This window comes from Hemiscyllium ocellatum, chromosome 14 (assembly GCF_020745735.1).
Source record: "Hemiscyllium ocellatum isolate sHemOce1 chromosome 14, sHemOce1.pat.X.cur, whole genome shotgun sequence".
NCBI classification, from domain to species: Eukaryota; Metazoa; Chordata; class Chondrichthyes; order Orectolobiformes; family Hemiscylliidae; genus Hemiscyllium; species Hemiscyllium ocellatum.
This window is the reverse complement of record NC_083414.1, coordinates 74767589-75055946: the sequence shown is the minus strand read 5'-3', so window position 1 is coordinate 75055946 and position 288358 is coordinate 74767589. Positions and strand designations below refer to the sequence as shown.

The window sequence follows — 288358 nt, the reverse complement described above, 5'->3', positions numbered from 1 at the left end:
GAAGTGATTAGGAACAAACAATGTAAAACAGATTTCTGATAGCTCCACCTACCAAAGAAGAATAGTCAACAAAACAAGAAAGGGCATCAGGTCAAACAAGCGTGAACGTCCAGGGATCACTATTGAAGAAGTTGTTTCACATATAATGTAGTCATTGCAAGAGAACCAGAAAGCCCTAAATATTCATTATGTTTAAGTAATAAGTCTACCAACCTCACCACATATATACAGGGAGGATGAGAGTCAAGTTCCACTAACACAAATTACAGACATAGTTGAAGCAACTCAGCAGCAGGCATTACTAAGATGACACAAACAATGTGCTAAGATGCAAGGTAATGGGGAGACAAACAATCCGCTATTATCAGGAAGCCCAGTGAAAGCCCTCTGGTACAACAGAGAACCAGAACCTCAAACAAACAGTGAGACAAGTCAAGCAAAATACCTTGCCCCAATAAGCTACCACTCTTCCATGTCTAAAGGGAAAACATTTAAGGAGATCAGTGAATTCGTGAAGTCAAAGAGGTTCAGCAGAGAAGAGATCGGGTCACGGTAAATGCTATAATATAAATAAATTTATGACAATAATAGAATGGCAAATACAAACACTCGGGTGATATGGGTTGTTTTTTTATTCGTTCATGGGATGTGGGTGCTGCTGGCTAGTCCAGCATTTATTGCCCATCCCAGAGGGCAGTAAAGAGTCAACCATATTGCTCTGGATCTGGAGTCAGATGTAAGAGTGTACTTTCCTTCTCGAAAGGACCTTATCGAATCAGATTTTTTTTCCCCCAACAATTGACAATGATTTCATGGTCATCATTTGACTCTTAATTCCAAATTTTGTTTACTGTATTCAAATTCTATCATCTGCCATTCTGGTCCCCAGATTATTTCCTGGGTTTCTGGAAATATATAAGCCTGAAAGGATTGATACTTGACTGAGTGAATGAAATAAGCACTAACCACATTGATGGTGTCCCTGGGACTCAGTCTGAATAAAAATGAAGATGGTGGGAGACAAACTTGGAAATAATTATGTCCTAATGGTTTTTTGGGATAATGTAAGTCATAATCATGTAACTTGTAAATAATGGCAGGAAATAAACTTCAAATTGTTTCCTCATTAAAACTTTTCTATTCAGACCAGAAGGTGAAAATCTTCAATTCTAAACCATTCTGAGATTTAGGTCACTTGCATACCACAATAACCAGCTTATGTAGTCTGTACAAAGAGCGATGTGTACAGTCTGTGATAAGCACAGATACGAGTAAGTGTGCAAGTAATTCTGAGGGACAGAATTAACCTGCATTTAGAAAGGCAGGGATTAATCATGTAATATCAGTATGGTGTTGTGAAGGGGAGCTTGTGTCTGACCAATTCAACTGAACTTTTCAGACAAGTGACCAGTTATGTAGGTGAAGGCAATGCTTTTGATGAAGTCTACTTGGACTTCAGCAAAAATTTTTAAAAAGTCAAACTCAAGAAACTGATAGCAAAGATAACAGCCCATGGGATCCAAGGAAATTTGGCACATCGGACCAACAATTAGCTGTGTGCAGGAAGTAGGCGCTGATGGCTGTGGGTGTTTTGCTGATTGGAAGTCAATGTTCAGTAGAGTTGCACAGAGGTCAGTGTTGGGGCCCTAGCTATTTGTAGTTTATATCGATGTCTTAAAATAGAAAGTAGGAGGGTTGACCAGTAAGTTTCCAAACAACACAAAAACAGGTGGAGTATAAAATAGTGAGGATAAAAGCTTTACACTACACAAAATTAAGAACAGGCTGGACAGGCAGCCTGATCAGTGGCAACTGGAATTCTTTCTGATAAATGTGAGAGAAGGACAAACAAGGCAAGGGAATACATGATGGACCCTGGGGATCACTGAAGATCAAAGGGACATTTGTATAGGTTTATGTTTGGTGCATGTTGTCAGAGGATTGTGCGCAGTGAGTGGTCTGCAAACCTTGAGCGGTGTATGTGTAGTGAGTGGCGTGTACGGTGAGTGTGTGCAGTGAACAATGTGTGTGTAGGTGCAGTGAGCAGTGTATGTGCACGGTGAGCAATGTGTCAGTACAGTGAGCAGTGTGTGGGAACAGTGAGCAGTGTGTGTGTGCACTGGGTGGTGTGTGCGCGCAGTGAGCGGTGTGTGTGGGTCCAGTGAGCATTGTGTGGGTGCAATGAGCAGTGTGTGTGTGTGTGTGTGCAGTGAGCAGTGTGTGTGTGTATGCAGTGAGCAGTGTGTGGATGTGTGCAATGAGCACTATGGGTGTATGTGCAGTGAGCAGTGTGTGAGTGTGTGCAATGAGCAGTATGGGTGTGTGTGCAGTGAGCAGTGTGTGGGTGCAGTGAGCTGTGTGTTTAGTGAGCAGTGCGTGTGTGCAGTGTGTGGACGTGTGCAGTGAGCACTACGGGTGTGTGTGCAGTGAGCAGTGTGTGCGTGCAGTGAGCGGGTGCAGTGAGCAGTGTGTGTGTGCATGTGCATTCAGTGAGTAGTGTGTGCATGTGTACAGCAGTGTGTATGCGTGCGGTGTGCAGTGTGTGTGCAGTGAGCAGCGTGTGTGTGCAGTGAGCAGTGTGTGGGCTTGCAGTGAGCAGTGTGTGTGTCTGCGATGAGCAGTGTGTGTGGATGCATTGAGCAATGTGTGCGTGCAGCGGCCAGTGTATGTGTGCAGTGGCGTTGTGTGGGTGCATTGAGCGTTGTGTGTGCAGTGAGTGTGTGCGCAGTGGGTGTTGTGTGGATGCATTGAGCGGTGCTGTGTGCAGTGAGTGGGTGCACTGGGCAGTGTGTGTGTGTGTGTAGTCAGCAGTGGGTGTAGGTGCAGTGAGGAGTGGGTGTGGGTGCAGTGAGCAGTGTGTGGGTGCAGTGAGCAGTGTGTGTGAGTGCAGTGAGCAGTGGGTGTGTATGCAGTGAACAGTGGGTGTGGGTGCAGTGAACAGTGGTGTGGGTGCAGTGAGGAGTGGGTGTGGGTGCAGTGAGGAGTGGGTGTGGGTGCAGTGAGGAGTGGGTGTGGGTGCAGTGAGCAGTGTGTGTGAGTGCAGTGAGCAGTGGGTGAGTATGCAGTGAACAGTGGGTGTGTATGCAGTGAACAGTGGGTGTGTGCAGTGAGCAGTGGGTGTGTGCAGCGAATAGTGGGTGTGTATGCTGTGAGCAGTGGGTGTGTGCAGTGAGCAGTGGGTGTGGGTGCAGTGAACAGTGGGTGTGTGCAGTGAACAGTGGGTGTGTGCAGCGAACAGTGGGTGTGTATGCTGTGAACAGTGGGTGTGTATGCTGTGAACAGTGGGTGTGTGCAGTGAGCAGTGGGTGTGGGTGCAGTGAGCAGTGGGTGTGTATGCAGTGAACAGTGGGTGTGTATGCAGTGAACAGTGGGTGTGTGCAGTGAGCAGTGGGTGTGGGTGCAGTGAGCAGTGAGTATGTGCAGTGAGCAGTGGGTGTGGGTGCAGTGGGCGGCGCATGTGCGTGCGGTGAGCAGTGTGTGGGTGTGTTGTGTAATGTGTGTGTGCAGTGAGCAGGGAGGGTGGCGTTGCTAATTAGAGATGGTATAACGGCTGCAGAAAGGCAGTTCGAGGGGGATCTGCCTTTGGAGGTAGTATGGGCTGAAGTCAGAAATAGGAAAGGAGCAGTCACCTTGTTGGGTGTTTACTATAGGCCCCCCAATAGCAGCAGAGATGTGGAGAAACAGATTGGGAAACAGATTTTGGAAAGGTGCAGAAGCCACAGGGTCGTAGTCATGGGCGACTTCAACTTCCCAAATATTGATTGGAAGCTCTTTAGATCAAGTAGATTGGACGGTGTGTCGAGGAAGCTTTTCTAACTCAGTATGTAGATTGTCCGACCAGAGGGGAGGCCATATTGGATTTGGTACTCGGTAACAAACCAGGACAAGTGATGGGCTTGTTAGTGGGTGAGCATTTTGGTGATGGTGACCACAATTCTGTGACTTTCACCTTGGTTATGGAGAGAGATAGGTGTGTGCAACAGGGTAGGTTTTACAATTGGGGGAAGGGTAAATACGATGCTGCAAGACAGGATCTGAGGAGCATAAGTTGGGAGCATAAGCTGTCGGGGAAGGATGTTGTTGAAATGTGGAACTTTTTCAAGGAACAGATACAATGCGTCCTGTCTTGCAGTGGGTGTGGGTGCAGTGAGCAGTGGGTGTGGGTGCAGTGAGTGGTGCGTGTGCGTGCAGAGCACAGTGGGTGTGGGTGCCGTGAGCAGCGGGTGTGTGCGCAGTGAGCAGTTGGTGTATGTGTGGTGAGCACTAGGTGTGTGTGCAGTGAACAGTGGGTGTGGGTGCAATGAGCAGTGGTGTGGTGCAGTGAACAGTGGGTGTGGGGGCAGTGATCAGTGGAGGTCGCTGCAGTGAGCAGTGGGTACGTGCGCAATGAGCAGTGCGTGTGTGTGTGTAGTGAATAGTGGGTGTCGCTGCAGTGAGCAGTGGGTGTCGCTGCAGTCAGCAGTGTGTGTGTGTGCTTGCAATGATCAGTGGGTGTGTGTGCAGTGAGCAGTGCAGGTGTGTGCACTGAGCAGCGCAGGTGAGTGCAGTGAGCAGTTGGTCTGGGTGCAGTGAGCCGTGGGTATGATGCAGTGAACAGTGGATGTGGCTGCAGTGAGCAGTGGGTGTGTGGGCATGAGCAGTGGGCAATGTGTGGGTAGAGTGAACAGTGGGTGTGAGCATTGAACAGTGGGTGTGTGCAGTGAACAGTGGGTGTGGGTGCAGTGCGTGTGTGTGCAGTGAGCAGTGTGTGGGTGCAGTGAGCAGTGGGTGTGTGTGCAGAGAGCAGTGGGTGTGGGTGCAATGAGCAGGGTGTATGCAGTGAACGGGGGATGTGTACAGTGAGCAGTGGATGTGGGTGTAGTGAGCAGTTGGTGTTGGTGCAGTGAACAGTGGGTGTGTGCGCAGTGAACAGTGGGTGGGTGCAGTGAGCAGTTGGTGTCACTGCAGTGAGAAGTGGGTGTGTGTGCAGTCAGCAATGGGTGTCGCTGCAGTGAGCAGTAGGTTTGTGCAGTGAGCAGTGGGTGTGGGTGCAGTGAACGGGGGGGGTGTGTGTGCAGTGAGCAGTGGATGTGGGTGCAGTGAGCAGGGGATTTGTGTGCAGTGAGCAGTTGGTGTGTGCAGTGAGCAGTGGGTGTGTGTGCAGTGAGCAGTGGGTGTGTGTGCAGTGAGCAGTTGGTGTGTGCAGTGAACAGTGGATGTGTGTGCAGTGAGCGGTGGGTAATGTGTGCAGTGAGTGTGTGTGCAGTGGGTGTGGATGCAATGAGCAGGATGTGAGTGCAGTGAACGGGGGTGTGTGCAGTGGATGCGGGTGCAGTGAGCAGGGGATTTGTGCGCAGTGAGCAGTGGGTGTGTGTGCAGTGAGCACTGTGTGTGTGCAGTGAGTGAGCGGGGGTTTGCGTGCAGTGAGTGTGGGTGCAGTGAACAGGCTGTTTGTGTGCAGAGAACAGTGGATGTGGGTGCAATGAGCAGTGTGTGTGTGTGTGTGTGCAGTGAGCAGTGGGCGTGTGCGCAGTGAGCAGTTGGTGTATGTGTGGTGAGCACTGGGTGTGTGTACAGTGAACGGGGGGGTGAGTGCAGTGAACAGGGGGTTTGTGTGCAGTGAGCAGTGGGTGGGTGTGTGCAGTGAACAGTGGCAGTGGATGTAGGTGCAGTGAGCAGTGGGTGTGTGCAGTGAGTGTAGGTGCAGTGAGTAGTAGGTGTAGGTGCAGTGAGTAGTAGGTGTGGATGCAGTGGGCGCTGTGTGTGCAGTGAGCAGTGTGTGTACGTGCAGCGGCCAGTGTGTGTGCAGTGGGCAATGGATGTGGATGCAGTGGGCTTTGGGTGCACTGGGCAGTGTGTGTGGCTGCAGTGTGCGGCGTATGTGGGTGCAGTGAGCAGTGTGGGTGCAGTGAGCAGTGTGTGTGGATGCAGTGAGCAGTGTGTGTGGGTGCAGTGAGCAGTGTGTGTGGGTGCAGTGGCGAGTGTGTGGGTGCAGTGGCGAGTGTGTGTGCAGTGGGTGTGCGCGCATTGGGCAGTGTGTGGCTGCTGTGGGCAGTGTGTGTATGTGCGCAGTTGGCAGTGGGTGTGAGTGCAGTGGGTAGTGGGTGTGGGTGCATTGAGCAGTGTGTGTGCAGTGAGCAGTGTATGTGGGTGTGTGTACAGAGAGCAGTGAGTGTGTGTGTGGTGAGCAGTGGATGTGTGCAGTGAGCAGTGTTTGTGCAGTGAGCAGTTTGTGGGTGCAGTGAGCACTGGGTGTGTGTGTACAGTCAGAGGGTGTGTGTGCGTGGTGAGCAGTGTGTGTGCAGTGGCCAGTGGGTGTGTGCACTGGGCAGAGTGTGTGGCTTCAGTGGGCAGTATATGTGGGTGCGGTGAGCAATGTGTGAGTGCAGTGAGCAGTGTGTGTGGGTGCAGTGTGCGGCGTATGTGGGTGCAGTGAGCAGTGTGTGTGGGTGGAGTGAGCAGTGTGTGTGGGTGGAGTGACAAGTGTGTGTGGGTGTGTGCAGTGGATGTGGGTGCATTGGGCAGTGTGTGGCTGCTGTGGGCAGTGTGTGTGTGTGCAGTGGGTGTGGGTGCACTGGGCAGTGTATGTGGGTGCATTGAGCAGTGTGTGGGTCCAGTGAGCACTGTGTGTGTGTAGTGAGCAGTGTGTGAGGTGCAGTGAGCAGTGGGTGTGGGTGTACAGAGAGCAGTGTGGGGGCAGTGAGCAGTGTGTGTGGGTGGAGTGACAAGTGTGTGTGAGTGTGTGCAGTGGATGTGGGTGCATTGGGCAGTGTGTGGCTGCTGTGGGCAGTGTGTGTGTGTGTGCAATTGGCAGTGGGTGTGGGTGCTCTGGGCAGTGTATGTGGGTGCTGTGAGCAGTGTGTGTGTGTAGTGAGCAGTGGGTGTGTGTGCGTGGTATCAGTGGATGTGTGCAGTGAGCAGTGTCTGTGTGTGCAGTGAGTAGTGTGTGTCGGTGCACTGGGCAGTGTGTTTGGTTGCAGTGAGCAGTGTGTGGGTGCAGTGAGCAGTGGGTGTGTGTGCAGTGAGCAGTGTGTCCGAGCAGTGTGTGGAGTGGCCAGTGTGTGTGTGTGTGCGCGCACGCACGCGTGCACGCAGTGGGTGTGGGTGCACTAGGCAGTGTGTGTGTGTGGGTGCAGTGGGTGTGGGTGCACTGGGCATTGTGTGTGGCTGCAGTGGACAGTGTATGTGGGGGCGGTGAGCAGTGGGTGTGGGGTAGTGAGCAGTGTGTGTGGGCGCAGTGGCGTGTGTGTGTGCAGTGGGTGTGGGTGCATTGGGCAGTGTGTAGCTGATGTGGGCACTGTGTGTGTGCAGTTGGCAGTGTGTGTGTGCAGTGAACAGTGGGTGTGTGTGCAGTGAACAGGGGGTGTGGGTGCAGTGAGCAGTGGGTGTGTGTGTGCAGTGAACTGTGGGTGTGGGTGCAGTGAGTAGTGCGTGTCCACTTGGCAGTGGAAGTAGGTGCAGTGGGCAGTGGGTGTGGGTGCACTAGGCAGTGTGTGTGTGTGGGTGCAGTGGGTGTGGGTGCACTGGGCATTGTGTGTGGCTGCAGTGGACAGTGTATGTGGGGGCGGTGAGCAGTGGGTGTGGGGTAGTGAGCAGTGTGTGTGGGCGCAGTGGCGTGTGTGTGTGCAGTGGGTGTGGGTGCATTGGGCAGTGTGTAGCTGATGTGGGCACTGTGTGTGTGCAGTTGGCAGTGTGTGTGCAGTGAACAGTGGGTGTGTGTGCAGTGAACAGGGGGTGTGGGTGCAGTGAGCAGTGGGTGTGTGTGTGCAGTGAACTGTGGGTGTGGGTGCAGTGAGTAGTGCGTGTCCACTTGGCAGTGGAAGTAGGTGCAGTGGGCAGTGGGTGTGGGTACACTAGGCAGTGTGTAGGTGCAGTGAGCAGTGTGTGTGCAGTGAGTGTAGGTGCAGTGGCGAGTATGTGTGTGTGCAGTGGGTGTGGGTGCATTGGGCAGTGTGTGGCTGCTGTGGGCAGTGTGTGTGTGTGTGTGTGTGTGTATGTGTGCAGTTGGCAGTGGGTGTGGGTGCACTGGGCAGTGTATGTGGGTGCATTGAGCAGTGTGTGGGTCCAGTGAGTAGTGTGGGTGCAGTGAGCAGTGGGTGTGTGTGTACAGAGAGCAGTGAGTGTGTGCGTGGTGAGCAGTGGATGTGTGCAGTGAGCAGTGTGTGTGTGCGTGTGCAGTGAGTAGTGTGTGTTGGAGCACTGGGCAGTGTACATGGGTGCAGTGTGTGTGGCTAAAGTGAACAGTGTGTGTGGCTGCAGTGAGCAGTGGCTGTGTGTGTACAGTCAGCAGTGTTTGTGCGCAGTGAACAGTGTGTGTGCAGTGGCGTGTGTCTAATGGGTGTGGGTGCACTGGGCAGTATATTTGGGTACGGTGAGCAGCATGTGTGAGTGCAGTGAGCAGTGTGTGTGAGTGCAGTGAGTAGTGGGGGTGGGTGCAGTGGGTGCTGCGTGTGTGTGCAGTGAGCAGTGTGTGTACGTGCAGCAGACAGTGTGTGTGTAGTGGGCAACGGGTGCACTGGGCAGTGTGTGTGGCTGCAGTGTGCGGCGTATGTGGGTGCAGTGAGCTGTGTGTGTGTGTGCAATGAGCAGTGTGTGTGGGTGCAGTGAGCAGTGTTTGGGGGCAGTGAGCAGTGTGTGTGGGAGCAGAGACAAGTGTGTGTGTGCAGTGGATGTGGGTGCATTGGGCAGTGTGTGGCTGCGGGGGCTGTGTGTGTGTGAGTGCAATTGGCAGTGGGTATGGGTAAGTGGGTGTGGATGCACTGGGCAGTGTATGTGTGTGCAGTCAGCAGTGTGTGTGTGTAGTGAGCAGTGTGTTTGGATGCAGTGAGCAGTGTGTGTGTGCGTGGTGATCAGTGGATGTGTGCAGTGAGTAGTGTGTGTCGGTGCACTGGGCAGTGTGTTTGGTTGCAGTGAGCAGTGTGTGTGGCTGCAGTGAACAGTGTGTGTGGCTGCAGTGAGCAGTGTGTGGGTGCAGTAAGCAGTGGGTGTGTGTGCAGTGAGCAGTGTGTGCGAGCGCGGTGAGCAGTGGCCAGTGTGTGTGTGTGTGTGTGCGTGCACGCGCAGTGGGTGTGGGTGCACTAGGCAGTGTGTGTGTGTGTGTGTGTTTGCAGTGGGTGTGGGTGCACTGGGCATTGTGTGTGGCTGCAGTGGACAGTGTATGTAGGTGCGGTGAGCAGTGTGTGTGGGGGCAGTGAGCAGTGTGTGTGGGTGCAGTGGCGTGTGTGTGTGCAGTGGGTGTGGGTGCATTGGGCAGTGTGTGGCTGCTGTGGACAGTGTGTGTGTGTGTGTGCAATTGGCAGTGGGTGCAGTGGACAGTGGGTGTGGGTGCACTGGGCTGTGTATGTGGGTGCATTGAGCAATATGTGTGCAGTGAACAGTGGGTGTGTGTGTGCAGTGAGCAGTGGATGTGGGTGCAATGAGCAGTGTGTGTGTGCGCGCGCTGTGAGCAGTGGGTGTCTGTGCACTGAGCAGTTGGTGTGGGTGCAATGAGCAGTGTGTATGTGCGGTGAGCATTGGGTGTGTGTGCAGTGAACGGGGTATATGTGCAGTGAACAGGGGGTTTGTGTGCAGTGAACAGGGGGTGTAGGTGCAGTGGCCAGTGGGTGTGGGTACACTGGGCTGCGAATAGGTGCAGTGAGCAGTGTGTGTGTGTGCAGTGAGTGGAGGTGCAGTGAGTAGTAGGTGTGGGTGCAGTGGGCGCTGTGTGTGTGAGCAGTGTGTGTATGTGCAGCGGCCAGTGTGTGTGCAGTAGGCAATGGATGTGGATGCAGTGGGCATTGGGTGCACTGGGCAGTGTGTGGCTTCAGTGGGCGGTGTATGTGGGTGCAGTGAGCAGTGTGTGTGTGCAGTGAGCAGTGTGTGTGCAGTGAGCAGTGTGTGTGGGTGCAGTGAGCAGTGTGTGGGGACAGTGAGCAGTGTGTGTGGGTGCAGTGAGCAGTGTGTGTGTGGGGGCAGTGAGCAGTGTGTGTGTGTGCGCAGTGGGTGTGGGTGCATTGGGCAGTGTGTGGCTGCTGTAGGCAGTGTGTGTGTGCAGTTGGCAGTGTGTGTGGGTGCAGTGGGCAGTGGGTGTGGGTGCACAGGGAGGTGTATGTGGGTGCATTGAGCAGTGTGTGGGTCAACTGAGTAGAGTGTGTGCAGTGCGCAGCGTGTGTGTAGTGAGCAGTGTGTGTGGGTGCAGTGAGCAGTGGGTGTGTGTACAGAGAGCAGTGAGTGTGTGTGCGTGGATGTGTGCAGTGAGCAGTGTCTGTGTGTGCAGTGAGTAGTGTGTGTCAGCAGTGAGCAGTGTGTGGGTGCAGTAAGCAGTGTGTGTGTGTGCAGTGAGCAGTGTGTGCGAGTGTGGTGAGCAGTGTGTGTGCAGTGGCCAGTGTGTGTGTGTGTGTGTGTGTGTATGTGCGCGCGCAAGCACAGTGGGTGTGGCTGCAGTGGGCTGTGTACGTGGGTGCGGTGAGCAGTGGGTATGGGTGCAGTGAGCAGTGTGTGTGCGCGTGGTGAGCAGTGGGTGTGTGTGTGCACAGTGGGTGTGGGTGCATTGGGCATTGTGTGTGGCTGCAGTGGGCAGTGTATGTGGGTGCAGTGGTGTGTGTGTGTAGTGGTGTGGGTGCATTGGGCAGTGTGTGGCTGCTGTGGGCAATGACTGTGTGTGCAGTTGGCAGTGGGTGTGGGTGCAGTGGGTGCACTGGGCAGTGTATGTGGGTGCATCAAGCAGTGTGTGGGTCCAGTGAGCAATGTGTGTGCAGTGAACAGTGTGTGTGTGCCATGAACAGGGTGTGTGGGTGCAGTGAGCAGTGGGTGTGTGTGTACAGTGAGCAGTGGGTGTGTGTGTGCAATGAGCAGTGTCTGTGTGTGCAGTGAGTAGTGTGTGTGGGTGCACTGGGCAGTGTGTGTGGGTGCAGTGAAAAGTGTGTGCGCGCACGGTGAGCAGTGTGTGCAGTGGCCAGTGTGTGTGTGTGCAATGGGTGTGGGTGCACTGGGCAGTGTGTGTGGCTGCAGTGGGCAGTGTATGTGGGTGCGGTGAGCATTGTGTGGGTGGGTGGCGTGAGCAGTGTGTTTGCATGCGGTCAGCAGTGTGTGTGGGTGCAGTCAACAGTGTGTCAGTGCAGTGAGCAGTGTATGTGGATGCAGTGAGCAGTGTTTGTGTGTGCCGTGAGTAGTGTATGTGGGTGCAGTGAGCAGTGTGTGAGTGCAGTGAGCAGTGTGCGTGGGTGCAGTCAACAATGTGTCGGTGCAGTGAGCAGTGTCAGTGTGGTCAGCAGTGTGAGTGGGTGCAGTGAGCAGCATGTGAGTGCAGTGAGCAGTGTGTGCGCGTACAGTCAGCAGTGTGTGTGAGTGCAGTGAGCAGTGTGTGTGTGGTTGCAGTGAGCAGTGTGTGTGCAGTCAGCAGTGCGTGTGCGCGCAGTGAGCAGTGGTTGTGTGTGCAGTGAGCAGTGAGTGGGTGCAGTGAGCAGTGTGTGAGTGCGCGGTCAGCAGTGTGTGTGGGTGCAGTGAGCAGTGTGTGTGCAGTCAGCAGTGTGTGTGTGTGCAGTGAGCAGTGTGTGTGTGTGCAGTGAGCAGTGTGTGTGCAGTGTGTGGGAGCAGTGAGCAGTGTGTGGGTGCGCAATGAGCTGTGTGTGTGGGTGCAATGAGCAGTGTGTGGGTGCAGTGAGCAGTGGGTGAGTGTGCAGTGAGCAGTGTGTGTGTGCAGTCAGCAGTGTGTATGGGTGCAGTGAGCAGTGTGTGGGTGCAGTGAGCAGTGTGTGTGAGTGCAGTGAGCAGTGGGTGTATATGCAGTGAACATTGGGTGTGTGCCGTGAACAGTGGATGTGTGTTCAGTGAGCAGTGGGTAAAGTGTGCAGTGAGTGTGGATGCAGGGGCGAGTGTGTGTGTCTGTGTACAGTGGGTGTGGGTGCATTGGGCAGTATGTGGCTGCTGGGGGCAGTGAATGTGTGTATGGAGTTGGCAGTGGGTGCAGTGGGCTGTGGGTGTGGGTGCACTGGGCAGTTTATGTGGGTGCATTGAGCAGTGTGTGTGCAGTGAGCTGTGTGTGTGTGTAGTGAACAGGGTGTGTGGGTGCAGTGAGCAGTGTGTGTGTGTGTACAGTGAGCAGTGGGTGTGTGTGCGGTGAGCAGCGTCTGTGTGTGCAGTGACTAGTGTGAGTGGGTGCACTGGGCAGTGTGTGGGTGCGCAGTGAGCTGTGTGTGTGGGTGCAATGAGCTGTGTGTGTGCAGTGAGCAGTGGGTGAGTGTGCAGTGAGCAGTGTGTGTGTGCGCAGTCAGCTGTGTGTGTGGGTGCATTGAGCAGTGTGTGGGTCCAGTGAGCAGTGTGTGTGTGTGTAGTGAACAGGGTGTGTGGGTGCAGTGAGCAGTGGGTGTGTGTACAGTAAGCAGCGGGTGTGTGTGTACAGTGAGCAGTGGGTGTGTGTGCGATGAGCAGCGTCTGTGTGTGCAGTGAGTAGTGTGAGTGGGTGCACTGGGCAGTGTGTGCGGCTGCAGTAAGCAGGGTGTGTGGTGGCAATGAGCAGTGTGTGTGGCTGCAATGAACAGTGGGTATGTGTGCGCAGTAAGCAGTGTGTGTGCAGTGGCCAGTGCGTGTGTGTGTGTACTGGGCAGTGTGTGTGGCTGCAGTGGGCAGTGTACGTGGGTGCGGTGAGCATTGTGTGTGTGGGTGCACTGGGCAGTGTGTGTGGCTGCAGTGAGCAGTGGGTGTGTGTGTGCAGTGAGCAGTGTGTGTGTTTGTGCAGTGGGTGTGGGTGCACTGGGCAGTGTGTGTGGCTGCAGTGGACAGTGTATGTGGGTGCGGTGAGCATTGTGTGGGTGGTTGCCTTGAGCAGTGTGTTTGCATGCGGTCAGCAGTGTGTGTAAGTGCAGTGAGCAGTGTGTGTGGATGCAGTGAGCAGTGTGTGAGAGTGAAGTGAGCATGCGTGCAGTGAGCAGTCTGTGTGCGGTCAGCAGTGTGAGTGGGTGCAGTGAGCAGTGTGTCGGTGCAGTGAGCACTGTGTTTGGGTACAGTGAGCAGCAGCATGTGAGTGCAGTGAGCAGTGTGTGTGTGTGCAGTGAGCAGTGTGTGTGTGTGCAGTGAGCAGCGTGAGTGCAGTGAGCAGTGTGTCGGTGCAGTGAGCAGTGAGTGCCGTTAGCAATGTGTGTGCGTGCGGTCAGCAGTGTGTGTGAATGCAGTGAGCAGTGTGTGTGGGTGCAGTGAGCAGTGTGTGTGGGTGCAGTGAGCAGTGTGTGTGTGAGTGCAGTGAGCAGTGGGTGTGTGTGCAGTGAACAGTGGGTGTGTGTGCAGTGAACAGTAGGTGTGTGCAATGAATAGTGGATGTGTGCAGTGAACAGTGGATGTGTGTGCAGTGAGCAGTGTGTGTGGATGCAGGGGCGAGTGTGTGTGTGTACAGTGGGTGTGGGTGCATTGGCAAGTGTGTGGCTGCTGTGGGCAGTGAGTGTGTGTGCAGTTGGCAGTGGGTGTGGGTGCAGTGGGCACACTGGGCAGTGTATGTGGGTGCATTGAGCAGTGTGTGTGTGTGTGTGTGTGGGTGCAGTGAGCAGTGGGTGTGTGCGCGGTGAGCAATGGATGTGTGCAGCGTCCATGTGTGCAGTGAGTAGTGTGTGTGGGCACTGGGCAGTGTGTGTGGCTGCAATGAGAAGTGGGTGTGTGTGCAGTGAGCAGTGTGTGCAGTGGCCAGTGTGCGTGTGTGTGTGCAGTGGGTGTGGGTGCACTGGACAGTGGGTGTGGGTGCAGTGGGCAGTATATGTGGGTGCACTGGGCAGTGTGTGGGTCCAGTGAACAGTGTGTGTGCAGTGAGCAATGTGTGTGTGTGGTGAGCAGCGTGTGTGGGTGCAGTGAGCAGTGGGTGTGTGTGCGAGTGCACTGGGCAGTGAGTGTGGGTGCATTGGGCAGTGTGTCTGGCTGCAGTGAGCAGTGGGTGTGTGTGCAGTGAGCAGTGTGTGTGTGTGTGTTTGTGCAGTGGGTGTGGATGCACTGGGCAGTGTGTGTGGCTGAAGTGGACAGTGTATGTGGGTGCGGTGAGCATTGTGTGGGTGGTTGCCTTGAGCAGTGTGTTTGCAAGCGGTCAGCAGTGTGTGTGAGTGCAGTGAGCAGTGTATGTGGGTGCAGTGAGCAGTGTGTCGGTGCAGTGAGCAGTCTGTGTGCGGTCAGCAGTGTGAGTGTGTAGTGAGCAGGGTGTGTGGGTGCAGTGAGCGTGTGTGTACAGTGAGCAGTGGGTGTGTGTGCGCTGAGCAGCGTCTGTGTGTGCAGTGAGAAGTGTGAGTGGGTGCACTGGGCAGTGTGTGTGGCGGCAGTGAGCAGTGTGTGTGGCTGCAATGTAAGTGCAGTGAGCAGTGTGTCAGATCAGTGAGCAGTGAGTGGGTGCAGTGAGCAGTGTGTGTGTGCGTGGTCAGCAGTGTGTATGGATGCAGTGAGCAGTGTGTGTGGGTGCAGTGAGCAGTGTGTATGCAGTCAGCAGTGTGTGTGTTCAGTGAGCAGTGTGTATGTGTGTGCAGTGAGCAGTGGGTGTGTGTGCTGTGTGCAGTGGGTGTGTGTGCAGTGAGCAGTGGGTGTGGGTGCAGTGAGCAGTGAGTGTGGGTACAGTGAGTAGTGGGTGTGTGTGCAGTGTGTGGGTGCAATGAGCAGTGTGTGGGTGTGCAGTGAGCAGTGGGTGTGTGTGCATTGAGCAGTGTGTGTGGGTGCAGTGAGCAGTGTGTCGGTTCAGTGAGCAGGGAGTGGGTGCAGTGAGCAGTGTGTGTGTGCGCGGTCAGCAGTGTGTATGGATGCAGTGAGCAGTGTGTATGTGTGTGCAGTGAGCAGTGGGTGTGTGTGCCATGTGCAGTGGGTGTGTGAGCAGTGAGCAGTGGGTGTATGTGCAGTGTGTGGGAGCAGTGAGCAGTGTATGGGTGCAATGAGCAGTGTGTGTGTGCAGTGAGCAGTGGGTGAGTGTGCAGTGAGCAGTGTGTGTGTGTGCAGTCAGCAGTGTGTGGGTGTGCAGTGAGCAGTGTGTGGGTTGTGCAGTGAGCAGTGGGTGTGGGTACAGTGAGCAGTGGGTGTGTGCAGTGTGTGGGAGCAGTGAGCAGTTTGTGGGTGCAATGAGCAGTGTGTGGGTGTGCAGTGAGCAGTGTGTGTGGGTACAGGGAGCAGTGGGTGTGTGTGGAGTGTGTGGGAGCAGTGAGCAGTGTGTGGGTGCAATGAGCAGTGGGTGTGTGTGCAGTGAGCAGTGTGTGTGGGTGCAGTGAGCAGTGTGTGTGTGCGCAGTGAGCAGTGTGTGTGTGCGCAATGACCAGTGTGTGTGGGTGCAGTGAGCAGTGGTTGTGGATGCAGTCAGCAGTGGGTGTGTGTGCAGTGAGCAGTGTGTGTGCGCAGTCAGCAGTGTGTATGGATGCAGTGAGCAGTGTGTGTGGGTGCAGTGAGCAGTGTGTATGTGTGTGCAGTGAGCAGTGTGTATGTGTGTGCAGTGAGCAGTGGGTGTGTGTGCCGTGTGCAGTGAGTGTGCGCGCAGTGAGCAGTGTTTGTGGGTGCAGTGAGCAGTAGGTTTGTGTGCAGTGAGCAGTGGGTTTGTGTGCTGTGAGCAGTGTCTGTGTGCAGTGAGCAGTGTCTGTGTGCAGTGAGCAGTGTATGTGGTGCACTGGGCAGTGTGTGTGTGGGTGTAGTGAGCAGTGTGTGTGTGCAGTGAGCAGTGGGTGTGAGAGCAGTGTGTGTGGGTGCAGTGAGCAGTGTGTGGGTTCAGTGAGCAGTGAGTGGGGGCATTGAGCAATATGTGTGTGCGTGCAGCCAGCAGTGGGTGTGTAGTGAGCTGCGGGTGAGTGCCGTGAGCAGTGGGTGTGTGTGGGTGCAATGAGCAGTGTGTGGGTGCAGTGAGCATTGTGTGCACGCGCAATGGACTGTGTGTGTGTGCAGTGGGTGTGGGTGCACTGGGCAGTGTGTGTGGCTGCAATGGGCAGTGTATATGGGTGTGGGTGCAGTGAGCAGTGTGTGTGTGTGCGCAGTCAGCAGTGTGAGTGGGTGCAGTGAGCAGTATGTGTGTGTGCGGTCAGCAGTGTGAGTGGGTGTGAGCAGTGTGTGAGTGCAGTGGGCAGTGTGTGTGAGTGCAGTGAGCAGTGTGTGTGGGTGCAGTGAGCAGTGTGTGTGAGTGCAGTGAGCACTGTGTGTGTGTGCAACGAGCAGTGTATGAGTGCAGTGAACAGTGTGTGTGTGCGCGGTCAGCAGTGGGTGTGGGTGCAGTCAGCAGTTTGCGTGTGTGCAGTGAGCACTGGGTGTGGGTGCAGTGAGCAGTGTGTGGGTGTGTAGTGAGCAGTGTGTGGGTGTGCAGTGAGCAATGTGTGGGTGCAATGAGCAGTGTGTGAGGGTGCAGTGAGCAGTGTGTGTGGGTGCAGTGAGCAGTGGGTGTGGGAGCAGTGAGCAGTGTGTGGGTGCACGGCAGGCAGTGTGTGGTGCAGTGAGCAGTTTATGGGTCCAGTGAGCAGTGTGTGGGTGCAGTGAGCAGTGTTGGTGTGCGCAGTGAGCAGTGTGTGCGCGCGTGTGTGCACAGTGGCCTGTGTGTATGCAGTGAGCTGTGTGTGTATGCAGTGAGCAGTGTGTGTGGGTGCAGTGAGCAGTGTGGGGGTGCAGTGAGCAGTGTGTGTATGACTGCGGTGAGCAATGTACGTGAGTGCGGTGAGCCTTGGGTGTGTGTGCGACGAGCAATGGGTGTGTGTGCAGTGAGCAGTGTGTGTGTGCACGGTCAGCAGTGTGGGTGGGTGCAGTGAGCAGTGTGTGTGGGTGCTGTGAGCAGTGTGTGAGAGTGCAGTGAGCAGTGTGTGAGAGTGCAGTGAGCAGTGGTGTGGGTGCAGTGAGCAGTGTGTGTGGGCGCGGTGAGCAGTGTGTCTGGGCGCGGTGAGCAGTGTGTGTGGGTGCAGTGAGCAGTGTGTCTGGGCGCGGTGAGCAGTGTGTGTGGGTGCAGTGAGCAGTGTATGTGTTTGTGTGTGTGCTATGATTAGTGTCTGTGGGTGCAGTGAGCAATGTGTGTGTGCATGGCCAGCAGTGTGTCAATGCAGTGAGTGTGTGTTCAGTGAGCAATGGTTATGTGTGCAGTGAGCAGTGGGTGTGTTTGTGCGGTGAGCAGTGGGTGTGGGTGCAGTGTGCAGTGTGTGTGCATGCGGTGAGCCGTGTGTGGGTGCAGTGAGCAGTGTGAGTGTGCAGTGAGCAGTGTGTGGGCAGTGAGCAGCGTGTGAGTGCAGTGAGCAGTGTGTGTGTGCAGTGAGCAGTGTGTGTGTGCAGTGAGCAGCATATGAGTGCAGTGAGCAGTGTGTGTGGGTGCTGTGAGCAGTGTGTGAGTGCAGTGAGCAGTGCGTGTGGGTGCTGTGAACAGTGTGTGTGTGCAGTGAGCAGTGGGTGTGTGCAGTGACCAGTGTGTGGGTGCAGTGTGCGGTGGGTTTGTCTGCGCGGTGAGCAGTGTGTTCAGTTAGCAGTGGTGAGTGCAGTGAGCATTGTGTGTGCAGTGTGCATTGTGCAGTCAGCTGTGTGTGTGCTGTTAGCGGTGTGTGTGCTGTTAGCAGTGTGTGGGTGCAGTATGCAGGTGTGCAGTGAACAGTGAGTGTGGGATACAGTGAGCATGTGTACAGTGAGCAGTGGGTGTGTGTGCACTGAGCAAAGGGTGTGGGTACAGTGAGCAGTGGGTGTGGGGGCAGTGAGCAGCGTTTGGGTGCAGTGAGCAGTGTGTGTGCAGTGAACAGTGTGTGTGCTATGAGCAGTATGTGTGCAATGAGCAGTAGGTGTGTGCGCAGAGCAGTGTGTGGGTGCATTGAGCAGTGTGTGTCGGTTCAGTGAGCAGTGTGTGTCACTTCAGTGAGCAGTGGGTGTGGGTGCAGTGAGCAGTGGGTGTGTGCAGTGAGCAGTATGTGTGTGTGTACACAGTGAGCAGTGTGTGGGTGAAGTGAGCAGTGTGTGAGTGCAATGAGCAGTGTGTGTACAGTGGGCAGTGTGTGTGCTGTGAGCGGTGTGTGTGTGCAGTGAGCAGTGTGTGTGAGTGCAATGAGCAGTGTGTGTGTAGTGAGCAGTGTGTAGGTTCAGTGAGCAGTGAGTGTGTGCACATTGGGCAGTGTGTGTGCATGCAGTGAGCAGTGTGTGTGTGTGCAGTGTGTGCGTTTGCAGTGAACAGTAGCTGTGTGCACTGAGCAGGGTGTGTGTGTGCAGTGTGTGCGCAGTGGGCAGTGGGTGTGGGTGCAGTGGACACTGTGGGTGCATTAAGTGGTGTGTGAGGGTGCAGTGAGCAGTATGTGTGGGTGCAGTGAGCAGTGTGTGTGGGCGCGGTGAGCAGTGTGTGTGGGTGCAGTGAGCAGTGTGTGTGGGCATGGTGAGCAGTGTGTGTGGGTGCGGTGAGCAGTGTCTGTGGGTGCAGTGAGCAGTGTATGTGTTTGTGTGTGTGCTATGATTAGTGTCTGTGGGTGCAGTGAGCAATGTGTGTGTGCATGGCCAGCAGTATGTCAATGCAGTGAGCAGTGAGTGTGTGCAGTGGGCTGTGTGTTCAGTGAGCAGTGGTGAGTGCAGTGTGCATTGTGCAATCAGCTGTGTGTGTGCTGTTAGCGGTGTGTGTGCTGTTAGCAGTGTGTGGGTGCAGTATGCAGGTGTGCAGTGAACAGCGAGTGTGGGATACAGTGAGCATGTGTACAGTGAGCAGTGGGTGTGTGTGCACTGAGCAATGGGTGTGGGTACAGTGAGCAGTGGGTGTGGGGGCAGTGAGCAGTGTGTATGGGTGCAGTGAGCAGAGTGTGTGGGTGCAGTGAGCAGTGTGTGTGTGCAGTGAGCAGTGAGTGTGTGCACTGGGCAGTGTGTGTTCAGTGAGCAGTGTGTGTGTGTGGATGTAGTGAGCAGTGTGTGTGTGTAGATGCAATGAGCAGTGAGTGTGTGCAGTGGGCAGTGTGTGTTCAATGAGCAGTGTGCGTGGGTGCAGTGAGCAGCGGGTTTGTGTGCGCAGTGAGCAGTGTGTGTGCTGTGAGCAGTATGTGGGTGCAGTAAGCAGTGAACAGTGGGTGCAGTATGCAGGTGTGCAGTGAGCAGTGGGTGTGTGTGCACTGAGCATTGGGTGAGGATGCAGTGAGCAGTGTGTGTGTGCAGTGAGCAGTGTGTGGGTGCAGTGTGCAGTGGGTTTGTGCGCGCGGTGAGCAGTGTGTGCAGTGAGCAGTGTGTGTGTGTGTGTGTGTGTGTGTGCGCGCGCGCGTGCGCAGTGAGCAGTGTGTGTGGGTGCAGTGAGCAGCGTTTGGGTGCAGTGAGCAGTGTGTGTGCTATGAGCAGTATGTGTGCAATGAGCAGTAGGTGTGTGTGCAGAGCAGTGTGTGGGTGCATTGAGCAGTGTGTGTCACTTCAGTGAGCGGTGGGTGTGGGTGCAGTGAGCAGTGGGTGTGGGTGCAGTGAGCAGTGGGTGTGTGCAGTGAGCAGTATGTGTGTGTGTACACAGTGAGCAGTGTGTGGGTGAAGTGAGCAGTGTGTGTGAGTGCAGTGGGCAGTGTGTGTGAGTGCAATGAGCAGTGTGCGTGTAGTGAGCAGTGTGTAGGTTCAGTGAGCAGTGAGTGTACACATTGGGCAGTGTGTGTGCATGCAGTGAGCAGTGGATGTGGGTGTAGTGAGCAGTGGATTTGTGTGCAGTGGGTGGTGTGTGTGCGCAGTGAGCAGTGTGTGTGTGTGCAGTGTGTAGTGTGTGCGTTTGCAGTGAACAGTAGCTGTGTGCACTGAGCAGGGTGTGTGGGTGCAGTGTGCAGTGTGTGCGCGCAGTGGGTGTGGGTGCAGTGGACACTGTGGGTGCATTGAGTGGTGTGTGAGGGTGCAGTGAGCAGTGTTGGGGTGCAGTGGGTGTGGGTGCAGTGAGTAGTGGGAAGATGCAGTGAGCAGTGGGTGTGTGTGCAATGAGCACTGGGTATGGGTGCAGTGAGTAGTAGATGTGTGTGCAGTGGGCACTATTTGGGAGCAGTGTGTGTGTTTGTTTGCATGGTGAGCAGTGTGTGGGTGCAGTGAGCTGTGTGTGTGTGCACGGGGAGCAGTGTGTGTGTGTTCAGTCAACAGTGTGTGTGGGTGCAGTGAGCAGTGTGTGTGGGTGCAGCCAACAGTGTGTGTGGGTCCAGTGAGCAGTAGTGGGTGTAGTGAGCAGTGTGTAGGTGCAGTGAGCAGTAGTGGGTGTAGTGAGCAGTGTGTAGGTACAGTGAGCAGTGTGTGGGTCCAGTGAGCAGTAGTGGGTGCAGTGAGCACTGTATGGACCCAGTGAGCAATAGCGGGTGCAGTGAGCAGGGTGTGGGTCCAGTGAACAGTAGTGGTTGCAGTGAGCAGTGTGTGGGTCCAGTGAGCAGTAGTGGGTGTAGTGAGCAGTGTGTGGGTCCAGTGAGCAGTAGTGGGTGCAGTGAGCAGGGTGTGGGTCCACTGAGCAGTGTGTGGGTGCAGTGAGCAGTGTATGGACCCAGTGAGCAATAGCGGGTGCAGTGAGCAGTGTGTGAGTCCAGTGAACAGTAGTGGTTGCAGTGAGCAGTGTGTGGGTCCAGTGAGCAGTAGTGGGTGTAGTGAGCAGTGTGTGGGTCCAGTGAGCAGTAGTGGGTGCAGTGAGCAGGGTGTGGGTCCAGTGAGCAGTGTGTGGGTCCAGTAAGCAGTGTGTGGGTCCAGTGAGCAGTAGTGAGTGTAGTGAGCAGTGTGTGGGTCCAGTGAGCAGTAGTGGGTGTAGTGAGCAGTGTGTGGGTCCAGTGAGCATTGTGTGGGTCCAGTAAGCAGTGTGTGGATCCAGTGAGCAGTAGTGGGTGTAGTGAGCAGTGTGTGTTTGCACTGTGAGCGGTATGTGCCTAGGGAGCAGCATGTGTCCAGTGAGCATTCTGTGCACGCACAGTGAGCAATGTAGCATTGTGTGTGTAATAGTGAGCAGTGTGGATATGCAGTGAGTGGTGCATGTCTGTCTGTGCAGTGAGTGTTGTGTGCAGTGAGTGTTGTGTGTGCGCATCTGTGTGCAATGAGTGGCGTGTATGTGTGTCTCTCTATGTAGAATGAGTGGTCTGTACAAAGTGAGCAGTGAACACAGTGACCACGTGTGTGCAAGGAATGGTGTATGTAGGCATCAGTGTGTAATGAATGATGTGTGTGTGTGCGTGTGCAGAAAGCAGTATGCGTGTGTACAATGAGTAGTGTCTAAGTGTGTACGTATCAGTGTGCAATGAGCGGTTTGTGCTCAGTAAGCAGTGTGTACGTGTCCAGTGAGTAGTGTGCATGCATGCATTGAGTGGCCTAGTGTATGTAGTGAACAGTGTGTGTGTGTGTGTGTGTAGAATTGTGTGTGCGTGTCCAGTGAATAGTTGAATGAGTTGGTATGTGTGTACAGTGAGCAGTGTGTGCACATCCAAAGAGTAGTGTGTGTGTATGCAATGAGTTGTGCATACCCGGAGAATATCATTTGTGTTCAGTGAGCGGTTTGTGTGCACTGTGAATAGTGTGTGCGCGTGCAGTGAGTTGTGTAGAGTTGTGTGTGTGTGTGTGCAGTGAATGGTGTGTGTGCATCTGCGTGCAATGAGCTATCTGTACAGTGAGCATTGCATACAGTGAGCAGTGTGTGCAGTGTGATGAGTATATGTGTCTCTCTCCATGTACAATGAGTGGTCAGTACACAGTGAGCAGACCAGGGGGGTTGCAATGAACACCGTATGTAGTGTGTAGTGAACGGTATGTGTAGGCATCAGTATGTAGTGAGCAGTGTGTGTATTTGTGTAGTCAACATTATGTGTATGTTTGCATTTCGTAAGTGTTCTGTGTTTGTGCTTCTGCAGTGAGTGCTGCATGTGTGCAGTGTGTCTGTGTGCAGTGACTAATGTTTGCATGTTCAATGTGCGGTGGGTGTGTGTGCAGTAAGTGATGTGTGTGTACATTGAGTGGTGTGTGTGTGCACATTGAGTATTATGCATGTGTGAAATGAATGGTGTGTGCAGTGAACAGTGTATGTGACATGCATATGTGCACGCGTAGTGTGTGTGTGTGCACGTGTGCGCAGTGAGTGTCAAGTGAGTGGTGTCCACGGGCAGTGAGCAGTATAGGGTTTGTGTGTGTATAGTCGCCAATATGTGTGCAATGAATGCTGTGTGTGTGCAATGACAGGTCTGTGCACAGTGAGCATTGTTTGCACTGAGTGATGTGAGTGCAGAGAGCAGTGTGCACACACAGTGAGCTGTGTCTCTGTTATGAGTAGTCTGTGCACAGTAAGCAATGTGTGTAGGTGTGTGTGTTTGCAGTGAGCACTGTGTGCAGAGTGAGCGGTGTGTGCAGGCAGTGAATGGTGTAGGTGTGTGTGTGCATTTATGTGCGTGTGCAATGAGCGATGTCAGTGCAGTGAGCGGTGAGAATATGAGCCTTGCGCGCACATTGAGCTGGGTGTTCAGTGAGTGGTGTATGTATGTGTGTATCTGAGTGCAATGAGCGGCGTGTGCTCAGTGAGCGATGTTTTCAGTGAACAGAGTTAGGAGGGATTGGAGTGTACAGTGAATGGAGTGTGTAGTAATCAGACTGTGTAGTGAATGGAGACTGCAGCGAGCGGAATGTACAGTGAGCAGAGTGCACAGTGAAAGGGGCTTGTAGGAAGCATAGTCTGCAGTGAACGAGGTGTGTAGGAGATTGGTGTCTGCAGGGATCAGGGTTTATCGGGATCAGTATGTGCAGGGATCACAATGTTTTGAAAGTGGACTCATCAGTGAACCAGGTTTGCATACAGTGGTATCTAGGAGTCAAGAGTGGGTGGAGTGTATCAGATTCAGTGAGTGGGTGAGTGCAGTGCGTTGTGATCAGTGTCAGCAGCGAGCACAGTACATCGGGATCAGCGTATGCAGAGAGTGCAGTGTGTCGGGATCAGTGTATGTAGAGAGTGCAGTGTGTCGGGATCAGTGTCTCCGGTGAGTGCAGTGCATCGGGATCAATGTGTGCAGTGGGTGCAGTGTGTCGGAATCAGTGTGTGCAGTGAGTGCAGAGATTCGGGATCAGTGTCTGCGGTGAGTGCAGTGTGTCGGGATCAGTGTCTGCGGTGAGTGCGGTGTGCCAGGATCAGTGTCTGCGGTGAGTGCAGTGTGTCACGATCAGTGTCTGCGGTGAGTGGTGTGCCGGGATCAGTGTCTGCAGTGAGTGCGGTGTGTCGGGATCAATGTCTGCGGTGGGTGCAGTGTGTCGGGATCAATGTCTGCGGTGAGTGCAGTGTGTCGGGATCAGTGTGTGCAGTAATTCGGGATCAGTGTCTGCGGTGAGTGCAGTAATTCGGGATCAGTGTGTGCGGTGAGTGCAGTGATTCGGGATCAGTGTCTGCGGTGACTGCAGTGATTCGGGATTAGTGAGTGCAGTGAGTGCAGTGATTCGGGATCAGTGTGTGCAGTGATTCTGGATCAGTGTTTGCAGTGAGTGCGGTGTGTCAGGATCAGTGTCTGCGGTGAGTTGGGATCAGTGTGTGTAGTGAGTGCAGTGTGTCGGGATCAGTGTCTGCGGTGAGTGCAGTGTGTCAGGATCAGTGTCTGCTGTGGGTGCAGTGATTCGGGATCTGTGTCTGCAGTGAGTGCAGTGTGTCAGGATCAGTGTGTGCAGTGAGTGCAGTGTGCCAGGATCAGTGTCTGCGGTGAGTGCAGTGTGTCACGATCAGTGTCTGCGGTGAGTGCAGTGTGCCAGGATCAGTGTCAGCGGTGAGTGCAGTGTGTCACGATCAGTGTCTGCCGTGAGTGCAGTGATTCGGGATCAGTGTCTGCGGTGGGTGCAGTGTGTCGGGAACAGTCTCTGCGGTGGGTGCAGTGTGTCGCGATCAGTGTCTGCGGTGGGTGCAGTGTGTCTGGATCAGTGTCTGCGGGGAGTGCAGTGTGTCGGGATCAGTGTCTGCGGTGAGTGCAGTGTGTCTGGATCAGTGTCTGCGGTGAGTGTAGTGATTCGGGATCAGTGTGTGCAGTGTGTCGGGATCAGTGTCTATGGTGAGTGCGGTGTGTCGCGATCTGTGTCTGTGGTGAGTGCGGTGTGTCGGGATCAGTGTCTGCGGTGAGTGCAGTGATTCGGGATCAGTGTCTGCGGTGAGTGCAGTGTGTCGGGATCAGTGTGTGCGGTGAGTGCAGTGATTCGGGATCAGTGTCTGCGGTGAGTGCTGTGTGTCGCGATCAGTGTCTGCGGTGGGTGCGGTGTGTCGGGAACAGTGTCTGCGGTGAGTGCAGTGTGTCTGGATCAGTGTCTGCGGTGAGTGTAGTGATTCGGGATCAGTGTGTGCAGTGTGTCGGGCTCAGTGTCTGTGGTGAGTGCGGTGTGTCGTGATCTGTGTCTGCGGTGAGCGCAGTGTGCCGGGATCAGTGTGTGCGGTGAATGCAGTGATTTGGGATCAGTGTGTGCGGTGAGTGCAGTGTGTCAGGATCAGTGTCTGCGGTGAGTGCAGTGTGCCGGGATCAATGTCTGCGGTGAGTGCGGTGTGTCGGGATCAATGTCTGCGGTGGGTGCAGTGAGTCGTGATCAGTGTCTGCGGTGAGTTGGGATCAGTGTGTGCAGTGAGAGCAGTGTGTCAGGATCAGTGTGTGCGGTGAGTGCAGTGTGTCGCGATCAGTGTCTGCGGTGAGTGCAGTGTGTCGGGATCAGTGTGTGCGGTGAGTGCAGTGTGTCGGTATCAGTGTGTGCGGTGAGTGCAGTGTGTCGGGAACAGTGTCTGCGGTGAGTGCAGTGTGCCATGATCAGTGTCTGCGGTGAGTGCAGTGTGTCGCGATCAGTGTCTGCTGTGGGTGCAATGATTCGGGATCTGTGTCTGCGGTGAGTGCAGTGTGTCACGATCAGTGTGTGCGTTGAGTGCAGTGTGCCATGATCAGTGTCTGCGGTGAGTGCAGTGTGTCGCGATCAGTGTCTGCTGTGGGTGCAATGATTCGGGATCTGTGTCTGCGGTGAGTGCAGTGTGTCACGATCAGTGTGTGCGTTGAGTGCAGTGTGCCAGGATCAGAGTCTGCGGTGAGTGCAGTGTGTCATGATCAGTGTCTGCGGTGAGTGCAGTGTGCCAGGATCAGTGTCTGCGGTGAGTGCAGTGTGTCACGATCAGTGTCTGCAGTGAGTGCAGTGATTCGGGATCAGTGTCTGCGGTGAGTGCAGTGATTCTGGATCAGTGTCTGCGGTGAGTGCAGTGATTCGCGATCAGTGTCTGCGGTGAGTGCAGTGATTCGGGATCAGTGTCTGCGGTGAGTGCAGTGTGTCGCGATCAGTGTCTGCGGTGGGTGCAGTGTGTCGGGATCTGTGTCTGCGGTGGGTGCGGTGTGTCGCGATCAGTGTCTGTGGTGAGTGGTGTGTTGGGATCTGTGTCTGCGGTGAACGCAGTGTGTCGGGATCAGTGTCTGCGGTGGGTGCAGTGTGTCGGGATCAGTGTCTGCGGTGGGTGCAGTGTGTCTGGATCAGTGTCTGCGGTGAGTGCAGTGTGTCGGGATCTGTGTTTGCGGTGGGTGTAGTGTGTCGGGATTAGTGTCTGCGGTAAATGCAGTGTGTCGGGATCAGTGTCTGCGGTGGGTGTAGTGTTTCGGGATCAGTGTCTGCGGTGAGTGCAGTGTGTCTGGATCAGTGTCTGCGGTGGGTGTAGTGATTCAGGATCAGTGTCTGCAGTGGGTGCAGTGTGTCGGGATCAGTGTGTGCAGTGAGTGCAGTGATTCGGAATCAGTGTGTGCAGTGAGTGCAGTGATTTGGGATCAGTGTCTGCGGTGAGTGCAGTGTGTCGGGATCAGTGTCTGCGGTGAGTGCGGTGTGCCGGGATCAGTGTCTGCGGTGAGTGTGGTGTGTCTGGATCAGTGTCTGCAGTGAGTGCAGTGTGCCTGGATCAGTGTCTGCGGTGAGTGCAGTGTGTCACGATCAGTGTCTGCGGTGAGTGGTGTGCCGGGATCAGTGTTTGCGGTGAGTCGGGATCAATGTCTGCGGTGGGTGCAGTGTGTCAGGATCAGTGTCTGCAGCGAGTTGGGATCAGTGTGTGCAGTGAGTGCAGTTTGTCGGGATCAATGTCTGCGGTGAGTGCAGTGTGCCGCGATCAGTGTCTGCGGTGGGTGCAGTGTGTCGGGATCAGTGTGTGCAGTAATTCGGGATCAGTGTCTGCGGTGAGTGCAGTGATTCGGGATCAGTGTGTGCAGTGAGTGCAGTGATTCGGGATCAGTGTCTGCAGTGAGTGCAGTGATTCGGGATCAGTGTCTGCGGTGGGTGCAGTGTGTCGGGATCAGTGTCTGCGGTGGGTGCAGTGTGTCTGGATCTGTGTCTGCAGTGAGTGCAGTAATTCTGGATCAGTGTTTGCAGTGAGTGCGGTGTGTCAGGATCAGTGTCTGCGGTGAGTGCAGTGATTCGGGATCAGTGTGTGCAGTGAGTGCAGTGTGCCGGGATCAGTGTCTGCGGTGAGTGCGTTGTGTCGGGATCAATGTCTGCGGTGGGTGCAGTGTGTCGTGATCAGTGTCTGCGGTGAGTTGGGATCAGTGTGTGCAGTGAGTGCAGCGTGTCGGGATCAGTGTGCGGTGAGTGCAGTGTGCCATGATCAGTGTCTGCGGTGAGTGCAGTGTATCGGGATCAGTGTCTGCGGTGAGTGCAGTGTGTCTGGATCAGTGTCTGCGGTGAGTGCAGTGTGTCACGATCAGTGTCTGCTGTGGGTGCAGTGATTCGGGATCTGTGTCTGCAGTGAGTGCAGTGTGTCAGGATCAGTGTGTGCAGTGTGTGCAGTGTGCCAGGATCAGTGTCTGCGGTGAGTGCAGTGTGTCACGATCAGTGTCTGCGGTGAGTGCAGTGTGTCAGGATCAGTGTCTGCGGTGAGTGCAGTGTGCCAGGATCAGTGTCTGCGGTGAGTGCAGTGTGTCACGATCAGTGTCTGCGGTGAGTGCAGTGTGCCGGGATCAGTGTGTGCGGTGAGTGCAGTGTGTCACGATCAGTGTCTGCCGTGAGTGCAGTGATTCGGGATCAGTGTCTGCGGTGAGTGCAGTGTGTCAGGATCAGTGTCTGCGGTGAGTGTAGTGTGTCGGGATCAGTGTCTGCAGTGAGTGCGGTGTGTCAGGATCAGTGTCTGCGGTGAGTGTAGTGATTCGGGATCAGTGTGTGCAGTGAGTGCAGTGATTCTGGATCTGTTTTTGCAGTGAGTGCAGTGTGTCGGGATCAGTGTCTGCGGTGTGTGCAGTGTGCCGGGATCAGTGTCTGCGGTGAGTGCAGTGATTCGGGATCAGTGTGTGCAGTGAGTGCAGTGATTCTGGATCAGTGTTTGCAGTGAGTGCAGTGATTTGGGATCAGTGTTTGCAGTGAGTGCAGTGATTCGGGATCAGTGGGTGCGGTGAATGCAGTGTGTCAGGATCAGTGTCTGCGGTGAGTGCAGTGATTCGGGATCATTGTCTGCGGTGGGTGCAGTGTGTCGGGAACAGTCTCTGTGGTGGGTGCAGTGTGTCGGGATCTGTGTCTGCGGTGAGTGTAGTGATTCGGGATCAGTGCGTGCAGTGTGTCGGGATCAGTGTCTGTGGTGAGTGCGGTGTGTCGCGATCTGTGTCTGTGGTGAGTGCAGTGTGTCGCGATCAGTGTGTGCAGTGTGTCGGGATCTGTGTCTGTGGTGAGTGCAGTGTGTCGCGATCAGTGTCTGCGGTGGGTGCAGTGTGTCGCGATCTGTGTCTGTGGTGAGTGCAGTGTGTCGCGATCAGTGTGTGCAGTGTGTCGGGATCTGTGTCTGTGGTGAGTGCGGTGTGTCGGGATCAGTGTGTGCGGTGAGTGCAGTGTGTCGGGATCAGTGTGTGCGGTGAGTGCAGTGTGTCGGGATCAGTGTCTGCGGTGAGTGTAGTGATTCGGGATCAGTGTGTGCAGTGTGTCGGGCTCAGTGTCTGTGGTGAGTGCGGTGTGTCGTGATCTGTGTCTGCGGTGAGTGCAGTGTGTCGCGATCAGTGTCTGTGGTGAGTGGTGTGTTGGGATCTGTGTCTGCGGTGAGTGCAGTGTGTCGGGATCAGTGTGTGCGGTGAGTGCAGTGTGTCACGATCAGTGTGTGCAGTGAGTGCAGTGTGCCAGGATCAGAGTCTGCGGTGAGTGCAGTGTGTCACGATCAGTGTCTGCGGTGAGTGCAGTGTGCCAGGATCAGTGTCTGCGGTGAGTGCAGTTTGCCACGATCAGTGTCTGCAGTGAGTGCAGTGTGTCACGATCAGTGTCTGCCGTGAGTGCAGTGATTCGGGATCAGTGTCTGCGGTGAGTGCAGTGTGTCGGGAACAGTGTCTGCGGTGAGTGCAGTGTGCATGATCAGTGTCTGCGGTGAGTGCAGTGTGTCGGGATCAGTTTCTGCGGTGAGTGCAGTGTGTCGGGATCAGTGTGTGCGGTGAGTGCAGTGTGTCACGATCAGTGTGTGCAGTGAGTGCAGTGTGCCAGGATCAGAGTCTGCGGTGAGTGCAGTGTGTCACGATCAGTGTCTGCGGTGAGTGCAGTGTGCCAGGATCAGTGTCTGCGGTGAGTGCAGTTTGTCACGATCAGTGTCTGCAGTGAGTGCAGTGTGTCACGATCAGTGTCTGCCGTGAGTGCAGTGATTCGGGATCAGTGTCTGCGGTGAGTGCAGTGTGTCGGGAACAGTGTCTGCGGTGAGTGCAGTGTGCATGATCAGTGTCTGCGGTGAGTGCAGTGTGTCGGGATCAGTTTCTGCGGTGAGTGCAGTGTGTCGCGATCAGTGTCTGCTGTGGGTGCAGTGATTCGGGATCTGTGTCTGCGGTGAGTGCAGTGTGTCAGGATCAGTGTGTGCAGTGAGTGCAGTGTGTCGGGAACAGTGTCTGCGGTGAGTGCAGTGTGCATGATCAGTGTCTGCGGTGAGTGCAGTGTGTCGGGATCAGTTTCTGCGGTGAGTGCAGTGTGTCGGGATCAGTGTGTGCGGTGAGTGCAGTGTGTCACGATCAGTGTGTGCAGTGAGTGCAGTGTGCCAGGATCAGAGTCTGCGGTGAGTGCAGTGTGTCACGATCAGTGTCTGCGGTGAGTGCAGTGTGCCAGGATCAGTGTCTGCGGTGAGTGCAGTTTGTCACGATCAGTGTCTGCAGTGAGTGCAGTGTGTCACGATCAGTGTCTGCCGTGAGTGCAGTGATTCGGGATCAGTGTCTGCGGTGAGTGCAGTGTGTCGGGAACAGTGTCTGCGGTGAGTGCAGTGTGCATGATCAGTGTCTGCGGTGAGTGCAGTGTGTCGGGATCAGTTTCTGCGGTGAGTGCAGTGTGTCGCGATCAGTGTCTGCTGTGGGTGCAGTGATTCGGGATCTGTGTCTGCGGTGAGTGCAGTGTGTCAGGATCAGTGTGTGCAGTGAGTGCAGTGTGCCAGGATCAGTGTCTGCGGTGAGTGCAGTGTGTCACGATCAGTGTCTGCGGTGAGTGCAGTGATTCTGGATCAGTGTCTGCGGTGAATGCAGTGATTCTGGATCAGTGTCTGCGGTGAGTGCAGTCTGTCAGGATCAGTGTGTGCAGTGAGTGCAGTGTGTCGGGATCAGTGTGTGCGGTGAGTGCAGTGTGTCGGGATCAGTGTCTGCGGTGAGTGCAGTGATTCGGGATCAGTGTCTGCCGTGGGTGCAGTGTGTCGGGATCTGTGTCTGCGGTGGGTGCGGTGTGTCGGGATCAGTGTCGCGATCAGTGTGTGCAGTGTGTCAGGATCTGTGTCTGCGGTGGGTGTAGTGTGTCGGGATTAGTGTCTGCGGTGAACGCAGTGTGTCGGGATCAGTGTCTGCGGTGGGTGCAGTGTGTCGGGATCTGTGTCTGCGGTGAGTGCAGTGTGTTTGGATCAGTGTCTGCGGTGGGTGCAGTGTGTCTGGAAGTGTCTGCGGTGAGTGCAGTGTGTCGGGATCTGTGTTTGCGGTGGGTGTAGTGTGTCGGGATCAGTGTCTGCGGTGAATGCAGTGTGTCGGGATCAGTGTGTGCAGTGAGTGCAGTGTGTCGGGATCAGTGTCTGCGGTGGGTGTAGTGTGTCGGGATCTGTGTCTGCGGTGAGTGCAGTGTGTCTGGATCAGTGTCTGCGGTGGGTGCAGTGTGTCTGGATCAGTGTCTGCGGTGAGTGCAGTGTGTCGGGATCAGTGTGTGCAGTGAGTGCAGTGTGTCGCGATCAGTGTCTGCGGTGAGTGCAGTGTGTCGGGATCAGTGTCTGCGGTGGGTGTAGTGTTCGGGATCAGTGTCTGCGGTGAGTGCAGTGTGTCTGGATCAGTGTCTGCGGTGGGTGCAGTGATTCAGGATCAGTGTCTGCGGTGGGTGCAGTGTGTCAGGATCAGTGTCTGCAGTGAGTGCAGTGTGTCAGGATCAGTGTCTGCGGTGAGTGCGGTGTGTCAGGATCAGTGTCTGCGGTGAGTGCAGTGGTTCGGGATCAGTGTGTGCGGTGCGTGCAGTGATTTGGGATCAGTGTGTGCGGTGAGTGCAGTGTGTCAGGATCAGTGTGTGCAGTGTGTCAGGATCAGTGTCTGCGGTGAGTGCAGTGTGTCGCGATCAGTGTCTGCGGTGAGTGCAGTGTGTTGGGATCTGTGTCTGCGGTGAGTGCAGTGTGTCGGGATCAGTGTGTGCGGTGAGTGCAGTTTGTCGGGATCAGTGTGTGCGGTGAGTGCAGTGTGTCGGGATCAGTGTCTGCGGTGAGTGCAGTGATTCGGGATCAGTGTCTGCCGTGGGTGCAGTGTGTCGGGATCTGTGTCTGCGGTGGGTGCGGTGTGTCGGGATCAGTGTCGCGATCAGTGTGTGCAGTGTGTCAGGATCTGTGTCTGCGGTGGGTGTAGTGTGTCGGGATTAGTGTCTGCGGTGAACGCAGTGTGTCGGGATCAGTGTCTGCGGTGGGTGCAGTGTGTCGGGATCTGTGTCTGCGGTGAGTGCAGTGTGTTTGGATCAGTGTCTGCGGTGGGTGCAGTGTGTCTGGAAGTGTCTGCGGTGAGTGCAGTGTGTCGGGATCTGTGTTTGCGGTGGGTGTAGTGTGTCGGGATCAGTGTCTGCGGTGAATGCAGTGTGTCGGGATCAGTGTGTGCAGTGAGTGCAGTGTGTCGGGATCAGTGTCTGCGGTGGGTGTAGTGTGTCGGGATCTGTGTCTGCGGTGAGTGCAGTGTGTCTGGATCAGTGTCTGCGGTGGGTGCAGTGTGTCTGGATCAGTGTCTGCGGTGAGTGCAGTGTGTCGGGATCAGTGTGTGCAGTGAGTGCAGTGTGTCGCGATCAGTGTCTGCGGTGAGTGCAGTGTGTCGGGATCAGTGTCTGCGGTGGGTGTAGTGTTCGGGATCAGTGTCTGCGGTGAGTGCAGTGTGTCTGGATCAGTGTCTGCGGTGGGTGCAGTGATTCAGGATCAGTGTCTGCGGTGGGTGCAGTGTGTCAGGATCAGTGTCTGCAGTGAGTGCAGTGTGTCAGGATCAGTGTCTGCGGTGAGTGCGGTGTGTCAGGATCAGTGTCTGCGGTGAGTGCAGTGGTTCGGGATCAGTGTGTGCGGTGCGTGCAGTGATTTGGGATCAGTGTGTGCGGTGAGTGCAGTGTGTCAGGATCAGTGTGTGCAGTGTGTCAGGATCAGTGTCTGCGGTGAGTGCAGTGTGTCGCGATCAGTGTCTGCGGTGAGTGCAGTGTGTTGGGATCTGTGTCTGCGGTGAGTGCAGTGTGTCGGGATCAGTGTGTGCGGTGAGTGCAGTTTGTCGGGATCAGTGTGTGCGGTGAGTGCAGTGATTTGGGATCAGTGTGTGCGGTGAGTGCAGTGTGTCAGGATCAGTGTGTGCAGTGAGTGCAGTGTGTCAGGATCAGTGTGTGCAGTGAGTGCAGTGTGTCAGGATCAGTGTCTGCAGTGAGTGCAGTGTGTCAGGATCAGTGTGTGCGGTGAGTGCAGTGTGTCGCGATCAGTGTCTGCGGTGAGTGCAGTGTGTCAGGATCAGTGTGTGCGGTGAGTGCAGTGTGTCGCGATCAGTGTCTGCAGTGAGTGCAGTGTGTCAGGATCAATGTCTGCAGTGAGTGCAGTGTGTCAGGATCAGTGTGTGCAGTGAGTGCAGTGTGTCTGGATCAGTGTCTGCGGTGAGTGCAGTGTGTCGCGATCAGTGTCTGCGGTGGGTGTAGTATGTCGGGATTAGTGTCTGCGGTGAATGCAGTGTGTCGGGATCAGTGTGTGCAGTGAGTGCAGTGTGTCGGGATCAGTGTCTGCGGTGGGTGTAGTGTTTCGGGATCAGTGTCTGCGGTGAGTGCAGTGTGTCTGGATCAGTGTCTGCGGTGGGTGCAGTGTGTCAGGATCAGTGTGTGCGGTGAGTGCAGTGATTTGGGATCAGTGTGTGCGGTGAGTGCAGTGATTTGGGATCAGTGTGTGCGGTGAGTGCAGTGTGTCGGGATCAGTGTCTGCGGTGAGTGCGGTGTGTCGGGATCAGTGTCTGCGGTGAGTGCAGTGATTCGGGATCAGTGTCTGCGGTGACTGCAGTGTGTCAGGATCAGTGTGTGCAGTGTGTCGCGATCAGTGTCTGCGGTGAGACAGTGTGTCGCGATTAGTGTGTGCAGTGAGTCGGGATCTGTGTCTGCGGTGGGTGTAGTGTGTCGGGATTAGTGTCTGCGGTGAACGCGGTGTGTCGTGATCAGTGTCTGCGGTGGGTGCAGTGTGTCGGGATTAGTGTCTGCGGTGAACGCGGTGTGTCGTGATCAGTGTCTGCGGTGGGTGCAGTGTGTCGGGATTAGTGTCTGCGGTGAACGCGGTGTGTCGTGATCAGTGTCTGCGGTGGGTGCAGTGTGTCGGGATCTGTGTCTGCGGTGAGTGCAGTGTGTCTGGATCAGTATCTGCGGTGGGTGCAGTGTGTCTGGATCAGTGTCTGCAGTGAGTGCAGTGTGTCGCGATCTGTGTTTGCGGTGGGTGTAGTGTGTCGGGATTAGTGTCTGCGGTGAATGCAGTGCGTCGGGATCAGTGTCTGCGGTGGGTGTAGTGTTTCGGGATCAGTGTCTGCGGTGAGTGCAGTGTGTCGGGATCAGTGTGTGCGGTGAGTGCAGTGATTTGGGATCAGTGTGTGCGGTGAATGCAGTGTGCCATGATCAGTGTCTGCGGTGAGTGCAGTGTGTCGGGATCAGTTTCTGCGGTGAGTGCAGTGTGTCGGGATCAGTGAGTGCAGTGTGTCACGATCAGTGTCTGCTGTGAGTGCAGTGATTCGGGATCTGTGTCTGCGGTGAGTGCAGTGTGTCAGGATCAGTGTGTGCAGTGAGTGCAGTGTGTCACGATCAGTGTCTGCGGTGAGTGCAGTGTGCCAGGATCAGTGTCTGCGGTGAGTGCAGTGTGCCAGGATCAGTGTCTGCGGTGAGTGCAGTGTGTCACGATCAGTGTGTGCAGTGTGTCGGGATCAGTGTGTGCAGTGTGTCGGGATCAATGTGTGCGGTGAGTGCAGTGTGTCACGATCAGTGTCTGCTGTGAGTGCAGTGATTCGGGATCAGTGTCTGCGGTGAGGGCAGTGATTCTGGATCAGTGTCTGCGGTGAGTGCAGTGTGTCAGGATCAGTGTGTGCGTTGAGTGCAGTGTGTCGGGATCAGTGTGTGCGGTGAGTGCAGTGTGTCGGGATCAGTGTCTGCGGTGAGTGCAGTGATTCGGGATCAGTGTCTGCGGTGAGTGCAGTGTGTCGCGATCAGTGTCTGCGGTGGGTGCAGTGTGTCTGGATCAGTATCTGCGGTGAGTGTAGTGATTCGGGATCAGTGTGTGTAGTGTGTCGGGATCAGTGTCTGTGGTGAGTGCAGTTTGTCACGATCAGTGTCTGCAGTGAGTGCAGTGTGTCGGGATCAGTGTGTGCAGTGAGTGCAGTGATTCTGGATCAGTGTCTGCGGTGAGTGCAGTGTGTCAGGATCAGTGTGTGCATTGAGTACAGTGTGTCGGGATCTGTGTTTGTGGTGGGTGTAGTGTGTCGGGATTAGTGTCTGCGGTGAATGCAGTGTGTCGGGATCAGTGTCTGCGGTGGGTGTAGTGTTTCGGGATCAGTGTCTGCGGTGAGTGCAGTGTGTCTGGATCAGTGTCTGCGGTGAGTGCAGTGTGTCGGGATCAGTGTTTGCAGTGAGTGCAGTGTGTCGGGATCAGTGTCTGCGGTGAGTGCAGTGTGTCTGGATCAGTGTCTGCGGTGGGTGCAGTGATTCAGGATCAGTGTCTGCAGTGGGTGCAGTGTGTCAGGATCAGTGTCTGCGGTGGGTGTAGTGTTCGGGATCAGTGTCTGCGGTGAGTGCAGTGTGTCTGGATCAGTGTCTGCGGTGGGTGCAGTGATTCAGGATCAGTGTCTGCGTTGAGTGCAGTGTGTCGGGATCAGTGTGTGCGGTGAGTGCAGTGTGCCAGGATCAGTGTCTGCGGTGAGTGCAGTTTGTCACGATCAGTGTCTGCAGTGAGTGCAGTGTGTCGGGATCAGTGTGTGCAGTGAGTGCAGTGATTCTGGATCAGTGTCTGCGGTGAGTGCAGTGTGTCAGGATCAGTGTGTGCATTGAGTACAGTGTGTCGGGATCTGTGTTTGTGGTGGGTGTAGTGTGTCGGGATTAGTGTCTGCGGTGAATGCAGTGTGTCGGGATCAGTGTCTGCGGTGGGTGTAGTGTTTCGGGATCAGTGTCTGCGGTGAGTGCAGTGTGTCTGGATCAGTGTCTGCGGTGAGTGCAGTGTGTCGGGATCAGTGTTTGCAGTGAGTGCAGTGTGTCGGGATCAGTGTCTGCGGTGAGTGCAGTGTGTCTGGATCAGTGTCTGCGGTGGGTGCAGTGATTCAGGATCAGTGTCTGCAGTGGGTGCAGTGGTTCGGGATCAGTGTCTGCAGTGAGTGCAGTGTGTCAGGATCAGTGTCTGCGGTGAGTGCGGTGTGTCAGGATCAGTGTCTGCGGTGAGTGCAGTGGTTCGGGATCAGTGTGTGCGGTGCGTGCAGTGATTTGGGATCAGTGTGTGCGGTGAGTGCAGTGTGTCAGGATCAGTGTGTGCAGTGAGTGCAGTGTGCCGGGATGAATGTCTGCGGTGAGTGCGGTGTGTCGGGATCAATGTCTGCAGTGAGTGCAGTGTGTCAGGATCAGTGTGTGCGGTGAGTGCAGTGTGTCGCGATCAGTGTCTGCGGTGAGTGCAGTGTGTTGGGATCTGTGTCTGCGGTGAGTGCAGTGTGTCGGGATCAGTGTGTGCGGTGAGTGCAGTTTGTCGGGATCAGTGTGTGCGGTGAGTGCAGTGTGTCGGGAACAGTGTCTGCGGTGAGTGCAGTGTGCCATGATCAGTGTCTGCGGTGAGTGCAGTGTGTCGGGATCAGTGTGTGCAGTGTGTCGGGATCAGTGTGTGCGGTGAGTGCAGTGTGTCACGATCAGTGTCTGCTGTGAGTGCAGTGATTCGGGATCAGTGTCTGCGGTGAGGGCAGTGATTCTGGATCAGTGTCTGCGGTGAGTGCAGTGTGTCAGGATCAGTGTGTGCGTTGAGTGCAGTGTGTCGGGATCAGTGTGTGCGGTGAGTGCAGTGTGTCGGGAATCAGTGTCTGCGGTGAGTGCAGTGATTCGGGATCAGTGTCTGCGGTGAGTGCGGTGTGTCGGGATCAGTGTGTGCAGTGTGTCGGGATCAGTGTGTGCGGTGAGTGCAGTGTGTCACGATCAGTGTCTGCTGTGAGTGCAGTGATTCGGGATCAGTGTCTGCGGTGAGTGCAGTGTGTCAGGATCAGTGTGTGCGTTGAGTGCAGTGTGTCGGGATCAGTGTGTGCGGTGAGTGCAGTGTGTCGGGATCAGTGTCTGCGGTGAGTGCAGTGATTCGGGATCTGTGTCTGCGGTGAGTGCAGTGTGTCGCGATCAGTGTCTGCGGTGGGTGCAGTGATTCTGGATCAGTGTCTGCGGTGAGTGCAGTGTGTCGGGATCTGTGTCTCGGTGGATGCGGTGTGTCGCGATCAGTGTCTGCGGTGAGTGCAGTGTGTCTGGATCAGTATCTGCGGTGAGTGCAGTGATTCGGGATCAGTGTGTGCAGTGTGTCGCGATCTCTGTCTGTGGTGAGTGCAGTGTGCCAGGATCAGTGTCTGCGGTGAGTGCAGTTTGTCACGATCAGTGTCTGCAGTGAGTGCAGTGTGTCGGGATCAGTGTGTGCAGTGAGTGCAGTGTGTCACGATCAGTGTCTGTCGTGAGTGCAGTGATTCGGGATCAGTGTCTGCGGTGAGTGCAGTGATTCTGGATCAGTGTCTGCGGTGAGTGCAGTGATTCGGGATCAGTGTCTGCGGTGAGTGCAGTGTGTCGCGATCAGTGTCTGCCGTGGGTGCAGTGTGTCGGGATCTGTGTCTGCGGTGGGTGCGGTGTGTCGGGATCAGTGTCGCGATCAGTGTGTGCAGTGTGTCAGGATCTGTGTCTGCGGTGGGTGTAGTGTGTCGGGATTAGTGTCTGCGGTGAACGCAGTGTGTCGGGATCAGTGTCTGCGGTGGGTGCAGTGTGTCGGGATCTGTGTCTGCGGTGAGTGCAGTGTGTCTGGATCAGTGTCTGCGGTGGGTGCAGTGTGTCTGGATCAGTGTCTGCGGTGAGTGCAGTGTGTCGGGATCTGTGTTTGTGGTGGGTGTAGTGTGTCGGGATTAGTGTCTGCGGTGAATGCAGTGTGTCGGGATCAGTGTCTGCGGTGGGTGTAGTGTTTCGGGATCAGTGTCTGCGGTGAGTGCAGTGTGTCTGGATCAGTGTCTGCGGTGGGTGCAGTGTGTCGGGATCAGTGTCTGCGGTGAGTGCAGTGTGCCGGGATCAATGTCTGCGGTGAGTGCGGTGTGTCGGGATCAATGTCTGCAGTGAGTGCAGTGTGTCAGGATCAGTGTGTGTGGTGAGTGCAGTGTGTCGCGATCAGTGTCTGCGGTGAGTGCAGTGTGTTGGGATCGGTGTCTGCGGTGAGTGCAGTGTGTCGGGAACAGTGTGTGCGGTGAGTGCAGTTTGTCGGGATCAGTGTGTGCGGTGAGTGCAGTGTGTCGGGAACAGTGTCTGCGGTGAGTGCAGTGTGTCGGGATCAGTTTCTGCGGTGAGTGCAGTGTGTCGCGATCAGTGTCTGCTGTGGGTGCAGTGATACGGGATCTGTGTCTGCGGTGAGTGTAGTGTGTCAGGATCAGTGTGTGCATTGAGTGCAGTGTGCCAGGATCAGTGTCTGCGGTGAGTGCAGTGTGTCACGATCAGTGTCTGCGGTGAGTGCAGTGTGCCAGGATCAGTGTCTGCGGTGAGTGCAGTGTGTCACGATCAGTGTCTGCGGTGAGTGCAGTGTGTCGGGATCAGTGTGTGCGGTGAGTGCAGTGTGTCACGACCAGTGTCTGCCGTGAGTGCAGTGATTCGGGATCAGTGTCTGCGGTGAGTGCAGTGATTCTGGATCAGTGTCTGCGGTGAGTGCAGTGTGTCGGGATCTGTGTCTGCGGTGGGTGCGGTGTGTCGGGATCAGTGTCTGCGGTGAGTGCAGTGTGTCTGGATCAGTATCTGCGGTGAGTGTAGTGATTCGGGATCAGTGTGTGCAGTGTGTCGGGATCAGTGTCTGTGGTGAGTGCGGTGTGTCGCGATCTGTGTCTGTGGTGAGTGCGGTGTGTCGGGTCAGTGTCTGCGGTGGGTGCAGTGTGTCGCGATCAGTGTGTGCAGTGTGTCAGGATCTGTGTCTGCGGTGGGTGTAGTGTGTCGGGATTAGTGTCTGCGCTGAACGCAGTGTGTCGGGATCAGTGTCTGCGGTGGGTGTAGTGTGTCGGGATCTGTGTCTGCGGTGAGTGCAGTGTGTCTGGATCAGTGTCTGCGGTGGGTGCAGTGTGTCTGGATCAGTGTCTGCGGTGAGTGCAGTGTGTCGGGATCAGTGTCTGCGGTGGGTGCAGTGTGTCGCGATCAGTGTCTGCGGTGAGTGCAGTGTGTCGGGATCTGTGTCTGCGGTGGGTGTAGTATGTCGGGATTAGTGTCTGCGGTGAATGCAGTGTGTCGGGATCAGTGTCTGCGGTGGGTGTAGTGTTTCGGGATCAGTGTCTGCGGTGAGTGCAGTGTGTCTGGATCAGTGTCTGCGGTGGGTGCAGTGTGTCAGGATCAGTGTGTGCGGTGAGTGCAGTGATTTGGGATCAGTGTGTGCGGTGACTGCAGTGTGTCGGGATCAGTGTCTGCAGTGAGTGCAGTGTGTCAGGATCAGTGTCTGCGGTGGGTGCAGAGTGTCTGGATCAGTGTCTGCGGTGAGTGCAGTGTGTCGGGATCAGTGTCTGCGGTGGGTGCAGTGTGTCGCGATCAGTGTCTGCGGTGGGTGTAGTATGTCGGGATTAGTGTCTGCGGTGAATGCAGTGTGTCGGGATCAGTGTCTGTGGTGGGTGTAGTATGTCGGGATTAGTGTCTGCGGTGAGTGCAGTGTGTCGGGATCAGTGTCTGCGGTGAGTGCAGTGATTCAGGATCTGTGTCTGCTGTGGGTGCAGTGATACGGGATCTGTGTCTGCGGTGAGTGTAGTGTGTCAGGATCAGTGTGTGCATTGAGTGCAGTGTGCCAGGATCAGTGTCTGCGGTGAGTGCAGTGTGTCACGATCAGTGTCTGCGGTGAGTGCAGTGTGCCAGGATCAGTGTCTGCGGTGAGTGCAGTGTGTCACGATCAGTGTCTGCGGTGAGTGCAGTGTGTCGGGATCAGTGTGTGCGGTGAGTGCAGTGTGTCACGACCAGTGTCTGCCGTGAGTGCAGTGATTCGGGATCAGTGTCTGCGGTGAGTGCAGTGATTCTGGATCAGTGTCTGCGGTGAGTGCAGTGTGTCGGGATCTGTGTCTGCGGTGAGTGCAGTGTGTCTGGATCAGTATCTGCGGTGAGTGTAGTGATTCGGGATCAGTGTGTGCAGTGTGTCGGGATCAGTGTCTGTGGTGAGTGCGGTGTGTCGCGATCTGTGTCTGTGGTGAGTGCGGTGTGTCGGGTCAGTGTCTGCGGTGGGTGCAGTGTGTCGCGATCAGTGTGTGCAGTGTGTCAGGATCTGTGTCTGCGGTGGGTGTAGTGTGTCGGGATTAGTGTCTGCGCTGAACGCAGTGTGTCGGGATCAGTGTCTGCGGTGGGTGTAGTGTGTCGGGATCTGTGTCTGCGGTGAGTGCAGTGTGTCTGGATCAGTGTCTGCGGTGGGTGCAGTGTGTCTGGATCAGTGTCTGCGGTGAGTGCAGTGTGTCGGGATCAGTGTCTGCGGTGGGTGCAGTGTGTCGCGATCAGTGTCTGCGGTGAGTGCAGTGTGTCGGGATCTGTGTCTGCGGTGGGTGTAGTATGTCGGGATTAGTGTCTGCGGTGAATGCAGTGTGTCGGGATCAGTGTCTGCGGTGGGTGTAGTGTTTCGGGATCAGTGTCTGCGGTGAGTGCAGTGTGTCTGGATCAGTGTCTGCGGTGGGTGCAGTGTGTCAGGATCAGTGTGTGCGGTGAGTGCAGTGATTTGGGATCAGTGTGTGCGGTGACTGCAGTGTGTCGGGATCAGTGTCTGCAGTGAGTGCAGTGTGTCAGGATCAGTGTCTGCGGTGGGTGCAGAGTGTCTGGATCAGTGTCTGCGGTGAGTGCAGTGTGTCGGGATCAGTGTCTGCGGTGGGTGCAGTGTGTCGCGATCAGTGTCTGCGGTGGGTGTAGTATGTCGGGATTAGTGTCTGCGGTGAATGCAGTGTGTCGGGATCAGTGTCTGTGGTGGGTGTAGTATGTCGGGATTAGTGTCTGCGGTGAGTGCAGTGTGTCGGGATCAGTGTCTGCGGTGAGTGCAGTGATTCAGGATCTGTGTCTGCAGTGGGTGCAGTGTGTCGGGATCAGTGTCTGTGGTGGGTGTAGTATGTCGGGATTAGTGTCTGCGGTGAGTGCGGTGTGTCGGGATCAGTGTCTGCGGTGAGTGCAGTGATTCGGGATCAGTGTGTGCGGTGACTGCAGTGTGTCAGGATCAGTGTGTGCAGTGAGTGCAGTGTGTCAGGATCAGTGTCTGCGGTGAGTGGTGTGCCGGGATCAATGTCTGCGGTGGGTGCAGTGAGTCATGATCAGTGTCTGCGGTGAGTGCAGTGTGTTGGGATCTGTGTCTGCGGTGAGTGCAGTGTGTCGGGATCAGTGTGTGCGGTGAGTGCAGTGTGTCGGGAACAGTGTCTGCAGTGAGTGCAGTGTGCCATGATCAGTGTCTGCGGTGAGTGCAGTGTGTCGGGATCAGTGTCTGCGGTGAGTGCAGTGTGTCACGATCAGTGTCTGAGGTGAGTGCAGTGTGCCAGGATCAGTGTCTGCGGTGAGTGCAGTTTGTCACGATCAGTGTCTGCGGTGAGTGCGGTGTGTCGGGATCAGTGTGTGCAGTGATTCGGGATCAGTGTCTGCGGTGAGTGCAGTGATTCTGGATCAGTGTTTGCAGTGAGTGCAGTGTGTCGGGATCAGTGTCTGCGGGAGTGCAGTGTGTCGCAATCAGTGAGGGCGGTGTGTCGGGATCAGTGTGTGCAGTGAGTGCGGTGTGTCAGGATCAGTGTCTGCGGTGAGTGCAGTGATTCGGGATCAGTGTGTGCAGTGAGTGCAGTGATTCTGGATCAGTGTCTGCAGTGAGTGCAGTGTGTCAGGATCAGTGTCTGCGGTGAGTGCAGTGATTCGGGATCAGTGTGTGCAGTGAGTGCAGTGTGTCAGGATCAGTGTGTGCAGTGAGTGCAGTGTGTCGGAATCTGTGTCTGCTGTGGGTGCAGTGTGTCGGGATCAGTGTCTGCGGTGAGTGCAGTGTGTCGGGAACAGTGTCTGCGGTGAGTGCAGTGTGCCATGATCAGTGTCTGCGGTGAGTGCAGTGTGTCGGGATCAGTGTCTGCGGTGAGTGCAGTGTGTCGGGATCAGTGTCTGCGGTGAGTGCGGTGTGCCGGGATCAGTGTGTGCAGTGAGTGCAGTGTGTCAGGATCAGTGTGTGCAGTGAGTGCTGTGTGTCACGATCAGTGTCTGCGGTGAGTGCAGTGTGTCGGGAGCAGTGTGTCGGGATCAGTGTGTGCGGTGAGTGCAGTGTGTCACGATCAGTGTCTGCCGTGAGTGCAGTGATTCGGGATCAGTGTCTGCGGTGAGTGCAGTGTGTCAGGATCAGTGTCTGCGGTGAGTGCAGTGATTCGGGATCAGTGTCTGCGGTGAGTGCAGTGTGTCAGGATCAGTGTGTGCGTTGAGTGCAGTGTGTCGGGATCAGTGTGTGCGGTGAGTGCAGTGTTTAGGGATCAGTGTCTGCGGTGAGTGCAGTGATTCGGGATCAGTGTCTGCGGTGAGTGCAGTGTGTCGCGATCAGTGTCTGTGGTGGGTGCAGTGTGTCGCGATCAGTGTCTGCAGTGGGTGCAGTGTGTCGGGATCTGTGTCTGCAGTGGGTGCGGTGTGTCGGGATCAGTGTCTGCGGTGAGTGCAGTGTGTCTGGATCAGTGTCTGCGGTGAGTGTAGTGATTCGGGATCAGAGTGTGCAGTGAGTGCAGTGTGTCGGGATCAGTGTCTGCAGTGAGTGCAGTGTGTCAGGATCAGTGTCTGCGGTGAGAGCGCTGTGTCAGGATCAGTGTCTGCGGTGAGTGCAGTGATTCGAGATCAGTGTGTGCGGTGAGTACAGTGATTTGGGATCAGTGTGTGCGGTGAGTGCAGTGTGTCAGGATCATGTGTGCAGTGAGTGCAGTGTGTCAGGATCAGTGTCTGCGGTGAGTGCAGTGTGCCGGGATCAGTGTCTGCGGTGAGTGCAGTGATTCGGGATCAGTGTCTGCAGTGAGTGCAGTGTGTCAGGATCAGTGTGTGCGTTGAGTGCAGTGTGTCGGGATCAGTGTCTGCGGTGAGTGCAGTGATTCGGGATCAGTGTCTGCGGTGAGTGCAGTGTGTCGCGATCAGTGTCTGCAGTGGGTGCAGTGTGTCGGGATCTGTGTCTGCAGTGGGTGCGGTGTGTCTGGATCAGTGTCTGCGGTGAGTGTAGTGATTCGGGATCAGAGTGTGCAGTGAGTGCAGTGTGTCGGGATCAGTGTCTGCAGTGAGTGCAGTGATTCGGGATCAGTGTCTGCGGTGAGTGCAGTGTGTCACGATCAGTGTCTGCGGTGAGTGCAGTGATTCGGGATCAGTGTCTGCGGTGAGTGCAGTGATTCGGGATCAGTGTCTGCGGTGAGTGCAGTGTGTCAGGATCAGTGTGTGCGTTGAGTGCAGTGTGTCGGGATCAGTGTGTGCGGTGAGTGCAGTGTGTCGGGATCAGTGTCTGCGGTGAGTGCAGTGTGTCAGGATCAGTGTGTGCGTTGATTGCAGTGTGTCGGGATCAGTGTGTGTGGTGAGTGCAGTGTGTCGGGATCAGTGTCTGCGGTGAGTGCAGTGATTCGGGATCAGTGTCTGCGGTGAGTGCAGTGTGTCAGGATCAGTGTGTGCGGTGAGTGCAGTGTGTCGGGATCAGTGTCTGTGGTGAGTGCGGTGATTCGGGATCAGTGTCTGCGGTGGGTGCAGTGTGTCTGGATCAGTGTCTGCGGTGAGTGCAGTGTGTCACGATCAGTGTCTGAGGTGAGTGCAGTGTGCCAGGATCAGTGTCTGCGGTGAGTGCAGTTTGTCACGATCAGTGTCTGCTGTGAGTGCGGTGTGTCGGGATCAGTGTGTGCAGTGATTCGGGATCAGTGTCTGCGGTGAGTGCAGTGATTCTGGATCAGTGTTTGCAGTGAGTGCAGTGTGTCGGGATCAGTGTCTGCGGGAGTGCAGTGTGTCGCGATCAGTGAGGGCGGTGTGTCGGGATCAGTGTCTGCAGTGAGTGCGGTGTGTCAGGATCAGTGTCTGCGGTGAGTGCAGTGATTCGGGATCAGTGTGTGCAGTGAGTGCAGTGATTCTGGATCAGTGTCTGCAGTGAGTGCAGTGTGTCAGGATCAGTGTCTGCGGTGAGTGCAGTGATTCGGGATCAGTGTGTGCAGTGAGTGCAGTGTGTCAGGATCAGTGTGTGCAGTGAGTGCAGTGTGTCGGGATCAGTGTCTGCGGTGAGTGCAGTGTGTCGGGAACAGTGTCTGCGGTGAGTGCAGTGTGCCATGATCAGTGTCTGCGGTGAGTGCAGTGTGTCGGGATCAGTGTCTGCGGTGAGTGCAGTGTGTCGGGATCAGTGTCTGCGGTGAGTGCGGTGTGCCGGGATCAGTGTGTGCAGTGAGTGCAGTGTGTCAGGATCAGTGTGTGCAATGAGTGCTGTGTGTCACGATCAGTGTCTGCGGTGAGTGCAGTGTGTCGGGAGCAGTGTGTCGGGATCAGTGTGTGCGGTGAGTGCAGTGTGTCACGATCAGTGTCTGCCGTGAGTGCAGTGATTCGGGATCAGTGTCTGCGGTGAGTGCAGTGTGTCAGGATCAGTGTCTGCCGTGAGTGCAGTGATTCGGGATCAGTGTCTGCGGTGAGTGCAGTGTGTCAGGATCAGTGTCTGCGGTGAGTGCAGTGATTCGGGATCAGTGTCTGCGGTGAGTGCAGTGTGTCAGGATCAGTGTGTGCGTTGAGTGCAGTGTGTCGGGATCAGTGTGTGCGGTGAGTGCAGTGTTTAGGGATCAGTGTCTGCGGTGAGTGCAGTGATTCGGGATCAGTGTCTGCGGTGAGTGCAGTGTGTCGCGATCAGTGTCTGTGGTGGGTGCAGTGTGTCGCGATCAGTGTCTGCAGTGGGTGCAGTGTGTCGGGATCTGTGTCTGCAGTGGGTGCGGTGTGTCTGGATCAGTGTCTGCGGTGAGTGTAGTGATTCGGGATCAGAGTGTGCAGTGAGTGCAGTGTGTCGGGATCAGTGTCTGCAGTGAGTGCAGTGTGTCAGGATCAGTGTCTGCGGTGAGAGCGGTGTGTCAGGATCAGTGTCTGCGGTGAGTTTAGTGATTCGAGATCAGTGTGTGCGGTGAGTACAGTGATTTGGGATCAGTGTGTGCGGTGAGTGCAGTGTGTCAGGATCATGTGTGCAGTGAGTGCAGTGTGTCAGGATCAGTGTCTGCGGTGAGTGCAGTGTGCCGGGATCAGTGTCTGCGGTGAGTGCAGTGATTCGGGATCAGTGTGTGCGTTGAGTGCAGTGTGTCGGGATCAGTGTGTGCGGTGAGTGCAGTGTTTAGGGATCAGTGTCTGCGGTGAGTGCAGTGATTCGGGATCAGTGTCTGCGGTGAGTGCAGTGTGTCGCGATCAGTGTCTGTGGTGGGTGCAGTGTGTCGCGATCAGTGTCTGCAGTGGGTGCAGTGTGTCGGGATCTGTGTCTGCAGTGGGTGCGGTGTGTCGGGATCAGTGTCTGCGGTGAGTGCAGTGTGTCTGGATCAGTGTCTGCGGTGAGTGTAGTGATTCGGGATCAGAGTGTGCAGTGAGTGCAGTGTGTCGGGATCAGTGTCTGCAGTGAGTGCAGTGTGTCAGGATCAGTGTCTGCGGTGAGAGCGGTGTGTCAGGATCAGTGTCTGCGGTGAGAGCGCTGTGTCAGGATCAGTGTCTGCGGTGAGTGCAGTGATTCGAGATCAGTGTGTGCGGTGAGTACAGTGATTTGGGATCAGTGTGTGCGGTGAGTGCAGTGTGTCAGGATCATGTGTGCAGTGAGTGCAGTGTGTCAGGATCAGTGTCTGCGGTGAGTGCAGTGTGCCGGGATCAATGTCTGCGGTGAGTGCGGTGTGTCGGAATCAATGTCTGCGGTGGGTGCAGTGAGTCGTGATCAGTGTCTGCGGTGAGTTGGGATCAGTGTGTTCAGTGAGTGCAGTGTGTCAGGATCAGTGTGTGTGGTGAGTGCAGTGTGTCGCGATCAGTGCCTGCGGTGAGTGCAGTGTGTTGGGATCAGTGCCTGCGGTGAGTGCAGTGTGTTGGGATCAGTGTCTGCGGTGAGTGCAGTGTGTCGGGATCAGTGTGTGCGGTGAGTGCAGTGTGTCAGGATCAGTGTCTGCGGTGAGTGCAGTGATTCGGGATCAGTGTGTGCAGTGAGTGCAGTGATTCTGGATCAGTGTCTGCAGTGAGTGCAGTGTGTCAGGATCAGTGTCTGCGGTGAGTGCAGTGATTCGGGATCAGTGTGTGCAGTGAGTGCAGTGTGTCAGGATCAGTGTGTGCAGTGAGTGCAGTGTGTCGGAATCTGTGTCTGCTGTGGGTGCAGTGTGTCGGGATCAGTGTCTGCGGTGAGTGCAGTGTGTCGGGAACAGTGTCTGCGGTGAGTGCAGTGTGCCATGATCAGTGTCTGCGGTGAGTGCAGTGTGTCGGGATCAGTGTCTGCGGTGAGTGCAGTGTGTCGGGATCAGTGTCTGCGGTGAGTGCGGTGTGCCGGGATCAGTGTGTGCAGTGAGTGCAGTGTGTCAGGATCAGTGTGTGCAGTGAGTGCTGTGTGTCACGATCAGTGTCTGCGGTGAGTGCAGTGTGTCGGGAGCAGTGTGTCGGGATCAGTGTGTGCGGTGAGTGCAGTGTGTCACGATCAGTGTCTGCCGTGAGTGCAGTGATTCGGGATCAGTGTCTGCGGTGAGTGCAGTGTGTCAGGATCAGTGTCTGCGGTGAGTGCAGTGATTCGGGATCAGTGTCTGCGGTGAGTGCAGTGTGTCGGGATCAGTGTGTGCGTTGAGTGCAGTGTGTCGGGATCAGTGTGTGCGGTGAGTGCAGTGTTTAGGGATCAGTGTCTGCGGTGAGTGCAGTGATTCGGGATCAGTGTCTGCGGTGAGTGCAGTGTGTCGCGATCAGTGTCTGTGGTGGGTGCAGTGTGTCGCGATCAGTGTCTGCAGTGGGTGCAGTGTGTCGGGATCTGTGTCTGCAGTGGGTGCGGTGTGTCGGGATCAGTGTCTGCGGTGAGTGCAGTGTGTCTGGATCAGTGTCTGCGGTGAGTGTAGTGATTCGGGATCAGAGTGTGCAGTGAGTGCAGTGTGTCGGGATCAGTGAGTGCAGTGTGTCAGGATCAGTGTCTGCGGTGAGAGCGGTGTGTCAGGATCAGTGTCTGCGGTGAGAGCGCTGTGTCAGGATCAGTGTCTGCGGTGAGTGCAGTGATTCGAGATCAGTGTGTGCGGTGAGTACAGTGATTTGGGATCAGTGTGTGCGGTGAGTGCAGTGTGTCAGGATCATGTGTGCAGTGAGTGCAGTGTGTCAGGATCAGTGTCTGCGGTGAGTGCAGTGTGCCGGGATCAGTGTCTGCGGTGAGTGCAGTGATTCGGGATCAGTGTCTGCAGTGAGTGCAGTGTGTCAGGATCAGTGTGTGCGTTGAGTGCAGTGTGTCGGGATCAGTGTGTGCGGTGAGTGCAGTGTTTAGGGATCAGTGTCTGCGGTGAGTGCAGTGATTCGGGATCAGTGTCTGCAGTGAGTGCAGTGTGTCAGGATCAGTGTCTGCGGTGAGTGCAGTGTGTCGGGATCAGTGTGTGCGGTGAGTGCAGTGTTTAGGGATCAGTGTCTGCGGTGAGTGCAGTGATTCGGGATCAGTGTCTGCGGTGAGTGCAGTGTGTCGCGATCAGTGTCTGCAGTGGGTGCAGTGTGTCGGGATCTGTGTCTGCAGTGGGTGCGGTGTGTCTGGATCAGTGTCTGCGGTGAGTGTAGTGATTCGGGATCAGAGTGTGCAGTGAGTGCAGTGTGTCGGGATCAGTGTCTGCAGTGAGTGCAGTGATTCGGGATCAGTGTCTGCGGTGAGTGCAGTGTGTCAGGATCAGTGTGTGCGTTGAGTGCAGTGTGTCGGGATCAGTGTGTGCGGTGAGTGCAGTGTGTCGGGATCAGTGTCTGCGGTGAGTGCAGTGTGTCAGGATCAGTGTGTGCGGTGAGTGCAGTGTGTCGGGATCAGTGTCTGCGGTGAGTGCAGTGATTCGGGATCAGTGTTTGCGGTGAGTGCAGTGTGTCGCGATCAGTGTCTGCGGTGGGTGCAGTGTGTCGCGATCAGTGTCTGCGGTGAGTGCAGTGTGTCTGGATCAGTGTCTGCGGTGAGTGTAGTGATTCGGGATCAGTGTGTGCAGTGTGTCGGGATCAGTGTCTGTGGTGAGTGCGGTGTGTCGCGATCTGTGTCTGTGGTGAGTGCAGTGTGTCGGGATCAGTGTCTGCGGTGGGTGCAGTGTGTCTGGATCAGTGTCTGCGGTGAGTGCAGTGTGTCACGATCAGTGTCTGAGGTGAGTGCAGTGTGCCAGGATCAGTGTCTGCGGTGAGTGCAGTTTGTCACGATCAGTGTCTGCGGTGAGTGCGGTGTGTCGGGATCAGTGTGTGCAGTGATTCGGGATCAGTGTCTGCGGTGAGTGCAGTGATTCTGGATCAGTGTTTGCAGTGAGTGCAGTGTGTCGGGATCAGTGTCTGCGGGAGTGCAGTGTGTCGCGATCAGTGAGGGCGGTGTGTCGGGATCAGTGTCTGCAGTGAGTGCGGTGTGTCAGGATCAGTGTCTGCGGTGAGTGCAGTGATTCGGGATCAGTGTGTGCAGTGAGTGCAGTGATTCTGGATCAGTGTCTGCAGTGAGTGCAGTGTGTCAGGATCAGTGTCTGCGGTGAGTGCAGTGATTCGGGATCAGTGTGTGCAGTGAGTGCAGTGTGTCAGGATCAGTGTGTGCAGTGAGTGCAGTGTGTCGGGATCAGTGTCTGCGGTGAGTGCAGTGTGTCGGGAACAGTGTCTGCGGTGAGTGCAGTGTGCCATGATCAGTGTCTGCGGTGAGTGCAGTGTGTCGGGATCAGTGTCTGCGGTGAGTGCAGTGTGTCGGGATCAGTGTCTGCGGTGAGTGCGGTGTGCCCGGATCAGTGTGTGCAGTGAGTGCAGTGTGTCAGGATCAGTGTGTGCAGTGAGTGCTGTGTGTCACGATCAGTGTCTGCGGTGAGTGCAGTGTGTCGGGAGCAGTGTGTCGGGATCAGTGTGTGCGGTGAGTGCAGTGTGTCACGATCAGTGTCTGCCGTGAGTGCAGTGATTCGGGATCAGTGTCTGCGGTGAGTGCAGTGTGTCAGGATCAGTGTCTGCGGTGAGTGCAGTGATTCGGGATCAGTGTCTGCGGTGAGTGCAGTGTGTCAGGATCAGTGTGTGCGTTGAGTGCAGTGTGTCGGGATCAGTGTGTGCGGTGAGTGCAGTGTTTAGGGATCAGTGTCTGCGGTGAGTGCAGTGATTCGGGATCAGTGTCTGCGGTGAGTGCAGTGTGTCGCGATCAGTGTCTGTGGTGGGTGCAGTGTGTCGCGATCAGTGTCTGCAGTGGGTGCAGTGTGTCGGGATCTGTGTCTGCAGTGGGTGCGGTGTGTCGGGATCAGTGTCTGCGGTGAGTGCAGTGTGTCTGGATCAGTGTCTGCGGTGAGTGTAGTGATTCGGGATCAGAGTGTGCAGTGAGTGCAGTTTGTCGGGATCAGTGTCTGCAGTGAGTGCAGTGTGTCAGGATCAGTGTCTGCGGTGAGAGCGGTGTGTCAGGATCAGTGTCTGCGGTGAAAGCGCTGTGTCAGGATCAGTGTCTGCGGTGAGTTTAGTGATTCGAGATCAGTGTGTGCGGTGAGTACAGTGATTTGGGATCAGTGTGTGCGGTGAGTGCAGTGTGTCAGGATCATGTGTGCAGTGAGTGCAGTGTGTCAGGATCAGTGTCTGCGGTGAGTGCAGTGTGCCGGGATCAGTGTCTGCGGTGAGTGCAGTGATTCGGGATCAGTGTCTGCGGTGAGTGCAGTGTGTCAGGATCAGTGTGTGCGTTGAGTGCAGTGTGTCGGGATCAGTGTGTGCGGTGAGTGCAGTGTTTAGGGATCAGTGTCTGCGGTGAGTGCAGTGATTCGGGATCAGTGTCTGCGGTGAGTGCAGTGTGTCGCGATCAGTGTCTGTGGTGGGTGCAGTGTGTCGCGATCAGTGTCTGCAGTGGGTGCAGTGTGTCGGGATCTGTGTCTGCAGTGGGTGCGGTGTGTCGGGATCAGTGTCTGCGGTGAGTGCAGTGTGTCTGGATCAGTGTCTGCGGTGAGTGTAGTGATTCGGGATCAGAGTGTGCAGTGAGTGCAGTGTGTCGGGATCAGTGTCTGCAGTGAGTGCAGTGTGTCAGGATCAGTGTCTGCGGTGAGAGCGGTGTGTCAGGATCAGTGTCTGCGGTGAGAGCGCTGTGTCAGGATCAGTGTCTGCGGTGAGTGCAGTGATTCGAGATCAGTGTGTGCGGTGAGTACAGTGATTTGGGATCAGTGTGTGCGGTGAGTGCAGTGTGTCAGGATCATGTGTGCAGTGAGTGCAGTGTGTCAGGATCAGTGTCTGCGGTGAGTGCAGTGTGCCGGGATCAATGTCTGCGGTGAGTGCGGTGTGTCGGAATCAATGTCTGCGGTGGGTGCAGTGAGTCGTGATCAGTGTCTGCGGTGAGTTGGGATCAGTGTGTGCAGTGAGTGCAGTGTGTCAGGATCAGTGTGTGTGGTGAGTGCAGTGTGTCGCGATCAGTGCCTGCGGTGAGTGCAGTGTGTTGGGATCAGTGCCTGCGGTGAGTGCAGTGTGTTGGGATCAGTGTCTGCGGTGAGTGCAGTGTGTCGGGATCAGTGTGTGCGGTGAGTGCAGTGTGTCAGGATCATGTGTGCAGTGAGTGCAGTGTGTCAGGATCAGTGTCTGCGGTGAGTGCAGTGTGCCGGGATCAATGTCTGCGGTGAGTGCGGTGTGTCGGAATCAATGTCTGCGGTGGGTGCAGTGAGTCGTGATCAGTGTCTGCGGTGAGTTGGGATCAGTGTGTGCAGTGAGTGCAGTGTGTCAGGATCAGTGTGTGTGGTGAGTGCAGTGTGTCGCGATCAGTGCCTGCGGTGAGTGCAGTGTGTTGGGATCAGTGTCTGCGGTGAGTGCAGTGTGTCGGGATCAGTGTCTGCGGTGAGTGCAGTGTGTCGGGATCAGTGTGTGCGGTGAGTGCAGTGTGTCACGATCAGTGTCTGCGGTGAGTGCAGTGTGCCAGGATCAGTGTCTGCGGTGAGTGCAGTGTGTTGGGATCAGTGTCTGCGGTGAGTGCAGTGTGTCACGATCAGTGTCTGCGGTGAGTGCAGTGTGTCACGATCAGTGTCTGCGGTGAGTGCAGTGTGCCAGGATCAGTGTCTGCGGTGAGTGCAGTGTGTCACGATCAGTGTCTGCGGTGAGTGCAGTGTGTCGGGATCAGTGTGTGCAGTGTGTCACGATCAGTGTCTGCGGTGAGTGCAGTGTGCCAGGATCAGTGTCTGCGGTGAGTGCAGTGTGTCACGATCAGTGTCTGCGGTGAGTGCAGTGTGTCGGGATCAGTGTGTGCAGTGTGTCGGGATCAGTGTGTGCGGTGAGTGCAGTGTGTCACGATCAGTGTCTGCCGTGAGTGCAGTGATTCGGGATCAGTGTCTGCAGTGAGTGCGGTGATTCTGGATCAGTGTCTGCGGTGAGTGCAGTGTGTCACGATCAGTGTCTGCCGCGAGTGCAGTGATTCGGGATCAGTGTCTGCGGTGAGTGCAGTGATTCGGGATCAGTGTCTGCGGTGAGTGCAGTGTGTCAGGATCAGTGTGTGCGTTGAGTGCAGTGTGTCGGGATCAGTGTGTGCGGTGAGTGCAGTGTGTCGGGATCAGTGTCTGCGGTGAGTGCAGTGTGTCAGGATCAGAGTGTGCGTTGAGTGCAGTGTGTCGGGATCAGTGTCTGCGGTGAGTGCAGTGTGCCAGGATCAGTGTCTGCGGTGAGTGCAGTGTGTTGGGATCAGTGTCTGCGGTGAGTGCAGTGTGTCACGATCAGTGTCTGCGGTGAGTGCAGTGTGCCAGGATCAGTGTCTGCGGTGAGTGCAGTGTGTCACGATCAGTGTCTGCGGTGGGTGCAGTGTTTCGGGATCAGTGTGTGCAGTGTGTCGGGATCAGTGTGTGCGGTGAGTGCAGTGTGTCACGATCAGTGTCTGCCGCGAGTGCAGTGATTCGGGATCAGTGTGTGCGGTGAGTGCGGTGATTCTGGATCAGTGTCTGCGGTGAGTGCAGTGTGTCAGGATCAGTGTGTGCGTTGAGTGCAGTGTGTCGGGATCAGTGTGTGTGGTGAGTGCAGTGTGTCGGGATCAGTGTGTGTGGTGAGTGCAGTGTGTCGGGATCAGTGTCTGCGGTGAGTGCAGTGATTCGGGATCAGTGTCTGCGGTGAGTGCAGTGTGTCGGGATCAGTGTCTGCGGTGAGTGCAGTGTGTCGCGATCAGTGTCTGCGGTGGGTGCAGTGTGTCGCGATCAGTGTCTGCGGTGGGTGCAGTGTGTCTGGATCAGTGTCTGCGGTGAGTGTAGTGATTCGGGATCAGTGTGTGTAGTGTGTCGGGATCAGTGTGTGCAGTGTGTCGGGATCAGTGTCTGTGGTGAGTGCGGTGTGTCGCGATCTGTGTCTGTGGTGAGTGCAGTGTGTCGCGATCAGTGTCTGCGGTGAGTGCAGTGTGTCGGGATCAGTGTCTGCGGTGAGTGGAGTGTGTCGGGATCAGTGTCTGCAGTGAGTGCAGTGATTCGGGATCAGTGTGCGCAGTGATCCGGGATCAGTGGGTGCAGTGAGTGCAGTGTGTCAGGATCAGTGTCTGCGGTGAATGCAGTGTGTCGGGATCTGTGTGTGCAGTGAGTGCAGTGTGTCTGGATCAGTGTCTGCGGTGGGTGCAGTGTGTCGGGAACAGTGTCTGCGGTGGGTGCAGTGTGTCACGATCAGTGTCTGCGGTGAGTGCAGTGTGTCGGGATCAGTGTGTGCAGTGTGCCGGGATCAGTGTGTGTGGTGAGTGCAGTGTGTCACGATCAGTGTCTGCCGTGAGTGCAGTGATTCGGGATCAGTGTCTGCGGTGAGTGCGGTGATTCTGGATCAGTGTTTGCAGTGAGTGCAGTGTGTCGGGATCAGTGAGGGCGGTGTGTCAGGATCAGTGTCTGCGGTGAGTGCAGTGATTCGGGATCAGTGTGTGCAGTGAGTGCAGTGATTCTGGATCAGTGTTTGCAGTGAGTGCAGTGTGTCGGGATCAGTGTCTGCGGTGAGTGCGTTGTGTCGGGATCAGTGTCTGCAGTGAGTGCAGTGATTCGGGATCAGTGTGTGCGGTGAGTGCAGTGATTTGGGATCAGTGTGTGCAGTGAGTGCAGTGTGTCAGGATCAGTGCGTGCAGTGAGTGCAGTGTGTCGGGATCTGTGTCTGCTGTGGGTGCAGTGTGTCGGGATCAGTGTCTGCGGTGAGTGCAGTGTGTCGTGATCAGTGTCTGCGGTGAGTGCAGTGTGCCATGATCAGTGTCTGCGGTGTGTGCAGTGTGTCGGGATCAGTGTCTGCGCTGAGTGCAGTGTGTCGGGATCAGTGTCTGCGGTGAGTGCAGTGTGTCGGGATCAGTGTGTGCAGTGAGTGCAGTGTGCCAGGATCAGTGTCTACGGTGAGTGCAGTGTGTCACGATCAGTGTCTGCGGTGAGTGCAGTGATTCGGGATCAGTGTGTGCGGTGAGTGCAGTGTGTCACGATCAGTGTCTGCGGTGAGTGCAGTGTGTCGGGATCAGTGTGTGCAGTGAGTGCAGTGATTCTGGATCAGTGTGTGCAGTGAGTGCAGTGATTCGGGATCAGTGTGTGCAGTGAGTGCAGTGATTCTGGATCAGTGTTTGCTGTGAGTGCAGTGTGTCGGGATCAGTGTCTGCAATGAGTGCGGTGTGTCAGGATCAGTGTCTGCGGTGAGTGCAGTGATTCGGGATCAGTGTGTGCCGTGAGTGCAGTGATTTGGGATCAGTGTGTGCAGTGAGTGCAGTGATTCGGGATCAGTGTCTGCGGTGGGTGCAGTGTGTCTGGATCAGTGTCTGCGGTGGGTGCAGTGTGTTGGGAACAGTGTCTGCGGTGGGTGCAGTGTGGCGGGATCAGTGTCTGCGGTGAGTGCAGTGAGTCTGGATCAGTGTCTGCGGTGAGTGCAGTGTGTCAGGATCAGTGTCTGCGGTGAGAGCGGTGTGTCAGGATCAGTGTCTGCGGTGAGAGCGCTGTGTCAGGATCAGTGTCTGCGGTGAGTGCAGTGATTCGAGATCAGTGTGTGCGGTGAGTACAGTGATTTGGGATCAGTGTGTGCGGTGAGTGCAGTGTGTCAGGATCATGTGTGCAGTGAGTGCAGTGTGTCAGGATCAGTGTCTGCGGTGAGTGCAGTGTGCCGGGATCAATGTCTGCGGTGAGTGCGGTGTGTCGGAATCAATGTCTGCGGTGGGTGCAGTGAGTCGTGATCAGTGTCTGCGGTGAGTTGGGATCAGTGTGTGCAGTGAGTGCAGTGTGTCAGGATCAGTGTGTGTGGTGAGTGCAGTGTGTCGCGATCAGTGCCTGCGGTGAGTGCAGTGTGTTGGGATCAGTGTCTGCGGTGAGTGCAGTGTGTCGGGATCAGTGTGTGCGGTGAGTGCAGTGTGTCGGGATCAGTGTGTGCGGTGAGTGCAGTGTGTCGGGATCAGTATGTGCGGTGAGTGCAGTGTGTCGGGAACAGTGTCTGCGGTGAGTGCAGTGTGTCGCGATCAGTGTCTGCTGTGGGTGCAGTGATTCGGGATCTGTGTCTGCGGTGAGTGCAGTGTGTCACGATCAGTGTCTGAGGTGAGTGCAGTGTGCCAGGATCAGTGTCTGCGGTGAGTGCAGTGTGTTGGGATCAGTGTCTGCGGTGAGTGCAGTGTGTCACGATCAGTGTCTGCGGTGAGTGCAGTGTGCCAGGATCAGTGTCTGCGGTGAGTGCAGTGTGTTGGGATCAGTGTCTGCGGTGAGTGCAGTGTGTTGGGATCAGTGTCTGCGGTGAGTGCAGTGTGTCACGATCAGTGTCTGCGGTGAGTGCAGTGTGCCAGGATCAGTGTCTGCGGTGAGTGCAGTGATTCGGGATCAGTGTCTGCGGTGAGTGCAGTGTGTCAGGATCAGTGTGTGCGTTGAGTGCAGTGTGTCGGGATCAGTGTGTGCGGTGAGTGCAGTGTGTCGGGATCAGTGTGTGCGTTGAGTGCAGTGTGTCGGGATCAGTGTGTGTGGTGAGTGCAGTGTGTCGGGATCAGTGTCTGCGGTGAGTGCAGTGATTCGGGATCAGTGTCTGCGGTGAGTGCAGTGTGTCACGATCAGTGTCTGCGGTGAGTGCAGTGTGCCAGGATCAGTGTCTGCGGTGAGTGCAGTGTGTTGGGATCAGTGTCTGCGGTGAGTGCAGTGTGTCACGATCAGTGTCTGCGGTGAGTGCAGTGTGCCAGGATCAGTGTCTGCGGTGAGTGCAGTGTGTTGGGATCAGTGTCTGCGGTGAGTGCAGTGTGTTGGGATCAGTGTCTGCGGTGAGTGCAGTGTGTCACGATCAGTGTCTGCGGTGAGTGCAGTGTTTCGGGATCAGTGTGTGCAGTGTGTCGGGATCAGTGTGTGCGGTGAGTGCAGTGTGTCACGATCAGTGTCTGCCGTGAGTGCAGTGATTCGGGATCAGTGTCTGCGGTGAGTGCGGTGATTCTGGATCAGTGTCTGCGGTGAGTGCAGTGTGTCACGATCAGTGTCTGCCGCGAGTGCAGTGATTCGGGATCAGTGTCTGCGGTGAGTGCAGTGTGTCAGGATCAGTGTGTGTGGTGAGTGCAGTGTGTCGGGATCAGTGTCTGCGGTGAGTGCAGTGTGTCGCGATCAGTGTCTGCGGTGGGTGCAGTGTGTCGCGATCAGTGTCTGCGGTGGGTGCAGTGTGTCGGGATCTGTGTTGCGGCGGGTGCGGTGTGTCTGGATCAGTGTCTGCGGTGAGTGCAGTGTGTCTGGATCAGTGTCTGCGGTGAGTGTAGTGATTCGGGATCAGTGTGTGCAGTGTGTCGGGATCAGTGTCTGTGGTGAGTGCGGTGTGTCGCGATCTGTGTCTGTGGTGAGTGCAGTGTGTCGGGATCAGTGTCTGCGGTGAGTGCAGTGTGTCGGGATCAGTGTCTGCAGTGAGTGCAGTGATTCGGGATCAGTGTGTGCAGTGATTCTGGATCAGTGTTTGCAGTGAGTGCAGTGATTTGGGACAAGTGTGCGCAGTGATCCGGGATCAGTGGGTGCAGTGAGTGCTGTGTGTCTGGATCAGTGTCTGCGGTGAATGCAGTGTGTCGGGATCTGTGTGTGCAGTGAGTGCAGTGTGTCTGGATCAGTGTCTGCGGTGCGTGCAGTGTGTCAGGATCAGTGTCTGCGGTGGGTGCAGTGTGTCGGGAACAGTGTCTGCGGTGGGTGCAGTGTGTCACGATCAGTGTCTGCGGTGAGTGCAGTGTGTCGGGATCAGTGTGTGCAGTGTGCCGGGATCAGTGTGTGTGGTGAGTGCAGTGTGTCACGATCAGTGTCTGCGGTGAGTGCAGTGATTCGGGATCAGTGTCTGCGGTGAGTGCAGTGATTCTGGATCAGTGTTTGCAGTGAGTGCAGTGTGTCGGGATCAGTGAGGGCGGTGTGTCAGGATCAGTGTCTGCGGTGAGTGCAGTGATTCGGGATCAGTGTGTGCAGTGAGTGCAGTGATTCTGGATCAGTGTTTGCAGTGAGTGCAGTGTGTCGGGATCAGTGTCTGCGGTGAGTGCGGTGTGTCGGGATCAGTGTCTGCAGTGAGTGCAGTGATTCGGGATCAGTGTGTGCGGTGAGTGCAGTGATTTGGGATCAGTGTGTGCAGTGAGTGCAGTGTGTCAGGATCAGTGCGTGCAGTGAGTGCAGTGTGTCGGGATCTGTGTCTGCTGTGGGTGCAGTGTGTCGGGATCAGTGTCTGCGGTGAGTGCAGTGTGTCGTGATCAGTGTCTGCGGTGAGTGCAGTGTGTCGGGAACAGTGTCTGCGGTGAGTGCAGTGTGCCATGATCAGTGTCTGCGGTGTGTGCAGTGTGTCGGGATCAGTGTCTGCGCTGAGTGCAGTGTGTCGGGATCAGTGTCTGCGGTGAGTGCAGTGTGTCGGGATCAGTGTGTGCAGTGAGTGCAGTGTGCCGGGATCAGTGTCTACGGTGAGTGCAGTGTGTCACGATCAGTGTCTGCGGTGAGTGCAGTGTGTCGGGATCTGTGTCTGCTGTGGGTGCAGTGTGTCGGGATCAGTGTCTGCGGTGAGTGCAGTGTGTCGTGATCAGTGTCTGCGGTGAGTGCAGTGTGTCGGGAACAGTGTCTGCGGTGAGTGCAGTGTGCCATGATCAGTGTCTGCGGTGTGTGCAGTGTGTCGGGATCAGTGTCTGCGCTGAGTGCAGTGTGTCGGGATCAGTGTCTGCGGTGAGTGCAGTGTGTCGGGATCAGTGTGTGCAGTGAGTGCAGTGTGCCAGGATCAGTGTCTACGGTGAGTGCAGTGTGTCACGATCAGTGTCTGCGGTGAGTGCAGTGATTCGGGATCAGTGTGTGCGGTGAGTGCAGTGTGTCACGATCAGTGTCTGCGGTGAGTGCAGTGTGTCGGGATCAGTGTGTGCAGTGTGCCAGGATCAGTGTCTTCGGTGAGTCAGTGATTCGGGATCAGTGTGTGCAGTGAGTGCAGTGATTCTGGATCAGTGTTTGCAGTGAGTGCAGTGATTCGGGATCAGTGTGTGCAGTGAGTGCAGTGATTCGGGATCAGTGTGTGCAGTGAGTGCAGTGATTCTGGATCAGTGTTTGCTGTGAGTGCAGTGTGTCGGGATCAGTGTCTGCAATGAGTGCGGTGTGTCAGGATCAGTGTCTGCGGTGAGTGCAGTGATTCGGGATCAGTGTGTGCCGTGAGTGCAGTGATTTGGGATCAGTGTGTGCAGTGAGTGCAGTGATTCGGGATCAGTGTCTGCGGTGGGTGCAGTGTGTCTGGATCAGTGTCTGCGGTGGGTGCAGTGTGTTGGGAACAGTGTCTGCGGTGGGTGCAGTGTGGCGGGATCAGTGTCTGCGGTGAGTGCAGTGAGTCTGGATCAGTGTCTGCGGTGAGTGCAGTGTGTCGGGATCAGTGTCTGCGGTGGGTGCAGTGTGTCGGGATCAGTGTCTGCGGTGAGTGCGGTGTGTCGCGATCAGTGTCTGCGGTGGGTGCAGTGTGTCGCCATCAGTGTCTGCGGTGAGTGCAGTGATTCGGGATCTGTGTCTGCGGTGAGTGCGGTGGGTCAGGATCAGTGTCTGCGGTGAGTGCAGTGTGTCGTGATCAGTGTGTGCAGTGAGTGCAGTGTGTCGGGATCAGTGTCTGCGGTGAGTGCAGTGTGTCGGGATCAGTGTCTGCAGTGAGTGCAGTGTGTCGGGATCTGTGTCTGCGGTGAGTGCAGTGTGTCAGGATCTGTGTCTGCGGTGAGTGCAGTGTGTCAGGATCAGTGTGTGCGGTGAGTGCAGTGTGTCAGGATCAGTGTGTGCGGTGAGTGCAGTGTGTCGGGATCAGTGTCTGTGGTGGGTGCAGTGTGTCAGGATCAGTGTGTGCGGTGAGTGCAGTGTGTCGGGATCAGTGTCTGCGGTGAGTGCAGTGTGTTGGGATCAGTGTCTGCAGTGAATATGCTTTGTAGAGTTTAGACTGTTGTGAATGGGTTGTGTAGGGAGCAGTGTCTGCAATAAACCAAACGTGTAGAAACTGGAATCTGTAGTGAACGGGATATTTAGGTGTCTATGGAGTGGAGATACAGTGAATGAAGTGTGTATGGAGCTGTGTGTTGGAAACGGAGTTTGCAGTGAGCAGAGTGTGCAGAATAAGGAATGTGTAAAGAGCACAGTGTGCAGTGAGCTGAGACTGCAATTAGTGGAGTATACAGGGAGTGGAGCATACAAGGAGTGGAGTATGCAGTGAAGATGTTATTTGCTTTCTGATAGTGCAGTCCAAGCTGTGCTCTGCTCTCCCGCCAGTCATTGATGGAGCTGTCACGTTTAATGATGAGCTGAAGAAACTGTTCGACAGGGTTAAGTGCCAATGATTTGACTGTTGTATTCCGCAGTTTCCATTCTCAGAATATAAGGGATGATACTGTCAATCTGAACATTCCCAATCAGTCCTGTGAAGAAGAGCTCCTCCGTGATGCTGGAATTCATCAATCGAAGAGCCGGCAGGCGGAGAAGAATTCGGGCCAATCTGTCAAGTGAAACCAACGTTAAGTGATTCAAAACCTTTTGTTTTCACTTATCTATCCTGCTCATTTTAACAACATATTGATGCTTTAGGCTGCATGATTTTAAAATGAATGAACTGATTCCCCAATCCTCACATTTTATATTTACAGACAGCTGTGCTGACTCTACCACTCACTGTATCCCAACAACTCTGAATCAATGCTCTCCTTATTTACAATGTTACCTTACGTTTTCAGCCTCACCACAGGTGTCTCTTGTTATTGTTTAATATTTGACTTAATAATGGCATAGAAAATAAAAGCAATTTTAGGCCATTCAGCCCTTTGAGCCTCCTCCATCATTCAGTATAATAATTGCTGATCATTCAGCTCTGTAACTTGTTCCCACTTTCACCCCATTGAACCCTTTAGCCCTAAGAAATATATCTAACTTCCAAACATTCAATGGCCTCCCCCGGATAAGGATATAAGACTGTGAGCGCTGGTTCTGAATTCCCCTTCTTGCATCTATTCTCTTTAGCCTTGTTAATGTTTTACAGATTTCCATTAGATCCCTTCTTATTCTTCTAAACGCCAGTGAATATAATCCCAAGTGATCCAGTGTCTCTTCACACATCATCCCAGGTATCAGTCTGGTAAACCTGCACTGCAATCCCTCCATCATCACAACAACCTTCCTGAGATGAAAAGACCAAAATTAAACACTATACTGCAGGTCTTGTCTCACCAAAGCTTGTCTCACTATATATTCGCAGCGAGACATACCTGGTCTTGTCCTCAATTTGTCTCAGTATGAAGTGCAACAACACATTTGCCTTCTTTACCACACTCATTGGGAAATACCATTTCAGCTGCTTCCCCATCTCTTTGTTTAAATACAGAGCTCTCTGCCAGCTAACTGCTCTTTCCTTTAAATCACTCTCATTGATCCTTGAAGTAATTGATTTGAGGCGATTTCTACACGATCTACTTCATAAACTGTGTCAAGAGCTGAGCTAATGAAATCTACAATTCCTGGTATTCTCAGTTCAAAGCACCATTTCAGACCAAACCTGATGCTGACTGTTGTGAGAATAGGGAAGCTGCTAGATCCTACCTGTAGCTATCTTCAGGATATGTTTTTTGGACATAATCCTGCAGCTCCATTTGTGCTTTGCCTTGAAACTTTCCAATTTGGCTGGTGCTATTGAGACCTGGGTGATCTGCAGCAGAACAGTAAAGGGTCAGTTAATAAGTATGGAAGAAAATCCTCTCATCTCCACAAAGAATCTTGATTTCTGGAGTAAAATGTGAAATGAACACCAATAGCAAGAGATAAATGGCTGCATATTGGGAAAATGTAAAATGATGTATTGATGCAAAATTACACTAATTCTCAACTGTACCAAGGCAAGTTGATATGTTGGTTTGGGGTTTGTAAGTGCAAGAACAGAATAGAAAAGAGTTTCTCTCAAACTGAAATTAGGCCTCAGCTCGGAGCCATGGAAATAATTCTGGGCTCCAGACATCAGGGTTGATGGAAGAACGTTTGAGAGGAGTGGCTTGTGACCAGAGATGAGGAACTTCAGCTATGAAGAGAAATTGTTTTGTTTGTTTGGAAGAGAGGTGACCTGCTGACATTTTTTTTAAACATGATGAGAGCTTTTAACGGAGCTAATAAAGCTTTCTTTCTATGATCGAATTATAAACCAATATCATTGACAAAGAACCTAGATAGGAGATGGAGAGAAATCTTTTATTTAAGACATGTCAGGTGTATTAAGAATGTGTCACAGAGTCACAAAATGATACAACATGGAAAGAAACCCTTCAGCCCTTTGTGTCTGTACCAATCATCAAACACCTATCTACTCCAGATACGCACTAATCTCTGGGTGAGAAACTTTTTCCTCAAGTTCTCTTTAAACTTTCCTGAAATCTTTGCTGAAATCTATGCCCCCTAGTTATTGATCTCTCTACTAAGGGGAGACATTTCTTCCTATCTACCCTTCATAATTCTGCACACTTCAATCAAGTCTCCATTCAGCCTTCTTTGTTAGATGACCAGAGACCATATAAGGTAGCAGCACAGGTACGCCATCTAGCTCATTGCATTCGTTTTACCATTCAACGAGATCATAGCTGATCTAAATCTTCAAGTGCACTTTCTTGCCTTTTCCCAATATTCATGATTCCTCACTGATTGAAATTTGTCTACCTCAGCTTTGAATATACTTAACAACTCTGACTCTACAATCCCCTGCAGCAAAGGATTTCAGAGATTCATTGTCTTCTGAGTGGAGAAAATGCCCCTAATCTCTGTCACAATCGGGTGACCCCCTTACAATAAGCTAATGCCCTCTGGTCTTAAGCTCTCCCACAAGGGGAAGTAACTTTTCCACATCTACCCTATCAAATCCTCTAAGAATCTTTATTGTTTCAAAAAGATTGCTTCTCATTCCCCAATGAGCAGTATGATGATATGAATAAAGGTGCTAAAAACTTTGGTGAAGAAATTGCCAAGTCTAGATGGGACACGTGCTAAATTGTGGACGGAGATAAAGGACCAATTCGCAGAGCTACTGACAGAAATTTCTGAACACAGGATTAGTTCCAGGGTCGTGGAGCATTGCAAATGTGACACCGTTGTTTAAGAAAGGGGCAAAAGATAACCCAGGATGTTGTCAGTTTGACATCAATAGTGGGAAAATTGATAGATGACATAATACAGGATACAGTCAATGTACTGTATTAGAGAAAAATAAGTTAATACTAGACAGTTAATATGGATTTGTCAAGGGTAGGCCACATCTGACAAATTTAATCATGTTCTTTGAAGAAGTGATACAGGTAGTAGATGGGTTTATTGTTATAGATTTGTATATTTGGACTTTCAGAAAGCCACGTAGCAGGCTGGTTAACACATTAGAAATTATTGGAAGCAATTCTGAGGGACAGAATTAATCTGCATTTGGATAGGAAGGGATTAATCAAGAACAGTCAGCACGGTCTTTTGGAGAGATGTCATGCCTGGCCAATTTGATTGAACCTTTCAAAGGGATGATCAGGTATGTAGATAAGGGAAATACGTTTGATGACACTTACTTGGACTTTGGCAAGACTTTGTTAAGGTCCTGCAGTGGAAACTAATAGCAAAGTTAAGAACTCATGGAACCCAAGGAAATTTGGCTAATTGGATCCACAATTGGCTTAGTGGCAGGAAGCAAACGGTGATGCTTGAGGGATGTTTTGCTGAATGGAAGTATGCGTTCGCACGGTCAGTACTGGGGCCCTTGCTGTTTGTGGTAGATACAAATGATGACTTGAATCTAGGAAGGTTGATCAGTATGTTTGCAGATGTAAAAATATTGCAGACAGATGATAAATGGTGAGAAGATATCTTAAGATTACAGGACGATATAGATGGCAAATGGAATTCATTCCTGATAAGTGTGGGGTGGTGCACTTAGAATCAGAGACTACAGAAAAGCCCTTTCCGCCCAGCAAGTCTCTCCTGCCAAAGCGACACAAAATCTACACCGGCCCTATCTTCCAGCACTCAGCCCATTGTCTTGAATGTTATGACATTCCACGTGACCACCCAAGCACTTTTTAAAAGTTGTGAGATTTCCAGCCTCAACTACTCTCCCTGCATTACATACCCCCACCACCCTCTGTGAGAAAAAGTTTTCTTTAAGTCTCCACTAAACTTCCTGCCCTTCACCTTAAAATTATGCCCCATTACTATTGAACTTTTGACTAATTGGAACTTTCTATCTACCCTGTCCATGTCCTTCATAATCGAATACAACCTCTATCAGAGTCCCCTCCTCAACTTTCTCTGTTCCAAAGGTATATTTGCATAGGCTTGTGAGTTTCCATTATCAAGAGAGATTGTACAAACTGGGGCTGTTTTCCTTAGAGCAGTGGAGATTGAGAGGGGACATGACTGAGATGTATAAAATTACGAGGGGCATAGATATGGCAAATAGGAAGAAACGTTGGAGGGATCAATGCCCAGGGGCCAAAGATTTAAGGTAAAGGTGGAAGGTTCAGAAGGGATATGAGGAAAAACATTTTCATCTTGAGGGTGTGGGAATCTGGAACTCATTGAACATGAGGGTGGTAGAGACAGAAACCCTCATAACATTGAAGAAGTATTTAGATATGCACTTATAAAGCAAAGGCATATAAGGCCATGGGCCAAGTGATGGAAGATGAGATTAGAATAGTTAGCTGGTTGTTTTTGCCTGCTGCAGACTCAATAGGCCAAAGGGCCTTTATCTGTGCTGTAGACCTCTGACTCTTATAAATTGTAATATACTACCTAAGGAAAACATCTAATTCCTCTTTATAACTGAATCATTCCAGCCAAGGCAACATCTGGTGAATCTCCTCTGCATCCCTCCAGCGCAATCACATCCTTCTTGTCGTCCGGAGACCAGTCTGCAAACAGTACTCTAGCTGTGGCCTCAATATTATCTTATGCTGTTCCATCACAACCTCGCTGTTCTTGTCTTCAATGCAAGTAACCCTTATGCCTTCTTAACCACTTTATCTATCTACCTATCCTGTTGTCTTCAAGGATCTATGGTCATACACGCCAAGGTCCCAATGATCTACTGTACTTTCTAGGATTCTACCATTCAATGTGTATTTCCATATCATAGTTACGAGTATGTTCACCAAACTGGGAAGTAGATTTATAGACATTTTGTCCCAAGTAGGTGACACCTTCACTGCTTTGGAGCTTCCTGTAAGGTGCTGCTGTACTGTGTCTTCTGGAATTTATTTTGTTCCGTTCCTGCTACTTCTGGTCGCCAATTCCGGTTGGTCGTTGAGGGGGTGTTTGCTGATGGATTCCATGATGAGCACCATGCTTCTAGACATTTCTAGAAGCAAGGCGCTCATCCACAGACTCTATTAACAAACACATAGTCTAAATCCAATATACCAGCCACCACAACGACTAACCGGAATTGGAAGCAGCAGGTATGAAGCTAAGGATTCTGGGTAATCCAAGATGGAGGATGGAAAAAATTTCTGGCTGTAAGACCTGCTCCTTCTTTTGAGGTATTTTAGGTGTTGGAGGTGATTTTCCCGAATTCCAGGAGCAGCAATTGCTGTTTTATATGCTGTTGCATTGTTTTGGAACTTTGGGAAAAAAAAGTCAAAGCAACAGCTGTTTTAAAAGGGAGAAGAGCAGACAAAGGAAGCACAGGACAGTGCAGGAGAGAGAGAACCTGCACAGTTTCCGTCTTTGCTGTTTGAATTTGTGTATCGCTGGACATCGGAGTGCATCTGGGAAAATTAACAAACAGTGAAATTCACAACTAATCTTGGAGGAACTGTTGGGCGAAGTTCACAGCACAGAATCAAATAAGTTAATTGTTGTTTAAAGTCTATCCAAGAGAAATGCTGTATTAGTGAGTACAGTGGGTTCTTTCTTGATTATATGTTTTTGGAGATAAGTCTCTTGATTAGACTTAAAATATAAGCCATAGCTATTAATTTAACCTGGAGCAGTGTTTGTGGAGGAATAAGACGGTGTTATTTTCTGGGTCTGTAGATTGTGAAGGAGCAAAAATGGCCTTTGCAGTGATATGTACTTCTTGTCAGGTATGGGAGTTTAAAGAGAGTTTAAGGGTTACTGTGGATTATATCTACCATAAATGCTGTTGGATGCGAATCATATCAGATCGAGTGGATCGGTTGGAGAGACAGATAGAAGCGATGAGGAATTTGCAACAGCAACAGTATATGATGGATGGCAGTTATAGGAAGGGGGGAAAGTCTCAGATACAGTCACATAGATGGGTTAACTCCAGGAAGGATAAGAGAGGTAGGCAGCTAGTGCAGGAGTCTTTTGTGGATATACCCATTTCAAACAGGTATGCTGTTTTGGAAAATGTAGGGGGTGATGGATTCTCAGGGGAACGTAGCACGAACAGCCAAGTTTCTGGTATTGAGATTGGCTCTAATGCAACGAGGGAATACGTCGACTTCCAAGAGATCAATTGTGTTAGGGGATTCTATAGTCTGAGGTACAGACAGACGTTTCTGTGGCAGCTGAGAAAAAGCAGAATGGTGTCTTGTTTTCCTGGTGCCAGGATCAATGATGTCTCAGAGAGGGTGCAGAATGTTCTCACGGGAGAGAGGGGCCAGCAGGAAGTCATTGTCCACATTGGAACCAACGATATAGGAAGGGAAAAGGATGAGATTCTGTAGGGAGATTACAGAAATTTAAAAAGGAGGTCCTCAAGGGTAGTAATATCTGGATTACTCCCAATGCTACGAGCTAGTGAGGGTAGGAATAGGAGGATAGAGCAGATGAATGCATGGCTGAGGAGCTAATGTATGGGAGAAGGATTCACATTTTTGGATCATTGGAATCTCTTTTGGGGTAGAAGTGACCTGAACAAGAAGGACGGATTGCACCTAAATTGGAAGGGGACTAATATATTGGCAGGGAAATTTGCTACAACTGCACGGGAGGATTTAAACCAGTAAGGTGGGGGTGGTGGGCCCAGGGAGATAGTGAGGAAAGAGATCGATCTGAGAACAGAAGTGAGTCAAACAGTCAGGGCAGGTAGGGACAAGGTAGGATTAATAAATTAAACTTCATTTATTTAAATACAAGGGGCCTAACAGGGAAAGCAGATGAGTTCAGGGCATGGTTAGGAACATTGGACTGGGATATCATAGCAATTACAGAAACAATGCTCAGGGATGGGCAGGACTGGCAGCTTAATGTTCCAGGATACAAATGCTACAGGAAGGATAGAAAGGGAGGCAAGAGAGGAGAGGGAGTGGCATTTTTTTGATAAGGGATAGCATTACAGCTGTGCTGAGGGAGGATATTCCCGGAAATACATCCAGGGAAGTTATTTGAGTGGAACTGAGAAACAAGAAAGGGATGATCACCTTATTGGGATTGTATTATAGACCCACCAATAGTCAGGGGGAAATTGAGAAACAAACTTGTAAGGAGATCTCAGCTATCTGTAAGAATAATAGGGTAGTTATGGTAGGGGATTTTAACTTTCCAAACATCGACTGGGACTGCCATGGTGTTAAAAGTTTAGATGGAGAGGAATTTCTTAAGTGTGTACAAGACAATTTTCTGATTCAGTATGTGGATGTACCTACTAGAAAAGGTGCAAAACTTGACCTACTCTTGGGAAATAACGCAGGGCAGGTGACTGAGGTGTCAGTGGGGGAGCATTTTGGGGCTAGCGACCATAATTCTATTCGTTTTAAAATAGTGATGGAAAAGGATAGACTAGATCTAAAAGTTCTAAATTGGAGAAAGGCCAATTTTGACGGTATTAGGCAAGAACTTTTGAAAGCTGATTGGAGGCAGATGTTCGCAGGTAAAGGGATGGCTGGAAAATGGGAAGCCTTCAGGAATGAGATAACAAGAATCCAGAGAAAATATGTTCCTGTCAGGGTGAAAGGGAAGGCTGGTAGGTATAGGGAATGCTAGATGACTAAATAAATTGACGGTTTGGTTCAGAAAAAGAAGGAAGCATATGTCAGGTATAGACAGGATAGATCGAGTGTATCCTTAGAGGAGTATAAAGAAAGTAGGAGTATACTTAAGAGGGAAATCATTAGGGCAAAACAGGGACATGAGATAGCTTTGGCAAATAGAATTAAGGAAAATCCAAACGGTTTTTACAAATATATTAAGGACAAAGGAGTAATTAAGGAGAGAATAGGACCCTCAAAGATCAGCAAGGAGGCCTTTGTGTAGAGCCACAGAAAATAGGGGAGATACTAAATGAATATTTTGCATCAGTATTTACTGTGGAAAAGGATATGGAAGATATAGATTGTAGGGAAATAGATGGTGACATCTTGCAAAATGTCCAGATTACAGAGGAGGAAGTGCTGGATGTCTTGAAATGGTTAAAGGTGGATAAATCCCCTGATCCGCTGTACCCTAGAACTCTGTGGGAAGCGAGAAAAGTGATTGCTCGGCCTCTTGCTGAGATATTTGTATCATCGATAATCACAGGTGAGGTGCCGGAAGACTGGAGGTTGGCAAACATGGTGCCACTGTTTAAGAAGGGCGGTAAAGACAAGCCAGGGAACTATAGACCGGTCAGCCTGACCTCGTTGGTGGGCAAGTTGTTGGAGGGAATCCTGAGGGACAGGATGTACATGTATTTGGAAAGACAAGGGCTGATTAGGGATAGTCAACATGGCTTTGTGCATGGGAAATCATGTCTCACAAACTTGATTGAGTTTTTTAAAGAAGTAACAAAGAAAATTGATGAGGGCAGAGCAGTAGATGTGATCTGTATGGACTTCAGTAAGGTGTTCGACAAGGTTCCCCATGGGAGACTGATTAGCAAGGTTAGATCTCATGGAATACAGGGAGAACTAGCCAGTTGGATACAGAACTGGCTCAAAGGTAGAAGACAGAGGGTGGTGGTGGAGGGTTGTTTTTCAGACTGGAGGCCTGTGACCAGTGGAATGCCACAAGGATCGGTGCTGTGTATTCTACTTTTTGTCAGTTACGTAAATGATTTGGATGTGAGCATAAGAGTTACAGCTAGTAAGTTTGTGAACGACACCAAAATTGGAAGTGTAGTGGACAGCGAAGAGGGTTACCTCAGATTACAACAGGATCTGGACCAGATGGGCCAATGGGCTGAGAAGTGGCAGATGGAGTTTAATTCAGATAAATGCGAGGTGCTGCATTTTGGGAAAGCAAATCTTAGCAGGACTTATACACTTAATGGTACAGTCTTAGGGAGTGTTGCTGAACAAACAGACCTTGGAGTGCAGGTTCATAGCTCCTTGAAAGTGGAGTCGCAGGTAGATAGGATAGTGAAGAAGGCTTTTGGTATGCTTTCCTTTATTGGTCAGAGTATTGAGTACAGGAGTTGGGAGGTCATGTTGCGGCTGTACAGGTCATTGGTTAGGCCACTGTTGGAATATTGCGTGCAATTCTGGTCTCCTTCCTATCGGAAAGATATTGTGAAACTTGAAAGGGTTCAGAAAGGTTTACAAGGATGAAGCCAGGGTTGGAGGATTGAGAGGCTGATCAGGCTGGGGCTGTTTTCCCTGGAGCGTCGGAGGCTGAGGGTGACCTTAGAGGATTACAAAATTATGAGGGGCGTGGATAGGCTAAGTAGGCAAAGTCTTTCCCCAGGGTGGGGGAGTCCAGAACTAGAGGGCATAGGTTTAGGGTGAGAGGGGAACAATATAAAAGGGACCTAAGGGGCAAGGTTTTCACACAGTGGGTGGTACGTGTATGGAATGATCTGCCAGAGGAAGTGGTGGAGGCTGGAACAATTGCAACATTTAAGAGGCATATGAATAGGAAGGGTTTGGAGGGATATGGGCAGGGTGCTGGCAGGTGGGACTAGAGTGAGTTGGGATACCTGGTCAGCGTGGACAGGTTGGACCGAAGGGTCTGTTTCCATGCCGTACATCTCTATGACTCTATGGCTCTAAATGACTTCCACAAGACACAGTACAGCAGTGCTTTACAGGAGGTTCCAAAGCACTGAAGGTGCCACTCTGACAGAGGGTAACTCATCTGCAAATCACCTTCCCAGCTTAGCGAACATACTCATAATTACAGCAACTGGCATCCGAGCTACAAATCTTTCCACAAACCTTGTATCCCCATGTCTTGTTAATCCCCCCCGACCAAAATTCATCGCCTCACACATTTCACTATTACATTCCAGTTTCCACTGTTCAGCCCATCTACCCAACTCATCTGTATTGCCCATAAACTAAGGCTTCTGTCCTCACTATTTACCACAACACCATAATGTGTCATATGCAAAAATTCCTGATCAAACCTCCTACAGTAAGGTCTTGATCATTCATGTACACAGAAAATGGCAGGGAACTTAATACTGACCCCTCTGGTGGGCCACTGGATACAGCTTGCAGTCACAAAAACATCCTTTTATCATCATCCTCTGTCTCCTGCTATTCAGGGAATTTTAGATCCAAATTGCCAGATTTCCCTGGACCTCTCATGCTTTTACCTTGCAAGGTCTTGTCAAAAACCTTACAAAATACATGTAGGTCTATCCATTGCCTGGCTCTCATTAACATATCGAGTCCGCTCCTTGAAAATCTCAATGAAATTATCACACCTGATCTTCCTCTGACAAAGCCTTGTTGATTAATTAATCCTTATCTTTCCCTCATCAAGTGAAGATTTTTCTGGTTCCTTATAAGATATTAGTTCAACCTACAGTTCCCTAGTACCACCATCTTGAACAACCACATTAGCTGCCAGATGCCATCCAGTTCTCTGGCATGTCTTGTGTCTCTGCTATGTCTTGTGTCTGGTCAAGATTTGAAAATTAATGTTAGAGGCCCTGCAATCCTGTTAGGGCGGCACGGTGGCACAGTGGTTAGCACTGCTGCCTCACAGCGCCTGAGACCCGGGTTCAATTCCCGACTCAGGCGACTGACTGTGTGGAGTTTGCACATTCTCCCCGTGTCTGCGTGGGTTTCCTCCGGGTGCTCCGGTTTCCTCCCACAGTCCAAAGATGTGCGGGTCAGGTGAATTGGCCATGCTAAATTGCCCGTAGTGTTAGGTAAGGGGTAAATGTAGGGGTATGGGTGGGTTGCGCTTCGGCGGGTCGGTGTGGACTTGTTGGGCCTGTTTCCACACTGTAAGTAATCTAATCTAATCTAATCTTCTCTCTTGCCTCCCACATCAGCCCTGGATACATCTCATCTCAGCCTGAGGACTTCTCCAATTTTAAACCCTCTTAAGTTGTTAACAATTGAGAGGGAGAAGCTATTATTTGTTTAAGCATATCACAAACCACTTCTGTGATTTCTAGAAATATATCATTCTTTACTAAAGTACTCATTTAAAACCTCAGCTACATCTCTCAGCTCCACGCAATTTGCCACTTAGGTCCTTAATGGGCCCTACTCTCCCATATTAGCCTCTTGTCCCTAACATACTTGTTATTATTTACATAAATGATTTGTAGATGCGTATAGGAGGAATGGTTAGTAAGTTTACAGATGACGCCAAAATTGGTGGTGTAGTGAACGGTGAAGAAGTTTATCTTAGAGTACAACAGATTTTGATCAGATGGGCTGGGTGGCAGATAGAGTTTAATTTAGATAAATGTAAGGTGCTGTATTTTGGTAAGACAAACCAGAGAGAACTTATACACCTAATGTTCGGGTCCTGAGGAGCACTGCTGAGCAAAGAGACCTGAGGGTGCAGGTTCATAATTCCTTGGAGGTGGAGTCACGGGTCACAGGTATTTGGTTCACTACCTTTATTGGTCAGTGCACTAAATATAGGAGTTAGGATGTCAATGGCTGCTAAAGCTACTTTTGGAATACTGTGTTCAATTCTAGTCTCCCTGCTATAGGATGATGTTGTTAAATTTGAAAGGATGCAGAAAAGGTTTACAAAGATGGTGCTATGGTTGGAGAGTTAGAGTGGTGCTGGAAAAGCACAGTAGGTCAGGCAACATCCGAGCAGGAAAATCAAAAGCCCGAAATGTCGATTTCCCTTCTCCTCTGATGCTGCCTGACCTGCTGTGCTTTTCCAGCACCACTCTAATCTAGACTGATCTCCAGCATCCGCAGTTCCCACTTTCGCCTTGGAGGGTTTGAGCTGTAGGGAGAGGCTGAATAGGCTGGTACGTATTTTCCCTGAAGCGTATGATGTTGAAGGCTGACCTTACAGAGGCTTATAAAATCATGAGTGCTTGGATAGGGGGAAGAGCCAAGGTCTTTTTCCTAATGGCAAAGGAGTCCAAAACTAGACGGCAAAGGTTTAAGGTGAGACAGGAAAGATATAAAAGGGACCAAAGGCGAAACCTTTCTGACGGAGTGTGGTGTGTGTATGGAATGAGCTGCCAGAGGAAGTGGTGGAGGCTGGTACAATTACAACATTTAAAAAAGCATCTGGACGTGTACATAAATAGGAAGGGTTTGGAGAAATATGGGTGAAATGCTGGTAGATTAATTTAGGATATTTGGATGGCATGGAGTTGGACGAAAGGGTCTCTTTCTATGCTATATAGCTGTACAAATTCATGATTCTAAAATTTCTTGGAATTTTCCTTTAATTTATCCAGGAGTGTTTTTTCTTGCCTACCCTCCTATCCCCACTCCCTGCCCCACCCCCCACCTAACTTCCTTAATTTATTTTCAAGTAATCTTCTCTCCATGTACCTCCAGGGCTTCTGGTGCTCTGAAGCCTTGGTATCTACAATAAGCCTCCCGTTTTCTCCTTCTCCAAACCTATACACTCCTGGATGGGGGACCCAGTGTAGGTTCTTGTCTCAGAAAAAAATGAGCAACATCCTCTGGATGTTTGTTATAAAGCTAGGTGAAGGTCAAAGGTATCAGATAGCACCACAGCATAACAGCTCCATCTGGTTAATAAGGTAGCACTTAGAGCAATCCTATCCAGAGCCATTGACCAGTGGAGATGCTAGCCTCCATTACTTGTCAGTTCACCTGACAGATAGTCTCAGCTGAGCTGCCATAGTGAAGAGGAGACAGTTCGGCCCACAAAATCAGAAACTAAAGTGACCAAGTCACTCTTGCATTACTCTTGGTTATATTTTAATAATATAGAAGCCTTACCAGGACTGAAAAGAACGATAGCCTTGAGGTACGCATACTCGAACCTATCGATACCCAGCCTGGCCATGTGGTTACAGAACTCCTGCAGCTTCCAAATGTGTTCCATCACCACTTTCACTCTGTCTGCAGAAAGCTTGTCTGTCAAAAGAGAAACAGCTTTCAGGACTAAATCCAGTTATCTAACAGCTTACCACGATCATGAGTTTAAAAACGGAAAATGCTGAAAATACTCAGCAGGTCTGGCAAAAAGAGGGGGATTTTTATGAGGGGGACAGGTTATTAGGAGATGGGAGAATTCTCAACTCTGCGGATATTTCTCTGTCGGGGAGGATCTGAGTCACGGGTTGGAAAGTAGTTGGCCAACCAGCTTGGCAGCTGGTGAGGTTGCCACAAGAGCGAGAGAGAGAACATTGGCCTGGGTATAGTGATGTATTTCCTATGTTTATATGAAAGTCAGGTCCTCAAACTCATAGCCCACATGCCCCTCCATTTATCTTGTAGTCAAAATGTCCACCATTTCTTTGCTTTTAAAATCATTCTCATCAGTTATCAATGAGCTCTTATTGTCTGTGACCACACTTCTCTCAAATATAAATGTTGGAAATATTGTGTTGATTTTACTATCCCTCACAAGTTTCTTATCATACTCCCTTCTCACTGTTCTGATACGTTCGTCATCCCTTTCCTCGTTTATCATCCATTGCTGGTTTTTTTTTCAGTAGGCACCTATATCCTTGTACAAAGGAACTTTAATTATCCGAAAACCAACTATCCAAAAATCGGATAATCCAAAGAAGATCTCAAGATCTCGACAAAAACATTACGTCAAAGACGTGTTTCCAATAGTGACCGCGTCTTTTATTTACAGTGATTAAACAGGCATTGTCTCCAAATGACTAACCTTCCGCCCTCTCTCTCTCTCTTCCCACACTTTCCCTGGGGTTCTACAGAGGAGTGTACCCTAACCTCACCCCGCCCCCCCCCCACCCCCCAACTTCCCCAGATAATCTCTCCAACATTGTCCTGTACAGGGCAAACGTGGAACCTGTCAAAAAGTTGTGTGTGGGGTTGTGGCTGTGTGTGTGTGTGTGTTATTTGGAGACTTACCTCACAAAAGCAGCAGCCTTATTGTTGGTGTCCAGTCTGGCCATCCCAGAGTGAGGGCGGGACAGTGCTGGACAGTGTTGGGTGGCGGGGCGAGCTGTTGGACAGTGTTGGGAGGCAGAGGATGGTGTTGGGAGGTGGGGAACAGTGTTGGATGGGGCTGGGGGGAGTGGGCAGGCGGTGGGTGGGGTTGGGGGGTTTGGACAGGGTTCTGGGAGCGGGCGGGGGCGGTGTTGGGGACGAGGGTTCGTGCGCTGTGTGCTGCTGCAGTCTCCTGAAGAGGGAGCAGACTTTATAAACTCCCAGCCCCAAAGGAAAGGCATTTAATTGATTAACCGAACAAAATAGTGCCCACCCATCTCATTCGGATAAACGAGGTTCCCCTGTGTTTTTTTTTAAACAAATTTATGCCTGAACACACTTGCTCAATTTACTACGAACAGACTGTGTCTGTTTGCATCCAAGTTAACCTTGTATTGATCTAGAATCTTTGTTGCTGTTTTACATTTCTTCCTATCAACCATTATGTTGAATTTGATTATATTGTGATCATTTTGATTTACACATGCAGTATTAGGTGGTCAACTAAACCTGATTTAGTACTCAATCTGGTATTGTAAAGACTATTACTTTTGTGCTTTTTGAAATGTAGACAAATAGGGAAGAACTGTTTTAAAACCGGTGTTTTGCAAGAGTCGCTGTATGTCTTGAAAAACAAAATAATCTGAATTGATGTTAAGCATCGTGTAAACAATTGTGTGACAAGCAGGAAGTGAAGTGGTTACAGACAAACTGGAGAAGAGAGATTCTGTATTCAGATGCAGCTGGGTGGCAACAAGAGGTTGATTGGTATATGGATTAGTGGAGAAAATGAGGACTGCAGATGCTGGAGATCAGAGCTGAAAATGTGTTGCTGGAAAAGCGCAGGTCAGGCAGCATCCAAGCAGCAGGAGAATCGATGTTTCGGGCATGAGCCCTTCTTCCTCTGAACGTCGATGCTCCTGCTGCTTGGATGCTGCCTGACCTGCTGTGCTTTTCCAGCAACACATTTTCAGCTATGGATTAGTGACCAGCTATTGAAGAAAAAGGCTTTTTGCCTTCCAACAACCATGTATTAGTCATTGGGAACTCCATAGATAGGCTCTGTGGGAATGAGACAAACTCGTGGTTGGTGTGTTGCCTCCCAGGTGCCGGGATTCGTGATGTCTCTCATTGTGTTTTCCGGATCCTTGAGGGGGAGAGGGTGCAGCCCTAAGTCATGGTCCACATAGGCTCCAACTACATAGGCAGGAAGAGAGATGGGGATTTAAGGCAGAAATTCAGGGAATTAAGATGGAATACTAGAACCTGGTTGCTAACTCTGGTTTGTTGCCCGTGCCACATGCTAGCAAGGCGAGGAATAGGAATTATCAATACAGGGATGATGTAGGAGGGAGGGTTTTGGATTCCTAGATAATTGGGGCTCTTTCTGGGGAAGGCGGGACCGCTACAAACAGAATGGTCTTCACCTGAACCAGAGGGGTACCAATATCCTGGGGGAATAATTGCTAATTCTCTTTGGGTTGGTTTAAACTAATTCAGCAAGGGATTTGAGTACACAGGAGGTTGAGAGTAGTTATGTCCGAAACAAGGTTTCCAGGTCACAAGAGGGCACTGGCTAGCAAGAAGTTGGTTTGAAGTGTATCTACTTCAACGCCAGGAGCATCCGGAACAAGGTGGGTGAACTTGCAGCATGGGTTTGTACCTGGGAATTCGATGTTGTGGTCATTTCGGAGACATGGGTAGAGGAGGGACAGGAATGGTTGTCGCAGGTTCCGGGGTTAAGATGTTTCAGTATGAGCAGAGAAGATGGTAAAACAGGGGTTGGTATGGTACTGTTAGTCAAGGACAGTATTATGGCAGCAGAAAGGACGTTTGAGGACTCATTAACTGATGTAATTGGGATTGAGGTTAGAAACAGGAGAGGAGAGGTCACCCTGTTGAGAGTTTTCTATTGGCCTCCGAATAGTTCCAGAGATGTTGAGGAAAGGATAGCAAAGATGATTCTTGATAGGAGCGAGAATGACAAGGCAGTTATTATGGGGACTTTAACTTTCCAAATATTGACTGGGAATACTACAGTACTTTAGATGGTTCAGTTCCGGTGCAACGAGTACAGGAGGGTTTCCTGACACAGTATGTAGACAGACCAACAAGAGTCAAGGCCACATTAGATTTGGTACTGGGTAATGAACCTGGCGAGGTTTTAGATTTAGAGATAGGCAAGACTTTGGTGATAGTGACCACAATTCAATTAGGTTGACTTTTGTGATAGAAGGGATAGGTATATATCGTAGGGCAAAAGTTACAGCTGGGGGAAAAGGCAAATACGATGCAATTAGGCAAGAATTAGGATGCATAGGATTGGGAAGGAAGCTGCAGGGGATGGGCACAATTGAAATGTGGAGATTATTCAAGGAACAGCTACTTCGTGTCCTTGAAAAGCATGTACTGTCGGGCAGGGAGGACGTTGTCGAGCACAGAAGCCGTGGTTTACTAAGGAAGTTGAATTTCTTGTCAAGAGGAAAATGAAGGCTTATGTAAAGATGAGATGTGAAGGCTCAGTTAGGACGCTTGAGAGTTACAAGTTAGCAAGTTACAGTTCAAGAAAGGGAGTAGAGACAACCTTGGTAATTATAGACCAGGGAGCCTTATTCGGTTGTGGGTAAATTGTTGGAAAAGGTCATAAGAGATACATCAACTAGCCACAAAACGACATGACCTTCTCTCCCTAGTATCCTTAGCTACAGATAAGGAAGGACACCACTTCGACTGGGACAACATATCCATTCTAAGACAAGCCAAACAGAGACACGTACGAGAATTCCTGGAAGCACGGCATTCCGGAATTCTTAGCAACAAATACATTGACTTGGACCCCATTTACCACCCCTGACAAAAAGAACAGGAAATGATGTCACCAGCCCAAGGAAACACAAACATATAAATAGAAAGCAGGAAACATCAGCAGTGCTTCGTCTGGAGGCTCACTGAAGATGTTACATGGTAGGGTGACAAAACATCTAAAAATGAACCTTTCAGCTCAGCAAGCAAACCTAGTGGTGTACAGCAAGGTCCACTGCTGTTTGTCATTTTTATAAACGACCTGGATAAGGGTATAGAAGGAAGGGTTAGTAAATTTGCAGAAAACAGAAAGGTTGGTAGTGTTGTGGATAGTGTAGAAGGATGTTATACAGATGGACATAGATAAGCTGCAGAGCTGGGCAGAGAGGTGGCAAATGGAGTTTAATGAGGAAAAAAGTGAGGTGATTCATTTTGGAAGGAATAACAGGAAAGAAGAATACTGGGCTAATGATAAGATTCTTAGTAGTGTAGATGAGCAGAGAGATCTTGGTGTCCAGGTACATAGATCCCTGAAAGTTGCCAGCCAGATTGATAGGGTTGTTAAGAAGGCATTCAGTGTGTTAGCTTTCATTAGTACAGGGATTGAGTTTCAGAGCCACGAGGTCAGCTGTACAGAACTCTGGTGCAGCCGCACTTGGAATATTGCAAACAGTTCTGGTCACCGCATTATAGGAAGGATGTCGAAGCTTTGGAAGGGTTTCCGGAGGATTTACTAGGATGTTGCCTGGTATGAAGGGAAGGCCTTATGAGGAAAGGCTGAGGGACATGACGCCGTTTTCATTGGAGAAAAGAAGGTTGAGAGGTGACTTGAGACATGTAAGATGATCGGGAAATTAGATAGGGTGGACAGTAAGAGCCTTTTTCCTCAGATGGTAATGGCTGGCATGACGGGGCATAGCTTTTAACTGAGGGGTGATAGATACAGGACAGATGTCAGAGGTAGTTTCTTAACTCAGCAGTAGGAGCATGGAATGCACTGCCTGCAACAGTAATAGACTCGCCAACTTTAGGGACATTTAAATGGTCATTGGATAGACATATGGACAAAATTGGAATAGTGCAGGTTAGATGGGCTTTAGTTTCACAGGTCGGCGCAACATTGAGTGCTGAAGAGCCTGTACTGCACTGTAATGTTCTATGTTATTGATTCTTGGATACACCTTGGGGGTTACGAACAAGACACAGAAAAGTGATCAGATCTCCAGCAGAACAGGAGTTATCTCCTGGTTCTCTGCAATCAAAGCCTACTTTAAACCTGAAGAAGATCAGTTTATCATCTTCCTTCATCAATTAGCTTGTAAGTCAAAGATCATTTATAAGTCAACCAGCCACCTTGTGCCTCTTGCAAACCAGTGGAAGTATCCAGAGAAAGATGACTGAAAAGCAATATTCTGACCAGCATATATACCATCTTCCATGAATAGTAACCGCTGAGCTGCCTCCCACATTTCTTCTGCCAATAATTTATTTTCCTCTATTTGTTTGTCCTTCTTTGTTTACAGAAAGATTAGTCTTAATTTGTACAGTAACATGCCGATGGTTTATAACTGTTTACCTGTAATCTATTTACTTAATAATAAATGGTAGTTCCTGTTAAGTACAGAAATCTGGTCCACGTTTCCAATCAACCTAAGTCTGAAAATCAGTTCAACGGTGGAATTTTGTACACATAATTTAAAATCTTTAACTTTTGTGACAATGCAGAGAATCACTGGGTTTGATTTCTAGCACACTACAGTGGTGCCACATGGCAATACACTCCTATGTTGGTGCTAAGTCATTGTTGTATAAAAATACCCTAAACTCACTTAGATGATTCATTACCTTTCTGAGATTTGCAAATCTGACTATTCTAAGTTAAATAAAAGTTAAAATCCCTTATTAAAAGGGGGTATTCTTGGGTCACTGCAGTAGAATCTCTACTTCTGTTGTGTCAGTATATATCCAAACAGATTAACACAAAAAACAAAATGCGTCAAGAACTCATTGCTCTTTTGCTACATGCATTCTATTTTCTCAACTTCTTGCAGATGCTATAAATGGGTATGCTTTATTCGCAGTGTTGCCCAAGTCTGTGAGGGTTATTACTGTCCACTTTCAATTCATTCTGTCTGCTGATAACCGAAGCATTTATATGAAAACCACATACCCATCTCACACCTGTCCTGTTTGAATATTTTCATTATCTTGTTCCTCTGTCCTGATCTGAGTGTTTCGTATAATTTTCTCTGGATGCTTCCACTGCTTTGCATAAGGCACAGTGTGGCTGCTTGACTTATAAATGGTCTCTGACTTATAAGCTAATTGATAAGGGAGACGATAAACTGATCTGCTTCAGGTTTAAAGTAGGCTTTGACTAGGCTAAAGGTGGCTGGACAGCTGGTTTGCATTGCAGAATGACACTAATAGCGTGGATTCAATTCTTGCAATGAGGATATCACGATGGACTCACTCTCTCAACCTCTTCCATACCTGAGGCTTGGTGACCCCCAGATTAAACCACCACCAGTCATCTTTCTCTAAAGAGAGCAGCCCCATGATCTGACAGGACCATTAAATACTAAAGCACAATTTCTGTTTTTCTACTTTCATTGTCTGCACTAGTTTTTGAACTTTTTTCTCATTATCTACTGTACCTGGGCTGTGACCCTCCCATTTACTTAGACTATATTACTACACTCCTTCTGACTGCTGCGCAAATCCTTTTCACAGTGGACCCCTATCCTTGCCATTGGTTCAGCTTTTTCCAATGTTACAGTTTCTTATTCTGACTGTGCTTCCAGTGTTGCCTGCACTGGATCCTTTTCCCACATCAATTCTTCACTTCAGTAATCTGTTTTGCACATGGTTTAGGTAATAATCCAGAGATTATAACCTTCAAGATATTGTTCTGCAATTCAACAAATAGTTTCTGTTTTTTATCCTCTCACAAAGTCTTCACTTTGATGTTGCTCTCATGAATCACAATGAATGAATCCTCTAACAACCTTCCAAGTCAATTCAAGATATTCTTCAACCTGATATCTGGTAGGAAACATACCATCTGAAACTCTTAATCCTGTTAACCGGAGAATGTTATCTAGTTGCTTTTTATTGAAATCCCTGCAAAATTTGATTAACTGCTCTTATTTTTACCCTTTCATAGGTATGACCAGAGAAGCCAGAATGTGTTGCTCAGTACACTTTTTTTGAGACACTGTAGTTTGTTCTGTAGGGATTTGGTACAACTGAGTAGCTTGTTAGACCACTTAGAGGCAGAAGCAATTTGCTAGAATGGCTCCAGGATTGAGAAATTCAGTGATGAGGATACATTGAAGAAGTTGGTATGTTCTCCCTGGAGAGAAAAAACATTGAGAGGAAATCTCAGAATTTCAAAATCATGAGCAGGCTGGATAAAGCAGACAGGGAGATGCTGTGCCTAATCATAAAGCAAAAAAAGACAGAAAGAATCAAAGACCTTAAGTGAAATGCAGAAGAAGCAAGGGAATGTTTTTTCTTACTCAGCGGGTTTTTAGGTCATGGAATGCACCACCTAGTAATATGGAGGCAGGTTCAACTGAGATGGTGGATGATTATTTGCATAGAAATGATGTGCAGTGATCTAGGGAAAAGGAAGGAGATTGACACTGGATAACAGAACTGGTACAAGTATGATGAGTTGAATGGCCTCCTTCTCCATCGTAATGATTCTGTGAGGACAACCAGCTTGTAGAGAATCTGTAAGCCTAAAGGGTTCTTTTTAGATGGTATGTTCCCAGCTGATGATAATGCAGGGCATATTAGATTCTCTCCAGAGTGAAACCCTTTCTGATAAATCACATGTTTAACGTTTTGTTTAAAATGGGTGGTTAGCTTGGTGATTAGTCTCTAAAACACATTCACACAAGGTTGATGTTCTTTAACAGCAGAACAGAAGTTTATTACACAAAATAGGTAAACACATAAAGCTACTTATAGATAGACCAGTTCACAGAAACATCAAAACAAAATTTTAACCTGTTTCCCAACACTATCTGTACAGAGACTCAATTCTAGAGGAACACCGATCAAATCTCAGCCGTCTAAATCTTTACCAAATGCTTTCGAGTCTTTCCCTTCGACTGTTGAGATAAATACCTTTGAACCTGATGGCACAAACCCCTCACAATTCTGATGGCCTCAACTCTCTCTGTTCTAACAAATTGAACATTTCTATCAAAACTCTCCTGGTTTGGACCCCCGGGTTTTGACTTGGTTCTCCTGCTTGGAGAAACTGCTCTACCTTATGAACCCAATCTGGGCTCTTCTGAACTAAAACCTTGAATCTTCTGTTCTGAAGTCAAAACTAAATGAATTGCCTTAAGGTATTCTGCTTTTCATAAATGCAACAGTATAAAGCAGCTGATCCCCTTAGTTGAAGGGTCAATAACAACGGGGCATACTTTTAAAATGAAAGGTGAGAGGTTAACATGTGATTTAAAGAAAACACCAGAATCAGGAATGCACTGCCTGGCAGGGTAGCTAAAGCAGGTAAATTCGCAAACTTAATGTCTTAACACTTAAGGCGATCAGCTAAGTACGGGAAATTGTGACTTGTACAGATTTAGAGTTGGCTTTTGTCAGTGTAGATTCTATGAGCTGATAGGTCTCTTCTGAACTGTATGATTCATACAGTTAATGAATAAAACTGTAATATTTTATTCATTAACACTGTAGGGGTGCTTTGAGCTATTCAACTGCAGTCACGTAAGTTTTGGAACTGATGTACTTACATCACTGTTTTAAATTGACTCTCTAACCTTTTGAAAATAAATCCTTCACAGGATATGGGACTTCACAGACCCATATCCATCTGCCTCTATGTTGAAATCAAAATCTAAAAAAAAAACATACATAACATACACCTTTCATCACAATGATATTTAAAACAATCATTGACAGTTTCTTGATCACCATTACACAGGCTAGATTTATAATCCAGATATGTTAATTGAAATAAAGTTCCAACCAGTCACTGTGATGGGATTTGAATCTGCATCCCCAAAGAATGGACCTCTGAATCAAATCACGTCACCACTATGCCACAATCTCCACCAAAGGTTTGGGAAAGGGTGAATTCCTAAGCAGTAAGGGAAATAGCAAGGCTCTAGGGATGCACAGTGCTTTGGTAAAAGGAAAGCTTGTGTCAGGAAGTGACAGTCAGCGTAACAAAGAAAATACACCATTAGTGATTGAGGTAACATCAGGAAAGAACAAAAAAAACTAAAGTCTCTCTATCTCAAACAAATTAGGTGATTTAAGCATGAATATCTAAAATCCACTACAGACATATGATTGTAAAATGACAAAGTTGAGAACATTTCTTCTGGAAGTGATAAGCAAAAGGAAGCGGTAGAAGGGTAGCCCTGATAATTGTAGATGGTTGCAGACAGTAGAGAGTAAGGATCTTAACTCAGAACTGGAAACACCATCACTTGCATGATCCCCTTTGAGCTACTCACCATCCTGACTTGGAAATAGACTGCTGTTTCTTCATGTTGCTGGGTCAAAATTCTGGAACTCTATCTACACCAAATGGACTAGGGTGGTTCAAGTCAACAGCTCACCAACACCTTCTCAAGTGCACGTATGAATGGGCAATAAATGCTGGTCCAGCGAATGACACTCACATCCCATGAATGATTAATTAAATAATCAAATAGCATCAATTTGGATTGAACTAAGGAAAAAGACATGGGCAGATAATATTAGTGGGAGAAAGCAAAGAACTGTAATGTTGAAGAGTTGAAACTAGAACAGAAATTGCTATAGAAACTCAGCAGGTCTGACAGCATCTGTGGAGAGGAAGCAGTTAATATTTTAAGTCCAGTGACCTTCTTCAGAAGGGGAGTTGTTTTGGTATCAATGTGGTTGTCCCTTGATGTAAGGATGACGTCTACCCAGAGCCGTGAGTTTCCGCTGCGAGTCTTTGTGTGGCTGAACAGGCTAATCACCGATTCATAGATCTTTGGGGACACGTGGCAGGATATATCATGAGGTGGGTATCAATCGTGCAGAATTTGCTTCCTTTTCTGATTTCCTTTGCCAACAGTCTGCCTCATTATAAGGCATTTGAATTCAAAGCATCTTGCAGCTCAATGGAAAAGTTGGCAACATTCTGAATAATTGGTGTCAAGTTCTTCCGAGAGATTCATAAGAGCTTCAGAGTAGCTTTAAATTAAAGGGAATTGATTATTGGGCCTGAACAGCAGTGGTAATATTTAGCAGATATAAATCTGGAAATTAGAGGTGTTTCTAACAAGGGTGATTTATTAATCCTCAAGGACATTAATCTTTTAAAAACTGGCAAATAAAACTTACAGTAGTAGTGTTAAGCTAAGTTCACGAATGGAGACATGATACTATAAGTTTTCCAGATAAATACATCCTGTTCTTGTGCTGTACTATAATAAAGGGGCCTTTTGCAAAGAGTGGCCACAATCTGGTAGAATTTTATGAGTTTAAAAGTAATTAAGTACAATAGTAGGGTTTTAAAATCGAAATTAAATAAACTATATAGATATGAAGGGTGACGATGACTAGTGGTACTATCTCTGGACCATTAATCCAGAGATCCAGATAACGTCTGGAAGCCGGATTTGAATGCCGCCATTGCAGATGGAGGAGTTTGAATTCAGTAAATATCTGGAATTAAGAATCTAACGATGATCATGAATCCATTATCGATTGTTGGAAAAATCTATCTGGTTCACTAATGCCCTTTCGGGAAGAAAACTGCAATCCTTACCTGGTCTGACCTACATGTGACTCCAAATCCATAGCAATGTAGCTGACTCTTAACAGCAATTAGGGATGGGCAATAAATGCTGCCTAGCCAGCAATGCCCTCATCCCATGAATGAATAAAGGAAAAAAAGATTGGGAGATAAAGTAGAAAGCAACATTAAAAGACATTAAGATTGACAACTTCACTGTCCCACTCATCTACACTAATCTACCTTGATCAGAATCCGCTGCATTTCGCTCGGGTTCTCACTGACATTGTTATTAAACGGGCTGACAAGAATGGTGCAGTTGTTACTGGATAAACTAATCACTACATTGCTCAGACTAAACACCAACTCTCCAAAGATTCCTGCTCCCTACGCTGGTGTATGTCTCACCCTCAGTTTTGTTATCTTACAGCATGGAATATAGTTTTAAGAGACATGCTCTTGATATCATTGCTAAATCTTAGTATGTGACCTGAGGGAATGAAGATCTCTTAACTCCACCTTACCCTGGATCATTTGGACCTACACCCATACTCTGATTAGATCAGATTAGATTACTTACAGTGTGGAAACAGGCCCTTCGGACCAACAAGGCCACACCGACCCGCCGAAGCGCAACCCACCCATACCCCTACATTTACCCCTTACCTAACACTACGGGCAATTTAGCATGGCCAATTCATCTGACCCGCACATCTTTGTGACTGTGGGAGGAAACCGGAGCACCTGGAGGAAACCCACGCAGACACGGGGAGAACAAGCAAACTCCACACAGTCAGTCGCCTGAGTCGGGAATTGAACCTGGGTCTCAGGCGCTGTGAGGCAACAGTGCTAACCACTGTGCCACCGTGCCACCTGATGTTACGGGCGATATTTTAAGTGCTGTTGCGTCTGGAAAAACACCCTGACAGAGGTAAACTTAGACACTAAACATCAAGCCATTGTTTCCAGCCTAGTCACTGAATTCATCCTCTCAGCAATCTTCCCGCTAAGTTTCCCACCTCATAGTCCCCCAACCATGTATCGCCTGTTTCAATCATGTTCTCCAGATCTTTAAAAGGACTCTAGGTAGACAAATTGTTTCAGCCTCTTCCTGTCCCAATAAACTGATTTCTTCCAAACTCGACAGTTTTTTTTCCTCCCTTGTCCAGTCTTTGGGCAGCATGATTACTTAATGGTTAGCACTGCTGCCTCACAACACCAGGGACCCAGGTCTGATTCCAGCCTTAGGTGACTCTGTGAGGTTTACACATTCTCCCTGTATCTGCATTGATCTCCGCCGGTGCTCCTGGTTTCTCCCACAGTCCAAACATATAAAGTCTAGGTGGATTAGATGCAATTAATGCAGGGTTATGGGGAATAGAGTGGAGCGTGGGTCTGGGTAGGATTCTCTTTGGAGGGTCACTGCAGATTCAATAGGCTGAATGGCCTCTGTCTGAACTGTAGGGATTCTGATTCCTACTGGCGTCCAGGCCTCCATTTGTTGAGAGGTGCAAAGGAGGAGCGGAAGACTACTGGGAAGGTGAGTAAAACACAACATTTTTTTAACAGAGCGGCAAGGCAGGAGTGTGGAGAGAAACAGGGGCGGCTGGGAACTTTTAAAGTGGGTGAGAGACCCAAGACCCTACACCATAGGGCCTCCCTCCTACCCACCTTCTCTAACCTTACTAAAAGTCTGTAAACTCGTAAGTTTTCAGGTTTTCTCTTTTTTTTCCCTTTTCTTCTCTTCCTTTGTTTAGACCTGTGCGGGATTTCAGGCTAGCAGGTAAGGCTGAAAGGGCAGTCGCATGTCCCTCCTGCAGAATGTGCCAGGTGACAGACACTACACATGTCTCTGCTGACCACATATGCAAGAAGTGCACCCAACTCCAGCTCGTCGAAAACCAAGTTAGGGAACAGGAGCTGGATGGACCACGGATCATCTGGGAGGCTGAGGGGGGAAATTGCGAGGACGTACAGGGAGGTGGTCACTCCCCAGGCACAGGATAAGGACAGCTGGGTTACTGTCAGGGGAAGGAAAGGGAACTGACAGACAGAACAGGGATCCCCTGTTGCCGTTCCACTCAGCAATAAGTATACCGTTTTGGATACTGCTGGTGGGGACAGCCTACCAGGGGAAAGCCATAGATGTCAGGTCTCTGTCACTGTGGCTCAGAAGGGAAGGGGGGAAAATAGAAAAACGCTAGTGGTAGAGGACTCAATAGTTAAAACGGATTGACAGGAGATTTTGTGGTCAGGACCAGAAGGTATGTTGCCTCTCCGGTGCCAGAGTCCTGGATGTCACCGATCGGGTTTACAGATTCTGAAGGGGGAGGGTGAGCAGCCAGAAATTGTGGCACATATTGGCACCAATGATATAGCCAGGAAAGGGATTGTGGATCTGAAAAGTGACTACAGAGAGCTAGTCGGAAGCTGAAGAGCATGACGAGTAGAGTAGTGATCTCAGGTTTGCTACAGGTGCCACGGGATAGTGAGGTGAGGAACAGTCAGTGAATGCAGCTTAACATGTGGCTGCGAGGCCGGTGCAGGAGGGAGGGCTTCAGATACCTAGACCATTGGGATATCTTCTGCAGAAGGGGGACCTGTACATGAAGGACGGGTTGCACCTGAACAGGAGGGGCACAAATCTCCTGAGTGGGAGATTTGCTTGTGTGGGTCGGGAGGATTTAAACAAATTTGGCAAAGGGGTGGGAATCAGAGCTACATATCTGAGAGCCGGGCATTTGTAGATGGGGCAGTGACAGGATGTAGTGAATCTATTTGGAAGGTTTCTCACATGATGAAACAAAGGTTTTCTACTCATCCCCAATAGCAGTAGGGAGATAGAAGAACTCATAGACCAGCGGATTTTGGAAAAGTCAGATGTAGCAGGGTTGCTGTTATGGGTGATTTCAACATTCCCAATATCGACTGGAATCTCCTAAATGCAGATGGTTTGGATGGAGTAGTTTTTGTCAGGTGTGTTCAGGAGGGTTTCCTTACTCAACATGTAGACAGACCGACGAGGGCCATTTTGGATCTGGTGCTCGGCAATGAGCCAGCACAGATGTCAAATCCCACAGTGGGAGAAAAATATGGTGACAGCGACCACAACTGCCTCACATTTACCATAGCCTTGGAGAGGGAAAGGAGCAGTTACCAAGGGAAAATATTTAATTGGGGAAAAGGAAATTATGACACTCTCAGACAGGAGTTAGGAAGTACAGACTGGGAGCAATTGTTCCACAGAAAGGGCACAGCAGACACGTGGAGACTACTTAAGGAGCAGCAGTTGTGAGTGATGCACAAATTTGTTCCTCTGAGACAGGTAAGAAGGGGTAAGATTAAGGAACCTTGGATGACAAGAACAGAGGAGCTTCTCGTCAGAAGGAAGTTTACATAAGGTGGAAGAAGCAGCTTTAGAGGATTACATGCTTGCTAGAAAGAAGCTCAAAAATGGACTGAGGAGAGCCAGAAGGGGGCATGGAAAAAGCTTGACAAGAAGGATTAGGGAGAACCCAAAGGCATTTCACTCATACATGAGAAATAAGAGAATGATCAGGGAGAAGGTAGGGCCAATTAGGGATAGCGTAAGGAATATGTGTATGGAGTCTGAGCAGAGTTTTTTGCTTCGGTTTTCATCAAGGAAAGGGACCTTGTTGTGAATGAGAACTTTGAGGAGCTGAGATACAGGCTTGAACAGATCAAGACTGATGAAATTGATGTGCTGGAAATTCTGGCAAACATTATGATTGATAAGTCCCCAGGGCCAGACCAGATTTACTTTTGGTTGCTCCGGGAAGTGAAAAAGGAGGTTGCTAAGCCACTGGCGAAGATCTTTGCTTCCTCACTCTCCACCAGAGTCATACAGGAGGACTGAAGGAGGCAAATGGTGTTCCTCTTTTCAAGAAGGGTAATAGGGCAATCCCAGGCAATTACAGACCAGTCAGTCTTAGTCTATGGTCAGCAGGTTTTGGAAAGAATTCTGAGGGATAGGACTTACGATTATTTGGAAAAGCACAGCATGTTTAAAGGCAGTCAGCATGGCTTTGTGAGGGGCGGGTCATGCCTCACAAATCTTATTGAGTCCTCTGAGGAGGTGTCAATACTGGTCGACAAAGATCGAGCAGTGGATGTGGTGTATATTGACTTCAGCAAGGCATTTGATAAGGTTCCCCGTGGTAGACTCATTCATACAGTCAGCAGGGTATGGGATACAATGAGATTTGGCTATGTGGATTCAGAATTGGTTGGCTGACAGAAGGCAGAGAGTGGTTGTAGATGGACAGTATTCTGCCTGGAGGTCAGTGTTAAGTGGTGTCCCACAGGGCTCTGTTCTTGGGCCTCTGTTTCTTGTAGCTTTTATAAATGACTTGGATGAGGAGGTTGAGAGGTGGGTTAGTAAATTTGCAGATGACAGTTGGAGGTGCTGTCGATAGTATCGAGGGCTATTGCAGGCTGCAATGCGACATAGGATGAAGCGTTGGACTGAGAAATGACCTGGATAAATGTGAAGTGATACATTTTGGAAGGTCGAACTCGAATGCTGAATATAGGATTAAAGACAAGATTCTTGGCAGTGTGGAGGAACAGAGAGATCTTGGTGTTCAAGTACATAGATCCCTCAAAGTTGCCACCCAAGTGGATAGGATTGTTAAAAAAAGCATATTTTGGCTTTCATTAACAGGGGGATCGAATTTAAGAGCTGCGAGGTTTTGCTACAGCTCTACAAGTCCCTGGTGAGACCACACTTGGAATATTGTGTCTAGTTCTGGTCGCCCTACTATAGGAAAGATACAGAGGCTTTGGAGAGGGTGCAAAGAAGGTTTACCAGGATGCTGCCTGGACTGGAGGGCTTGCCTAATGAAGACAGGTTGAATAAGCTCGGACTTTTCTCTCTAGAGAGAAGAGAAAGGGAAGTGACCTGATCAATGTGTACAGGTAATGAGAGGCATGGATAGAGTCAATAGCCAGAGACTTTTCCCCAGGGCAGGCAGGGGAGGTCATAGTTTTAAGATATTAGGAGAAAGGTATAGAAGGGACGTCAGAGGTAGGTTCTTTACGCAGAGAGTTGTGAATGCATGGAATGCATTGCCAGCAGTGGTGGTGGAAGCAGAGTCATTAGGGTCATCTTAGCGACTGCTGGAAATGCACATGGACAGTGGTGAATTGAGGAGTGCGTAGGTTAGGTTCTTTTAATTTACATTAGGAATAATCCTCGGCACAACATTGTGGGCCGAAGGGCCTATTGTGTTCTATACTTTTCTATGTTCTATGATTCTCTTTTCACCTGCATTCTTCTGACTCTTTTTGTCTTTCAAACAATTATCTTACATCAAATCTCTCTCTCTCTCGCTCATTCTCCATCTCCAGCTCCACCGGGATGGTCTGACAGCTCTCCAGTTGCCATCCATCAGCATGCCACTACACTTGGGTGGGCTTATTCACACAGTAAACAAGTTTTCCTTTAATTCATTCTCACTTCCCCTAAACAAAGTTAATGCCGTGCAAAACCACGCAGTCCTTGTCACGTCAGTTTTCTTTTTAGAACTATTGTGGCATTGTTCATTCCAGTCCTACTCTGGACCCCTTCCCTCAACTTTCTTTCTAATATGTTGTTGACTGCAATATATGCTGTGTCCTGCTCTCGCCCTGATCAATTCTTCTTCTAATTTCCACTCTGCTTTGAAAACATGAGGACAGGTAAGTTCCCTGGGTCAGATGGAATATACCCAAGGTTACTATGGGAAGCTCATGGACAAAGACGAGAGTAGTCCTATAGGAAGAGTGCTAAATTGGGGGAAGGCCAACTATAGCAAAATTCGTCAGGAGCTGGGGAATGTGAATTGGGAGCAGCTGTTTGAAGGGAAATCCACATCTGATATGTGGGAGACCTTTAAAGAGAGACTGATCAGAGTACAGGACAGACACATCCTTATGAAAATAAGAGATAGAAATTAAAAGATTAGGGTATCATGGATGACATGTGAAATTGAGAGACGAGCTAAGAGGAAAAGGATGCATATATAAGGTCTAGGTGACTGAAAACAGACAAAGCTTTGGAAGGATATCAGGAATGTAGAACCCATCTGAAATGAGGAATTAAGAGGGCTAAAAGGGGTCATAAAATATCTTTAGCAATTAGGGTTAAGGAAAATCCCAAAGCCTTTTGGTCATTTCTAAGGAGCAAGACGATAACTGGAGAAAGGGTTGGCCCACTCAAGGAGAAAGGAGGAAAGTTAGCAATGGAGTCAGAGAAAATAGTGAGATTCTTAACGAATATTTTACATTGGTATTCACTGAGGAAAGGGACATGACTAATTTTGAGGCTAGGGATAGATGTTTGACTATTCTATGTAAAGTCGGGATAAGGAGGGAGGAAGTGTTGAGTTTTCTAAAAGGCATTAAAGTGGACAAGTCCCCAGGTCAGCATGGAATCTATCCCCAGGTTACAGAGTAAAGCAAGAGAGGAAATAGCTGGGGCTTTAACAGATATCTTTGGAGCATCCTTGAATATGGGGAGGTTCCGAAGGACTGGAGAATTGATAATGTCGCCTTGTTTAAGAAGGGTAACAAGAATAATCCAGATAATAAAGACTGGTGAGCCTGACGTTAATGGATTGGAAGCTGCTGGAGAAAATACTGAGGGATAGGATCTATTTACATTTGGAAGAAAATGGGCTTATCAGTGATAGGAAGCATGGTTTTGTGAAGGGAACTTCATGTCTTATCAACTTAATAGAATTATTTGAGGAAATGACAAAGTTAATTGATGAGGGAAGGGCTGCAGATGTTATATACATGGACTTCAGTAAGGCGTTTGATAAGGTTCCCAATGGTAGGCTGATGCAGAAACTGAAGTCACATAGGGTCCAGGGTGTAGTAGCTAGATGGATTGAGAGCCGAATGGGCAGCAAGAGGCAGAGAGTAGTAGCGGGAGGGAGTTTTTCAAAATGGAGAACTGTGGCCAGCAGTGTTTCGCAGGAGAACCTTATCAAACGCCGTGCTAAAATCTATATACACCACATCCGTTGCTCTGCCTTCATCAATGTGTTTTGTCATATCCTCAAATAATCATAACTTCTGCCTCTCAGAATCCTATCCAATAACTTGCTCACCACCAACGAAAGACTGAATGCAGGGATCTGTGCTGAGACCATTGTTTTTTGTGATAAACATAAATGATCTGAAGGAAGACATAGATAGTCTGATTAACAATTTTGCAGATGATATTAAGATTGACAGAGTGAATCTAGTGTCTAGTGATGACTGAGTACGTAATCAATTGATGGAAAAATCTGTCTGGTTCACTAATGTCCTTTCGGGAAGGAATCTACCATCCTTACCTGGTCTGGCCTATATGTGACTCCAGACCCACAGCAATGTGGTTGACTCTTAACTGCCCTCTGGGTAATTAGGGATGGGCAATAAATGCTGGTCTAGTTAGCGACGCCCTTATCCTGTGAATGAATAAAAAAAACAGATGATTGGAGGGTGGCAAACATTATTCCTTTGTTTAAGGAAGGGACTATGGATAGCCTTGGGAATTACAGACCATTCAGTCTTTCGTTGGTGGTGAGCAAGTTATTGGATAGGATTCTGAGAGACAGAAGTTATGATTATTTGAGGATATGACAAAACACATTGATGAAGGCAGAGCAACGGATGTGGTGTATATAGATTTTGGCATGGCGTTTGATAAGGTTCTCCATGGTAGGCTCATTCAGAAAGTAAGGAGGCATGAGGTACTGGAAATTTGGCGGTCTGGATACAGAATTGGCTGGTCCATAGAAGGTGGTAGTAGATGGAAAGCATTCAGCCTGGAGGTCTGTGGTCAGTGGAGTTTCACATGCACCTCTGCTCTTTGTGATTTTTATATATAACTTGGATGAGGAAGTGGAAGTATGGGGTTAGTAAGTTTGCTGGTGACATGAAGGTTGATAGAGTTGTGAATAGTGTGGAGGGCTGCTGTAGGTTGCAACGAGATATTGACAGAATGCAGGGCTGGGCTGAGAAATAGAGTATGGAGTTCAACCTGGAAAAGTGTAAAGCGATTCATTTTGGAAAGTCCGATTTGAATGCAGATTATAGGGTTAAAAAGGCAGGATTCTTGGCAGTGTAGAGGAAGAAAGTTGTTACCTAAGTAGAATCATCATAGAATAGAATCTCAGAATCCCTACCGTGTGTAAACAGGCCATTTAGCCCAAAAAGTCCACACCGACTCCTCAAAAAATAACCTACCCAGACCCATTCCCTTACCCTATTACTCTACATTTCCCCTAATGCACCAAACCTACACTTCCCTGAACACTATGGGCAATTTAGTGTGGCCAATTCACCTAACTTGCACATCTTTGGACTCTGGGAGGAAACCCACACAGACAGGAGACTGTGCAAACACCACACAGTCGCCTGAGGCTGGAGTCGCACCCAGGTCCTTCGTGCTGTGAGCAGCAGTGCTAACCACTGAACCACCATGCCACAAGTTGATAGGATTGTTAGGAAGATGCATGGTGTGTTGGCTTTCTTTAGCAGTGATATTGAGTTTCAGAGCCACGAGGTTATGCTGCAGCTCTTTCAAGCCCTGACTGGACCACATTTGGGAATATTGTGTTCAGTTCTGGTCATCTCATTGTAGGAAGGATGTGGAAGCTTTAGAGAGGGTGCAGAGGAAATTTACCAGGATGCTGCATGGACTGGAAGGCATGTCTTAGGAAGAAAGGTTGAGGAAGCTAGGGCTTTTTTCATTTGAGCGAAGAAGGATGAGAGGTGACTTGATAGAGGCGTACAAGATGATGAGAGGCATAGAAAGAGTGGATAGCCAGAGACTTTTGCCCAGGGCAGAACTGACTATCCCAAGGGGGCATAATGCTCAGGTGATTGGAGGAAGATTTAGGGGAGATGTCAGAGGTAAGTTCTTTACACAGAGAGTGGTGGGTGGGTGGAATGCACTGCCAGCAGTTTTAGTCAAGTCAGATACATTAGGGACATTTTAGCGACTCTTGGATAGGTACATGGATGATTGTAAACTAAAAGGTAGATAAGCTAGTTTGATCTTAGAGTAGGGTAAAACGTTGGCACAACATCAAGGGCCGAAGGGCCTGTATTATGCTGTGCTATGTTCTACATTTGTTCAGGTTCTCTTGCTGAAAGATGACCTCAGAGGGTATAGGTTTCTGGATGCTTCAGGCATTTGTGAGCTGAATCCCTGACTAGCTGTGACTCTCTGCTTCCCTTCCTTGACTCCTTTGCCACCATTTTTAGCAATAGGCTATTAATATCCACTATAAACCCAGAGACTCTCTAGTGAGACCAGGTTGACCTCATCAACTGCGAGGTTCTTGATTGGGTCGTTAATCTGGACAAATCAGGAAAGGAGGAGAAAGTGAGGACTGCAGATGCTGGAGATCAGAGTCGAGAGTGTGGTGCTGGAAAAGCACAGCCGGTCAGGCAGCATCCAACGAGCAGGAAAATTGACATTTTGGGCAAATGCCTTTCATCAGGAAAGCCTTAGCTGACCAATGCAACCAGGAGAGGCATTGTCGTTTGACAAGAAGGGCACAGCTTGTCATTGGCCATCAGGTGTTTCTTTTCGTCCTGGTGATGGAATATGAATAAAGGTTTCTGCACTTGCTGTTTCTTCACTGTGGCCTACACCTGCAGGCACATGACATGGTTGCTGGAAAGAAAAAGCACTGCCACTGTTAGAAAGAAATAAATATATAATCAGGAGATCAGAATTTCCTTAGTTCAGATGACTGACTCTGAGCTGACTAGCCACAGCCAGTGTGCTGCGCACTTGTAAATAAATTGTGTCTTATGATCTTAAAATCCACAACCACCTGATGAAGGAGCAACACTCGTGCTTCCAAATAAACCTGGTGGACTGTAACCTGGTGTTGTGCGATTTTTAAGCTAGTAAATAAAGGGTGACTTGGTGCACCCAGCCTCCATGCGAATATTTCAGACTCTCAAAGTGATTTTGACAGCATGTCCTCACACCCTGTTTCTTGTTGAGATTCCATTCCATTCTTTCAGTTTCGCTATCTGCTTTTCACCTGGTCCAACGAGCCACCTTCCATATTTGTGTTTCTAAGATATCATCGATGCTTCTCAATCAAGGATTTCATCCATCATAGTTGATGAAGCCCTTGATTGTATCTGCTACATGTCCAACACGCTTGCCCTCACCCCTTCTCCTCCCAGTCAGAGCCACAACATGTTTTCCCTTTTCTCACCTTCCACACTACTAGCTTCAACATGCATCATTTTCTGCAATTTCTTCTACCACTAAATATATCTTCTCCCTTCTATTTCAGCATTCTTTACATGGTTCTCAATGATTCTCAACACCCTGACCCTTCCCATAGCACGTTTCCATTTAAACTTCAGAGATGTCCCTCTGCCTCTTCTTATTGTCCTCGGTACCAAGCACATCTTCTCGATGAAGCAGTGATTTACTTGGAACTTAAGGTTTAGTCTTCTATATTTTTAGCTGACAATGTTGCATTGAAAATTCCATCAGTAGATTGAGTATCTCTTTGTGACACAACTTCACTCAGTCCTCAAGAATGACTCACAGCCTCTGGTGAACTGTCATTTTAACTCTCTACTTTGCTCTCGTGTTGATATCTCTGCCCTTGACTTGCTACATTGATCCAGTCAAGCCCAATGTTGAACCTCACAGCCTTCAGAACTCAACAATTCAAACCCATAAACTCTTCCCCACCTTTTCTTTGCATAATACTTTTTACCTTTTCCAAGTTTCATTTTTACAGACCTGTTCTGGGGCCTTCTTTTGTTTCTTTTCTTGCTTAATCATCACACCTTTTAGCCTTTGAAAACCATAAAACATAGCAACAGAAATAGGCTATTCAGCTCATTGGGTCTTATTCTGAGATTATGCCCTCTAGTGGTGGACTCTCCCACCACTTTCTTTCTGCAATCCAAGATGACAGATTAGGACACTCCAACTGGAGCTCTTCTGCTCCGTCTGTTTATTTCTCATTTATTTGGCTTTTTATCCCCCTTCTTTATTTCTTGGTGTTTCTTCACTTCCCCTGTGGCGACGTCCCAGCCCAGTCTCTTGGCGTGAGTAAGTCCTGCCCAAGCATGTTCCTGAGGCACCGTAAGAGATTGGAGAGATGACAGCTTTAGCAGTAGCGATGGCATCACTGCCCAATATGGAAAGAGTAAACAGTGAATGATGTTCCCCCATATCTGCAGGGACAAGAACAAGCAGCTGAAGTCTCCTGGAGAGGGAGTAAGCGGAGGACTGTTGAACTTTTAACTAATTCCTTTATTTTCATAGTTTAATTGAAGAAAGAGCATTTGTTGCAAGTTTTGGGTAGATTTGTCCTACTAAGACAGGTTAGGAATAGTAAGGTGAAGGGGCCTTGGATGACAGGGGAAGGGGAGCTTCTTGTCAAGAAGAAGAAGGAAGCTTACTTAAGATTGAGGCAGCAAGGATCTGGCACAGCTTTACAGGATTATTGGGTAGCTAGGAAAGAACTCAAAAATGGATTGAGGAGAGTGAAGAGGGGGCATGAAAAAGCCTTACCGGGAAGGTTTAGGGAAAACTGAAAGATGTTTTACATGTATGTGAGGCAGAAGAGAATGATCAGAGTGAGGGGAGGGCTCATCAGGGATAGTGCGAGGGAACTTCTGTCTGGAGTCTGAATAGGTAGGGGAGGTCCTAAATGGGTTTTTTGCTTCAGTAGTCACTTAATAGTGAGAACACGGTGAATCAGGTTAATCGGCTTGAACAGATCGATATTAAGAAAGTGGATGTGCTGGAAATTCTGGGAAGCATCAAGATAGATAAGTCCCCATGGATATATCCAAGGTTACTACAGGAAAAGAGGAATGAAATTGCTGTGCCTCTGGTGATAATCTTTAGATCCTCACTCTCCACAACAGTAGAACTGGATGATTGTAGGGAGATTAATGTTGAGAATAGAGATATTCCTGGGAATTACAGACCAGTCAGTCTAACGCCTGTGGTAAGCAAGGTACTGGAGAGGATTCTGAGAGATAGGATTTAAGACTGTTTGGAAAAATATAGTTTGATTAAAGATAGTCAGCATGGTTTTGAGAGGGGCAGATCATGCCTCACTAGCCTATTGAGATCTTTGAAAACGTGACGAGACAAGTTGACATAGGTCGAGCAGTGCTGGGGTGTATATGTATTTCAGGAAGGCATTTTGATAAGGTTCCCCACAGTAGGCTCACTCAAAAAGTTAGGAGGTATGTCTGGATACAGACTTGGCTGGCCAAAAGAAGACAGTGAGCGGTATCCCGCAGGGATCTGTTCTTGGGCCTCTGCTCTTTGTAGTTTTTATAAATAACTTGGATGAGGAAGTGGAAGGGTGAGTTAGTACATTTGCCAATAACATGAAGGTTGGTGGTGTTGTTGATAGTGTTGAGGGCTGTTGCAGGTTACAACAAGACATTGACAGGATGTCGAGCTGAGCTGAGAAGTAGCAGATGGAGCTCAATCTGGACAAATGCGAAGTGATTCATTTTGGAAGGTCAAACTTGAATGTTGAATACAGGGTAAAAGACAGGATTCTTGGCAGTGTGGAGAAACAGTGTGATCTTGTGGACATAGATCCCTCAAAGTTGCCACCCAAGTTGATGAAGGGCTTATGCTCGAAACATCGATTCTCCTGCTCCTCAAATCCTGCCAGACCGGCTGTGCTTTTCCAGCCCCACACTCTGACTCAAGTTGATAGGGTTGTTAAGAAGGCTTATGGGGTTTTGACTTTCATTAACAGAGGGATTGAGTTTAAGAGCCGTGAGGTTTTGCTGCAGGTCTATAAAACCCTGGTTAGACCACACATGGAATATTGTGTTCAGTTGTGGTCACCTCATTATAGGAAGGACGTAAATGCTTTAGAGAGGGAGCAGAGGAGTTTTACCAGGATGCTGCCTGGATTGGAGGGCATACCTTATGAAGAGAGATTGAGTGAGTTAGGGCATTTCACCCTGGAGAGAAGAAGAAAAGAGAGGTGACTTGATAGAGGTGTACAAGGTAATGAGAGGCATAGATAGAGTAGGTGGTCAGAGACGTTTCCCAAGGGCATAAATGGCTGTCATGAGGGGCAATTATTTTAAGGTCACTGGAGGAAAGTATGGGGAGATGTCAGAGGTAGATCCTTTGCACAGAGAGTGCTGAGTGTATGGAATGCACTGCCAGCAGAGGTATTAGAGTCAGATACATAAGGGACATTTAACTGACTGCTGGACAAGCACATGGACCACAGTAAATTGAGGGGTGTGAGAGTTAGGTTGATCTTAGATTATGACAAATGCTCGGCACAACATCGTGGGCTGAAGGGCATGTACTGTGCTGGACTGTTCTATGTCCTCTGTTCTATTCCATGGCTGCAATCAGGAATCCAGGGACGGTGTGTTGCCTCCAAGGCGCCAGAGTCTAGGATATCTCAGAGTAGCTGCAGAACGTTCTCAGGGGGTAAGGTGAGCAGCCAGAAGTCATTGAACACATTAGCATAAATAACATTGGTAGAAATAAGGATGAGGTCCTGCAGAGTGATTATAGAGAACTCGGAAAAATGTTACAAACTAAGACCTCGGTAATAATCTCCAGATTACTTGCAGTACCATGTGCTTGTGAGAGTAAGAACAGGAGGATATAGCAGATGAATGTGTGGCTAAAGAATTGATGCAGATGTAATTGGATCATTGGGATCTTTTCTGGGGCAGGGGTGATCTATCCAAGAGGAATAGGTTGCACCTGAACTTGAGGGGGGTCCAATATCTTGGCGAGAGAGATAGCTGTGCTGCTAGGGAGGGTTTAAACTGGCAGATGGTTGCGATCCACAACAGAGAGGCAAGTGTGATGCTCCAAAGAGATACAGTAATCAGGAATAGTAAATTGAAGAGACTGTTCAGTGAGTTTTGAGAAGATTTGCAGCTCAGGTTGAGGTTTTGGAGGTAGGTTTGCTCGCTGAGCTGGAAGGTTCATTTTCAGAAGTTTCTTCACCCTACTAGTAACATCTTCAGTGAACTTCCCGACAAAGCATTGCTGATGATTCCTACTTTCTATTTATATGTTTGAGTTGGTGATATCATTTCCTGTGCTGATGTCATTTCCTGTGGTGATGTCACCTGCTGTTCTTTTCCTCGGGGTGGTAAATCCAGGGTGGACCCAATTTACCACCCGCTGAGAGAAAGAACAGGAAATGACGTCACCAACCCAAAGAAACCCAAACATATAAATAGAATGCAGGAAACATCAGCAATGTTTTGTGTGGAGGCTCACTGAAGTACTTACCTAGTATGGTGATGAAATGTCTAAAAATGAACCTTTCAGCTCAGTGAGCACCCTACATCCAGACAAGTCAGGTTGGAACAAGACAGGGAGAAAGTGAGGACTGCAGATGCTGGAGATCAGAGCTCAAAGTGTGTTGCTGGAAAAGCGCAGCAGGTCAGGCAGCATCCAAGGAGGAGAATTGATGTTTCGGGCATGAGCCCTTCTTCCAGCACTTTTGCAGCAACACATTTTCAGCTCTGGAACAAGACAGGGAGCAAGGAATGCCTGTTGGATTAAATTGCATTTATTTCAATGCAAGAAGGCTGACAGGTAAGGCCAATGAACTCAGGGTCTGGATACGTTTTTGGGACTGGGATATTATAGCCATTACAGAAACTAATGCTAAGGGAGAGACAGGACTGGCAGCTGAATGTACCAGAGTACAAGTCCTTTAGGTGGGACAGAGGTGGTGGTAAGAGGAGAGGGGATGTTACATTTTTGATTAAGGTGAGTATCATAGCAGTAATCAGAGATGAAATAACAGAAGGATCATCCAGGGAGGCTCTATGAGTGGAGCTAAGAAATACAAAAGGGATGATCACATTATTGGGATTGTTCTAAAGGCTGCAGATAGTCAATGGAAATTAGAGGACCAAATAAGCAGGGAGACTGGGGAGACTTGCAGGATAAATAGGGTTGTCATAGTAGGGGATTTTAATTTTCCTAACATTGACTGGGACTGCCAGAGAATTAAAAGCTTAGATGGGGTTGAATTTGTTAACTGTATTTAGGAAGGTTTCCTCAATTAATATATAGAGGGTCATACTCTGGAAGGGGCAAAATTCGACATACTCTTGGGAAAAAGGGCAGGACAGATGATGGACGTGAATGTTGGTGGGGCATTTTGGGACAAGTTACCATAGTTCCATTAATTTTAAACTAGTTATGGGGATGGAGAAGATTTGTCCACAGATTCAAATTGGTGCAAAGCAAACTTGAATGAAATTAGACAGGAGGTTGCTGGGGTTGATTGGAGTAGTTTGCTTGCAGGCAAAGGAACATCTCGCAGGTGGGAAGCTTTCATAAATGAGAGAGCTAGAGTTCAATGTGTATATATGTTTCTATGAGGGTGAAGGGCATGATTGGCAGGAATAGGGAACCCTGGATGACAAGATGTATTGAGGCCTTGACCAGAAAAAAAGGTGTGGCTCAGGTACAGGCAGCTGGGATCAAAGGAATCTCTGGAGGTACACATGCAATGCGGGAGTTCACTGAAGAAGGAAATCTGATGGGTGAAAAGAGGCCACGGGATAGCCTTGGCTGAGAAGAGTACGGTGACTCCAAAAAAGGTACTTTAAGTATATTTAAGGAAAAAGAATAACTGGAAAGAGAATAGTTTCTCTCAAGGACCAAAGTGGACATGTATGTGTAGAACTAGGAGAAAGTGAGGACAGCAGATGCTGGAGATTAAAGTCGAGAGTGTGGTGCCGGAAACGCACAGCAAGTCAGGCAGCATCCGAGGAGCAGAAGGGTCGATGTCTCGGGCAAAAACCCTTCATCATATTCCTGATGGAAGGGCTTTTGCCCAAAACATCAACTCTCCTACTTCTCGGATGCTGCCTGACCTGCTGTGCTTTTCCAGTACCACACGCTCGACAAATATGTGTAGAACCACAGATTCAATGAATACTTCTCCTCTGATTATGATGGAGAAAGACATGAAGACTTTGCAACTTGGGGAGGTTAATGGTGACAGTCCATATCACAGTCAAGGAGGTGTTGGATGTAACAGAATGTATAAAGATAGATAAATCTCCTGGACCTGACCAGGTATATCCAAGAACACTGAAAAAGGCTAGAGACAAAATTGAGATATAAAATATACATGCATTCGGAAAGACAGGATTTGATTAGGAGTAGTCAGCATGGTTTTGAGTGGGAAATCATGTCTCACAAATATTTTTTAGAGTTCTTTGATGAAGTGACCAGGAAGGTTGACAAGGCTAAGGCAGTAGATGTAGTCTATGTGGATTTGAGTAAGGACTTTGATAAGATTCCACATGCTCTGGAAGGTTGGATCGCTTGGAATCCAGGGCTAGCTGGCAAATTGGATACAAAATTGGCTTGATGGTCAGAAGCAGAGGGTAATAGTGGAGGGATGTTTGTTAGAATGTAGGCGTGTGACTAGTGGAGTGCCTTAGGGTCTATGCTGGGCCCATTACAGTTTGTTATCTATTTCAGTGCTTGGATGAGAATGTACAAGGCATGATTAGTCAGGTTGCAGATGACATTAAAATAAAGCTGTATCATGGACAGTGAGGAAGGTTATCAGAAATTACGGCAGGATTTTAAACAGCTGGGGTGGTGGGCTGTGAAATGGCAAAAGGAGTTTAATATAGATAAGTCTTGCGTTTTGGAAAGTCAAAACAAGGTAGGTTTCATTGTGAATGGGAGGGTCTTTAGGAGTGTAGTGGAACAGGTGCACAGTTCTCTATAAGTAGAGTCACGGACAGACAGAGTTAAAAGTCACACAACATCAGGTTATAGTGCAACAGATTTATTTGGAAGTACTAGCTTTCAGAGCGCAGGTACCAGTGCTCCATCATCAGGTAACTTCATCAGGTACCAGTGCTCCAAAAGCTAGTGCTTCCAAATAAACGTGTTGCACTATAACTTAGTGTTGTGTGATTTATAACTTTGTGCACCCTAGTCCAACACCAGTACCTCCACATCACAGGCAGACAGGGCAGTGAAGAAAGCTTCTGGCACACTGGCCTTCCTCAGTCAGGGCACTGAGTATAGAATTTGGTAAGTTATGTTGCAGTTATGCAGGACATTCGTGAGACTGCACTTGGAGTATTGTGTTCAGTTTTGGTCACCTTGCTATAGGAGTGTCATTAAATTGGAAAGAGTGCAGCAGGAATTTACAATGATATTGCCTAGACACAAGGACCCGAGTTATAGGGGGAGGCTGGACAAGCTGGGATAGGGTGAGTGCACTCAATCTTTTTCCCAGGATTGGAGAATCAAGGATGAGAGGGCACCAGTTTGAAGTTGGAGGGGAAAGAATAAAAGGGTGATATGCATATGAAATGATCTGCCAGCAGAAGTGTTTTAAGGTGGGTACGTTAACAACATTTGAAAGGCATTAGGACAAATACATGGATAGGAAAGGTTTAGAAGGATATGAACCAAGTGCAGAGAAATGGGGTAGTTGGACATTTTGGTCAGCATGGACCAGTTGGAGTCAAAGGGCCTGTCTCTACAGGACTCTATGACTCGAATGCTTAAATTTTTAACACGGTTTCTTTTACTACTTTGTACCTACATTTTTCGTACCTTGGCACCTAAGATAGCACTTTCTATGGCAACACTGTACACTTTTCACTGTGCTCCTGTACTTGGGTACACGCAACAATAAAATCTATTGAAAAGAGGAAACAACCTATTATAGAATCCTTACAGTGTAGAAACTGGCCATTCGACCCAACCAAACCTTACTGACTCTCTGTAAAACATCCCACCCAGACACACCCCACTATCCTGTCCCTATAATCCACACATCCATGGATGTTATAGGCAATTTAGCACAGCTAAGCCATCTAAGCAGTATAGCTTTAGACTGTGGAAGGAAACCTGAGCACCCAGAGAAAACTCATACAGATGCAGGGAAAACATGCAAACTCCACACAGACAGTAGCCTGAGGCTGGAATTGAACCCAGGTCCTGGGCGCTGAGGTGCCAATCAAGTGAACTACTTTGTCCCAGATGGTGTGAATTTTCTTGAATGTTGTTGACGCTGCACCCATCCAGATAAGTGGGGAATATTTCATCATCCTCCTGTCTCATACTTTTGTAGATGATAGCCAGGCTTGGGGCAATTAGGAGGTGAGTTACTCACCACAATATTTCTAGCCTCTGGCTTGCTTTTGCAACGACTGTGTTTAGGTGACAAGTTCAGTTGCATTTATGGTCAATAGTACCCGTAGGATGTTGATAGTGGGGAATTCGTTAATAAGTAGCAAATGTTAAAAAAAATTGATTGAGTTGTTTATAGACTGTTGAACAGTAGGCATATTGTAGAATAGTGAATAAGGACATTAGAGGCACACATAATAAGGGTTATACATAATATTAAGATTTGTTATTCCTCATATAAACTACACAGATTGGTAGCACTGTTGCCTCACAGCGCAGGGAACCACGTTCGATTCAAGCCTTGGATGGGTGCCTGTTTGGAGTTTACACGTTCTCCCAGGGTCTACGTGGATTTGCTCCGGAGGCTCTCGTTTCTTCCCATGGTCCAAAGATGTGCAGGTTAGATGGACTGGGCATACAATTTGTCCGTTGCATCCAGGGTTATGCAGGATGGACTAGTCATACTCATTGACGTTCTTTGAAGGGTCAGTACATACCACCTGATGCCTTACAGGATTCCATGATTGCAGTAATAGTGTGAAACATAATTTAAGGTAATACATTAATATAGATTTAGACTTGCCTAAAAGACAAAAATAAAGAGTTCGAAGAATGGGACATAGTCAATTGTCAGGCTATAACTAGTGTGGTACTGCAATAATCAGTATTCAGAAGTCAGCTATATATAATCTATATTAATGACCTAGATGAGGGACGGAGTTTATCTAGGTTTGCTGACATAAAAGGTTAAGTGGAAAAGTAAGCAGTCAACTGTACATTGACAGACAGCAGAGGGATACAGACGGCGCACAGGATATGAGGTTCCTGGAAACCAGGGTTTTGGAGTTTGAGCGCTTGGGAATACTGTGAAGTTCAGAGTATCATGTATAATACGTATGAGAGGGGTATTCGCATCAAAAGCAAACATTCCACAGCCAAAAAGGAAATGGGTGACCACCAGGCAGAGTAACAGCACTGCAAAACAGATATACCATTTTGGATCCTGTACGTGGTGTATAGTCTCTGAGGAAAGTAGAGACAGCTGAATTCATTGCATCATCATTGGCTTTGTTGCCAATGTTGAGGAGAAAGCATGGGAATGCAATAGTTAGAGGGGATTAAATTGTAAGGGGAATAGATGGGAATAGTTTCTGTGACCATAAATAATATTCCAGGATGGTATGTTGCCTCCCTGCAGAAAGACTGCAGAAAGCTACACCACACACGTATTTGGGAGTCTCATTCATGAATCACTAGCATACAAGTTGATTAAATGCAGTCAACACGGCTTTGAGAGGGGCAGGTCATGCCTCACAAATCTTATCGAGTTCTTTGAGGATGTGACTAGAAAAGCTGATGAGGTTCGAGCTGTGGATGTGGTGTATATGGACTTCAGCAAGGCATTTGATAAAGTTCCCCATGGTAGGCTCATTCAGAAGGTCAGGAGGAATGGGATTCTGGGGAACACAGCTGTCTGGATACGGAATTGGCTGGCCAACAGAAGACAGCGAGTGGTAGTAGAAGGAAGATATTCTGCCTGGAAATCTGTGGTGAGTGGTGTTCCACAGGGCTCTGTCCTTGGGCCTCTATTGTTTATAATTTTTATTAATGACTTGGATGAGGGGTTGAAGGATGGGTCAGCAAGTTTGCAGATGACACAAAGGTTGGAGGTGTTGTTGACAGTATAGAGGGCTGTTATAGGCTGCAGCTGGACATTGACAGGATGCAGAGATGGGCTGAGAGGTGGCAGATGGAGTTCAACCCGGATAAATGCGAGGTGATGCATTTTGGAAGGTCGAATTTGAAAGCCAAGTACAGGATTAAGGATAGGATTCTTGGCAGTGTGGAGGAACAGAGGGATCTTGGTGTGCAGGTACACAGATCCCTTAAAATAGCCACCCAAGTGGACAGGGTTGTTAAGAAAGCATATGGTGTTTTGGCTTTCATTAACAGGGGGATTGAGTTTAAGAGTCGTGAGATCTTGTTGCAGCTCTATAAAACTTTGGTTAGACCGCACTTCGAATACTGCGTCCAGTTCTGGTCGCCCTATTATAGGAAAGATGTGGATCCTTTAGAGAGGGTTCAGAGGAGGTTTACCAGAATGCTGCCTGGACTGGAGCTCAGACTTTTTTCATTGGAGAAAAGGAGGAGAAGACGGGACCTAATTGAGGTATACAAGATAATGAGAGGCATAGATACAGTCGATAGGCAGAGAGTATTTCTCAGGGCATAAATGACTAACACGAGGGGTCATAGTTTTAAGCTGGTTGGAGGAAAGTATAGTGGGGATGTCAGAGGCAGATTCTTTACACAGAGTTGAGAGAGCATGGAATGCGTTGCCAGCAGCAGTTCATTGCCAGGCAGGGTCATTGGGGACATTTAAGAGACTTCTGGACATGCATATGGTCACAGAAATTTGAGGGTGCATACATAAGGATCAGTGGTCGGCACAACATCGTGGGCTGAAGGACTTGTTCTATACTGTACTGTTCTATGTTCTATAAGTTATTGAGTCATAGAGATATACAGCATGGAAACAGACCCTTCGGTCCAACCCGTCCATGCCGACCAGATATCCTAACCCAATCTAGTCCCACTTGCCAGCACCCGACCCACATCCCTCCAAACCCTTCCTATTCACATACCCATCCAAATGCCTTTTAAATGTTGCAATTGTACTAGCCTCCGCCACTTCCTCTGGCAGCGCATTCCATACACATACCACCGTCTGAGTGAAAAAGTTGCCCCTTAGGTCTCTTTTATATCTTTCCCCTCTCACCCTAAACCTATGCCCTCTAGTTCTGGACTCCCCCACCCCAGGGAAAAGACTTTGCCTATTTAGCCTATCCACGCCCCTCATAATTTTGTAATCCTCTAAGGTCACCCTCATCCTCCAACGCTCCAGGGAAAACAGCCCCAGCCTGTTCAGCCTCTCAATCCTCCAACCCTGTCTACATCCTTGTAAATCTTTTCGGAACCCTTTCAAGTTTCACAACATCTTTCCGATAGGAAGGAGACCAGAATTGCACGCAATATTCCAATAGTGGCCTAACCAATGTCCTGTACAGCCGCAACATGACCTCCCAACTCCTGTACTCAATACTCTGACCAATAAAGGAAAACATACCAAACGCCTTCTTCACTATCCTATCTACCTGCGACTCCACTTTCAAGGAGCTATGAAGCTGCACTCCAAGGTCTCTTTGTTCAGCAACACTCCCTAGGACCTTAACATTAAGTGTATAAGTCCTGCTAAGACTTGCTTTCCCAAAATGCAGCACCTCGCATTTATCTGAATTAAACTCCATCTGCCACATCTCAGTCCATTGGCACATATGGTCCAGATCCCTCTTTGCTGTCCACCACACCTCCAATTTTGCTGTCATCTGCAAACTTACTAACCATACCTCTTATGTTCACATCCAAATCATTTAGAAAAATGACAAAAAAGTAGAGGGCCCAACACTGATCCTTGTGGCACTCCAGGTTATTATGAAAGCAAATAGAATGTTGATCTTTACTACAAAGGGAATGAAAAATAAAAACTGTCTTACTAAAAACTGTACAAGGCACTCAAGATACTACAGCTGGAATGCAGTGACCATTTCTGTCCTTTTTCCAAAGGAAAGGTATTGGAGGCAGTCCAGAAAAGGTTTATTAGATTGCTACCAGTAAAGTTTGGGTCTGCTACGTGGATGACACCTTTGTCAACACTAAATGAAACAAATTAGAGGAAACCTTCAAGACTATCAATAATAGCCTTACTGGCATAAAATTCACCTAACAGGAGGAAACCAACAACAAACTGCCATTCCTAGATGTCACAGCAGAGCGAACAGCCAGTGGGGAACTTCAAACCAGCATCTACAGGAAAACAATATATGGTCCAAATATTGAACTACAGAAGCAATCATCCCACATCCACAAAAGAAGCTGCATCAGAACATTATTTCAATGAGCCAACACACACTGCAGCACAGAGGAACTATGCAGAGCACAGGAAAATCACCTATACTGTGCACTCAGAAAGAATGGGTACCCAATGAACACAGTCCGCTGATTTTTCAGCAACAAACCCAAACAAGCAGACAAAACACATCCAGAAACCCTAGCCATTCTCCCGTCCATCAAAGACATCTCAGAAATTACTCCCAGACTACTCAGACCCCTTGGCATCATGGTAGCCCACCAACCCACCAAAACAGCAGCTAATGAACTTGAAAGACCCTATACAGACAACAAGCAAAACTAATGTCATTTACAAAATACCGTGCAAGAACTGTAACAAACACTACATTGGACAAACAGGCAGAAAACTAGCCACCAGGATACATGAACATCAGCTAGCCACAAAACGACATGACCCTCTCTCACTAGTGTCCTTACATACAGATAAGGAAGGACACCATTCGACTGGGACAACACATCCATCCTAGGACAAGTGAAACAGAGATACGCACGAGAATTCCTAGAAGTATGGCATCCCAACTGGAACTCTATCAACAAACACATCCAGTTAGATCCTATCTACCATCCACTGAGAAAAAGAACAGAAAATGATATCACGAACCCAATGAAACTCAAACATAAGTAGAAAGCAGGAATCATCAGCAATGCTTTGCCCGGAGGCCCACTGAAGATGTTACCCAGTAGGGTGACGAAACGTCTGGAAATGAACCTTATAGCTCAGTGAGCAAACCTACATCCAGAACCTCAACCTGAGCTACAAATCTTCTCAAAACTCACTCTGTTCCTATGTCTTATGGTCTCATTGATTCAAGTTTTTCCATATTTTACACGATATTAGTAAGGCCAGCTGAGTTTCAGTTTCTTGATCTTAGATCACTTTCACCAGAGACAGTATAATTAGACCATTTTCTGGAATGAGGGGTTGTCCCATGAGTAGCCAGGGATAATTGGATTAGCATGGTAAATGTTTAGTTATGGGGATAGGGTCAGAAGCCATGTCTGGATGGGATGCTCTTTGAAGGATTAGTGCAGATTTGATGGGCTGAATGCCTCTTTCCACATTATAGCATTTCTATGATTCTGTGATTCTTCTCATAAAACAGTACATCCATTCCCCTATGTTAACCTAGTGGAACCTTTTCTGGACTGCGACCAGTGTCAGTTTATCTTCCCTTATATGAAGGGACTAAAACCCTGTGGTGTTTTATAATGAAATTTGAGATTTAATCTCCACATTCAGGATATATTCTGTTCTAAACGTGCTGCAGTCTGAAGTTAATGGTCAGTCCCTCACGACAGGCAGAGATATTAGTTATCATTATAAATGAGCACAGTAAGAACATGACCAGGTGAAGATTGAATTGAAATCAAAATGCAGGGATCTGGGGGTGGAATGTGAGGCTCCATCAGATGTCAGGTACCTGTAATAGCCCCTGAACGTCCCTCTGTCTGCTTCCTCTCATTGGGATCCTCCAATGTGGTCACCACTTCGTCTGGGGAACCTGACTCCACACTGGAGTAACCTGCAGTTTAAACAAAATTGTCAACAGTCATTAAAGCAGAAAACCAGCTTCAAATAATGCCTCAGGTTTGGCCTCTGTTAATGTACATATCGATTAAGGAGACAGATTGGGAAATCAGGAATGAAAATGTGTTCTGGAAAAGTGCAGCAGGTCAGGCAGCATCCAAGGTGCAGGAGAATTGACCTTTCGGGCATGAGTCTTTCTTCAGGATTCCTGAAGAAGGGCTCATGCCCGAAACATCGATTCTCCTGCTCCTTGGATGCTGCCTGACCTGCTGCGCTTTTCCAGCAACACATTTTCAGCTCTGATCTCCAGCATCTGCAGTCCTCACTTTCTCCTGGAAAATCAGGAATGCCAAGATGCATTTTGTGCTCGCTTTCCTGATAGATGGTGATAGTACATGCAAGCTCTGCTCACAGAAGTGACGGTTCACTTTTCCACTACTTTCCTCAGAAAGGAGTGGGAATACTCTCGCTGCCTCACAAAATTCCACGAGGAGGAAATAGTCAGTTCCATTTCTTGCTCACCACCAGTGGCTTGTCTCTGGATAACAAAAGCCATTTTCAAAGACGCCACGGCTGCTTCATGCCACCATTAAAAGCATACAGCAGCTTGGCATCTTTAACAATAACACTGCATTTTCATAGCACCTAAATTCAAGGGCTACAAGAGGAAATTTTAGGACTGCTGACCAAAGGCTTGGTCAAATAGGTTTTAAAGAGCTTTCAAGTGAGGAGAGATAGATGCAAAGATTTACAGAGGGAATTCACAGTTTAGGACCTCAGCAGACATAAGCATGGCTATCAATGGTGGAAATATTGAAATCAGAAATGCTCAAAACTGGAATGGAGGAACGCAGACATCTCAGAAGTAGAAAGGGATTTGAAAACAAAGATGAGAATTTTCAAATATGGGCAGTGGTTAACTGGAAGCTGCTATACACCAGTGAGCACTGCACTGATGGGTGAATGGGACTTGGAGCAAGTTGGTATTTCTGGATGAGGTGAAGTTTACAGAAGATGACAGGAAACTAGGAAGCTTCGAGGAACAGAGGGTTCTTAGGATGGTGTCCACAGATGCCTTAAAGTGGCAGACAAATTAACAGGACAGTTCAGAAGCAGAAGGGACTCTTACCTTTATCAGTCATGGCCCAGATTTTAAGGTCAGGGAGGTGACAAAGAACAAGAACAAAGAAAATTACAACACAGAAACAGGTCCTTCAATCCTCCAAGCTTGTGCTTCTATCCAGATCCTCTATCTAAACCTGTTGCCTATTTTCTAAGGATCTGTATCTCTCTGCTCCTTGCCCATATATGTATGTCTAGATACATCTTAAATGATACTATCGTGCCTGTCTCTACCCACCACCCTCATCATAAAGTACTTTGCATGTGTATCTCTTTTAAACTTTGCCCTTCTCACCTTGAACTCGTGATTCCTAGTAATTGAGTCCCCCAGTCTGAGAAAAGGTTTCTTGCTATCCACCCTGTCTATACCTCTCATGATTTTGTAGACCTCAATCAGGTCCTCACTCAACCTCTATCTTTCTAATGAAAATAATCCTAATCCAGTCAATCTCTCTTCATAGCTAGCACCCTCCATACCAGGCAACATTCTGGTGAAACTCCTCTGCACCCTCTCCAAAGCATTCACATCCTTTTGGTAATGTGGCGACCAGAACTGTACACAGTATTTCAAATGAGGCCGAACCAAAGTCCTATACAACTGTAACAAGACCTGCCAACTCTTGTACTTAATACCCCGTCCTATGAAGAAAAGCATGCCATATGCCTTCTTGACCACTCTATCGACCTGCATTGCCAGCTTCGGGGGTAACTGACTTGAACACCCAGATCTCTCTGTACATCAATTTTCCCCAGGGCTTTTCCATTTACTGGATACTTTACTCTTTAATTGAATCTTTCAAAATGCATCATCTTGCATTTGCCCAGATTGAACTCCATCTGCCATTTCTCTGCCCGCCTCTCCAATCTATCTATATTCTGCTGCATTCTTGACAGTCCCCTTCATTACCTGCCACTCCACCAATCTTAATGTCGTCTGCAAACTTACTAATCAGACCACCTATACTTTCCTCCAGATCATTTACGTGCATCACATACAACAATAGTCCCAGCGCGGATCCCTGTGGGACACCACTGGTCACAGTTCTCCATTTTGAGAAACTCCCTTCCACTACTACTGTCTCCTGCTGCCCAGCTAGCTCTCTATCCATCTAGCTAGTACACCCTGGACCCCACAGGACTTCACCTCTCCATCAGCCTACCATGGGGAATCTTATCAAACACTTTACTGAAGTCCTTCCCTCATCAATCAAGTTTGTCATTTCCTCAAAGAATTCTATTAAGTTGGTAAGACATGACCTTCCCTGCACAAAACCACGTTGCTTGTCACTGATAAGCCCATTTCCTTTCAAATGTAAATAGTCCATTTCCCTCAGTATCTTCTCCACAGCTTCCATATCACTGGTCTTTAATTACTTGGATCATCCCTGTTACCCTTCTTAAACAAGGGCTCAACATTAGCAATTCTCCAGTCCTCCGGGATCTCACCCGTGTTCAAGCATGTTGCAAAAATATCTGTTAAGGTCCCAGCTGTTTCCTCTCTCGCTACGCTCAGTGACCTGGGATAGATCCTGTCCGGACATGGGGACTTGTCCACCTTCATGACTTTTAGAATACCCAACACTACATCCCTCTTTATGCCGACCTGACCTAGAGTAATCAAACATCTATCCCTAACCTCAACATCTGTCACGTCCCCTTCCTCTGCGAATACCGATGCAATGTATTCATTAAGAATCTCACCCATTTTCTCCCACTCAATGCTAACGTTCCCCCTTTGTCCTTGAGTGGGCCAACCCTTTTTCAGGTTACCGTCTTGCTCCTTAGAAACAAATAAAAGGCTTTGGGAATTTCCTTGCCTTTGCCTAAGAAATTTCATGATCCCTTTTAGCTCTCTTAATTCCTTGTTTCAGATTGGTCCTACTTTCCCAATATTCTTCCAAAGTTGCATGTTTTCAGTTGCCCAGACCTTATGTATGCTTCCTTCTTCTTCTTAGCTAGTGTCACAATTTCACCTGTCATCCATGGTTCCCTAATCTTGCCATTCCTATCCCTCATTTTCACAGGACATGTCTGTCCTGCACTTTAACCAACCTCTCTTCAAAAGTCTCACACATACCAAGTGTGGATTTACCCTCAAACACCTATTCCCAATTGATATTCCCCAGCTCTGCCGGATTTTACTGTACTTGGCCTTCCCCCAGTTTAGCACTCTTCCTTTTGGACCACTCTCGTCTTTCTCCATGCATCTTCTAAAACTTACGGAATTGTGGTCACTACTCCCAAAGTAATCCCCTACTGAAACTTCAACCGTTTGGCCAGGCTCATTCCGCAACTGCAGGTCCAGAATGGCCTCTTCCCAAGGATGACTGTTTACATACTGCTCAATAAAACCCTCCTAGATGCTCCTTACAAATTCTCCTCCATCTAGATCTCTAACACTAAGTGAATCCCAGTTACATTGGAGCTGTATAGAACTGAGGGCGGCACGGTGGCTCAATGGTTAGCACTGCTGCCTCACAGCACCAGGAACCTGAGTTTGATTCCAGCCTCAGGCAACTGTCTGTGTGGAGTTTGCACATTCTCCTCATTGTCTGCATGGGTTTCCTCCGGGTACTCCAGTTTTCTCCCTCAGTCCAAATATATGCAGATTAAGATTTGGCCATGCTAAATTGACTACAGTGTTCATGGATGTGTAGGTTAAGTACTTTAGTCAAGAGAAATATTCAGCAATTGGGTAGGGAAATGAGTCTGGGTGGGTTACTCTTCAGAGGGTCAGTGTGGACTTGTTGGGCCAAGTGGTCTATTGTCACCCTGGAAGGATTCTAGGCCACAGCTGGAGTATTGTGTGTAACTGTGACCACCACATTATAGTAAGAATGAGATTGTGCTGGAGATTCACCAGGATGTTACCTGGAATGAAGAGTTATGCTGAGACACTACCTAAGCTGGGTTTGCTTTCCTTGGAGCACAGAAGGCTAAGGTATGGGTTTGAGTGAGGTATCCAAAATTATGAGAGGCATAGATGTAACAGACGCCCATGAGAATCTCCTGCCTACGGGCAACAGGTCTAAGACCAGAGGGCATAGGTAAGGAGTAAGTGGCTTATTGTAGATGTGAAAAATACTTTTTTCACCCAGAGGGTTTTGGAGATATGGAATGGGTTGCCTGAGAGGGAGGTGGAGGCAGGTGCTCTCGCCACATTTAAAAAGCATCTGGATGAGTACTTATGCCGGGGCATAGTAGGCTGTGGACCAAGTGTAGGTAAATGGGATTAGTGTAATTGGGTATTTGGTGGTTGGCTGAAGGGCCTGTTTCTGTGCTGTACAACTATGACGCTATGTACACTGGAAGACACCAAGTTCCAGCTCCCGCAAGTCCCCCATTGTCTGTAAGTTATCAGACTACTTCTCCGACATCCAACATTAAAAGAGCAGAAATATTCTCCAATTAAACATTCAGAAGATCGAAGCCAATGTCCCTGGGTTGTTCTGAAAAAATCCACTCCAGAGCCTCCAACTCCATACCTCATCACAAGGCTGACACAGTCTCTTAATGTGTCATATCTGACCCCAGTGGAGTTTCTGATCATATGTCTATAATTGTATTAGTTCTAAAATAGTGATGGAAAAGGATAGACCAGATCTAAAAGTTGAAGTTCGAAGTTGGAGGAAGGTTAATTTTGACGGTATTAGGCAAGAACTTTCAAAAGCTGATTGGGGGCAGATGTTCGCAGGTAAAGGAATGGCTGGACAATGGGAAGCCTTCAGAAATGAGATAACGAGAGTTCAGAGACAGGACCTGTTAGGATGAAAGGAAAGGCTGGTAGGTGTGGGGAATGCTGGATGACTAGAGAAATTGAGAGATTGTTTAAGGAAAAGAAGGAAGCATATGTCAGATATAGACAGGATAGATCGAGTGAATCCTTAGAAGAGTATAAAGGCAGTAGGGGTATACTTAAGAGGGAAATCAAGAGGGCAAAAGGGGACATGAGATAGCTTTGGCAAAAAGAGTTAAGGAGAATCCAAATACATTTTTTACAAATACATTTAAGGTCAAATGGTAACTAGGGAGAGAATAGGGCCCATCAAAGATCAGCAAGGCGGCCTTTGTGTGCAGCCACAGGAGATGGGAGAGACACAAAACGAGCATTTTGTATCAGTGTTTACTGTGGAGAATGACATGGAAGATATAGAATGGAGGGAAATAGATGGTGACATCTTGAAAATGCCCATATTACAGAGGAGGAAGTGCTGGATGTCTTGAAATGCATAAAGGTAGATAAATCCCCAGGACCTGATCAGGAATACCCTAAAACTCTGTGGGAAGCGAGAGAAGTGATTGCTGGGCCTCTTGGTGAGATATTTGTATCATCGATAGTCACAGGTGACGTGCCGGAAGACTGGAGGTTGGCTAATGTGGTGTCACTGTTTAAAAAGTGTGGAAAGGACAAGCTAGGGAACTATAGACCGTGAGCCTGACGTCGGTGGTGGGCAAGTTGTTGGAGGGAATCCTGAGGGACAGGATGTACATGTATTTGGAAAGGCAAGGACTGATTCGGGATAGTCAACATGACTTTGTGCGTGGGAAATCATGTCTCACAAACTTGATTGAGTTTTTGGAAGAAGTAACAAAGAGGATTGATGAGGACAGAGCAATGAGCGTGATCTATATGGACGTCAGCGAGGCGTTCAACAAGGTTCATCATGGGACATTGGTTAGCAAGGTTTGATCTCATGGAATACAGGGAGAACTAGCCATTTGGAGACAGAACTGGCTCAAAAGTAGAAGACAGAGGGTAGTGGTGGGAGGGTTGTTTTTCAGACTGGAGGCCTGTGACCAGTGGAGTGCCACAAGGATCAGTGCTGGGTCCTCTACTTTTCATCATTAACAAAATGATTTGGTTGTGAGCATAAGAGGTATAGTTAGTAGGTTTGCTGATGACACCAAAATTGGAGGTGTAGTGGACAGCGAAGAAGGTCACCTCAGATTACAACAGGATCTGGACCAGATGGGCCAATGGACTGAGAAGTGGCAGATGGAGTTTAATTTAGATAATTGCGAGATGCTGCATTTTCAGAAAGCAAATCTTAGCAGAATCTATACACTTAATGGTAAGGTCGTAGAGTGTGTTGCTGAACAAAGAGGCCTTGGAGTGCAGGTTCATAGCTCCTTGAAAGTAGAGTCACAGTTTGATAGGATAGTGAAGAAGGCATTTGGTATGCTTTCAGAGCATGGAGTACAGGTGTTGGGAGGTCATGTACAGGACGTTGTTGAGGCCACTTTTGAAATATTGCATGCAATTCTAGTCCCCTTCCTTTCAGAAGGATGTTGTGAAACTTGAAAGGGTTCAGAAAAGATTACAAGGATCTGAGCTATATGGAGAGGTTGAATAGGCTGGGGCTGTTTTCTTTGGAGAATCAGAGGCTGAAGGGTGACCTTACAGAGGTTTATAAAATCATGAGGGGCATGGATAGGATAAATAGGGTCTTTTCCCTGGGGTGAGGGAGTCCAGAACTAGAGGGCATAGGTTTAGAGTGAGAGGGGAAAGATATAAAAGAGACCTAACGGGAAACTTTTTCATACAGAGAGTAGTGCGTGCATGGAATGCGCTGGCAGAGCAAGTGATGGAGGCTGGTACAATAACAACATTCAAAAGGCATCTGGATGGATAAATGAATTGGAAGGGTTTAGAGGGAAAAAAGCCAAGTGCTTGGAAATGGGAGTAGATTAGGTTGTGATATCTGGTTGGCATGGATGCACCGGACCCAAAGAGTCTATTTCCGTGCGGTACATCTCTATGATTCTATGCCCCCTCCATCACTAAGATCATCTACTTCCAGCTCAGGTACAACACAATATCATTCCAACTCAGCTCATCAGTTGCCAAAACCCTCAATACCTTTGTTACCTCTAGCCTCAGCTATACAAAAACTCTCCTGGTCTGTTCAGCATTCAGTACTGTTTAGCTGAAGCTCTCTGCTGCCCTTTTAGTCTAACTTTCACCAACTCCTTTTATCTCTGTGTTTGCTGTACTGACAAATGGTTGATCCTGCACTGTTCCCAATTAAGTAAAATTAGCATTTTTATTCCCAATTTGCTTGATCACCTCATCTTCCCTAAGTTCCTCCAAAACAAGATGCATGGGATATACAGGCTCCCCCACCAATCTAACATCGGATCTGACAAAAATGGAATTACTCCAAAATTCTGTATGCTTAAGATGCTAAAAGTCTAACATTTTAAAAAAACTCTCAAACTACTCAGTCAGGTAGACTTTGGAGAGAGGGAGTGAAAAAGTAAGCTTACCTTTTAGATCAGCATCCTTTTACCAAAGACAATTAATAAAAAGGGCATTAATGTTCAAGGTCAGTGTCAGACCAGTAGCTAACATATATAAAATATATTCAAAAAGAAAACCATTGACTTAGAGTTGACAGATGGGTGCTAATGCTTGCAACACCTCTTGACGAAATGTAGCATCAGATGAAGTTTATGCTTTATTAGTTAGAGCAGACAATGTCTACAAATGTTTTTTCCCATTTTAAACATTTCCTTTAGGGAAGTACGTGCACATATATAACGCAAAATACTGTGCTTCAGTTTAGGTACAGGAAGGCATAAATAAAGACTGAAAAATTTGTAATAACTTGGACAATAAAAGTTAATGAATTACTTGTTTACCTGCACAGGGAAACATCCCCTCTTTCTGTCTCTCTCCCATGAACTCAGTGTCTTTTTCTCCCAAAACCTCCTTCAATTCTCTTTCTTTCTTCAACCTGGCACTTACTCTTCTTTTCTTAACCCAATTCTCTCTCTCTCTTGCTGAGTGTCTCCCTTCCCAATACCTTTGCCCTCCTCTCCAGCTATCTCTCCCTGACAAACCCAGTTTCACTCTCCAACCATCTCTCTTCACTCCACAACAAACATTTTCCGTCTCCTTTTATTTTCTTCATAATCTTAATGTCTCTGTATTCATTCCCCTGCATCATTCACTCCTCCTCAATTACAGCCTCTTCCTCTACCCATCATCTCAAACTCCAGATACTTGGCAGCTCTGGGTCTAGCATCTGGTCCCCAATATTACACACTCCCACTGGAGTCCAGCATCCAGGATTTGCAGGATGGAAAAATGTAGGTGTGACTGGGGACCTTTGTGAATGATTCATGAAGCTATATGTGTTAGAACTGGATTTTGTTCAGGACATACCCTTGCTTAAGGCAGGCAGGCATAAATACTTCGAGTTCACATACCTGGGCTTCCTCTGACCCTGGACGCCACATAAATCGTGGCTAAAAAAGCAACTCTTGGCTACAATACTCCAGGTCAGAATATCACATAATAAATATAGCATGATCCATTCAGGCCGTCATCTGACAGACTGAGCTCAGGAAGTGCTCTCGTAAATTGCAACTCATGCTATTGGTTCTGACAGCACTTGTACTCACCTTGCTGCAGGCCACTCTGCAGGTGGTTTACAATCGCAGTGAGGATAGTAGAGAGATTCATGACCTGAGAACACTGTGCCAAGGCCAAAGTGAACAGCTCATTCCAGCAGGCTCGCACCAGGCTGGTGTTACAATCCTGACTGAAATACACAACATATTCAAATTAAAATTCTGCACATTCACATTCTCACAGCAAACTCCCATGAGCTGCCTTCAGCTTTGTTTAAAGAAAAGATGGTTTATTGTTTTATTCTATTAGTGACCAGTGATGTGCCGCAAGGAACTGTGCTAGGTCCACTGCTTTTTGTCATCTATATACATTATTTGCTTGTGAATGTAGAAGGTATGGTTAGCAAGTTTGCAGATGAATCAAAATTGGTGGTGTAATGGACAACAGAAGTTACCTCAGAGTACCTTGATCTGAAGGCCGCAGGAGTGGCAGATGGAGTTTAATTTAGATTAATATGAGGTGCAGCATTTTGGCAAGGCAAACTAGGACATACACTTCATGGTAAGGTCCTGGAGAGTGTTGCCGAGCAAACAGACCATGGAGTGCAGGTTCACAGTTCCTTAAAAGTGAAGCCGCAGGTAGACAAGGTAGTGAGGGCATTTGGTACACTTGCCTTTATTGGTCAGTGCATTCAATATAGGACCTGGGAGGACATATTGCAGCTGTACAGGACAGTGGTTCAGCTACTTTTGGAATACTGCATTCAATTTCAGTCTCCCAGCTATAGACAAGATATTGTGAAACTTAAAAGGTTTCAGAAAAGATTTACAAGGATGTTCTGCATATTTTTGACTTTCACGTTGGGCCATAGAAAGAATTTGGATGATGGTAGAATTATTGTGCTTTCTTTGTCAAAATTTCCTCTTTCAAACAAATGATTTCCATAACACTGACAGTCTTTCTTCAATCTTCACATGATATGTAGATGCATCTGGTATTTTTACAAAAATCTGCAATCATTCGATCAAATCTTTCTTATCACCAGGATCTTCTGATCAGCATGAATCTACGTTTTACGCTTGATGTGTCATGATTCATCTTCACTTCATTTATACTTGCGCTTATCTTACTTTGCTATTATTGTCAGACTTAAGCAAACTAAACCTTGCCCTAGAAGTTTGTTTGAATATTACTTGTAAGGGAAACCTTTTGTGAACTGTGGCAAGATTTTACAACAGAACAGAAAATTTTCCCGCCTGTGACAAGGAGAAACATGAAAATAATAATCTAGAGTAATACTCAAGGAGTACTTTTTCAAAAATTCATTCGTGGGTCTTGGATGTTGCTGTCTGGGTCAGCATTTATAGCCCACTCCTAGTTGCCCTTGAGAAGGTAGTGGTGGTTCAGCTATCTCTTGAACTACTGCTGTCCATGTGCTCTAGGTTAACTCACAATGGTGTTAGGGAGGGAATTCCAGGATTTTACCCAGCTTCACTGAAGGAATTACAACATCTTTCCAAGTCAGAATGATAAGTGACTTGGAAGACTTGGTGGTGTTCCCATGTATCTGCTGTCCTTATCCTTGTAGATGGAATTGGTCATAGGTTTGGAAAGTGCTTTGCAGGGACCTTTGGTGAATTTCTGCTGTGCATCTTGTAGATAGTACACATTGCTGCTGCTGAGCATTGGTGGTAGAGTGAGTGGATGCTTGTGGAAGTGGTGTCAAATCTCCTTCTGCAAGAAACTCTTCACTATGTGTCCACTTCTTTCTGTAGCACTATATGATAGTGTGGTAATATTACAATATGATTGACTGTCCTTACTAAAAATATTTCAATCTGCTCTGCAATGTTGCTGTCTACATCTGCATAGCAAAAATACCTTTTATTATAAATATCTCCATGTGCTCTTAGAGAAATTCCTCTAACAGTTTCTCTCTAAACCTTATAATGACTCTTAAACCTTACAATAGGACACAGCCTTGATTTACATTCAGTTCATTTCTATGTGTGAGAAACTCCTCAATTTTTAGGTCAGTTGTTCATTGAGCAATTTACTGAGCAAAATATCCCTTCTCCAATAATATCTCCACCAGACATAGGCAAATCATTTCTGTAAATTGATTCGGAGGTATGTCAGTAGCTAAAAATGTATCAGCCTTCACTGGAAATCTTAAGAGAGCACCTGCATTATCTACTGACTTATAAATTTTGATCTTGTACTGAAGCCAAATTGTACAATTTGGTCATCTTTGCTCAATCACTTTGTGCTTTCTCAGCATTTCCTTGCTGTCAGGTGTACTCTTATTGATCTGTACTGCAAGTAACTCAGCCTAGTTTAAGTGTAATTTTTTCAGCTTTGTACAGCAAAATGTAATTCTCTCCAATTAGATTAGATTAGATTAGATTAGATTAGATTAGATTAGATTACTTACAGTGTGGAAACAGGCCCTTCGGCCCAACAAGTCCACACCGACCCGCCGAAGCGTGACCCACCCATATCCCTACATTTACCCCTTACCTAACACTACGGGCAATTTAGCATGGCCAATTCACCTGACCCGCACATCTTTGGACTGTGGGAGGAAACCGGAGCACCCGGAGGAAACCCACGCAGACACGGGGAGAACGTGCAAACTCCACACAGTCAGTCGCCTAAGTCGGGAATTGAACCCGGGTCTCAGGCGCTGTGAGACAGCAGTGCTAACCACTGTGCCACCGTGCTGCCCACCGTGCTGCCCAGTCATTACTATTAATGACATGGACATTAAAACATTCAATTCCTCTAGCTTGTTCTGCTATTTAATAAAATCATGGTTGATGTATTATAGTGTGTTCCTGTAGTACTAACTTTACCTCACACTAGAATACTGTTATTCGAATAACCAGTAACAAATAACTAGTTTGTTTCACAGCGGTTTTGCACAAGGGAATGCGACTTCTGGACTTTTCTTCTGAGCATTCAACAACTCAGCAATGCTAAAAGTAAGTTGTGAAGATTTGGCTTTGTACTGTAGGCACTGAAATTACATCTTCAGCCTTTTTATTCTCAAATTCTATTTACTGTTTTCCTTGATTTTTTACTGAGTACAATTCTTAATTTTCCTGCTTAACACCTTCATCAATTTCCTTTCCCAAATCTATCACATCCCAGTACCTGAAATAGCCTTATCTTTACTACAATCCTAACTATGACATAGAGTCATAGAGATGTACAGCATGGAAACAGACCCTTTGGTCCAACTCGTCCATGCCGACCAGATATCCCAACCCAAGCTAGTCCCACCTACCAGCACCCAGCCCATATCCCTCCAAACACCTCCTATACATATACCCATCCAAATGCCTTTTAAATGTTGCAACTGTACCAGCCTCTGGCAGCTCATTCCATACATGTACCATCCTCTGCGTGAAAAAGGTGCCCCTTAGGTCTCTTTTACGTCTTTCTCCTCTCACCCTAAACCTATGCCCTCTAGTTCTGGACTCCCCAACATGAGAGAAAATACTTTGTCTATTGAGTTTAAATCAGATAAATGTGAGGTGCTGCATTTTGGGAAAGCAAATCTTAGCAGGACTTATACACTTAATGGTAAGGTCCTAGGGAGTGTTGCTGAACAAAGAGACCTTAAGTGCAGGTTCATAGCTCCTTGAAAGTGGAATCACAGGTAGATAGGATAGTGAAGAAGGCGTTTGTTATGCTTTCCTTTATTGGTCAGAATATTGAGTACAGGAGTTGGGAGGTCATGTTACGGCTGTACAGGACATTGATCAGGCCACTGTTGGAATATTGCATGTAATTCTGGTCTCCTTCCTATCGGAAAGATGTTGTGAAATTTGAAAGGGTTCAGAAAATATTTACAAGGATGTTGCCAATGGAACATTTTTTTTTTCTCTTCTTTTAAGCTCTCTTGTCGTAACCGATTTTCTCTCAGACATGGTACTTTGAGTAGAAATGGCACCATGTAAAGTGTTTGCAGCTGCTATTGTACTGGTGGCATCTAAATTTCCAACTCCAAGACTGAGGTCTTGATGGCCACAGCCTGGATTTGGCTGAAATCTTGAACACCAACCCAAGAAAATATAATCATCTCATTCACTCATTTTCAGGGCAGTGATTTCATCACAGAATTCTTTCCACATCAGTTTATTGCCTTTCCTCAAGCCCATGGTTTGGCCTTTGCTGAACTTCAGGCCTCTACTGAACGTTTGGCCTCTTACCAATGTCTCACTGAAGTTGATTTCTAAATTTGCACCCACAGTGAGCGTGTAATCTGCATGTTAATATTGAGATAGAGAAAGAAAGAAAGATAGTAAAGGGCCTCATTGTGTTTTACTTGACCCTATTGTTTTCAAATTTCTAATAGTACCCCAGTGCCCTCTTTTAATTCCTTCTGTGTTCTTTGTTGTTTTGTGATTCTTGTTCTGAGCTGCTTTGCTGTTGTCTCTTTTAGTTCTTTGTTTTTTCCTCTCTTTCCATGTCATAGTCATACAGTATGGAAACAGACCCTTCGGTCCAACCAGTCCATGCCGACTATGTTCCCTAGCTAAACCAGTTAACTCGGGAACAAACCCAAGTTAAGTTACGCCTTTTAAACTTTGTAAGTTTATCTGCATCCGTCAGCTGATAAGGAGAGGCAGAATAGGCTGGGGTGTTTTCCCTGAGGAATCAGAGGCTGAGGGGTGATTACAAAATCATGAGGGGCATGGATAGGGTAAATAGATAAAATTATTTCCCTGGGATGGGAGAGTCCACAACTAGAGGGCATGGAGTTAGGGTGAGAGAGGAAAAATTTAAAAGGAACCTAAGGGACAACTTATTCATGCAAAGAGTGGTCCATGTATGGAATGTGCTGCCAGAGAAAGTGGTAGAGGCTGGGAATAGGAATAGTTTAGAGGGATAAGGGCCAAGTGCTGGCAATTGGGATGAGATTAATTTAGGATATCTGGTCAGCATGGATGAGTTGGACCCAACAGTCTGTTTCATCTGTAAATCTCTATGACTTTTTCTGGCAGTTCATTCCACAGACAAACTGTGTAAAATGATTGCCCCTCATGTCTGTTTAAATCTTTCTCCTCAGACCTTAACAAATATGCTCCCTAGTTTTAGGGAAAAGACCTTTGTCATTCATTTTATCTATGCCCCTCAGAATTTTATTAACCTCAATGAGGTCACCCCTCAACCTCTAGTCTCCAGTGAAAAAGTCCCAGCTTTTCCAGTTTATTTGTATAAGTCAAATGCTCCATTCCCAGCATGGTCTTGGTAACTCTTTCTGAACCCTCTCCAGTTTAAAAATATCCTTCCTTTAACAGGTCGACCAGAGCCACACACTAGAAGAGGCCTCACCAACGTTCTATACAACCTCAATATGATGTCCCAACTCTACACTCAAAGGCAATGAAAGCAACATGCTAAACGCCTTCCTAACCATCCTGTCTACCGATGATGCAAATTTCAAAGAATTATATACCTGAACCCCTAGGTCTCTGTTCTATGACACTACCCAGAGTCCAACCATTTGTTGTATAAATCCTGCCCTTGTTTGTTTTACCAAAGTACAATACCTCACACTTATTCAGATTAAATTCCAATTGCCACTCTTTGGTCCACTGACCCAATTGATCAAGATTTTTTTTTGTGTGTCAGAGTCCTACAGCATGGAGACAGGCCCTTTGACCCAAATTGGTCCATGGAGAAAGTGAGGACTGCAGATGCTGGAGATCAGAGCTGAAAAATGTGTTGCTGGAAAAGCGCAGCAGGTCAGGCAGCATCCTAGGAGCAGGAGAATCGACGTTTCGGGTATAAGCCCTTCTTCAGGGCTTATGCCCGAAACGTCGATTCTCCTGCTCCTTGGATCCAAACTGGTCTATGCCGACTAAAATGAATGCCCATGCTAACCCCATTTCCCTGCATTTAGTCCATATCATTCTAATCCTTTCCTATCCATGTATTTGTGCAAATGCTTTTTAAATGTTGTTAATGTATCTGCCGCAACCACTTCCACTGGTAGCTCTTTCCATATCCGTACCACCCTATGTGTAAAAAAAAGTTGTCCCTCTGGTTCCCTTTTATTCTTTCCCCTCTAACCTTAAACAGATGCCTTCTGGTCCTCGATTTCTCAACCATGGGGAAAAAAAATCAGTGCAGTCACTCTATCCATACCTCTCATGATCTGGTACACTTCTACAAGTTTCCCCTGTCAGACTCCTAAGCTTTAAAGAAAACAGTCCTAGATTGTGCAATCTCTCCCTATAGCTCTGAGTCCTGGGAATATCCTTGTAAATTTCTTGTGCACTCTTCCCAGTTTAATAACATCCTTCCTATAACAAGGTGACCAAAACTAAACACAATACTCCAAGCCTCACCAACATCCTATACAGCTGTAACATAACTTCCCAATCTCTATACTCAGTGGACTGACTGATGAAGGCTAGTGTGTCAAAAGCCTTCTTCACTGTCCTTTCTATCTGTGACTCCACTTCCAGAGAACTGTGAACCTGAACTCCAAGATCCCTCTGCTCCACTACACTCTTTAAGGCCCTACCATTCACCAATAAACTCTTACCTTGATTTGACTTTCCAAAATGCAAGACCTCACATTTATCTATATTAAACTCCATTTGCCATTTCTCGGTCCACTTCCCCAGCTGATCAAGGTCCTGCTGCAGTTTCTGATCGGCAGTATTGTGGACAGTGAGGCAGGCTATTTTAAGTGTCAGCAGCAAACGTAATGATCATGCCTTGTACATTCTCACCCAAATGGGCCCAGCACTGATCCATGAGGCATTTCACCCATCACAGGTCTCCAGTCCGACAAGCATCTTTCCATTATTTCCCGGTGCTTTTTACCATCAAGCCAATTTTTTATACAATTTCTCAGCTCACCTTGGATTCCATGTGGTCTAACCTTACAGAGCAGCCTACTGTATGGAACCTGACCAAAGCCTCACTGAAATCCATACAGACTACGTCTTCCCACCACACCCCCACCCCCACCCCCACCTCCAACCCTGTGCTCATCAACCTTCCTGGTCACTTCATCAAAGAAATCCAAAGAAGTCTTAGTGAAGAAGGTTTTCTAACCACTATACCCCCAATTTTGGTATAATCCACAAACTTACTAACCATGCCTTCTTTACTCTCATCCAAATCAATTAAAAATGACATACCCATGGAACACTGCTGGTCACTGGCCTCCAGTCCGAAAAACAACCCCCTGTATCCTCCTGTTGTACCAATTTTATATCCAAAAAGCAAGCTCATCCGGGATCCCATGTGACCTAACTTTACTAGTTTGTTCTACCATGCAGAACCTTATGAAAGGCTTTACTAAAGTCCAAGTAAACAACATTCTGCCCTCATCAATCTTTTTGGTTACTTCCTCCAAAACCTCAATCAAGTTTGTGAAACATGATCTCCTTTGCACAAAACCGTGCTGACGATCTCTAAACATTTCTTGCCTCTCCAAATGCATGTAAATCCTATCTTTTAGAATCACCTTACCCATCACCAATGTCAGATTCACAAGTTCCCAGGCTTCTCATTACATCTCTTATTTAAGAAAACACACATCAGCCACCTTGCAGTCCTCCAGCATTTCCCCATTTTGTTGTAGATGATAAAGGCATTTATGCTCGGGGCTCTTCAATTTTCTCCCTAACCTCATCTATCTTGATACCAGGGATAAGATCTTTGTTCTGCTGTGTGGGTGTACGTAATGTGTAATATGTATTGAGTAGCTCGTTGTGATAATTAAAAGACTAATGATCTTGGCTACTTGCTCAGAGCAGGAGCTACTGGCCTCTCTGTGAAGGGACTGACCTTCCTAAATGATGGTTATGCAGCTGTGGCCATTTTTCACACCAAATGTTTTAAACAAACACTAAGAACACAGTGTTTGTTTAAAATTTCTTCTGCACTCTTCCCAGTTTAATAACATCCTTCCTTTAACAAAGTGACCAAAACTAAACACAACACTCCAACGCAGCCTTACCAACATCCTATACAGCTGTAACATAACTTCCCAACCTTTATACTCAGTGCCCTGATTGAAGATCCTCCCTCTGCTTCTCTTCCAAATGGAAGCTGCACTGCTTTCGGTGTTTCACAGCCTCCTGTTGGTCGTCTAACTTCGAGAGTGCACCCACCATCCTTATTTTAAAAAGCCATGGTATTCTCTGGTCACTGGTCAGTTAAAAATTCATGTCAGGTTTGACTTCCCAATATAGTGTGGGCCAGGATTTGTGATTACTCCAATGTTGAAGTCCCGATCCCCAAAAGACAGACCTTCAGGCGATCTCACAGTTTGTTAGAAGCAGACTTCCAGATTTCCAATGGTGGGATTTGAACCCAAGTCCCCAGTACATTAGCCTGGGGATCTGGATTTCCAGTCCAGTGATATTAATGTACCACCTCCTACACGTTTAGAAAACAATGAATGAAATTGGCAGTAAATGTCAGTGGGCGACAGAGGAGTAAGGATTCATAGAATCCCTAAAGCATGGAAACAGGTAATTTGCCACCGACCTTCCAAAGCGTAACCCACCAAGACCGGTCCCCCTATCCTATTACTCTGCATTTACTCCTGACTAATGCACCTAACCTACACACCCCTGAATGTTATGGGCAATTTAACATGGCCAATTCACCCAAACAGTTGCCCGAGGCTGGAATCAAACCCAGGTCCCTGGCACTGTGAAGCAGCAGTGCTAACCACTGAGCCACTATGCCACCCATTCAGAGTGTAGATTGAATTGTGAAATGGCAATAGGAATGAACAGCAGAGGGATAGGGAAGAACGAGTTAAAAGATTACGTTATAGGACAGTAGGAGACAATTTATTGGAAATCAGAACGGATAGACTGAGCAATTGATAAAGCTTTGCGTGAAGACCTTATTCCGGACTTCACCCATGTACAACATGGCGCTCGTTTTCCCCATGGAGGTTATTCTCCATTTCCTGGACTCATCTTGCTTTATCCAATCCATTAGATCTTTGCTTTATCTTCTTACCCTCATGTTTTCTTTCTTTCTTCAATCTGCTTCCTTTCTCTTTCTATCTACCTTCACGTTTCATGCGAACATTCCCACTTCCAACCTTATAATGGAGGGAAGGTCATTGATGAAGCAATTGAAGATAGTTGGGTCTAGGACACTACCCTGAGGAATTCCTGCAAAGAAATCATGGAGCTGAGATGTCTGAGTTCTAACAACCACAAACCACCTTCCTATGTGTTAGGTATGACTCCAACGACTAGAGAAGTTCCCTGACACCTATTGTTCCTGTTTAAACAAAAGCTTGACTATTAGTCTGCTTTAATTTGAATTATTAAGATTTAAAGTTATCTATGTGAGCTATATCACTAGCCACATGGTGGACATAGCTGGTAGTTGTGACAAACGTTTGAACCAAAAGGTCAACGATGACATTTTCCACCACACATCTGAACTGTCCTAACCCTCTTTAGATTCAGGATCATAGTCAGAGTCATACAGCACAGAAACAGACCCTTCAGTCCAACCAGTCTATGCTGTACATAATCCAAAACTAAACTAGTCCGACCTGCCTGCTCTTGGCCCATATCCCTCCAAACCTTTCCTATTCACTTACTTATCCAAATATCTTTAAAAGTTGAAATTGTACTCACCGCTTCCTCAGAAGTTCATTCTACACACAAACCACCCTCTGTGTAAAAGATTGCCCCTCATATCTTTTTTAAATCTTTCTGCTCTCACCTTAAAAATATGCCCCCTAGTCTTGAAATTTCCCATCTTTGGGAAAAAGACCATTTTAATTTCTAAGTTCTCATCATGTGATGCTTTAATTTCCTTTTTCAGGAAGCATGCTTAATTCTGCAGTTCATTGCTTTGCCAAATGAAATTCCCATAAGATGCTTCAAGAACTTTGTTAAGGTTACAAGAACATAAGAACCATGGGCAGGAGAAGACCATTCAGCCTTTCAAACCTGCACTGCTATTCAATTAGATTCCCTGTAAGAGTGTAACAGCGTACGAAATAGTAACAAATGGTCTATTCGGTCCCTTGAGCCTGCTCTGCCATTCAATAGGATCATGACAGATCTGACATTACACACATCCACTTTCCTGTCTTTCCCCATAATTTTTTATATTCCTTCTGATCAATAATCTATCTGTTGAGGCCTTAAGTATACACAAGGACTCTGCCCACACAGCTCTCATGGCAAGAAGTTTCTACAACTCTCAACCTTCGGTGAAGAAATTCCTCCTCATCTCAGTCTTAAATTGACACCCTTTATTCTGACCCTTTCATCCTAGATTGTCTGATGAGGGGAATATCCCCCTAGCACTTACCCTGTCAAACCCCTTAATAATTCTATATGTTTCATTGAGATCACCTCTCATTTCTATAACTTCCAGTGAATAGAGTCCCAACCTTTTTAACCACTGCTCCTAAGACATCCTTCTCTATATCAGAGGTCATTCTAGTGAATCATCTCTGAACTGCCTCCAATGAAATGATATGTTTCCTCTTGCAACATCATTTTCTTAAACTATCCACACATCCCCTGATGTAGTCAATGTGTGCATAAATAGACGGAAGGATCGTTATGCTTTGTTAAACAACATTATTATTTGGCCTTCTATCTTCAAGAAATATCTTCTGTGGAGATATGGTTAGGTCCCTCTGTTCCCATTATTTATCGGTCTTAGAACAAAGAACAAAGAAAATTACAGTACTTCGGCCCTCTAAGCCTGTGCCGATCCAGATCCTCTATTTTCTAAGGGTCTGTATTCCTTTGCTCCCTGCCCATTCATGTAACTGTCTAGACACCTCTTAAGTGACATTATCATTCCCGCCTCTACCACTTCCGCTGGTAACCGTTCCAGGCACCCACCACCCTCTGTGTAAAGAGCTTTCCATGCATAGCTCCTTTAAACTTTTCCCCTCTCACTTTGAACTCATGTCCCCTTGCAATACAATCCCCCCACTCTGGGGAAAAGTTTCTTGCTATCCAAACTCTCTGCACCTCTCATGATTTTGTAGACCTCAATCAGGTCACCCCTTTAACCTCTGTCTTTCTCATGAAAACAATCCTAATCTACTCAAACTCCATCTTTCTCATGAAAATAATCCTAAACTACTCAACCTCTCTTCATAGCTAAGCACCCTCTCTACATCCTCTCCAAAGTATCCACATCCTTTTGGTAATGTGGTGACAGAACTATCCGTATTATTCCAAATGAGGCCAGATCTATGTCTTATACTGTAACATGACCTGCCAACTCATGTACTTAATACCCCATCCAATGAAGCAAAGCATGCCATATATGCCTTCTTGACCACTCAACTGCTCTGCATTGCCACCTTCAGGGAACAATGGACCTGAATACACAGATCACTCTGTACATCAATTATGCCCAGGAATTTTCCATTTACTGTACAGTTTGTTCTTGAATTGAATCTTACAAAATGCATCACCTTGCATTTGTCAGGATTGAACTCCATCTCTGCCTAACTCTCCAACCTATCTATATTCTGTATTCTCTGACAATCCCCTTCACTATCTGCTACTCTGCCAAACCTTGTGTCATCGGCAAACTTGCTTACCAGGCAACCTACACCTTCGTCCAAATTATTTATGTACTTTTGTCTACTTCTTTGCCTAAATGCACTCTCAAATGTATTACCTCATATCTATCAGAACTAAGTTTCATTTCTCCGCCCAATGACAAAATCACTTATACTTTCCTGATGAAGGGAAATGACAATTTCCTGAAATGACAATTTTCCCGCCCCTCGGATGCTGCCTTTTCCAGCACCACTCTAATCTAGACTCTGGTTTCCGGCATCTGCAGTCCTTGTTTTTACCCACTTATACATTCCTGCCAACTATACCTTTCTTCCTCATTCTAAGCATGACTAATTTTTCTATTACCATGAAACTTCTTAATCACTGATATATACCACGAATAATGAGGGTCCCAGTATCAATCCCTCGGTTTGGGGCGACTCAATGGTTAGCACTGCAGTCTCACAGCGCCAGGGACCCAGGTTCGATTCCAGCCTCTATGTGGAGTTTGCACGTTCTCCCCGCACCAAGTGGGTTTCCTCAAGATGGTCTGGTTTCCGCCCACAGTCCGAAGATGTGCAGGCCAGGTGAATTGGCCATGCTAAATTGCCGGTAGTGTTCAGGACTGTGTAGGTTAGGTGCATTAGTCAGAGGGAAATGTAGAGTAATAGGGGAATAGGTCTGGGATGGTTAGTGTGGACCTGCTAGGCCGAAAGGCCTGTTTCCACACTGGAGGGATTCTAATTCTAAAAAAAACCTGCAACCTCACAAGAAACAATTGTCCAGTACTAAAAACACTCATCCTTTACATCCTATCACTCAGGCAATTTTAGATCCAACTTGACATTTTCCTTTGATTCCCGTGGATTGTAATTTGCAAACAGACTGCCACGTGAGACAAAGTCAAAAATATTGATTAAAATCCTTGTGATCACATCAAAAGCAATACCTCTCTCCCCACCTTAAAAAATTCAATCAAATTAGTCATTACAAATCCATGGCTGATTAATCTGTACTTTTCCAAATGCAGATGTCCCTTCGGGTTTCTCCCAATAGTTTTCCCCCCAAAGTTATTTTTGCTGGTGGTACTTAGTCAAACAATCATTTCATTCTTTTTCTTTAAAACAACAGTACAGTTCTCAGGCATCAGGATGTGTGAACTACAAGGCTTACCCTAGAGCCTGGAATGCTGGAATCGATCTGGCCCAGTGCATGGACAGGAAGAGAAGTCTGGAGGCAGATTCACAGATGTAATGGACATTCAAGTACTCAGGCATCGGGGTGGGCATGGTCAGCTGTTAAAAACAAACCATGCTATCATTCTTCATGCCACAACTGCAAACCATAATGTATAATAATACTGAGATAGTTTGAGAGGTATACATTATTACAAAACATGTATTACTATTTACATTATCGAAACACACTATTATGCTGAATAGATTTAGATATTTTAAACTACCTGTTCAGAAATATTGTGACACATCTCTGGAGCAGACGGAACTTTTACCCGGGTCTCCTGGCTCTGGGGCAAATACACTACCAACCACCACAACAGCCAGAACTGAATAGGTGTAAAGTGATGTTGAGTCAGTCCATATAACTCATTTTTAAAAATCGCTCCAGTCCAAAAGAAATCAGGCAGGATTCATGTGGTTTTGATTGTCTGATTTCATGGATACAGCTAAGTTTATATAGCTTTTCTTTTAGTACCTTTCTCATACCTGAATTATGAAAATAAATTTCACAATAGGAGTGGAAACAGAAATTGTTGGTCAAAGTCAGCAGAGTTAAAGATTTTCATCCGGTGACTCTTCAGCAGCTGGGAAAGCCTGGTATTTATGCTGAAGACAAGGTTGTGGGAGAAGGGTGAAGGGGTAGAAGGGAGAGGTGAGTGGATAGATGGAGATGAAGCGCAGAGGGAGAGATGTGAAATAGGTTGGTAAGTAAGGGCAAAATGGATGGCAGGACAGAAGAGAAGCTGAATAAGTGATCGTTGGTAGTCTGTGCTGAGACCAACCCATGTAATGTGATAATAGGCTTGAGAGCAGGAGACTCAATGTTTATTCTCCTCTTGTCTACACCCTCCCCACTTACATCCGGACTTCTTGTGACACTATATCAGTTTCAGAATTTCACATTTGCAGACTCCAGCTGCCTCCTCTTCACCACAGAGATTCAATCCCACATCCATCCCCTGTCAGGATGGTCTCAGGGGTTTCTGCCTCTAGAAAAAAGGGCCTGAACCGTCCCCACTCACCACCACTCACTTCTGCCTGGCTGAACTTGACCTCACTTTGAACAAAAACTCCTTTAACACCTTTCAATTTCTTCAGGTCAAAGGCATGGTCACCAGTACATACATGGGCCCCAGTTATGCCTGTCTTTGTGAGCTACATGGAACATTCCTTGTTCCAGTCTTCCTCGGCACCATCTACCCCACAACAACTTTCTCTGGTACATCGATGAAACCATCAATTCTGTTTCTCTCACTCATTCTGAACCAGAAAACATTATCAATTTTTCTTCCAATTTCCTGTCAGCTCTTATCTTCACCAGGTCCATTTCTGACTCCTCCCTTCCTTTCTTCAACATCTCTGTTTTCATTTCTAGCTCAGGCCAGGGAGCTGTCTGCGTGGGTTTCCTCCAGGTGCTCCGGTTTCCTCCCACAGTCCAAAGATGTGTAGGTCAGGTGAATTGGCCATGCTAAATTGCCTATAGTGTTAGGTGAAGGGGTAAACATAGGGAAATGGGTCTGGATGTGTTGCTCTTCAGAGGGTCGGTGTGGATTTGTTGGGCCGAAGGGCCTGTTTCCACTCTGTAAGTAATCTAATCTAATCTACAAACCCACTATCTCACTCAGTTACCTGGACTACACATCCTCACACCGTTTCTTATAAAATCTCCATTCAAATCTCCAACTTTCTCCATCGTGTCTGTTCTGATGATGCTGCCTGCTGCAGTAGGGCCTCAGAAATGTCAACTTTCTTTCTCAGGATTCCCTGCTACCGTGATCATCAGAGTCCTTAGTTATGTCTGCCTATCACCCACACTTCTGCCCTCTCCCCTTCCTTTTCTTCCCACAACAGCAACAGGGTTGCCCAGTCCTCATTTACTATCTCATCAGCAACCACATCCAAAGGAATGTAAGCCACCATTTCTGCCATCTCCAGCAGGATGCCACAATCAGGGATATATTCCCCATCCCTCCCTTGTTAACCTACTACAGGGACTGTTCCTTCTGGGACAGCCTGGTCCGTTCTTCTTCCACTTCCAACCACCATGCTACACCCCCCACAGCACCTCGACATGCAATTGCACATCCACCCATTTACTTTCTTTCTGCTCACCATCCAAGCCCACAGGGAAACCTTTCAGGTGAAGCAGTGATCTATCCGTACTTCATTCAATCTAATCTACTGTATTCACTGCTCACAATGTGGTATCCTCTACACTGGCGATGTAGACATTGGCGACTGCTTTGCAGAACATCTATGTCTGTCCATAAAAATGACTCTTTGAACTTCTAGTTGCCTGCTATTACAAGACACCACTGTGTTCCCATATCAGCATTTCTATCTTAGGACTGCTCCAATGTTCTAGTAAGCCTTAGTGCAAGCTTAAGAACAACATCTAATTTTCTGCTTTGGAACTTTGCAGGATTCAACATCAAGTTCAATAACTTTACAGTCTGATTTCATCCTTCCAATTTTTTTTTTAAACACACACACACACACACACCACACCCTATCCTGTTTTGTCACTGGTTGCTTTTAGCACAGCCAAACCATCATCACTTATACGCCGTCTCTTCTGCCCTGCTAAAAATCACACAACACCAGGTTATAGTCCAACAGGTTTAATTGTAAGCACACTAGCTTTCGAAGCGTCGCTCCTTCAACAGGTGGTAGTGACTATAACCTGGTGTTGTGTGATTTTTAACTTTGTACACCCTATCCAACATTGGCATCTTCAAATCACATCTTCTGCCCTTGTCCTTGTTTACCCACCGTTTTCATATCACTTTCCCTCTGGGTTCCATCTCCATCTATCTGCTCACTTCTCTCTCCCATCACACCACTCACCCCTGGTCTTCAGCATAAATACCAGGATTTCCTAGCTGTTATCAGTTCATATGAAGAGTCATCAAAATGTTATCGCTACTTTCTCTCCACAGATGTTGCTAGATCTGCTGAGTTTTACCAACAATTTCAGGTTCAGATTTTCAGCATCTGCAATTCTTTGTTTTATTTCACAAGAGGAGGTTTGTTGAACCTGTGTTGACCCTTAAAAAGAGCAATCATGCTTATTACCATATCCCTGCTTAATCTCATAAGCCTGTAAGTCCCTCATTCTATTTCAACTCCTTTTTTAAAATCAGTTTCCACCAGCTTTCCATATATACCATTCAATCACAACAACACTTAGACTGAAAAATGTCTCATCTTGGCCAATGGTTTGAACCTATGACCTGTGGTTACCTACTCAACTGGCAGACAGAACAGCCATTATTTAAAGGCTTTTATTTTGCATTGGCAGTGCCATTACCTCTGGACTAGGAGGTCTGGATTCAAGTCCTATCTGCTCCAGAGGATGTAATAACATTTCTAAAGAGGTTGATGAGAAAGCATTTTTTAGAAAGCCCTTATTTACTGTATCCACATCTTTAACACCTCTATCAGGTCACATTTTAATTGTTTCTATTCCAAGGAGATTAGTCCTAATTCTTCCAATCTCTCCTTAAACTTAACATCAACTTAAAATCTCATCTCTGCTAGCATCATGGCAAACTATCTGATCAACTCATCCTGCCAATTTTAAACACTGTTCAAAAATACCTGGTCAAATGGAATTGTAAACCCATCTTAGTGGCTTTAAAACGTTCTGTCCAGAACAGAAGTTATTAAATGCCTATGGATCAATGTGTCATTGGTGTGGATTTATGAATTGAAAACAGGTCTCAAACAACTATATTCTGTGTATATATATATTTCAAAAATTATTTGTATTTGTTTAATTTGAACTATGGTTATCTGGGGTTTTCTTTTAATCAATATCTTGCTACGGCAGAACTGATTGCAGCTGAGGATACCCCAGAAAAAAGCCTTTCACTAGTTGCCCTTTTCTATGCTTTACAATGAAATTCTCTCTTATTCTTCTACACTCAGTTAGCTGGATAATTGCCTTGCAATACAGTGATGGGTTCATTCCTGCACCATTTGAGGTAGCATGAAGGATTCTCCTTCTTCAACCTCTCCCTTCACCTGAGGCATGGTGATCCTTTGATTAAATTACCACCAGTCATCTCGCACCAATTTGAGACAATAAAATGGCTGCCAATCATTAATTAGTTGTGCTGTGAGTGAGGTGGACAAAGGCAACTTGCCCTCAGGAGGCTGGGTCCCTGCCTCCAACTTCAACTTCAGCACATATGCGCTGCCAGTGGGAGTGGCAGAGTCAGAATCATTGGCGACCTTTAAGCGGCAATTGGATAGGTACATGGATAGGTGCTTAAGCTAGGACAAATGTTCGGCACAACACCATGGGCCAAAGGGCCTGTTCTGTGCTATATCGTTCTATGTTCTATAAAGCTGCCAACCATGTGTCTGCCAGAATGTCATTCAAACAAGGGAAAGAAAGAAATCTGAAAGCTTGACTTCAAAATGTGAGCCTAGTCTACTGTTAGCCCTTAGCAAACCATTTAAGTCACAAGATGGCAGTTCAGTACCATTTTCGGAAGGGCAATTCAGGATGAGCACAAAATACCGGCCATGCCAAATGATATCTATCTCCTGGGATGAATAAGCAGAACTTTGAAAGAAGGGTCACTGGACACAAACCGTTAACTCCGTTTCTGTCAACAAATGCTGCCACTCCTGCTGAGTTTCTCAAGCAATTTCTGTTTTGCTGTTTGTTAATCTCTTCCCTTTATATGCTTGTAGCCAACAGTCTGTTTTTATTTCTTGCTAGTTTACCCTCATATTTAAAGTATTGCTTCTTTACAATTTGTTTGTCATCCATTACTGATTTAAAACCTACTCAAATTCTAAAGCTTACTATTGCTTTTGCTAAAATTTGAAATTATTTTTAATTCAATATTTTGCCTAACCGTTACTGTTAGCCCTGTTAATACCACTTTTCTAGTGGAGTGTTTATTTGTAAAGGGAATGTACATTTGGTGGGAAGTATGAACTGATGTGACTTATCCAAGGTCATATACTTTAATTTTCCAATTTATTTTAAATGAATTGCCCTCAACATCCATAAATAATTCTTTGAAGTTCAAAATCTGATTTCAGACTCAACCACATCACTGTCAAACTTCATATGAAATTCCATCATGTTAAGATTACTCTTCCCCCAAAGACCTTTACTCTAAGATGAACTCTGTCGCATTATGGAATACATCAGATTAAAAAAAAGCCTGTTTCCCAGCTCAAAAACATGCTGCAAAATTAAATACTTAATTGGATACAATGCCATTATCCATTGGACCATCAAACTTATGAATTAAATTAACTAAGAGACAGTGGTTGTGTGACTAAAAAAATGTCAGGGTGAGAAAGGAGGGAGTTGTGATCAGTGGTTGTTTTTCAGACTGGTGTGTGGATTGATGTTTCAGGAGTCAGCACCATGATCATGAATGCTTTTTGATATTATTGGACATGCTGCATTTGGTACACAGGTCAACGTTTGCAAGATTACCGATGACATGAAACACACAAATATTATAACCATCGGTGAAGATAGTAACAGAGTTCAAGGCGACTTAGATTGATAGTAGACAAACACAAGGCTGGAAGAACGCAGCAAGCCAGGCAGCATCAGGAGGTGGAGAAGTCAATGTTTCAGGTGTTAGCCCTTTTTCAGTCCTGAAGAAGGGTTAACACTTGAAGCATTGACTTCTCCACCTCCTGATGCTGTCTGGCTTGCTGCGTTCTTCCAACCTCCTGTTTGTCAACTTTGGATTCCAGCAAGGGCAGATTTTTTGTCTCTGACATAGATTGAGAAAACAGGCATTTAAAATTTTACATAATTAGTGCCTACTGATTCATTTTATAAAGGAGAATAAGAAGAGACAACATAAACTAAAAAAACACAATTTAGAGGAAGTAGAGAAAGAGAGGAATCCAGAGGTGCACTTATAAACATTGTTGAAAATGGCAGGATAAGCTTTAAAATAGCACACTGGATTCTTGGCTTTATTGACAGAAACACAGAATACAAATGTGAGCAAGTTATACCAGATTTTTAATAAACACTGCTTAGATCTTGGTCAGAGCATTATGTTCTATTCTACACAAGGCAGCTGTACCAACTTATATTTATATACTGCGTTTACTAATAACTCCTAAAACATTTCAAATATTTTACAGTATTGCAAAAAACTTTGGACAGTGAATCATATCAAACAATTTAGCACAAATGGCCAAACGTTTAGCCAAGAATTTGATTTAAAAAAGATCTTAGAGGAAAAACAAAGTATAGGAGGGTAGCACAGTGGCACTGCAGCCTTACAGCACCAAGGTCCTAGGTTCAACACCACCCTTGGGCGACTGTCTGTGTGGAGTTTGCACATTCTCCCCATGTCTATGTGGGATTCCTCCGGGTACTCCGGTTTCCTCCCAAAATCCAAAGACCTGTAGGTCAGGTATATTGGCCATTCTAAATTGCCCATAGTGTTAGGTGCATTAGTCAGAGGGAGATGGGTCTGGGTGGGTTACTCTTCGGAGGTTCGATGTGGACTGGTTGGGCCGAAGGGCCCGTTTCCACACTGCAGGGAATCTAATCTAATCTAATACCAAAGCCAAAAAAAAATCTGAGCAGCTAAACACAGGTTACCAACGACGGAATAACTTAAATTGGAAATGTTGAAGAGACCAGAATTAGATGAGTGCAAATATTTTGAATGGTTGTGCAGCTGGAGAAGATTACAGAGATAAACTGCGGAGAGGACATGGGGTTTTTGGGAGGGTTGGGGTGGGTTGGAACTTAAAAACTTGAGAATTTTAGATGTGGCATTGCTTGACTGACAGCTTACATATTTCAGCTCACACAGAGATGATGGGTGAATCGGACTTGGTGCAATTAGGATACAGGCAGTGTAGCTTTGATCACCACAACAGGCATCAAACAAGGAAAAACGGTTTCCTGTAGACGGCTGGTTGGCAGAACAACAGTAGGTGACCTGAGGAAAACATTTTTGGAGGGAGTCAGAAAGCAGGAAAACAAAGCCCAAGTCAATCTAAAATCACTTTTTGGGAAAGTGTTGCAATCTACTATTGGAATAACAGCACATTTAGAAAATCAGAATACAACTGAGAAAAAAAAATTATGTTTCACAAGTTAACTATTTTCAATATTCTGGCTTGTTTTAGCAAGCCTTCCCTATTTTTATTTTGGACTTTTTTTAAAAAAATAAAGGCACATATTACCTGCTGAACTTGCATGCCAGCCATCTGTGATTTATGCCTAAGGACCCCTAAATCCCTCTTTGTTGGAACTTTCTGCAGACATTCTCTGTTTAATTATTACTCAGTTCATTTATTCTTCTTGACAAAGTGCATAGCTTCACATTTTCCCACATATTGTTCTATGTGCTAAGTTTTTGCCCATTCACTTAACCTGTCAATATCCCCCTGCGGATTCTCTGTGTTGTCATCCTCACCAATTGTCCTCACATGTGTACATGTTTGACATCTACAAATCTGGGGGAAGTGCATTTACTTTCCTCATTTAAATCATAATAAATATTGTAAATAATTATGGCCGCTTGTACTTATCCTCAGTTACAGGCTGCCATCTTGAAATTCCATCCATATCTCAAAGTGGTCCTCTCTATCAATGTTAATATGCTATCTCCAACACTTTGGCCCCTATTAAGTAGTCTTATCCAACCAATTTCCCTTCATGAAGCCATGCTGATTGCTTAATTACATCAAGAATTGCCAATGCTCTGCTATATAACTCTCTACAGTAGACTGCAATATAAATTAAAGATGTTTCATTGGCATTTTCCAATCCTCTTGGACTTTTCTACAACTTAAGAATTCTTGGAAATTACTACCAGTGCATCAACCACAGCTACTTCTTTTAAAATCATGAAGACAGTGCAAGAAATGATTGGCAAGTTCAAGCTTCCTGCTTATGCTTTGCCGTGTCTAGCAAAAAATATCTATACAAACGGGACTTGTGGGACAAGGTCTGTCATTTACATTTTAAGAGAAGCAGAAAAAAAATTATAGTTGAGATGTAATTTTGTTTACTCGCATAATAAATGCAAAATTAATCAGCCTGTTGGCTTTTAAATGGCTGTCCAGAGAGTGGGAGAAACACACACAGGAGCATTGATCTTTGCTGAAGTACAGTGTCCAAACTGTACGCCAGCCAGCATTTGACTTCACACAAGAAACATACATTTAACTCACTTGAAATCACGTCCCTTTCAGATCAAAGCCAATGTTCCATGATATTTTGTTTGATTTCTATTCTAAACTATGCACTACTATTTCAATAGCTACGTTCATGGGCACATCTGATGAGCTTCAAATCTCCCTCTAGCCCTTCAGTCTAATGCCTATTCCAATATCTCAAACAGCAAGCATTGTTCTTGATCATATGTAGGATGGGTTTGGGGCAACAGGTTCCTACATTGGTATTTACTGGAACTGGAATTGGAAACTGCATCACAAACCTTGTCATGATAACAAACCTTGAAGATCACATGGGTGTCTGTCAGTAAAGGTCCTTCCACTTCTATTATGGGCATCGATTGGTCTCTGCTCATCAACTGGATATTAGTTTCTCCTATAGCTTCCAAACCTTCCATCAGGCCAGGCACAGTGCTCCCATCCGTAGGGCTCAGTGCTTTCGCCAAAGTGTCAAATGCCCTGCAGTAAAGAACATGTCACTAGCACTTTAATCCTACACGCACTGTATAATTACAGCAACACAGAACGAACAAGGAACATACTGCAATTGCAACATTTAAAGCATTGTGTAATTGCTAGGGTACGCCCAGGTATCTGTGTTCTTTTAGGAAGTGGGCAGGTGCATGCTTACAGACCAAGTTTCTGAATCCCTGCCTCATATGGAACTTATACTAATAGCTGGACTCCTCCAAGAGACTCGGTTGCCAAGTTGGAAAGCAGTTGATATTAGATAGCTGTACAGACCATGACAGAAACAATAAAGCTCAGAGATTCACCAAATTACGCCCAGTTTCGAAACAATCAAACAGCATGAGCAAGGAAAGATTCAGGGAGGGAATTTCAGGGTCTTTTCAGCTGAAGGCAATGTTGCCAATAATGCAGCAGTTAAGATTATGGATATCAACAGGTCGTTATGTGAGCAGTACAGATACCTTTGAGATTTGTGGGGCTGGTAGAGATTATAGATAAAGTGGAGGAACTCACAAATGGACTTGAAAACAAAGATGAGAATTTTAAAATCAAGACATTGTCTGAAACAAGCTAATGTAGGTCAGAGAGCACAGGAATTTAATGCAAGTTGCAATATGAAAGCAGAGTTTTGTTTAGTTGGGTTTATGCAGGTTCAAAGGTGAGCGACAGATAAGGTAGCATTGGAATAATCATATTCAAAGGGAACAAAAAGGAATGGATCAAGATTTTTAGCACGGTTACACCTCTCTACTGTAATGCACTATAAATAAAGCCTCATGATTCCTGAAGTTTTCAAAAAAGGTAAAGATTCTCATAAGATACACAAAATTCCCCAATTTAGCTGATTTTCAGACACAGGTTGACAGGAAATATGGGATAGGTTTCTGTATTTGATAAGAACCACTATTTATTTAAAATAAACCAACTTTAGTGACATGTTAACAATAATAAACTGTAAGTCTACAAGCAGGCAGATAGACAGGAAGAAAACAATGATGTTACAGGCAGAGGAAAAGAATCAGTGGGCTCTTGTCACAGGATCTATTGAGATAATTCAAGAAATGATCATAAAGCTACTCCTTGATCTTTCTTTCCAGATACTTTCATTTGTTTGCAGGAGGCACAGGGCAACTGGTTCACACTTATAAAGGCATCTGAATGATTACTTAAAAGTCACAGTTTACAACAATTACTGAACTAGTTTGCTTTAGAATGAAAAAGTGTTTTTTTTAATGACAGAGAACAGAGTCAGCTCCTGTATTTGCAAAGGTCTAATGGTTTCTCACTATCTTATTCACAGCCCAAAGTTGTTCAGTTACCAGGGAATCAATCACATAGTTTTTGCCAGCAGAGAGCCTTTTTCATTGACAATTGGTCACTAGTCCACAGACCAATCAGCTACTTGTTGCTGGCTGACTCTCAGCGTTTGCCTCCAGCTCATCTGCAAAGTACCAATAGTTGTGTAAACACTGCAATACCAGTGTCAGGTTACTTGCAGTCAAAAAAAGTGTAGCAATTCTTCAACAATCCTTAGTGTTTAAAACAGTTTTCTTTTCCCATCTCAGTCCACAAAAATAAATATAGGACAAATGAAAAGACACAACTAAACAGAAAAATAGGAGCAGGAGTATATTATTGGGACCTTCAAGCCTGTTCTACCATTCAATATGATCAGGGCTGCCCATCCGACTCAGTATCCTGTTCCTGCTTTCTCCCCATGCACTTTGATCACTTTAGTCCAAAGAATGATATTTAATGAAAATATTCAATGATTTGGCCTCAACCGCTTTCTATGCCAGAAACTTTCACAGGCTCACCATACTCTGGCTGGAAAAAAAATCCTCATCTTAGTCCTAAATGTCTTGCCTTCAGCTGCAACCCCTGGTTCTGGACTCTCCAGTCATCAGGAATACCCTTCCTCTGTATACTCTGTTTAGCGATGTTTGAATTTTATAGGTTTCTGTGAGATCTGCTATTATTCTTCTAAACTCCAATAAATATTGTCCTCTTCATACATCAGTTCTCTCATCCCAGGAATCATTTGGATCAGACACAGTCCTTAATGTCTCTGTCCTTAAAAACAGTGATTGACCGTATCAAAAATATATCCTATTACTAAAATATTCAATACTAAAATAACAAAACACAGGACTTATCTCCATCCATTCTTCCTTCCCTCGCGTTCCTTTATAACCCTAGCTTTTCTTAACCCTGACACTCAGAACAATGTCTCTGAAGTTACATTATCTTTACAGCAATGTGATGTATGTTTATGTGAATGGTTGAAACACCATTTGTATCGGAATAGTTTCATATCCTGAACTTCAGCTTACATTGATCGTAATCAAATGGACTTCACTGAAAAGTTTAGTCTTTCCTTGTTTCCATGTCATATATAAACATAGAACATAGAAAAATACAGCGCAGTACAGGCCCTTCAGCCCTCGATGTTGTGCCAACCAAAGCCTACCTAACCTACACTAGCCCAATAACCTCCGTATGCTTATCCAATGCCCGCTTAAATGACCATAAAGAGGGGGAGTCCACCACTGCTACTGGCAGGGCATTCCATGAACTCACAACCCGTTGAGTAAAGAATCTACCCTAACATCTGTCCTATACCTACCACCCCTTAATTTAAAGCTGTGTCCCCTAGTAACAGCTGACTCCATTAGCAGAAAAAGGTTCTCACTGTCAACCCTATCTAAACCCCTAATCATCTTGTTCACCTCTATCAAATCTCCCCAAACCTTCTTTTCTCCAATGAGAACAACCCCAAGTGCCTCAGCCTTTCCTCATACGATCTTCCTACCATGCCAGGCAACATCCTGGTAAACCTCCTCTGCACTCGTTCCAATGCCTCCACGTCCTTCCTATAGTATGGCGACCAAAACTGCACACAATACTCCAGATGAGGCCGCACCAGAGTCTTATACAACTGCAACATGACCTCAGGACTCCGGAACTCAATTCCTCTACCAATAAAGCCCAGTTCGACATATGCCTTCTTCACAGCACTATTTATCTGGGTGGCAACTTTCAGAGATCTGTGTCCATGGACACCAAGATCCCTCTGCTCATCCACACTACCAAGTAGCCTACCATTAGCCCAGTAATCCATCTTCTTGTTACTCCTACCAAAGTGAATGACTTCACACTTAGCTACATTGAACTCCATTTCCCACCTTTCTGCCCAGCTCTGCAACTTATCTATATCCCGCTGTAACCTGCCACATCCTTCTTCGCTGTCCACAACTCCACCGACTTTCGTGTCATCCGCAAACTTGCTCACCCAACGTTCAAGCCCCTCCTCTAGGTCATTTATAAAAATGACAAACAGCAATGGTCCCAAAACAGATCCTTGTGGAACACCGCTAGTAACTGCACTCCAAGATGAATCTATACCATCAACTACTACCCTCTGTCTCCTTCCAGCCAGCCAATTCCTAATCCAAACCTCTAATGCACCCTCAATGCCATACCTCCGTAGTTTTAGCATTAGCCTACCATGGGGTACCTTACCGAACGCCTTGCTAAACTCCATATACGCCACATCTACTGCTCTACCCTCGTCCACCTCCTTGGTCACCTTCTCAAAGAACTCAATAAACTTCAAAGTGCTAAGAGCCAACAACAATCCCAAACTCTCATAACACTGTTGAGTACTTCTTCTAACACTGGTTTAGATTAGATTACCTATTGTGTGGAAACAGGCCCTTCAGCCCAACAAGTCCACACCGAACCTCCGAAGAGTAACCCACCCAGGCCCATTTCCCTTTGACTAATGCACTTCACTTATAGGCAATTTAGCACGGCCAATTCACCTAATCTGCACATCTTTGGACTGTGGAAGGAAACCGGAGCACCAAGAGGAAACCCACACAGACACGGGGAGAATGTGCAAACTCCATACAGACAGTTGCCCAAGGCTGGAATCGAACCTGGGACCCTAGTGCTGTGAGACAGTAGTGCTAACCACTGAGTCACCGTGCTGCCAAACCAACTAAACCACCGTTTAGTTTCTTAGAATCACAGAATTCCTTCAGTGTGGAAGCAGACCATTCGCCCATCAATATTCTTAAAGTTTATCCCACTGGATTCTCTATTCCTGACTCACTATCCTATAACAAAACCAACCTCAAATCAGTGCCACTAATCGCATTTTGAAAGGTCTGGAAAAATCACAGACTGGTCCATAGAGTCATAGAGATCTGCAGCGCAGAAGAAGGTTTATCAGCCTATCATATACACACTCAAAACCAACCAGCTAACTATTCTAACCCCATTTTCCAGCAATTGGTCCATCGGAAGTGCATATTTAAATACTTCAACTTTGAGGGTTTCAGCCTCGAACACCCGGAGAAGCAGTGAGTTTCAGATTCCTTTCACTCTCTGAATGAAGAGGTTTTTTTAAAAAAAACATCTCTTCTAAACCTCCCACTGCTTACCCTAAATCTATGCCCCTCCATCAAGGGAAAATGCTTCTTCCTGTCTATTTATCTCATAATTTTAGCCAACTCAATTATCCCCTCTCAATCTCCTGTGCTCGAAGAAAACAGCCCCATTCTGTCTCTCTTCATAACTAAAATTCTCCAGGTCAGGCAGCATCCCTGTACTATCTCCAGTGCTATAACATTCCTCCATAATGCAGATTTCAGAACTGCACACAATACTCTAGCTGTAGCTGAACCAATTTTCTTTTACAATTGCAATATAACTCCCAGCTCTTAAACTCTATGACCAGCTAACAAAGACTAATACAGAATGCTGTATGCCTTCTTAACCACTTTATCCACTGTTCTCACCTTAAGGAACTGGTGTACATGTTCAGCAAGGTTCCTCTATGTTTCCCAGGTCCTACTGTTCAAAATATATTTCCTTGCCTTGTTTGTCCCTGGCAGGACAATACCAGCAGAGGTGGCAACACCTGGGTACACAGTTGAGAGAGAGTTGTCTGAGAGTCCTCAACATTGACTTGGACCCCATGAAATTTCACCATTACCCAGACTGAATCCTATTTATCACTGATCAGCTCATCTCACCAGCCCATGCATAATCTTCCTGTAATCTAAGGCTACCCTCCTCACTATTTGCCACCCCAATTTTTATATCATCTACAAAAACACATCCTCCTCATTCCTGAAGAAGGGCTTATGCCTGAAACGTCGATTCTCCTGCTCATTTGATGCTGCCTGACCTGTTGCACTTTTCCAGCAACACATTTTTCAGTACAAATCTACTGATCAACCCTCCTGTAGTTAAGTCTAAATCATCTATGTAAACCACAAAGCAAGGGCCCCAACATCAACCCTTGTAGGATCCCAGTGAGCACAGTCTTCCAGTTGGATATCCACCTCTCAATCATCACTGCTTCCTGCCACTCAGCCATTTGTGCATCCAATTTATCCAATTTCCTTGGATCCCATGGGCTCTTATTTTTTCATCTGGGATGAATGTCAAAATTGGGAGAGCTGACTCACAGACTAGTCATAACACAATGCAGGAGAAAATTACTGCAGATGCTGGAATGTGCAAAAAAAATGCTAGAAATCAGAGCAAGTCAGGCAGCATTAATGGAGAGACAGCAAGCTAATGTTTCCGAGTCAAAAAGCCAACTTGATATGAGCAGGGGACAACAAGTGTGTAATGTGGGTGGGGTGTGTTGCAGGAGAGAGACAGTGTGGAGCTGGAGAAGAAAGATATTGATAATGCAGATTAAGTGATTGGAATGTGAGAACAGGCAGTGTCTAACTGCCAAACTAGAGAGAACAGGTAGTAGTCCCACTGGAGTGTGGGGAGGGGAAAGAGAACATGGTGACAGAGAATGCAACAAGTAACACCTCTGTTTCTGTTCTGTAACTTGACTACTCGTTTTCCTTTCACTTTCCCATTTCCAATCCCTTTCAAATTTATGAGGGTGATATAAAAGTATTTTATGGTTTAACTAATAATCATCAGCCATTATTGCTGACTGTCTGGCAGTTACAGCTCTCTAGACACTAACTTTGTACCCAAAAGTTTCCCTTAAGGTGACATAATCTTGAGAAATCTCTGACAATGAAGCATATATTTCCTGTGTCTAACATGTAAATCTCTACTAGCATGCAGAGTAAGTAAAGAGGTGGCCTTATTGAGTTGTTCAAAATTATGAACAAATTTGACAGGTTAAAGAAGGATATTATTTTTCCATTGGTTGGTATATGTCAATAACTAGGGGGTCATAATTTTAATATTATCAACAAAAGAACTAGGAGTGAGATGAGGAAAAACGTCTTTACTCAGAATTGTTAGGATTTAGAACGTGCTGCCTGGGAGAGTGAGAAGGCAGATTCCATACGAGGTTTCAAAAAATATCTTGATTTATATTTGAAGCTGATGAAATTTGAGGACTATGGAGATAGGGCTGGAGAATGGGACTAACTAGTTAGCACTTTTGGGAGACAATACAGACATAATGGGTGAAATGGCCTCCTTTTGTGCTGTAAAATTCTATGATTCTGTGTCCAGTCCTATATTGGCCAATACATTTGAAGTAGTTTTTTTTAATGACATGAAGAATGCCTCCATAATGTTTTCCCCAACTTTTGTAGGCCCTGTACAAACTTAAACATTTCCTTAGTAGATTTCAAATTGCAACTCAGATTCTCATCAGGGTCTGCATTAGCATCTGATGTTTCCTGTTTCAAATACATGGTATGAAACATACATACCATGGGTGGCATGATGGCTCAGTGGTTAGCACTGCTGCCTTACAGCACCAGAGTCCCACGTTCAATCCCAGCCTCAATTCCACCCATGCTAAATTGCCCATAGTGTTAAGTGCATTAGTCAGATGCAAATGGGTCTGGGTGGGTTACTCTTTGGAGGGTCAGTGTGGACTGGTTGGGCCGAAGGGCCGGATTCCACGCTGGAGGGACTCTAATCTAATTTTGATCTGATATTCATACTCTCCCACTTGCTCACATTCTTGCAGGTCAAATTCTAGCTTTGTCATTTCCATGCATTTGAATCCTGTTTATTTCATCTTTCCTGACCTTTCCTTCTGTTGTTCTGCTCTCTACTAGTCTTTTAGCACCATATCTAGTTTCTTAATTCTCTCTTCATACTCAAGCTGCTTTCAGTGAAATTGAATGTCACCCGATTCTGATGCTTCACTACCAGGAGTGCTCCGTCTCTCTTGTAATTTCCCCATACCATGCACCGTTCAAGTATCTCAATTACCTACCCTTTCCTAGTTCTGTCAGGCAAAACTACCACCAGGTTACCTGCTAAATCAATCAAATGTTCTTTGAGAGCTACCTTAGACTGCCAGGAATAACCTGCAGGAAATCTTTTGCTATTTGCAGTGCCATGACTTAACTGCAGTACCCAACCTGGTGTTTTGGTTCACCTGTATTTTTTTTATTAATATCACAACCAAATCCTAATTGTTTAAAACAGAAGCAATTTTGGAGAAGCCCCCAAAACTTTGTCACAAAAGTTAAAGATGCTTAAAAATAAGAATTCTCCAACTGACTTGACTTTCAACCCAAGTTGGTAGAAAGCATGAACCAGGTTTCTGCATCTGACAAGAATGACTCCATGTTATCAAATAAATAGATTCTATGCACAGGTCAACAATTATGAACCATCAGCATATAACTTTCCAAGTCAAAACTCTAACTACCTGATAATCTCGGCCCTTATACACACATGCACAAACAAACAGGTAAAAGAAGTGAGTATTGTCGGCAGAGGAAAAAACTGGGAAAGCAATACTGCTGTCCTTGGTCACAAGGTCTGTTAAGGTGATTCCTTAACTGATCAGAGTGCTGCTTCTTGATCTTGGTGTCTCCAAATTCTTTCAGCTGTTTGTAGGGGGCATGGGGTGACTGGTTAACACTTACAAAGGCCTCTGATTACTGAAATGTCACAGCTGACAGAAACTATTAGTTTTTTCAGAATGAATGTGGTTTTTACTGCAGACAATAGAAGTAGCTCCTGAGCTTGCAGAGTGACGGCTTCTCACTATCTTATTCACTGCCCTAAGCTATTCAGCTACGTAGGAACCAATCACAGTTTTCTGCAGGCAGAGGGCTTCTGTCATTGATAACTGGTCACTAATCCACAGATCACTCAACCACATATTGCCAGATGATTCTCCATGTATTCACAGGCCTTGACTCCAGCTCATCTGCAAACTATCTAATACCGCTGGAAACAGCAGTTGTATAAACAGTGCATACAATAACATATGTGAACCAAAACACCATGTTAAATATGCTAGGTTACTTGCTTTCAAAAAAATCAATTCCTGAATAAGCTTTGGTTATTTTCCTATTTCATATCAGAATTATAATGCACAGAAAATTAAAAAGACACAGTCCTTACAAGCAGTTGCTGAGCTGACAGGGTAGGGCAGGGCAACAACATGGAGATTGAATGACTGAATGATTAAATGCTTGGAAAGAGACTTCAAAGTTAAAACAATAATGTAAATAACTTGTGGAACGTTTTAGAGAACATCTCTGGGACATGTGCACTAAATAACCCCACTGCTCTGTGTCCAAACACTAACTCCCCTTCCCACTCCGCCAAGGATGCTCAAGTCCTGGGCCTCCTCCATCACCAAGCTCTAGCCACCCAATGCCTGGAGGAAGAACATCTCATCTTCGGCCTTGGGACCATGAGACTTCATGGGATCAATGTAGATTTTATCAGTTTCTTCATTTCCCACCCCTCCCCCCACCTTATCCCAGATCCAACCTTCCAACTCAGCACCCCCTCTTGAACCTGTCCAACTTCCTTCCCACTTATCCTCTCCACCCTATCACCGTCACCCCCCACCTCCATCTACCCATCACATGGGGCCTATCTCCTTGCCTTATTCAGAATGAAGAAGAAAACATTACTACATTAAAAAAAGCTTCAATCTCTTGTTTAATTGTTTTATTTTGAATGGACGCTTGCTGCAATTTTAAGAACAAGTAAACTGCCTGATTCTAGAAATGTCTTGTATATGCCAGGACACAAATGTAACCCTCCATGTACCTTATGAATATTGCAGCCAAGTCAGCATAAAGAACTAGAGTCATCGAGGTATGCAGTACGGAAACAGACCCTTCAGCCCAAGTCATCCATACCGACCAATTTTCCTAAACTGAATTTGCCTGCAATTGGTGTATATCGCTCTAAACCTTTCTTATCCATGTACCTGTCCAAATGTTTTTTAAATTTGTAATTGTACTCACCTCTACCACTTACTTTAGTAGATGAGATATTTACCTCAGCCAGTTCTGAACAAAGGAGACCGTCAAAATCATTACAGCCTAACCAGGATCTGCATCCAAAAGATCATTTTGCAGGGACTATTCTTTGCAGTACACCTTGTACTGGAAGTTACACTACTCCTCCACTCCCAAGCATCTTGCCAAGCAATCACAGGAGATGTAATACCTGCCTATTTATTTCCTTCCTTCTCACTATGCAAGGCTCCAGACACACCTTTACAGGTGAAGCAGTGATTCTCCTGTACTTCATTCAATCTAGTATATTATATTTGCCATTCACAATGTGGTTTCCTCTACACTGGGAGATGAAGACAGACTCAGTGACCACTTCGTAGAACATTCTGCCCATAAAACAGCCTCGAGCTTCCAGCTGCCTGCACAATACACCACTGTCCCTTGGAACCTTTGGACCATCCTTCCCATACCAACTAGTTTTCTCCATTTAAACCAGTTCCATTTGGCTGCATTTGATCCATATCCCTCCATATCTATCCCATCCATGTCCCTGTCTAAATGCTTCTTATATCACAGAATTGTACTTTCTTCCACCCACTACCTCTGGCAGTCTGTTCCAGACACTCAACACCCTGTATGAGAAGATTGCCCTCTGGGCCCTTTCACCTTTCATCTCTTACCTCTCATCTTAAACCCATGCCCTCAGTTTCAGACTCCTCTGTAATGGGAAAAAGCTGCCAGCTATCTACCTTACTTTTGACTCTCATGATTTCATAGATATCTATAAGATCACCCCGCAGTCTCCCATGTTCCATGGAAAACGTCACTGCCTGTACAACATCTCCTTATAATTCAAACCTTCCAGTACCGGTTGTATCCTTTTTGCACTCTTTCGAGTTTAATAATATTCTTTCAATAGTAGGGTGAAAGAACTGCACACAGTACTCCAAATGTGGCCTCACCCACACCTTGTACAGCTGCAAAAAGACATCCCAACTCCTAATTCAATCCTCTGACTGATGAAAGTAAGCATGCTGAAAGCCTCCTGCACCATTCTGTCTACCTGTGATTCCATTGTCAAGGAGCTATGAACCTGTATCCTTAAATCTTTTTGTTCTATAACACACCCCGGGCCCTATCATTAACTGTGTAACTCCTATCCTTGTTTGCCTTAACAAATTGCAACACCTCACATTTAGCTAAATTAAACTCCATCTGCCATTCCTCAGTCGAATGGCCCAGTTGATCAATATCTCCCTGCGTTCACAAATAACCTTCTTCACAGTCCACTATGCCTCCAATCTTGGTGCCATCTGTAAACTGACTAACTATACCTCTGAAATTTTCATCCAAATGATTTATATAAATGACAAATAACAGTGTCTCCAGCACTGATCCCTGTGGTACACCACTGGTCAAAACAACCCCCACCAAATTTGTATTGGATCATTAAATTGGACTTCACAAACAGGGTTTGGAGGAAACTTTTTTTAAGTTACATTCTTGAAGTGCTGAGATTTACATATTAATGAACCGAAATCTGCAACCCATTCTAAAAGATGAAAGATATAACAGCAAACTAGGTTTGTTCAATATATCATTTCAGCTGCATGACACTGTAACCTTTCGCTTTAAAAGCCGTGTCTTATGATCCTGCTCCACAGCTACCTGACAAAGGAACAGCGCTCCGAAAGCTAGTACTTCCAAATAAACTTGCTGGAGTTTAACTAGTGCTGTATGATTTTTAACTTTGTCCACCCCAGTCAACACTGGCACCTCCACATCAGAACATGAAGACTGTGAGCCAAGAAGGAAAAGTAAACAGAAATAATAAATTACATTTGGTTGTAGCTTAGTTTGCCGAGCTGGTGGGTTGTCATGCAAACGTTACATCATCATGCTAGGTAACATCATCACTGCGACTTCCTGAAGCATTGTTGTTCTACTCCACTTGATATCTATACGCTCTGGCCTATTAAGGTGGGTGGTATCACTTCCGATTTTCTTTTGTACTGGTTTGTAAATGGGATCGATGTCAACATGCTTGTTGATGGCATTGCGGGTTGAAAACCACCCACCTAAGAATTCCCATGCAGGTCTCTGTTTAGTTTATCCTCGGATGGTTACGTTGTCCCAATCAAATTGGTGGTCCTCTTTGTCCGTGTGTCCGGAGATAACGGAGAACTGGTTGTGCCATTTGGCTGTGACTTGGTGTTTGTGTATCTGGATTGTTAGTTTTCTTCCAGTCTAGTCAATGTAATGGTTATAGCATTTGTTACATGGAATTATGTACATCACCTTGGTCCTGTTATGGAAATCGGGTCTTTCATCCTTGTGAGCAGTTGGTGGAGTTTGGCTGTGGATTGGTATGCTGTCATAATTCCTAGTGGTCATAGTAGTCTGATTGTCATTTCTGATATGTTTTTGATATAGAGTAGAGTGACCAGTGTCCTTATGATCATAGTGTCCTTATGATGTTGTCTGTCCAATAGGATGAAGCTATTGAGGCATCTGTTGTTTGTGAAGACCTTGTATAGGTGTTTTTCCTCACACCTGCATATTCTTGTGTGTTGCAATGCATAGTAGCTTGTTTAAATAATGTCCTGACTCAACTCCGTTTGTGGACACTGCGGTGGTTGTTGTTGTTGAGGATTTGGTCCATGTGGTTGGCCTTCCTGTATACATAGAACATGGAACATCAAAACACAGTATAGATCCTTTGGCCCTCAAAACCAATCTGAAGCCCAACTAACCTACACTATTCCATTATCATTCATATGTTTATCTAATAACCATTTAAATGCCCTTAAAGTTTCATACCTTTACTACTCTCTGACATCTGTCTGATATCAATCACCCTTCAATGTAAAGCTTTGTTCCCTCATGCTAGCCTAAGCCATCCAAGGAAGAAGGCTCTCACTGTCCATCCTATCCTCTGATCATCTTGTATGTCTCAATTAAGTCACCTCTCAACCTTCTTCTCTCTCACTAAAACAGCCTTAAGTCCCTCAGCCTTTCCTCATAAGATCTTCCTTCCATACCAGATAAAATCTTCTTAAATCTCCTCTGCACCCTTTTTCAATGCTTCTACATCCTTCCAATAATGCAGTGACCAGAACTGTATGCATTACTCAATTGCGGCCGCATCAGAATTTTGTACAGCTGCAACATGACTTGATGGGTCTGAAACTGAATCAGTTGGATGCTGCCTGACTTGCTGCGCTTTTCCAGCAACACATTTTCAGCTTTGAAACTCAATCCTTCTACCAATAAAAGCTGTACACCTTCTTAACAATCCTATCAACCCAGCTAACCTACACTATTCCAGCCTTAAGTCCTTTTCAACTTTCAGGGATCTATGCACATGGACACTGAGATATCTTTGCTCATCTACACTACCAAGAATCTTACTATTAGTCCAGCACTCTTTATTCCTATTGCTCCTTCCAAAGTGAATCACATCACACCTTTCTGCATTAAACTCCATTTGCCATCTTTCAGTCCAGCTCTGCAATTTACCTATGTCCCACCATAACGTATAACATCCTTCCAGATTGTCTACAAGTCCACCGGCCTTAGTGTCATTTGCAATTTTACTAACCCAACCTTCTATGCCCTCATCCAGGTCATTTATAAAAATGACTAACAGCAGTAGCCCCAAAACAGATCCTTACGATACACCACTAGCAACTGAACTGCAGGATGAACATTTCCCATACTTTGGACAGGAACTCTCCACTGGCCCTCTGTTCTACCATAACGTCTATGAACAACGTTCATTGTTGTTTTCCTCTTCTTCGGTGAATTTGAAACCGGTGAATATATTGTTGATGAGATGGAGTGTTTTCTTTAACTTTGTGAATTTGATGATGACAAATGTGACTCCCATGTATCAGATCCATAGTTTGGGTTGGAATACGAGGAGGGTTGTTCGTTCCAGTCTTTGTATGGCTGGTTCTGCTGTGAGTCCTACTATGGGTGATTCTGTGGGTGTGCCAGTCATTTGTTAATATGCTTGGCTGTTGAAGGAGAAGTGAATGGTGAACATAAATCCAGTAGTTTGACTGGATTCTTTCACCAGTGGTATGTCAAAGGAGGCTGTAATATCAAAGGAAACCATGATTTCATCATTATCGATTTTAATGTTCCTGAGGTTGTTGAGGAATTCCTGAGCTGAGTGGATGGTGTGGGTTGACCCGTTGACAAGATGTTTCACAATCTGCTGTAATGTAGTGCAGATTGTGTAGGTGGGCCCCATAGAGAAACTATGTTCTGAGGGGGATGCATCTTGTGGAGTCCAAAAAAGCAGGGGGGTGTTGGAGCCTTCAGATTTCATTTTGAGGTTATCTGTCTTGGTTATCTGCCTAGGCTGTTAGAGATTTTTTTATGTTCTCGACAATCCTGTTCTCTAACTGTGGTGTGGGGTCGAGCTCCACCTTTTCATAAGTATGGAAATCTCCAGTAGCACCTCTGCTTTTTCAATGTAATTCAGTTTGTTCATTGCGGTAGTTCTGCACCCTTTGTCCGCTGGTAGGATTATGATGTCTTTAATCTTTCCTTAGTCCTTCAAGGTCTTTTCTTTCTGACATGTTGTAGTTGTTCAATTCACTTCTTCAGTTAAGACAGGGGACTATAGTTGGAAGTTCTGTTGTGTTTTGTCCACGGGTCCATTAAATTTCAGTGTTGATTTGAGATCAGCTAGGAAGTCAGTTTTGCCGGCATTTCTGTGGTTATAATTGAGTCTGCATAACAGGCTTTCTCGATTTTTTTCAATGGTCTGTTGGACAGATTTCTTATCCATGTGGCTGGTTTGTCCATGTTCTTATTGTGAATTGATGTGGTGAGTTTCTCCTGTAGTGTCAATTTCTTCATGGTTCTGGCCATGTAGTGTTGGGTGCTGATGGCCTGTTACAGGGTTGCAGTCCACTGTTGGTCAGTCGTGTTCAGGGACTGTGATCTTTTGCGCGCAACTTCCCATTCATATTTGTGGAGGCGGTCACGGGCATCGTTGATCACCAGCCACCGTTTTGTTCTGCAGTTTTTCTTGCCTGTGGGTTGTTGAGTGGTGATCTGTACCTAATGCTGTACCTGGTTCTTGAGGCATTCATGGAGGAAATAGAGTTGTTCACAGGTGGAGTTCATTTGATTGGTAAAGGATTCCCATCAATGGATCAGTTTGAACTTGTTATGCCCATAATTTCTTAAGGCTCTTGTGAAGATTCATAGTTTGGGTTGTGGATGTGGTGGTAGGCTTGCTCGCCAAGCTGATGTGTTGTCATGCAAACGTTTTGACACTATGCTAGACAACGACCTCAGTGTGACTTCCATGAAGCATTCTTGTTTTACTCCACTCGATATTTATAAATATTGGCGAGTTAAACCACATCCACATCCACAACACAAGCTACAAATCTTCATAAGAAACTTAATAAATTACATTTACTTTATATAGGTGAAATCAAGTGAAAATGGTAAAACAGAAAAATGGAGAAAGGAAATAATATTTTATTGTATTTATGGTGCAAGATTAATTTTCCCCTGAGAGGATGATACTCCATATTTGAAAAAACAATTAAAGGCCAGAGGATTGTTCATCAATAATGATCAATTATTACATGATTTAACACATTACAGAAAGCACCAGCTCAACACTTTTCAGCAACTTAATGGTGTGAGATTAGCAGGCAAATACCCAAATTCACATCACTAAAGATACTTCAATACTAACTCTATAATGAGGCCTGCAACAAGGTGCCTACAAAAGAGCAGGCATGACTACATCAACTTCACGATTTCCATAGTTCACCACAGATCTGAAGATGGCAACAGAAGTTGCTGCCGGACTTATGATAACATTGATGTGGACAACTTCACTGATATCACAAGATTCAGGTCAGTATATTCCCGGTTACAGCTATCTCTGTATACAAGTAAATAATAATCGTTGACTCAGGGACCTCACTATTTCTTCTTCTTTCTGGAGATACTGCCTCTGTGAACTTGCTTAAACATCCATTCTTCACATGCAAACCTAAAAGGTCAGTGCTGACAAAATAGCTGAGTGTAGGAAGTGTTGCAGCCAAAGATCTTGTTACCATCTATGATAAACTTATACACATTCTAGTAGCAATCATTCTCCCTGGGACACCATAAATAAATGTGACAGCAGGCACTCCTTTCTGACAGAAAAACTGTATGGTAAGCTGGTCACTGTACAACAGGTTCTGATTTTCATTTTTACACTGGTGCTACAGAAACTCAACAACTAATACAGCTTTTACTGAAGCAAGCACTAATAAACTCCAAAAATAATCCCTGATTACCAGAACCAAAAAACAGATTGCCATTTTGACTGATTGTGACTCACATCAGTTAAAGTGGAAATAGTGATAAGTCATCGTTTTGCTCTTTATTCAGAGAACCCAGACAGGGAGCCATGAGGTTACAGGTGGCTGGCACATTGAGTGGTGGTTGTGTACCGTGTAATCTCATTGGTAGACTGGTCCTCTTGCTGCAGTTCTGTGATATTGATGTCTCCATTATGAAGTGCTTCAATTGCTGTCAAGTCACCCAGGCTCTGTGACTCCTCCTTGCCCTTGCTGAGGTCTGTTAGTGAGGTGATGACATTAGCCAGTGTACTCAAATCACCTTGGCTTGCTTCAGCCTAAAACAAGGAGATACAGAGAAGCTGATCATTGTACTCATCTACACACTGTGAGAGGTACCTATAATACCAAGGCACCTTGAGTCAGACAATCTGAGCAGAGATTACTAACAATCCAGAGGATCACTGCACAACAAAGGAACATTATAAGCTCGTTGAAGAAGAATACACACAGTCAATCCTGAAATGAAAACAAAAAAATGTTGGAGATCACAATGGGCCAAGCAGCAGCCATGAAGAAAATGCAAGTTAGCATTTCAAGTCTCGATTCCCTTTTATTCCTTCCCCTCTAACCTTAAACTGATGCCCTCTAGTCCTCGATTCCCCACTCTGGGAAAAAGACTGAGTGCATTCACTCAATCGTGAGAGTGCCTCTCATGATCTTATACACCTCTATAAGGTTACCCCCTCAGTCTCCTACACGCACAGAAGGAAGTCCTAGCTTGTTCGATTTCTCTCTATGACTCAGACCATTGGGTCCTGGCAACATCCTTGTAAATTTCTTCTGCACTATTCCCAGTTTAATAACATCCTTCCTATAACTAAGTGACCAAAACTGAATACAATATTCTAAGTGAGGCCCTGTATAACTGCAACATACATTTCCAACTTCTATACTGAATGCCTTGACTGATGGCCAGTGCGCCAAAACCATTCTTCACTGTCCTGTCAACCTGTGACTCCACTTTCAGAGAACTGTGAACTGGAACTCCAAGGTCCCTCTGTTACACTAAACTCCTTAAGGTCTTACCATTCACAATGAAACTCCTCCCTTGATTTGACTTTCCAAAATGCAAGACCTCATACTTATTTATATTAAACTCCATTTGCCATTTCTCAGTCCACTTCCCCAGGTGATCAATCTTCCTCACTGTCCATGGTACTGCCTATTTTAGTATTATCTGCTAACTTACCAATTATACCTTGTACATTCTTATCCAAATCACTAATATAGATAACAAACAGTAAGGAGCCCCAGCACTGACCCCTGAGGCACTCCACTAGTCACAGGCCTCCAGTCTAACAAACATTACCCTCTGCTTCTGACCATCAAACCAATTTTGTATCCAATTTGCCAGCTAGCCCTGGATTCCAGAGCAGTCTACCATGTGGAACCTTATCAAAAGCATCACCGAAATCCATACAAGTTATGTTTACTGTCCTGTTTTTGTCAACCTTTCTGGTCACTTCATGAAAGAACTCTAACAAATTTGCAAGGCATGATCTTCCACTCTCAAAGTCACACTGACTACTCCTAATCAAACCCTGTCTTTCTAAATGTATGTATTTAGAACATTTCAAAATCTTCTCAAGTAAATTACAAACACAGGTGCTAAAGTGACCTAGTAATAATTCCCAGGTTTTTCTTTGCAGCCCTTCTTGAATAATGGTATAACATTCGCTACTCTCGAGCCTTCCAGGACCTCACTCATGGCTAATGATGCTGCAAAAATATCAGCCAGTGCCCCTGCAATTTCTTCCCGAGCCTCTTTGCAGGGTTCCTGGATATATCTGGTCAGGACCAGGAGTTTTATCCACGTACATAAATTTAAATTCATCCAACACCTCCTCTATTGTGATATGGACTGTCCCCAAGATAGCAGCAGCCTTCATTTTTGCAGCAGTAGCAGCAGCGGTGAGAACGAGGGCCAGGGGGCTGCCTGAAGGTAAATTCCTCCTTTAATAACTTATCTCGTGAACAGGCAGAGCACACGCTGACCAGGAACAGACACAGGACTGCTGAGTAAGTGAGGTAATATATTTGGGTAGTTGCTTTACCTGAAACACTACTTAGGTTGTGTTTCCCACCCATCCTCCTCCTCTAATCAAAAAAAAGGTTTGTGTGCTGATTCGGTGAGGTTACTAGTTTTATCGCAAGTCTTTTTCGGAATTCAGAACAGTGGGAATGGATGTGAGGGCAGTTGCATGTTCCTCCTGTAGGATGTGAGCAGTAAGGGTCACCACTAGGATCCCCACTGACTTCATCCTCGGAAACTGTGTTAGGGAACTGGAGCTGGAGTTCGATGAATTTCGGATCATTTGGAAGGCAGAGGGGGTAATAAAGAGGAGTTATAGGGAGGTTGCCTCACCTCAGGTACTGGACAAATGTAGATGGGTTACAGTTAGGGAACGGAAAGGGAACAGGCAGGCAGTGCAGGGATCACCTGTTGCCATTCCGCTCAGCCAGGGAAAGCCAGAGTGGCCAGGTCTTTGGCACTAAGTCTGACTCTGTGGCTCAGAAGGGAAGCACGGAGCAGAGAATACACAAGTGCTAATGGTAGGAGACTCTATAGTTAGAGGAATGGACAGGAGATCTGTGAATGGGACTCTCGGAAGGTATGCTGCCTCCAAGGTGCCACAGTCCAGGAGGTCTCTGATCGAGTCTACAAGATTCTGAGGCGGGGGGATGGGGGGGGGGGGGGGGGGGGGGGGGGGGGGGAGGGGAGGGGTGAGCAACCAAAAGTCATGGTGAACCCAAAATGACATGGCTAGGAAAAGGGATGAGGATTGAAAGTGATTTCAGGGAGTTGGATTGGAAGCTAAAAAGCAGGATGAGCAGGGTAGTAATCTCAGGATTACTACCAGTGCCATGTACTAGTCAGAAGAGGAACAGGCAATGAGTGCAGCTAAACACCTGTCTACAGGGCTGGTGAAGGAGAGAGGGCTTCAGATACGTAGATCATTGGGGTACCTTCTGCAGAAGGTGGGACCTGTACATGAACGATGGATTGCACTTCAACTGGAGTGGCACCAATGTCTTGCACTGGAGATGGGCAAGAGCGCCTAGGGAGGGTTTAAACTAGTTTGGCAGGAGGGGGGGAACTAGAGATCAGAGGAGAGGGTATTGTTGAACAGGCTGAAATAGAATGCAGAGAGTCTGTCAGGAAGGATACACAGTTGGTAGGGCAAAGGGATGGGTTAAAGTGTGTCTGTTTCAATGCAAGGTGTCAGGAATAAGCATGATGAACTTAGAGCATGGATCAGTACTTGGAACTACAATGTTGTGGCCATAACGGAGACATGGATTTCACAGGGGTAGGAATGGTTGCTGGACGTTAAAGGGTTCAGATCTTTGAAAAAGAACAGGGAGGGGGTAAAAGAGGAGGGGAATAGCATTGCTAATTAGAGAGTCCAGAAAAGGAGGTTGTTGAGGAGGGTTTGTCCACTGAGTAAGCATGGGTGAAAGTCAATAATAGGAAAGGAGCAGTCAGCACCCACCCCACCAGCGGAGAGATGGACAGCAGATCTTGGAAAGATGCAGATTTAACAGAGTTTTGTTATGGGTGACTTCAACTTCCACTATAATGATTGAAACCTCCTTAGAGCAGTTGGTCTGGAGGGAGCAGATTTTGTCAAGTGTGTCCAGCAATGATTCCTGACTCAAAATGTAGATCGGCCAACTGGAGGGGGAGGCCGTATTAGATTTAGTGTTCGGCAACAGCCCAAGCCAGGTGTCAGATCTCTCGGTGGGAGAGTATTTCAGTGATAGTGACCACAACTGCCTCACCTTTGCTGTAGCCACGGAGAGGGATAGGAACAGACATTATGAGAAGGTACTTAACTGGGGGAGGGGAAATTATACTGCTATTAGACAGAAGCTGTGGAGTATAAGTTGGGAACAATTGTTCTACGGGAAATTCACAACAGAAATATGGAGGCTGTTTAAGGAGCACATGTTGCGAATGTTGGATAACTTTGTCCCACTAAGATAGGTAAGGTGTGGATGATAAGAGGAGCTTCTCGTCAAGAGGAAGAAGGAAGCTTACTTAAGGTCGAGGAAGCAAGGATCTGGCACAACTTTAGAGGATTACAGGGTAGATAGGAAAGAACTCAAAAATGGACTGAGGAGAGCAAGGAGAGGGCATTGAAAAGCTTTGATGGGAAGGATTAAGGAAAACCCAAAGGCATTCTACACTTACGTGAGGAATAATACAATTGTCAGGGAGAGGGTAGGGCTGGTCACGGAAAGCGGAGGGTATTGGGCCAGGAGTCTGAAGAGGTGGGGAGGCCCTAAATGAGTTTTTTGCTTCAGTATTCACTAGCAAGAGAGATCTTTTTGATGGGGAGAATGCTATGGACAGGTTAACAGGCTTCAACAGACTGATGTTAAGAAAGTGGATGTGCTGGAAATTCTGGGAAGCATCAAGACAGATAAGTCCCCAGGGCCAGACCAGATATATCAAAAGGTTTCTACCGGAAGTGAGGAATGAGATTGCGGTGCCTCTGGTGAGGATCTTTGCATCTTCACTTTCCACGGGAGTAGTACCGGCTGATTGGAGAGAGGTGAATGTTCTTCCTCAGATTGAGAAAGAGAAAAAAAGACATCCCTGGGAATTACAGACCAGTCAGACTTACATCTATGGTAAGCAAAGTCCTGGAAAGGATTCTCTGAAATAGTATTTATGAGTGTTTAGAAAAACATAGTTTGATTAAAGATAGTCAGCATGGCTTTGTGAAGGAGCAGGTCATGCCTCATAAGCCTTATTGAGTTATCTGAGATGCAACAAGACAAGTTAATGAAGGTCGAGCAGTAGATGTGGCACAAAGATTTCAGTAAGGCATTTGATAAGGTTCTCCACAGTAGGCTCATTCGGAAAGTTAGGAGGTATGGGATACGGGGAAATCCGGCTGTCTGAATACAGAATTGGCTGGACAAAAGAAGACAGAGATTGGTAGAAGATGGAAAGTATTCTGCCTAGAGGTTGGTGACCAGTGCTGTCCTGCAGGGATCTTCTCTTGGGCTTCTGCTCTTTACAGTTTTTATAAATGACTTGGATGAAGAAGTGGAAGGGTGGGTTCATAAGTTTGCCGATAACACAAAGGTCAATGGTGTTGTAGATGTTGTCGAGGGCTGCTGCAGGCTGCAACAAGACATTGACAGGATGCAGAGATAGGCTGAGAAATGGCAGATGGAGTTCTTGAGATCTCTGTTCTGGAGATATGGCTTTGAATCCCACAATGGCAAATGGTGAAATTTGAATTTCAAAACAAAAATCTAGAATTTTAAATAAATGTCTAATGCAAACATGCAATCGGCGCTGATTTTTATAAAAACCTCAGGTTCATTAATGTCCTTCAAGGAGGAAGATCTGTCCTACATGTGACTTCAGACCAGGCAACAAGGAATGGGCAATAAATACTGGCCTTGCCAGTGATGCCCACATCCCATGTCAGAAAAAAGGTTGCTGATCTCAAACTAATTCTCAATCTTCAAGGTTGGTTATGTGATGAATTTACATGCCAGGTTTGCTCAATGACAGAACTTGTGACATAGCTTACATCGAGATACCCATGACTGCACAGTTCGAGATCTCAACTCTGCGCAATTTATTCTTCCCCTCTCAATCTCATCCATTTAACTTTCCAAGCCTGTGGACAATACCCCTCTTCCACTGACACATTCGTCATGTTAGGGAATCCTTGTTTGCTTTTCTAGCTGTGCCAAATTATAATAAATGAGTCAAATATAAACTAGTTTGTGTGCTTTGACAGCCCTCAAAGGGCATCTGGCAGACAGCTTGTCAGTTTTACCAGCCCATTAAAAGTTGACATTGAAACAGATAAATCGTGAAAAGGAGCAAGATAAAGTTGCTCCAACTCCAGTAAGTGCCCAATGATTTTCAGTTACTCAAACATCTGGGATAACATTAATATACAAATGAAAGCCAATGATACTGTGGAAATACAGTGTGCTGGTGCACTGAAAGGGCACCTGATTCATTCAGGAAAGACACATAGCATGTAACAAACTTTTTTCACCATATCTGAAGAAAGATATGACCTGACAACAAATTAGGAAGAGTTCTATTTTATACAATATATGTATCAATGTGTCACATAAATCATGTGACAGAATGACTCCTCTAATTGGAACCTCAATATATTTATCAGACAAAAAGATCTCTGTACCTTTGAGTCCACAGCCATTAGGACACCAGCACTGTCTGTCTGTATTAGCGGCTGCTGAATATTCACCAAAGCTCCGGATTCAAACAGGTTAGTTGGGCTGAAAAAAAACAGAAAATAAGACTTCATAACGTGTATAACCTGATAAGAGTTCTCTATTCTACCTCCAAGTCTCACGTAACATCATAGTTAAGAAATATGATCTGACCACAGAAGACCAGTGAGAATGTGATGGATATGATCGCGTATATGGATGTTGTTGACAAGAAAGTCTGTAAAATTTCTGGTAAGGTCCAAATAGCAAATTATTAGCAAGATGGGTTCAGAGTGAGTCTTTATTTGGGATGAATGACAGGTTATAATGTAAGACATAGTGTGCAGAAAAATGGAGGAACTATCCATATTAGCAGACTATGACTCCTAGGAATCTGTACTGGGGCCTCATACTTTCACTATATTACTTAAAACCTTTTATTTGATATAGAGCACAGAAAAAGGCCCGTTAGCCCATCATGTCCAAACTGATCAAAAACCTGTTTTAATTCCATTTTCTTTTTACTTTTGGCATTGTAAGTGCATATTAAATACTCCTTAAATACTTTGAGGGCTTCTGCCTCTCCCACCCTCACTACAGACATTGAGTTCCAGATTCCTACCATCGTCTGGGTGAAAAGGTTTCTCATTACATGTCCTTTAAATCATCTGACCCTTACTTTAAATCAATTATGATGATGCTGTCACTTATCAAGCCATTTTGTCCTGTGCTTTTTGAAGAGAGGTTGCAAGGCAGAGGAACTGAGCTAGGAGAAAGTGAGGACTGCAGATGCTCAAGAGTCGGAGTTATTAAAGCACAGTGCTGGAGCAAGCACAGCACTTCAAGCATCTGAGGAACAAGAGAGTCGATGTTTTGGGTATAACCCTTCTTCAGGACTGAGCTGGCTAGTGCAGATCACTTTAATAAACAGCATAGAAGGCCTTGGTTTTTTTGTTAACCCCAAGGCCCATGGGTGTAGCCAGCTCTCACACATCAGGATTTCTGAGTAGCATCAGAAGCTACCGGGGTCTCAACAGAGTTGGAAGCTTCAGTGAATGTCTCCTGGCTGTTTCTCTCTGAATTTTCTCTTGATTTCATTTTTCTTCCTGACATGGGAGAATCTGTGTCTGAATTTTCCTTTTTGCCCAGGAGTGTGTTTAAGAAATGTTACTACATTAGAACAGTTAATTAGTTGCAGTTATTGTATCTATTATTCTGTTAAGTTTATCTAGATTCCTCTTTCTTCTGTTGTATTTTAACTACAGTGTTTAAATATATTGTATTTAGCTTAAACTTGAGTAGTTTGGCCAGTCTGGGACAGGCACTTCACATTTGCTTTTAAAATAAGTTCGGGTCTCGATTACCTTCTTAAAATATTTTGAGGGGTCTGGGCAGCTGTATAACACTGCATCCCCTGGTCAATGATCCCTCCATCAAGTGGAAATGTTTTTTCCTGTCTACCTGATCTATGGCCCTCAATTGTTTTTTAAATCAGTTGCTAGGATATGGACATCACTGACTGGCCAGCATTTTTATTGTCAGTCCCTAGTTGCCCCCTTGAGAAAGTGATGGTGAACTGCCTTCTTGAGCCACTGCAGTCCACATGCTTGTAGGTTAACTCACAATGCCCTTAGCGAGGGAATTCCAGGATTTTGACCCAGTGACAATGTAGGAACAGAGATATATTTCAAAGTCAGGATGGTCAGTGGCTTGGAGGGAAATTTGCAGGTGGCAGTGTTCCCATATATTCCCTTGTCCTTCCAGATGGAAGTGCCGATGTGTTTGGAAAATGCTTTCTCAAAGTTCTTTGGTGAATTTTTGTAGTGCATCTGGAAGATAGTACACGCTGCTTCTGGTGAGCATCAGTGGTGAAGAGACTAATACATCTGAATGTCCCCTCTCAATTTCCTCTGCACTCAGGAAAACAACTCCAATGTGCCTAATCGCTTTTCTTACTCAGAACTCTTCAGCTCAGGCAAAACTTTGATAAATCCCCTCTGCACTTTATAATGTGGATTCCAGATTGGACACAATACTCTAGCTGGGGCCTCAACAATACTTTATACAATTTCAGCATCACCTCCCTGCTCTTAAACACAATGCTTTGGCTAATAAAGACAAGTGTATCATATGCCTTTTTATCGAATTTAACCACGTGGGAAGATAGTGGAGGCTCAAAATCTTATAGCCTTTAAAAGATATTTAGCTGAGTATTTCAAACATCATAACATTCAAGTACATGGGACAAGTGCAGGAAATTGGGACTAGTGCATCTTTCATGGCAGTTATGTCAGTGCAGACTTGATGGGCCTTTTCTGCAATGTATGAATCTATGAACCTGCCCTGAACTTTATGGCGCTGGTATAAATGTACAAGGTCCTCTGATCCTTGGTGTTTCCCAGGGTTCGACCATTCATCATGTATTCTCTTGACTTGTTTGTCCTGCACAAGTGCATCACCTCACGTTTAGAGTCACAGTGCCCTGGAGCACAGAGACTGACCTTGAGCCCAAACAGATCCAAAGAAAATCTTTCTATGCAAACCCCAGTTCCCTGCACTTGTCCCATGTCCTTCTAATCCATTCCTATCCATATATTTGTCCAAATTCGTTCGAAATGTTAACGTACCCGCCTCAACCACTTCCGCTGGCAGCTCATTCGATACGCTTACCACGCTCAGTGTAAAGATGCTGCCCCTCAGGTTCCCTTTTATTCCCAACCTCAAACTGATGCCCTATAGTCCGCGATTTCCCAAGCATGGGGAAAACACGGAGTGTATTCACCCTATCCATGCCTCTCCTGATCTTATACACCTCTTAAGTTCTGCCCTCAGTCTAAAGAAAAAAGTCCTAGCTTGTCCAAGTTCTCTCTATAACTCAAGTCCATTGAGTCTGGGCAACATTCTTGTAAATTTCCTCTGCACTCGTTTTTTGAATAACATCTTTTCTATAACAAGGTGACCAAACTGAAAAGAATACTCCAAGTGGGACCTCACCAACGTCCTGTATAACTGCAACATAACTTCCCAACTTCTTTACTCAATGAGGCGAAAGTGAGGACTGCAGGTGCTGGAGATTAGAGTCGAAAGTGTGGTGCTGGAAAAGCACAGCAGGTCAGACAGCTTCCGAGGAGCAGAAAATCAACGTTTCGGGCAAAAGCCCTTCATTGGAATGAGGATTCCCATTTCCTGATGAAGCGCTTTTGCCGAAACGTTGATTTTCCTGCTCCTCGGATGCTGCCTGACCTGCTGTGCTTTTCCAGCACTACACTCTCTATTTCTTTTCTCAATGCCCTGACTGATGAAGGCCAGTGTGCCAAAAGCCTTCTTCCTGTCACTCCACCTTCTGAACTATGAACCTGAGCTTCGAGATCCTCTGTTCCAATGCACTCCTTAAGGCCCTATCATTCACCATGAAACTCCAACTTTGATTTGACTTTCCAAAATGCAAGGCCTCACACTTAGCTATATTAAACTCATACAACATAACAGCGCAGTACAGGCTCTTCAGCCCTCCATGTTGTACAGACCTGCAAAACCAATCTGAAGCCCATCTAACCTACACTATTCCACTTTCATCCATTTGTCTATCCAATGACCACTTAAATGCCCTTAAAGTTGGCGAGTTGCAGGCAGGCCATTCAATGCTCCTACTACTCTCCGAGTAAAGAAACTACCTCTGACATCTATCCTCTATCTATCATTCGGAGAAAGTGAGGACTGCAGATGCTGGAGATCAGAGCTTAAAAATGTGTTGCTGGAAAAGCGCAGCAGGCCAGGCAGCATCAAAGGAACAGGAGAATCAACTTTTCGGGCATAAGCCCTTCTTCAGGAAATCTTCAGATTTCCTGAAGAAGGGCTTATGCCCGAAATGTTGATTCTCCTGTTCCTTTGATGCTGCCTGGCCTGCTGCGCTTTTCCAGCAACACATTTTTAAGCTCTATCTATCACTCCTCAATTTAAAGCTTTGTCCACTCGTGCTAGCCAACGCCATCAGAGGGAAAAGGCTCTCACTGTCCACTCTATCCAACCCTCTGATTATCTTATATGTCTCAATTAAGTCACCGCTCAATCATCTTCTCTCATACTAAAACAGCCTCAAGTCCCTCAGCTTTTCCTCATAAGACCTTCCCTCCATACCAGGCAACATCCTAGTAAATCTCCTCTGAATCCTTTCCAAAGCTTCCACATCCTTGCTATATGGCCTTATGGGCAGCATGGTGGCTCAGTGGTAGCACTGCTACCTCACAGAGCCAGGGACCTGGGCTCGACTCTTGCCTCGGATGACTGTGTGGAGTTTGCACATTCTCCCCGTGGGTTTCCTCTGGGTGCTCCGGTTTCCTTCCACATTCAAAAGATGTGCAGGTCAGGTGAATTGGCCAAGCTAAATCATTCACAGTGTTAGGTGCATTAGTTAGGGGTAAATGTAGGGAAATGAGTCTGGGTAGGTTACTCTTCGGAGGGTTGGTGGGAACTTGCTGGGCCGAAGGACCGGTTTCCACATTGCAGAGAATCTAATCTCCCTATAATGCGGTCACCATAACCATACACAATACTCCAAGTGGAGCCACACCAGAATTTTGTACATTTGCAGCATGACCTCACGGCTCCAAAATTCAATCTCTCCAACAATAAAAGCTACCACACTATGTCTTCTTAACAATCCTATCAACCTGGGTGGCAACTTTCAGGGATCCATGTACATGAACACAGATCTTTCTGCTCATCTACACTACCAAGAATCTTACTATTAGTCTAGCACTCTATTCATGTTGCTCCTTCCAAAGTGAATCACCATTAAAGTCCATTTGCCACCTCTCAGCCCAGTTCTGCAGCTTATCTATGTCCCTCTGCAACCTACAATATCCTTCAGGACTATACACTATCTATTAACCTTGGTGTCATCCGCAAATGTACTAACCCATCCTTCTATGCCCTTGTCCAGGTCATTTATAAAAATGACAAGTAGCAATGGCACCAAAACAGATCGTTGCAGCACACCACTAGTAACTGAATGCCAGGATGAACATTTCCCATCAACCACCACTCTGTCTTCTTTCAGCGAGCCAATTTCTCATCCAAACCGCTAAATCACACTCAATCTCATACCTCCGTATTATGTGCAATAGCCTACCGTGGGGAACCTTATCAAATGCCTTACTGAAATCCATATACACCACATCAACTGCTTTACCCTCATCCACCTGTTTGGTCACCTTATCAAAGAACTCAATAAGGTTTGTGAGGCACGAACCACCCTTCACAAAACCATGTTGACTATCCCTAATCAGCTTATTCCTTTCTAGATGATTATAAATCCTCTCTCTTATAACCCTTTCCAACACTTTACCCACAACCGAAGTAAGGCTCACTGGTTGTCTCTTCTACACTTCTTGAACAAGGAACAACATTTGCTATCCTCCAGTTTTCCGGCACTTTTCTTGTAGACAATGATGACAAAGTTCAAAGCCAAAGGCTCTGCAATCTCCTCCCTGGCTTCCCTGAGAATCCTAGGGTAAATCTCAGCCAGTTCAGGGATTTCTCTATTTTCACTTTCCAGAATTGCTAATACCTCCTCCTTGTGAACTTCAATCCTATCCAGTCTAGCAACTGCAAACTCCATTTGCAATTTCTTGCCCCACTTCTCCAGCTGATCAAGCTACTGCTGCAATTTCTAATAACCTTCCTCACAGTCCACGATATACTGCTTATTTTAGTGTCATCTGCAAACTTACTAATCATGCTTTGAACACTCTCATCCAAATCACTGACATAGATAATACACATTAATAGGCCCAGAACAGACCCCTAAGGCACTCCACTAGACACAGGTAACCAGTCTAACAAACATCCCTCCACCATTACCCTCTGCTACCTACCATCAAGTCAATTTCATATCCAATTTGCTAGCTCGCCCTGGATTCCATTTGAACCAACCATCTAGAACAGTCTACCACGTGGAACCTTATCAAAGGCCTTACTGAAATCCATATAGACTACATCTACCATCCTGCCTCATCAACCTTCCTGGTCACTTCATCAATGAATTCTCACAAATTTGTGAGGCATGATCTCCCACTCACAAAGCCCTGCTGACTACTCCTAATCAAATACTGTCTTTCCAAATGGATGTTTATTTTATCTCTCAGAATCTTCTCAACCTACTTACCCGCCACAGACGTTAACCTTACTGGCCTATAATTCCCAGGCTTTTCTTTGCAGCCCTTCTTGAAGAATGGCACAACACTGGCTACTCTCCAGTCGTCCAGGACCTCACCTGTGGTTAACATTGATGCAAAAATATCAGCAAGGGCCCCTGCAATTTCTTCTCTAGCCTCTTGCAATGTTCTTAGATATAACTGGTCAGGACCAGGACATTTATCCACCATCATACATTCTAATACATCCAACACCTTCTCGACTGTGATACGGACTGTCCCCAAGATATCACCGCTAACTTCTCCAAGTTCCAAAATCTTCATGTCGTTCTCCATCATAAACCAGCAGAGAAACACTCATCGAGGACCTCGCCCAACTCCTGTGGTTCGACATACACATGTCCATTTTGGTCCCTGAGGAGTCCTATTCCCTCTCCAATTATTCTTTTACCTTTAAAAAAACTTTTAAAAAGTACCTCGTTGGAGGTATTCTCAGCCAACGCTATGATGTGCCCTCTTTTCGCCCTCCTGATTTCCTTCTTCAGTAAACTCCTGTATTCCCTATAAACCTCCAGGGATTTCTTTGATCCTCACTGGCTATACCTGAGCCACACTTCCTTCCTCTTTTCTGGTCAAGGCCTCAATATGTCTTGTCATCCAGGGTTCCTGCCAACCTTTCCCTTCACCCTCTCAGAAATATATAGACCTTGAACTCCAGCTATCTCACTTGTGAAGGCTTCTCACTTGTCAGAGGTCACTTTGCCTGCAAACAAACTACTCCAATCAACACCTGCAACCTCCTGTGTAATTCCATTGAAATTTGCCTTGCCCCAATTTAGGACTTGAATCTGTGGACAAGTCTTCTCCATCCCCATAACTATTTTAAAATTAATAAAACGATGGTCACTCATCCCAAAGTGCTCCCCAACATTCACCTCCATCCCCTGTCCTGCACTTTTGCCCAAGAGTAGGTCAAGGTTTGCCCCTTCCTGAATAGGACTCCCTACATAATGCTTGAGGAAACTTTCCTGAATGCACTTAACAAATATAAGCCTATCTAAGCCCTTAATTCTCTGGCAGTTTCAGTCTATGTCAGGAAAATTAAAATCTCTTACTATGACAACCCTATTAATCCTGCAAGTCTCCCCAGCCTCCCTGCTTATTTGTTCCTCTCATTCCCTTTGACTATTTGGGGGCTGATAGTACAACCCCAATTATGTCATCATCCCTTTCACATGTCATAGCTCCACCACAAAGCCTCACTGGATGCTCCTTCAGTTATTTCATCTCTGATTACTGCTGTGATACTCACCCTAATCAAAATGCAACATCCCCTCCCCTGTCGTGTCTAAAGCACCTGTATTCTGGCACATTCAGCTGTCAGTCCTGTCCCTCCCTTAGCCATGTTTCTGAAATGGCTATAATATCCCAATCCCAAATACCTATCCACATCTCGAGTTCATTGGTCTTACCTGTCAGCCTTTTGGCATTGAAATAAATGCAATTTAATCCAAAAGGCACTCTTTGCTCCCAGTCTTGTTCCAACCTGACTTGTCTCTTCAACTTACTTTTTCTAATTACTGTATCTCTTTGGAGCATTGCACCTGCCTCTCTCCTGTTGAGGATGCCAACCAACTGCCAGTTTAAACTCTCCCTTGCAGCACTAACAAACCGGGTCACCAAGATATTGGACACCCTCCAGTTCAGATGCAACCCATTCACCTTGAACAGGATACCCTGCCGCAGAAAAGATCCCACTGATCGAAAACGTTGAATCCCTGGCCCCGCACCGATTCTTTAGCCAAGCGTTCAACTGTCATATCCCCCGACCTTCACTAGCACATGGCACACCAACAAGGTCCTGGTTTTCAACATTTTCCTAGCTCTCTATCATCACTCTGGAGGACCTCATCCCTATTTCTATTTAAGTTATTTGTGCCAACGTGCACAATGACTTCTGGCTGCTCACCATCCCCCTTAACAATGTTCTGCAGCCGCACTGAGACATCCTGGACTCTGGCAACTGGGAAGCAACACACCACACTGGACTCCCATTTGAGGCCATAGAATAGAACACAGAACAGTACAGCACAGTATAGGCCCTTTGGCCCACGATGCTGTGCTGAGCATTTATCTTAATCTAAGATCAACCTAACCTAAACACCTCTCAAATTACTGCCCTCCATGTGCTTGTCCAGCAGTCGTTTAAATGTTCCTATGTCTCTGACTCTACTACCACCACTGGCACTGCATTCCACACACACGCCACTCTCTGCATAAAAAACTGACCTCTGACATCCGCCTGTATCTTCCCCCACTCACCTTAAAATAAGGACCTCTCGTGACAGCCATTTCTGCCCTGGGGAAAAGTCTCTGGCTATTTACTGCACCCATGCCTCTCATTACCTTGTACACTTCTTGTCAAGTCACCTCTCTTCCTTCTTCTCTCCAGCATGAAAAGCCCTAGCTCATTCAACCACTTTTCACAAGACAAGCCCTCCAATCAAGGCAGCATCCTGGTAAATCTCCTCTTCACCCTCTCTTAAGCATCTAAATCCTTCCTGAAGAAGGGCTTATGCCTGAAATGTAGATTCTCCTGCTCCTTTGATGCTGCCTGACCTGCTGCGCTTTTCCAGCAACACATTTTTCAGCTCTAATCTCCAGCATCTGCAATCCTCACTTTCGCCTAGTTGATTTTAACCTACTGCGAATCCTCTTGCAAGGATGCCTTCCTTGAAGAAGCTCTCCTCCTCCCTCTACATTCCTGAAGAAGGGCTTATGCCCAAAACTTCAATTCTCCTTTGATGCTGTCTGACCTGCTGCGCTTTTCCAGCAACACATTTTTCAGCTCTAATCTCCAGCATCTGCAATCCTCACTTTCGCCTAGTTGATTTTAACCTACTGCGAATCCTCTTGCAAGGATGCCTTCCTTGAAGAAGCTCTCCTCCTCCCTCTACATTCCTGAAGAAGGGCTTATGCCCGAAACTTCAATTCTCCTTTGATGCTGTCTGACCTGCTGCGCTTTTCCAGCAACACATTTTTCACGCCTTCTTAACAACCCTATTTACTTGGGTGGCAACTTTGAAGGATCTATGCACTTGGACCCCAATATCCCGTTCTTCCTCCACACTGGAAGAATCCTGTATTCAGCATTCAAATTCAACCTTCCAAAATGAAATGAATCGCTTTGCATTTATCCAGGTTGAACTCCATCTGTCACTTCTCAGCCTATCTCTGCATCCTGTCAATGTCTTGGTGCAGCCTATAACAGCCCTCGACAACATCTACAACACCACCATAATTGACAAACTTACTAACCCACCTTTTCACTTCTTCATCCAAGTCATTTATAAAAACTACAAAGAGCTCAGGCCCAAGAACAGATCCTTGCCGGACAACAGGTCACCAAGCTCCAGGCGGAATATTTTCCGACCACTGCCACTCGCTGTCTTCTTTTGGCCAGCAAATTCTGTATTCAGACAGCCAAACTTCCCTGCATTCCAAACCTCCTAACATTCGGAATGAGCCTGTGGGGAACCTTATCAAATGCCTTACTGAAATCCATATACACCATGTCCACTGCATGACATTTGTCAATTTGTCTCATCACTTCTTCAAAGACCTCAATAAGGCTTGTGAGGCATGACCTGCCCCTCACAAAGCCAGCTGACTACCTTTAATCAAACTATAGTCATAAATCCTATCACTCAGAATCCTTTCCAGTACCTTGCTTACCACAGTCATAAGACTGACTGGCCTGTAATTCCCAGGGATTTCCCTATTCGATTTCTTGAACAGAGGAACAACATTCGCCTCCCTCCAATCAGCTGATGCAAAGATCATCTCCAGAGGCGCAGCAATCTCATTCATCACTTCACGGAGTTCCCTTGGCTATATCTGGTCCGGCCCTGGAGACTTATCTGTCCTGATGTTTCCCAGAATTTCCAGCATATCCACTTTCTTAATAACAAACTGTTCAAGCCTGTTAACCTGGTCCATGAGTGTTCTCACTATCAACAAGGTCCCTCTCTCTCTAGTGAATCCTGAAGCAACCACCTCATTTTGGGTCTCCGCTATCTCTTCAGACACAAGTTCTCACCACTATCCCTGATCGGACCTACCTTCTTGCTGATTACTCTATTATTCCTCACGTAAGTGTAGAGCACTTTAAGGTTTTCCCTAATCCTTCCAGTCAAGGCTTTGTGTGCCCTCTTTGCTCTCCTCAGTCTATTTTTGAGTTTGTTCCTATTCATCCTGTAATCCTCTAAAGCTATGCCAGATCCTTGCTTCCTCAACCAGAAGCAAACTCCCCTGCTCTTTCATCCAAGACTCCTTCACCTTACCATTCCTTGTCTATCTCAGCAGGACAAAGTTATCTAATACTCCTTAACATGTGCTCCTTAAACAGCCTCCACATTTCTGTTGTGAATTTCCCATAGAACAGTTGTTCCCAATTTATACTCCACAGCTCCTGTCTAACAGCAGTATAATTTCCCCTCCACCAATTAAGTACCTTCCCATACTGTCTGTTCCTATCCCTCTCCATGGTTATGGAGAAGGTGAGGCCATTGTGGTCACTGTCAATGAAATGCTCTCCTTCAGAGAGATCTGACATCTGGCCTAGCTCATTGCCTAGCACCAAGTTCAATATAGACTTGATCAGAGACCTCCCGGACTGTGGCACCTGGGAGGCAACATACTTTCCGAGAGTCCCACTTGCATCCACAAATCTCCTGTCTATTCTTGTAAGTATTGAGTCTCCTACCACTAGCACTTGTCTATTCTCCCCCCTTGTCTTCTGTGACATAGAGTCAGAGACCTGGACACTATTGTTATCCCCTGGTTGGTCATCAACCTTCCCCCACCTGCCCAACAGTGTCAAAAATGGTATACTTATTATTGAGGGGAACAACCACAGGGGATCCCTGCACTATCTACTGGTTCCCTTCCAGTCCCCTGACTGTAACCCATCTATTTTTTTCCCATACCTGAAAATAGACTATCTCCCTGTAAGTAGAAAGTGAGGTCTGCAGATGCCGGAGATCAGAGCTGAAAACGTGTTGCTGGAAAAGCGCAGCAGGTCAGGCAGCATCCAAGGAGCAGGAGATTCGACATTTCGGGCATAAGCCCTTCTTCAGGAATTCCTGAAGAAGGGCTTATGCCCGAAACGTTGAATCTCCTGCGCCTTGGATGCTGCCTGACCTATCTCCCTGTAACTCCTCTTCTGAGTAATTCAAGATGGAGGACAGGAAAAATTTCTGGCTGTAACAGCTCCTCCTTTTTTGAGATATTTTAGGTGCTGGTGGTGATTTCCTCAAATTCCAGAAGCAGTATTTACTGTTTTATATGCTGTTGCATTGTTTTGGAACTTTGAAAAAAACAACAGCTGTTTCAAAAGGGAGAAGCACAGACAAAGGAAGCACACGGTGAGGTCAGTGCAGGAGACAAGAGAGAGTGAGAGAGAGTGAGAGAGAAAACTGACACCAGAGTGTACCTGCACAGTTACTGACTTTGTTGTTTGAATTCACATATCGCTGAACATCAGAGTGTGTCTGGGAAAATTAACAAACAGTGAAATTCACAACTGACCTTGGAGGAACTGTTTGGGCAAAGTTCACAGCACAGAATCAGATACGTTAATTGTTGTTTTAAGTGGCCTACAGAAAGTCTGCAGCAGTGAGTAGAGTGGGTTCTTTCTTGATTTTTTTGAGATATATCTCTTGATTAAACTTAAAATATAAGCCATAACTATTAAACTATTAATTCTGGGGCAGTGTTTCGTAGAGGAACAAGACAGTATTATTTTCTGGGTCTACAGCTTGTGAAGGAGCAAAAATGGCCTTTAATAGAGTGATATGTACTTCCTGTCAGATGTGAGAGTTTAAAGAGCGTTTAAGGGTTACTGCGGATTATTTCTGCCATAAAGTCTCTTGGCTGCGAATCTTATCAGATCGAATGGAGTGGTTGGAGACACAGTTAGAAGCAATGAGGAATTTGCAACAGCAACAGTATGTGATGGATGACAGTTATAGGAAGGGGGGGAATGTCTCAGACAGTCACATGGATGGGTTAACTCCAGGAAGGATAAGAGAGGTAGGCAGCTAGTGCAGGAGTCTTTTGTGGATATACCCATTTCAAACAGGTTTGCTGTTTTGGAAAATGTAAGAGATGATCGATTCACAGGGGAACGTAGCACAAACAGGCAAGTTTCTGGTATTGAGATTGGCTCTAATGCAACAAGGGGGGCATCGGGTTCCAAGAGATCAATTGTGTTAGAGGATTGTTTAGTTCGAGATACAAACAGGCGTTTCTGCGGCCAGTAGCGAAAAAGCAGAATGGTATGTTGCATCCCTGATGCCAGGATCATGGATGTTTCAGGGTGCAGAATGTTCTCAAGGGGGATAGGGGCCAGCAAGAGGTCATTGTCCACATCAGAACCAACGACATAAGAAGGAAAAGCGTTGAGATTCTGAAGAGCGATTACAGACAGTTAGGCAGAAATTTAAAAAGGAGGTCCTCGAGAGTAGTAATATCTGAAACACTCCCGGTGCTACGAGCTAGCGAGGGCAGGAATAGAAGGATAGAGCAGATGAATGTATAGCTGAGGAGCTGGCGTATGGGAGAAGGATTCACATTTTTGGATCATTGGAATCTCTTTTGAGGTAGAAGTGACCTGTACAAGAAGGATGGATTGCATCTAAATCAGAAGATGACTAATACACTGGCAGGTAAATCTGAAAGAGCTACTCGGGAGGATTTAACCTAGTAAGGTTGGAGGGGTGGGACTTAGGGAGATAGTGAGGAAAGAGATCAATCTGAGACTGGTGCAGTTGAGAACACAAGCAAGTCAAACAGTCAGGGCAGGCAGGGACAAGGTAGGACTAATAATTATTTTTTAAGATTACTTACAGTGTGGAAACAGGCCCTTCAGCCCAACAAGTCCACACCAACTCTTCGAGAGCAACCCACCCAGACCCATTCCCCTACATTTACCCCTTCACCTAACACTATGGGCAATTTAGCATGGCCAATTCACCTAACGTGCACATTTTTGGGCTGTGGGAAGAAGCCCAAGGAAACCCACGCAGACACGGGGAGAATGTGCAAGCTCCACAGAGACAGTTACCTGAGGTGGGAATTGAACCCAGCTCTCTGGCACTATGAGGCAGCTGACTACTGCTGTAAGTAATCTAATTATTAGTCTGGCGGCACAGTGGCACAGTGGTTAGCACTGCTGCCTCACAGCGCCAGAGACCCGTATTCAATTCCCGCCTCAGGCAACCGTTTGTGTGGAGTTTGCACATTCTCCCCGTGTCTGCGTGGGTTTCCTCCGGGTGCTCCGGTTTCCTCCCACAGTCCAAAAATATGCAGATTAGGTGAATTGACGATGCTAATTTGCCCGTAGTGTTAGGTGAAGGGGAATTGGTCTGCGTGGGTTGATCTTTGGAGGGTTGGTATGGACTTGTTGGGCCGAAGGGCCCGTTTCCACACTGTCAGTAATCTAATCTAAATAAACTGCATTTATTTCAATGCAAGGGGCCGAACAGTGAAGGCAGATGAACTCGGGGCATGGTTAGGAACATGGGACTGGGATATCATAGTAATTACAGAAACATGGCTCAGGGATGGGCAGGACTGGCAGCTTAATGTTCCAGGATACAGATGCTACAGGAAGGATAGAAAGGGAAGTGAGAGAGGAGGGGGAGAGGCATTTTTGATAAGAGATAGCATTACAGCTGTGCTCAGGGAGGATATTCCTGGAAATATATCCAGGGAAGTTATTTGGGTGGAACTGAGAAATAAGAAAGGGATGATCACCTTATTGGGATTGTATTATAGACCCCCTAATAGTCAAAGGGAAATTAAGAAACAAATTTGTAAGGAGATCTCAGCTATCTGTAAGAATAATAGGGTGGGTATGGGAGGGATTTTAACTTTCCAAACATCGACTGGGACTGCCAGAGTGTTAAGGTTTTAGATGGAGAGGAATTTGTTAAGTGTGTTCAAGAATATTTTCTGATTCAGTATGTGGATGTACCTACTAGAAAAGGTGCAAAACTTGACCTACTCTTGGGAAATAACGCAGGGCAGGTGACTGAGGTGTCAGTGGGGGAGCACTTTGGGGCCAGCAACCATAATTCTATTAGATTTAAAATAGTGATGGAAAAGGATAGACCAGATCTAAAAATTGAAGTTTTAAATCGGAGAAAGGCCAATTTTGGCGGTATTAAACAAGAACTATCAAAAGCTGATTGGGGGCAGATGTTTGCAGGTAAAGGGACGGCTGGAAAATGGGAAGCCTTCAGGAATGAGATAACAAGAATCCAGAGAAAGTATATTCCTGTCAGGGTGAAAGGGAAGGCTGGTAGGTATAGGGAATGCTGGATGACTAAAGAAATTGAGGATTTGGTTAAGAAAAAGAAGGAAGCATAACCTTAGAAGAATATAAAGGCAGTAGGAATATACTTAAGAGGGAAATCAGGAGGGCAAAAAGGGCACATGAAATAGCTTTGGCAAATAGAGTTAAGGAGAATCCAAAGGGTTTTTACAAATACATTTAAGGACAGAAGGGTAACTAGGGAGAAAATAGGGCCCCTCAAAGATCAGCAAGGTGGCCTTTGTGTGGAGCCGCAAGAAATGGGGAAGATACTAAACGAGTACTTTGCATCAGTATTTACTGTGGAAAAGGATTTGGAAAATATAGACTGTAGGGAAATAGATGGTGACACCTTGCAAAATGTTCATATTACAGAAGAGGAAGAGCTGGATGTTTTGAAATGGTAAAGGTGGATAAATCCCAGGACCTGATCAGGTGCATCTAGAACTCTATGAGAAGCTAGAGAAGTGATTGCTGGGCCTCTTGCTGAGATATTTGTATCAGCGATAGTCGCAGGTGAGGTACCAGAAGACTGGAGGTTGGTTAACATGGTGCCACTGTTTAAGAAGTGTGGAAAGGACAAGCCAGGGAACTATAGACCAGTGAGCCTGATGTCGGTGGTGGGCAAGTTGTTGGAGGGACAGGATGTACATGTATTTGGAAAGGCAAGGACTGATTGGGGATTGTCAACATGGATTTCTGCATGGGAAATCATGTCTCACAAACTTGATTGAGTTTTTTGAAGAAGTAACAAAGAGGATTGATGAGGGCAGAGTGGTAGATGTTGTCTATATGGACTTCAGTAAGGTGTTCGACAAGGTTCCCCATGGGAGACTGGTTAGCAAGGTTAGATCTCACTGAGTAAAGGGAGAACTAGCCATTTGGATACAGAACTGGCTCAAAGTTGAAAACAGAGGGTGGTGGTGGAGGGTTGTTTTTCACACTGCAGGCCTTTGACCAGTGGAATGCCACAAGGATCGGTGCTGGGTCCTCTACTTTTTGTCATTTACATAAATGATTTGGATGCGAGCATAAGAGGTACAGTTAGTAAGTTTGCAGATGACACCAGAATTGGAGGTGTAGTGGACAGCGAAGAAGGTTACCTCAGATTACAACAGGAACTTGACCACCTGGGACAATGGGCTGAGAAGTGGCAGATGGAGTTTAAGTCAGATAAATGTGAGGTGCTGCATTTTGGGAACGCAAATCTTAGCAGGACTTGCACACTTAATGGTAAGGTCCTAGGGAGTGTTGCTGAACAAAGAGACCTTGGAGTGCAGGTTCATAGCTTATTGAAAGTGGAATCTTAGGTAGATAGGATAGTAAAGATGGCATTTGGTATGCTTTCCTTTATTGGTCAGAGTATTGAGTACAGGAGTTGGGCTGTCATGTTGCGGCTGTACAGGACATTGATTAGGCCACTGTAGGAATATTGCATGCAATTCTGGTCTCCTTCCTATCGGAAAGATGTTGTGAAACTTGAAAGGGTTCAGAAAAGAGTTACAAAGATGTTGCCAGGATTGGTGGATTTGAGCTACAGGGACAGGCTGAACAGGCTGGGGCAATTTTCCCTGTAGCGTCAGAGGCTGAGGGGTGGCCTTATAGAGGTTTACAAAATCATGAGGGGTATGGATAGGGTAAATAGGCAAAGTCTTTTCCCTGGGATGGGGGAGTCCAGGACTAGAGGGCATAGGTTTAGGGTGAGAGGGGAAAGATATAAAAGAGATCTAAGGTTGGTATGTGTATGGAATAAGCTGCCAGAGGAAGTGGTGGAGGATGGTACAATTGCAACATTTAAGAGGCATTTGGATGGATATATAAATAGGAAGGGTTTGGAAGAATATGGGCCAGGCGCTGGCAGGTGGGACTAGATTGGGTTGGGATATCTGGTCAGCATGGACCAAAGGGTCTGTTTCCATGCTACACATCTCTATGACCTTATGACTCTCTATTACCCCCTCCACCTCCCGAATGATCCAAAGTTCATTCAGCTCCAGCTCCAATTCCCTAATGCAGTTTCCGAGGAGCTAGAGTTGGGTGTACTCCCTGCAGATGAAGTCAGTGGGAACACTTACCTCCCATCCAATCTAACATCCATTCCTCCTGTTCTAAATTCAACAAGACACTATTGAAAAAACTAGTAACCTCATCAAATCAGCGCACAGAACCTTTTCTTTGGTTAGAGGAGGAGGAGGATGGGTGGGAAGCACTACCTAAGTAGGAGTTTCAGGTAAAGAAACCATGTAAATATATTACCTCACTATTAAAAAATCACACAACACAGGTTATAGTCCAACAGGTTTATTTGGAAGCACTAGCTTTCAGAGTGCTGCTCCTTCATCAGGGTGATTGTGGAGTAGGACTTTATAGCAAAAGATTAGTGTCATGCAAGTAAAATGATATATTTAACAAACCTTGATTGTTGTTCAGTCTTTCATCTTTTAGAATGAGTTACAGGTTTCGGTTCATTCATATGTAAATCCCAGAAATCCTTTTAAGTCATGTTCTCAAGGTAAGTTAAGGTTTTATCATAAACAGGTTTGTGTGTGTGCCTTGAGCACTTCAGGTGTCCATCACGTTCCTCCTCATGCGAACAGATCCTGTGTGCGCATAGGGCTTGTGCATAGTGGATGGCTGTTTTAACATGTTTAGGTTGGAAGCTAGAGAAGTGCAGCATTATCAGGTCATCCATGGGTTTGCAGCAGAGTGAGGTGCTGAGGTGCCCATCCTTGATGGAGATGCATGTATCCAAGAATGAGACAGATATTAAAGAGTAGCCCATGCTAGGTCCGTGGTTGGATTAAACTAATTGATATCACTGTCTAGTTGTTTCAGGGACTCCGCGGATGGGTCCAGAAGAAGAAAATGTTGTCAATACATGTATTGTATAGTATTGGTTGGAGGTTCTGTGCAGCAAAGAAGTCTTGTTTGAACCTGGGCATGAAAATGTTGGCAAAGTGGGGTGCAAGTCTGGTCCCCATGGCTGTTCCATGTGTCTGGATGAAGAACTGGTTGTCAAAGGTGAATACGTTGTGGTCGAGGATGAAGCAGATGAGTTGCAGGATGGAGTTTGGAGATTGGCAGTTGTTAGTGTTGAGTACTGAGGCTGTTGCCGAAATGCCGTCATCGTCGGGTGTGCTGGTGTAGAGTGCTGAAACGTCCATTGCGATGTGGAATGTTCCCAGTTCGACTAGTCCACGAGTGCTGAATCACTATAAGAAATCCGTAGGGTTGCAACAGAAGTTGTGATTCCCAGTTCCGATGTGCCACTGCGAGAAACCGTAATGACCTCCTCAGGAGACAGACACCGGTTGCAACCGATAGGGTAACTTTTTGTTGTCCAGTACTTCCTGGGAGCCGAAAAACTACGCTTTGTTCTTTGCAGCCTGAAATACATTATCGATGAGGATGAGCACCTCGCCAAGACCTTCCCTATGCCTCCACTTCTTGCATTTAAACAACCGCCAAACCTTAAACAGATCATTGTTCGTGGCAAACTGCCCAGCCTTCAGGACAACATCGACCACAACACTGTACAACCCCGAGATGGCAACCACTGCAAGACTTGTCAAAGTGTCGACACAGATACCACCATTACACGTGGGGACACCACCCATCAGGTAGGTGACAGGTACTCATATGACTCAACATACATTGCCTATTTCATATACTGCAGACAAATGTTGCCCCAAGGCATGATAGATTGGCAAGACCAGCAGACACTATGTGAACAGATGAATGGACACTGCACAACAATCACTAGATAGAGGTGCTCCCTCCCAGTCAGGGAACACTTCAACAGTAAGGGACATTTGGCCTTGGATCTTCGGGTGACCATCCTCCAAGGCAGACTTTGGGACAGGCAACAACACAAAGTGGTCGAGCAGAGGCTGATAGCCAACTTCGGTACCCATGGGGATGGCCTCAACGGGACCTTGGATTCAGGTCACACTACAGGTGACCCCACTAAACACACACGCTCTCTCTCTCTCTCTCACACACACACACACACACACACACACACACGCAGACCCTCTCACATACACACACACACACACACACACTCCCCCACAGGCTTATATCCCATCAAACTCTCACACACTTTACCAAGGTTGCACACACAAACTCCCTCACTCTCATGCACACACACTCTCTCCTGCACAAGCACACACGTATAAATCTATGGGGTAAATTTGTATTTGTAGAATTATATTTACAGATACATTCTTATTTTGCTCAAAAAAATGCACAACCGGTAGGCATTCAATGCAGACAGTCAATCCATATAATACTTTGTAAATTCCACTTTGGAAATAAAACCATTCCGAGTCAAGATTGGAATAAAGACAGACTCTGACCTCATAACTTTAAGGCATTGCCTGAGATGTCACTTTTTAAAACATAAAACCTTTACTTATCTTGAGAATGTGGCTTTAAAGGAGTTTTGGGATTTACATATTACTGAACTGAAACCTGTAACCCATTCTAAACGATGAAAGACTTAACAATTGAGGTTTATTAAAAGTATCATTTTATTTTCATGACACTGTGTCTTACGGTCCTACTCCACAACCACCTGAAGGAGAAGCGGTGCACTGAAAGCTAGTGCTTCCAAATAAACATGTTGGACGATAACCCCACAGGGTTGTGTGATTTTTAAGTTTGTCCACCTCAGTCCACCACAGCTTCTCCATATCATATTACCTCACTAACTCAGCAGTCTCATGTCCGTAACTGCTCAGCGTGCGCTCCGTCTATTTACGAGATAAGTTATTAAAGGATTAATTTACCTTCCCAGCAACCTCCTGGCCCTCGCTCTCACCGCTTCCGCTCCTGGTGCAAAAATGGAGGCCGCTGATCCCATGAGGTAAGTTTTTAAAGGAGGAACATACCTTCCTGACAGCCTGCTAGTTCTCACTCTAACAGCTCCTGTTGCTGCTGCAAAAATCTCCTCTCTGTCCCCCTAACTATCAAGTCTCCTATCACTAAGGTCCTGTTTACCGTTACCCTTTCCCACTGTGCCCCAAAGCCAGCTGTAGTGCTACCAACCTGGCTACTGTTGCTTTTCCCTGAACGGTTACCACCCCCAAAATGGTGTACTTGTTTTCAAAAGGAATGGTAATCCAGGGGATTCCTACACTCTCTGCCTACCCCTTTTGCCTTTCCTGGTGGTCCCCCGCTACTCTCTGCCTGCATCTTATGTGTGACCACCTCAACAAAACTCTTATTGATAAAGCGCCCTGCATTTCAGATGATTCTAAGTGCATCCAGCTCCAGCTCCCTATCACAGTTTCCCAGGAGCTGCAGCTGGGTATACTCCCCACACATGTCATCATCAAGGAAGATGGAGGTCTCCCTGAGCTCCTACATCCTGTAGGAGGAACATGGATTGAGATCCATTTGCCACTCGTCAGCCCACTGATATCCCCCTGTAACCTAATGAACAAAGAACTTAGAACATCGATCATAACAACGCAGTACAGGCCCTTCGGCCCTCAACGTTGCGCCGCCCTGTCATACTAATCTGAAGCCCATCCCACCTACACTATTCCATGTACGTCCATATGCCTGTCCAACGAAGACTTAAATGCACTTAAACTTGACGAATCTACTACCGTTGCAGGCAAAGCATTCCATCCCCTTACTACTCTCTGAGTAAAGAAACTACCTTTGACATCTGTCTTATACCTATCTTCCCTCACTTTAAAGTTGTGTCCCCTCGTGTTTGCCGTCCCCATACTTGGAAAAAGGCTCCCTGTCCACCCTATCTAACCCTCTGATTATCTTGTAAGTCACCTCTCAACCTTCTTCTCTCTAACAAGAACAGCCTCAAGGCCCTCAGCCTTTCCTCGTAAGACATTCCTTCCGTAACAGGCAACATCCTAGTAAATCTCCTCTGCACCCTTTCCAAAGCTTCCACATCCTTCTTATAATGCGGTGATCAGAACTGTACACAATACTCCAAGTGTGGCCGTACCAGAGCTTTGTACAGCTGCAGCATAACCTCCTAGTTCTGGAACTCAATCCCTCTATTAATAAAGGGCAAAACACTGTATGCCTTCTTAACAACCCTGTCAATCTGGGTGGCAACTTTCAGGGATCTGTGTACATTGTCACTGAGATCTCTCTGCTCATCTGCACTCCCGAGAATCTTACCATTAGTCCAGTACTTTGCATTCTGATTACTTCATCCAAATGCTATCAATCATTCTCACGACTTAGAAATGCATTAAATTTTGTACAATCTGCGAATTTACTGATCAACCCTCCTACATTAAAGTTTAAATCATTTATTAAAAATAAAAACAACCCAACACTAACTCATGGGATTGTATTGAACACAGAGAGATGTTTTGTGACTGGAAGCCTATCATTACTCTCTGCTTCCTCCCACTCAGCCAGTTGTGGATCCAAACTGCCAAATTCCTTGGATCCCATGAACTCTTACCTTTGCTATCAGTCTTCCATGTGGGACTCTATTGAAAGCCTTGCCTTCATCTACACAACTGCTGATTGAATTTTGAAAGTTGGTCAGACATGACCTCCCCTTAACAAAACCAGACTGACTGCCCTTGATCAATCCCTGTCTCTCCAAATACAGATTAATTCTGTCCTTTAGAATTGTTTCCTATAAATTCCTCACTATTAAGTTTAGAATGGCCGGTTTATCTGGTTTATCCCTTGCTCCCTACTTAAATAATGGCACTGCATTAGCCATCCTCCAGCATTTCTCCCTTGCTCAGAGCGGAATTGAACATTTATTTTTGCAACCACCCCTGTAATTTCCTGGCTTGCCTCATTCAATAACCTGGAATATATCTATTCCAGCCTTGGAGATTTATCCACTTTTAAGCCTGCCAGACCAGATTAGAGTTGTGCTGGAAAAACACAGCAGTCTGCCTCTATTCCTGATGAAGGGCTTTTGCCCGAAACGTCAATTTTCCTGCTCCTCGGATGCTGCTTGAACTGCTGTGCTTTTCCAGCACCACTGTAATCTAGAATCTGGTTTCCAGCATCTGCAGCCCTTGTTTTTACCTAGCCTGCCAGACCAGTCAGAGCCTCTTCATTACTTATGCTAATTTCTTTAACTGCATCATAGATCTTCTTCCTGATTTCAATACCCCGATTGTCCTTCTCACCATTGCACACAGCATTCACTTAGAATGCTATCTACATCCTCTGGGCTCCGTGCACAAATTATCACTTTGGTCCTTAATGGGTCCAATCTTTCCCTAGTTATCTTTTTACCTTTAACGTACCTGTAAAACAATTTAGGATTTTCCTTTATCTTATTTAACAGCATCCTTTTATATCCCTTTTTCGCTGTCTTAATCTTTTTAAATTCTCTTTTGCGCACACTATATTCCTCTAGGGCTTCGGTTGTTTTGAACCATTGGGATGTGCAAAAAGCCTCCTTTCTCTCTTAATCCAATCCTTTTTATTCTCCAATATACAGGATTCACAGCATTTAATGGTCTCACCCTTTTTCTTTCTTGGAACATGTTTGCCCTGTAGTCTCCATATTTTCTTCTTGAATACATTCCACTGCTCTCAGATTTACCTGAACGTATCTGTACCCAGTCTACTCTGACCAAACTGTATCTGAACTTATCAAAATCAGCCTTCTTGAGAACTTTGATTTCAGTCTTCCATGTGGGACTCTATCCATTGCCATAACAATCTTGGATCTAACAGTGTAATGATCGCTGCTTGTAAATACCTCTCCCACTGATACTTCAATGACTTGCCCAGTTTAATTAATAAATTTAAAGTCCAGGATCACTTCCTCTTTTGTAGGAGCTCATACATACTGGCTTAAAAACTTGTCCTGGATTTATTTTACGAATTCCATTCCCTCAAAATCTTTCACATAATGACTACTGCAGTTAATTTAGGGAAAGTTGACATCTCCCACCATCATTGCACTATCACTTTTACACTTCACTGAAATTTGCCTACACATCTGCTCCTCTATTTCTCCTGATTGTGAGGAGGCCTTTGCATACTCCTTTTTGGTTTTTAAGTTGTATCTATATAGCTTCATTTGAAGTGCCTTCGAAGCTGTCATCCCTCCTTACTGTTGTAATAGATTCTCTGTTCAAAATTGCTTCCTCCCTTTTTACCTCCTTCCCTGTCTCACCTGAAAGCCCTGTACCCTGAAATATTGAGTTGTCAATCCTCCCCCTCTCAAAACCAAGTCTCAGTGACAGCAAAAACATCACATTCTTTTTTCATTTGTGTTTGCCTTCAACTCATCTGCCTCTCGTTCATCAGATTACTAGCATTAAAATAATTATCATCTATCCTTGATTAATGTCCTTGTGCCTTAACTGGCCCATAATGCCTATGCTTTCCTGACTCACTGACTTCTAATTTTGGCTGTTCATTCCCCTGTTGATCATTTTCTCAGGATCCCAGCCTCCTGCCAGGTTAGTTTAAACACACCAACAGTACTAATAAATTTCCCAGCAAGGATGATAGTCCTACTCCTGTTCAGGTACAACCCATCTGCCTTCTACAGGTCCCACCATTCTCAAATACTGTCTCAATGTGCCAGACATCTAAAGGCCTCCCTCTTGCAGCATCACTCAAACCACACATTTGTCTGGACTAACCTCCTAATCCTATACTCACTCGCACGGGGCACCAGAATTAATCCAGAGATCACTACCTTTTGGTTCCTGTTCTTTAATCTACTTCTGAGCTTTCAGGAGTTCATCTCTTTTCTACTTATGTTGTCAGCACCAATATGTACCACAACCTCTGTCTGTTTGCCCTCACCCTTCAGAATGCCCTCCGATCATTCAGTGACATCCTTGACCCGAGTACCGGGGAGGTAACATACCATCTTTGAGTCTGTTTGGCGGTCACAGAAATGTAGGTCTGTTGTCCTTACAATTGAATCCCCTACCACTATAGCCTTGCCTCTCTTCTTCCTCCCCTTTTGTGCAGCACATTCACCCATGGAGCCGTGAAGTTAGCTCCCACTGCTTTCACCTGCACAGTCATCTCCTCCAACTGTATCCAAAAATGGTATATTTATTAGAAAAGGGGATAGACACAGGGGGCTGCTGTACTACATGCCTTCCTCTACTGTACCTGGTGGTCAGCAATGCCCTCTCTGCCTATTCAAGCTGCATCTGTGGCATGCATTTTTCAGCATTGTGGGCACTCCTCAGCGAATTCACCTACAACTCCAACTCTGAAATGTGATTTGTCAGTAGCTGCAGCTTGACACACTTCCTATAATTTGTCACATATCATGTGAGGAGCAAGCTCTGCAGTCAAGACTTCTTTTAAGCTTGAGTAACTCTCTTTCCTAAAAAAAGATTTGTGTAAGAATACTCTTAAACTTACTTCCCTTACCCTAGCTGTACTTCCTTACTCTGCTTTGCTTTCTTATATTCCTTCATTATATTGGCTCTAACTTTCATTTAATCCTGTTGTTTCTCAGTTAATTCCTTCTTACAAAAAATATACAAATTTTTAAAATCACAAACCAACAACACACACACATTCCTGTTTCAATTTGCTTTCCCAATCTGCAGTTCTCTGAAGCTGCAGCTGATCTCCCTACTCTCTGCTCATTTGAAGCTGAAGAATATATCGTTTCAAACTATAAGCCCTGGAAAAGACCACACAAACTATGAACGAGAAAATGCCATAAGACACTTCTTACTCCATGCACTGAATTCCTAGAGTGCTCTAAATTTCCAGTATCATCCATTCATTTGGGCTGTATCTCATTCTGGGTGTACCTTCTCCAAACCTCTCGTGTGGAGAATAGTGATCTTCTCTTCTTCTTTCCCTTGGAATCCCTTACTTTCAGCCAAACAATGAGGAATAAACCTATTGGGCCGGTTACTATTCATCACTATATTAATATCATCCTTTATTAACAAAGCTACCCAATTTTCCATTCCTTTTTGCCTATTCTGCAATGTTAATTCCTCTTGAATATCTAGTTATCCTCTCTAACATTTTGACATTTACTGGCAGGGTATTTTATCACTAGCTGTTTCACACTCAAGACTCAGTCTGTTCAAACCCCATTTCCATGGTGTAGGAATTCCTACATAGTAAGTAGCCAAGGAATCAAAATTAGAAAGGGTTGGAAAGTGAGAGCTCAGTCAGTTAGGTTCAAGTGGCATTATTAGAGGAAGTCCTCAATGTCCTCTAGCACCATTGACAGTCAATTGCTGCAACAATCCAGAAAGTCACACCTTATGGTGCAAGTGGAAAATCCAAGACATTACTAAAAGTCTTCTTATTTGAATCTCCAGGTAAACATTGCTGTTAATTATACCTTACACTTTCTTTGCCTGTGATGAATGTTGGCATGGCTGTGAGTGGGCTCCTTAGATCTTTCCTGATGTAGATCTTTTCTGTGGAAGCTGCACAGTTTGCTGGTTTCTCCCGTTGTGCCTCAATTGGTTTTCTCTCACACTGAACAGCTAGCATTAGAAGAAAAGTGATAATGTCATTAGTACAATAAGTATGAGAACTCCATTTGTGAGGTGTGTAGCTTTCAGTATATTCACCAACCTCTCTCTTGGCTTGATACAACTTAAACAGCTGGATGGTTCTTACAGAATGATCAGTCCTGTGATTCTTTATAAAAGACATGCAGTGTTCCTGACACTTGGGACATTTTCCCTGCTCTAGTGTCTCAGGTTCCTCTACTAATATGGACAGACAGCTTTGAAAAGATTGAACAGAAGAAGTAAACCTCATTTTTGGGAATGAGGTGTGCCAGCTGGATGAAGTGATAATATAACTGCAAACTAGGTGAATGTAGAAGGCAGGAGACCAAGTGAAAAAGGAAAGAAGCAATGATAGAGTATAAAAAGAAACTAGCAGCTAACAAAAGAGAATCCAAAAATATTCTAAAGCTAAATAAAGGTAAAAAGATGGGAAAGAGAGGAGAACGGATTAGCAATCAAAGGGGAATTTCAGGGGCTTGGCTGAGGTATTACACTAAAAGTCTGCTTCTCTTTGTTGTCACATTCCCCCGACAATTCAAGTATAATGTAACTCTCCCCAGCTACAATATGGAACTCGATCAACACTTTGGCTCCAGTCAAACCTCCCCTGGTTCTCCAGGTACAGTCCAACTTTACCCTGGCACACCAGGTTCAATGTAATACTTACATTCCATTTTCATTCCCATCTCCAAACATTTTTGAAGTCTGCAGAACTGACAGCGGTTACGATGATGCTTGTTGACGACACAGTCTCGACTGCTACGGCAGCTATATGTCAGATTTTTCCTTACGCTTCGCTTGAAGAACCCTTTACAACCCTCACAGCTGACTGCACCATAGTGACGCCCTTTAAAGGTAAAGGAGCATATTTAGGTATATTGTCAGATCTTGGTGGGTGAGCTTAGTGTTTAACAGAATAAAATCAGTCGTCTCGAATAAAGCTCAATCTGTTTTATGTTTCTGAAAATCGCACTTCAAAAATTATTAGCTGATCCCCGCTTCTGGATATCCAAAGAATTGTACGTCAAAAACACTATTCGCCACCTTAAGTTGTCCCAAGGTATCCCACAACCAATTAACTACTTTCAAAGTGATGTTATTGTTAGCCTGCTGCATTTTCTGTTTATGAACAAGTCCATCTCACAAACAGATCATTTAAAAAAATTAATGCTAATAAAGCAATCAATATTGGCCAGTATAACGTACTGCACAACAGACAGTATAAGTGATGTGGGGCTGGTCTCCGCTCCTGCCTGAAATGTTGACTTTACTGCTCCTCAGATGCTGTGCTTTTCCAGCACCACTCCAATCTTGACTCTAATCTCCAGAGTCTGCAGTCCTCACTTTTGTCTAAGATTCCAGAGACCTAGGTTAATGTTTTGGGATTTTGGATTCAAATTCCACTAGGGCAGATGGTGAAGTTTGAATTCAGTTAATAGCTCTGAAATTAAAATGCTAGTCTAATAGTAACTGTGAAACCAATGCTGATTGTCATAAAAACCCACATTTCACAAATGTTTGTGAGGGAACAAAGTCAGCCATTTTCTCATGGTCTGGACAATAAGTGACTCCAGAATAGCAGCCATGTGTTTGACTCTTAAGTGCCTTTTGAAATGTCCTAGTAAGTCAATCAGTTGTTGTCCTAAATTGCTACAAAGTCTGATAAAAGGAATTAAACTTCTGCAATTAACTAAGCAAATATTAGATTACTTACAATGTGGAAACAGGCCCTTCGGCCCAACAAGTCCACACCGACCCGCCGAAGTGCAACCCACCTAACATTTACCCCTTTACCTAACACTACGGGCAATTTATCCTGGCCAATTCACCTGACCTGTACATCTTTGGAATGTGGGAGGAAACCAGAGCACCCGGAAGAAACCCATGCAGACACGGGGAGAATGTGCAAACTCCACACAGTCGCCTGAGTCGGGAATTGAACCCGGGTCTCTGGCGCTGTGAGGCAGCAGTGCTAACCACTGTGCCACGGTGCCGCCCACCGTGTCAACCCTGTAAAATATAGCCGTGTCAACCCTGTAAAATCCTCTTTATGAACATCTCTGGCCTAATGGCAAAACTATCCAGCAGATTAATCAAGTAACAAACTGACACTGCCTATAAGATATGAGCTGATGAGTTCAATAATATGCCAGACACCAACATCATCATCCTATGCCATGTCCAATGTACAAAACAGACCCAGCATCTTTTCTGAACCCTTTCAATTTAACATCTTTCCTAGAGCAGGATGTTACAGGAACATACTATCCCTGAACTCTTGTCAACTCATTTTTGAAGGACTCCCAATTTCCACCCATTCTTTTACCTGTGAACAGGCTCCCCCAATCAACTTCTGAATATTTCTGTCCAATACCATTAAAATTGGCCTTTCTACAATTTAGAAATTTTAGATTAGGACTACCCTTTTCCACAACTATTTTAAAGCTAATGGAATTATGATCATTTGCACCAATGTGCTCTCCCACTGACATTTCTGACACTTGCTCTGCCTTATTTCCCAAGATAAGGTCTTGTTTTGCTCCTCTTCTAGCACTGCATCCACATACTGAAGAAGAAAATTTTCTTGTACATACTTAAATTCCTCTCCATCCAAGCTCTTGACACTATGGTCCTTACATATTTGCTTCTCAATTTCCTGCTCACTATTGGGACGCTTATATTACGATCCCAAAAAGGTTCCGTTTCTTATTTCTCAACTTCACTGGATGTTCTCCCAGGAATATCCTCGCTCAGTACAAGTGTAACGCTATCCTTTACAAAAAACACCCCACCTCCCAACTTTTCTATCCTTCCTATCGCATACATACCCTGGAACATTAAGCTGCCAGTCCTGTCCACCCGAACCATGTTTCTGTAATAGTTATGATGTCACAGTCTCATGCTCCCAACCATGTCCTCAGCTCGTCTGCCTTACCTGTCAGGCCTCTTGCATTGAAATAAATGCAGTTTAATTTATCAATCTTACCTTGTTCTCCACCTTGGCTGCCTTGACTATTTTAATTTGCTCCCCTTATCTAATGTACCAGCCTCAGACTTACCTCTATGGGTCCCCACCTCGCCCCCTTCCAATTCACATGCAACCTGTCCTTCTTATACAGACCACATCTAACCCAGAAGAGATCCCAATGGTACAAAAATATGAATCCTTGCCCTCTATAAAGCTCCTTAGTGTTACGTCACAGGGTAAACCCTCCAGCTTAATTTAAACCAGCAACACAGAAAACATTTATCCCGTGCAGTAATCTGTGAAACTTCAAGAGGCCAAGAACCATTAAGTAAAAATTAACAGCTTTATTTCTTAAAGTATAACAGAGAATAATTAACTAACAACTATTTACAACTCCTTCCTATAACCTATCTTTTACTTTCCCTTCTATAATACTAGTCCGATAAAACTCCGGATTAAGATTTACTGAAAAATTCAAATTTCAAAACCAGCCAGCTGTTGAACCTTCTCTTTGCAGATTTGCTCTCCAGGTCTGTGTCGATGTTTTTCTCTGTTCAAACTCCTTCTCAAAACAGATACCTTTCAGAGAGTTCTGACTAGCAGCCTACATCTGTTGGTTTTTTGGCAGTTCTCCTCCCAACTGTTCATTTTTTCCCAGCCTTATACCCCCAAAGCATCAGATTGTGTCATTGGCTTTTAATATTGCCAACATACTAAGTTCAAACTTGATTGAAGCTTGTTTTTTTTTGGGTGTATAATTTAAACTAATTGGCCTAATTCAAATTTGTTTTTGTCTCCAGGCAACCAACTACCTGAGCTGCTGGACAACATGTTACATTGGATCTTATTCAGAACACTTAGTGCTGTCAGGTAGCTCTGCAAGTTTTTAGCTCTCTTAAAAGTACAGTACACACACATCTTCACAACATTAGCCACATATTCATCTGTCCCCATCCACCTATTCCTATTCTCACTAGCACATGGCACCAAGAGAAATCCAGATAATACTACCCCCAATGATCTACTTTTTAACCTGCCTAATTTCCTACATTCTCTCTGCAGAACTTCGACACTTTTGCTACCTATGTTATTGGTACCAACATGTACAATGACCTCCAGCTGGTCACTCTTCCTTTCCAATAATATACTGCACACGCTTTGAGACATCCTTGATTCTGGCACCAGGGAGTCAACACACCATTCTGATTTCTCGCTGACAGCCACAGAAACCACTGCCTGTGTCCCTGATGAGTGTCCCCTGTCACAATTGATCACTTCACAATACAGACAGTCAGGGTACCAGAAACCAAGCTGTCAGTGCTGTACTTCCCTTAGAGGCCATCCAATTATGGAACTGAAAATATAAGATGGGGTTAGCCCTGGAGACTCCTGCACCATCTGCCAATGTCTCTTACCCTTCTTAGCAATGATCCATCTACCTGAATATATCTGCGGTTTTTCTACCTTCCTGAAACTACCATCCAGCACACTCCTGGCTACTGTAAATTCCTTGCTGCCTCAAATTGCCGCTCAAACCAATCCATGTGATCCGATAGGATTTGCAAGCAAACATACTGCCTGCAGACACAGTCTACAGGAACATGCTTCCCACATCCTTCCCCTCACCTCCATCCAAGGCTCCAAATGATCCTTCCACATCTGACAATAACCTTACTGCAAAGGAAGAGTACATAACTCTATTAAAATCCATCTCTGTCTCTTTAACAAATTACAAACCCATAAAAATACCTAAAAGCACATACAATACTTTGCTCAAAAACTCAATGTTAGCACAGTCTTACTGCTCAAAACACTGCTATGGGATAAATACCTATCTTTTATATTAAAATTCAATTAAGAGACAGATCTCAGTAAAACATAAGTAACCTCCCCCTACTTGCTATTACAGATTTTTTTAAAAAAAGATTTAAGTTTTATAAATCTTAAAATCAAACATTTAACTGATCAGACTCTGAAATCATATTGATCTCTCCCAGGATCTTACTAATAAAATATACAGGGGTGAGTTAAGGATTGGCAAATGGACAGAAAGCAGAATAGTAATCAAAATGTCATTTTTGTGTTGACAGACTGAGACTATCGAGGTACTACAAAGATTAGTACTTGGGTCCTACTTACTGTGTGACTGGACAAAAAAAAACGGAAGATGGAACATAATGTGGAAAAACAGGTGGTTGTCCATTTTGGCAGGGTGAACATACGTGCAGAGCATTTCTTAAATGATGAGTGATTGGAAAGCATAGATAAAGGAACCTAGGTGCCTTTGTTGATGAGCTTTGAAGGCTAACATGTAGGTGCAGCAAGCTGTTAAGAATGCTAATAGAATGTTAGCCTTTATTGTGAGAAGATTTGGAGTATAGGGTAGTGGAGTCCTGCTTCAGTTATGGAGCACAATGGTGGTTTTCTCATCTCTGGAAAGATTTTAGTGTCATCGAAAGAGAGTGTAGCACAGATTCACCAGACTTGCTCTGGCAGGAACAGCAATTGGGCAAACCAAGCCTGCATACTCTCAAGTTTCAAACCAGGCCTGTATACTCTCGAGTTTCAAACCAGGCCTGTATACTCTCGAGTTTCAAACCAGGCCTGTATACTCTCGAGTTTCAAAGAATAAGAGAAGGGCTAACTGAAACCTTAAATACTTAAAAGGATAAATGTACATAAGATGTTTCCCCTGGTTAGCAAATTTGAACCTAGGGGGCACAATTTAAAAATAACGGGATGCCATTCAGGACCGAAGTAAGGAGAGTGTTTGAACTCAGAGGGCTGTGAATCTTTGGAATTTCCATAATCCTGTATGGTAGAGAATTCAATCTCCGAATGTATTTAAAGGAGAGGTTAACAAATTTACAATTATTAATGGTGTAAAGGATAGAGTAGGTAAAACGCAGAATCATATTTAATGGCATGGCAGGCTTTACAAGCTGAACGGTCTTCTGTTTCTAAATGTCGGGATCTTTGGAAATGTAGAACCAATTCATCAATTATATAACTAATCAACTATCAGAATTAACCCTCATAAGACTAAAAGTGGGATTCAGTAATATTAATGCCATTGATAGTCAAGGGGTGCTAGATGGATTGTGTCTTGTTGGAGAACCTGGCATTTGTGTTGTCAATGCTACTTGCAACTTGTCAACCCACGGCTAATGCGCCCAGATCATTTTGTATTTGGACCTGGACTGATTCAGTACCTGAGGAGTCGCAAATGGTGAAGGGCTTTCCATATGAACGGCTTTTGCTCAAAACATCAATTGTCCTGCTCCTCGGATGCTGTCTAACCTGTTGTGCTTTTCCAGCATCACATTTTCGACTCTAATCTCCAGCATCTGCAGTCCTCACTTTCGCTGAGTTGCAAATGGTGCTAGACATTGCTCACGGATGATTACACATCGTCATTGCTGAACTTATAAAGGTCATTGAAGCAGTTGAAGATGGTTTGGCCTAGAACATTGCCATGAGGAACTCCTGCAGAGATGCCACAGACTGAGTCGATTGATTTCCATCGCAACTACCCCCAACCAATGGAGAGTTTTCCCCTACTGTATACTGAATCTAGTGCTGCTGAATGCTATATTTGGTCAAATGCTGCTGTGATATCATGGGCAGTCAGTTCTGGAAGTCAGATCTATTGTTCATACTTGTACCAAAACTGTAATGAGGTCAAGGGCTGAGTAGCCTTGATGGAAACCAAACTGAGTGTCAGTGAGCAGATTAGTCCTTTGCAACTGTAGCCTGATAGCACTATCAAGTTCTTTCAGCATTTCACTGAAATTCAACGTTAGTGTGATAGGGTAGTACTTGACTTGATTGAATTTATCCTGCTTTTTTGCGTACAGGACATACCTGCAAGTCTCCACATTGTTGTGTAAATGCTACTTTGGCGTTGGGAGATGACTGGCTTGCTAGTAATTAGAGAATTGGCATAAATGGATCTTGATCTAGTGGGCAGTTGGTAATGAATGTGTAATCGGTGCTGGGATTCAACTTTTCACAATAAATGACTTGGATGAAGGGACCAAATGTACGGCTGGCAACTTTGCTGATGACAAAGATAATATGATATAAATGAAAGGACTCTCATGGAAGAGTCTAGGACCTGAAGAGACAGTCTCAGATAGCCAATATAAGAAGAGGAGGAACTTCTTTCTCAGAGGCTTCAGAGTCTTTAAAACTCCTTGCCACATACATTGTGGGCCGCAGTTCTTGTATTTATTTAAGGCTGAGATAGATTTTTGATTAGTTGGGAAATCAAGGATTAAGGGAAAAGGATAGGAAAGTAGGCGTGAGTAATATCAGATCAACCATGACCTGTTTGAATAGCGCAGCTGGCTTGAGGGGCCCACTCCTATTCTCAGTTATTTTGGTCTTAGGTAGGAAAGTAAGTTGTGAAGGGTTGTGAGAATGATACAAAGCGATTTAGATAGGTCAGGTGAATGGGAAAAGATCTGGCTAATGGAGTATATGTGAAGCAGGAAGAATCAAGAAGAGAATATTATAAATTGTTAGAGATTGCAAACACTCAGATACAGCAGGATCTGGCTGTCTTAGTACAAGAATCACAAAAGATTAGCATGCAGAAAGAATAGGATATCAGCAAAGCTTTTGATAAGGTCCCACATAGGAGGCTGACAGCAAAAGTAAGAACCCATAAGACCTTAAGACATAGGAGTGGAAGTAAGGCCATTCGGCCCATCGAGTCCACTCCGCCATTCAATCATGGCTGATGGGCATTTCAACTCCACTTACCCGCAGTCTCCCCGTAGCCCTTAATTCCTCGTGACATCAAGAATCTATCAATCTCTGCCTTGAAGACATTTAGCGTCCCGGCCTCCACTGCACTCTGCGGCAATGAATTCCACAGGCCCACTACTCGCTGGCTGAAGAAATGTCTCCACATTTCTGTTCGGAATTGACCCCCTCTAATTTTAAGGCTGTGTCCACGGGTCCTAGTCTCCTCGCCGAACAGAGAAAATTTCCTAGCATCCACCCTTTCCAAGCCATGTATTATCTTGTAAGTTTCTATTAAGTCTCCCCTTAATCTTCTAAACTCCAATGAATACAATCTCAGGATCCTCAGCCGTTCCTCGTATGTTAGACCAACCATTCCAGGGATCATCCGTGTGAATCTCCGCTGGACACGTTCCAGTGCCAGTATGTCCTAGGATCCAAGGAAATTTGTCAATTTGGATCCACAATTAGTTGAGTGGCATCAGCCAGAGGGTGATGGTTAAGAGTGGTTTTTTTTCTGACTGGAAGTCTGTGTCCATTAGGGCCTCCACCGTTTGTGGTTTATATAAATGACTTAGACTTGAATGCGGAAGGACTGGTCAGTTAAGTTTGCAGATGGTACAAAAATTGATACAAGGGAATATAAACAAGTTGGTAAAAGGGGCTAATCAGTGACAAATGAAATTTATTCTGGATAAATGAGAGGTCATGTACTTGGTCAGGACAAGGGCAAGGTGGACAGTAGGATCCTAGGAATCACTGAAGATCAAACAGGAATTAGTGTGCACGTGGATAAAGTAGCTAAAATGACATATGGGATTCCTGCCTTTATTAGGCGAAGCATAAAGTTTAAGAGCAGGGAGGTTATGTGGAACTGTATAAAAAAATTAAACTACAGCTATTAGGTGATACAATGTGATAGTACTGGAGAGGGTGCACACAAGACTTACCAGGATGTTGCATGGCTGGAGAATTTAGTTATAAACAGAAATTGGACAAACTGGAGTTGTGTTCTTTGGAGCAGAGGAGATTGAGAGGGAATATGAAGAATATCCAAGAGAGGGCAGCAGAGAGGCACTTCACTGAGGAGCACTCGAGGAGTAGTCAGGCTCAGTCACCATAATTAAACAGTGGAGTAAGGGAGAATCCTCTCGGTAATAATCAGGAGGAAGAGCATCCAATATAGAGTGGAGGAGAGACTTCACTGAGCAGTAGTCTAGAAGTCAGCTCGGCTTTTTGGCTTGGAATATGTGTAGTTCCTGAGGACCAGAGGAAGAGATTCTGCTCGAGAGCTGTGGGTTCGACACTACGGCCGGGGGAGAAACCACGTGGATCGTGTTGTAAGTCGTCGGAGCTGCTGGAGACCATTGCTGGATCGTGATTGGATGTTGGAGGATCGTTTGGTTGTGCTGACCTGCTCTTGGTGGATCTTTATGTTGGCTTCGGCCTAATGCCAATTCAGGTACCAGCCAACCTCAGGGCTATGGCCTCAGCAGCCGCTTGCCGCCCTGGCCTGGGCATTCGCAATACAGTCAGGGTGACTGTGAAGAAGGTGGAGGAGCGCACACCAGTCGATCGGACAGTGTTCATGAAGAAGATTTTGCTGGAGTGCTGCGGGTTTGAAGCAGCGGATGTATACTGCCTGCAGGATTTCCCTGCGGCAGGCTATTTTGAAGTGACCTTCAGGAGCGTGAAGAATTGTGAGCACCTCCTGAAGGTCCAAGGAGAAGGAAGGGGAACCTCTGTTCTCCATCTTGTCGGCGGTCCCGTTGTGTGTGTTTTCTGCGCAGAGTCGTCGGGTTGTAACAATCCAGATGTACAACCCTCACGTCCCAGCAGCAGATGTCCTGACCTTCTTGAGAAGATACGTCCAGGTCGAGGGAGAGAGTACCGATGTGGTCGATCCTTTCGGGATCTGGACCAGCAAACGGCAGGTCAGGATAACCCTGAGGGTCAATGCCAGTGGGAACATCCTCCACCCACCCTCCAGCTTTGCCATCGGAGGAAGCAGAGGTTACCTGACATATGCAGGGCAGCCAAAAAAGTGTGCCGAACCTGCGGGAGGTCAGGCCACATGGCGGCGGATTGCAAGGTGACCGTCTGCCGAAACTGCAAGCAGGAAGGCCACCCGACCAAGGAATGTAAGGAGGCCAAGAACTGTAATCTGTGCGGAGAGGCGGGCCACATGTACAAGACCTGCCCAAGACGAGGAGCCGCCACCTACGCACAGATGGCCGGAGGTGGCAACACGAGCCGTGGACCGACTAAGACCAGCAAAACAGCACGGGAACGGTGTCTGGAGGCACCCAGAAGGAAGGGCAGGCTGTAGCAGAGCAGACGGCAGACAGCAGGGAGATGAAGCAGCCGATCCAAGCTCCTTCAAGACAGACGGAGGAAATGGAAGAGGAGGGATCAAAGGAGGCAGAGGATTGCATTACTGTAAAAAAACAGGAAGAGGAAACCTCTCAAGGGCCCCAAAGCCACCCAGCAAAGGGGGAAGCGACACCTACATGACGAGGATACAGGCAGCTCTTCCGATGGCGAGGACGGGCGCAAGGGTCTTCACCAGAGGAAGAGACAGAGCGCCGTGGGGAGAAAGGAAGGCAGCACCGCCCAAGGAGGAAACGACGATTCCTCTGAGGGGATGGGTAAAGGCTCCCCCTACCCGGTGAGAACCAAGAGGTACCCACCGGCCAACAGCTCCAGATAACTGGGAGCAGTGGTCCTGTATCAGCCCCGCTGTCAGATGGAGAACTGGATGGTGTGGACCCTGGGCCCGACATGAAGACACCAGAGCGGGGAAATGGCTCCAACGTGGAGTCGGACAGCTATCTCAGCCCTGGGAAGGTCCAGCAGTTTGCCGTCACCACGGGGATGCACACAACTACCCCAGAGGGGCAAGACCAGCAGCAAATGGACACTGTTAACCTCGTAAACTGTTAAAATGGGGTTAAAAATTGCCAGCATTAATGTGCGTAGCATCAAATCAGCTACGCAATGTATTTCTACGATAGCCTTCATGGCCAGCGTTAAAGCCGACGTCCTGTTTCTGCAGGAGTGTGGGATACCGCACCTCAACAGCTACAGGAGATGGTCAAGCTTGTGGCCGTCAGTTTGGTCGGGGGGCAACGATAGCCGCGCCTCCGGCCTGGGTATCCTGTTGGGAGGAGGCAACTTCACCATCTCCGAGGTTAAGGAGGTAGTGGGCGGGCGCCCCCTCGTTGCCGACGTTATGTACAAGAATGCTCCCCTGAGACTGACTAATGTGTACGCCCCAGTGGGTAAGAGTGAACGGTTGGCCGTCCTGCAGCAGCTTCCACTGTTGCTGGCTACGACCAGGCCAGTCATTCTGGCCGGTGACTTCAACTGTATCATTGATGCAGATGGACGATCCGGCGGGGGAGAAATTAAACTGGATGCCATGTCCAGAGCCCTGATGGACACGGTAAAAGATACCAAGCTACACGACGTCTTCAGCACTCCTGCAGACGGAGCGCAGCGTAGATATACCTGGTCATGGGCAGACGGGTCTATTTGTGTCCCGAACACTCTCGGTCAGATCCACCGACGTCAAGCCGGTGTTCTTCTCTGACCACTGCCTCCTGCTGGCGGGTAAGGGAACATGGAAACTGAACACAAAGCTGTTGACCCCAGGAAACATTGAGGAGCTCAAGAGGGACTACACAGCTTGGAGAACCGTGAAGCCCCTCTTTGAGTCCCCAGCGGACTGGTGGGAGACAGTAAAAGGGAACATCATGAGGTTCTTCATCCTCAAAGGTGTTCAGGAGGCGAGGGAGAAGCGGGGAAAACTGTCCCAGCTCCAGGAAAGTATGCAGAACCTGCTCCTGCTGCAGACGACGGGAGTCGATGTCACGGAGGATCTCAAGGAGGTGAAGGGCCAGCAAGCCTCGCTCTTTGCCTCGGAGGCTTCCAAGATAATCTTCCGGTCCAGGGCCCGCTCGGTGGAGCAGGACGAAACTTGCTCACATTTCTTCTTCCAGAAGGTGCATAAAGAGAGCTCTGTGCTCAGCAGTCTGAAGGAAGAAGATGGCTCCATAACGTCATCTCAAGCTGACGTCATGAGGATCAGTAAATCCTTCTATGCCAGTCTGTATGAGGCGAAGCCGACCAACAGCGCGGCCTCCCAGTCGTTCCTGTCCTTTATCACAGAGGTCTTAGACGACAGAACACGTGAGAGGCTGGACCAGCCGCTATCTCTGGACGAGCTGATCAAGGCCCTCGAGTCCTTCGAAAAGAATAAAACTCCCGGAAGCGACGGCTTACCGGTCGAGCTCTATTCCGCTCTGTGGGACTTGATTGGTCAGGACCTGCTGGAGGTGTATGTCAGTATGCTTCGGGCGGGTACCATGAGCGAATCCATGAGGAAAGGCATCATCACCCTCATCTACAAGCGGAAGGGGGAGAGGGAGGAACTCAAAAATTGGAGACCAATCTCACTGTTGAATGCGGATTACAAAATTCTGTCAAAGGTAATCGCCAACCGGGTCAGGTCTGCTCTGGGGTCGGTGATTCACCCTGACCAAACCTATGCTGTACCGGGCAGGAAGATCGCTGAGAGTCTCGCACTCCTCAGGGATACGATCACCTACGTGCAGGACAGAGGGTTGGACACCTGCCTGATCAGCCTGGACCAGGAGAAAGCCTTTGACAGGATATCACACAAGTATATGAGAGACGTTCTCTCCAAAATGGGCTTTGGGGAGGGAATCTGCAATTGGATCAGACTGCTCTACACCAACATTGTCAGTGCAGTCTCAATCAATGGGTGGGAATCAGATAGCTTCCCAGTCAGATCTGGGGTCAGGCAGGGCTGCCCTCTCTCTCCTGCCTTGTTTGTGTGCTGCATAGAGCCATTTGCCGAGTCCATCGGGAAGGATGCGAGTCTGAGAGGGGTGACTATTCCTGGCAGTGGGGGCCTGCAGGTTAAGGCCCCCCTGTACATGAATGACGTCGCCGTTTTCTGCTCGGATCCGCTGTCCATGCGCAGACTCATGTGCATATGTGACCAGTTCGAACAGGCCTCAGGGGCCAAGGTAAACCGAGGCAAGGGAGAGGCCATGCTCTTCGGGAACTGGGCCGATCAATCCTCCATCCCCTTCACCGTCAGGACCAACCACCTGAAGGTGCTGGGTATTTGATTCGGGGGGGGGGGGAAGGGGGGCTGGGGCGTGCGCCAAGTCTTGGGAGGAGTGTATCAGCAAAGTGAGGCAGAAACTGGGCAGATGGAAGCTACGGTCGCTCTCCATTGTGGGAAAACACCTGGTCATCAGGTGTGAGGCACTGTCATTGCTATTATACGTGGTACAGGTCTGGCCTATTCCCAGAATCTGTGCCGCTGCAGTCACCCGGTCCATTTTCCACTTTATATGGAGGTCAAAGATGGACCGGATCCGAAGGGACTCGCTGTACAAAGATCTGGGCAACAGGGGAAAAACTACACCCAATGCCACCCTCACCCTGATGGCCACCTTTGTGTGTGGCTGCATCAAGCTGTGCGTGGATCCCCGGTATGCAAACACCAAGAGTCACTACGCACTGAGGTTCTACCTGTCCCCGGTGTTGCAAAGGATGGGCCTGGCCTCACTGCCACAGAACGCTCCGAGTAGTTGGACCATTCTGTATCACCTGTCCTTCCTGGAGAAGTTTATAAAGAAAAACACCTTTGACCACAAGCCCATCAGGAAGTGGTCAGCACATAGTGTCCTTGAGACCCTTCGGGAAAAGGAGAGGGCGGATCCTATCGAGCAGTTCCCTGAGCAGACTGCCAAAGCCATTTGGCAGAATGCCTCATCACCAGAACTTTCCAACAAGCACCAAGACATGGCTTGGCTGGTGGTGAGAAGGGCTCTGCCTGTGAGATCCTTTATGCACGCCCGGACTCTCAGCCGCACTGCACGCTGCCCTCGAAGCAGCTGCGGGGGGGACGAGACTGTCACACACCTCCTTCTGGAACGTGCCTACGCAGAAGAAGTCTGGAGAGGAACGCAGTGGTGTTTGTCGAGGTTCTTCCCGAGCAGCGCCGTGCCGCGGGACTCCGTGCTCTACGGCCTGTTCCCCGGGACGCACACAGAGAAGAACATCAACTGTGCCTGGAGGATCATCAACTCGGTGAAGGACGTTCTCTGGGCGGTCCGAAACTTGTTGTGTCTTCCAGCTGAAGGAATTGACCCCGACTGAGTGTTGCAGACTGGCACATTCCAAGGTCCAGGACTATGTGTTGAGGTACGCGCTGAAGCTTGGGGCAGCTGCCGCCAAGGCGCGGTGGGGAAAGACCACTGTGTAACATCTGCCTGCTTAAAGAAGAACAGGGGGCCCATGCAGTCATTTGGGCTCTGCTGATGCCTCAACTAAATATATGAGCATATGATTGAAAAATGTACAGACCTGATCTCTGTATGTAAATGTTTACATATGTATGGCATGACCAACTGTACAGACCATCAAATTATTTTATGAATAAAGTGTATTTTGGAATATAAAAAAAGTAGTCTAGAAGTCAGCTCAGTCACCAGGACTTAACAGCTGAATGAGGAAGACATCCTCCCCTCTCTCCCAAATCCCCAACCACTACCACTGGTGTTAAGGAACTATAAGCCTCAAAGGTTACATTAGTAAAGGGACAAAGATAGGCAGTGGTGTGCTCCCCATGCCAGACTAGTATCCTTGACGATTATGTCTGCAGGAAGTGTACTTCCTCATATGGGCATTGCTTGGTTGGACACAGAGGGTGCCATAGACACTACTTATAGGGAAGTTGTCACACCACAGGTTCAGTCAGGTCATTGGGTAACTGCCACGAAAGTCAGGTAGTGCAGCAATCTCCTATGGCAATCCCCCTTCTAACAGATATACCGATTTGGATACAGCAGAAATGTGTTTGACCCTGGCACCAGAGAGGCATCACCCCATTCTAGAGTGTTAGGGGGAGAGCCTCTCAGGGGAGTAGAACAGCAGCAGCCAGGCTTGTGACACCACAAATGGCTCTGCTGTAGAGCAGAGTTGGGTGAGATACAAGTGAGCTATAGTAGGAGACTTGCTAGTTAGGACCTCAACATGAAATTCTTAAGGAGGAGGGTGACCAGCCAGAATTCGGGGTGCACATTGGTACCAATGACATAGGTGGAAAGAGGAACAAGGAGCTTGTGCTAGAGGCAAGGTTTCAGGTTCTTAAATCATTAGATCTCTTCTTGGGTGGGAGTGACCTGTACAAGAGGGATGGGTTTCACCTTAACTGGAGGGGAACCTGCGGTATCCTCGCATGGAGGTTTGCTAGCGATACTCGGGAAGGTTTAAACTAAACTAGAGTGGCAGCAGACTGGGAACCAGAGCAGCAGGTCAGCAAGTGGAAGGATTGAGGGGAAGATCAATGTTAAGACCAGAAACTCAGAAAGGATGGATAAGCAGAGACAGTAAATGAATACGATGGTACTAATAGGCTGAAGTTTGTTTATTTCAACATAAGGAGTATTATAGGTTAGGCAGATGAGCTTAGAACCTGGATCAGTATATGTTGTGGCCATTACAAAAACTTGGTTGACGGAAGGAAGGACTAGCTCCTCAACATTTCAGGTTTTCGTTCTTTTTTTACCTTCCTGTATCTCATCCAAAACAAAGAGGTGGAGAAGTTGACATTACTAATTGGGGAGAATGTCACATCTGCAGTCAGAGAGGTCATATTGGAGGACTCATCCGCTGAGAGAATATGAGTAGAGTTCAAAAATAAGACGGGTGCAATTAGCGTCATAGAATCATTGCGACGTACAGCACAGTAACAGACCCTTCGGTCCAACTCGTCCATGCCGACCAGATATCCCAAACCAATCTAGTCCCACCCGCCAGCACCTGGCCCATATCCCTCCAAACCCTTCATATTTCATATACCCATCCACATGCCATTTAAATGTTCCAATTGTACTAGCCTCCACCACTTCCTGTAGCAGCTCATTCCATTCACCTACCATCTTCTGAGTGAAGAAGTTGCCTCTTAGGTCTCTGTTATTTCTTTCCCCTCTCACTCTAAACCTATGCCCTCTAGTTCTGGACTCCCCCACCACAAGGACAAGACTTTGTCTATTTATTCTATCCATGCCCCTCATGGTATTCTAAATCTTTATAAGGTCACCCCTCACCCTCCAACACTCCAGGGAAAACAGCCCTAGCCTATTCAACCTTTCCCTATGGCTCAAATCCTCCAACCCTGGCAACATCCTTGTAAATCTTTTCCGAACCCTTTCAAGTTTCACAACATCTTTCTGTTAGGAAGGAGATCAGAACTGCACATAATATTCCAATTACTCTGATAGTACTATATTATTGGCCCCACATTAACCATCAAGACATTGAGAAGCAAATATATAGTTATATGTTGGAAAGATGCAATCACAACAGGGTTATCATATTAGGTAACATTCCTAATGTTGACTGGTATTCCCTTAGAGCAAGAGGCTTAGATGGGCAAAATTTGTTAAGGGCATCCAAGAGGGTTTCTTGAAACAGTAATCCAACTAGAGGAGGGGCCATACTGGATCTTGCACAGGCTAATAAGCCAGGTCAGTTGACTGGCCTTCCAGTGGGAGAGCATTTTGGAAACAGTGATCACAACTCCCAAGTTTTAAGATAGCCATGAGTAAGGATAAGTCAGAACCTTACGGGAAGGTACTAAATTGGGGGAGGGAAAATTACATCAGTATTAGGAGAAGCTAAGGAGTGATCATTGAGAGGAGCTGTAATTGGGCAAGTCCACACTTGACACATGGGAGTGATGAGAATTCAGGGCCAGCATGTTCCAGTTAGAAGGAAGGTCAAGATTGCAAGGTAAGGGACCCTTGGATGATAATGGGGGTTCATTTAGTCAAAACTGAAAAGGAAGCGTCTTAAAGTTTAGGAAGCTAAATTTGGACAGGGCCCATGAGGGATATAAGGAAAGCAAGAAAAGGACTCAAACAGGAATTAGGAGATCAAGGAGGGACTAGGAAAAGACCTTGGCAAGTAAGGTTAAAGGGAATCCCAAGGCATTCTATACATACATAGATTCTATACATGCATAGATTCAAAATAAGAGGATAACTAGGGAGAAGGATAAAAGGACGGAACTTGTGCTTAGAGGCAGAGGATGTGGGCGAGATCCTAAATTAGTACCATGCGTCGGTATTCACCCAGAAAGATAGAGAGATTAGTAAGATTTGTATGGAGCAGGCCAATATGCTGAAGCATTTTGAGGTCAAGAAAAAAAGCAGTATTGAGTCTCTTGAAGAGCACGAAAGTGGATAAGTCCCAAGGACCCAATTGTATCTACCCCAGGTTATTGAGAGAGACAAGAGAGAAGATTGCTGGGGCCTTGACTAATATCTTTGCATCCCCGCTAGGCACTGGAGAAGTCCTGGCTCCGGCAAATAATTAATGTCGTTCCTGTGCTCAAGAAGGGAAATCGGGATAATCCCGGAAACTATAGGCTGATGAGTCTCACACCTGTGGTTGGGAAAGAATTCTACTGGAGAGAATTTGTAGGGATAGAACTTACGCACATTTGGAAAAGCATGGCCTAATTAGGGACAGTCAGCAAGGCTTTGTGCAAGGCAGGTCATGCCTTACTAACTTAATTGAATTTTTCAAGGAGGTGGCAAAGATGATCAAAGAGTCGGCTATGGGCTAAATGCTGGAAAATGGGAAAGGTGGGGTTTTTTTGACCAGCATAGGTCTGATGGGTTGAAGGACCATTTACTATACTGTAGATCTCTAAGACAGTAATGCTGAGGAGAAAATTAATACAATACTATCAATGCTATGCTTCTGTTAGAGAGAGCTGGGCGACCACATCTGGAATACTCTGTAAATGGAAATGCATTGGAAGCCGTTCAGAGAAGATTTTCCTGGACAAATACAAGAGGGTTATCTTCAAAGGAAAGCTTGGACAGGCTCATATACACTGAGGTTTTGAAGAGTTGGGGTGACCTTATTAAAAACTTTAAGATCCTAAGGGGTCGTTATTGGATGGATATGGAAAAGTGGATGTGGAAAGGATGTTTCCTCTCATGGAAGAATCTGGAATTCCGGGTCAAAGATTAAAATTAAGCGTCGTCCATGTAAAACAAAGATGAGAATAAATTCCATCTCTTAGAGGACCATGGGTCTTTGGAATATTTTCCTTAAAAAGTAGTAAACGCAGTGTCTTTGAATATTTTTAAGGTAAAGGCGATGGAAGATATCTAATGGAGCCATATCATATTAAATAGTGGAGCAGATTCTACCCCTGTTCCTCGCTTGCACGTTCACATGGAAAGAGAATAAAAACAGTCAAATGAATGCTGGGCTAAAAGGGCAGGTTGGAACTGTGCAGCAAGTAATGTATCTTCTGAACCCTCAAGACCAGTCCACTAACGACAAAGCGCAAGCCAAGAGTATAATGGAATATTCTCCACCTATCTGGATGGGTGCAACTCCAATAACAATCAAGAACCTTAACACCATTCGGGACAAAGCACAACATTTATTTTCCATCTCATCTAACACCTTCAACATTCATTTCCTCCAGCACTAAAGTATAGTGACAGTGTAAACCATCTACAAGATACATTGCATCAACTCAGCAAGGCTCCTTGGACAGTTTATGTTAAAATCCCAAACTCCCCCGTAAGAGTACTGCAGGTCTACCTACACCACACCATTTGCAGCAGTTCAAGAAGGCAGCTCACCACCACCTTTCCAAGGCAATAGAAATGGGAAATAAATGCTGGCTCAGACAGCAACATCCATGTCCCAAGAATTAATTTTTAAAAATCTGCTTATGATTTTGAACATATCTGCCCAATCTCCTCTCAGCCACCTCTTGGCTCCAGTGTTGCCAAGTTATCCATATAACTGAACCTCAGAATCAGTCTTCTCGAACTTTTCTGCATCATCTTAAATACCTAAAGCTGGGGAACCAGAACGAGACATAATTCTTCAGTTTAAGCCAGTTCAATGTTTTGTAATGATTCACCATAACTTCCTTGCTTATACACCTTTATTTATAAAATTCAGTAGCCCATGTCACTTGTGAAGCACTTTCTCAACTTTCCTGCCACTGTTAATCATTTATGCACCCAAATTCCCAAGTCTCTCTTCTCTTGCACCTTTTATTCCTATTGCTTTTTTTTCCAATCTTCTAACCAAAATAAATCACTTCATGCTTCTGTGTATTAAATGCAATCTGCCATGTAGCCGTATATCCTACCAGTCTGGACTGCAGCAGTTCAAGAAGGCAGCTCGCCACAACCTTCTCAAGGGCAGTAAGGAATGAGCAATAAATGCTGAACCAGTCAGTGACACCCACAATCCACAGATCAATAAAAACTTTCAAGCTTTGTGTCACCTCAGAGTCATACAGCATAGAATCAAGCCTTTCAGCCTACTAAGTCAATGCCAATCAGCAAACTAAACCAATCCCACTTACCTGCACTTGGTCCATAGCTTACTATGCCTTGGCTAGGACCTTATTCAAATTATTCTCGAATTAGTATTTACCTGATGCTTTGTCTCCACACACAACACAGTTCTCGGCTGGCTGTGAACGCTGTACTTCTGTTTTTATTAACAGATGTTCTACCGCATCTGTCACAATCTGGAAAGAGAAAAGTCAAAATATTAGTCACCAGGACAATTCATCAAAGCCTGATTGCTGCATCATACGCTCATGATATAACTCAAAGTTCAATCTTTTTTATCTATTCATGACACTTGGGACTTACTGGATTGCCCACCATTTAACGTCCATCTCTAAATGCACTGGAGGAGTGGTATACTGCCTCTCCAACTTTTAGTTTTTCAGTTGTAGGGAATGCCCATGATGTAGTTAGGGAGGAAGATCCAGGATTTTGATCCAGTGATAATCAAGGAACAGGGATACATTTTCAAGTCAGAATGGTGTGGGACTTGAAGGGGAAATTGCAGGTACTGATTTTCCCATGTATCTGTCGTCCTTGCCATTCTAGGTGTACTGGTCACAAGCTTGGAAGGCACTTTTGAAGGAGCCTTGGTGATTTGCTGCAGTCCAGTTTGTAGATGGCACACATTGCCTCTGTGTTGGAGGGATAGAAAATTGGCACTCCACCAATTACAATCAAATGTTAAGCTTCTTAAGTCTTATCAGAGCTGCACTCATCCAGGAAAATGGGTAGTACATCATACTTCTGACCTGTGTCTTTTGTACAGACATTGAGAAGACAATACACATGTTACTTCCTAGTCTCTGACCTGCTCTTGTAGCCACAATATTTATACAGCTAATCCAGTTCAGTTTCTGGTCAATGGTAACCCTGACAGTGTGGGATTTGGTGATGGCAATGCCATTGAATATCAAGAGGAGATAGTTGTATTCTGTCTTATTAGAGATGGTGATTGCCTAGGACGTGTGAATTAGTACTTGTCACTTAACCCAAACCTGGAAATTGTTGATATTACTGCATTTAGACACAGATTGCTTCAGTGTTTAATGAATGATGCTGAATATCGTGCAATCATCACTTCTAACCCCTACTTCTGATCTTGTGATGGAAAGAAAGTTGTCCATGCAGTTGCTGAAGATGGATGGGCCGAGGATGCTGTTCTAAGGTTCTCCTGCAGTGGTGTCCTGGAACTGACCTCTGACAACCATAATCACCTTTCCTTTTCATTTGGTACAATCCCATTCAGTGGATTAAAAGTCGCAAACTAGAGAATTGGAAGCAATTTAGAATTCCATAAGATCATAAGACCATAAAACATAGGAGCAGAAGTTGGCCATTCAACCCATCTGCTTCACCATTCAATGACATCATGGCTGATCTGATAATCCTCCACTTTCCCTTACTGATTAAAAATCTATCTATCCCAGCCTTGAAAATACTTAATGACCCAGTCTCAACATCCTATTGCATCAAATCCCTTACGTATGTGTTTTAATAAGATTGCCTCTCATTCTGCTATATGTCAAGGAGTACAGGCCCAATCTACACAACCTCTTCTCATAAGAATGTCCCTCCATACGTAGTATCAACCCAGTGAATCTCTTCTGATTTAACCTCAGTGCCAGTACATGTTTCATTAGGTCAAGCGTTCACATTGTGGTCTAACTAATGGACTATAAGAGTTTCTACATGTATGTAGAAATCAAAAGGTTAGCACAGACTACTGAAAATCTCTTACAGTCTGAAAGAGAAGAATTGTAACAGAGAAGATGATGGCATATCATTCCTTCAAGAGAATCAAAGGCAGAGGTGAGGATAGTGGCCATCACTAAGGAGGAGATGCTGGAGAAGCTGAAAGGTCTGAAGGAGAATAAATCACCTGGACCGAATGGAATACATTTCAGAATTATAAAAGGGAGTAAGCTGAGGAGATTGTGGAGGTGGTGATCTTTCAGGAATCACTGAAGTTGGGAAGGTTCCAAAGAAAATGATAATGAAACACTCCTGTTTCAGAAGGGACGGAGGCAGAAGACAAGCATTTATCAGCTAGTTAGCCTAACCTCGGTCATCAGAAAGATTTTAACATTTATTATTCAGGATGAGATTGCAGAGTACTTGGAAGTGCATGGTAAAGTAAGGCTGACAGATCACAGCATTGTTACAGGGAGGTAATGCCTGACAAATCTGTTAGAATTCTTCAAGGAAGTTTGCAAAGCAGAGCCAGTGAAGTGACCTATCTGGATTTACAGAAAGTCTTTGACAAGGTGCTGCACAGAAGATTGCCAAATAAGACTAGACCCATGGTGTAAGGAGCAAGGTACTGGCATGAATAGAGGACTACTGGAGTTCCATGAAGGTCAATATTGAGATCACAACTATTCGTATTATACATTAACGATATGGACAAAGGAACTGATGACATTGTTACTAAGTTTGCAGTTGACACAAAAATACGTGGAGGGGCAGGCAGTGTTGGGAAGCAGGGAGGCTGCAGAAGCACTTGGGAGATTAGACAAAAAAGCGGTAGATGGAATACAATGTGAGAAAGTGGGAGGTTATGCACTTTGGTTGGAGAAATAGACATGTAGACTATTTTATAAATAGGGAAAGGCTTCAGAAATCTGAAACACAAACAGACTTAGGAATCCTAGTTTAGGATTCCTTTAAGGTGAATATGCAGGTTAAGTTGACAGTTGGGAAGGCAAATGCAATGTTATCATTTATGTTCAAAGAGCTAGAATACAAAAGTAGGCATGTACTGGTATAGGCTATGGTCAGACCATATTTGGAATATTGTGAGCAGTTTTGTGCCCCGTATTTAAGGAAGAATATGGTGGCCTTGGAGGGGATCCAGAGAAGGCTCACAAAAATGATTCTGGGATGAAGGGCATGTCATATGAATGGTGGTTGAAGACTCTGGGTCCATACTCCATGGAAATTAGGGGGATATGGGTGGGGAGTCTCAATGAAACTGACTGACTACTGAGAGTACTGGATAGAGTGGTCTCGGAGATGATGTTTTTAACTAACAGGAGAGACTAGGACCTGAAGGCACAACCTCAGGATGAGGGCTGATCCTTTAGGTCTGAAATGAGGAGGAATTTCTTCAGGCTGAGGGTGGAAATCTGTGGAACTCATTGCCGCACAAGGCTTTAGCGGCCAAGTCACTGAGTATCTTTAAGACAGAGATAGGTAAGTTCTCGAATAGTAAGGAGGTCAAAGTTTGTAGGGAGAAGACAGGAGAATGGGACATGATTGAATGGTGGAGCTTACTTGATGGGCTAAATGGCCTAATTCTGCTCTTAGACCTTATGGTTTAGAACTAAAAATGGTTTACCCTGATATCATAGAGTCATACAAAATAGAAACAAATCCTTCAGCCTGATATAAGAACAACACACATTGAAAATAATAATAGGATTACACAAAGTCAACTGGGGAAAAGGCAATCATCTTTAACAAGCCAACTGGACATTTTTTGAGTATGGAATTAGAAGAGTAGATGAGAAAAAATTGTGAATTTTGTTTATTTGGACCTTCAGAATGTTTGATGAAGTTCCACATAAGAGCTGAGTGTGCAAATCAAGGGATGGGAAATTTACGGCAATAGATTGGCATGGATTGAGAAATGGCTAGCAACCAAGAAACTGACAGTAAGAATAAATAGGGGTCAAAATGTCAAGATTGTCAAAAAGAGTGACAGGAGTGAGATGAGAAGAATTCAGAGAGTTGTTAGAATTTGGAATGCGCTGCCTGGGAGACTGGTGGAAGCTTTTAAGGGACAGCTAGATATATATTTGTGGGCGGCACGGTGGCACAGTGGTTAGCACTGCTGCCTCACAGCGCCTGTAGACCCGGGTTCAATTCCCGACTCAGGCGACTGACTGTGTGGAGTTTGCACGTTCTCCCCGTGTCTGCGTGGGTTTCCTCCGGGTGCTCCGGTTTCCTCCCACAGTCCAAAGATGTGCGGGTCAGGTGAATTGGCCAAGCTAAATTGCCCGTAGTGTTAGGTAAGGGGTAAATGTAGGGGTATGGGTGGGTTGCGCTTCGGCGGGTCGGTGTGGACTTGTTGGGCCGAAGGGCCTGTTTCCACACTGTAAGTCTAATCTAATATTTGGAAGTGATGAATTTAGAGGGTTCTGGAGAATGGAACATGCTGGATATTTTTTCAGGAGCAGGTACAGACACAATGGGCCAAATGACCTCTTTCTAGACTATAAATTCTAATAAAGGCCATTTTCAGAATGTGACAACTTGGGCACTGCTAAGATCAATGCTTGGGCCTATTTACAATATATATTAACAATTTGGATTAGGAAATCAAATGTAATCTTTCCAAGTTTACTGATGACACAAAGCTAGGTGGAATTAAGAGCTGGTGATTTGGAGAAGTTAAATGCGTAGACAAATGGGTGGCAGATGCAATATCATGTGGATAAATGTAAAGTTGTCCATTTCAATAGGGAAAACAGAATGGCTGCACATTGTAATCAACATTTCTTAATCTACTATAATAAAGGGTCCCAAATCCTCTTGTACACCAGTCATCGAAAGCAAACATGAAGCTGTAGAAAACAGGAAAGCAAATGGTATTTGCCTTCATTACAACAGGATTTGAGTTCAGGAGCAAGAAGCCTTAAAGCAGCTGAACAGGCTCTTTGTGAGATCACATGTGGAGTATTCTGTGAAATTTTGGTCTCCTTTCAGAGTAAGGAAAATCTTTCATAGACGGAGTGTAGCCAAGGTTCACCAGACTAATTCCTGGGATGGCAGGATTGTCATATGAGGAGTGTGGATCAACCGTGTGTATATTCCCTGGAGTTTAGACCAATGAGAGGTGATCACATTGAAACATAGAATATTCTGATAGCCCTGCACAGACTGGATTCAGGGGTGATGTTGCTCCTGGCTAAGGGTTCAGATCAAGGGGTTATTGTCTGAGATATGTTTAGTAATTTTAGGCTGAGCTGAGCCGAGCAGAAATTTCTTCACTCGGAGGACAGTGAGCCTGTGCAACTTGCTACCATAGAAGGCCACGGAAGCCAAGTTACTGAATACAGAGGAACCTCGATTATTCAAACGGCGATTATCCGAATTTCGGATTATCCAAACAAGATTGCAAGGTCCTGATGCTTGGTTAAACGGTGTTCCCCGGCATTCGAATATCTGAACAAAACACTCCCCGTCCTTGTTGTTCAGATAATCGAGGTTCCTCTGTATATTTAAGAAAGAGATATTTCTACAGGCTAAACATGTTTTTGGATAAAGTGGGGGGTATGACATTGAAATAGAGGATCAGCCATGATCTTACCGAACGGCACAACGGGCTTAATGGTCTACCTTTGCTCCATTTTACTGTTTCTCGGAGAACTCTGCAGAGTTGACAGACATGGGTTTGCTGAAATTTCTGATGCCTGGATTAATACCAGGTGATCTATCCAGTTTCATTCCTTTCTTTAGACTTTATAGAATGTTTTGTTAGGGCATTTCAGAGAGCAGTTGATGGTCAACTATGTTTCTGGAGTCACATGTAGATCAGACTAGCTTTGAATTCCAGCTTTCTTTTATTAATTGAATTGACAGATCAGCTGCCCATATGCGACTGGACTCAAATCTCAAGTATTCTAAAAAGAGCTTCTGGTTTATTAGACTGGTGTCATTACCAGTACGCCACCATATCCCCTTAATGTGTAATGTGAAGTGATTGTTTGAATTTGTTCAATGTTCAAGAAAAGGTGCCCTACATAGTTCAAGGAAAATATGTCGACAGACAATAGTAGATCTCCCTTATCCATTACGAGTCTATTTCTGCAAAGAATGCAAAAACATGAGGATCTCTGATTTATAACCACAGATGAGACAATATACTATTTATACATTCTATAACCTTTAAAGGTGTTTTGAGGATTTAATTTCACAATACTGTTAATTATTATTGGAAATCTTTACAGACATCTCTTAACTCGAAGCAGTTTAAAAGGTAAAAGATGCTCCAACTAGAACCAGGGGGCTTGAGGGAGTGTAACTGATGGAGAAATTTGTGACTTTGGAAGGACCAAGAAAAGGCACACAGGTTTGGTAGAAATGGGAAGGTCTTCTGCAGTTTGTCAGGGCTAAAAAGTGTGACTGTTTCATTGTAGTAGTTTTGGGACCTCCTGGGGTGCTTTCACTAGTTATCATTGGCAGTAAAACTGCAGACTTGACACAACTGGGTGGAAAGTGAATGTCACAAATTTTAATATGGCTAGTCATGGTTTGGCATAGTACATGGTACAAGCCACGAAGAGCAGGGTTCAAGTCTCACTCCAGAAGCCACGCACAAAAATCAAGTTCAAAAGCCTGCTGCAGTGCTTTGGCGTACTGCACTACTTTGCGTAGTGACATCATTTGATGCAATGTTAAACGGGAGCTCCGTCCATCTTCCATTTTGTCAGCTGGACACAAAAGATTATGTGATATTATTTCAAACACAGCAGAATTACTGAGAAAAAAATCATCTGGTCAATGTCACATCAGTATTAATGGGAGTTTAACTACATGCAAATTGGTTTCCACATTTTCTTTATTAGAACATTCATTACACTTCAAAATGTATTTGATTAGCTGTAAAGTGCTTTAAGATATCTGCTAGTTTCACTAGGAATTTTTTCAAGGCATCAGACATTTGAACCAATACAAACAGGAGTTTCTAATCCAGGAAAAACTGCCAAAAAACAGTCCTTGAATTGGTCCAGTTGCAGTTTTCTACAATCCTGAGACTGCAATGTACAAGGAGACACCCAGAAGCATGTAAACAAGAAACATCTTAACCATGCCTGAAAGACAAAATTGTAGACTCTGAAAAGAACTCTTGCATTAAGACCAATTACCGAATCAACGATTGACCATCACTCTAGGGAAAACGTCATGTCAGTATCACACAAAAAAAAATTCAAAAGAACACACAGGGGTACTTTATTCCATACTGTGGTCTATATTCGAACTGCTGACCTTGTTTCTCCCAATCTGTATTTGTCCAACCATAACTTTTGTGAAACCATCTCATTTTGTTTCTCTTATTCATGAATGCATGTGCACATTTGGGGTGTTAAAGGGCTGTAGCTTATAATCCTGGCCTCAAAGGGTTGTAGATTATAATCACAAGTAATTAATTTCTGTTTGCCATTCGCTGAAAAGTATGTTTGCCTGCAATAAAGTCAATTTCCCATTAATGATGAAATCTGATGTGAATTACCTTTGTCTTGAATAGCAGTCAGACAAAGTCAGTAATTTTAGTGGTTAAGTTTTATCAATCAGGCCCAACCTCTCTGAGGAGCTTCACCTACTACCTTCCCTCTATTAAAAAATGAAAAGTAAAGATGCTCGCCGATGATTCTACAATGTTCAGCATCTTTCCCAACTTCTTATATATTCCCCTACTCTTACAAACTATGCGACCACTGATAAGGGCAAGTGTCCCACATGCCTTCGTAATTACCCTAATACCACGTCCTGCCACCTTCAAGGATCTCTGACAAGCATCCGAAGATCCCTCTGAGCTTCCTAGTGCCTTGCCATTCACTGAGTACTCCTTTATCTTGTTCCTTCTTCTAAAATGCATCACTTCACATTTATCAGGGTTGCTGATTTGCTCACCTGACCAATCAATTTATGTCCTACTGTCACCTAACGCCTTTCTTCTCATTGTCAATCAAGATCAATCTGTGTCATATGCAAACTTACTTATCCTCTCACTCAAGAATTTCTATAGCAAATCCAAACCTTCATCAGTATCCAACTGACAGAGCTTTTGCACACAAAATACTTAGCACTGTCACTTCTTGTCAGAAGCAAAGTTCAAAGCCTGTTTCCTTTTCAGTGAGGCTGCAACCCCTGTCCAAATATCCACTTGTTTCCTTCACTGGTCATCTTGTTTAAACTCTGAGAACATTGGAAGAAAATCAAACAACAATGTAACTTTGCTTTCTGCTATTCTGCATCATGCTTATGAGAAATATAGTTTTCTACCTGAAATGAGCCTTTTCCCATTATGGGTGCTAGTTCCAAAATCTGCCATTGTCCTCCTCTATTCCTCAGGCAGGTTTATTTTCGGATTGTTTATCAGATCTAATATTTGTCTCATTAGCAGGAATTAACTGAACGTTCATATTATCACAAGATGAATTGCTGACCCACATGACTAATGGAGAATACAGCAATACATAATATAAATATTTACCTGAAATCTTTGAGGTACAGTACCATCTGTAGTGGTAAGGATTAGCTGTTTTGAACTGGAGCTTTCAGGTGTTGTCAGAACAAGTTTGCCTTGGACTGGGCTGTCTCCTTCTTCCAGTATCACCTTTGCTTCACCTCTACCTTCTGGACTGGCCAAAATAAACTGCTTGGAGGCTACAGCTGTGTCTAAAGCCGTAACAATTTGAATCTTCTGTCCTGTTTGTTCATCAGTTACAATCTGCAAAACATCATTGATAATTTATTTTATAATCTGAACCACGTAAAATTGTGTTTTAATGTCAGTGTCGGAGACTACTATCTGGAAATTAAACAAAACCTTTCCCTAAGTTGCATTTTTATGCTATTTGTATAATAGCATTTTTCAGCCATTTATATGAGACAGATTACATTTCTGAGATTTGTGTTGGATGCTCTACTCAGTTAGAAAATTATCAAGCATCCCCAGGACGGGAACTTCAACTGGAACTGAATGCAAATTGACTTGGGCTCAGAGCATTTGGTTGCTCTACAATGAACTCTCACATGATGCTCCGCATCTATTCTTAACAAATGACATATGTTGAATTAGGCCAAGGATCAAGCTATACCATCAACCAAAACTTGAATATTGCTGAAATGAGGAAGTTTGTTAACGGTTTTCATCTTGCACTATTTCAACTGTTTAAAATGGGTGACAGCCTTTCCCTGGGTCATTCCTCAGGAGAATACCTTAACCAATCTGAATCATTCTGTCTCGTTTAAATGTGGGTCAGTCATCACATAATTGGTGCATTCTCCATAGTGATGCCTCTCCCAGTCACAAAAGAGCATTAGAAACAGAAACACAACAGAAGGTGGCTGTTTGGCCTAATGAGCCTGCTTCACCATTCAACAGGATGATGGCAGGTCCAACTTCCCTCATATCCACCTTCCTGCCTTTTCCCCTACTGATCAGGAATCTATTTAGGGTGGCACGGTGGCTCAGTGGTTAGCACTCACAGCACCAGGGACCTAGGTTCAAGTCTTGCCTCGGGCAACTGTCTGTGTGGAGATTGCACACTCTCCCAGTGTCGGCGTGGGTTTCCTCCAGTTTCCTCCCACAGTCCAAAGGTGTGCAGGTCAGGTGAATTGGAGATGCTAACTTGCCCGTAGTGTTAGATGCATTAATCAGGGGAACGGGTCTGGGTGGGTTGTTCTTCGGAGGGTCGGTGTGGACTTGTTGGGCCGAAGGGCCTGTTTCCACACTGTAGGGAATCTAATCTATTCATAGCAATTCTTTTTGAATGCACAGTATAGGTGATTTTCCTCTGCTCTGCATAGTTCCTCTGTGCTGCAGTGTGTGTTAGCTCGTTGAAATAATGTTCTGATGCAGCTTTGTTTGTGGATGTTAGGGTGATTGCTTCTGTAGTTCAATATTTGGTCCGTGTGTGTTGTTTTCCTGTAGACAATGGTTTGAAGTTGCCCATTAGCTGTTCGCTCTACCGTGACATCTAGGAACGGCAGTTTGTTGTTGTTTTCCTCCTCTTTAGTGAATTTTATGCCAGTGAAGATATTACTGATGCTCTTAAAGGTTTCCTCTCATTTGTTTTGTTTAGTGATGGCAAAGGTGTCATTCATGTCACGGGCCCAAAGTTTGGGTTGGATGGTTGGCAGAACAGTTTGTTCAAGTCTTTGCATTACTGCCTCTGCTAGGAATCCTGATATTGGAGATTCCATGGGTGTTCCATTGGTTTATCTGCAGGCTTTGTTGTTGAAGGTGAAGTGTGCGGTAAGGCATAGGTCCACTAGCTTGGCGACACTGTCCTTGCTGGTGAAGTTAGTGGTGTTTGGTGTGTGTGTCATTGGGTCTTTTAATAGTGTAGTCAGTGTTTCCTTGGTCAGGTTAATGCTGATTGATGTAAATAGGGCTGTTACATCAAAGGAGACCATTATTTCATCGTCTTCTAACTTAGTGTCTTCAGGAATTCTTGGGTGGAGTGGATGGAGTGGAGTGAGTCTTCTACTAAGTGTTTTAGTCTTTGGTGTAGTTCCTTGGCCAATCTGTAAGTTGGTGTTCCAGGTAGCAAGACTGTGGATCTCAGGGGGGCTCCTGATTTGTGAATTTTGGGTAATCCATAGAAGCGTGGTGTGTTGGATCCGTCTGCTTTTTTTTTCAGACCCACAGTCTCGCTACCTGGAAGACCCATTTCCCATGGCACCTTTCCAATGTAACCACAGAAGGTGCAACTCCTTCAATTTCTCCCTGCTCACCATGCAAGGGCCTAAACATTCTTTCCAGATGAAGCAGCACTTCACCTGCACCTCCTCCAATCTAGTGTATTGTATGCGCTGCACCCAAGGGGACTACTGTGCATTGAAGAAACCAAATGCAGACCTAGTGACTGCTTTGCAAAATACCTCTGGTCTATGCACAGGCACGACCCTGAACTTCCTGCAGCCGATCATTTTAACACAGCACCTTGCTCGCATGCCCACTTGTTTCGGCATGCTGCAGCGCTCCAGTGAATCACATTCCGATCACTTAATCTGAACTATCAACATCCTTTCTCTCCCAGCACTCTATACTCCACAACACCTCCAACTATTGCAAAAGTGCTACCCCTCCAGCCTTCACAACAGCCCTGATGAAGAGTCATCTAGTCTTGAAACAATAGGCTTGCTCTTTCCCGGAATGCTGCCTGACCTGCTGTGATCTCCAGCAATTACTTCCCATTGTTCTTAAATCGCGTTAGTCAACCTTCAGCATCTCCCCAATGGCTATCGATAATACAAATATCTCAGCAAGTACCTGTGTGCTAGCTGTCAGTGTTTTGTGCACAAATACCCCCAAGTCCCTTTACGTTGCAGCTTTCCTCCATTTAAATAAAATTATATTATTTTATTCTATGTTCTAAAATGAACAATTTAAAAATTTTCCCATGTTCTTTTCCATTTGCCAACTTTTTGGCCAATTTTATAATACCTCTCTGTAAACTGTGTATATCCCTCTTGCGACTTGCCTTTCTACCTATTCTTTCTGTTGTCTGTAAATTTGGCTACAGTACATTCATATCCTTCTGTCAAGTCATTAATGCATATTGTAAACAGTTGTGGCCCTGACATTGATCCCTGCGAATCCTCACTGGGAAAGCTCCTCAGTTGCTGTTTCCTGTCCACAAGTTAATTCTCTATCAGTGGCATTATGCTACCACCAACACCATGGGCTCTTTTCTTCTACCTTTTGTGTTGGTACCTTGTCAAACGCCTTTTGGAACTCCAAATGCAACATATCTACTAGCTGCCCGATATCCATTCTAGAGGAAACGTCCCACAAAACATTCAATAAATTTGCCAGATATGATTTTCCTTTCATAAAGCTCACTCTGCTCGATTAGATTATAATTTTCCAAATGTGCTATCACTTGCTCAATAATTGATTTCAACATTTTCCCAACAATAGATGTTAGGGTTATAGCCTTTGGTTACCTGCTTTTTCGTCTATCTCTTTGTACAGCGGTGCCACATTGGAAGTTTTCCAATCCTTCAGTGCCTCTCCAGAACACAATGATTTTTGGAAAATTGTGAACAATGCATCTCTTATCTGCATAGCTACTTCACTTAGGATCCTAAGACACCAGAAATAATTTGTTCCATTGAGGTCACAAGCAAGATTCCAAGCTTCCAGCTGCCTGTCACTTTAACTGTCTGCTCCATTTCCATTTTAAATGCTCAACCCTAGGCCTCCTATACCATACTGAGAATTTCTGTTCAGAAGTAGGGTTGTCTTTTTGAAATCATACAGGGCCTAGGTGAGTTCACAGCTGGACCTGTGTGCGCAACTTTGGTCTCCCCACTTAACAAAGGATATACTTAGCATAGAGAGACTGCAAAAAGATTCACTAAGCGGATACCAAGAGAAGAACTGTCCAATGAGTAAACGATGGTTCAATGGGGCTTGTACTCACTAGAGTTTACAAGGTGGGAAAGTGTCTGATTGAAATATATATAATTCTAACAGGGTTGGACAGATGAGATGAGATACAACGCTGTTTTTCCTTTTTGGAGACAGTCTAGAACCAGTCTCAGGATGTGGTGTCAATCATTTAGGAATAAAATTATGAAAGATTCCTTTAACTCAAATCTGTAGAATTTTCTGCCACAGAATGCTGTGGAGGCCAAATTACTGAGTGTATTCAAGAAAAAGATTGATAATGTTTTGATATCAAGGGGCATGAGGAGAAAGCAGCAATATCGCTTTGGGTTAGAGGAGCAACCACAATGATGTTGAGCCTGACGGCTCCTAGAATAAATGTTTCCTGCAAAGCTCAACATCAGCTCAAGGTATACATCTTCATCCTTCGATCAGGCACTTTGCAAGCTCCCAGACTCAACATGGAGTTCAACAGTTTAAGAACAATTTTTGCTCCAATGTTTAACATCTGTTTTGGGATGCCAGCTGTTGGCACTGATTTTTAATTTCATTATTTGTATCTCTACTGAACACATCTTTAGACTTTTTAACTTGTCTCATTATGACTTCATGCCTCCTTATTGCAATATCATTGCTTTTGTCATTTAATCTCTCTTGTCTTCTACTCTATCAGAGTTTCCAGTTTAATTCTTTTCCACTTCAAACTCCTCTCTTTATGTACTTACATTAAATTAGTTTCAACCCTTCTTTTCCCACTTCTGATGGAAGGGGAAATATTGGGTATGGTATGGAGAACATCTATTTCTATTCAAGAAAAGTTTAGTGATGTGGCAGACACACACAATCCTGCAAAAGTGTGGCATGTCTGAACTAACCTTCAAGTTTTTCTGAAGCTGGGATGTTGCGCACTGAATAAAGCAACATCAGGCAAAACTATGCAGATCTCATAGCTGTGAGGAGAAACACAGGTTCTGGGGAGGACTAGGGTGACACCTGGAAGGATAGAGGGATACCAAGCAAACCCGCCAGATTTGAATATACAGATGATTTCAGAATTCAAGTAATGCACTGTCTGCAATACTTACCATGTATAAATACATGAGAATGCTTGTTGAACTCTACTTCAGTTATCTCTAGAATGGTGCTTTCTCAATGCATTGGCAAAATAAGCAATCGTTAACCTATACTTGAGTTCCCTGAGATTGTTTTGTAACAATCTACCTCAACACCTGAAAAGCTCTGTTCCTCTCTTCACAAATGCTACTTGAGCTATTGAATATTTTTTTTTAATTTTAGTCATAATCAGGTTAATATTTTGCCATGGGCTAAATGGAATTCCATAGCTTCAACTTTAGTCAATGGTATGTTATCAGGGACTTTATAATTGTTTTCTGGAAATCCAAATAATTAACATCTTCAAACAATACAGTCCAATTCATCAGGTATGATTTATTCTTGATATATCCATGCCGAGTCTCTCTGATCATCTGAAAACTGTCAAAGTATCCAATCATCCTGGTCTTAGTTAAAGACGAGTAATTTCCCAAACACAATGGACAAAGAACAGTATAGCACACGAATAGCTCTTCTGCCCATCAAGGCTGCGCTGACACGTATTGCTTTTCTGAACTAAGAACATTTTGGCTCTACACAGTCATATCCCTCTATTCCCTGTCTATTAACATATCTGTCAGGTATCTGCCTCTTAAAAATACTGCCAATGTATATGCATCTACCAATTCCTCCAGGAATGTATTCCAAAAACTTGGCACCCTCTGTGTAAAAAAACATGCCTCTCACATCTCCTTCAAACCTTCCCCCTTTTACCATAGAACTACACCCCCTAGTAACAGATATTTCTATCATGGGAAAAAGGCCTGTCTAGCTATGCCTGTCAATTTTGCAAACTTCTATCTTCTTGCTAATTAAAACCAACACCCCAGAAAAGCTCACCTCACAATCTACTAAAAGTGTGAGAGTGAAAGAAAACCCCTGATTACCACTGATAAAGCAACAATTTACTAACACTAACAGTGAACACTAAACAAAAACTAATAAAAAACCCGAGCCTCCATTATCTTAATCTGGCCCCAAATCTATTGAAATTCTGCTCCAGTAACACAATTATTAAATATTAATTAAATCTCTTAACATTAAAACACAATCACAAACCGATTGCTATATATTATCAAATCTCAGCACTCTCTGCACCTATCAACTAGTCACATACACATGTGCTATCACAATCTCTTAGCTCAGCAAAGGCACCTCTCTCTCAAAGTGACCATAAGCAACAATCTGGTAAACCATTTCTGTACCATCTGCAAAACCTCCACATCCTTATTGTTGTTTAGCAAACAGAACTGCACGGAATATTCCAAATGTGACCCAAGTTAAGTTCGTTACAAGTGGAACGTGACTTGACAATTTTTATACTTTATGGCCCGACCAATGAAGGCTAGTGTGCTATATGCCTTCTTGACCGCCTTATCCACTTGTGTTGCCACTTTCAGGGAACTGTGGACCTGTACACCCAAATCCTTTTGTATATTAATGCTTCAAAGGGAATTGCCATTTACTGTATATTTCCAAAATGAGTCACCTCACATTTGTCCAGATTAAATTTGATCTGCCATTTATCTGCCCAAATCTCCACCCTATCTATATGCTGCTGTATACTCTGGCAATCCATCTCACTGTCTGCAGTTTTCTCAGCCTTTGTATCACCTGCAAAGAAGTTACTAGTCTGGTCAACTACATTCTCCTCCAAATCATTTATACATTTATTATGAACAACAGGGGTCCCAACACTGATCCTAGCTCAACACCAAGGTTATTGATCTGTTGTCAGAAAAACATCACCACTCTGTCTGCTATGATCAAGCCGGTTGGTTCTCTATCCATCTTCCCATTTTACCATCTCACCGTAGATCCAGGTGAAAAGCTTTGCTAAACTCCACATAATCATCATGTATTGCACTACCCTCTTGTCACTTCCTCAAAAAGCTCAAATCAAGTATATGAGACATGACTTGCTGCACACCAAAGCCCATATGTTTTTGAAATGTGAATATATCTTGTCCTTAAAAATCTTCTCCAATAATTTTCCTCCCACAGACATAAGGCTCACTAGCCTGCAATTTCCCTGATTACCGCTGCTGCCCTTCTTAAAAACAGGAACATTGGCTATTTTCCTCTGAGACCTCTCCTTCAACTGAAGAGGATACAAAGATTTTGTACTGGGCCTCAGCAATTTCCTTCCTCACCTCCCTCAGTATTTTGGGATAGATCCCAACAGGTCCTGTGGACTTGTCTACCTAAATGCTTTTCAAAATACCAAACAAAACCTCATTTTTTTTAATATCAACATGCCCTAGAATACCAGCGTACTCCTCTCCAGATTCCCCATCCATTATTATGTCCTCCTTTTGTGAGTATCAAGGCAAAGTTAGGACCTGACCCACTTCCTCCAGTTCCATGCATAAATTCTCTCCGTAGTCTTTGGACTAGTAAAAGACCTATCCTTTACCATAGTGACCATGTGGCTCCTTCCATACGTACAAAATACCTCGAGATTCTCCTTAATCCTGTTTGCTGAGGACATTCCATGGCATCTTTTAGCCTCCCTAACTCCTTGTTTGATTTCTTTCCTGCTTTCTTCATAATCTTACAGGCATCTGTCAGTTTTCAGTTTCCTAAATCTTATGTAAACCTCTATTTTTCTTTTTGATGGAGCTCACAATTTCTCGCCATCCAAGGTTCCTGGATCTTGTCATTCTTATCCTTCATTTTCACAGGAACATGCTCGTCCTGAGTCTAATCAATTGCTCTTTAAAAGGTTTTTACATGCCAAAAGGTGGATTTACCCTCAAACGGCTACCTTCAATCTACATTGCCAATTCCTGCCTAATATTGTGGTAGTTAGCCTTTCCTCAATTTAGTATTTTCACTCGAGGACTACTCTTGTCCTTATCCACAAGTGACTTAAAAGTTACAGAATTATGGTCATTGTTCCTGAAATGCTCCCCCACTGAAACGGGCCATTCCCTAATACCAGGTCACTATAGCCCCTTCTGCAGTTGGATTATTTGTACATTGCTTCAAGAAACCTTCCTGGATTCATCTCACAAACTCCCTCATCCACAAAGAGTTTCAAGCAATATAAGGAAGTTAAAAATCACCCACTACAATAACCCTATGGTTGTCAAAAAATATAAACAAACAATCTGTCCACACATCTGATCCTGTAACTCCTGCTGGCTGTTAAGAGACCTGTACTTGAAGAGGAAGTGATGGCCTAGCCGTATTATCATTGAACAGTTAATCCAAAGACCCAGGAATGTTCTGGGGACCCGAATTCGAATTTGAATTCAACAAAAAACAAACGACAGTAAGAGTCTAATGATTGCCATGAGTCCATTGTCAATTGTCAGAAAAACCCATCCTTCAGGAAAGGAAACTGCCATCCTTACTGGTCTGGCCTACATGTGACTCCAGATCCATAACAATACAATTGACTTTTAAGTGTCCTTTTAGGGATGCGCAATAAATGCTCGCCTAACTGAAGCTCTCAATCCACGAATGAATTTAAAAAAATACAATTTCCATGAGAGTGATTACACCCTTCTTACTCCTGAGCTGTACCCATGTGGCCTCAGTAGGCAAGCCATCCAAGCGGGTCCTTCCTCAGTATAGCTGTGATATTCTCCCTAATCACTAATGTAACTCCCCACTGCCTTTACAACCCTCTCTATCTTGCCTCAGACATCTTAATCCCGAAACTGTTAAGCCTCGTGCCTCTCAACCAAGGATTTGTAATAGCTGCAATATCATAGTTATACATATTAATCAAAACTCTACCTAGCATACTCTGCCTTACTGTCATATTATTTATATTAAAACAAATGCACCTTAGACTGCTAGCCTCATCATGTTCAGTAAGCTCTCCCTATTTGTTCTTTCTCTTAGGATGACTGCTCCTATTAGTCTCAAACTCCTCCTCAGTCATTTCACTTTCTAATCTACTGCTCTGGCTCCCATCCCCTCCAATGCTCTAGCAAACGTTCCTGCCAGGAAATTTGTGCCTCTCTGGTTTAGATACATCCTGTACTTCTTATGCAGGTCCCACTGCCCGGGAAGGTATCCAATAATCTAAATACCTGAAGCCCTCATTAGATTGACTGCTTTATAATGCTTTGATGTCCCTCGGTCAACGTTTTTAAAATAAAGGAGTTTATATATTCATCATAAGATGAAGTGTCTACATTACATGCTGTCTGCTACGGTATAAATGATGCTTCTCTTCACCAATGGTTCCCCAGCATACCAAATGTATTCAGCAAAGTTTAAGGTGGGAGGGGACAGAATTCTGGAACATTAACTCTCCTCGTGTGTTAGGCCTCCTTGGAGCGGCACACTGGAATCAGAACCCACTATTTCTGGAGTAATCACAAAAGTTAAAGATTGTAGAAAGTATGTGAAAGTTTCCAATTTACCAGTCCTAAGGACCCAGGTTATCAGAAAACACGGACAGGTTTCTGCACTCAACAAAAATGATTATTTATTGCACATAAATAGACTCTCGTCACAGATAAATAATTATGAACTGTTGTTATATAACTTAACTAGTCCTTGGCATTGGGTTTCATCTGCCTCACGTACAAAAGGTCTCCGGTTTGAAGGCGTGCTGTCTTCACTTTTACTACATTTACTGTAAACTGACAGACTCCCACAGCTACCTCGATTGCACCCCCTCCCACACCGCCTCCTGTAAAAACGCCATCTCATAGTCTCAATTTCTTCGCCTCTGCCGCATCTGCTCCCAGGAGGACCAATTGCAATACCAAACAACCCAGATGGCCTCCTTCTTCAAAGACCGCAATTTCCCCTCAGACGTGGTCGACGATGCTCTCCACCGCATCTCCTCCACTTCCCACTCCTCCGCCCTTGAACCACACCCCTCCAATCACCACCAGGACAGAACACCACTGGTCCTCACCAACCACCCCACCAACCTCCAGATACATCGTATCATCCTTCGTCATTTCCGCCACCTCCAAACAGACCCCACCACCAAGGATAGATTTCCCTCCCCTCCCCTATCAGCATTCCGGGAAAGACCACTCCCTCCGCGACTCCCTCGTCAGGTCCGCACTCCCCCACCAACCCAACCTCCACTCCTGGCACCTTCCCCTGCAATTGCAAGAAATGCAAAACTTGCGCCCACTCCCCCCCCTTACTTCCCTCCAAGGGATCCTTCCATATCCGTCACAAATTCACCTGCACCTCCACACACATCATTTTCAGCATCCGCTGCACCCGATGTGGCCTCCTCTCCATTGGGGAGATAGGCTGCCTACTTGCGGAACATTTCAGAGAACACCTCTGGGACACCCACACCAACCAACCCAACCGCCCCGTGGCTGAACACTTTAACTCCCCCTCCCACTCTGCCAAGGACATGCAAGTCCTTGGCCTCCTCCATCACCAGACCATGGCAACACAACGCCTGGAGGAAGAGCGCCTCATCTTCCGCCTAGGAACCCTCCAACCATTGGGGATGAATGCAGATTCCTCCAGTTTCCTCATTTCCCCTCCCACCACCTTATCTCAGTCCCAACCCTCGGACTCAGCACCGCCTTCTTGACCTGCTAACTTCTTCCTGACCTCTCCGCCCCCACCCCACCTCCGGCCTATCACCTTCACCTTAACCTCCCTCCTTCCACCTACCGCATTCCCAATGCCCCTCCCCCAAGTCCCTCCTCCCTACCTTTTATCTTAGCCTGCTTGGCACACCTTCCGCATTCCTGAAGAAGGGCTTATGCCCGAAACGTCGATTCTCCTGCTCCTTGGATGCTGCCTGACCTGCTGCGCTTTTCCAGCAACACATTTTTCAGCTCTAATCTCCAGCATCTGCAGTCCTCACTTTCTCCTGGTCTTCACTTGTTGGGGGAAGTGGATGCAATTTGTAGGGAGTTCTTGTGGTGCAGTGGTAGCATCCCTACTTCTGAGCCAGGAGACACAGAGTTATGTCCCATCTATTTCAGAGGTGTGTAATTACATTTATGAGCAGGTTGATTAGAAATTACCTACACATCCCTTGGCTCCGGCTCATTTGCAAATAGACAGGTGGCAGGACAGACAGGGAACTGGGTCAGACATACGGTAAAGGAATGCTAGGAAATGCAAAGAAATTATTCAAATTTCAACTCGATTTTTGAACACGCTTCCCAGGAAGAACCCTCTTTTTAAACACAATTCTGTTAACTTATTAGCAACAAATATAGCCAATGTTGGTTACGTAGCATGGCACACATACACTTCCACTTACTTGAATCCTTTGAGGGGAGGAAACAGGAGAGTCTGTGGAGATTATCTGGATTTTCTGAGTCATCACCGATGATTCTGGCAGCGTGGCCTGAAACACTGCACTAGTGCTCTAGTGACATGGACATGAACATGTGTGGCCTAGAATAGAATAATTCAAAGTGAACACATAATTAAAAGGCTGATGTGCACTAGACAAACATTGTGTTACGACACAAAGACAGACAGTTAAATCAAATTTGCCTCCCTATCTCTGTATTCACAACACAGTAAAATTAAAACATTAGTGAAACCAAAAACTGACCCCAATGGTTCTTAACCAGACGTCGTGAATAATCAATACCAGACACCAAGTTTATACCTTAAACAAAGAATTAACAATTATGAATACAGTAGCTTTAACAGAGAAAGGTTAAACAAGCTAATCTTCTTTGATTGTAACCTCATTCTGATGTAAACAGACAGGCAGATATGGTTACAGAAAAAATTAAAGAGAAAAATAAGGTAATATCAGTTCACTGCTAGCAAACATTGTGCATTCACTGGTAATAATATTCCAAAATTCCCTGGGTGCATATAGGTTTCCAGTTGATTGCAAAAATGCTGAGATAACACCCTTATTCAAACAGGCAGAAAAGAGAAAACTACAGAACAGTTAAATTACATGTCACTGGGAACTTGTTACTAAGGAAGTAATAACAGGACATTCGGAAAGTCAAAATAAAATCATGCTGACTATGGATTATATGAAAAGTAAATCACATTAAACTAATTCACTAAAGTTATTTGAAGATGTGAATACTGGGGATCCTATAGATACAGTACATCTGGACTTCCAGAAGGCATTTAATAAGGTACTACAGAAAAGGCAGATGAGTTAGGGGTAACTTATTAGCTTAGAAAGTGGACTGGCTAACCAACAGAAAGTAAAAAATCGGGATAAATGGATCTTTTTCTGGCTGGCACAATGTAATTAGTCTGGTGCCACAGATTTTGGCACTTGGGCGCCAGCCATTTATAATCTATATTGATGACTTGGATTCAGGAATAGAAAGCATGATAGCCAAATTTGCAGATTACTCGGAAATAGGTGGGACAATGCAATGAACAGTGGCAGAATAATTGTCTTGTACATACACCACCTTTTCCTAGCTACAATCAGTTCTGAAGGGTCATTGGATCCAAAATGTTGACTCTGGTTTCGCTCCAGAGTTTATCCCGCAGTTTCTGTTTTTGTTTTAGATTTCCATCCTCTGTAGATCTTAAGTTTTTTTTTGTTTAGTACCCAGATACAACAGGTAATAAGAAAGACAAATGGAATTCTGGCATTTGTTGCTCAAGGGATAGAGTATAAGAGTAGGGAAATGCTACTGCAGCTGTACAAGGCATAAGTGAGACCGCACTGGAGTTTTGGTCACCTTACTTTAGGCAGGATGTAGCTGTAAGGGAGGCAGGTCAGAAGAGGTTCACTAGATGGATTCCAGGGATGAGGACTTTGTCTTAGAAAGCCAGATTGAGCAGTTTATGCCAACACTCTCTGGAGTTTAAAAGAATGAGAGGAGGTCTAATTAAGGGATCTAAGATGCTAAAGGGAATTGACAAGGTAGACATGGAAAGGATGGTTCCTCATGTTAGGTAATATAGAATAAGTGGTCATTGATTTAGAATAAGGGATAGCAGAGTTAATGCAGAGATGAGGAAAAAGTACTTCTCTCAAGAGGTTAAGAATCTGTGGTATTCACCACACCAGAGTGCAGTGGATGCTGGGAAATTGAGTAAATTTGAGGAGGTAATATTTTTAATTAGTATTGGTTGGAAAAGTTATGGAGCGTGGGCAGTATAGTGGATTTGAGGTGGAGATGAGATTAGCCATTATCGTATCAAATAGTGGAACAGGCAGGAGAAGCCAAATTGCCTAATCCTCCTCCTACAGGAGGTTAACCAGAGAGCAATCATCTCTTTCCTGTAGCTCTGGCAGCCTCAAACCTTCTGACAAAAAAAAGTCAAAATCCATTCAAATTTGTGTTTCTCTTTTTTAGAAGAGTTGACATTGGTCTCCATGTGAGGGCCCAGTTAATAATCCAATCACTGCCATGTGTCTCAGCATCATACCTCTCCAATTTAAAAGGTCTATAGTGTTACTTGAACAAGGGTTTACCTGCAGTTAACTTTCAGATCTGCTTCATAAATATTAGTTTGTTTGTTCGCTTTTTTTGTTTGCTGCTCACAATCCAAATATCACCTTCAATTCTCAACTCACAGCTTATAGCTCCAAGCAAGAATTGATTAAAAAACAAAGCTATGAAGATTCACTAACTGGTATTCCAAAGTTGCTGTGCTTGATGACAGTTAGTCATTCTACAGATGCTGGAGGGTACATTCCTGTCTGGCAATTATTGCACGATGTCCATTCATCCTTTGTTGGGAGCAACTGCGTGGTCTCACCAATACACCATGCCTCAGGGCATTCTTGCCTGCAGCGTACGAGGTAGACAACTTTGGCTGAGTCACATGATTATCTGCCATGTACATGGTGGGTGCTATGATGATAGCGGAGCGGGAAACTATGCAACATTCTTTGCAGCCTTCAACATGCCATCCATGACAATGATCATCTCACCTAGATCATCCCTATACCTCCACTCCTCACCTTCACAACGGCCAAACAGACCATCATTCGCAGCAAATTATACAGCCTTCAGGACATCGACCACAACACCACATAACCATGCCATGGCAACCTCTACAAGACGTGCTAGATGATCAACATGGATACTACTATCACATGTGGGAACTCCACGTACATGGCAGATATTCATGTGACTTGGCCAATGTTGGTTACCTCCTACGCTTCAGGCAAGGACATCCCAAAGTAAGGTATATTGGAAAGACCGTGCAGACACTACAACAATGGGTGAATGGACACAGCGCAACAATTACCAGACAGTAATGTTCCCCCTCAGTCTTTTGATCTCTGCCTAGAGATTATGTGCTTCACTTCACTCCACCTGATGATGGAGCAGCACTTTGAAAGTTTGTGATTTCAAATAAGCCCGTTGGACTATCACTTAATGTCATGTGACTTCTGACCTTTTCTCTAATAGGTTCATTCTTCTCCAAATACAAGTAAATCCTGATCCGAAGAATGCTTTGAAGTCAATTAAAGTATCTGATCCTTACAAGATCCTGCCACACTATGATTCCAATATGATTCCAATATGATTGGGTCAGATCCCTTTTTGCCCCATTGAAGTTGCTTCCCCCCACCATTAATGATCTTATTTTGGATGATTATATGCCCTTTTCTATAACATAAACTTGATGATATAGTGATCACTATCCCATAACTGTTCTCATATTGACACTTGGTCCACTTGGTCCACATCAATCCCAAGGACCAGGTCTAGAAGTACCTTCTTTCTGACTGGACTGGAAGTAGACAGCTTTCGAGAAATAACCTGAAAACATCCATGGAATTCTTGTTCTTCTGTGCCCCCTTCACTCCTACTATTTCAGTACATGCTCACATAATTAAAGTTGCCCACTATAATTAATGTATAATTTTTGCAAGTCTTCAGTACTTTTGCTGGATGTTGTTTGGGCCCATAGTTCTTGCAGCACTGAGTGACTGCAGCTGCTTCTTGATAACACATGGAGTGAATACAATCACTGAAGACTGGTGTCTGCGAGGTTGAAGATCTTCAAGAAGATGAAACTGATTTAACTTCTTAATGCTTCTAGCCATACCAGTGTGTTGGGCATACAATACCAATAATATACAAGACTATATGAGGGACACACAGCACGACCAAATTAGGAAGTTATATTACCTATCTTAGCTGGAGCCCCCCTTCAATTTTATTCAATAGCTGACACAATTCTCTGTCCAAAAATGTTTCTCCTGGATTCTGGCTTTCTTCATCTATTAAACATTGGAAATAACTAGTTTCTATCTCAATTGCCCTTTATTATCAATAACACCTCCTCTACTCTAATGAAAACAGACCTGAATTTTTCTTGGTGTTTTGTTTTCTTGCTCTATTCAGCATCATAGAGCTTTACTATCACATCAAAGTTAGAAATGCAGGTCCCTTTACGATTCCAAAGTTAATTGTAAACAGAGGAAGTGAGGGCTGCAGATGCTGGAGATCAGAGCTGAAAATGTGTTGCTGGAAAAGCACAGCTGGTCAGGCAGCATCCTTGGGTGCTGCCTGACCAGCTGCGCTTTTCCAGCAACACATTTTCAGCTTTAATTGTAAGCAGAACTTTGTAGTTAAGAGCTCGACATTTTGGGTTCCATTTCAGCCTTATGCTCCTGACTTTCAGTAACCTGCTGCAAAGTGGGATAGGTGGAAAGCTTCCTTGTAGATCTGCTGCTGTGCCTAGCCAAAATTCCAGGCAGTGGACCATGGAAGGGATTCATAATTTCCAACTGGCTTCCGCTCTTCCACAGTTACATCTTTGCCCAGGAAGGATTGGGAAAAAAGTTCTAATTCTGTGTCTTTTGCTGTCTAATTCAACATATTAGTGCTTAAACCAGTGTACCATCTCCATTATTACAAAATGCTGAACCATTAACATAGGCACTCCTCAACCATGTGACATGTCGATCATTGTCCTCTCCTAAAGCAGTCCAAGCTCTTCCCTTAATTCATCTCTCTCTGCCCATGATCCCTGCTAAACCCTGTATTACTGGCAACCTTTTGCTATTACTAATCCATATCTCTGAATTTAATGTAATAAGACAATAAGTGCAAAAGAAATAGGTTCAGGAGTAGGCTGTTCAGCCCTATAAGCCTGCTCTGCCATTTAATAGGCTCACAGCTAATCCACCAGTCCTCACACCCACTTTCTCGTGTTTCCCTGTGACACTTGATTCCTCTACTGATCAAGATTCTATCTGGCCTTAAATATACCCAGGGACTTTATCCCCATAGTTTTACATAGTAAGGAATTCCAAAGACTCTCAACTCTCAGAGAAGAAATTCCTCCTCATCACAGTCTTAAATTGGGCATCTCCTTATTCTGAGACTATGCCTTCTGGCCCTCGACTTTCCCATGAGGGGAAACATCCTCCCAGCATTTTTCCTGTCAAGCTCTTTAAGAACCCTTTTTGTTTCAATGGAATCACTTCTCATTCTTCTATATTCCAGTGAGTAGAGTCCCAACCTATTTAGCCTTTACTCATAAGATGACCCCTCTATACCAGGGATCATCCTATTGAACCTTCCCCAAACTGCCTCCAATGAAATAATATCTATCCTTATATAAGGTGACCAAAACTGCTCACAGTTCAGATATGGTCTCACCAGCATCTTGTACAGATGCAACTTCCTACTCTTTCATTCCAATTCCCTTGAAATAAAGGCCCCATTCCATCAGCCCTCTGGAATACCTACTGAATCTGGGTGCAGGCTTTCTGAGTTTTGTGCTACAGTACCGAGTCCTTTTGTGTTGCAGGTTTCTGCAGGCTTTTTCCAATTAAATAATACAATTCTTTTATTCTCTCTTCCAAAATGACCAACTTCACATTTTCTTACATTCATTTAACCTATCAATAATATCTCTGTAAACAGTTTGTATCCCTCTTGCAGCTTACCCGTTCAGCTTTTTTTTGTGTCATCTACAAATTTGGCTGCAGTATATTTGCTTCCTTCCATTAATACATATTGTAAGTGGTTGCGGCCCAAGTACTGTCCCCTATAGAACCCCACTGGTTACAGGTCACCAATCTGAAAAACAACTACTTAACCCTACTTGCTAATCTTCTATCTTTACCAACATGCTACCTCCAACCCACAGGCTATTAGCGTATGACTTACCTTTTATGGAATATCTTGTCAAACACCTTCTGGAAGTCCAAATAAAACACATTCACTGGTTCCTCTCTACCCACACTGGTTGCAACTTCCTCGCAAACCTCTCAATAAATTAGTCAGACATGATTTGTCTTTCATGAAGTCATGCTGAATCTACTGGATTATACTATGATTTTCCAATGTTCTGCTGTTACTTCCATAATGATTAATTCCAATACTTTTCCAGCAATGTTAGGTTAATCAACCTATGGTTTCTCCCACCCTTGGTGAATGAGACCAGCTTTACTTTTGATATATAATTTACTGACTGAGAGGGCCTACTGCTAGTATTCGCTATTCCTCCATTTAGTTATTTCATCAATTAACCACAGTCAGCAACTTAACGTTTGCGATACGGACGTGGAAGAAACCAATGAAAAAGAACAAAGAACAGTGCAATGTGCAAACAGCCCTTTTGGCCCAACGACTGCGTTGACACATGATGCCTTTCTAAACGAAATACCTTTTGCCTCTACATGCTCAGTATCCTCTATTCCCTAACTATTCACATATCTGTCAAGGTGTCTTTTAAACATTGCTATTGTATCCACCTCCACCACCACCACCACCTCCGGCAGTGCAATCCTGGCAATTACCACACTCTATGTTTTACAAAATAAAATCTACCCTGGGAAAAATATTCCGACTATCCATACTCTCAAAATTTTGTAAACTTCTATCTGGTTTCCCCCTCATCTTACGACATTCAAGTAATGGCAAACCAAGCTGATTCAATTGCTCCTTGCAGGCAATACCCTCCAAAGCATGCAACATCCCGGTAAACCGATTCTGCACTTTCTCCAAAATCTCCGCGTCCTTCTGGCAGTATGGTGAGCAGAAATGTGAAGAGAACATAATGAGGTTACAGAAGGATTACATAAGTTAAGCAATATACATGGAAGTTGCAGTATAATATAGAAATTACTAAATTGCATGTTTAGATTGGAAGCAAAAAAAGCATATTGTAAAAATGGTGAGTGAGACTGTAGAGCTTGAAAATGGTGAGGGAGACTGTACAGCCCCATGCAAAAGAATCTGGTGTCCTTATGGATGAATCAGATAGGGACAGCATGCATGCATAGCAAACAATTAAGCAAGTTATTGTTTATTGTGACGGTAATTTAATACAACAGTAAGAAGGTTATGTTTAATTTATACAAGGTATTGGTGAGACTACATCTGGAATACCACGGACAGGATTGGTAACTTATTTAAGGAAATATCTGGATGCAGCTCAGAGAAGGTTTACCAGACTAAGAGAAGGAATAGGCAGGTTTGTCTTATCAGGCAAAGTTTAGCTTAGATACACTGGAATTTCGAAAAGGAAGGCAATTTGATTGAAATATCTAAGCTCCTAATGAGTCATGACAATGCAGATGTGGAGATGATGCTTCCTCTAATGGGAGAATCTCAAATGGGGGTCACTGTTTCAAAATTACGGATTACATTCAAAACAGAGAGGACGTCAAAATGTTTTCTTTCGAAGGGTTGTGAGCAATGTTCCCTCTAATTTAAGTTGTTCACAAAGTTCTCTGTTTGATATGTTTAAATCAGAGCTAACGTTATAGGGCAAAGGATGGTGGACTGTGCCCAGGCTGTGCAGCTGCTCAGCTTATGGGGACAACTGGTTGCAGTACTTGAAACTCTTCCCCTGAAAAGGTGGTGGAAGCAGACTGCTCTTCTTTAAACTTGACACATTTAACTAGTTTATTTTTCAGAAAAAGTGAAATGTTCATAGTAAATTTTATACTAATTCCAAGGGTGACAAATAGTTTAGAGAGAGTGTACAGAATGGAAACCAGAAGGGTCAAGTGAAATGTACACCCTGTGGTATAAGCAAAATCATGGGATTGTGCCCCAAAAACATCTGAAGGGGGTTACACAAGCTGCACAAGGTTGAACTCCAGGCCTTGGACTTTGAGCAGTAGCTGAAATGATTGTTGAGTCATGAGGGAGAGGACTATATGGATTAACCATGAGTGCATGTATAGAGATGTGGTCACACCACAAATTAGGAGTACACAGGTGGTCAGGGAATGGATGGCTACTGAGCAAACTACAAAAACCAGGCAGGTAGTGCAAGATATTTCTGAGCCTACTGTGCTTCCTAATTGGCATTCCATTTTGGAAATGGATGAGTGGGGAACAAAGCCAGGGTTAAGCCCATGGTACCACAGATGACTCAGCTTTATAGGGAAGATAACAAAGGATGGAAGGTAGCCATAGAGCAGACCTGGGGGTGGTTTGAAGACATGGCTGAAGAGCTTCAGGGCAAAGGGGATGACCTGGGGGGTGGTTTGAGCAGACCTGGACATTTTACAGCCCATGGGCCATATCCGGCCCTTTGGTCGTTCCTGTCCGGCCCGCATGAGGTTAATCTTAAATTAGAACATAAATGCGCCATGCACGCAGTACAACTGTGTTGCTTTTATTTTGAAAAGGATGCTTTTTTTATTTACGTATGGACGCACATGCGCTTGGATGAACAGCTAAAAGTGATGTTTGCTGGCTAGCCCTCAAAATGTCAGCTCATGCCAAGACAAGTAATGTCATAGCCCACAAAATCACCAGAAACAGTAAACCATTTTCTGGTGGAGAGTTTATTAATGAGTGCTTGTTGGACTCTGCAGAACTAATATGCCCGGAGAAAAAGAGGCGTTTGAGAATGTGCCCCTCTCCCGACGCACTGTAACGAGAAGGATTGGGGACATCATGAGAAATCTGGAGCTTCAGCTGCAGCACAGAGCGGTCAACTTTGACTTTTTTTCCTTAGCTTTGGATGAGAGTTGCGACGTACGTGACAGAGCCCAGACACTCACCTTCGTACGTGAGATAACTACGGATTTTAAAATCACGGAGGAGTTGGCAGCCATGCAGTCAGTGAAGGGAACAACAACTGGTAATGATTTGTTCACAGAGGTAAATGCATGTTTGCACAAATTGGGACTAAAATGGGACAAGCTGGCAGGTGTGACAACAGATGTTTGTCTAAATCTAATGGGAAAAAATGTTGGACTCTTAAAGAGAATGCAGGATAAAGTGACAGAAATTGACCCTGAACAGCAAATGGCATTTTTGCATCATATTATACATCAGAAGTGTTGTGTAAGTCAGTGTTAAAAATTAACCATGCGGTTGATGTTGTAACTAAAATAGTTAACTTCATCAGGGCAAGAGCTTTGAATCACAGGCAGTTTGTTGCACTTTTGGAGGAAAATCAGACTGAACATCATGACATAGGCTGCCACACAGCTGCCAGGTGGCTCAGCCTGGGCAAAATGCTGAAAAGTGTATGGGACCGGAAAGAAGAGATTCAAGATTTCTGTGTGAAGAAAGGGAATGGCATTCCACGGCTTTCAGATGCAGGCTGGATTGCAGACCTTGCTTTTGCTGTTGATGTGACTGCACTTATGTGAAACTGCAGTGCAAGGGCCTTTTTGTGCATGAAATGTACAACTTGGTGAAGGCTTTTATGAGAAAGTTGCAGCTTCTCTCAAGCCAAATGGAGCACAACATTCTCCCCCACTTGCCAACACTGAAGGTAGCTGCACCTTCAGCTGATCACCTCCACAGGTACTCATTTATGTTAGAAGCACTGCATGGTGAATTTTCAAGGCCATTTCAAGACTTTAAAATGGTTGAGAATGAAATGCACGTGATTTTTTTCCCCCATTTACATGCAATGTGGCGAATGCACCTAGTGACGTTCAGCTTGAACTCCTTGATCTGCAGTCTGACACACTTCTGGCAGAGTACTTTAGGTCAGTCTCACTGTTTGATTCTTACTCTTCCCTCAAAGAGGAGAACTTTCCACACATGAGGAGGCATGCTCAGAATATTCTAGTTCTCTTTGGATCTACATATATATGCGAACAGACATTCTAAGTGATGAACTTCGACAAATCCAAATACAGATCCTCTATCACTGATGATCACCTCTCAGCTGTCCTTCGCATATCCACATTCAACCAGATTTCAGTGCACTTGTTCAAGCCCAAAACAGACTGGAGTTTTCACGCTAAACAATAAAATGAACAGAAAAACATCAAAAGCACTTATTGCTTTTTGTATAGAGTCATAGAGATGTACAGCATGGAAACAGACCTTCGGTCCAACCCATCCATGCCGACCAGATATCCCAACCCAATCTAGTCCCACCTGCCAGCACCTGGCCCATATCCCTTCAAACCCTTCCTATTCATATACCCATCCAAATGCCTCTGAAATGTTGCATTTGTACCAGCCTCCACCACATCCTCTGGCATCTTATTCCATACATGTACCACCCTCTGCGTGAAAAGGTTGCCCTCTAGTTCTGGACTCCCCGACCCCCAGGAAAAGACTTTGTCCATTTATCCTATCTATGTCCCTCATAGTCTTGTAAACCTCTATAAGGTCACCCCTCAGCCTCCAACGCTCCAGGGAAAACAGCCCCAGCCTGTTGAGCATCTCCCTGTAGCTCAGATCCTCCAACCCTGGCAACATTCTTGTAAATCTTTTCTGAGCCCTTTCAAGTTTCACAACATCTTTCTGATAGAAAGGAGACCAGAATTGCACACAACATTCCAACAGTGGCCTAACCAATGTCCTGTACAGCCGCAACATCACAGCCCAACTCCTGTACTCAATACTCTGACCAATAAAGGACAGCATACCCCAAATGTCTTCTTCACTATCCTATCTACCTGCGACTCCACTTTCAAGGAGCTCAGAACCTGCACTCCAAGGTTTCTTTGTTCAGCAACACTCCCTAGGACCTTACCATTAAGTGTATAAGTCCTGCTAAGATTTGCTTTCCCAAAATGCAGCACCTCGCATTTATCTGAATTAAACTCCACCTGCCACTTCCCAGCCCATTGGCCCATCTGGTCTAGATCCTTTTGTAATCTGAGGTAATCCTCTTTGCTGTCCACTACATCTCCAATTTTGGGGTCATCTGTAAACTTACTAACTGTTTCTCTTATGCTCGCATCCAAATCATTTATGTAAATGACAAAAAGTAGAGGGCCCAGCACCGATCCTTGTGGCACTCCACTGGTCACAGGCCTCCAGTCTGAAAAACAACCCTCCACCACCATCCTCTGTCTTCTACCTTTGAGCCAGTTCTGTATCCAAATGGCTAGTTCTCCCTGTATTCCATGAGATCTAACCTTGCTAATCAGTCTCCCACGGGGAACCTTGTCGAATGCCTTACTGAAGTCCATATAGATCACATCTACAGCTCTGCCTTCAATCGTTTTTGTTACTTCTTCAAAAAACTCAATTAAGTTTGTGAGACATGATTAACCAAGCACAAAGCCATGTTGACTATCCCGAATCAGTCCTTGCCTTTCCAAATACATGTACATCCTGTCCCTCAGAATTCCCTCCAACAATTTGCCCACCACCAAGGTCAGGCTCACCGGTCTTCAGTTCCCTGACTTGTCTTTACCGCCTTCTTAAACTGTGGCACCATGTTTGCCAACCTCCAGTCTTAGTGCACCTCACCTGTGACTATTGATGATATAAATATCTCAGCAACAGGCCCATCAATCACTTCTCTAGCTTCCCACAGAGTTCTCAGGTACACCTGATCAGGTCTTGGGGATTTATCCATTTTTAACCGTTTCAAGACATCCAGCACTTCCTCCTCTCTAATCTGGACATTTTGCAAGATGTCACCATCTATTTCCCTGCAGTCTATATCTTCCATGTCCTTTTCCACAGTAAATACTGATGCAAAATATTCATTTAGTATCTTCCCCCATTTTCTGTGGCTCCACACAAAGGCCTCCTTGCTGATCTTTGAGGGGCCCTATTCTCTCCCTCGTTACCCTTTTGTCCTTAATATATTTGTAAAAATCCTCTGGATTCTCCTTAATTCTACTTGCCAACGCTATCTCATGTCCCCGTTTTGCCCTCCTGATTTTCCTCTTAAATATTTATACTCTAAGGATTCACTCGATCTATCCTGTCTATACCTGACATATGCTTCCTTCTTTTTCTTAACCAAATCCTCAATTTCTTTAGTCATCCAGCATTCTCTATACCTACCAGCCTTACCTTTCACCCTGACAGGAATATACTTTCTCTGGATTCTTGTTATCTCATTTCTGAAGGCTTCCCATTTTCCAGCCGTCCCTTTACCTGCGAACATCTGCCTCCAATCAGCTTTCAAAAGTTCTTGCCTAATACCGTCAAAATTGGCCTTTCTCCAATTTAGAACTTCAATTTTTAGATCTGGTCTATCCTTTTCCATCACTATTTTAAAACGAATAGAATTACGTTCGCTGGCCCCAAAGTGCTTACCCACCTCAATTACCCTCCTAGACTGTGCATTCCAGACCCCCACCATCCTGTAGGTAAAAACAAAATTCCCACAAATCATCTTATAACCTCCTCCTTTCATTTTATAAGTGTGCCCTCTTGCTCTTGAGCCTTTGACTAGGGGATCAGCTCCTTTCAATTCATCCTATGTTGAAGAACCAGCTAAATGATATGCTATTTTAGATCTAGTGTTATACATTTAAGAAATTCATCCGTAGCTATACTTGAGATGGTGGCGGTGAGCTTCCTTCTTGAACAGCTACAGTCCATTTTAACAAAGAACATTTACAGCCCAGGACCTGGCCCTTTGGTCCTCCAAACCTATGCCGATCCAAATCCATTGTCTAAACCTATCGCCCAATTCCTAAGGATCTATATCCCTCTACTCCCCACCTACTCATGCATCTGTCCAGACACATCTTAAATGAATCTACCGTGCCTGCCTCTACCATCTCTGCTGGCAACGTGTTCCAATCATCTACCACCCTCTGTGCAAAGTACTTTCCGCATGTATCCCCTTTAAACTTTTCTCTCACCTTGAAAACGTGACCTCTCATTACTGAGTCCCTCACACTGCTGATCTCTATCTACACTTTCTATATCTTTCATGATTTTGTAGACTTCAATCAGATCCCTCCCTCAATCTCCTTTTTTCTAATTGAAACAATCCTAACGTACTCAATCTCTCTTCATTGCTAGCACCTTCCATATTAGGCAACATCCTCCTAAACCTTCTCTGCACCTCTCCAAAGCGTCTACATCCTTTGGGTAATGTGGCAACCAGAACTGTACACAGTATTCTAAATGAGGCTCAACCAATGTCTTGTACAACTTTAACATGACCTGCCAGCTCTTATACTCAATACCCCGTCCAATGAAGGCAAGCATACCATAAGCCTTCTTGACCACTCTATCCACCTGTGCAGCCACCTTCAGGGTACAATGGACCTGAACTCTGCTCATCAACTTTTCCCAAGGCTCTTCCGTTTACAGTATAGTTTGCTCTAGAATTAGACCTTCCAAAATGCATCACCTCACATCTACCCGGATGAAACTCCATCTGCCAATTCTCCACCCAACTCTCCAGTCTATCTATATTCTCCTGTATTCTTTGATAGTCTCCTATGCTTTCTGCTACTCCACCAATCTTAGTGTCATCTGCAAACTTACTGATCAGACCAACAATGCCCTCTTCCAGATCATTTATGTATATCACAAAACAACAGTGGCCCTAGTACTGATCCCTGTGGAACACCACTGGTCACCTTTCTCCATTTCCATAAGCTTCCTTCAACTACTCCTCTCTGTCTCCTTCTGCTCAACCACTTTTTTATCCACATAGCTAAAACACCCTGCACAGCATGTGACTTCACTTTCTCCATTAGTTTATCATGGAGATCCTTATCAAATGCCTTACTAAAGTCCATGCATCTATCGACTTAGTCACTTGCTTAAAGAACTCTATTAATTCTATTAATGCTGGAACAACATTACTATTATAGGACAAGCCAAACAGAGAACAGCCAGGGAATTCCTAGAGGCATGGCACTCATCCACAGATTCAATCAATAAACACATCGACCTGGACCCAATATACCGGCCAATGCAGTGGACAGCTGGAACTGACAACTGGAAGCGGCAGGTACAAATCACTATAAATGCCGGAGGAAACATCACAGGAGCGCTTCGCAGGAGACTCCCAAGCACTGAGGATGTCACCTAGACAGGGGACGAAACATCTGCAACACAAATTCCCAGCTCGGCGAACAGAACCACAACAATGAGCACCCGAGGTACAAATCTTCTCCCAAACTTTGAAGAACTCTATTAAGTTGGTAAGGCACGGTCTCCTCCGCATAAAACCATGTGGCCCATCATTGATAAGCCCAGTCTCTTCCAAATCTAAATAGATCCTATCCCTCAGTACCTTCTCCAGCAACTTTCTCACCGCTGATGTCAGGCTCACTGGTCTGTAGTTATCCTTACTACCTACTACTAGGGTCCTACCACTAATTGTACAAGTCATAGAGTCAGAGAGATGTACAGCATGGAAACAGACCCTTCGGTCCAACCCGTCCATGCTGATCAGATATCCCAACCCAATCTAGTCCCACCTGCCAGCACATGGCTCATATCCCTACAAACCCTTCCTATTCATATACCCATCCAAATGCTTCTGAAATGTTACAATTGTACCAGCCTCCACCACATCCTCTGGCAGCTCATTCCATACATGTGCCACCCTCTGTGTGAAAAAGTTGCCCCTTAGGTCTCTTTCATCTTTCCCCTCTCACCCTAAACCTATGCCCTCTAGTTTTGGTCTCCCCGACCCCAGGGAAAAGACTTTGTCTATTTACCCTATCCATGGACCTCAATTTTGTAAACCTCTATAAAGTCACCTCTCAGCCTCCAAAGCTCCAGGGAAAACAGTCCCAGCCTGTTCAGCCTCTCCCTGTAGCTCAGATCCTCCAACCCTGGCAACATCCTTGTAAATCTTTTCTGAACCCTTTCAAGTTTCGCAACATTTTCCGATAAAGGAGAATAGAATTGCATGCAAGATTCCAACAGTGGCCTAACCAGTGTCCTGTACAGCCGCAACATGATCTCCCAACTCCAGTACGTAATACTCTGACCAATAAAGGAAAGCATAACAAATGCCTTCTTCACTATCCTATCTACCTGCGTTATCACTTTCAAGGAGCTAAGAACCTGTACCCCAAGGTCTCTTTGTTCAGCAACACTCCTTAGGATCTTACCATTAAGTGTATAGTCCTGCTAAGATTTGCTTTCTCAAAATGCAGTCCCTCACATTTATCTGAATTGAGCTCCATTTGCCACTTCTCAGCCCAATGGTCCATCTGGTCTAGATCCTGTTGTAATCGGAGGTAACCCTCTTTGCTGTCCACTACAGCTCCAATTTTGGTGTCATCTGCAAACTTACTAACTGCATCTCTTATCCTCATATCCAAATCATTTAGGTAAATGACAAAAAGAGGACCCAGCACCAATCCTTGTGACTATCAATGATACAAATATCTCAGCAATCACTTCTCATCATTCCCACAGAGTTCTCGGGTACACCTGATCAGGTCCTGGCGATTTATCCACTTTTAACCGTTTCAAGACATCCAGCACTTCCTCCTCTGTAATCTGGACATTTTGCAAGATGTCACCATCTATTGCACTACAGTCTACATCTTCCACATTCTTTTCCACAGTAAATACTGATGCAAAATATTCATTTAGTATCTCCCCCATTTTCTGTGGCTCCACACAAAGGCTGCCTTGTTGATCTTTGAGGGGCCCTATTCTCTCCCTAGTTACCCTTTTGTCCTAAATATATATTTGTAAAAACCCTTTATATTCTCCTTAATTCTATTTGCCAAAGCTATCTCATGTCCCCATTTTGCCCTCCTGATTGCCCTCTTAAGTATACTCCTACTTTTTTTTATACTCTAAGGATTCACTCAATCTATCCTGTCTCTACCTGACATATGTTTCCTTGTTTTTCTTAACCAAAGCTTCAATTTCTTTAGTCATCCAGTCCTGCCTTTGTTTGTTTACCAAAATTCAATACCTCGCATTTATCCAAATTAAACTCCATCTGCCACTCCTCAGCCCATTGACCCCAACTGATCAAGCTCTCTCTAATCTTAACCTTCTTTACTGTTCATTATACTATCAATTCTGGTATCATCCACAAAATTAATAACCATGCCTCCTACATTCTCATCCAAATTATCTGTATAAAATGACAAACAAAGGGGGATGCAATACTGATCCCTGTGGCATATCGCTGGTCACAGGCCTCCAGTCCAAAAAATAACGCTCCATCACCACCCGCTCTCCTACTTAAAACCAATTTTGTAACGAATTGGCAAGCTCACCTTGAATCCCATGTGATCTAACTTTACTAATTAGTCTATTTTACAATACCTTATCAAAGGCTTTACTAACATCCAGACACTATTCTTGCAACACTGGTTGTGATTTGATCCCTCAGCTTTGCCTTTTATTTCCTCAACCAGCTTCAAAGGCTAGAAGTCTGATGTCAGGAATTAAAGGATACCCCTAACCTCCTCTACTTTCTACAGACTTCAGATTGTGATTTTCTTTTCAGTTAGGGACCGTCAAATAAAAGAAAGTGCCTTTGAAACCGCTGACATCAGCTTGCAGTTGCATTTCATCACAACTCCCCTATTGGAAAAAAAGTAGGCTTTGTTTATTCAAAATTTTTCTTCAAGATATATCAAGCTCTGAACATTATAAATATTAACGAACATTAAAAGGTATAAAGACTCAAAAATCATGTAAATATATGAATTAGGTTTTAGAGATCAATTAACATATATTGTTGAAGTATCAATTTCTGTAAACAAAATGGAATTTTCCTCTTGATTCATTTACTCTGTGTTCCCCAAAAATCTCCTTTTAATTTTGCTTTATGCTTTTCCCCTCCCCCATGCATTTCTTTAAGGTATGTACTTTAATTTTATATTCCCCATGTTTCTTTTCAGAATTTGGCATAAAATTTCAGCCCCAAGATGTCACTTTTCAGGGGTCCAAAAACGTTACAATGGGTTTGATCTGGTTAAAGATTATCAACAGCATTACTGGGGTATGCTAACGACACATCTGCTTCTGGGGACTGATTGCTAACAACTGGAATCAAGCAGAAACTTCCAGTCATATCATTACTTCCTTTCGGGATTCAGCACTTTACTCTTTTTTGATGCCAAATACCAGATCATCAATACGGTTTTCGGGTGCTTGTCTCAACTTTTACTAAACATTCTGTTCAGGTTGTAAGCCACAGTCGTTTTTTTCCAGATCACAGTGTTTCTTAATGTCCAAATCTTACTAGAGGAATCAGCCAATCATGCGGAATTTTATTCCACAATAACTGAAGTCATTTCATCTTATTTAAATTCAGGAACATTTTCAACTCTAAATTCTTTACCAAGAGGTCCCCCCTCTAGGAGATGCAGCTGAATTCTGCCATTCTTGTGCAAGCAGCTAATATTGTGGCTAGTTGTAATTACCTGCTGTAAAACCCTGAAGTTTTTCTGATGCTAAGCAAGCTTGACATTTCTTGTTTAATTCACAACTTTTTAAATCAGTCCCTCCTTGTTTTTCCTTTTCAAACTGGAAACAAATATTTTGAAATTCAGCTCCCTATACTTCTTTCTGAAGTTCTAATTTGTGTGCAATTATTTCACTCTGTAAGACTGTAGTTTTGACACTGGACCCAACTTTGTCAATCTCTTACAAAATATACTCCTTCCATTTCTAGCTTTGGGTTCTGTTCCCATCTGCTTTCCCACACCTTGTTCATGGTTTTTTTTAAAACTTACAAGGATTTTGCCTGGACTCAATGGCCTGAGTTATAGGGAGAGGTTAGACAAGGTAGGACTTCTTTCTTTAGAATGTAGGAGACTGAGGGGGAACCTTAAAGAGGTGTATAAGTCCATGAGAGGCATGTATAGGATGAATGCACTCAGTCATTTCCCCCCCAGAGTTGGGGAATCAAAGACTAGAGGGCATCAGTTTAAGTTAGTGGGGAAAGAATAAAAGGGAACCTGAGTGGGAACTTTGTTACACAAAGAGTGATATGTATATGGAATGTGCTGCTAGCGGAAATGGTTGAGGTGGGTACATTAACAACATTTGAAAGATACTGGATACACGGATAGGAAAGGATTAGAAGGATAGGGGCGAAGTGCATGGAAATGGCGTTAGTGTGGATGGACATGTTGGTTGGACTAGTTTGGGCCATAGGGCCTGTCTCCGCGCTGCAGGATTGTACGACTCATACATCAAGCTGCTTTAAAGACTCTCCAACAACCATTAATGTTTACTTCTAAACTCAATGCTCCATCTGACTTTTCAACTAATAAGCCAAGTTTCTCACTCCTCTGATACACCTTAGCAGGTACATTAGTTAGGAAGGACACCAAAGGTAACCTTGCTGTCTGATGTTCATATTGAGTTCTGCCAAGGCCACTCAGTTCCTGACCCCAGTTCAATCTTGGTTCAAAATGGACAAAAGAGAACTCCAAAGATGAGACAAGAGTGACAAACCATCACATCAAGATAGCATTTGAGGGTGAGCTCTAGGAAAACTGAAGTCAATGGGAATCAAGGAAAACTTTCTGCTGGTTGAAATCATACCTGGTACAAAGATAGATTGGTTGTGGTTGCTGGAGTCAGTCATCTTGGGGCCAGAATTGGTGCAGGAGTTCCTCAGGGTAATGTCCTCAGCCCAACCATGTTCAGCTGCTCATCAATGATCATCCTTCCATCAAAAAAGGTCAGAAGTGTAAATGTTCACTGATGTTTGCACAATGTTAAGCACCAATCACAATTCCATACATATTGAGGCACTCCATATCCACATGTAGCAGGACCTAGACAATGTTCAGGCTCGGGTTGATAAATGGCGATAATATTTGCACCACAGAAATTCCACAGATTGACCACCTTAGAACAAGACAGACTCTAACCATTACCCCATGACTTTCAATTAATATTAACACTGCTTAATCCCCCACTATCAACATGCTGGGCAAAGCTATTGAACAGAAACTGAAGCAGACTGACTACATAACTACCATGACTACAAGAGCAGGTCAGAGGCAAGGAATCCTACAGCAAGATACTCTTCTGCCAATTCACAGAAACTTGAGATTCCTTAAAATCACTAGTTAGGAGTGTGATGAAATACTCCCAACTTGCAGCTCCAGCACATTCAGGAGGGCTTAACACCATACAAAGGAAAGAAGCTTGCTTGATTGGCAACACATCCACAAACAGCCATTCCCTCCATCACTCATGCTCAGTAACAGCAGTGTATTACATGTACAAGATGAACGGCAGCTCACCCAGGCTCAGACAGCTCCTTCCAAACCCACAACCACTTCCAACCAGTAGGATATGGGCAGTAGATATGTGACACACCTCCACCTGCAAGTTTCCCTTCAAGTCTCACAACAACCTAACCTGGAAATATATCAGTCGCCAGGTCAAAATTCTAGAATACCCTTCCTAAGATTGTTGTGGATGTCTATACACCTGAAGGAATCCAGTAGTTCAAGAAGGTAGCTCACCACCACTTTCTTCAGGCAATTAAAAATACAGGCAATACATGGGTGGCCTATCCGGTGATGGCCCATGAACAAATAGAAAAGAAAAATTCCTCAGTATCCAAATCATATTTTAAAGTACTCAAAACAAGGAAACGAGCAAATAACTACCATTAACATTATAAATCAGTGTGCTTGCATTCTGAACAGCAATTCATATTACCCATGGAAGTCAGTGATGACGATACCCCTGTATCTCTTAGGTAATTTGTGCAAGGCCTTAGAACATGGAACAGTACAGGCCCAACAGCTCTTGATGTTGTGCCAACCTTTTATCCTACTCCAAGATCAAACTAACCTGCATACCCTTCAATCCATGTACAAGAGTCGTTTAAATGTCCCTAATGTATCTGACTCTACTACCACCAGAGAGCGGTGGGTGGTAGAAAGAACCAACCTCTGTTCTTTTGTTATTTGATATGTCAAAGAAAATTTACAGCCCAGGAACAGGCCCTTCAGCCCTCCAAGCCTGAGCTGATCCAAATCCATTGCCTAAACTTATTGCCCAATTCCTAAACATCTGTATCCCTCGGCTCCCCATCTACTCGTGCATCCATCCAGATGCACCTTAAAAAGGAATCCACCATGTCTGCCTCTACTACCTCTGCTGGCGATGCGTTCCAGGCACCCACCACCCTCTGCGTAAAGTACATTCTGCGTGTATCACCCTTAAAAACTTTTCTCCTCTCACCTTGAACATGTGACCTCTCATTACTGAATCCCTCACCCTGGGAAAATGCTCATCTCTGTCCACCTTGTCTATACCCTTCATGCTTTTGTAGACTTCAATCAGGTCTTCCCCTCAATCTCCTTTTTTCTAATGAAAACAATCCTAACATACTCAACCTCTCTTCATAGCTAGCACCTTTCATACCAGGCAACATCCTCGTAAACCTTCTCTGCACCCTCTCCAAAGCATCCACATTCTTTTGGTAATGTGGTGACCAGAACTGTACACAGTATTCTAAATGTGGCCAAACCAATGTCTTGTACAACTTTAACATGATCTGCCAGCTCTTATACTCAATACCCCGTCCAATGAAGGCAAGCATACCATATACCTTCTTGACCACTCTATCCACCTGTGCAGCCACCTTCAAGGTACAATGGACCAGAACTCTCTGCTCATCAACTTTTCCCAAGGCTCTTCCTTTTACAGTATAGTTCGCTCCAGAATTAGACTTCCCAAAATGCATCACCTCACATTTGCCCAGATTGAACTCCATCTGCCAATTTTCCGCCCAACTCTCCAGTCTATATTCTCTATATTATTTGACAGTCCTCTATGCTTTCTGCTACTCCATCTTAGTGTCATCTGCAAACTTACTGATCAGACCAACAATGCCCTCTTCCAGATTATTGATGTATATCACAAACATCGCCCCAGCACTGATCCCTGTGGAACACCACTGGTTACCTTTCTCCATTTTGAGAAACTCCTTTCAACTGCTATTCTGACTCCTGTTGCTCAACCAGCTCTTTATCCACATAGCTAGAACACCCTGCACACCATGTGACTTCACTTTCTCCATTAGCTTACTATGGGGAACCTTATCAAACGCCTTACTAAAGCCCATGTATATGAAATCTACAGCCCTTCCTTCATCTATCAACTTGGTCACTTCCTCAAAGAACTCTATTAAGTTGGTAAGGCACAATCTCCTCTGCACAAAACCATGTTGCCTATCACTGATAAGCCCATTCTCTTCCAAATATAAATAGATTCTATCCCTCAGTGCCTTCCTCAGCAACTTTCCCACCACTAACATCAGGCCCACTGGTCTGTAGTTACCTGGAATATCTCTACTACCGTTCTTGTACAGGGGGACAACATTAGCAACCCTCCCGTCCTCCGGCACTTCACCTGTGTTTAAGGATGCTACAAAGATATCTGTAAAGGCCCCAGCTATTTCCCCTCTTGCCTCCCTCAGTAACCTGGGATAGATCCCATCCGGTCCTGAGAATTTGTCCACCTTAATATCCTTTAGCCTACCAAACATATCCTCCCTCCTTATGTCAACGTGATCCAGAGTAAACAAATTTCTATCACCAATCTCAACATTCGACATGTTCTCTGAACTTTCCTCCAATCACCTTAAAATTATTTCCCCTTGTGATAGCCATTTCTGCCCCGGAAAGAATCTCTGACTATTCACTTTATCCATGCCTACTGAAACAGTGAACTACAGAACGTGGAGCCTGACATCGGTGGTGGGGCAAGTTGTTGGGAGTCGACCTGAGGGACAGGATTTGCACACTCTCCTCATTCCTGAACTCCTCTCTACCTTTTATCTTAGCCTGCTTGGCACACTCTCCTCATTCCTGAACAAAAAGACCACTCCTTCCGTGACTCCCTGGTCAGGTCCACAGCCCCCACCGTCCCAACCTCCACTCCCGGCACCTTCCCCTGTAACCGCAAGAAATGCAAAACTTGTGCCCACACCTCCCCCCTTACTTCCCTCCAAGGCCCCAAGGGATCCTTCCATATTCGCCACAAATTCACCTGCACCTCCACACACATCATTTACTGCATCCGCTGCACCCGACGTGGCCTCCTATTGGGGAGATAGGCTGCCTACTTGCAGAATGTTTCAGAGAACACCTCTGGGACACCCGTACCAACCAACCCAACCAACCCTTGGCTCAACACTTCAACTCCCCTTCCCAGTCCACCAAGGACATGCAGGTCCTTGGACTCCTCCAACGCCAGACCATAGCAACATGACAGCTGGAGGAAGATCGCCTCATCTTCCACCTAAGAACCCTCCAACCACAAGGGATGGATGCAGATTTCTCCAGTTTCTTCATTTCCCCTCCACCCACCTTGTCTCAGTCCCAACCCTCGAACTCAGCACCACCTTCCTAACCTGCAATCATCTTCCTGACCTCTCCGCCCCCACCCCCACTCCGGCCTATCACCCTCACCTTAACCTCCTTCCAATGCCCCTCCCCCAAGTCCCTCCTCCCTACCTTTTATCTTAGCCTGCTTCGCACACTTTCCTCATTCCTGAAGAAGAGCTCATGTCCGAAACGTCAATACTCCTGCTCCTTGGATGCTGCCTGACCTGCTACGCCTTTCCAGCAACACATTTTCAGCTCTGATCTCCAGCATCTGCAGTCCTCACTTTCTCCAATGTATTTGGAAAGGCAAGAACTGATTAGGGATAATCAACATGGCTTTGTGTGTGGGAAATCAAGTCTTAATAACTTGATTGAATTTTTTTTTAAATAGTGTCCCACAGCATGAAGACAGGCCCTTTGGCCCAAACTGGTCCATGTTCACTAAAATGTCCATCCACACTAATCACATTTCCCTACACTTGTCCTTTACTGAAATCCATATAGACTATGTCTAGCACCTTGCCCTTGTCAACCTTCCTGGTCAATTCAAAGAACTCTAACAAATTTGTGAGGCATGATCTCCCACTCACAAAGTTATGCTGACTACTCCTAATCAAACCCTAACTTTCCAAATGTTTATCCCTTAAAATTTTGTCAAGTCATTTACCCACCACAGATGTTCAGCTTGTAATTCCCAGGCTTTCCTTGCAGTCCTTCTTGAATAACGGCACAACATTCATTACACACCAGTCACCATGGCTAACATTGACGCAAAAATATCAGCCAGGGTCCCCACAATTTCTTCTCTAGCCTCTTGCAGTGTTCTTGAGTATATCTGGTCAGAACCAGGAGATTTATCCATCTTCATACATTCTAATACATCCAACACCTCCTTGATTGTGATATGGGCTATCCCCAGGACATCATTGCTAACTTTAAAAGAAAAAAGGGTGGCACAATGGCTAGCGCTGCTGCCTCACAGCGCCAGAGAGCCGGGTTCAATTCCCACCTCAGGCGGCTGTCTGTGTGGAGTTTGCCCATTCTCCCAGGGTCTTGGGTTTCTTCCAGATGTTCCAATTTCCTCCCACAGTCCAAAGATGTGCCAGTCAGGTGAACTGGCCATGCTAAATTGCCCAAAGTGTTAGGTGAAGGGGTAAATGTAGCGGAATGGGTTGCTCTTCGGAGGGCCGGTGGAGACTTGTTGCGTCGAAGGGCCTGTTTCCACACTGTAAGTAATCTAATTTAATCTAACTTCCCCACGTTCCCAAGTCATCATGTCTTTCTCCATGATAAACACAGAAATATTCATTGAGAAGCTCATCCATCTCCAGCAGTTCTACACATACATGTCCACTTTGGTCCTTGAGGGGCCCTATTCTCTCTCTAGTTATTCTTTTTCCTTTGATATACTTAAAAGTACCTCATTGGATTCATCCTAATCTGCTCAGTCAATGTTATATCGTGCCCCCTTTTTGCCTTCCTGATTTCCTTCTTCAGTAAACTCTTGTATTCCCTCTATACTTCTAGGGATTCCCTTGATCCTAGCTGCCTATACTTGAGACACACCTCCTTTTTTCTGGTCAAAGCCTCAATACATCTCGTCATCCAGGGTTTTCTATTCCTGCCGACCTTGTCCTTCACCCTCACAGGAACATATGGACGTTGAACTCTAGCTATCCCACTTGTCACAGGTCCCTTTGACTGCAAGCAAACTACTCTAATCAACCCCTGCAAGCTCCTGTCTAATTCCATCAAAATTTCCCTTGCCCCAATTTAGAACTTTAATCTATTGACCGGTTTTGTCCCTCTCCATAACTATTGTAAAATTGATAGAACTATGGCCACTGGTTCCAAAGTGCTCCCTCACTGTTAACAGTCACCTATCCTGCCCTATTTCCCAAATCTAGGTTGAGTTTTGCCCCTTCTTGAGTCGGACCCTCTGTCTACTGCTTGAGGAAAGTTTTGAAGCAGTAACGAAGTTTTGATAAGGACAGTGCAGTGAACATGAACTATATGGACTGCCATAAGGCATTCCACAAGGTTCCTCAGGGTAGACCGGTTAGCAAGGTTAGATCACATGGCATACAGGGAGAACTAGCCATATGGATACAGAACTGGCTCAAAGATAGATGACAGAGGGTGGTGGTGGAGCATTGTTTTTCAAACTGGAAGTCTGAGACCAGTGATGTGCCACAAGGATTGGTGCTGGGTCCCCTGCTTTTCATCATGCATATAAATGATTTGGATGAGAACATAGGAGGTATAGTGAGTAAGTTTGCAAATGACAGCAAAATTGGAGGTGTAGTGGACAGCGAAGGAGGCTACCTCAGATTACAAAGGGAACTTGATCAAATGGACCAATGGGCCCAGGAGTGGCAGATGCAGTTTAGATAAAAGAAAGGTGTCGTGCATTGGAAAGGCAAATCAGGGCAGAACTTATACACGTCATGGTAAAGTCCTGGGAGTGTTGCTGAACAAAAAGACCTTGGAGTGCAGGTTCATAGTTCTTTGAAAGTGGATTCGTAGTTGGATAGGATAGTGAAAGCAGCGTTTGGCATGCTTGCATTTATTGGTCAGTGTATTGAGTCTACGGGTTGGGAGATCATGTTGCAGCTATTAAGGACATTGGTTAGGCCACTTTTGGAATACTGTGTGCAATCCGGTCTCCCTCCTATAGGAGGTATGTTATGAAACTTGAAAGGGTTCAGAAAGATTTACAAGGATGTCGCCAGGGTTGCAGGATTTGAGCTATGGGGAGTGGTTGAATAGGCTGGGTCTGTTTTCCCTGGAGCATCAGAATCAAGAACCAGAGGGCATAGGTTTAGGGGGAGAGGTAAAAGATATAAAAAGGCAATGTTTTCATTGGGGGCAATGTTTTCACACAGAGGGTGGTGCGTGTATGGAATGAGCTGCCAGATGAAGTAGCAGATGCTGGTACAATAACAACACTTGAAAGGATGGGTATATGAATAGGAAGGGTTTAGAAGGATATGGACAAGTGCTGGCAAATGGGAGTAGATTAATTTAGGATATCGGGTCAACATGGACAGGTTGGACCAAAGGGTCTATTTCCGTGCTGTTTAGCAACATGCTTCCAACAGCAGGGAGACCAGAACCGAACACAGTATTCCAAAACGTGACCTAATCAATGTTCTGTACAGCCACAACATGACTTTCCAACTTCTATACTCAATGCACTGCTCAATAAACACCTTCTTCACTCCCCTGTTTACCCATGACTCTACCTTCAAGGAACTGTGAACTGCACCCCAAAGTGTCTTTGTTCCATAATACCCCTCAGGACCCTACCATTTAATGTAGAAGTACTTCCCTGATTTGTCGTACCAAAATGCAACATCTCACATTTAATCTAAATTAAATTCCATCTGCCATTCTTCGGCCCAATTGATCAAGGTCCTACAGCAGGGCAACCAGAACTGCCCTTGCTTGTTTTACCAAAATGCAATATTTCAAATAGAAAACTCTCAAGCTCGAGCACTCTGACTCCTTCTGAGAACATGGCAGAAACTAAATAAAACTTCACAAGTTTTATCCCCTTGGACAATGTTTCTAGTGAAACACTGCAACAGCATAAGTGCCACAATCTTGCTTTTGCAGCACTCAGCCTTGATATGCCCTGTTTTATGACAAGAATGACCCATTTGCCTTTCAAGAGAAAGCTTATCCTCCAGGCTTGGGATGGTTCAGATTAGCACTGCTGTCTCACAGCGCCAGGGACCCAGGTTTGAATCTGGGTCTGCGTGGAGTTTGCATAATCTCCCCATGTCTGCATGGGCTTCCTCGCACAATCCAAAAGATATGCAGGTTAGGTGAACTGCCCAAGCTAAATTGCCCATAGTGTTTGGGGATGTATAGGTTAGATGCATTTGTTGGGTAAATATAGGATAATAGAGTAGGGGAGTGGGTCTGGGTAGGTTACGCTTCAGAGGGTCAATGTGGACTTGTTGGGCCAAAGGATCTATTTCCATGCTGTAGGGATTCTATGACTTTATCTTTTACTATTCAAAGAGGAATCTGCTCCTTGATTTTGGCCATTTTCCTCCCTAGAACTCAATTTCTTTCTACCATCAAGCCTCCTCTCTCCACTTTTTGATACAGATTCCATACAGGGAAATAATAATAATAATAATAATAATAATAATAATATTATTTATTATTATTATTATTATATGCTTCAGTTAGTTCATAATCATCTGCCATCACTGCAGCTTTCTTTGTTTTTGAACTTTGTCATTCCAGCTGGGTCATTATTGCAAAAGAACACATTTTTAAAAATGTCTTCCCCAAGTCTCAAAGTCTTGTACAACCTTCATCAATCTACAGCACCTATAGAATACCACATTTTTATCTCTAGGAAATTTCATAAAGGTCTGACTATTTCCTTTTCAAATCTGGCTGTAGGCCTCTATGATTTACACAATCATGCTCAGCTGAAGCTCTTCTAAAAGAGACATACATCTTGAAAGCTTTATGAAAACACTATAGAAACATAACCCAAATTTCTTTAGCCTTTTTCAGCTTTGTAGCAATATTCTTAAATTCCAGGAATCAGCCCAATTAATCGGTTTTGAACTGATTAGATTAGATTTTTTAGATTAGACTTAGTGTGGAAACAGGCCCTTCGGCCCAACAAGTCCACACCGACCCGCCGAAGCGCAACCCACCCATACCCCTACATTTACCCCTTACCTAACACTACGGGCAATTTAGCTTGGCCAATTCACCTGGCCCGCACATCTTTGTGACTGTGGGAGGAAACCGGAGCACCCGGAGGAAACCCACGCAGACACGGGGAGAACGTGCAAACTCCACACAGTCAGTCGCCTGAGTCGGGAATTGAACCCGGGTCTACAGGCGCTGTGAGGCAGCAGTGCTAACCACTGTGCCACCGTGCCGCCCACCGTGATCCACACTGCCAAGATATTCTTTAATCAAGAATCAAAACTGGACACAGCACTCCAGGCGCGGCCTCACCAACACCCTCTACGGTTGTAACAACATCTTCCAAAGCAATAAAAGCCAAAGTTCTATTGTCTTCTTAATTACCTACCACACCTGTTTTCATGCACAAGGATAAACAGATTCCTTTGTATGGCATTTCTTTGGAGTCTCTCCTGTTTAAACATTAATTTTGATACTTCCTAACAATATGCATGACCTCATACCTTCCTGCATGATACTTTATTTGTCAAGTTTTTGTCCTCCCATTCAATCTACTTCCAACCTTTGCAGATTTATTTTGTCCAATATCACATCATACGTATGCCTCATCAGCATATTACATCGACTAGTTCCCTTTTTTTAAAAATCTATCTCACTTGTTATTTTCTCAAAAAAACTAAAATTTGCCAGGCATGATTTCCCTTTCCTGAAGCCCTGCTGACACTGTTTGATCTTGTTGTATACTTCCAAACGTCCTGTTGTTACATCTTCTGTAATGAGTTTTAACTTCACTTTTTCCCAATGACAGATGTTAAGTTAACTGTCCTATATTACCCGATTTTCATCTCTGTTGCTTTTGGAATAAGAGTGTTAGATTAGCAGTTTTCCAAATCTCTGGGACAGTTCTTCCAATCTAAGGACTCAGTTCTGAAAGGCATAAACAAATTTAAAGGGGTCTCTGCTGCCATTTGTTATCTCCCTCCTCACACTGATCCACTTTTCCTTTTATGAAGCTGCTGTGCCCACACTCTCTTGCCTTGTTTCAGAACTCACTGTTGACACACTCAATTTTGACGAAGGTTTTAAGAAGGAAGTGAAACCTCACCCCAATCTTGTGAAGTAGCCTGTTCAATGTAAACTTCATTCTTCTTGGGATTAGCTTGTCCTTTCTTATTATATGGAAATGAACATCCATTCATCATAGTTTAGAAGCAATTTCAATTCAACATACTGGAGAGAAATATTATGAAAAGGCATGGAGAGAGGGAGGTTTAGGGGAATAGCTGGTTAGTGCAGTTAAAGTGATTTTATTGACATCATGGAATCACAGACACAGAAAAGACTAAAGTATACCACTATCCACACTAGTCCCAATTTCCCACACGAGACAATGGGCCTTTGAGCATTATGACACTTCAAGTGCTCATCCAAGTATGTTATAAAGGTTCTACAGGTACCTGCCTCAACTACTCTCCCAGACAGTGCATTCCAGAACCTTTACTCTCTGGGTGAAAAACCTTTTCTCCTCAAATTCTCTAAACCTCCTACCTTTCAGTTTAAAATTATACACATATCTATCAGGTCCCACCCACACCCCTCATCTTCTCTTCTCCAAAAGATGACAATCCAAGGTTGATTTGCAGACATTTTGTCCCCTGTTTAAGTGACATTTTCAGTGCTTTGGAACCTCCTGTGAAGCGCTGCTATACCGTGTCACCTGGAATTTATTTGGTTCCATTCCTGCTGCTTCCAGTTGCCAGATCTAGTTGTTCGTTGTAGTGGCGAGCATACTGCACCTAAGTCTATGTGTCTGCTGATGGAGTCCATGGATGAGTGCCATGCTTCTAGAAATTCTCTTGGTGTAATCTGTTTAGCTTGTCCTATGATCGTTGTGTTGTCCCAGTTGAATTCATTGTCCTGGTCATCTATATGTATAGTTACTATGGATGCAGATTGCTCGCTGTCTGCCTGTTTGTCCTACATAGTGTTTCATGCAGTCCTTACACGGAATCTTGTAAATTGTATTAGTCTTGCACATGAAGGGTATAGGGTCATTTGTTCTGGTGAGTTGTTGACTGAGTGTGGCTGTCAGTTTATGGGCTCTCACGAATCAGAGTTGATGGAGAAGACTGGCAGTCAGTTCCAAGATCTTTTTTTACATAAGACAGTATGGATAGTGTACTGGTTTGTGGCATGTCCTTGTCACATTGATGTCTACCAGACAAACAGCGAATGAAGTTGCGAGGTATCCATTCTTGGTGAAGAATCTGCAGAGGTCTCCTTCTCTTCGCAGGTTGAGAGTGCTGCAGTGTGTTGCAGCTCTTTTGAACAGGGTCCTAATGGAGCTTCTCCTGTGCATATGTGGGTGGTTGCTGTTGTAGTTCAGGATCGGGTCCATGTGTGTGGATTTTCTGTAAGACTTTTGTGGTGCATTCACCGTTCTGTGTTCTTTCCACCGTCACATCCAGCAATGGGAGTTGATTGTTTGTTTCCTCCTCTCTTGTAAACCTGTGAGCATGATGTTGGTAATCCAGTGTGTTCTTGCTTTCAGTGCTCTTTATTATTAAGGAAGTGTCACCCACATATCTAATCCAGAAAGTGGGCTGGATTTTTGGGAGCACTATTTGTCCCAGTCTTTGCATCATTGTTGCATCTATGAGCCCAGAGATGGGCGAGCCCATGGATTTCCCACTGATCTGTTCATATGTTGGGTTGTTGAATGTGAAGTGTATTGTCAGGCACAGGTCTAGTAGTTTGAATGGAGAGTCCTTATTGATATGTTTCACGTTCTGTCATCTGTTCTCTTTGTCCAGGAAGTTGACTATTGTCTCTCTGGCTAGAGTTTTCACAATTGAAGTGAACAGTGCTGTTACACTGAAAGAGGCCATTTGCTTTAACCATGTCTAGGCTTCACCAATGACCTTCTCCCTATCATGAGGTCAGAAGTGGATATTTTCTTTGATGATCATGCAAAGTTCAGCAGCATTTGACTCCTCAGACACTGAAGCAGTCCAAATGCAGCAGGATCTGCAAAATATCCAGTCTTGGGCCAATAAGTAGCAAGAAATACTCACACAACATAGGTGACAGGTAATAACCAGAAGAAGAACACCTCTACAGAGTCTTCACCAAGAACGGTTACCCCTGCAACTTCATCCACAGATGCCTAGCAGACAAACAACACAACAAGGACATGCCACAACTCACAGTAGCCACATCACTTTATATAAGAAAAGTCTCTGAACTAACAGCCAAACTTCTCCAACCACTCAGATTCATGACACCCCATAAACCAACAGCCACGCTCAGACAACAACTCACCAGAACAGAAGACCCAATATCCATTATGTAATTTATATATTTGTCTTGCACAAGATTCTATGCAGAGACTGCATGAAACGCTATGTAGGACAAACAGCTAGCAATCTGCATCCACGAACTCCAAATAGCCACTAAACGTCATGACCAGCTGTCCCTAGTAACCATACACACTGATAACCAGGACAATGAATTCAACTGGGACAAAACAATGATCATAGGGCAAGCTAAATAGAGAACAGCCAGAGAATTCCTAGAAGCATGGCACTCATCCACAGACTCCATCAACAAACACATAGACTTAGGTGCAATATGCTCACCACTACAACAAACTACTAGAACCAACAACTGGAACCAAAAAAATTCCAGAAGACACAGTATAGCAGCACTTCACAGGACAAAACACTGACAATATTACTTAGACAGAGAACGAAACATCTGCAAAACAACCTCCCAGCTCAGCAAACATTCCCACAACTGCAGCAACCAACACCTACAAATTTTTACACAAAACTTGTAAACAATCTGAGTTATCCAGCCTCTCTTCATCGCTAATATGATCCATCCCTGACAACATCCTGGTGAATCTCCTTTCCACCCTCTCCAATGCAGTCACATACTTGTGTCCAGAACTGCACACAGTACTCCACGGTCTAACCAAAGTTCTGTACAGCTCAAACATGACTACCCTGCTCTTATAGTTTTACCACAACTGATCAAGACAAGCATCTAATTTGCCTTCTTAACTTCCCCTTAACCTTTCCTGCCACCTTCAGAGATCTGTGATCAGACATCCTAACGACTCTCTCCTCCTCTGTGCTTCCTGGTGTCTTACCTCTCATTGAGTAGTCCCTCATTTTGCTCCTTCTTCCTGTTTGCCTCATGTTTATCATGGCTTAATTCTACATACCACTGACCCACATATCTGACAAATCTGTTGTACATATATAAGTTTTGAATATGATAAGCAAAAAAAAAGACAGCCTCGGCTGCTGTGGTGTGCCACTGCACACCAGGCTCCAGTCATTCATACTACCATCTCCTTCTGTCTCCTCTTATAAAGCCAATTTTGGACTTAACTGGCCAAGTTGTCATGGATCTCAAGCACTTTTATTTCTATTTTGTTTTCAGCTGGACCGTGTCAAAGACCTTGCTGAAATCCATATTGTGGTGATGCTGCCCTGTTTACAAATTCATTTTGTCCTTTTTTTTCCCCCAAGGGGGAAAAGGCAAAGTGCCAATATGTCTGGAAATGGCTATGTTAAAAAATGACAGGGGAATGACCAGTTAGAACAGAATTCCTACAGTGTGGAAACAGGCCATCTGGCACAACAAGTCCACACCGATCCTCTGAAGAACATCTCAGATAGATCCATTCCTCTGCCCTATTACTTTCATCTCCCTGACTAGTGCACCTAACTGACATCTCTGAACACCATGGGAATTTAACTTGGCCAATTGACCAAACCTGCACATCTTTGTCTGCGTGGGTTTCCTCCCACAGTCCAGTCACCTGAGGCTGGAATCAAGCCTGGGTCCCTGGTGCTGTGAGGTAGCAGTGCTAACCACTGAACCACCATGCTGCCCGAAATTCCCTTTAACTTAAACACAGTTGTTCGCACCCAAGTCTCTCACACTCAAAGTGCACATTAAATTCTATACTTCCTTGGGGATCTTTCACTTTAAGGTCATTAAACCAGGCTGATTTCTAATTTCCAATAGCCTTTCCTGAAGAAAGGCTTATGCCCGAAACGTCGAATCGCCTGTTCCTTGGATGCTGCCTGACCTGCTGCGCTTTTCCAGCAACACATTTTCAGCTCCAATCTCCAGCATCTGCAGATCTCACTTTCTCCTTCCAATAACCAGATCCAGGACTGCCTGCTTTCTGGTTTGCTCCATGACAATGCTCTATGAAAATATTGCAAAAGCACTCAATGAATTTGCTGTCATAACAACTTTAACCAGTCTGATTAACCCAAGGTTTTTTTTCTAGCTTTGTTCATTTTCACAGGCCATCAAACTGTTGGTAGCAGAGACGTTTTAGTATAAAAAATGGTTCCATGCTTCAGCAGATGTTTCTTGCCTGATTCTCCCCTCTGCAATCTCCCCTGCCTGTTAGAAACAAAGTTTAAATGTACCTTATGCTAAGAGGTGTGTTTTTGGGATGTTGTGGGTATTGGAACAGCTCCTTAAGTTGCAATTTCAAGTTGGTTGGATTTCTAAGTAGTTAAGTTATTCCAAATTCTATTTTCTTTTGCTCATGCTTCAACCATAGCCTATAAATAAATTCTGTTTTGCTTAAAGACGAGTGGTTTGATGAGCTGCAGCACTCCTTGAATATTCACTTTACATCTGCCTTTGAAATTTACAAAAAGTGAAGGTCTACACTGCCTTCTTACAGGAATTTTTGGAGGGGGGGGGGCTAGCTAGCCAAGTCCATAACAATATAAACTACTTCAACTGCCCTACTGTCATCCACACACTTGATCACTCCTTGAAACTTTCACCAGATTTACTAGGCATGACAAAGGTTCCCTGAAGGGGGAACGGGACGATACTTCCTATAAGAGGATGACCAGAATTGTACTCAGTACTCCAGTAGAGGCCTCATCAATGTCCTGTATAGCTGCAACAGGACCTCACAATTCCTTTATTCAATACTCTGACCAATAAAGGAAAGCATACTAAATGCCTTCTTCACTATTCTATCTACCTGCGACTCTACTTTCAAGGAGCTAAGAACTCCAAGGTCTCTTTGTTCAGCAACACTCCCCAGTACCTTACCGTTAAGTGTATAAGTCCTGCTAAAATTTGCTTTCCCAAAATGCAGCACCTCGCATTTATCTGAATTAAACTCCATCTGCCACTTCCCAGCCCATTGGCCCATCTGATCAAGATCCTGTTGTAATCCAAGGTAACCTTCTTCACTGTCCACTACACCTCCAATTTTGGTGTAATGTGCAAACTTACCAACTGTACTGCTTATGCTCACATCCAGATCATGTGTATAAATGACAAAAGGTAGAATACACAACACCGATCCTTGTGGCATTCCATTGGTCACAGGTCTCCAGTCTGAAAAACAACCCTCCACCACCACCCTTTGTCTTCTACCTTTGAGCCAGTTCTGTTTCCAAATGGCTAGTTCTCCCTGTATTCCATGAGATCTAACCTTGCTGATCAGTCTCACAAGGGAAACCTTGTCGAATGCCTTACTGAAGTCCATATAGATCACGTCTACTGCTCTACCCTCATCAATCCTCTTTGTTACTTCTTCAAAAAACTCAATCAAGATTGAGAGACATGGTTTACCACGTACAAAATCATGTTGATATCCCGAATCAGTCCTTGCCTTTCCAAATACATGTGCATCCTGTCCCTCAGGATTCTCTCCAACAACTTGCCCACCACCGAGGTCAGACTCACTGGTCTATAGTTCCCTGGCTTGTCTTTACCACCCTTCTTAAACAGTGGCACCACTTTAGCCAACCTCCAGTCTTCCAGCACCTCATCTGTGATTATTGATGATACAAATTATATTTCCATTTTAAAAGATTGGGGTTATTATAAACTCTCTTAATTTAGATTGGGTTCAGTGTGGAAACAGGCCTTCGGCCCAACAAGTCCACACTGACCCTCCAAAGAGTGACCCACCCAGACCCATTTCCCTCTGACTGATGCACCTAACACTATGGACAATTTAGAATGGCCAATTCACCCAATCTGCACATCTTTGGATTGTGAGGGGAAACTGGAGCACCCGGAGGAAACCCAAGCAGACACGGGGAGAATGCGCAAACTCCATACAGACAGGCAGTCACCCAAGGCTGGAATTGAACCCAGGATGCTGGTGCTGTGAGGCAGCAGTGCAAACCACTGAGCCACCATGCCTGATGAATATGAATATTACTGAAAAGACAATCACATTGTTGAGATAGGCAAACAAACAAAAACAGCCTCTCTATTCAAAACACAGGCCACTGAAGAGCCCTAAATAATTATTCCAATGGTCCCTAACCAAACTTTGAGTAACCAGTTCCAGACTGTAAGATTCATTTCTAAACACTGGTTTTGTATCCCAAATGAAAGAGGGATGCTGGCCTAGTAGTATTATTGCTAGAGTATGAAGCCAGAAACTCAGGTAATTCTCCAAGGACTTGAGTTTGAATCCTGCTCACGGCAGATGGTGGAATTTGACTTCAATACAAATTTCTGTAATTAAGAATCTACTGATGACCATGAAACCATGGCCAGAAAGAAAGAAGTCTGAATGATTAATTGCCCTTCCTTTAGGGAAGGATTTCTGCCATTTTCACATGGTCTGGCCTACATGTGGCTCCAGAACCACAACAATGTGGTTATATCTCAACTGCCCTCTAAATGGCTTTGCAAACAACTAAGTTGTACTATTTGCTACAAAGTCTCAAAAAGAAATGAGACTAGACAGATCACCTATTCAGCTTGCCCAGGTCAATGACAAAAACAGCCTGTCGACCCTGCAAAGTCCTCCTTACTAACATCTGCAGGCTACTGTCAAAATTGGGAGAGCTGTCTCACAGTAGTGAAGTAACAGCATGACATAGTCATGCTCATGCAATCTTACCTTCCATGTACCATCCACCCTCAGTGGACGAATCAGTATTCCTCCATGTCGAACAACACTTTGCAGGAAGTAATTGAGATTGGTGCAGCATAAAGTGTATTTTATAGGGTGGATGGGGGTTTCAATGACTGTCATTAAGAGGGGCTCAACAGCAGCATTACTGGTCAAGTTCTAAAGGACATTGCTACTAGACTGGATGTGTCTCAGAATTCTGTCTCTAGAATCATTTAATCAAAGGTCAACCCGCAATTAGCATCCAGGACCGACGTCACAAACAGAGCTTTCTCGTTCTGTTCTTTCCTTTTTTTAAACCCACATTGTCCCAAAGTCAATCATTTTGTTATAGACTAGATTAGACCCACTCAAAATATATTAAGACCCTAACTATTTCATATTTCAAAGGTAAATGTGAGCTGCAGGTGTGCCAATATAATTTAATTCTTTGCTGTGAAATAATGTAGCCTTTGTGGAAAATCTGATTTTAAAAAGTTCTCTTGTTGCTGTCCAAATTTTTAAAAAGACATAGTCCTTACACCAGATGTGTTAGGATGAAGTGGATGGGGGACAATGCGAAATGTTCTCCACCCTATCACTATAAACAAACAAGCAATGCACACAGACTCTCAACATGTTCATGCCATCCAAGAGCAACGCCACGGGAGAGTGACCAATCCTCCGAACAGATGACGCCCACAACCTGAGCGGATTGGTTAATCGCCAGCGATCCACAAGGTCTGATTGGCTGAGCCCGTCGTCAATCACCCTACTCCCGCTGCTGTTCTAGTGGAGGTCGTCTTTTTTTTGGGAGTGGGGGAGGGTGTCAAAGGCGGCCAAGTCGTTGCCGAGATCCCCACCGGTGCCCTTGGGAGTGGGCCTCAGCCCACCTGCCTGCCTGTCCCCGGTACCCGAGCTTGAGCCCGACAAGCACTCGGCCCCTTCCCTGAGGATGAAACCACAACCCCCAACACCCAAGCTTCAGTCGACACCGCCGCAGTTAAAAGCCTCACTTACCGACAAAAAAACCTTTATTTCTTTGCTTTTAACATCACGTTCTTTCCTTCAGAGGTCATAGTTCATGACCTTGGCGCTTTTTTTTCCCCTCTGACGCGCATATGAGTGATTTAATCTCCGGAAGGAACCGGCCGAGGCGCATGCGCGGGCTGCCCGCCCCACTCTCGAGCTCTCATTGGCCGCGAAAGTACGGCGCCCCACATGCGCTCGACGGCGATAATCCGCAGTCTCCGGCGGGGTCTTCTCCATTGTCGGCTTTTTCCGGCGAGCCAGCTCCCCTTTCGGCCATTTCCGGCGAGCCAGCTCCCCTTTCGGCTATTTCCGGCGAGCCAGCTCCCCTATCGGCTATTTCCGGAGCCCGCTGTCCAGGCTTTGTGGTTCTGACGGATCTTGCCCGCAGGTTAGTGGCGGCACCAGACATCCTTTAACTGACTCGAGACCTTTATTAAATATGTTAAAGTTTTCTGGTCACTTTGCACAAACGGTTTCCTGTTTTCCCAAGGTAAGGCATTGAAGTGAGATGCTAGGTAATTAAAATTTCCGCTTTTATTTAAAATAAAACATTTTGGATCAGTTTGCTTTAATGTGAGGGAAATGAGCAGCAAGTGCGTCTTTTGAAGTTGTCACATTTATTATTTACTGTATCACAAACGTCTTAGAGGAACTTCAAACTCTTATGGTTAAATTCACAATTTATATTTTTTTTGCATCCGAAAGCAACAATGGAATGTGTGAAACGACTCAGAAAAAAAAAGTTCCATTCATGTTGCTTTGAAGAAAAATATATAAATCAGACAGTTAATGTATTAATGTGAAACGCTGTTAGCCACTTCCTACCTCCTAATCCTGTGTATATACAGATACATTGACAAAAATGATCACTGAAAAATGAATCATTATAAACACATAAAGAAGTGCTAACTGCCTTCACCTATAGAAGCAACCTCCCACTTCGAAGGGTCTGGGCAGTCAGTGAACTTAGAAAATGGTCATGGATAGGCCATGAAATAATATGCAGGCTACAGTGGGTGGGCAATGAATTAGTCTTGAGGTGAAATGCAAAATAGGTGGGCTGTAAGGACTGTACGGCCTACAAGTGGAACCTTTAGCCAGCTCATTTCAGCGCTCTGAGTTGTTTCTAGAGTAGCGCACCCAAAACTATCCTATATCCCTACAATGAAGATACTACTATTGTGTGGCCTTTGTATTGAGGTGAGTGATGCAGTCTGGGAAGTTTTCAAAGTCTAGCTGTATGCTTTTGTATGAAAATCTCCATAGGTGGCCCTGAGTGTCATGATATGCAGTGTCTCTGACTCAGATGATATCAAGTGTCGCTGGATGTGTTCAGGTGAAATACCGGGTGACTCTTTTTATCAGAGTGGTATGAAATTGGGTATTCCACCTCGAAAAGTCCCAGATGGCCTCCTTCTTCCATGATCGCAACTTCCCTTCCCATGTGGTTGATGATGTCCTCCAGCACATCTCCTCCACTTCCTGCACCACCGCCCTTGAAACCCAACCCCTCCCAATGCAACAAAGACAGAACCCCTTGCTCCTTACCTTCCACCCCACCAACCTCTGCATACATCGCATCATCCTCTGCCATTTCTGCCACCTCCAAACGAACCCCACTACCAAAGATATATTTCCCTCCCCAACCAATCAGCATTCCAGAGGGACCATTCCCTCTGTGATTCCCTCGACAGGTCCATGCCCCCTCACCAGCCCACACCCTTCTCCTAGCATCTTTCCCTGCCAGCGCAGGAAGTGCAAAACCTGCACCCACACCACTCCCCTCACCTCCATCCAAGGCCTCTAAAGATTCCTCCACATCTGTCAGAAATTTGCTGATGTCATTGACTGCATTTGTTGCACCTGGTGTGATCTCCTCTACATCGGGGAGACAGGACGCCTTCTTGCAGATCGTTTCAGAGAACATCTCTGGGACACTTGCACCCACCAATCCCACCGCCCTGTGGATGAGGATTTCAACTCCCCCTCAATTCCGTCAAGATCATGGAGATTCTGGGCCTCCTCCACCGCCAAGCCATTACCACCTGACGTCGGGAAGAAGAACACCTCATATTCCGCCTTGGGACCCTGCAACCACATGGAATAAGTGTGGATTTCAACAACTTCCTCATTTCCCCTCCCCCCACATTATCCTAGTCTCAAGCCTCCAACTCAGCATCGCCCTTCAGACCTGTCCATCACTCCCTCCTCTGACCTATCACCTTCTCCCTTCCCTTCAGCCACCTGTCACTTTCTCAGTTATCTTCCCCCCAACCCCATCCCCCTCCCATTTACCTCTCAGCCCCAGCCTACATGCTTAAATTACATTCCTGATGAAGGTTTTATGCCCGAAACGTCAATTCTCCTGCTCCTCGGATGTTGCCTGACCTGCTGTGCTTTTCTAGCGCCACACTCTCGACTATGATATTGGGTATGTCTGGATTTGATACTTTGTGCCCCAGTGAAAATTATGGATTTCTGTTTGAGAAACAGGGTGTCTCTGCAACTAGGTTCAAGTGTCCCTGACCATTAAATTAAAATCTCTTTCTGTCCAAATGTTAATAATAAATACATGAGAATACAAAAGGGAGGAGATTGCAGGGTGGCACTGACCCAAATATTTATTTCCTCTCTGGCCACAAGGGAGATGTCAGTGGACTGGAGAACTGCTAATGTGATGCCTGTAGTAATTGTAATGAAGTCAAGTAGGTGGATCGCATAGAATATGAGATCCCTGATTGAGGCTGTTAACCTGGACCAATTAAGAAGCCCTGGCTGACAGATATAGTATCAGAGGTTCTGTTCATTCTGAGAGCTAGGTCTGAGGAAGCTGGGTCGGTGCAAATACGACACACGTGAAAAAGAAAGGTGAGCTGGTGACAGGATACAGACCTCTGTGGAGTTATTTCAACAGCGACAAGAGTGGGATTAATAATGTAACCATGCAAAAGCATTTACTAGCTGAAGCCCAACTGGACTTCAAATAGACATTACAACTGACTTTGTCATTACAAAATGCCACAAGTGGAGCATATGAATTACAGGGTACGCCAATGGAAGTGGACACACTTGCCAGGCCGACTGAGCTTGGTGGAATACCACTTGATTGAAGACAATTGCATAGCCTCACTCAGGACATATCCTGAACAGAGGGATTCTAAGTCAGCCCACAGCAAAACCTCAAAACAAATCCAAGCCTCAGCCAAATGGTTAATATTTTCGTCAGGATCCAGGCTGGCAAGCCATTATAATAGCTGTCAGTATGCGGACTTGACTTAGTAAAGGAGGACCATTGGGCCTGAATTGAGTAAGAGAACTCATAGGCCAGTATCCAGAAGAGTGCACGTACTGACAAGCCCATTAACTTGTCTCTTGGAACAGTGAAGTTGCTTAGCAACATCCAAATGAGAATAAATCAAAATAGGCTTCTGGTTAAATAGTCACCCAGTTATAATGGAGGTTAATACCAGCATGGCTATATCAGTGATTGCAGAACCAGTCTTTACCAAAATTCACACTGGATCCCATCCCTTAAGTTTGCATAAGACCTCAACTGGATTGATAATCTGTACCAAGGAACCTTTACAGATTAAGGGTACAACTTAGTTCTTATATAAGAAGCAGTTGGTTCAGTTATCAGTTATTGTAGTGAAAGACTCAAGCCCAAACCTGTTGGTTGAGAGAGATTCACCTGCACTGGAGTAACATTTTTCAATTAGAAAATGGCTGCCTGAGTAAAGTCCTAATTAAATGCCTAGAAGTTTTCCAGGAAGGTCCAGCGACTATCGAAGGGCATCTTGCATGTTGACCAGGAAGCAATTTCATGATTCTGCAAGGCCCACTCTGTGCCCACTTGCCTTACATGCAAAAGTAGAGAAAGAAATCAGGAGGATGGAAAATGAAGGAATCATCGACCAGTATAGTTTGCAGAACGAGCAGCACCACTCAGACCAGTTGTGAAGCCAGATGATTCAGTTTGTTTTTGTGGGGATTTTAAACAAACGATAAACTGCTTCTCACAGCTCACATAGATTACTTATAGACAAAGCTGTGGGGGCGAGCCTTCACAAAGCTGGACATAGGCCATGTGTAAAAAGTGAGGTCTGCAGATGCTGGAGATCAGAGCTGAAAATGTGTTGCTGGTTAAAGCGCAGCAGGTCAGGCAGCATCCAAGGAACAGGAAATTCGACGTTTTGGGCCATGTGTACCTGCAGTTGTGGATAGATGAAGATTCCCAGAAGAACACTATAAATGATACTCATAATTGTTTGTATTGATATATGTGACTGCCATTTGGAGTATCATCAGCCTGTGCCATATTTCACAAGGTCTACCCCAAGGGTCACTATTTATCTGGATGATGTGCTACTAATGGGGAAGACCAAGAAAGAGAGCTTAGAGAACTTGGACATAGACTTCAAATGTTACTCCCAGGTGTGTGTTTGCCTTAGAAGGGAAAAATGTGTGTTCCAGGCACCCCAAGTTACCTACTTTGGCTACAGAGTCAACAAGATTGGGTTATAACCATTGGAAGATAAAGTGAGTGTGATCTGGCTCCCATTTCTGTTCCAGGGCTTAGAGCTTTCCTTGGCTTAGTGAATTATTACGGAAAGTTCATACATCGCCTACCCTCTGTTCTGGCACATGTTTCCTGAAGAAGGGCTTATGCCCGAAACGTCGATTCTCCTGTTCCTTGGATGCTGCCTGACCTGCTGCGCTTTTTCAGCAACACATTTTCAGCTAAGACATGTATTGAATAGTCAACCTTAGAAACGGTCTCACAGCCAACAGGTACTCTTTAGGGAAGTGAAGAAGCGGCTATCGTCACCTAAGGTATTGGCACATTATGATCCCAACCGAAATCTGGTCCTGACCTGTAATGCCGCCCCGTAGACTAAAGGGTAGTGTTGGCTCAAAGATGGCAAGAATAGGAGAAGAATCCCAAATAGCATATGCTTTCCAAACTTTGGCTAATACAGAGCGCAAATACCAGAATAGATAAAGAAGGACGGTTTGGTCATTTTTGGAGGGAGAAAGTTCCACCAATATCTTTACAGATGTAAATTTGTAATAGCAACTGACCACGAAACCCCTGCTAGGGCTACTCAAAGAGAATACAGCTATGCCACCCCATTGCTTCAGGTTGAATTCAGCAGTGGGTTCTCATTCTAAGTGCATACGATTCAAGTGGAACAGCATTTGACAAGCCAAGTAGCAAATGTAGATGCATTGATCCGCCTTCTGTTGGCGTTGGTGCACCGGTGGTGCTGCCTGAGTAAGAGGATGAATTTCTTGTGAAATGCTGGGCAAATTTAATTACATTTTTTGAGGAGATGACTAGGTGTGTAGATAAGGGTAGTGCAGTTGATGTACTTTATGTCTATTTCAGTAAAGCCTTTGAGAAGGTCCCGCACAGGAAGGCAAATGCACAAGGGATATAAGGTAATTTCCCAAAGTAGATACAAAATTGAAGGAGACAGAGGGTAATGACAGAAAGCTGCTTGAGTGACTGGAAATCCGTGTTTAAAGATGTACAACGGGAATCTGTGCTAGCTCTCTTATTTTTATGTAATTTATATAAATGACATAGATAACTGTATGGATGATTGGATTAGCAAGTTTGTAGTTGACACAAGGTTTGGTGGTTCACAGTGAACTTGAGTGTCTTGGGCTACAAGAAGACATAAAAAAGATGCTTGTGTGGGCAAGTAACTGGCAGGTAGAATTTAACCCTGCAAAGTGTGAGGTGTTACACTTGGGAAGGAGTAATTTGACAAAGAAGTGTTCAACGAATGGCATGATACTAGAAAGTTCTGTGGAACAAAGGCACCTTGGAGTGTTTGTCTGTAGATCTCTGCAGGCAGAAGGGCATGGACACTGACCTTCAATCGAGGCATAGCTTACAAAAGCAAGTAAGTCATTTTAGAGTTGTATTGAGCTTTGGTGAGATCACAGCAAGAGTACTACGTGCAATTCTGGTCACCACATTATAGGAAAGATGTGAATGCATTGGAGAGGATGTCCTCTGGGATAGAAAATGCTTGGGTTGTTTTCTTTGGAGCAGAGAAGACTGAAGGGTGGTCTGGTTGAAGAGTATAATATTATGAGGGGCATGTACAGAGTAGATAAGGAACAAATGTTCCCCATTGTTGAAGGGTCAGTCTCAAGGGGACATGGGTTCAAGGTGAGATGCAGGATGTTAAGGGGGGGATGTGAGGAAAATCTTTTTTACCAGGAGGGTGGTGACAGTTTATAGTGCATTGCCAAAGAGGGTGGTAGAGGCATGTTGCCTCACGTCCTTTTAAATGTACCTGGATGAGCATTTGGCATATCATAACATTCAAGGCTATGGGCCAAGTGCTGGTAAATGGGATTAGCTTGAAGGTCAGAAGTTTCTCACGTGTCATTGCAGACTGAATGGGCCAAAGGGCCTCTTCTGCACTGTATGATTCTATGATTCAAGGAGGAATTGCCTGGCTTCATTTTTTCCTCAAACTGGATAACCTGCAAGTCACTTTCATCCCAGTATATAAAATGTACAGGAAGGTGTCAATCAAGCAGCAAATCAGAGAAACAGATTTTAGTCACTTTGACTGGTTAATTTCAGTACGCACTAATTCTTATTTAGTGATGGTTTCATGAACTGACTTCATCTGTGGTCAGGCGATTTCAGCGATAATTTTAAGTTCATCTTTTTCCTTTTATTAAAATTAGGTGATAGAAGTTGAGAGTTGATAATTCATTTTTACCACTATCATTAACCACTATTTGCCCAGCATGGTATGTTATTTTATATATATCCAAAAAAAAAGTGTGATATGACCTTTTAAAATGCTCATACAATCTAACAACATAGTTTCCATAAGTCACGTGATAGTTGATTTACTGTCAGCCGAATAAGAGAATGTGCTAATGTGTTACCTCAGCAACAATCACAAGGGGAGATATTTAAAGTGTACTTAGTTCCAGGACAACACAATGGGACAACACCTTTCAAATGTGTGCAAATTCAAAGCTCTTGAAGAAATAGGAGGCGTAAAGGATCCAAAGTGAGAATTCCAGCCTAATTGACTTTGCTTTGTGGAATAATAATTATTTAAAGTTAAGATGGTAAACATCATAAGTTTTGATTTGCATAGGACAGGCTATGAAGTAATGATTTAGACAGGCCTCCAACTCTGAGTGACATTATCAAGTAGCATGAAGTTTCTCTGCAAGAGACCAGGCCAGACCCCTCAAAATATTTCAAGAAGGTAGCCAGAATCTAACTTTGCATTTTGTTTTAAGCAAGTGTACAGTGTATGTTGAGAATCAGCTGGTCAAACTAGTTAGTTTTAAACAAAACAGAATTTATTTACAAAATCACTGAATGGAACACAAAGAACAAAAAAACAGAATGCCAAATAATTTATCCTATCCAAAAACCCCACAGACTATCCCAAATTCATGATGCTGTTCCAAAATACTTGCAACAATCCCCATGAGCACCCCTTGGCACAAAAGGTAAAATGAAACATAAGTTCTTACAGGAGAGAAGTCGGAGAGAGAGAGAGGGACCAGCTGGGACCTGCTTCTGGCTCGAGCCTTTCTTCGCTTCAGCTGAGCTGCGAGAACTGGCCACTCTCCTGTCATTATACAAGTGTTTCTTTTAACTGGAAAGCCCTCTGCCTGAGGCAGTATCTGTTAGCTCTAAACACATTGGCTTTTGGAGCCTGTGTCGTTTACAACCTTTCTGAAGAAAAAGCCAAGGAACAGCTTTGTCACAAGAGGAAGGTGAGTAGTTAGAGGTCATGATCTGTATTGGTACTAACAACATAGGCAAGAATAGAGATGAGGTCCTGCCTCTAATTTTGTAATCTTAGGAATACTGTCTGTGCTACATACTAGTAAGGCCAGAAATAGAAAATATTAAACCGTTGAACCGTAATGCTGTCTTCCAACCTCTTCTGTCAGGCAAAAGATACAGAAGTTTAACACATTCGCGCGCACACACACACACACACACCAACAGGTTCAGGAACAGCTTCTTCCCTGCTGTTATTAGACTGCTGAATGGACCTCTCTAATTTCAAATAATGTTGATCTTGCTTTGTGCACCTCCTGTGCAACCGTCGCCTTGTATGCATCGCTCTGTCTAAGCACCCTAAGATCTGTACGTCATTGTTTGCCAGGATCTGCCTGTACTGCTCGCAAACAAAACTTTTCACTGCAGTTGGGTACGTGTCTGATGAAGAGCTTATGCTTGAAACGTCGACTCTCCTGCTCCTCAGATGCTGATTGACCAGCTGTGCTTTTCCAATGCCACACTTTCTTGACTACACGTGGCAACAATAAATCAAACCAAATCAAATAAACTTGTGGCTAGATAATTGGTGTAGGAGGGAGGGCTTTAGATGTCAGAATCACTTTGATCTCTTCCACGGTAGGAGGGACCTGTACAAAGAGGACAGGTTGCACCTAAACTGGAGGAACACCAATATCCTTGCAGGGAGATCTGCTAGTGCCATTTGGGAGGGTTTAAACTAGTGTCACAATTTGTTGGAAATCAGAGTAGAAGGCAGAGGTCAGTTTAAGTAAGTCGAATAAGAAGATCAAAACAGGGCCAGGTTAATGGTACGACTGTGGTCTGAAGAATATTTATTTTAATGTGAAGAGTATAACGGGTAAGGCAGATGAGCCAGAATTAGTACATGGAACTACGATGTTATAGTCATTAGAGAAACTTAGTTGAGAAAAAGGCAGGAGTGGCAGCTCATTGTTCCGGGTTTTAGATGTTTCAGATGTGATAGAGTACGAGTAGGGGCATTGCATTACTGATGAAGAAGAATGCCCTAAAGAGCTGCATTAAAGAGGATATCATGGAGAGCTCATCTAGTGAGGCCATATGGTAGAACTCAGGAATAAGAAACTCAGCAATCACTATAATGGGGTTATACTGTCAGTGTCCCAGGAGCCAGCAGGAGATAAAGGAACAGATATATATGAAAGTGCAAAAATGACAGGTTTGTTGGGGTAGTGTTTAAGAAAGGTGCTAAGGACAAGCCAGGAAACCACAGACCAGTGAGCCTGACGTCAATGGTAGGCAGATTGTTGGAGGGAATCCTGAAGGACAGGATGTACATGTATTTGGAAAGGCAAGGACTGATTAGGGATAGCCAACATGGCTTTGTGCGTGGGAAATCATGTCTCACAAACTCGATTGAGTTTTTTTGAAGAAGTACCAAAGAGGATTGATGAGGGAAGAGCAGTGGACGTGATCTATATGGATTTCAGTAAGGCATTCAACAAGATTCCCCATGGGATACTGATTAACATGGTTAAATCTCATGGAATACAGGAAGAACTAGCCATTTGGATACAGAACTGGTTCAAAGATAGAAGATGGATGGTGGTGGAGGAGGGTTGTTTTTCAGACTGGAGGCCTGTGACCAGTGGAGTGCCACAGGGATCAGTGCTGAGCCCCCTACTTTTCATCATTTATATAAGTGATTTGGATGTGAGCATAAGAGGTACAGATGGCAAATTTGCAGACGACTCCAAAATTGGAGATGTAGTGGACAGTGAAGAAGGCCACCTCAGGAGTACAACAGGAACTTGATCAGATGGTGCAGTGGGCTGAGAAGTGGAATTTAATTTAAATAAATGTGAAGTGCTGCATTTTGGGAAAGCAAATCTTAGCAGATCTTATACACTTAATGGTAAGGTCCTAGGGAGTGTTGCTGAACAAAGAGACCTTGGAGTGCAAGTTCATAGCTCCTTGAAAGTGGAGTCGCAAGTAGATAGGATAGTGAAGAAGGCGTTTGTTATGCTTTCCTTTATTGGTCAGAGTATTGAGTACAGGAGTTGTGTCGTCATGTTGCGACTGTACAAGACTTTGGTTTGGCGACTTTTGGAATATTGCATGCAATTCTGGTCTCCTTCCTATCAGAAGGGTGTTGTGAAACTTGAAAGGGTTCAGAAAAGCTTTACAAGGATGTTGCCAGGGGTTGAGGATTTGAGCTATAGGGTGAGGTTGAATAGGCTGGGGCTGTTTTCCCTTTAGCGTCAGAGGCTGAGGGGTGACCTTATAGAGGTTTATAAAATCATGATGGGCATGGATAGGATAAACAGACAAAGTCTCTTCCCTGGGGAGTCTAGAACTAGAGAGCAAAGGTTTAGGGTGAGAGGACAAAGATATAAAAGAGACCAAAGCGGTAATTCTTTTCACGCAGGCGTCAGTACGTGTATAGAATGAGCTGCCAGAGGAAGTGGTGGAGGCTAGTACGATTGCAACATTTAAAAGGCATCTGGATGTGTATATGAATAGAAAGGGTTTCAACGGATATGGGCTGGGTGCTGGTGGGCGGGACTGGATTAGTTTGGAATATCTGGACCGAAGGGTCTGTTTCCATGCTGTACATTTCTATGACTCTAGTGGATGATTTTAATTTCCTTCATATTAAGTGGACTCCTTTAGTGCCAGGGCTTAGAGGGGGCAGAATTTGTTTGGTGCATTCAGAAGGGTTTTTTGAAGTAATATGTATATAAAGGTAGTTCTTCTATAACGCGTGTTTCATAAACCTGATTTGGCTGTAATGCGATTTGTGAATTGCAGGCTGTTGTTTAATGAAGCGAACTCCCATCCACTGTTATGTAGGGCCATCCCTGTATTACCAGCCAGCTGTGATTTATTCTGCTGACGCATCTATTGCAACAGGTTGTTGTCTGTGTGCACGTACTTTTTCGCTGCTATCTGCAACTAAGCTGGGGGAAGCAAACATTGGAATATTTTGTTGAAATGCTTACTGGGATTATGCATGGACTTAGGGGTTGGAATCTGAGGAATGGGATGAAAGACAGAGAAAGAGAGGTAGAGAATGAAAGAAGGTACAAATACAGTGATGCCCAATGAGTGTTTGAGAGTAAACGGGGCCATTTGTTAAGCAGAGGCTCAGTTGCTGGCTATCCAAAGCTTCAACACACGATGACTTTGCAATAGAAGGTGTATGTGTGTGGAAGGGGAAGGTGTGAAACTATGGAAGGACCACTAGCAACCCTCCCCACCCCACACCACCCATCCCCAAGTTATGCCTGATCCAAGTTCACCCAAATTTTAGGTGGGGGGGGGGTGTGAGGATCTGAGAGTCTTGGCCCCTTGTTCTCTCTGAAACCTGAGACCCGTTAAAACCTCCAGCCATTCAGACCATCCCAGCCCTTTAGCCACCCCCTCAATTTTACTTGCACCAAAAAAAACTTTTGGAAATTTCACGAAGGATAATGGCAGAGAGCCAAGTTTTGGATAAACGCCACTCCACAAAGAGAACACAATAATGCATCGGGGAATTTCGCTTGTAACAACTTGACATTACTGTAACTGACCAGAAATGGAAAGGTTTGCTAGACTGGAGTCCTTAACCCTGTTTTTCCAATAGGCCCCATTACTTCTATAGTGCAATTTTCTATAAGATTGCATCACATGAAAATGCAATTACCACATTATTAGGAGAACTATCTGTAGTCCAACTAGGGAAGGGGCCATGCTAGACCTTGTAACCAGAAATGAGCCCATCCAGGTGATCGAAGTTGCATTAGGGGTCCATTTTGGGGAACATTATCCACTTGTGTTGATACTTTAGGGAGGCATGGACTTACACCCTGAGATTTCTCTGTATGTCAATGCTCGTAAGGGTCCTGCCATTTACTCAATACTTTTCTCTTGCATTTCACCTCCGAAAATGATTACTTCACATTTGACCGAATGAAACTTGTGTCTGCTATTTCTTCTCCCAACTTTCCAACTGATCTATATCCTGCTGTATTTTGTGACAACCTTCCTCATCATCTATAACTTCACAAATTTCCTGTCATCTGCAAGGCTTCTAATCAGACCAACTGTGCTTTCCCAGCCACAGTTTTCCACTCTGACTCTCCTACTATTTTTTCATCCAAATTATTTATTTATATTTCAAAAACAAAGGTCCCAGCATAGATAGTTGCAGAAGACTACTAGCCACAGACCTCCAGTCAGAAAAGCACCCCTTCACAACTACCCTCTGACATCTATGACCAAGCAAATTTTGTATCCTATTTGCCAACTCATCATAGAAGCCATGTGACTTAATCTTCCGAACCACAAGAGACCTTCTCAAATGCTTTGACATCAACTGCCCTAAAGTCATCAATTATTTTCATCACTTCCTCAAAAAACTCAATCAAATCTGTGAGACAAACCTCTTCTGCAAAAAGCCATATTGATAAGCCCCAATAAGACCATTATTTTTCAGATGCCAGTAAATCTTATCTCTAAGAATCTATTCCAATAATTTTCCTAATACTGATATAAGGCTCTTCAGCCTACAATTTCTTGATTATTTCTGTTTCCCTTCTTAAACAAAGAAACAACACTGACTATTTACAGTCTTCTGGAACCTCTAGGTGTATTATTCCCAAACTATTCAAAACCTCTGAAAATATTTGGACATAACAAGATCATACTCTGATCTGACTGGATCTTAGTGATTAATGCAAAATGGGTGAACAACATAGCACATAGGACTATACAGCACAGGAATAGGTCCTTCAGCCAAACATGATGCCAAAATTAAACTAATTCTGCTGCCTGGTCATGTTCCATATCCTTCCATTCCTTGCATATTTCATAGAATCATAGAATTCCTACAGTGTGCAAGTAGGCCATTTGGCCCTTCGAGTCAACATCAACCTTATAAAGAGCATCCCACTCAGACCTACCGCCCTACCCTATGCCCACACTTCCCATTGGTAACCCACCTAATCTGCATGTCCCTGGACACTATGGGCAAGTTAGCATGGCCAATCAACCTAACCTGCATATCTTTGGATTGTAAGAGGAAACTGGAGTACCCAGAGGAAACCCATGCATACACAGGGAGAACATGTAGACTCCACAGACAGTTGCAATCATAGATATTCATGTGCTTATCTAAAAGTCTGTTAAATGCCCCAATTATATCTGTCTCCACCACCACCACCCCTGGCAGCATGTTCCAGACTCCTAACACTCTCCGTGTAAAAAACTTGCCCCCATATCTCCTTTGAACTTGCCCCCTCTCACCTTAAATGCATGTCCCCTAGTTTTTCGACTCTGGGAACAAGGATTCTGACTATCAACCCTATCTATGTATCTCAATTTTATACACTCCTATCAAGTCTGCACTCAATCTCTGCCTCTCCAGAGAAAACAACCCAAGTTTATCTAGCCTCTCTTTTTAGTTCATACCATCTAATTCAGCCAGCTTCCTGGTAAACCCATTCTGCCCCATCTCCAAAGCCTCCACATCCTTCCTGTAATGTGGTGGCCAGAATTGAATGCAATACTCTAAGTGTGGCTGAAATAAAATCACTGTAAGAGGTGTAAATCCTACCACCACCCTCCCGACCCCCAACCTCACCCCCATCCAAGGCCCTAAAGGATCTTTTCACATCCGGCAGATATTTTCTGCACATCCACCCACTTCATTTAGTCAATTCATTGCTCTCGATGTGGTCTCTCCAACCTTGGTGAGACAGATGCCAAATGGAGCATTTCAAGGAATATTCCTGGGACACATGCACCCAAAAACCCCATCGTCCTGTGGCCGACTACTTCAACTCCCCATCCAACTCTATCAAGAACATGCAAGTACTGGGCCTCCTCCACCGCCAAATCTAAGCCACCAGATGCCTGGAGGAAGAACTCCTCATCTTCTGCCTTCTAACCCTTCAACCACCCGACATCAATGTCGACTTGACTTGTTTCCAAATTTCCCCTCATACAACTTCATCCCAGATCCAACTCTCCAACTCAGCACTGCCCTCTTGACCTGTCCCAACTGTTCATCTTCCTTCCCACCTATTCGCTCCACCCTCCCCACTGACCACACCCCACCTGCATCCACCTATTGCTTTCCCAGCTACCTTCCCTTCAGCCTCACCCCCACCCTCCTATTTATTTCTCAGCTGCCCCCTCTCAATATTACTGATGAAGGGTTTATGCTCGAAATGTTGATTCTCTTTGAATGCTGCCTGACCTGCTGTGCTTTCTCAGTGCTGCACTTTTCTACCCTGACTCTCCAGTATTTGCAGTCCTCACTTTCACTCATTCATGTAGACAATAGCCACTGCTCTTGCCTCATTGATTACCTTTGTCATCTCCTTGAAAAGTTCAATCAAGTTCGTAAGACATAACCACTTGCACAAAGCCATACTGACTGTCCCTAGTTAAGTGATGCTTTTCCAAATGCGGGTAAATCCTATCCCTAAGAGTTCTCTCCAATAGCTTCCCAACCACTTACCGGTCTATAGTTTCCTGGATTATCCCTATTTTCCTTCTTGAAATAAGAAATAACACTAACTACTCACCAGTCCTTTGGGACTCTTCCAGTGGCTAGCGAAGATACAACGATCTTAGTCAAGGCCCCAGCAATCTCCTTTCTTGCCTCTCTTAAACTAAGCTAAGAACTAGCTTCACTTTTTTTTAATTCCCCCATGGGACATGGGAACCATTGGTGGCCACGCCTAGTTGCCCTTGAGAAGATGGTGGTGAGCTGCCTCTTAAACCGTTGTCGTCTACAACCTGTAAGTTGACCCACAATGCCCTTTAAGAAATTCTATGATTTTGATCCAGCAACAGTGAAGAAATGACAATATATTTCCAAGTCAGAATGGTGAGTAGCTTGGAAGGGAGCATGTAGGTATTGGTGTTCCTATGTATCTGCTGACCTTGCCCTTCTAGATGAAAGTGGGGGTTGTGGGTTTGGAATGTAATGTCTTAGGATTTTCTCCATCATTGCCATGATAGAAAAAAGCTTCTCGGCCTCTCTGAACCAGTAATAATGAGAATGTGCTGGTATTGTCTTTCAGCATGATTCCACACAAATTGAGCAACACCCTAGATGGTTCCCCCAGCACTGCAATGGGAATTTTGTGTTCTTGTTTTGCTTCCCCACTCCTTTTTTAGAGCCTTGTCACCTCCTTGTGGAGGCATGGCCAGGAAAAATGATAGCTTATGCAGGCTTCACCCCTCCTTGCAGTTTTGGAAAGTTTATGAGACATACTCTGCATGTTCCTGTGCTTCATTCTTCATCAATATGTCCATGAAGGCGGTCTCCTTTTCCTCATCAGTACTCTTTTTTTAAATAGCAGTCCAGAACTCCATCTGCTTCAGTTTACATTTGAGTAATTTGCGTTATTTCTCACTTCTGTGTCAACTTGTTGGATCTTGATCAGGATCTTTGTGTGTCTGCGTGTTCATTGTACCAAAGTGCATCATCTCAAACTTCACCATATTGAACTTCCATCCATCTGCCAGCTCCAGCAAAGTGGCAGGATCTTTTTGCAGTTTTGCACTGTCCTCCTCATAGTTTATGGTACTTCCAAGTATTCTGACATCAGCAAACTTTGAAATTGTTCTCAAGGTCTCAATCATTTGTTTGTTAGGAAAAAACAAGAATCACAATCAAATTCCTGAGGATCTCCACTACAAACCTACTGTCAGCTGGTAGAATTCACATTAACCATTACTCTGTTTCTTATCTTGTCATTCCTTTTTGTCCATAGTGTACCAGTCATAAATGATTATTCCATGACCAAACATCATTCACAAGACTGTTGCATGGCACTGTTTCAAATTTCATTTCTGTATGTCTTTTTGAAGTCGACCATATCAATAGCCATCTCTGTCACCTCTTCACAAATACTTCAGTAGATTTATTAGACATAATATTATCTTACCAAGTCCATGCTGACTCTGAGGAGAAAGTGAGGACTGCAGATGCTGGAGATCAGAGCTGAAAATGTGTTGCTGGAAAAGCGCAGCAGGTTACACATCCAAGAAACAGGAGAATCGACGTTTTCGGCATAAGCATTGGTAAACGTCAATTCTCCTGTTCCTTGGATGCTGCCTGGCCTGCTGCGCTTTTCCAGCAACACATTTCCATGCTGACTCTGCTAAATTCATCCATATTTTCCCGTTTAACTATTAATTCTATCCTGAATGAGTTTCTTTAGAGGTTTCCACATCACCCAAGTTAAATGTGATGGTGGACAGATCTTTACAGCCATTTTGAACAAAAGCAAAACATTTGTATTTCTCCATTCGTCCATTATCAACCCTGGTTCAAGTGAAGATTGAAAGATACTTGCCAGTACCTCTGCAATTTTCACTTTCACATAATACAATATTGTTGCATGTGTCTCATCTGCTCCTGGTGCTTATTAGATTGAAGTACCATCCGCTTAGCCAATTCTACCTCCTATTAACTTAAAATATTCTGTCACCATGATCTGAACAGCATCTGCCTCATAGGTAAAGGCAAATGTTAAGTATTAATTTAATACCACAGCTATGCCTTTTTGGTCCCCTTTTAATCTATAATTGGCCCTGTGCTCCTCCTTTCACTATTGATGTGCTTTGGCATATTTTTTAATATTAGCTGCCAGTCTTTATTTTTGTAATAGTCTCTGATTCTCATATTTCCTTTTCACTTCCCTTTTGAAATTTCTGTACTTTGGTTTTCAATTGTGTTTACTACACATCTTCCTTAAGCTCCTCTTGTTTTCTTTAATTTCTGTCTCCTTAGTGATCCAGGGAGCTTTGAATGTGTTTGTCTCACCTTTTCCTTTTGTGGGAGTATATCTTAAGTGTGCCCGAACCATCTTCTCTTTTGAAGGTAGCCAATTGTGCAGGTACTGTTTGCTCCACCAACCATTCACAGAATCACAGAGTTGTGTTACCATGCAGAAAGAGGCCATTCCTATCATGCCTGTACCAGTTCTGTTATTGGTGTGCCAATCTCCTGCTTTCCTCTTATATCCCTGCACAACATTTCTATCCAAGTAATCATTCAGTGCCTTCTTGAATGCCCCAGTTGAACCTGCCTCATCGCATTTCCAAAGCAGACAAGCAGGAGGCTGGAAGAACACAGTTAGCCAGGCAGCATCACGAGGAGAAGAAGTCGACATTTCAGGTGTAACCCTTCTTCAGGACATTTCCATGCAGTGCATTCTATACCCGAACCATGTGGTGTCTGAAAAAGTTTTTCTCACATCACCATTGCTTCATTCATTTTAATCTATGCCTCATCATATTGTTGGATTGTCCTGGCTGAAGGTGGCTTAAAAATGGTTGTCAATGCATCTTAGTTGACATAAAATGGTGAAGAAGGTGTTTTTAGCAGGACCATGTCTGGTATAGCATTCAAGCGAATAATAAGTTAGGACAATGGTAACTGTGTAGAAAATATATCCAAGGTAACAAGATTAAGATAGCATTCAAAGGGTCTTATAAAACATACTGCTGCAGTTGTTTTTACAGAGACAGTTGGTTAAGGACACCTTGAATATGTTGATAGTAGAATTCCATCCCTAGCTGACTTAAAGTCTGAGCCCCATCACAAATAGATTTACTTTAGTTAAGATTCACAGATAATCATAGCTATAGAATTTGAAAATATATATATATATATATATATATGTGTGTGTGTGTGTGTAATTTTCTTTAAAAACATACACACAATAAGCATTAAAGACAGCCTTAGATGGTAAGTTTGTTGGCAGGATGCAGGAAGCATGGATCACTAGTGAGTGAAAGACCACACTATGTGAGGGCTCTGTACTCAGAATGGTCTGTACCCCTAGTTCATTTGGTACCTTCACAGTAATGAAAGGCCCACACACTGCTGACATGGGGAATTGAATTGCAGGTGCAGAAATTAGCATCCACTGGATTGAGTAAGATGCATTGTAAAAGGCCCAAGGATAAATATAAAGATCTCTCGTAATCTCTTCTCTCGTAAAGTCATGAGAAGACCTGGGATTGTCCATTGGGCTGCCCATCACTGACCATGCAGTCACATGATTAACCAGATTGGATGTGTATGTACTCAATTAGTAATGCGATTGGTTTGTAATAATCAGAGGTGGATTGAAAACAAATGTATAAATATTTATGTCTTTCCTTTATTCAGTGAAGAAGCTTTTGGAGCCCCAGAGATTTTTTCCCACGAGGTTAACATTGATAAACCCTTTAATGCTAAACCTGGACTCCAGGTGTTGAATGATTTATTTAGTCCTCCTACCCAACAGTTTGGCGTAGTTGGCAGGATGCAGGAAATATGGGCCACTAGTGAGTGAACGACTACCCTTTGTGAGGGCTCCGTATTCAGATTGGTCTGTACCACTGGTTCATTTGGTGCTCCTTTATGATATCATATCTGAATCGTTCACTGGGTCCACTCAGTCTCAAAGAGAGAGGGATAGTGATTGATGTGGCTCGTAGTCGGTTACAACTAGCCAGAGAATCACCCTTTTTAGATCCTCCGGATGGATTAAGTCAACTGAGTGACATTTTGTAGGTTGGGACCTCTGGTTTGATTGCGTGGGCAGGACTTAAACGAGAAGGCCGGACCAGGACCGAGATTTATGTATGTGTTTGCTGGCACATAGTGATCACTATCCGGAACTCCATCTGGCGAACTGCTTCCAGCGTGGGTTGAGTTAACTGGGAAGAATTCCACTTCCTTCAGTGGGTAAATGTGGGGACCTTTGATCTGGCGAGCTGTGTTGTAGGACTCCAACAAAAAGGCTGGACTGGTGCACACAGAATAAGTTTCCCCGGCTGGTGTGCTCACAGTTTTACCAGTGCAGCAAGCAGGGTTCAATCTTTGAGACTCGCCCACTTGCTACAGCCATAAACAATAATGGCCACAACAGTAAAACAGAATGAAACCGAGAGATCCCTAACATGATTCTTGACACAAGAAACTAATTAACTAAATGGTTAAAACTAATTGGAACCCCAGAAACCCAACTATTTTATAAAGAATAGAAAAACAAACAAGATAAATACTTAATTTTGGCACTTTGAACTCATGTAGAATTAAAAGAGATTGTTTTTGGTCAACTGACATTAATCACAGCTGAGAAAAATGGAGGTAAATTTATCATGCCTGTGTGCAATAGGGGCTGGTTCTGAATGTAAAACTATTGCACCATCTCACTCTCACTACGAGCAAAGAATAAACATAAAGTTTAAAAACTGAGATCGGAAGAAAGTAAGAAAGTGTTCATACATCATAGGAGAGGGATAGAGCATTTTGTGTCCGATTGATGTGATAACTCCTGTCTGGACATGAATGTGAGTGTCTATAGCCCCTAAACTAAGTGTTGACTCTTTGTGGTCTACGTTGTATGTATCTTCTTCGTTCATTGGTTTTTAAATGTTGTCTTGTGTAATTTATGTGTTTTTATTCCATGGAGCTTGAGAGCTGGGGATACTTAAGTTTAATTTGTGTTTTGGGAACATGTGGTGTTGTGAAAGTACGGTGTGTACCTGTATCAGTTTGGAACATGTATGATTAATATAATGTCCCTTTAAGGAACAATCAGTGGTTGAATACAAGAAAAATCTGCTACAAAATGTTGATTTAGAATTTGTTTTTCAAAGATTGGTGAAAATTTACCTCTTGCAATTGGTCGCAGTTGATTAACTTTAATTGAAGAAGGAAAGATTAAGTCAAAAGACACAACCAATTTCCTCATTCCTCAAAATGATTTACTATCTGTGTTGTGTTTTGTTTAAGGGAAGAGTCTTGGGTAAATGTATAATTTTAGAACCACAATGGTCAAATGTTTGCAATTTCATTTTCTGGCCAGAGTGAACTTGCAAATATTATTTTAACACATGGATGAATCTTTAATGTCGGATGATAAGCTTTGCTCATCTTAAATGTCTACTGATGTGAAATGGTGCTCTAAGAAATAAGGAAATTGGAATTTTAGAAAATTAATTCTCTTTGAATGAAATTAGCTGATATGTTCTAAAATCTGAGAAAATTAAAATCAAAGAGTTGATGAAAAGTCTAGAATCTAACAAAGGAGGTAGGTTTTTCCTTTTGTTGGGTCGGGACTGCCGACCCCGTGCTCGTTTCAGAGGAATGAGACACCAGGCCAGATTCAAAGGATACAAAGATTTCTTTATTCCGAGAGCGAATTGTACAGTGAGCGGCTTCGCGTATTCCCTGACTGAGACAATAGTTCTACAAAGATTGATCAACAGTCATTATAACTTATCGCTGGTTTCAATGGGGATTCACGTCATCGGGGACATCGGCATTAAATTTATCCATGCTCTGTTTCGATGGTATAATTTACACCTTTCAACTATTACCGGTTTTCCTTTGTTGGTTTTGAATTTCCAGGTTCTGGCTGACCTGATCTAATCTTCAGGGAATGTGGTCCCAGACAGACAGTCTTGCAATTGTTAGTTTCCCTGCATGGCTGTGTTTAACCCTTTAGGGACTGAATCTGACAATGTCTGCTGTAGTACTAATAGCACATTGTTTAACCCCAACCTAAGGCACCCCAGTACTGAATTACCCTGGCGCCCCAACACTTTGTTCAGCAATGAATCATAACGCATGGCTCTTACTTCTGCACAGGAGGAAGAGGAGTTGCTAGCATAATTACGTCCAAGAGCCTTCGCCCCATCCATTTTTAAATTAGCAGTGAACTACTATTAATTAATCCATTCTCCTTGAAGCGGAATGAATGGACACTGTTTTGTTTTACAGATAACTGAAGATACATCTGCCAACAGCTCCGAATTTGTGAACTTGTATACAGACTTTCAATGCCTCAACACAATGATGGATGAGGCAGCCTCAAATCATCAAACCATTGGTTTTAATGCACCTCACATTGGAGAACTATTGTGGGAACATTAAATATATGGAGTATCAGACATTTCAAAACCACTAAGCCTGGGTACATTTAAGCTGAAGAAATAATATTAAGTTGATATTTAAAAGGAACAGTTATGTGAAATTTAAAAGGATTCTGAAAAATAATAAAATGCATGTGCACACAGTCTCAGTGGTTTCAATGCATGGAAGAAAAATGATTAGTGACTTTGGTGAAGAAAATGAAATACTGGATTTGGACAAATTTTCACATAGATAAATAATCTATCCATCATGAGTTTTCAAGTAATTCTTTTTTCAAAGTACATTACAAAGTACAATCAAACAGAAATGTTTGACTTCTGTTTTGAGATATTATAACAATATGTTTCACTGGACTGCTAATCTCTCTAGAACTCAGGAATTAGACAGAATGATAATAGTTGAGTCACAAAATTGGATGACGGCAGGTGATTAAGGATGGAGAGTGGTGGCAGAGAAAGGCAAACAAAATTAGAATAATGGGTTCTGACAGCAATTGAGGTTAACATATATTCTAGCAAAAGGGAAGTTTAAATGTGGGCACTAAGTCCATACCATACGATTGGTGATGCTTGTGTACTTGTCTTTCTTTTTAAGAGAACTGAATTTGATGATTGGGCCAATACCCAAGGCATCAGGACCATACATGGAGAAATAAGTAAAGTCTTTTAGGAGATAGTTTTAAGATGGTGTCAGCAGAGTAGCAGCATTTAAGCTACTGAACCTTGGGCTCATTCACTCCCGTCTGCTTTTTTTCTTTTCTCCTTTTTGTTTTTGTTATTGCTTCTTTTTCGTTTCTTTTTACCTTTAAAACCTCAGTGGCACTGGCATTGGTATTGGCATTGGTGAGAATGGGCCCTGGGCAGAATGGCAGCACAGCCCAGGGAGCAGGAGTAAATATTGAAGGGCAAGTGTCCAGCAGTAGCAGCAGCAATACCAGGATGAGGTGGATGTGGGTCACCTGTCCCCGAAGCTCCCCGGCGAGTGAGCAACAGGTCCAAGGCTTAATTCCCAGATCCAAACTCACAGGCTGAGCCAAGGCTCTAGATCCATAGCTAGGCCCAGCTGCCTGACAGCTAAGCCAGCAATAGAGGAGGATTTGGTAGTAGCGCAGGTCCCTGTGGCACTGGCAGTGGCTTCAGCAAGGTTGGCCCAGCGTGAACTTATGGTGGCAGTGGAATTGACAGAAGTGAGATAGTGCCATAGAGTGGCAACTCTTTGTTCCAGCAGTGGCAGCATGTCCAAGCGCAGTTGCAACAGTGTTGTTAGTTTAGCAGCAAGGACGAGAGGATTGGGGTAGAGGAGCCCATCTGGCCTCTGGCTGAGCTAAAAGTGGAGAGCTGTCAAGAGACCACCTAACTTTATTCAGATAAGGCTATAAAGATGAACTTTATTGTTTTATTTTTATGGCTTTATCATCTGTGTTTTGATTTATTTTCTGTGTTTAAAGACAGCGCCAAAGAGTGGCGACACCTAACAACACTTTTCACTGCATTTATAATACATAGATGTGACAATAAATGAATTAAATCAAATCAAAAGATCATATGAGAGTCAAGAATGCATGACATGACCTTGGGTTACCAATGTAATTGTGCAAAAGTGATAGTTACATCTGAAATAAATATTATGAGGGAATACATGGTTTAAATGCACTGACGAATACATCTCAGGCACATACACCTATTTGTTAAAATTGTTAGGTCTGGAAGAGCACAAAAATGTAGTTTGAATGATAAGGCACTGAAATAATTTCACAGAGGTCACTATCCCGTCACCAAATCACCCTTCATTTACTTGATCACAGTACACGGACTGTTGCTAGCCAGCTCGGAGTCAGTCCTCCGAATTGAGGAGATTCTAATCTCCTGGTTATATATTTTTTTCTTTCTTTTGATATTCTAAAACCTCCTGCTTATATGTTTTTCCCCTCATCCCACACTACTGCCAAGCAGCAGTAGTACTTATTTTTCTACAGCACCCATGTTGTGTGCATGTAGGTGTGGGACACAGAGACGGAAATCAAGTGCAGAAAACTTTATTCATATTCTACCACCAAAAAGGAAAAAACGTACTGAGTGGCCAGTGACAAGCAGTGCCCTGTTCCTTAAGGGCAAAGCCTATGTGAAACAAAAAGGTGAAGGGAAGGGAAGGTAGGGGTTAAATCAAAATAGAGTTGGAGGTGCCCATCCCTCCCTGGAGATAACTCTTGTTTATATATGTTTTGTTTTGACACCGTGAAGGAATATTGAGTGCAGAAAGCTTCCACTACCAGGAATAAAAAAAACACCTGAGTGACCAGTGGCAAGCAATGCCCTTCTCTTCAAGGACAATGCCTATGTGAACAAAAATGTGGAGGAGGGGGTAGGGATTAAATCAAAATAGAATCGGAGTTGGAAATCAAGCATCCCATGCCCTGCAGTGCCCATCTCTCCCTCAAGATAATTCCTGGTTTTTCTTCGGTGTGTGTAATTCCTGTTTATATTTTTTTTCTCTTTTTATAAACCCTACACTACTGCCAAACAGCGGTAGTGCTCATTCCTCCTCAGCGCCCATGTTGTGTGCGTGCAGGTGTAGGATGCAGTGAAGAAACAGCGAGTGCAGAAACTTTTATTGACATTGCACTACCAGGAAGAACAGAAACACCCCAGTGGCTAGTGACACGCAGTGCCCTTCTCCTACCAAAGGTCAATGCCTAAGTGATTGAAAAAGTGGAGGTAGAGGGAGGGATTAAATCAAAATAGAATTGAAGGGGGAAATAAAAGATAGGTGACTGTCTATGTGGAGTTTGCACATTCTCCCAGTGTGTGCGTGGGTTTTCTCCAGGTGCTCTGGTTTCCTCCTGCAATCCAAAGATTGCAGGTTAAGTGAATAGGCTATGCTAAATTGCCCGTAATGTTAGGTACATTAGTCAGGGATAAATGTAGGGGAATGGGTCTGGGTGGGTTACTCTTTGGAGGGTCGGCGTGGACTTGTTGGGCCGAAGGGCCTATTTCCACACTGTAGGGAATCTAAAACACCACAGCTGCGGTGCCCACCACTCCCTGAAAGTAACCCCTGTTCTTTCTTCCATGTCATATGCATTTAACTTCTGTATAAATATATGTTTTTTTTCTTAATCCTACACTACCGCCTGACAGTGGTAGTGCTTATTCATTCCCCAGCACCCACATCCTGAGTGTGCTAGCATAGGACATAATGAAGAACAAAGAGTGTATTAATCTTTATTCATCCTCCTCCACCAGGAAGGTTGGAAACATCTGAGTGGCCAGTGAAAAGCCCTTCTGGTTATTGTTTCTTGGCCTAGTGTGACCTAGGCCAGACACAACTTCACCACTGCCATGAGTCCATTCTAGGCCCACCTTGCCAAAGCAGCAGCTGCTGATGCCATTGGGTCCTTTACTATGCCCAAACACTGTCTTTGCCACTGTATTCACGAATTCTGCACCGTACGCTGACTCTGCCGGGAAGCCAAATTCGCCTCTCCTACATAAGTCGATGCTATGACTGCCTCAACAATGCAGAAGCTGCTGGAACTCAAATTTGCTTCTGACACCACTGCCATGAGTCCACACTGCTGGGCCAACACAAGTCCCATTTGTTACTAGTGCCATCGCTGGAACCAAGCTCTTCAATAAAAGGTAAATAAAAAATTTTTAAAAAGAGAAAAAAATCAAGGAAACATAAAGCTGACAAGCCTCAGTCTCAGAAGCTCTGCTCCACTGCCATCTTACATGAAGTTAGGGAGGGATTACATGTACTCCAATGTTTAAACCAATAGGTAGAATTCTAATATGTAGGGAGAGTTAGCATGTATTAAAGAAGGCTGAGCTAAGACTCGGAAGGTGTAAGAGAGTGGAGTGAAGGAACCCAGAGGAAACATGAGGGAAGCATAAATGGAAGATAAAGTTTGATGAATGCATTGTAATTTGTTCGAACTGTATTGTTTGATACATTGCGGCTCAGTGGGGATACTCTCATCTTGGAGGTAGTACAACGATACAATCATTCTTAAGATTGGCAAGGAAGGGAAAATATTGAAGAAGGACCCTGAAGACAGATACAGATGAAAGAAAGCTGGAGAAATTTTGAGTTCATGTGTGATGCTGTTGTTGAGTGAGGTGATCAGCAGATAGAGAACAGGAAGACTAAAATCAAAGAGCATAAATCTGAATCTATAATATTTAGAGGTTACAGAATAGTGAATTTTAGAACAAGTTATGCAAATATATTAATTTAAAGAAGAAACAGATGTGAATAATTTGAGCAAATCATTACACTCAAAGATCAAGGGAAGAATGACAGAAAAATTGAGACAGGAGTTAGAAAGCGATCATATCATATAGAATCTTCAGAATCCAAATAAGTTTCTTTTAATGACTTGTTAAAGCTGTAAAGGTGACTGAATTTCACTTATCAATGGAATTTAAATATGAGCTACCTTATTCAGTGAAAGGAACTGGTGTGAAAAGTATTTGACAGTAAGACCCATCTGAGAATCAAACTTCTGTTTCAAACTAACTCACAGCATGCAATTAGAAGAATTTGTAATTGCAGCTGCAAGATTGAGAGACTGTGTTTGTTTGAGCTTCCAAGGTCAAGTGAGAAAGAAAGTGCTCCCAAACTAGTCAGTTTTGTCCTTAACATCCGTTCTGATCTTCTGTAATAGGATTGGAAGGAATATAAACTGGAGAGCAGAATTAAGTAAAAATGAGCTGTTGGTGATAAAGATCTAATGGGAACTTCACCAATGAAGACTGAGACATGAGACTTTCTGAAAGTAAACAATGGGCGTGGTTCAAAAAGGGGAGCAATGAAAATCCTGCAGTGGATATTTGACAGACTGGCCAAAGGTATAAATGGGAATGTGGAATGCCTCAAGCTAAGAAATCAAGGGGCTTCAGAATGGTTGGGATGAATAGCAATTCAACATAACCAGATTGGGCAGTGATAAGGAAGCCCATGATGAAACAATGAATCATCTGATTGACAAAGAACAAGATTATACCAAAAGGGTTTGAGAAGGACAATCTTATCATGCATAAAAGGCTAATGCCTCAACATTGACCAGATCCAAAGGGGGGAGGGACAGTTCTGTGTATAAACCACAGAAATGTCATACAAAAATGGAAGTTTACATTGCCTCATCACACTCTCCAATTTCTGCTTCACCCCTCACCTGCCAGGCATGCATGATGCATACCTGACAACAACTGCTTCTAAACTGCGTCCAATGTGTCATTCTTATAATGGGGTACCCATAACAATACACTATCTCAATCAATCTAGGGGTTATTAACCCTTTCTGTAATTTCTTTTTTGATTTGTTCCTCTACATCTCTCCCAGTAACCTGTGGTCTACATATTGCACCTAGAAACGTAATTCACACTTCATAATTCCTTCTCTGCAGCTAATAATTTCTTTCTGTGAACCTTCTTTCTGTTGTACTGCAATCTCCTGTCTCCTTAATCAAAAACACCACTTCCCCTCCATTTTACCTTTCCTGAACACTTTATAACCAGATACATTTAAAATTTTGATCTGCTTTTCCTTAAGCTAGGTCTCCATTATTGCCACGACACTATAATCCCTGAGAGCAATCTGTACGTTGACTCCCCATTCTTATTAACTATAGTAACCCTGATTTAGACCTCAATCCTTTTTCCCTTACTCTCCCAGCATTTCATACGCCCTGGTTTTACTTTCTAATATTCTCTCCTGGTTCCCACTACCCTGATACATTAGTTGAAAATCTTTCCAACAGTATTAGCAAAATACCAAGTAACAAACTCAGCCCCACATCTGTTTAGGTGCAAGTTAAATAAAAGCAAAATACCATGGATGCTGGAAATTTGACATAAAACCATCACAGACAACCTGTCCAGCTTATGCTGATGCCATCTGCCCCAGACCCACTCTCAGTGTGCATGAATCTAAAGTTTTCCCTCCTGGACCATTTTTTCACCCATGTTCTGTATTTCTGCACTCACTTGCAAATGGCACTGGGGACAATTTGGAGATTACTACATTTCTTCTAATTCACTCATGGGATGCCAGCATTTATTGTAAACCCCTAATTGACCTTGAGGAGGTAGTGGTGAGCTGTTTTCTTGAATCACTGTAGGTAGACCATCGGGGAGGGAATTTTAAGATTTTTACCTATTTGATGTGCTGATTACTAACTTTCAATCCAGCGTCCCAAAATGTAATTACAAGACTGCATTCTCCTTCTTATCAATGTTGTTTCTTTCGATTAGACCATGACCTCTGGCTGTTTGTCCTGTCCCAGAACACAGCCCTGGCATCAGTTGTGAGACATCCTTGATCCTCTCATCAGGGAGTAGTAAACCATCCTGGAATTATGTTAATAGCCACAGACATGTCTGTCTGTTCCCCTACAAAAGCCCACCTTGGAAGATCCATAACCCTCACTGATATCCAGGATGGAAAACCAGTTAGTGAGCAGGATCTCTGGGACCCCCTATACTACCTTTCTCTTGGATGCCAGGTGATTACCAATTTCCTATGTCTATGCTTGTCCCTAAGTTAAGTTTTTACATTTAGAAAGGAGGATTTGTTGAAGTAGTACAGAATAGTAATTCTGAGGCTGAGAGTAAAGCTTGAGTAATGCAGGTTCAAACCCTAAAATACCAGCTGATAGAATTTAAGTTAATGATAAGCCCCTGAATGTTGATAGTGAGGGATTTGTCAGTGATCATTCCAAGGTGACTGGGAAACACATTAACTTTACTGTACCAAATTATTCGATCATGCCTGCCCAGAGGCAAACTTTGGATGTTACTGGCTCAGACATTAGGTCACATTCCAGGTAGTCCCACAACCCCGCACCGCCCGTTTCTACCTCCTGCCCAAAATCCACAAACCTGACTGCCCCGGCCAACCCATTGTTTCAGCCTGCTCCTGCCCCACCGAACTCATCTCTGCATACCACGACACGGTCCTGTCCCCCTTAGTCCAAGAACTCCCCACCTATGTTCGGGACACTACCCACGCCCTCCACCTCCTCCATGATTTTCGCTTCCCCGGTCCCCAACGCCTTATCTTCACCATGGACATCCAGTCCCTGTACACCTCCATCCCCCATCACGAAGGACTCAAAGCCCTCCGCTTCTTCCTTTCCCGCCGCACCAACCAGTACCCTTCCACTGACACCCTCCTTCGACTGACTGAACTGGTCCTCACCCTGAATAACTTCTCTTTCCAATCCTCCCACTTCCTCCAAACCAAAGGAGTTGCCATGGGCACCCGCATGGGCCCCAGCTATGCCTGTCTCTTCATAGGATATGTGGAACAGTCCATCTTCCGCAACTACACTGGCACCACCCCCCACCTTTTCCTCCGCTACATCGATGACTGTATCGGCGCTGCCTCGTGCTCCCACGAGGAGGTTGAACAGTTCATCCACTTTACCAACACCTTCCACCCCGACCTCAAATTCACCTGGACCGTCTCAGACTCCTCCCTCCCCTTCCTAGACCTTTCCATTTCTATCTCGGGCAACCAAATCAACACGGACATCTACTATAAACCGACTGACTCCCACAGCCACCTAGACTACACCTCCTCCCACCCTGCCCCCTGTAAAAACGCCATCCCATATTCCCAATTCCTTCGTCTCCGCCGCATCTGCTCCCAGGAGGACCAGTTCCAATACCATACAGCCCAGATGGCCTCCTTCTTCAAGGACCGCAGATTCCCCCCAGACGAGATCGACGATGCCCTCCACCACATCTCCTCCACTTCCTGCTCCTCTGCCCTTGAGCCCCGCCCCTCCAATTGGTTCTCACCTACCAACCCACCAACCTCCATATACAGCGTATCATCCGCCGTCACCTCCAAACGGACCCCACCACCAGGGACATATTTCCCTCCCCTCCCCTATCAGCATTCCAAAAAGACCACTCCCTCCGTAACTCCCTCGTCAGATCCACACCCCCCACCAATCCAACCTCCACTCCCGGCACCTTCCCCTGCAACCACAAGAAATGCAAAACTTGCGCCCACACCTCCTTCCTTACTTCTCTCCAAGGCCCCAAGGGATCCTTCCATATCCACCACAAATTCACCTGCACCTCCACACACATCATCTATTGCATTTGCTGCACCCGATGTGGCCTCCTCTATATTGGGGAGACAGGCCGCCTACTTGCGGAACGTTTCAGAGAACATCTCCGGGACACCTGGACCAACCAACCCAACCACCCCGTGGCTCAACACTTTAACTCCCCCTTCCACTCCACCAAGGACATGCAGGTCCTTGGACTCCTCCATCGCCAGACCATAACAACACGACGGTTGGAGGAAGAGCGCCTCATCGTCCACCTGGGAACCCTCCAACCACAAGGGATGAACTCAGATTTATCCAGTTTCCTCATTTCCCCTCCCCCCACCTTGTCTCAGTCGATTCCCTTGAACTCAGCACCGCCCTCCTAACCTGCAATCTTCTTTCTGACCTCTCCGCCCCCACCCCACTCCGGCCTATCACCCTCACCTTGACCTCCTTCCACCTATCGCATCTCCATCGCCCCTCCCCCAAGTCCCTCCTCCCTACCTTTTATCTTAGCCTGCTGGACACACTTTCCTCATTCCTGAAGAAGGGCTTATGCCCAAAACGTCGAATCTCCTCTTCCTTCGATGCTGCCTGACCTGCTGCGCTTTTCCAGCAACACATTTTCAGCACATTCCAGGTATACCTCATACAAAGGTACAAGAATATGCTCCCTGCTAATGCAGTTCAATAATACCTTGACATTCAAGGCACACTCATCAGTGATGCATGTGTGTCCTCAGTAAAGGGTTTAGATAGCCCATGTATCTCTAGGTATGAGTATATGTTTACCTCCTTTCCTCAGTTGAAGGATAGTGAATCACTTTTCCTTCAGATAAGAAAACCCAGTAAATCTCAGGGATCTCATTCTCTTCTCCCACAACCACAGCAGTGTCTTTACCATGATTTACTGTCATGGTCAGAGACATTTGTTTTGCCTGCTGTGCTCTCAGTTAGTGTCCACTTTTCCTGAACTGATCTGGTATACACAACCGAATTCTACATGCTTTCCATGTAACTGCCAGTAGTCAATGCAAGGATACCCTGACTGGTGCAATGAAAGTGCATTGGTTCATGGCCATCGCTGTTATTCTCAGAAACTCCTTTCTGATCTAGGAAGGGGATCCCCTTGTGTTCCCAGCTGCCCATTCCTTCCCTGGCTATCAACCTTCCTTGTTACGTTTCATAAAATAACTAAACAACGTATTCAAATTCAGACAGGGTGGGCTGAAGGACCTGTTATTGTGCAACATTCAGGGGCTTATCATTAACTTAAATTCTATGTAGCTTTAACATATCTCATAATAAAATCCATTTTGTTGTAACCACCTGCCCTCTGTGAACTATCAGCTTGTCAGGCTTGTAACACAGGCACAGGGTATTCCAATGGTTGCTATATTCAGTCTTGCCAATAAACAAGAGTGGTTTGCTGAAAAATTTTACCAAATGACTCAAAATGTTCTGGGGTCACTAAACAGTCAGATCTTTATTTGGAGGCAGTTGTAGCAGAAGGTTGCTACATTTGGGCTACTGCTTGGTTAGGGAATTCAAAGCAGGAGAAAGAGCTCTATGTTGAAAAGATGCTGTTATAGTAAACTTCAGACAGTTAAGACTCACAGAAATCCTGGAAGCCAGTTGATGCACTGAAAAGTTGGAGCTAGGGCTCACGAGACGTCCTGAGTGATTATCGACAGAGTTTGGATTTGTAAAAGTCTTTGGGATCCTTTGTTGCTTCAGTGCAGTTGAGAGTCAGAGGAAGAATGCCTGCAAGCAGTGATGATTAAGTCCAGCTGAGAAATGTTGGACCTTGCAGTATATCCGAGTTTAGCATCAGTTTCGTGAAGCTGACTATCTGCAAAAGAACTGGAATGATGCCAGTGAGTAGGAGTCCTGATTCGGGGAGAGATTGAACCACCGGGACGAGCAATCATTGAGGACTCTGCACAGGAGTAGAATTTGAGGGAGTTTGAAGGCTAGATCTTCAAAAGTAAATAAAAAACTGGAATCTGTTTTGGGGTAATTGTATCTTAATGATCTTAATAAATTTTTACCCACAACGCAATTAACACCTTGCGGGGTATGTGAGAAATCGGAGATATCTATATTGAGAGAAATACAATATGTCATGTGGACTGTGGGGTTTTCAATGGCAGTTTATCTGTTACCCCTATTTACCTTGTCACATATGGATGTTAGAATAGAAGTTTTAGAAAAGAAGTTCACATGATACAAAGATTGGTAAGACGGTAAACATTAAGGAGGATATAAATGGGCTGGTCAGTGGCAAATGGAATCCAATCTGAATAAATATGAGGTGATGCACTTATGCAGAACAAACAAGGCAAATGGAATACATGATGAATGGTATGACCCTGGGAAGCATATACATCGATCTAGTGTGGCACGGCACGGTGGCTCAGTGGTTAGCGTGTTGCCTCACAGCGCCAGGTTCAATTCCCTCTCAAGCAATTGTCTGTGTGGATTTTGCACATTTGTTTCCTTTGGGTGCTCTGGTTTCCTCCCACAATCCATAGATGTGCAGGTTATGTGGATTGGCTATGCTAGTTTGCCCATAGGAATGTGCAGGCTAGGTGAATAAGCCATGGAAAATGCAGGGTTACAAGGATGGGGTTTGTCTGGGTGGGATGGTCTTCAGATGGTCAGTGTGGGCTCAATGGACCAAATGGCCTGCTTGATGTGCTGTAATGATACTGTGATAAATAAAATGACGTGATGGTATAACTGTATAAAACACTGGTTAGATCACACTAGAATACTGTGTGCAGTGCTGGAATCTGCATTATAGGAGGGATATTTACTAGAATGTTGCCTGGGGTGGAGAGTTTCGGTTTGAAGAGAGATTCGATTGTTTTCAGGTGAGCGAAGGAGACTGAGGGTGGACATGATTGAACTGTATACAATTATGAGCGGCATAAATGGGTAGACAGGAAGAAACTTTTCCCTCAGATAGATGATCAATAATGAGCACAGATTTAAGGAAAGGGTTGGAAGGTTTAGACAGGATGTGAGAAAAGGTTTTTCACACAGTGGATGGTGGGAATCTGAAACTCGCTGCCTACAAGGGTTGTAGAGGCAGAAACCTATAAGAAAAGCAGCATGATAGCTCAGTGGTTAGCACTGTTACCTCACAGTGCCAGGGACCCAGGTTCAATTCCTGTCTCGGGCAACTGTCTGTGTGGAATTTGTACATTCTCTTCATGGGTTTGCTTCCGGTTTCCTCCCACAGTCCAAAGATGTGCAGGTTAGGTGAATTGGCCATTTTAAATTGCCCATAGTGTTAGGTGCATTAGTCGGTGGTAAATATAGGGCTGGGTGGGTTGCTGTTCGGAGGGTCGGCGTGGACTTGTTGGGCCGAAGGGCCTGTTTCCACACTGTAGAGAAGAAGAGTATTTAGATGTTTCTGTGATGGCAAGGCATACAAGGCATTGAACCACGGAAACATGAGAAATAGGAGCAGGCCATTCAAACCCTTGAGCCTGCTCTGCCATTCATCATTTTGCCCAATCAGATTAAAGGAAAGGGTTGGAAGCTCAACACCCTAATTTTCCTTTCCTCCCAAATCCCTTGATCCTTTTAGCTATAATGTTCTTGAAAACACACTGTATTTTGGCCACAGAATGGGATTATTGGATAATGTGATTAGAGTAGTTAGGTGCTTGTTGGCTGTGCAGACTCGATGGATTATTCTGTACTGTAGACCTCTCTGACTCGAACTTACTGGTCCCAACCAGACCATAGCATAAATGTGACAGTCCCAATACAAAACAATTCTATGCACTGACAACTGGTCAGTTGACTTACATTAATTGTTTCAAATATTGGCAGTCTCCCGGTTGCAAATGGGTACCATTCTTGAGTACATTTGCAAGTTGATTTTTATGTACATCGGAACACAATAGCAGTTTGTAAGTACAGGAAATGTTCATATGTTGG

The 288358-nt window shown here is 45.4% G+C and overlaps 2 protein-coding genes across 6 annotated transcripts; one reads left to right on the top strand and one right to left on the bottom strand.

Moving 5' to 3' along the window:
• Positions 1-57161: 57161 nt before the first annotated feature.
• LOC132822429 (nuclear receptor subfamily 2 group C member 2-like) lies at positions 57162-255754 on the bottom strand. Of its 5 annotated transcripts, XM_060835809.1 has the most exons (16): positions 255607-255754; positions 238180-238303; positions 219849-219985; positions 208610-208846; positions 200471-200567; positions 181898-182077; positions 181053-181200; positions 156184-156280; positions 150089-150273; positions 134196-134373; positions 125657-125778; positions 112985-113124; positions 104349-104450; positions 70028-70165; positions 58539-58644; positions 57162-57444 (listed from the first exon to the last, which is right to left on the bottom strand). In XM_060835809.1, the coding sequence occupies exons 3-16, from the start codon at positions 219909-219911 to the stop codon at positions 57276-57278; spliced, it is 1962 nt and encodes a 653-aa protein (XP_060691792.1). In that variant the 5' UTR covers positions 219912-219985; positions 238180-238303; positions 255607-255754; the 3' UTR covers positions 57162-57275. The 5 variants fall into 5 exon arrangements, with proteins under 5 accessions (XP_060691792.1, XP_060691794.1, XP_060691793.1 ...); XM_060835811.1 differs by lacking the exon at positions 70028-70165; XM_060835810.1 differs by lacking the exon at positions 238180-238303.
• On the top strand, positions 255736-276462 carry LOC132822430 (skin secretory protein xP2-like). Its single transcript, XM_060835814.1, has 2 exons — positions 255736-256006; positions 276186-276462. Exons 1-2 carry the CDS (start codon positions 255747-255749, stop codon positions 276187-276189), a joined length of 264 nt encoding a protein of 87 aa, XP_060691797.1. The 5' UTR covers positions 255736-255746; the 3' UTR covers positions 276190-276462.
• The last annotated feature ends 11896 nt before the right edge of the window (positions 276463-288358 follow it).

What these genes read in the sequence shown, in the direction of transcription:
- LOC132822429 (XM_060835809.1), bottom strand. Translation starts at nt 219,911, where the DNA reads ATGACTCAGAAAATCCAGATAATCTCCACAGACTCTCCTGTTTCCTCC. An exon ending in GATGGGAATGAAAATGGAAT is followed by an intron (nt 181,201 to 181,897) that starts GTAAGTATTACA and finishes TTCTAATGCTAG; the next exon opens with CTGTTCAGTGTGAGAGAAAA. An exon ending in TATCCTGAAGATAGCTACAG is followed by an intron (nt 57,445 to 58,538) that starts GTAGGATCTAGC and finishes TTCACTTGACAG; the next exon opens with ATTGGCCCGAATTCTTCTCC.
- LOC132822430 (XM_060835814.1), top strand. Translation starts at nt 255,747, where the DNA reads ATGCGCGGGCTGCCCGCCCCACTCTCGAGCTCTCATTGGCCGCGAAAG.